Raw genomic sequence first — 232,430 nt, 5'->3', positions numbered from 1 at the left:
CCCATAGGTTTCTGAAGAACGGTTGTGAAGCTGAAACCCGTCACACATATAATTTAAAAGGGTACAGTTGTCATGAACGGGGATATAAACTATAGAGACCAAAACTGATTTTGTAAACATGTTTTTTTCTGCTGTAAAGTTGGGCATTGTAACATGGGGGTCTATAGGGATTAACTCACTTTTGGAGCCTGCCCCAAGTGGCCATTCGAAGAACTGCAGTTTTGGGCACTTCCATGTTGGCTTCATTTCTCAGCACCGGAGATTGCCGCTTGGTTGACACGTAGGTAGGCCGTCCAATCATTTCATTCATCCCGAATAAGCTTAGCTTAGTTTAGCGTAAAAACTGGAAACAACAGGAAAGCTGACCTGGCTCTGTCTGGACGTAGCAAAATCTGCCAACAGGCAACTCTAAAGCTCTTAACACGTCATTTGTTTAATCTGTACAAAAAACAAAGTCCCAAAAGTTTTGATTAGTTATAGCCAAATAAAACATTAAATACTGATTGTTGTGAAACCTTATATTGGTGTTGCCCACATACGGGTATTGTTATGCCTACATGAATTATGGTTGTTATAGTTTTTTTTTAGCCCTGTACAGCAGTGCCGTGAATTGATAAACAACTATGCATAGCGACGGGTGATGCACAGTGGCGACGTTGATGAATTAATGTATTTACAGACGCAAATTAAACCATACATCGCTGGCATGGAGTCCCTAACCTTGCACAGCAGCTGGATTCCTGTGAGATTCGCGGGATCAAATGTCACACGAAAATCCATCTTGTCAGGCTCCAAGTAATGCCTTTGTGTCCGGCTCGCCAGACAAATCAACGTCCCTAGCGTAGATGCTGCAGAAGCATCGGTTATGTCAGAACTGGAGAGCCTTTCTTCATTGAAGGAAGAGCAAAACGGCAATGTTTTCTCCTTCAGTTAGTTTCGCTTTCGTTAGTTTGATTGACAGATGGTTCATCCAATCACCTGCCAAGTACTTTTTTGAAAGTGTAAAAAAAAAAAATGTAAAGCTCATAAATTAACATGTTAATTCTCCTTGATAATTGGTTGATTTGTACAGCATATAGAAGTGTAGAAACGACACGTTAGGCTAGCTGTCGAGTCTTTATGCTCAGCTAAGTTAAGCTAAGTGACGTGCAAGTGAAAAAAGGCACTTGATACGCCTGCGGTCTTCTTGGGAGGGCAATTGTGGTTTGTATTCATTCAATCAAACATTACAGCAGTGGTCGCTGCACTTTTTCTATTTTTTATTCTGTTTTTTTTGTTTCTGTACTACCATCCCTGTGTCTTCCCCTGTCTGTGTATTAATATGTTTTCATTTGATAAGAAAACCAATTAACAGAGTTTAAAAAGCTACCATAATAAATGCTGCTTGGACTGATTTTTATGAAGCGCCACTGTAAAAATATATATCCTAAAGGGTTTATTAGATTCATCTCTCACTGCAAAATAAATCCACCGACATGAAGCCTGGAGGAATACAACCCGAGGGTGAGGTAAAGCTCCTCTGCCTTGATGCCAAGAGAAAGCAGAGGCAATGGTTGACCTTGTCCTTCTTTGCTGTTGGTCTGTGGGTTTGGGCCAGGGACAGGAACTCCCTGTACAGACACTGTGTCTGCGATTGCTGAAACTACTCCACAGTAGAACGCTTTGTTCACTGCCACCAAGGAAAACCTAGACAACAAAAACACACACATTCTGGAAAAATGAACACTCGAGAGGGGTCGTTTTCTCCTCAAAACATCTTGCTTGGGTTTCAGCGGTAAATAATATTCCCTTCAGAAGGGGAAAAATCATGCAGCTTTACAGAAATGCCTCGAGATAATACATACACGACCTGTTGTTATCAAACCATTAATCTAAATTTACAAGTAGTGAAGGATTATGATGTCTTGTGTAGAGAAAAAAGAGCCTGTACCGACATTGTGACCCAAGACTTTATTTGTTTAGTGTGTGTTTGTGTGTGTGTGTGTGTGCGTGTGTGTGTGTGTGTGCGTGTGTGTGTGTGCGTGTGTATGTGTGTGTGTGTGTGTGTGTGTGTGTGTGTGTGTGTGTGTGTGTGTGTGTGTGTGTGTTTGGGAGGGGGGGTTAGAGGTCATGTGGTTATTTGTATCACTTAGAAAAATCTTAACACGAGCCAGCCAATAAAAATAACAATGTAGGAATGTTATTTTTAGTTGGAAATCAGATAATTTGATTTAGCAGCTTATACATAAACATGAATATACTAGGGCTGCCAATCAAAATAACACATCGCGATTAATCGCATGATTTTCATGATTAATCGCAATTGATCGCAAATTAATCGCACATTTTTTATCCGTTCAAAATGTACCTTAAAGGGAGATTTGCCAAGTATTTCGTACTCTTATCAACATGGGAGTGGGCAAATGTGCTTGATTTTTGCAAATCTCTATATATTTATTATTGGAAATCAATTAACAACACAGAACAGAGACAAATATTGTCCAGAAACCCTCACAGGTACTGCATTTAGCATAAAAAATATGCTCGAATCATAACATGGCAAATTGCAGCCCAACAGGCAACAACAGCTGACAGTGTGTCAGTGTGCTGACTTGACTATGACAAAACTGCATGTGATTATCATAAAGTGGGCATGTCTGTAAAGGGGAGACTCGTGGGTACCCATAGAACCCGTTTTCATTCACATATGTGGAGGTCAGAGGTCAAGGCACCCCTTTGAAAATGGCCATGCCAGTTTTTCCTTGCAAAAATTAACGCAAGTTTGGGAAGTTATTTAACCTCCTTGGTGACAAACTAGTATGACATGGTTGGTACTAATGGCTTCATTAGGTTTCTAGTTTCATATGATACCAGTATCTTCACTCTAGCTTTTAAACTGAGCCCACTACAACCTAAAAATCACAAGTTGCGTTAATGTGTTAAAGAAATTAGTGGTGTTAAAACAAATTTGCGTTAACGCGTCATTATCGCGTCAACGTTGACAGCCCTAGGAGATACATATATACGATGCTGGCATCTAAAGCTCAACAACTCTTGTGACAATATATTTAAACATATTTCGTAACATGCAAATAAAAGATTAATGCTACAGCAACAGTTGGTCCTTCACAGCCGAAGAGCTACTTGGCGTTTGGCATTTTTCATTCACTTCCAATCCAGCTGACCAAATATCACTGGCAAATATTGTCACTTCAATCACGGTGCCCCCAAAACTGATAGGTTATCCAATTATGTGCGTTGATGCATTTCCTGTGAAGCTGGAACATTGCTCATGACCTTTTTCTTGATAGAAATTAAATTTTCTCTCCCTCGGGCTAAACAAAAATCTCACCGCACTCCACCCTTTGAGTGAGTCACGCTGGGATTGTCAAACAAGCCCGCACGATGATGAATCTACAGACATTACTCCTGGAGAGGAGTCTGTTTAGAATCAGCCACCGTGCTCGCCGATATGTCACACGGCCTCTCTCTTTCTATATTGGCACGTCTGAGGGTTTTAGAGATGTGCAAACGAGGGTTGGAAAGTCCTTCGCCGCTCTTTGCTCGGTGTCTCAGAGCAGGTTATCTCTCCCTGCAGCAAGCTGCCACGCGCCTATTGCACCTGATTGTCTCATCGGCACATTCCAGGTGAGAGGGCCCGACAAGCCGGGACAGAGCACCCAGACAGTGATACACTTGTTCAGCAGCCGCAGGTGTAGCTGCCCTCTTTTTCTTGCGCTCTCCCAGAGGTATTAGGCATCGTGGAGGAGCAAGAGTAATCTGAAGGCGAGGCAGGGAAAAAATCAATGACAAATGACTTGGCTTTTTTCATCAAGCACCGTAAGAAAAGGACTGCCAGTTTTATGTGTGCTCATCTTATTGACCTATATTCTTGTCCATCAGTCAAAGTAGACTCAGGGGTATAAAAAAAATACAATACAGTAATAGACTGAGCGGTGACAACACCTGACGCAAGTCATTACCAAAAGGAATTTTTCAATATCTACATTGATTCAGCTTCAGTTCCTCAAGTGGGTCAAACACTGTGAATGTACTCAGTCTGCTGCAGTGGTCTGACAGTAGAGAGTAAGGACAGGCACGTACAGGGGGTGGACAAAATAACAGGAACACCTTATAGTATAGTAAAATCAATGAAATAATTACGTTTTTATTACTGTCTCATAGATACAGCTATGAGACTCCACAAATGTATACATTTAACAATACGACCAGTACCATCAGATTTTCAGACATTCCTTTTCTTTTCCAGGCTTACAAGACAAAGTTAGTAAAGTTAAAACACATCAAAATCATCAACTGTTCCATTCTTAGATAGATAGATGGATAGATAGATAGATGGATATATAGATAGATAGATAGATAGATAGATAGATAGATAGATAGATAGATAGATAGATAGATAGATAGATGGATAGATAGATAGATGGATAGATAGATAGATAGACAGATAGATAGATAGATAGATAGATAGATAGATAGATAGATAGATGTATAGATGTATAGATAGATAGATAGATAGATAGATAGATAGATAGATAGATAGATAGATAGATAGATAGATAGATAGATAGATGGATAGATAGATAGATGGATAGATAGATAGATAGACAGATAGATAGATAGATAGATAGATAGATAGATAGATAGATAGATGTATAGATGTATAGATAGATAGATATAGATAGATAGATAGATAGATAGATAGATAGATAGATAGATAGATAGATAGATAGATAGATGGATAGATAGATAGATAGATGGATAGATAGATAGATGGATAGATGGATAGATAGATAGATCGTCTTCACAGGAAAACAAATTAGGTTTAGGCTACAAAACTACTTAGTTAGGTTTAGGAAAAGATCGTGGTTTGGGTTAAAATAAGTACGGAAGTGGCGTAAATTAAGTACGGAAGTTACTTGATATATAAATCAACGTTGACGTCTGGTTTCACAAGGGGTACGAACGCTGGTCTCCTGGGTGAAAGTCCAGTGTTTTTTGACCCATCCATCATCCACCCTGATGATGACCTCCTCTCTACACAGCGTTTGGTACTCTTTATACTTCCTGGTTCACAATTACGTGGATTACATACAAATTGATTGTGTGGGATATATACAATATATCACAGTGCATTACTTCTCGTAGGTGTAGCTACAAACTGTGTATGAGAACAGCCTGACTAGGCTACAAACTCTAACTCTAAATATATAGAATATTTCTGGGTTTGTCATTACCATTGTTTTTTTATGTGTACTGAAGCCTTTGATGGGAAATTTGTGATTTTGGACTTTGTAAATTAGGTCTGCAACTTCTATTTTCATCATCAATTAATCTGCAGATTATTTTCTTGTTTATTCGATTAATTGTCCATAAAAAAGTTTACGTCCCCAACCTGTACATATTAAGTGCCTTAGAGAATACACTTTAGCGGTTCCTCATTATGAATTTAATTCCACCCTCCGGAGCAGAATAATGCTCATTTGGTCTAATACGTACTGTATCTCCCAGACATTAATAACTCCCCTTCATCCATTCAGACATGCACTAATACATTCACCTTCTAAATTTATTCCTCAGTGGGTCTGTTCGACTGCCACTGAGGGGTGATCAGCCATTCAGGAGAAGGAGGAAACAGGAACTGAAGCATTTTGATGATGTAATTGGCAGCAGATGCGGAGCAAGATGGAGATAAAGGAGAAGGAATTCAAAATAATATCTGTTTGGGCATGCATGGAGGGGTTATCACGAGCACAGAGGGATCATGTTTTGACTTTTGTCTCACTGATTCACTGATTCAAGTGCTTTCGTTTTACAGTGGTCTAAGCTATATGGCGGTGGCGTTATTGTGAAGGAACACTGTAGCATCTCTGAAAGGAGCCTTTAATAATACGTAGCTATCCCCACCTGATCGACGCGCAGACAGGGCCAGTACAGAAAACAAATTGGATATGCTGATATACAAGGCACATTGTGAGCTGCTTGTAAACAGCATTATCAGCGTTACTCATTTTGTGCGCCATAATGTCAGATGGGGTGAGGATTTCAAGTTCTCCAGCTAATGCTGGAAGCACTCCAGCAGTTCTTTCAGGATAGGAGTTATTGTGAAAGTCGTGGCAAAGAAAGCGAGCAAAGAAGGTCAAGTAGGCACTTTTTCCTGCCTTCCTTGTGGTCTGACAATAAGGCGGCGAGAACAACAAGGCAGGGCTGGGTAAGAGGATGCAGTGGGGCGGAGGATGCAGGCTGGGACCTGCTTCAGCATTAAGTTATGCCTTTGTAAGGCAGAAGCACTTGCCTGTGGCAGGTGCAGGTAGCAGACGTGACGCTGCCGAGGTGTTTCTATTGAGAAGTACCCAACCTGCCGAGTTGTCAGGACAAGTTGGAAGGACTCAGTCACCACCCAGCTCTGAAAGCCTAACCAGATCCGCATACTATGACTTGCACTTCTAAAGATGTGATGGAGAGACTGGAAAATCCCAGGGCTCCAACATAAAATTATAGGATTGTTGTGATGCTTGTCATGGAGGCTAATGTGGAAGATAATACATCATAACAATAATTACAATCCCAGGGATCTCTTTTATGTTCCGCCTTAAAAAAAGGCAATAAAAGCATTTACAGATTTTAAAATAAAGTCATATATCATTGGCAGAGTGCTCAGCAGTTCTATTTGAATTTCAAAAGGTTAGTTTTTATGGGGGTGGACTAATCCTAAAGCTAGAGTTTAAAAGGGTATAACATAACTGGGGCACTTGTGAAGCTTTACATCAGAGGATTTTCATTTTCTGCTGAAGACTTCCTCAGAAATCTGGCTGTATTTCTTAATAATAATAATATCCTTTCTGTTCATTAAGCCCTCGCTGTATTCAGCCTCTGTTTACACCACAGAGGCACCTGTAGCTGCCTAAAGCACGGCGATTCATCAACAAATGTAAGCTTGCAAGTCTGGCCATGTCATGGGATTCCTGTCATCACAGTGCAACAGTAATCATCTGCACAGAAGGGACTGAGTGAGGAAAAAAGCGAATGAAAAGGTTCAGTGTGCAAAATGCGAAGAAGATTCTTCTGAAGGAGACGTGACTCACCATGTGCCGCGCTCGCTCAAAACATTTTCTTGTTGTAGGAGTGGCGATGGAAGGCCCAAGGCAATCATTTTTCAGGTTCAAAGATTCCAGGCAAACTTATTTCTGATACACTGCAAAGAAAGAGAGAAAACATCGTAAATATGGTGTTGTTTAACCAGAACTTGTCAATCCAGAGCCTGTTTCAGCCTGTGTTGGACAAAAAAAAAACATGAGTGAGATGATAAGAAAGATTTTTTAGCCCTCATGCTGGTTCGGAAAATCAAAGATCACGTCAATGCCCACCAACATGGAGTCACAGGAATTTAAATATACCTCTTTAAGCCCTCTTTAAGTCTCCTAAGCCTGCAGCATTTTATCAGCAGGTAATTTCAGTGTGGACTTACACTCCATGCTGCTTTCACAATTACTATGTTATTCTCAGCAGCTAGTGGAGCAAATGTGACGATATGAATCTAAAAAACACAAAAGTTTAGCCCGCAATTATGACCGCAGACACCTGAAGGAGCGGGGTTTTTTAACAATGAGGGCAGAGGAAGCAAAACGACCTGCCTTCCCCTCCTCTGTTTGCTTTGCCTGAATGAATAGCAGATCCACCAGCATGGCAGTGTCAGAATAGATTAGCACCACGGTCCATCTCCCTGGCTTCACAAAATAAAATCCTCTTAAAAGCAGGGGATGTCACTCAATCTCCGGAGACATGTACTTGCACGGTGGACTTAGGAGCTCTCACTACTGGGAAATATACCTGCACAAATAGAGGAAGTTTAAACTGAAAAATGAGCTGCCAAAAAGAAAAAAAAGTATTTGCCAAAGCATATAAATCCGCACACCAATTTCCCCTCTGACAGGAATGTGCATGCTATTAAAGTTTTTAATGTGGCAAAGAATTATATATTATAGAACTGCAGACAGGCATTATCTTCTGCATATAAATGCCCATGTCTTTTATTAAGACATACTGGATGTTTAGCCTTGAAGAGGACAGGTTCAAGTGGTTCTCATCTTAAAAGTCTCTTCACATCGCCTTCAGGTATCTGTTGTTTTTATGATCATAGCCCGGGGCTGAGAGTAAAAAGACGACTTTTCAAAACCCATTCAGAGTTTTCAATGCGTGTAACAAAGAAAACAACAGGAAGTTCCTCTGTGAAGAGCCCAAAGGCAAGAGGTGAAGAGTTCATCACTCACGAAATCTCTCCACCACTCTCCTGACAAAAGCATTTACTTATTCACACGGATAAACATAATGAAGTGTAATGAAGGCACACGGCTGTAACACAATTTGACTCAATAATGTCATATATTGAAAAATATAGTGTGACATTTATTTGTAAGTATATATATCTGAATATGTGAAAGAATAATATAATAAATAATATCCATAGTACAAAATAGAGGGATCAATCATCTGGTGCTCGTCATTGAGCTTTATGGTATATTGTTTGTATTATTTCTTGTATTTTGTGCTGTTTTGCATGAATATCTTAATTCCCTGGAGACTTTCTTGTCTCGCAGGTATCCATGGATCAAGGTTACACCTGGATCGTGGTTGCGTCTGCTGCCGCGGCCCTGTTTGAGACCCACTACTACTATCATTATCATCAGCCTTTTTATTAGTAGTAGTAGTAGTCATATTTCGATTATTATTACAGCTATTATTACTGATATTTCACTATCACTCTAATATAACCCTCCACTATTGATTATTGTTATTAGTCCTATTTGTATTACTACTTACTGTATAGCTGCTGTGCATCTCTATCTCTCTCGGTCTAGACCTGCTCTCTATGAAAAGCATCTTGAGATAACTTCTGTTATGATTTGATGCTTTATAAAAAAATAAATTGAATTGAATTGAATTGAGTGTTGTGTATTTGTATAAAGGCCCATCTATGAGATGAGGATTGCAAACTAGGCTAAAAATGGTGTGGTATGTGGCACTGGTTCATGCTATATACTTGTTTCTATCAAAAATAATCAGCATATAAATTAGATAATAGATAAATAAATACCTGTATTGCCCACACAGTTCCTGTTTGATTCTCTAGTGTACTCTGTGCACTCATATATATGGTAAATACATGGAAATATACAGTATATAAATTATTCATACCAAACACAGAAACAATTTCACCAGTGCAAATATTTGAAAGTGGCTTTGAGGAACATAATGCCACCATTACTGTGCTGCTCAAGTGTCTGTGAAGTGACAGTGGGTATCGACTATGAGTGGCCCACTAACTAATGTATGCTACTGGCTAACGTATGCGACTATACAGAGACATTTCAGACAGGAGACGGTGCCATGGGAGTCAGTTTCCTGTATCAGTGTCTTGTGGGTTTCACTACTGCCTTTTAGGAGGCTAATGGCATGTCCTGAGTCTATTAACTCCAATGGGAGAAGTTAACGTGAACACAGATTATGTACGATTCTTTCGCGCCATAATCACCAAATTAAATATTGGACCCAGTTTTCACAAGCCACATACCTTCCCAAAATTCTGACACTAAAATTACATTTTTCAGACAATCAGGAGAAAATTGACTTTGTTCGAGACCTTTCTCTGTCTCAGCAACTCTCGCAAGATCTGGCAACTAGCGTTCACTAACGCCCTAGCTAACGGATTTTCGTAATGCTAAATATGGCTGTTAACGGTGTAGATATCTGATATCTGCAAAAGAAAATATAAATACATTATGCAAGTATAACCCAATCTGCTTCATCCATCCACAGGTGAACACGCCATGACCACGCCCACTTAGGAGACAGGAAGTGTATACCATTTGAAACCATTGGCGGAGCTTGAAATGCGTGATATTTATTATAGAGTATCTTTGGACCAACTAACGTATGCTACTAACGAAGGTATGCTCCTTGCTAACGTTAGTTAAAAGCGGTTTCATTTATGCTGTTGCTGGATATACTAAATTGTTAAAGCACTACAACATTACCGTGAGTAACCCAATATAGGTCATTTGTACAGGCGCTAAATTTAACCACTAAATAGCTGATTTTCTCTTGTTCTTGACTTTCATCTTGCTCTTACTTCTCATATGCATATCAATATACATACTACATTGTTGTTTACATTCAGGTTATCCATTTGAAATTATGTCTACCACAAATTTTCATTGACATTATTTTATATTTAAGCCCATTTTATGTCTTAGATTCTCATTTTGCTTTTACTTGTGTGATTCACATTTTTATATATATATATATAATAATCTGGTCAACACTCTTTTTCTACTTTTTCCTGGCGCATAAGAAACCAACCAGCCCAATTAAACATGTACACAATTCAAAATATACATACTACTAGCCTAGAAAAAAATTTAACAAAAAACTGCAGTCACATTAAATTAAGTCAGTAATTTTATTAATTTAGCACCTTTCAAGAACATATATCACAAAGTGCTTCACAATAAAAGACAAAAAAAGTAAATTAAAGACAGAGCACCAGACATGAAATGCATAAAGACATAAAGAAATAAGCTAAAAAGTGTCAAATTAATACAAATACATTTTAAAAAAGCAATTCTAAACAGGAATTAAAGGTGTCCACAGATCTTAAGTCCAATGGGAGAGAGTTAAAGGTCTCCTTTTGAGACCGTGATCATCTTTGTGTCTTCTTCAAGACGGAATAAATGTGACGTCATCCAATCTGCTGCTGTCTTCTATCTTCTCTCGCCTCATGATGATAATACACAGAGAGCAGAGACAATACAGATTGCCCTCTGAGATACCTGGAGGACGGTGACCTGTAAAGTGGATTACCTGGGAAGGAGACACAGTGTTGGCTATTCAGCTTAATGCCTACAGCAACTACAAAGTCTGTCAGAACAATCACGTCAGTGCGTACGCATGCTTGCACATTATGTAGATTTCCCACAGAAGCGCATTTAAACGCTCAAAATGTAAATATTTCCTTTCCACACCATTTTGTCAGAGGATAAAGTGTTTTTTTGGTCAGGGGTGTAACGTTTTCACAGCAGCAGGAGAGAAGTCGATGTTTCTTTCCTTTCTAAAAGAGATCAGTTTCATTCGAGGCGAGGATGTAAAAGTCTACATTTTCAGCAAAGCAGCGTGTCTCTCTCCTCAAATTGATTGGGATCACTTTCTGTACGGCAACAGAATTCCTCTCCCCTCTCCTTTTCATCTCATAGTCTTATTGATCATTGGCGCTCTTCAGATACAGAGAACAGGTGTGATCATCATCCTAATGCATCTCCTGTGTGTGTGTGTGTAGGAGTGTTTTTCCGTGTGCTAACATTTCGATGAATACACTCTGGTGTGGTCTGAAAGTATGAATGAATGTTGACACAACATCAATACGCATCAATAATTTATTCCAGCCCAAAACACTTTCCAGAGCTTTTGGAACGTTTATTTTCTCCATTCATCATAATGTCGTGTTGTGAAGATTATTTTTTTTTTTAGCTCAAACTGAGCTAAATCGTGCAGGCCAAGGTGTATAATGCAATACCTCGCAGTTGTATACACATATTTACCTATGTGTGCATGTGCGTGCATGCATGTGTGTGTTTGTATCAACTCTGGCATAATGATAGACTGACAGTGGGAGCGACAGCACCACCCCAAGCTAGTAGAAAAGCCCTACATTCCTGGGCTGCGAGCTGTGAATCTGAGCACCGATTACAAGTTAAAACATGCAGCCAGGAGCCACCACTGTTTTAGTAAATACTTTCAGAGTTAGTGTTTAGAGATCATAGCTTTAGGACAAGATTTCCCAAACAAGGATTGTGTGTTGTGGTTGTCCGGTTTTATTGAAGGGTGGAAACGGAAAATCGGCTTCACCTGCTGAGAAAAGGGAGCTGGATATACTTCAAGGTTTATTGATGCTTTAAAGAAATAGCTCAATATTTGAGAAACGGCTTATTTGTTTTCTTGCTGAGAGTTAGATGAGAAGATTGATGCCACTCTCATAGCCACGATAAATATGAAGCTACAGTCAGCTGACAGTTGGCTTAGCTTAGCACAAACGATGGAAACGGGGGAAACGGCTAGCCTGGCTCTGTCCAAACGTAACAAAAATCCACCAACCAGCACCTTTAAAGTTCACTAATGAACACATCTTGTTTGTTTAATTTGTCCAAAGAACTTACACATTGTTGATTTTACACTTCAGATTGTTAACTGCCAGCAGCCGGTTGGATTAGTTTAGCACAAAGACTGGAAGCAGGTGGAAATGGCTATTTTATTAAGTGTAAAACATAGTTTTTAAAGCCGTTTCTCACCAGTGCGAAGCGAAAGTGTGGCATAGGGATTCGAAATATCCACATGCAAATTTTCCACATGACAACTATGAACATCAGGTCCAAATCATCTGCACTCGTGAATGAGGCCTAATAGGTTTCCTCTGAAATAAAGTCAGTGTCCACTCCACACAACAAACACCTATCCATCAGAGAATGTCTAAGGGCCTACAATTACATTAACTACACAATATATAAACTAATTAGACCCTAAATTTGATGCTAGTCAGTTTTCATAAATTTCCGCGCAATTTTTTCGGACGAAAATCTGTGCTTGGTGTGAAACAGCTTTATGACTTCTGTACCTTAGGACAGAGCCAGGCTAGCTGTTTCCCCTTGTTTCCAGTCTTTACGCTAAGCTAAGCTACCTGTCTCCTGTCTACAAACGTAAGAGTGGTATCGATTTTCTCATCTAAAGGCCTTTGCACAGCAAGTCCGCATTTTTTGTTGCACATTTAAAAATAAATGACCTCACATTGTGTCAATCACGTGTACAAACCGACTCTGAAACTTTCGTCCGTCATTTAAGTTTTCGGAACAGGTGCGTTTTTTTGCTTTCGTCAGAGTTGTTTGACCACTCAGGGCCACCGTAAATGCAAACATCATCATCCAAAATTGCATCTGATAAGCTGGTTCACTTCATTCATTTGTCTCCCAGCACAAAGCACTTTATGACAAACAAAGTAAAGAATACAGAGATGCAGAATTTAAAGATAGATTGTGGCAGGTGATTGCAGAACAGCTTGGAATCGGGGATGGTTGCAAAGCAAAGGATATAAGAAAGATTAGACGGAAGTCATTGTGCTGTATGCAGCTAAACGATAGTTTCTTGATAATCATTCATTCATTAGTCCCGTTTGGGACTACCGCTATCCATTGCACCCACGTAATTAATTCAGTTTATTGTGCATTTTCACAACGAATAGATTAATAACATGCATCAGACTCAGTGTGCAAGGTTTCTGTTTGTAACGATTTTTAGCGAAGGACGGATTAAAAATACACATATGTAAAAATACGGACTTGGTGTGCAAAGGCCTCAACTCTCAGCAACCGACCTGCTGTCCTTTATTACTGTGTGTCATCCCCTCTCTCTCCCACCTTTACTGTCATTCTTCAGCTGCTCTAATAAAGGCAAAAAAAAACCTAAAAACATAATCTTTAAAATGATAACCCTCAGCAAGAAAACAAATGAGCATATTCCCAAAAATGTCGTGCTATTCCTTTAACCAAAGATTAAGTGTGCCAGCATGTTTGCCTTATTTCTATGTGTGCTTGACTCATATTTGTGACATAAATGTGTATTTGCATGTGCTGTAACACAAAACCTACAATACAGAAGTGGCTCTCGTTGGATTCTTGCATGCTGTAATAAGAAATTATGGATTTATCCGGTGGTTCACTCTGGCTGCATAGATCTGCATAGATCACCACCTGCCACTCAAATCTGAAACACCTGCTTCCTCCACAGCGTCCACCGCCAGCTGGCTCACTGCAGAAAACCCTAAAATAGCCATAAAAAAATACTAACTCAGCCCAGAACCATATCTTTCCCACATCTGAGTTTAAACATTTAATCCCAGAAACGTTCATAAGAATGTTTCACAGCTCCTGTATATACCCCACTTTTATGACATTTATCCCGCTAACATTTATCCTGCTCTCTTTTAACCATGCTCTCTCTTTTTTTTCCACTCTCATTCCAGCTGTCCAGGGGTTGCTTGAGCTATGAGAGGAACTTTCCTGAACTCCCATCCAACATAATCAAACAGAAAATGTTCCCAATAATAATACCCACTCCCTGCAACTACTCAGTAACCTTTTCCCTCTCTCCTTTCTTTAATTGAAACATTAATCAAACAGACTCGCCAGTTTGACCGTGTAGCGCTCAATATTCCCAGGCAATAAAGAGGAGGACTGGTGATTACAGGCGGACATATCAGTGTGATTTAGATGGCGGAGTGATGATCATGCTTGGTGGGAACATACAGGAAGGAGGATCCACTCCACCTACAGGTTTCCACCGGACATAACAGAGTGCATCTCCACTCGGCTGCATTATAGCTCTGCCAAGCATGCTCTGCTGAATCCTTTCGACTTGACTTGATAACAAGCGTATTTGGCTGCTCTCGTCCTCCTCACTCTGCCTCGCTGCTTTTTCTCATTGTAATTCACTGCCGTTTTGAAAACACTTTTGACCCGCTCTGTTGCATGCAATCCTGTCTGATGCCCGCGGTTCATTTGTCCAGTTTTTACATCTTCGTATGACATGTGGGCCTAGAGAGTGTGATTCTTATGCTCATTTTTTTTCTCGTTCCAGACAGCAACTTTTAGTTTGATTATTTTTCTTTCATGTGGTGGAAGAATTATTGAGATCCTTAAGTAAAAGCAGCAACACCTCAATCTGAATATACTCCATCACAAGTAAAAGTCCTGCATCCATTATCTTACCTAAGTAGACGCACAGAAGTATAAACAGCTAAATACACTAAAGCATCAAAAGTGAAAGTGCTTATTAGACAGCAGAATGACCTTCGTCAAGGTGTTACATTACATTACTCTAATACTGTCTTTAAGTACAAATTTCAGACCCTTATATTTAAGTGTTTACATTTGATGGCACATTATACTTCTACACTACATTTCAGAAGAAAATATTATTATACTTATTTGCTGGAGTTGCTAGTTGCTTTATAAATCAAGATTTTACAACAGTAAGAGCTGAAACAATCAGTCAATTAATCGATAAGTAAATGGACAGAAAATGAATCTGAACTATTTTAGTAACTCATATTTAATAGTTCCAGATTGTAACAACTTATCTTTGTCATTTATGAAAGTGATTTAAATGTATTTGGGTTTTGGACTATTGGCTGGACGAAACAAGCTATTTGAAGACGTCACTTTGGTCTCTGGGGAAGTGTGATGGGCATTTTTCACTATTTTCTAACATTTTACAATTAATCGATTTATCATTAAATGATAATTGGTTGCAGCCCTAAAATAGTTAAAATTAGCTTCACCTCAACTACAACAGTAACATGTTACTAACACATTAATGCATCAGGATGAATAATCTAATGATATGATGAGTAATAGTATAACAGTCAACGTACTTTTGTTATTTAATTACATTTAGTTAATAATACGCATGTTTAGTTAAGTAACATTTCAATGCAGGACTTTTACTTGCAACAGAGTATTTTTACAGTGCAGTATTTCTACTTTCACTTTAGGGATCTGAATACTGGTGGAAGACCACCACTGCTTATTTGATTATTCTGGCGGATGCATAAAAATGTAAGCAGAATTTTGTAAGTAGCCACATATGTAATACATATAATTAATACATTATAATTTGTATATAACTGACTGACAAACAATTCGTTTGTAATTCACGTAATTGTGAGTTAGGACAGGTAGTATGTGGTATAAAGAGCGCCAAAGTCCACATGGGGAGGAGGTCGGGGTGGATGGGTGGGTCTAAAAACTTCAGACTTTCACCCATTAGACCGCTGTTTGTGCACCATGTGAAACCAGAATTCAATGTTGACTTATTTGTCACATAACTTCAATACTTAAGTAACACCACTTGTGTAGTTATTTTAACTCAGACCCTGCAAGTACAGTAGGTCTATCTGTGGGTCAACAGTACTACAGGACGCACCCTCGAAACGGTCTCGGTTCATTAGGTTTAGGCACCAAAACTACTTTTTTAGGTTTATGCCAAAAAACGACTTGGTTAGGTTTAGGAAAACATCATGGTTTGGGTTAAAATAAGTAAGTTAATCCCGGATGTTATCTCAGTGGGAATGTCATGTCTGCCACTACTCTATGGACTATTTTACAGATTAATTGATTAATCTAAACAATTTATTTTCCTCTAAAAAAATGTAATTGAACATTTGATTTGATTTGATTTTGACAAACTGTATGTCATTGTATAATGCCGGTGCGCTGATCGCTTTTGTTGCGGGATATCCATAAAAAAACGCATGAAAAATAACAAAACCTTTCGTAAGATATCATATGAACCGTTGTATGAAGATACATTGGAGCAGGTTGATATAAAACTAATCGTTATATACCATTGGGTAGTATGATCGATAACAATAAATTATATCTGTATAAGAGGATCATATATTGTGTACATAAATCTTCAAAGTAGGTCAGATATACAGTATGTAGGAGTAAAAAGTACATTGTATTTCTCTAAAACACAACACGTTTACACAACATATTTAGTAACTTGCCACCACTGTGTTTCATAAACAGCATATTAAAACCAGGATCAAACTAATGCTCGGTATGCTGAGTTGCAAATAAATGCACTTTCAGATAAACTGGTATTTAATGGATGAACTGGAGGAATAAATCCTTTCAGCCTGAACAGTCAAAATCCTGGATGCTGCGTGTCAAACAAAGCTGCTGCAGCTTGTCCAATCCGAATGACGCGAACCCGACTGAGTGGAGGATTTCCAGGAGAACGTCAGACCTGATTCGAACTTGAACTGACTGGACGAATTTCAGCAATTGTTTTACAGGCGGGTGTCAAATAAGTCCAAGCTCCGATGGTGACGCATTGACTGTCTATAATTGCCTGTTAAAAATGGGCTGTTTTGTTGAAAAAAGGCAGTGAGTTTAATAACTTAACCAAAATTAAAATGTAACAATGCCAGCATTAAAAATCTTTGATCAGACAGCGTATGCAGAAGGGCTGTAATGAGGTTCTTTTAACTCACTAAACGGTGGTTAAATAAATGAATTGAACTGATTACATTAACTTTATGTTGTTCCTATATTCAGAGCTAAATGAGAAACAGTTTGAGGCTAATAAAATGCCTAATGCTTATGCACAAAGAGGCATTTAACAACACAATCTAGACTTTTGGGGCATAGGTGTTCATCATAATGCCTGTAGCCAACTAAATAGCTTCCCACTATGACTCAGACAGACCTGCAGGGTGTAGGAGCGGTAAGGTGGTTGCTTTGCACCTGATGAAATAAGGGCCTGTTGCCACCAGCTGGAGCAGAGCTGCAGTGCATCATCACCTGCAGGGAACACCTGGACTCCAAACAGACAGGTGTGTTCATTCACTCTAATGAGCATGTGTTGTTTATACGCACACACACACAGATAGGTATTTGGTTGGTCAGAGCGGCATGTTGGTGAAAAAAGATGAAATTAATGTGGGAAATTTGTCTGAATTCTGCAGCGGTTGCTTATTAGAGACAAAAACAAGCATTTTAATTAAGAGCAATCACCACAACCACGGCTGTGATGTGTTTAGGGACTCTGTGTGATACTGATGAGCGTGGCAGCTTACTGATGACATTTCACATGAAACCTGACAGATCTTTCCCCGACGTTACTGCATGTGGTGTACGAGTGCACGGGTGCCACGCGCAATGATTCACATGGTTGTTAGCGATGGTGATTATCTGAGGAGGAGGAGGAGGATTAGTCAGAAACAGCGGCGGGGAGGAAGTATCCAGATCATTTGTTTAAGTAAAAGTAGCAATATCACAATGTAATAATAACTCCTCCATTTCCAAACACAGTGTATCAGTGTTTCTATCAGCCGATGTGCTCGGGCAAAGGTGAACTCTGACCTGCGAATCGTCTGGAATCGTCTGGAGATCACAGCGAAACAGGAAACATGCCTGCATTTGTCCGTCGTTTAGGATCAATAGTGGTGTGGATGCAGATTGCAACCAACTGAGTACCCCTCCGCTCAGTCCTCTCTTTCCAAGACTGCGGTAATGTGAGCCGCCGATTGGAAAACCGTGATAACGCCGTTCGCCTCGCTCAGAGGCCATCCTTACCATAATAACACTACTTTAGGAGTAACAGAAGTCAGACAGTGGCTGGCAGTACCATGGTTTTGCACTCTGTGGCTCACGATACCGCAGTTTCACAAGCGTGTCAGAGAACTATGGTGGCCTTCAGGTAACGTAAAAACACGAAAAGCTCTCGCTGGAGCCAGTGTTTGGTTTGTCCGTTCTGTGCTACTGTAGAAACATGACAAAGCAACATGGCAGATACCATGAAGAGGACCCACTCTATGTAGATATAAAGGGCTCATTCTAAGTTAATGAAAACACAACGATTCTTAGTTTCAGCTGATTATACACTAATGAAAACATAGTTATGAATATTACATTCTATTTCTGCTAATAGATCCCCCAAAACGTTACACACTGTACCTTAAGTCCACCCACACAAGTGTTTTCACTTATGTTGCCTAATTAGACCTCTCAGGACAGTGTGACTGTGTAAACTGCTCTTGATTGACATCTCCCTCACCCTTCTTTTGGTTTTGTTATAAAACAGTATTCTACCGATTTAGCATTGCACTCCTTTTACATAGCCTGACTACCGGTGGACACTTTAAAAAGAGGATTAATCAAAATTCATGCAGCAGTACCAGAGATATTGTCTTTTTCTTTTTCCACACATTATTCTTCCTTGTCAAAACCTGGTGCATTACCCACAATGCAACTCAACCGCTGACAGATTGGTCGGATGTGTTATGCTAGTTGCGGCTTATGTAGCCTCGAGCTGCTAGCCTCGATCAGAGATGAGGAGCGGGTTACAGAGGTCTGGTAACCTCACTTCTTTCTAACTACACACCCCCAGGTTGTTTTCATTTTCAACCTTGTAGTCTTCAGCCCCAACCGACACTGACTGGAGACACAAAAGGCTTTATACAGCTTTTGTTCACATTCTTCCCAAGACCTGTAAACAGACTTTCATGTGTAAATTGATGGAGTTCTTCTTTAAGGAGTAAGCAAACCATGACAGTGCCAGCCAGCCAGCCAGCATGCCACGGGTACTTCGCAAAATGTCAAGGCCGTGCCCCCTTTTGGGGTAAAGCAAACCAAAGATCCCATAGACTTCAATGCAATTTGACGTATGTTTGGATCGTAATTTTGACGCTTTCATCTCGTTATACAAACATCTGTTTTATACACATGTCTAATAATTATTTTGCGATCTTGCCTGAACCTGAGCGGTCGCGATACCATAATAAATTAAGGTGGACCGCCGCCATGTCACTTCAATCTTCCCCCGTCCAACACAGCGGCCGGATATTGTTTATCCAGACTTTTATACATATTCGATTGAATCCCGTTAGGCTAAGTGTCATCTGTAAATAACCAACGTGTTAACAGCCAACTGTTTGATCTACAGGCTGAGATTTAGTTGGAGACGACAGTCTGATGCTGCTATAAAGTTAATGTATGACTGTATTACTGCAGCAGCTTCCCACCCAAGCTAACGTTAGCTAGCCATGCTAGTCACTGTCACCAGCATATTCATGTATCGCATGTGCCTCAAATCTCAGTGTGAAAGTCTCGGTTAACCCGCTACACAACAGATTTTCATAATTTTCTCTTCTGTGACAGCGAGTTTCTTTCCCCCAAAAGGGAGCGCAGCCTCGGCGATGACGCCATGCTGGTCTGGTTGCCATGCTTGGAGCAATAAAGCCCCTCAATTATATCTTTTTTAGGACATGGCAGGGGAACAAATCAGAGATCAGCGTTTTGGGATTTATTGTTGGTGCGTGCAACCAACTACACAGTAACTCTTGGGCATAATGTTATTACTATTACCGGTTTGCTTAATGTAGAAGTTTGGAGTCATGTTTCAACTTCCTCTCTGTACACTGTTGCCGTGTACGAGGGACACGGGATTGTTTTCCCCCAAAAGGGGGCGGGGTCATGCAAGCCTACTCTGGATGACGTCTTCCCGGTCTGATGTATACCTGGACCCTGATACTAAAGCAGCTAAATGGAGCTCAGCCATCATTCATTTTATAATTTACACCTGTGCTTCTCCTGTGACATGCAGGGTTTCCACCAGAAAAGTTGTTAGGTACGGCGACCAAGTGTCAGCTATTACATTAATGTTAACTTCATACTCATCGTCCGTCACACACATGTACATTGTCTCTCTCTGTCTCTCTCTCTCTTTTTCTCAACCGCACACACACTCACTAACGTTAAGCACACAACATACGCATTGAGTATAAAGGAGTTTGCTACCTGTATAACACATTTTAGCTTAAAGAAATTCTTAAAAATACATAATTCCCCGATGATTGGGCCCGGCAGCTTGCAATACACTGGCGGAAACCCTGACATCTCAAAATGTCTGTTGTGAAAAAGGTCTATTCCCAGCATGGCTCCACCCAACTACACCTGACTATAGGTCTAATCAGCCAGAGATATTGAAAACACCTGTGTGTGTTGTTGTGGCCGACAGATTTCCCTGACCTTATCCCAAATTTTGACTGGGATGGTGTTTTGGATACAGTAAAGCAGTCGTCCAGGTCCAGGAATACTGACCACCAACAAATTAATTTAAATTTCATTCACAGGACGGATATGACTCCAAGTAAACTTCACATTAAAGCTGACCCAAACTGTACATTATGCCATATACTGTAGGTGCGATTGGTACCTTGAATCATATAATTTGGGAATGCCCTGGTGTAGCCAATTTCTGGAAAGTGGTGAAAGAAAATGTGTCCACTATATTACACATCCCTGTCCCCCTGTCCCCATCTGTATTGATTTTCAAATGATCTCTCTTAGCTTCAACTACAAAAAGCCCCAAAGTGTTTTTGACTGGTCTGACAGCTGCCAAGAAGATGGTCGCAACTAGGTGGAAGCTTCCACACACTCTAACTCGGCGGCAATGGGTGCTCACTTTTATAGATGTTGGTTATCTTGACACATCACAGCACGCATCCATGGAGCAAAAGAGGAAACTATAAGACTTTGGGCCCAAACAGTGGAGGATCTTAAAGGCCTCCTTCTTTCTTCTTTGTTTTTATCTATCTATTTAAGAAATGTAACTTTATTTTATTCATGAATCCCCCTCTGGTCCTGTTTCTGTGAGGTTTTTGTAGTTCTTCTTTCCCTGTTTGGGCTTTATAATCTGTGTCTTTTACTGATTGTTGTAGACATCTTTCGGTGTTATAATACTGGCTACATTTATAAGAGTTGACGCAGCACTGCTTATATCAGTATCACTTACTTTAGTGGTCATCACTTTGTTCCTTACTGCAGATGTGTTTGTATGTGCAAAATGTTATTATGTATTATATGTCAGTATGCATGAATATACTGTATATATAATGTGTATACGTATGTATGTCTAGATGCATGTTTATGCATGTATATTCATCTGCATCCATTATTGACTATGTGTGCTTTTTGTGGTCTATCATATTATTGTTAAATCTTACTGACTCCTTTATATATATAGTGTTTTGTTTCATTACCTTTATTCACTGCTGTATTGCTGATTGTAAGTGTACGGCCCTGTTCAGACCTGGTATTAACATGCGTCCTGAGTGATCGGATCACAAGTGGACAGCTCTAAGTACAGGTGTGAACGCACTCAAGACGCATTGAGGACGCATTGAGATCGGATCTTTCCGACCACATTCAGAGGTGGTCTGGGCCACATATGACCACATCCTTTTAGTAGTGAGCAAGCGCCTGTCTGCCTCGCAGCATGGAAACGGCTTCAGTGCTCTACTGTAACCTGTCGGTACATCTGTATTTTATTTAAATATATCTTATCTATAGGCTACATATCTAGACTATCAGACTAGGCACGGGAAGTTCATTATTATCATATTGTCGGAGTTGTGTCGGTGTTTTTGTTCCGGTGCTTTGCACAGAGCTGACACCCGCCTGCCCGCTCGCTTGCTCTCATCCCCGGCTCTCTGAATCTCTGTACCCCGCTGTTACCTGGCAAAAGCGGCATTGCCAGCGGCACGGAGGTCCCCGGGGACCAACGGTACAATAGCCTTATATTTGTATGTTAATAAAATGTACCGAATTCACAAATATGTAGGATATTACTACTGACATTCCTGTAATATTACGTCACAACATTTACTGTATTAGCCATGTGTTTACTACGTGTTTATTTGAATATAGAGCGGGGAAGTGAGATCGGATCACAAGTGGTCACTGGAGACACATGTGGAGACGCATTCGAATGCCAGGTGTAATCAGACGTATTTAAAGCTGTCCACTTGTGATCTGATCACTCAGGACGCATGTTAATGCCAAGTCTGAACAGGGCCTTTATCTCTTCGGTTCAAATAAATTTGATCACAAAAAAGAAAACACCTGTGTGGCTGTGCTGAGCCTTTAATCTGCAAATAATAAAAACAATAACTGTTAAATAAATGTAGTAAAGTAAAAAATACTATATATCCCTCCGTAGAGTAGAAATATAAAGTTGCCTAACATGAAAATACTTAAGTAAAGTACCTCAAAATGTTACTTCAGTAAAGTGCTTGAGTAAATGTACTCAGTTACATTCCACCACTATTCAGAAGGGCCGTGCTGTCAGCGGAAAGGAATCTCCAAAGATCAATGGTCAGAGAAACAATGGCATTGGGAGTGAATGCAACAAGTGGCTCTGAATCAGATTCCAGTTTGTACAGGAAGCTGTATAACACCAGGAAGGACACTGCCCTCGCTCTTCCTCTGCTACGTCAAAAATACACCAGCTACAGCCAACAGACGCTGCCCTGTCAGGATCCGGTTTTCTCTTTTTTTTCTGTTCCACATTCATAGTTTCCAAAAAGGAGAAGGGTCGATGTGACATGACACGAGCTCTTTGCTGCACATGTGACAGAACGTGGCTGCTACTCTCAAGGAGGCTTTAATTTCCTAAGCAGGAGCACGGTTGTCTAATTTTAGAGGAAGCATGTGACCAAGTGGGAATAACTGATAGCTGATCACACTGCAGACTCGGTAGATATTCAGGGGTTTGAAAGGTTTTGCTGTAGGAGGAAGTGATCACTGCAGCACTGCGATGACTCACTGAGCTATAACTAACTTCTGAATCTATGTCCCAATAACAAAATGACAGTGATTCATAAGTCACTTGACATTATTAAAACTGTTTTTGAAAACTCAAGATTTTCTCTCTGACCTTTTAAGTTGCGATGTTGTATGTTTTTATTGTACGGACTGTAATGCTGTAGTTGCTGTGACAGTAAACAGTGTGTAAAAGGATGTTATTTTACCGTACCTAACTATCATTTTGAGGTATTTTTTACTAAGTATTACCATTTTATGTTTCTGTATAGTTCTTCACCACATTTCCTCCTTGGTTTGAGATATTAATGTCACTGAGAAATGTGTATCATTATTATTAGTATGCCAACATTGTGCATAATACCGCCAAGTTTAGTAAAAGCTATCAAAATAAATCATGCAATAAACTATGAATAAAACGTTTGCAGTGGCAATATAGCTGGAATTCCTAATCAGGTCACATAACAAGGTGGAACAACTCATAGCGGACCTAGGAAGACTTTTTGTTCTCTTCAGTAATTTTCAGGTTAAGATTTTACATTAAAAAAAAAACATATAATAAGCTTATAAAATACAATATATTGTTAAAGATTAAACAAGTGTTTCCCAACCTTTTGGGCTTTTGACCCCTTACCATAAAACAGTGTCACATTGGCCCAGACAGATGTATAATGAGTTGCAGTTACACCAAAGAGTAGGGGTGTACATCACCAGTTTCATCACAGCACCATGTTATATCGATTCTTTGGACAACAATACAGTATTTGCCGATATCGCAAAGTCTGCCACGATACGATTTCGATCAGATTCAATTCAGGGGCCTGCGATCGATATGAGACAATATCATATTTCATATATATTTAACACAATCAGTTATATTTGTATCAACTCACAAAAAGCAGTTAAATTATTATTTGACAATTGTTTTACTGGGCTCCTCCAGACATTTAAATGAAAAACAATCTATTCATTTTAATAAAAAGAATAAAAATAGACCTCTTGTTGTTCACTATAAAGCGCTGCATTGTCATGTTTAAGTACATATGTTTTTTACCAGTTAAGAATTAAAAAATAAAAGCGTATTTTAAAGATGACGATATGTATCAATGTTTTCTCTTTACATCGATGATATTGGATCGTTGATCATTGAATCAATATATCGACCCAGATCGGTGTATCATTACACCCGTACCAAAGAGACATTTCCTCTTTAAGTTTCATTCAAATAACTGTTCAAGGCCCAAATCAAAATCAAATCATCCGAAATTACACAAAAAAAGCAAAGATTAGAGTCCAAAAAATGCATGCAAACTGTGGCAGAACTTCTTCATTGTTTTTACTTCAGTTCTCTCACATTAATCATCTCACGACCCCTTAGATTTATGTTGTGACCCTTTGTAGGGGCCGGATCCCTAGGTTGGGAACCATTGGACTAAACTACTTGACTGTATATGAAGTACTATCTCCACCTCAACCAGCTACAACAGTAACAATCTGCTTATGCGTTGATCCATCAGTATAAAAAGTAAAACATATCAGTTACAGGAGGCATGTTACTGCAGCACAAGCATTTCAGGAACATTTTACTTCTGTACTTTTACTTAATGTATTGGTACTTTCACTTCAGTGAAGAATCTGAATACTTCTTCCACCCCTGGGAGCAGCTCGGGCCAACGACATAAGTAATGAAACAGAAATGGGAAAGTACCATGTAATGTAGTATCTGCATTCAATCTCCATCTTCCTCCTTGTTAAACTATAGCTGCTGAGCTGCACTGCTGTTAAGCACAGAGGCTGGACTTCCAGCTGGAAATGTTCTATTGGGCTTTGGGCCCATTTCCTATAATCTTTGCTAATTAAAAGCAGCCCCTCCTGCTTTATTCACATGCTCTGTGCAACAGAATACCATAAATCCTTGTAAAAGACCGAATGTGTGAGAGAGAGAAAAGCAGGGAGGCCGAGAGGGAGAAGATGAGAGAGAGAGAAAGAGAAGAGCAATTATTCCCCATCATCTTTATTGTAAGAGAAGATTTATTTTGGTGAAGATTTATTTTGTAATTATCTTAATTTTCTCATCTTTATTGGGATAATTTGCATAATTTGATTAATGGTAACTATTGTATTCTGCTCCTTAACTTAGATAGGGAACTATAACATGGTGCACCTTGTAATGGTTAAGATTGGTGGAGTGATATGAAAGACATGTCACATGACACACATGTCCCAAAGGTAGTTTTAATTCAGTAACTATCAAGTTTATAGTCAACGCTAAGAGTAACCAGTGTTACCTCATCATCTTGATTCATTATCCTCCTAATTATTAGCAAGAGTGGGGACAATATTTTAGACTCAATACTCCACGTACGTGATTCTTCATTTATGGGACTTGTTTTAATGGCAAAATGTACGTGATTAATAATTTGCTGGTAATCAGTGAGACAGAAACTGCTGGACAAACACCATCAACTAAATGTGAATCATGTACGTTTTCATTACTTGATTTATGATTTTGATATTTGCCGGTGATGAATGCGTGCTGTGTATTTATAATCAGATCCCTGCACAATCAAGCTTTTGGGGGCTTTTGTGTTGGTCTGAATGCCGTGTGAGAAATGAATAAGACCTTTCTAACAGGAAAAATATGTCCTGTTAATTAATCATTTGGGATATTTTATTAATATTGACCCCAGATGAATGCACAGACATCAATTTACAATACCGCAATGAGGAAATTTTTTTTGTTGGCTTTAAAGGTGCAATGCAAAGGATTTGGCGGCATCTAGCGGTGAGGTTGCAGACTGCAACCAACTGAAACAGTGTGCCAAGTGTGTAGGAGAACTGCGGTGGCCGACGCAAAAACGTAAAAATGCAAACGGCCCTCTCTAGAGCCAGTGTTTGGTTTGCCCGTTCTGGGCTACTGTACAAACATGGCGGCCGGCTCCATGAAGAGGAATTAATTCTGTTTGTAGATATAAACGCCTCTTTCTAATGTAACGAAAACACAACAATTCTTACTTTCAGGTGATTAAACACTAATGAAAACATACATTTCTGCCAATAGATAACCATAAATGCCACACACTGTTTCTTTAACATGCATAAATTGCATCGCAAATGGATGCTAATAAATTGAATCATTTTAATTCAAATGTAATCACATGTTTGTACAAACGCGAACGCTTGTTTGTCAATTATGAGCAATATTGCACGTCAGGACAATCTTTGTGCTGATTTAGTGAAGGCTGGATGGATCCAAGTGATGCAGACAACCAATCAATAATGCCATGATCTAAAGTGACCTCCATGTCACTCCCTGCTTATTTGCAAGGGAAACCCCCTTTCTGAGCTGTCATCAGATCGAGTTGCCTTTGAAGCATGTTGGTATAACACAGGCACTGTTACGGCTTGTGTTTAATGAATTTAAGATTTATTAAGGTTATTTATAGCAACCAAATTAAAAACAGAAAAGGTTAATCATGATCTAAAAAAACATCAAACTTCTTTTCCTTTTATTGTTTTTTTCTTTAATCTAAATTTAGATTTTACGTCAGCAGTTTCCACGAGTCAACATGTGGACAGAGGTTATGGGAAGCCAGTTTCCTTAAATAAAAGCGAGGTGCCAGTCATCCCATGAACAATGTAAAAAAGATCAATAAATTGTGTTTGTTTGTGTGCGTGGGTTGGTTGAGTCGGTCTGTGAGAACAAAACAAAAAAAGGGTCATAAATACAAAAATAGAGACACTGCATGAAAAGGCTACACAACCTTGAAAGTGTAAGTGTTTGTGTGATAATTGTGCGAGGGTTTTTGTGTAGTACTGAGTTCGCATTTTCTCTAACAAGGGTCTGGCGTCCCCGCAGCCGTCAGTGGGATCCACGCTGGGCCCTTTTCGCAGTAATCAGCCAGACTGTCTTGCTCTAATTGTTTCCAGATTTGTGTGGGAGGTCAGAGCCCCGGAGTGCTGATCCTTGCCAAGTTTATAAACAGAGCAGTGTTTCCAGATGGCCACTGGCTCCAGACTGGCTAGCAGGTTGATTGGGACCAGAATAATAACAGGTGGAGAACAGACAATGAATTCCTTGACACTTTTTACCTCGCACACATTCACAGACGCGCCGACACTCTCTCAAAACACACAGTAACACACTTTCAATATGGTGAGCGGGGAAAGACTCCTGACGCCGTCTCTGTGGTTTCAGCTCAGCAACAAGCAGATCTGAGAGTAATCCAGGCAGGATGTAGAGCACATTGTGAGAGCTGAACGGAGCCTGTTTTAAGGTTTTACACACGAGAATATAATGTAACAACTATATAGAACATCATGAATTTTTGAGATTTAACCAATTTTAACCTCATGTTGTGACACAAATGTACAATTATTGACAGAATTTTAAAAAAGGAAACTTCTCCTATGAGTAATATTTTGACATTTGAAAGTGTCTTTTGCCTGACTTGGCCCGGTCCCAGCTTTATGAAACCTTTCCTTCTAGTGAGGAACAATGTCAGCTGTGAATTGCAAAAGACGATATTACAAAATCTATGAGGAAGCCAACTGCTTTCTTGTGTTGTTTTTGGATGTCATGTCAGATTGTGAAATAATTCTGAACCTCTTCCAAAGGCATCTAATTATTTATGTTCTCACATATTTATAATGCTGTATTTTTAGTCTGAAGACTAAAAGCAAAATAAAATTAATTCCCAGGAAATGTAAAGAAAATAAATATGTCACATATAATCTATATATAATTCACATCTCTCCATTTTTCTTCCTATTTTAAGTTGTCAGTTTTGGAAGTGTTCCTTCTACAAACTTTGTCAAAGCTGAAGGTTCACTATTTTTCCAAGAATCAACTGTGTTCGCTGCGACACACACACACACAGAGTCACACTTTCAAAGTGGAGATTTCAGCAGCTCCGGTGAAGACATTCCCACCACAATCACATCATTAGCTCCACCATGTCTCTTAATGCCTCTCTCAAGTTTTTGTTTACAGAATCCAGTCTTTCCAAGGTCTTTGTAATAGCTTGAGAGATCTGGGCTCTGGAGAAGAGGGGGGGAGGCTTGGAGGATGTGTGTGTTTGTGTGTGTGTGTGTGTGGAGGGGGGGAGCCTGCCTTTCATCGGTTTTGCTCTGCTACACTTGTTTGGGCCAAGGTTGGCCCCTGTTTTTCAGTAAGCGTACTCCACTCCAGATGTGCGGCGGCTCCAGAGTGGCTGCCATGTACAGTAAATCGGCATCTGAGGGCTCGTCAATCTGTGGGGTAGAGCGCTGCGGTGTCGTCAGCCCCAGCCACTGGTATAAACGGAAATTTGTACTGCTGAGCTCCCATGAGGCCTTGGGGGAGGTGGAGGTGGGTGGTGTTTCAGGGGGAGAGAAAAAAAGGGGGGCAGGGGAGGATATTTGGAAGCAAGAGTTCAAAACTGAAACTGATGAGTAGCGAGGGACAGAGACTGTTAACGCGCACAAAAGGTGCAGCGAACGTCTGAATGTTCTCGTCCAAAGGGATAATGAGCTCAGTTGGCTCTAAATGAGCAGAAGAGGGTGACGTCGACGTGAGAATAAATGATGACTTTCGCAAGGGAAATTTATCCGCTGCTGAAAACGGAGACAAGAGTGTGGAAGCAGGTCACAGTCGGGGTATTTCAACATGCTTTAAATCAAATCATCCAGCAAGTGAATAAAACGATGCTTCATAAAAGACGATTCAACAAGCCTTGAAATAAAACGCAAAAACATTTATTAAAGAGCTGCTTCAGATTACAAGTAGTTAGTGCTGGCGACCCGGAGTAGACAGAAGTGCCAAAAACAAAATATGAATACAGAAAATGTTAATAGTATTAATACAACATCACTCAGTTGATGTAAATACATGAAGCCTGAGTCATAATAAAGACAAAGCTCTTTTTCGGAGAGGACACAGAGCAGACTCTGGAGTGCCATCAGGGCAGACAGTGTTTCCCCCGCACATTCCTCCCTTTACATTTTCCCATGCTCAGAGCTCAGGCCCTGACTCAGCGCCATTATCACTGGGAACAAGTCATAGGAAAGCTGCTGATGACTTACAGAGTGAAGCCCTCGTGTCCAGACTAATGTTTTAGCTCCGTCCTCGACGTGGTTTCCTCCCATCTGATGTTATTAAAGGTCAGCCATGTTTCTGTCACACTGAGCAGCCCGAGGCATGAGAACGCTACAGATAAAGAAAATTAAGTGGGTAACTGATCACTTTTTTTGTGTCAATTGTCACCTTGTTAAAAGCTTTATTACGACAATCAGTGTGTTTACATGCACTTAAATTACTGGGTTGAGGTCTTTTTTGGGGGGCTGTTCCTGACAAAAGTCGACAACTGTGAGAGAAACGTGGTGAAATCTTTGATCGTCAATCAGAAATAATGGGCTTTGATCTTACTGTGAGACGAGTTGCAGCTGACTTAGTGTCAAAATTGCGACAGTGTCTGAAATTTAGATCTCACAATGACTATGTTTACATGCACGTTCATATTCCACTATTATGCCGAAAATGACAATATTCTGAATTTGATACGGGTAATGTAAACAGCATTTTCCGTTTGGATATTCTGAATCAGGCCTTATTCCGAATGGAGTGTTTTCCGATAGAGACATGTGGGATATGCCGAAATTATTCTGGTTTTAGGAGCATTCTTCAGGCAAGTATACAGCGCATTCGGAATATGCATCTCAATTGGGGTTTTTACGGCCTCTTGCTTGTTTACGGCCAGCTCTGTGTGTTGCACACAAACCAACTGGCCAACAGTTTGCAAAGATGCATGCCCAAAAAGAAAAGCCTACATTTCTGGTCTGAAGGAGGATCACAAATATTGGATATTGGATATGTACAAATATTGCAACGCCGACCTTTTCAAGAATGTGGCTGAAGGAATCGGAGTATGCACAGTTGCATGTAAACAGGAATATTAGTGTAATATTAGCCATGTAAACAGCTTAGTAGGAATATTAATTTTCACTGACTGCTGCAAAGATTAGTCAGAATATGACATGAAATGATGGAGAATACGCGGCAGATTTGACTGACGTCAATTAGTCCAATTATGATATTCATTAAACAGAAAAATCTTTCACTTATACAAACAGATGTAATTTAATATAGATAATATAATAAATCAAATAGTAGAGATAAGCCCACTAAACTGTGCCCCTGTCAATGTCAATCGTACTTCTCAGAGGGGAAAATGAGCCGATTCATTGGACTCTTTCAAGTCTTAAATTGTACAAGAAGTAGCCCATTTTTTTTTGTCCACCCAATTTAACAAAGGTAACTCAAACCACCCAATCTGCCAACACTTTACACTGACGAGCTAGCATAATGCTACTGATGAAAATATATCTACATTGAACTCACTTTGCAGAATTGTCATTTCATGTCGCCCTTCTTTCTCTGGTTGCGACTGAGTATACAGTCTCTTCCTCTTCCTCTTTTAAGGTTTTTTGGTGCATAGAAGTGTCAGCGATATGAATAAAGCTTGTTTATTAAACAGTCTAATACAGATTGCGGCTACAGGTGTGGCCTCAATTGGGGTGGAATATTACCTAATTTCCCCAGATAGATTTCTCCTGGAGAAGGTTTTCTTTACCTTGCACGGTAGCTGGATTCTCGGATGTCACAAGATCACGCAAGAATCGCGGGATCACATATCACGCGAAAATTTATCTTGTTAATCATAGGACGCGAAACGGAGAGGTGACTGTTGATGTAGATGCTGCAATAGCATCAGTTTTATCAGAACTGGAGAGTATTTCTTCATTGAAAGAAGAGCAAAGAACGACACTGAAGCCTTTTTCTCGATGGAAAAGATGTCTTCGCTCTTCTCCCGACTGGTTTCGGCAAGAGTTTGATTGACAGATAGTTCATCCAATCACCTGCCGAGTATTTTTTTTCCAAACAGTTTCCAATAACGTCTTCTAAGTTGGTTCTGTGTAACAAACCATCTGGCGGGGTCAAGTTACGATTTCTTGGCCATGTAACCGGGTTTTCTAATCGCCTTTTTACATGTACATGCATCCAGTCCAACAAAAGCTGAAACTAACACCATACTGGATGTGTATCGTAATGTGTTGTTGTCCTTCTGTAGGCAGACCCGCTGCCCGACCCCTGTCCCTGGTTTCCTTTGGGATCCCCCACACTCAACTTTGGGTCCCCCCCCCCCTCCCGCCCAGTAACGAGGCAAGGCGTCAGAGGCCTGATTATTTGCACTGACCCGGGTCTGTCTCCTCAGGGCGGCTGCCTCGGCACAGTCGCACTGGATCCCATTGACACGGTGAGAGGGAGAAGAAGGGGGGAAGAAAACAGACCCTGGCTCCAGTCAGTCGGCCCTCCTCGGCAGGTTGATGAATGTCCAGGACTTCACGATCTTTGCCACCCAAGCCAGTGGAGTCAGGCTACAATGAGTTACAGTCTCCTGGTTAGAAAACCCTCCTGCCCGCCACCACCGCCCCCCCCGCTAGCAAGCCCACGAGCCCCACAGTCCCCCCAAGAACCCGAGCTGGCCGGCCTCCCTCCCTCCACAAACACTGAAGGTCTATCCTTGACTGCTCCGCGCCGCACTCCTGCCACCACCTCCCTCGCCCTTTCAACTCTCGGCCCTGACTGCGCCGATTCTACCCGGCAACACACACTCACAGGTCCGACCGCAAGCTGGCACAGGTCACCTCAGCATGCCATTTCACTTCACCCCGAGTTGCTTATGTCAGTTGTGCAGCATCGGAGGCATTCATGAACCTGACACCTGACTGTTTGAAAACATACGATGAAGTTCATCATTTAGTTCTCCCTGTAATGCAAAAACAACAGAATATTTTGTCATCCAGAAGGTGACGAACGCTGCGACCAGCCAAACTACATTAAATAATAAATGTGCTAAATATTTTATCGTCTTTCTTTACTCCTTACATCACGTCTCCAGCGATTACGTACCTTGTAAATGCAAAACAGAGGTGAAAGCGTGCGCTCTGGATGGCCATAAAACTGAACCGCAATGGCAGGAGGAAAACAACAGCATTGTTAAGATCAGCACCCTGCTGCTGCAGCTAATTGTGCTCCAGTCATGGGCGATTCACTGTCACAGCTAGCTGGAGGCAAATATGAACTGACTGAGAAACTCTTGCTCAAGTGTTTCTCTCATCATTTGTGCTTGAATAATGAAGAACAGGCTGATGACAGTGGTTCTGCAGAAGGATGAATGTAATCACAGGCTCATACAGCCACTGTAATGTTTCATGACACTTACTGTCTCCTGTGAATACAGTCGTCTAACATGATTGTCTCAGCATCCTGAAAGGTTACTGATAAACTGGAATCAACAGAAAGAAAGAAAGAAAGAAAGAAAAAACAGTGGGAGGCATGATGAAACTACACAGAGCCGAAGACAAAATATGCCGTGCCATTAGAATTGCAATTATTCGTTATTACGGGCAAAGCACACTCATTATGTTACCCTACAATTGAGACTGGCAACACTCGTGGTAATTTGATGACGCACACGTCGTGGTGCGTTTGGCTGCAGAGAGCGAGTCTGAGTGCTTCACGCCATTTTTCCATCTTCAGCCAGAAAATCCCAACTGACCTCTTTAATCATTTGAAAATGTTCTTTCTTCTGACGCCTGTGGCCTCCTGAACATGTGTTTAATGAGAAAACACTACAGTAATGATGTGTCATAATGTCTCTGTGATCATGATATTAATCTCACAATTGAAACATTATTAGACATAAAACCTAATTTAGAGTACTTACAGGAGCACTGAGTCAACACTTGACCAGTGGTGGAAAGTAACTAAGTACATATACTCAAGTACAAGTTTGAGGTACTTTTTTTACTCCACTACATCTATTCAATAGATTTAGTTACTAGTTGCTTTTCAGGTATAGATTATAGCTATAGATTTAAATACATATAATTAATACAAAATATAAATTAACTAATAACTGATGTTATTATTATTAATTTTATATTATTGTTATGATGTACTATTATAGGTTGTTGTTGTTTCAAGTCAAAGTCATATTAGATCATTTCAGCACTCTATTTTGTGGCATTATTGTAATGTCAAACTGAAATAATGAGATTAGCTACCTATCTAAAGGTGTTAAATGCGAGATTGGGAGCATTTCTATTGCCTCCACACGGCTCTCAACATGGTGACAGCTGAGCCGGCGGCTCGTAGCAAACGGTGCTAACAGCGCTAGCAGTGAAAATAAAGGCAACAGTGCTGACAGAGCTAACAGCTAACATGGTGGGTGTTACGCTTCTGCAACGGCACCGTCGGTCAGGACGGCGTTATCAGCTGTAACCGCCATATGAGCGCAGTGCAGAGTGGCGGCCGTGAGCTAGCCAGTGGGGCAAGCTCACATGCACTAAAAGAAACCCGCGGCCAGCCCGGCTATGTCAACAAAGCACAAAGAAGCTCAGATTACAACACACACAGAGGGAGAACGATTTCATTCTCTGCTCAGGTAGACATTACTCCTCTATATCTTTACGTAGCAAATAGTTGTTTGATGCTATATTAATGCTCTGAATATCAAATAGAGCACTTTCAACTAAGAGCTGTCAGTAACTTAAACATGACAATCAACATTTGCCTGATGACTTTTGATGACTGACTTTTTCAGTAACACCACAGTCTTTAAATACTCTGTTACAAGTAAAAGTCCTACATTAAAAAATGTGAAAAGTGAAAGTACAAAATCAAATCATAAGTATGAGTATTATGTTCAATGTTATGTTATATTATTGAATTAATATTAGTGATGCAACATTTAAGCAACATTTCAATATCATCGCTGATCGAAGTTTATATAATGTACTGATAGTTTAATCAATAACAATTATCAGATTTTAGAGGAAGATCATATTTTTATGTAAAATCTCAAATAAATAGTACAATATTGACTTCTGAAATGCAGTGGACTAGAAGTATTAAATAGTATAAAATGGAAGTATTAAAGTACAATACTATAGAGTATTATATGGCGGTGTCAGTGGCTGGAGTGTTTCAGCACATTAAGGAGAGTCAAAGGACTTGTAATCAGCTGACAGAGTCGCTGTCAAAGGATTCTTTGAATGGCTTTTCAAAGGAAACACTGTCCGCCAACGGTTCATCCGTCTGTTCCCTTTAAACCACATCTAACTTCCGTTCAACCCCCACTGGCGCAGGAGACATTCCTCACAAGATGGTTGAATGGCGGCCCTGTTGCAGGTCAGCCTAGGCGGCAGCAACAGGCGATTTACAGGGTCCCTGCTGTGTGGAGCTGTGACCTGGCCTCAGAGCAGTGCTCCCAGGTGACAAATAAAACACTAGCCCCCACAGGAGCGCGACTTCAGGCTCCACAATGCTAATTCAATACAATGCGTCTAATTGTAGCCTATTTCAGAGAGGCTAGCACGATCCTCTGCCAGCCATTCAGAGGATTACTGCTAATTGGGAAATAAACGTGTGGTAAAAGAGTCTGGGATGAGGTAGTTAATGTGGAACCCTCTTAATGGACACTTAGAGCTTATTAGCTTCAGTCTCACAAAGCATTGTTTGATCAGAATGACTCCTTTCTTTTCTCTTTATGGTGTTGCATTAGATTTGGTGTATTTGTTGAAATACACTGATTGTTTTGTTAGGCGCCACCAAAAGTCAGCATCATAGACGTTATGCAATGTTGATGTTTAATATCGGTTCAATTATCCTGGTAATTTCATGCCATGCATATAAAAGCATATTTTAGTAACGGTCTGTAGATATGGACCACTCGCTATAATCCGGAGACCAGACGGCCACAGTGCTTATCAGCGATGGCTTCATTTGATATCTTGCGGAGACATTTAGGACTCAAAGACCATTTGTTAGAGCTTATACCAAAATAAACTTGTATTTGTAATGCTACCAACACTATAAAACTGAATACATACCAATATTCCTGGATAAAACAGTGTTAAACATGTTAACGTTTGGTTTTCAGTCAGTCATTTAACTTGAATCAAGAATGTTTTCTCTGAAATATTACCCTTAGCTATTTGTGCTGCATTTTTTTCAGCAGTAAACTATATTTGCATCAATCCTGTTTAAGCATGTTGTGGTAACATTAAAGTTAAAATCAATAAGGTTTTTTATCACTATGTAGTCCATCTGTATCAGGGCTCGACGTTAACGCTTACCCGGGGCAAGTTAACTCTGTGTTCACGCAATTGCAATAAGTCATGCTGCAGTTGTCCAATCGAGCAAGCGAAAAATAAATGTAATCATTATTAGGGATGCTGCCAATCCTTGATAAGCCGGCAGTAAATGTGTATACTGTATATGGATAGACAATATTCAGTTAAACTATTCTATATAACAATTACTGAAACATAATTATTCACCCTATCCCTGCTTTCAATCTGGCACTATGCAGGAATATAGCTTCGGGTTCATGTATTTTCAAAATAATAGTTTCCAGTCTGACCCAGAAGCAATCTTGTACTAGAAATAGCTGTCCCATATGTATAAAAAAAATCTATCGTCACCTTTTTGGAGGCAATACGTCTTGTTGAAATAGCACCTATCTATTGTGCCCTCGATTTCAAGCTTGTGACATCAAATCGAGGGCTCAGATATTTTGGGCCATCAATAAGACAGACGGTCTATGAAGCGAGACTCAGGAGCACCGCTGCATCACATTGGTTTCATTCTGGCACAACATCGTTTTCTATCTCAATTAAGGGACCGAAAATGATCCTGAAAGCAAATTGAAATCAAGTGTCGACTGTCCAGGGACGAGGCTGAAACTCTGTGGGTTAAGAACGATGCCAGAACTGGCCCTTGACCAAATATGTTATTGTTTGAGTAGCTGATAAGACGGATTCCCATTTACTCCCATTCACTCATCAACAGAAAGTTATGCCATGTTGTTGCAGTCGCAAATTCTTTCCATGTTTTAAAAAGGGGTTTTGGCTGCCAAGATGACAAATGTCCTGTTACAAATCAGTTGTTGCATCAGTGGCTCAAATTAAACTGGAGCCTGAATACGCTGATTAGATTATGGTCATTATCCGTGTCATAGGAAACTCTGAATGCAAGAAGCTTCTCTAAGTAGCAACATGAGTTTCAAAATCATATTTTTAAGGTCTAACTTGTATGTTGCAACATGTTTAACACGCCAGACACTGAACTCTGTCTCCCGCGTCTTTTTGCACGGCAGGAGATAGCTCATATATAACTTACTGACCTTTTACATTCTTAATAAGCTGCCTCTCAGTTTTACTCAAAAGGTCACACTGGTTGTTTTGCATAATTTTACCAAATCCACTACAAGTCACACTTTACATTCTGCTGATTTTACAAAGCAAACAAAGCTTATAGATTTTGGAGTGTATTAATGCCATTGTTTATGAAATCAACTTGGAGAGATCTGAAACTTAAAGTAATAATCTTGAAGATTTTCATTTAAATACATGTCTGTTAAGTCACTATCTATTGCCGAATGAGGTAACAGATGGTGATGGGCCCATTGAGGAAAGCCATGGCATTTGCAGTATTACAAACTGGGTGTCTGTGGCGATATTCCTGGGAAAGGATCTCTGGGAATTGAGATCCAAAAACACACCTGCAATTACAGCTCATCGCCATAGGTGCCGCCAAACAGACCGAAACGGAGATCTTGAAGTGAACGTTTACTTTGCTTTCTTTTTTGTCAGTGTTATGATATTGTCGCAAGGTAACACAACTGTAAGCATGGACTGATTTGTGTGTGTTCATGTGCTGTTGGGAAGCTGTGGCATCCAAGACTTGTGAGACAACTGCTAGACAACAAACGTTGTGATGAAAGTAGCTTCCATATTATGCCTCTTATTTTGATTGGAGAAGTCTGCACGGCATTAGTACACAACAATAACATAACCCTGACAAATAAATGGCATGTATTACCTAAATTGAATTCCATATTGAGCTGAAATAAGTGCAAACAAAGTTGAGTCCCATGTATGACCACTTGTTATCATGTGACTAAAGTTCTGTATTTAGGTCATATGATGACGACGGAGCCATGTCCCTGACAAAAGAGATGACTATCTGCTTATGAAGACTGTGAGATGCAGTTGAAAGCTGAAAGTGGAAATTTGAAAGTGGACTTTGAGTTAAGATTTAATCCCTTTGGTGGGCATTTCCCCTTCATCATTTTCTAATAAGGAACTTTGTAATCTGTAGTTTAACATTATTTTCAGCTGCAGACAGGATGGATTATTGTAAAAACATTTAATAATGACTTATCAACACTTCCAACTGTAGACCTGATGGCATTCCACATGAACATTTATTAATGGATTACCAACATTTATTACTGCATTATTACCAAATTGACGAGATGGGCATCAGTCAAAGGGATTTTGCAGAAAAGTTTTTCGTATAAAGCATTAAAAATGAATTTATTAAGTAAGTATTGTACAGCGAGCGGGTCATTGTTGCAAAATAAACACTGACAGCGTCTTGCATCGCCCTGAAGGGGTTTATTTTGTAACAATGGCCAGCTCGCTGTACATTATCCTGCATATTTCACAGTTACTTGCTGAAGAAATCAATAATTTGACACAAAAATGGTCCTCTAGAGTTTGAAATCAGAACTGTGTCCTTAGCAACGGTTTGTTATACATAGCTACGGTCTGCTATAAATAAATAACCGTAGAACGCAGTAATTGACCAATCAGAATTGAGCATTCAACAAAGCCGTGTAATAACCATTAATAAAGCCATTAGTTACTACTTAGAAACCCAATTTAAAGGTGCCTTATAAGAACACGGAGTCATTTGTCAAACTTCTATTTCCAAGGTCAACATGAACTTTCATACTTATTACTATTATCCTTTAAATGGACCTCTACGTGCCTCAACTTTCAGGATTGTAAATGTATCAGGACATTTTGATGCTCTTTTCCACCCCTCATAATCACCCCCACACCAAGTCCTCAAAGGGAGACCCCACCAGTTCATCCCCCACTGAGAAGTCCCAGAGAGTCTTTTACGATCACGGTACAGAGAACAGAGTCTGTCCTGCCTTGTGTTAAACATAGAAAATGACTTGTCATGTTTATACGTCCTCTCTGGTCTGTCCAAGATTATACAAGAAGTGCTTTCTCTGTCCCATAATTGCTAGATGACATTACCTACCACACTATAATCTTGATTCTGAGACCATTAAATTGTATTTATTATATATCAGATCTTGAATCTAGCTCATGTTGTTGTGTACTCGTGCTCTCTATTTTAGGCTGGATTCATGGAAATGGGCATCAAAACATGCATGTGGTTATCTACAGGATAATAACTGAACTTTTCTTTGATAATCTACTGGATGACACTGGTTGTAAAACAGTCCAGAGCGAGCTGTCTGCTGGATCAAATGGGCAGGTTCTCAGCATGCTATCAGCACTGTTAACTCTGGTTGTGAACCAAACCTCCCAGGAGGTCAGAGGTCAAAATGTTTGGGCTTCAGAGAGACGCCATAGGCTGAGCATGGCCAGGATTTAATATGAAGTCTGACACACAGTTACTGCCTGTGAATTAGTGACCTTAACTTCCACCCTCATATACGGTAGGAAGACAATACAGAGGCAGTCCAGATGTACTGTAGATCATCCAGGCATTAGACACAGGTTATTATGAGGGTAAACTCACACTGCATTTTGTGAATTATAGTGTATTCAGTTTTATAGTTTTATGTAGAATTAATGATTCTAATTATTCTATTCTGGGGTTTTTTCTCCTGTACGTTATGCTAATGTGTTTCATTATTATTTCATTGTCCAAATGACTCTCTATGGATGTCTGTCAGTCTCAACAAATATGGGAAGGATTGCAAAAAACAATTTCTACACACATTTATGATCCCCAGAATACAAATCCTACTGAGATCGATGATACTGGATGGATTGCCATGAAAGTGTGAACATGCATTCATGTCTTCCTCTAGCTCCACCATCAGGTCGAAATTTAACATTTTTCTAATACTTTGGTTTATGACTAAATACTTGTAAAACTGATATTCCCATTAGCGTCATCTGTACTTCATGTTTAATGGTAATTAACAAATGTTAGCTTGCTAACAGGCTAAACTAAGACAGTCGAGTGGTGGGTAGTAAAACGTTACTGTAATATTATCACTTTCCACAGTAACGAGTAGTGTAACGGATTACAATTTCCAAAACTGTAATTCTATTACAGTTATTAATCCAAATAACGCTGCATCACCAGAACGCAATTTGTTTTTTTTTGTGACAGGTAGGCTTATGTTATGATGATGTGAATGCGAGGCAGGTCAGGATGCATTCTTCACATTGCGTAGAGTTGAACTTTCAGGCGACTGTCGCCTCAGCAGACGACGGCCACTTGCCTGCATTCGTGCATGTGTGACCGTGCACTGATGGAGAGGAAGAGAGGCATACTTTATAGTGACATAGTAATATAACGAGTAACGTAAAGTAATATTATTACTTTTTAAAGAAGTAAAAAATAACTTATTGCACTTCTTGAGTAACTTGACCAACACTGATGGTGAAAATCAGAATTGTCACTGAGAGCATGTTAGCATAGTGTTGACATTAGCATTGCGCTCAATGCACCGCTCACACAGCCGCTAGCTACTTAGTCTTGTTTTTCTTCACCTTCTCAACTTTATGTTCTTCACATCTAAGATTTGTTGTCATTGTTGTATTTCTTTAGTTTTTGAGGTGCGATATGGAGGGATGCTTTCATAAATCCATTTTTTAATCCTAAATCCTTTATTTAATTTGACTAATTTTAATGTATAATGTTTTATTGTTATTAGGCTACTTGAAGAAATAAAGATAGCAGCCAGCTACTATAAGCTGATGTAGAACATAATATACAATAATAAACAGAATTATGTAAGAAGAAGAAATGATTAACTTAGCAAATGAACTGAAATCTGTTAAAGAGGGTCGGTTATCGGATAAAAATTTGTTTTCAAAATTAGCATCCCTAAACAGGATATAAATGGTTAATTTTGGTTTGTGTAAAACCTGGTGATACATTTGTTCTGATGAGTAAGAGGAAAGTCAGCGAGGTGACGCCGGATGAATGAACATTATATCTCATCAGTAGTGTGGAAATGTGTCTCATCTGTGGGGTGTGCATTCATATTAACCCTGTTCAAACAGACTGGAGCAAGTGTGTCATGTTGATCTGGGAAGCTACATGGCGAGCTGCGCTGCTTTCAGGCATGCAAAGGTGAAAAGCTAGTTCTTTGGTTGCATGAATAGTCAATGATCTAACAGAGTAACAGATTTAAAAGAGGTCAATTGGATTTTTTTGCTGATATATATATATATAAATAAACCTTTGACAGATATGTTTCTTGGTTACAACCGGAAGGTTTCATCGTCGTTGGCTCCACAGTGACGATAGACAGAAACAGCAGCGTAAATACTAATGAAGCAGACATAAACAATATGCCTGAGTTGTTTTATGAATACAGACAGCAATTTGGGCAATGAAAACAATATATAACAAGCTTCTAATTCATTTTCATGAATTTAAAAGCTCCATTAAGTTAAGCAGGAACAAAGATACAGTTTGTTGAGAGGACAATGTTAATATAAAGCACAATAGTTCTTTTTTCCATCGGAGATAGTAAACGATAAGGCAGCTAGTGAAAGTGCCTTGACACTGCGGTCAAAAGATTACACTTTCCCGTGCACAGCGTAATTGAAGGATACTTCAAATGATTTACTTCTTTAGAGGAAATTTCAATAACCAGATAAGAGACTTAGAGCACCCTTGCCTGCTTCCCCTTCTTGCTCTTCATTTGGCATGCATTTTGGCAGGCGCCTCAATGCACTGCACTCCAGGGTGGTACAGATGATAAAGGGAGAGAGGGAGAAGGACAGGCTGGTGGGGGGAGATGGAGGGGGAGGGGAACGAGGTCCGTTATCAGGAGCTGAGAGCAGCAGCCTTTACCTGAGACGTGCACCTGCTGGCTCAGTGTGTTCTCACCAAGGACAAACCCCCCACAATGGTACATCTGGATACACTTGGAATATGGAGGCCAATTACCGGAGTATTAAAGTGTTCTTGTCTGGTATCACAGAGATTTGTCCGCACAGCACTCTGCGGTGGCACAAGGCCTAATTTTCACACATTTGGAGGTCAACCAAACGAGGCATCTACATCCAGCTACATGTGCAATGAGACACTATGGAGAGATAAATTCATACATATCATTTTAAAGTATCACTATAGTTCAACATTTTTGGAAAGTATTCCCTTTCTTGACAAAAAATTAGATGAGAAGATTGTTACCACACTCATATTTGTATGCTAAATATGTAGCTGGAGCTAGGAGGTGGTTAGCTTAGCTTAGCATAATGACTGGTTCTGTCTGAAGGTAACAAAATCCACCTAAAGCTCAATAATGAATGTGTAATACAATGTTTGTTTAATCTCTACAAACACCAAAGTCAGGAAACAGTAAATTATTCCGGACTGTTTTTCGGCAGTAACTAGGCTGGCGAATTTACATTTTTACTAGGGCTTTCGATCGATTAAAATATTTAATCGCGATTAATCGCAAATGAATCGCACATTTTTTTATCTGTTCAAAATGTACCTTAAAGGGAGATTGGTCAAGTATTTAATACTCTTATCAACATGGAAGTGGGCAAATATGCTTGCGTCATGCTAATATATGTATATATTTATTACTGGAAATCAATTAACAACACAAAACAATGACAAATATTGTCCAGAAATCCTCACAGGTACTGCATTTAGCATAAAAAATATGCTCAAATCAAGGGACCCCTCGGAAAATGGCCAATTTTTCCTTGCCAAAACTCAGTCAAGTTCGGAGCGTTACTTGGACTCCTACCAATGGATTCCTTAGGTCTTCGTGTTTCATATGATACCAGTATCTTCACTCTGGCTTTAAAACTGAGCCCGCTACAACCTAAAAATTGCAAGTTGCGTTAATGCGTTAAAGAAATTAGTGGCGTTAAAACGAATATGCGTTAACGCGTTATTATCGTGTTAACTTTGGCAGGCCTAGTTTTTACACTTCGGTTTTTGAACAGATTAAACAAACTAAATATAAACAGTTCAACATTTTTGGGTAATAGGGTTATTCGCTTTCTTTCCGAGAGTTAGATGACAATAATGTCTCACGTTTGTAGACATGGTAGATATGAAGCTATCGCCAAGTATCCGTTAGCTTAGCTTAGCATAAAGACTGGAAACAGGGGGAAACAGCTAGCATGGCTCTGTCAAAAGGTAAAACAACCCGCATACCAACACCTGTTAAACTCAGTAATTAACACGTTATGTCTTGTTTGTTTAATCATTTTATTCTCCAGTTTTTGTACAGATTAAACCGATGAAATGTAACATATTAGAGGTGCTGGTAGGTGGCATTTGTGACCTTAAGACAGAGCCAGGAAAGCTGCTTGCTCCTTTTTTCCAGTCTTTATGCAATGCTAAACTAACCAGCCACTGGCACCAGATACATATTTACCATAAAGAAGTGAGACTGGTATCGAACTTCTTATCTAACTCTGGGCAAGAAGGGGATTAAGCATATTTCTCAAAATGTCAAACTATTTCTTTCAGCAATTTTTATCTCAGTCAACTTTCTTCTTATGTCTTAGTATCAAATAATGTTTCTGCAGGGACTGATTGCCCCCTTGTCCCTCCTGTGCGACGGAGCCCAAGATGAGAGCTATTGTAGGGAGCGTTAATACAAACCAGATGTTAAACTTGTGTCCTCAAAATGAATGGGCCTATTGGGAAACCAAGGCGCGTCTCAGGGGACATTCCACTGGAGGCTAAGCTGATTGGTTCATATTGAAACAACATGGCCAAGATAAACTGGGATTTCAAGAAAGGGGGTCTCTGGACGCTGGAGTCTAAAATAAATCGTTAGGGCTAAAGGAGGAGCTTAGCTCATCCTCTAAGGAAAACAGTGAGTTTTGCAAGTGACTGACACACATGATGACTGTGGCGCCAGGCAACCTCGGTCTACAGCCCAGTTGTGGGCTGCATGGGAAGTGGAGAGCATCAGGGGCCATGCTTCTTTTGTGCTGATGTCACAAAGCTGCAGGGTATTACTTTTTCCAAATTGTTGTATTTATTTTCCCCTCACGACTTGACTGTTTTTGGCAGGGGGAGAGTAGAGCTGAAATGGTCTTGTAAAAGGCAAACTTAAATGCAGCTCATTTGTTTAATCTTGCATAAAGGCATCAAAGATATCATGTTTGAATCGAGCTCTGCAAATACAGCTACATCTTGATCTATTTTCTTTTTAACTCAATTCAGCGTTATTTAGTTAATGGGGTTGAGATAATGCATTGCAAAAAATATCAGTTCAAATCAATTTTGTTCATGTGCTTTTTTCCTCAACTGATTATCATTTGATGCAATTTTATCTCAAAGCCCTTCCTTTCATATTTTCAAGATTAAAAGATTGATTTGTCACAATCGCACACAGTGCAGTGTGCAGTAGACTGTGCACAGGAAAGTTAAACTAAATACAAGAAAAATAAATAGACATTAAAAATTGGAACATTTTTAAACAGAAAATGCAATCAAAATAAATGATAATGTGGAAAAGCATAAGTCTGTACAATGTAGTAAGTGGTTAAAAAGTGGATATGGAACATGGGATATCAAATATGGAGCCATCAATGATAAATACAGTATATAATGCAGACACTGTATATTGGTAAAGTGTAAAATGCACTGTAATGTAAATTGAAAACTGCTCATAATTCAGCTCCACATTAACACACGCCGTAACTGAGAAGATATTACTTCGCTTTTAAGGAAAAACGTTTGGGAAATGCACAATCGTCTTCTTGCGAAGAGTTAGCACGCAGACATGTGAATGGTATCAATTCTATAGCCAGCGGCTGGCTAACTTAGCTTAGCGTAAAGACTAGGAACATCTAACCTGGCTCTGTCCAAAGGTAACAAAATACGCCTACCAGCATCTTTATGTTATATCCCGCTTGTTTGATAATCAGTACACAAACAACAATTTGCTGTTTAACAGATTTTGTTACCTTTGGATAGAGGCGATGGGTTAACTGCTTCCACTTGTTTCCACCAGTCGGCAACCTTCGGTTCTGAAAACTGAAGCCAATGCTGAAGTGCCTTAAACTTGTATTCTTTCCGATAGCCAGATTCTATAGAAGTCTATGAGAAAATGACCCTTCTTCTCATTTGATTTATTACCTCAGTGAACATTGTAAACACGAGTTTATGGTCTCAATCGCTAGTTTCAAGTCTTCTTCAATACAGCATGATGTTCATTTAGTAAATGATGGTCCCATTTAGAGACGATAAAGCGCGAGTCACTTCTGGTTGCAAAAAAAACAATATGTCGGCGGCCAAAATGCATAGACTGTATATAACAAGTGGTTGTTTGCAGACTGCTGTTTTGAAGCCTCTAGTTTAGCATTTTGGTCGTCGCCATCTTGGTATTTGGCCGTTGCCATGTTGTTGTTTTTTCAACCAGAAGTGATACGAGATGGCGGAGCTTAGTACAACTAATACTGAATAAGACATTATAGGCGACCAAAATGTTACAATTAACTTTCACTGTGAAAGGGATAAAGTTCTACGGCGAAAACACAGACAACTCCCAGACCGGACAACGCACAAGGTAGCATACCCTGCGTTAATTTACTAAATAAACATCATGCTGTATTGAAGAAGACTTGAAACGATTGAGACCATAAATTCATGTTTACAATGTTTACTGAGGTAATAAATCAATTGAGAAATATAGGGTCATTTTCTCATTAGGCCCTGACACACCAAGCCGACGGTCGGCTGTCGGACAGTTTGGGGCCGTCGGTGAGCGTCCGTCGGTCTAGTTTATTCGGTGTGTTCCGCACCGTTTGTTCTTGTCTGCCTGTGTCTGCCCGTGTCTGAGCTTTTTGGCCGATTCAGCATGTTGAATTGGCGGCGGCGGCGCCCGTCGGTTAGAGAAATCCCTGATTGAATCAGTGCACAAGAAGAGAAACGGACGTGAGGAAAGCAAGCAAAAGTCAAGAGGAAAAACACAGAGGGCTCTTCTCATTTTTCATCTTCATCTCATCTGATCATTCCAATACACGGATATTTTCACAATGACATGGCCATTTGGAATGAAGCGAAGTGGTGAGTGAGAGTGGTGTGAAAATGGTCAGCAAGGCTGCTTTATTTCACGTACGTATCATAACAACGGCTTGTATATCCGCAGTCCTCAGTTTTCCAGTTTCCTTTTTTGAATGACAAATACAGACTACCGCCACCTGCTGGTAGGGAGAGTTATTTACTCTCGCGCAGGCACAGGACGTACATGGTAGTTGGCCATCAGCTGTAGTCTTAGCGATGTGTTTGAGTGCAACTTTTTGGCCAAGACAAAGGCAATGTGAGGCAACGCAACTGGTGGTCTTCATCGCTGCTAGTTCTTTAAGGTTGGGTTGGTGTGCCTGGGCCTAAAGACTTCTATACAATCAGACTTCTTTTAGCAACCAGAGGAGTCGCCCTCTGCTGGCTATTAGAAAGAATGCAAGTTTAAGGCATTTCCGCATTGGCTTCACTTCTCAGACTCGGAGGTGCCAAAATGCTGAACTCGAGGGGACGTCACGGTGACTACGTCCACTTCCTACAGTCTATGGTTTCCACCTGTTTCCAGTCTTGGTGCTTAGATAAGCTAAGATAACTGCCTCCGCCTCATATTGTACAAACAGACCTGAGTGGTATCAATCTTCTCATAACAAAAACAAAAATAAGCGTATTTCCGCCCCCCAAAAAAAATCTATTCCTTTAAAGAGTCACAAGCCAAAAAGGTTGGGATCAACAATGTAATGTTAAGTAGCGCTGAGAACTAGATGTATACAAACACTAGAGTACTCCTCATCCTGTATGACACCAACCAAACAGACTGTTACAGCTCGTTCAAACACGAGTAAGAGGATATTTTATTTCACTTTTCTAAATCAATAGGGATGTTGACTCTCATAAAAGCCATTCAGTATCAGCAGCCAGGAGATAATCTCAGCTCAGAGAGCAGCTCTGTGGCCACATGGTTTTGTAGAGTGGAAGTCCAGTTGTTTAGGATACAAAACAAAAGTCCCAAGGTCACAATAGTGGCATTTTAATTACCATCAGCCAGTCAGAGAGGTAATTGCTGGTGCCATGTCCTTCAGTACGGAGTTGTCAGGATTTTACAAAGAAAGATCTAAAAAGAGAAGCACGCTTCCACACAATAGCTGGAAAGCAGGAGTGCGGCGGTGCTTTCCTCTGTCACAGGGCTGGTCGGCCTGTTTTGTAAGCACTTCCATCCTGTGAAAGCCCCTGGTAGACCTCCACCTGCTAGCTCACTACAAGTCTGCAGCGACTTCTCAGAGAGGAGCGAGCCAGCCTCTCCCCCTCATTTCACTGGCGCCAGCGCTCAATGGGCCCTGCACTTTGATTATTTGTGTTAACAGTTAATTTAGCACCACAGACACATGTGCCAAAGCTGGCTTCACTTCCTCATGCATCACCAACAAATGTGACTTTTATGAGTTCCTTTTCACAGGGCTAAGTTCTCGCCTGTCGACTCACTCTGCGAACCCTCTATGGACTGAGCCCCCCCTCCTCCTCCACCACCACCACACACATACTCACACTCACCCCCGCAGACACCATCTCCTCACCTCCTCTTACCTCTCCTCTTTCCCCCTCCTCCCCCATCTCATTTTCCAACCTCCCGCCTCCACTCGCCTTATTTCGTTGGTTCAGCCTTAATCTCTTCCACATCTTGCCTGGGAGAGTTATTTCTGGCTCCTCTGTTCCCAATGTTTGCATTATCAGGAATACATTTCATGTCAATTTATTCGTTGGTTAAATACCACAAGAGAGTCTCTCTTTGGGAGATTTGAACTGCAGTTGAAAAGAATGCTTATCCCCCAAAAAAGAGGGTCTTCTCAACGCTTTCTGATGCCTTTTTTCCATTTGGATCAGAGCTTACAAAAATAGCTACTAAAGGGGAATTAAAGAACTGTTTCATACAGTGAGCTCACTTAAAAAGACATTACAGACCACAAAGAATGGATACCTTATTGCAGCTGATGATAAATGGCGCTATCAGCCAGACTCCTGGCCGAGGATGACCACCGTAAGTGTTCCAGATATTAAGTCAAACATGAGAGCATGACCTGCGCTCGTTCAGTATTAGGTGACACAAAGATATAATCTGCCTTTTATGAAAACCTCTCCCCTCAATTCCAAGCGGAGCCACAGTCTAGTGGTAGTGGGAAAGGGAGCTCAGAGGACTTTGTCAATGCCTACTTAGCTTCGACATTGATACTTACAGACTGGGAAAGAACAGTGCTGAGGGAGCACAAACTAGCCGCACGCCGATGAGCTCATGCCAGGACTATGCAAGCAGAAGGCCACAGGAGCCATGGAAATATTTGGACATCTATTTTGCTCCCCCGCTTGTCTGTAGCGCAATCCAGTGCATCATCTTTTGTGGTCGAGAGACACGTTTTCAAGTGGCCAGAGGCAGAACCTTAAAAGGCCGGGTCTCGCATTTTTTTTCATTGTGTGACTGCATTTCAGCCACTCAGCAGGAGCAAATTGCAACCGCATCCCGACACCGCAGATTCTTCTTTATTAATTCTCCATCCGTGCCATGTGGTCTATCGCTGCTCCAGCATTGATTCGTGCACAGTGGTCCGCAATAGAACGGCCTGTTTTCAGTCAGACAGAAATGGTCACTGCTGGTATGATGAGGCTGTGTTAAAAACCGCCTGTGGAAACATGAGAAAATCTTGTGTAATTGTTTTTTTCTTACTGCGCTCACAGAGGTGTCATTAAATGTTTCATTTGGAATATAGAGGTTCAAGTCTTGGGTTTTAACTGACTGCAGGTGAAATATAACACTTCCATTTAGCATTCAGCAGTATATAAATTATTGATAAATGGTTTATAACACTGTAATGTAGTTGTTATATGACATTTTTAGCTTTAGGGATGGCAATGTCCGTCTATTCGTCAGTCACTCCACCACTTTGGTCCAGGCGTAAATATCTCAACAAATATTGGATTGTTATTTTGTACAGACATTCATGGTGTCCAGAGGATGAATCCTACCAACCATGGTGATCCCCTTTAGTGCCACCATGGGGTTAACATCTGTGATTTTGTGTGAAATCAACAACTATTGCATGGATTCCCAATAAATGTACACATTCAAATGATAAAGAATTAAAAATGTCCTTATATCTCCTTAGAACTACATTATACTGTGTGATAAACTAGTTATCTATCTACACTGCAAGACAATTTTGCATTTGATACATGTAAAAAATCTATATTTCATACTTCAGAAAAAGTGCTATCATTAAGTGGATAGCTGTTTTACAATAACATTTACACTTTGATTTAAATTATATGACATTACTCTTCTTTATAGCTAGCTAACATTTGTTTGCTAGCAAGATGACAAACATTACAAACTTTAAATGATGCAGGAATGACATTCAAATAATCATTTTGAGCTAAATTATGAAGATATTAACAGATTCTTGTCATTTTTGACCCACTTATCGTAGAGTGTGGTTCCATGCATTTAACGCAGTGATGAAAAGTAGCTAAATACATTTATCCTAGTACTGTAGTACAATTTTGAGGCACTTACTTTACTTGAGTATTTCATTTTATGTTACTTTAAACTTCTACACAACAAAATTTCTGAGGATATACTGTATTACATTTCTTTGATAAATGTAGTTATCAATTTATTTAGATAGAAAAGCCCAAAAAGTAATCTTCACACTACACAGTCCACAGCATAAAGTATAAAGTAATTCAATATAGCCCCATTTTAACCAGCTGTAACATTAAAGCGGTACGTACATTCATGCATCACTAATTATAATCTAACAATATAATGATTCTGAAATGGGCCATTCTGCATGAGTAATTTAATTTTGGTGCTTTAAGTACATTTTGATGTTAATACTTTTAGTAAAAAGTAAAGTTTTGAATGCAGGACTGTTTCCAAACTATTGCTACTTTTACTTAAGTAAAATATCTGAGTATTTCTTCCACCCCTGATCTCATGTCCTTATATCTCCTTAGAACTACATGTGTGCTATAAATAATTTACTAAGGGTTTATATACTGTTTATAAATGATACAAAGGGGGTTAAAATAAAGTACTACTGTGAATTCCACTGTAACCAACCAAATGAAGATATCACCTCTTAAAACCTGTGAAAAACGCTCGACATAAAGCACTCTTCATTCTCATTCCCTTCACATCCACAAGGTGAGAGGATGACAAAGTCTAACCTCGGGGGAAGAGGGGGGAGAAGTCACGGGGGAGTGCTCTCAGAGACACTCGGCTGACCGGGCTTCTGCACACAGCTCCGGGATTCCCTCCTCTTCCTTCCCAGTATTGTCTCACATCCTGCAGGGCCCGGCTCTCCTCTGCTCTGTGGCCAACGCTGCCACAATAGCATCAGCGGGCAGCGGGCACTGAGGGGTGACCAGAGGGACACCAGCAGTCAGCCTGACAGGATGTGACACACTTCTCTCAACAATTAATGAGTACAAAAGAAGCGCATGACACGACATGACAGCTTAGCGTGGCACTTCAGGCCTTAATGGCTCGCTGAGTGCCATCTTCACACCCGGCCATCACACTCAGAAACCAAAATGGCCAATGATGGCAACACGGAAAGGACGCGAAAGGATGTTTTATTCAAAACGAGGTCGCTCTCTTGAAAAAATTATGCAATAAGATGAGAAAATTATGAAAAAACCTCATGCTCAGTGGTGGAAAAGAGTCAAGTACAAGGTTGAGGTTGTACTTTACTGAAGTATTTCCATTTTATTCAACTCCACTATACATTCCAGCAGAAAATATTGTGCTTTTTACTACACTATTTGACACCTATAGACACAGATTTTACAAACAAAAACTGCACAACAGTATTAGCCAATTAGAGTGTTGTCAGGCTATTAAATAGGCGTTATCAGTTGCTGTAAGCCCGATAGATGTGGGTCAATAGGGGCCTACTACACCCGCTAGTAGGTTTTACAAAATACAGGGTTTTCACCCAGGAGACCGTAGTACTCATCCGTGTGAAACCAACAATGTGTAGTTGTCTTTGTGTTCGTAGTTATTTTAACCAAAAACACAATGTTTTTCTCTAAACTTAACTGAGTGTTTTTTTTTATTGCCTAAACCTAAAGAAATTGTAGTTTTATTGCCTAAACCTAACTATTTTGTTCCCTAAACCGAAAGAAGTTGCAGTTTTGTTTCCTAAACCTAACTATTTTGTTGCCTAAACCTAAAGAAATTTTAGTTGTATTGCCTAAACCTAACTATTTTGTTGCCTAAACCTAAAGAAGCCTCTTTGTTTGTGTTAAAAACATGACTTTTCATCAGTTTTACACCATGTTAGAACATGTTGCTTTTAAGTTTCACTTCCACAATGTAGTAGGCGCAGTAGGCCCCTAATGACCCACATCTATGGTGCTTATAGCGACTGATAACACTTGTTTAATGGGCTGATAGCAGTCTAATCGGGTGCCAGTATATAAAGTAGTTAATACTCACCTCGAACAGCTGCAACAAAGAATACTGCATAATCCAGTATTATAATAGAACACATAACAGAGGCCATCCTGTTGCCGAATGAGTACTTTTATTATTATTTTGATAATTCAAGTACATTTTGCTGCTACTGCTTATGTAAAATTTGAATACTTCGCCCCCCAAAGCTTGTGGCTAGCTCTAGATATAAGAAGAATTACTGCAGCGAAGTCGTCCAAAATATCATCAAACAACAAAGGAAAACAGGACTGCTAGTACTAATTTCAAAGTAAAGACAGTAATTTGTCATCGTATTTGTCAGGAAAAAAGTCTGAAACACCACAGAGATAAAACATTTAACAAACTAGTATTGATAACATCCTTCCCAAGTGACTTCTCTGGCCTCAATAAATGAGCAAAAGAGCTCAATTTCTGCCTCCTCTGGCGTTTGCTGACTGCGAACAGCAGCTTTCTCAATATTAATAATAATATTACTGATGGCACCACTGAAAGAGAGGGATTAGAGCTCATACTGCTGAATGAGAAGTCACCGCTTGGCTGGTATACATGTGGGATTTGACTTGACTTTTCTTTAAACACAGCAAATGGGAAGCCAAAAATCTTTTTCATTTAAGAGCAATTAAGTGGATCCCAGAATCACTGGCTCCAGCACGCCGCCGAGGCTTTTTTTTTTCTCCTGGTTTTATTACCCATTTCCTCTCCCTTGCGCCAGCAGAAGGAATGCTCACTTTTCTCTCACAAAGCCACATTTCCAACGCCAGAATCACACAGGGACCACCATGATTAAGTGCAAGCCAGTGCTTCCCTAAACATGTGAGACATTATAGACCCCCCTCCTCCTCCTCAAAACACTGGAGAAGTGTTGTGTTCCAACATTTATGTGAAGTAATTAAAAACATCCACCAGTAATTTAATAGTTCTCACCAAGTAGAGACATGAAGTCTACACAGTTTTTTCACTCTGTATAAATAACCTGGAATGCAGTGAGTACACAGACAGACGATTTGCTTTTTTTTTTTTTCTTCCTGCTTTTTGCAACATTTTGTAAGAAGCCCTGTTCTGTGTCGCTTTGACCCGAGGCGAGGTTGTGCAGTTACAAGCGACACGCTGACTTTTAAATTCATGTTCCAGATAGCGTGATCCATACATCAAATGCTGACAGCAGATTCAAATCAAAGCTTTCCTATAACTTGAGACTGTCATTCTGCGAGTCTTACAGTCTAACATCAGTGAGCATAAAAATGACCTCAAGTGCTCGCTGCCGCAGCGTATCCGAATGTGAATGGCTCTGTGAAGTGCATGTCAATAGCCCAGAGAGCCGGCAGCGCAACAGACATGTGGTTCCAATCTGTCTCTTTTCTCACAGCGAGAGAGGAGGCCATTCATTTATCTCACTGTAAATACAGCACTTAAACAGACACACTGTTTTCCAAGCCCCCCAAAAAACTGTCCATGTGGGTAATTAGCTTAGGCAAACAGTGTTATTGTTACTGATTTTATTTTAATAATACATGGATAAAATATTAAGGAGTACCGCATTATCTGCCCCAATTATTTATTGTTTAAATTATGTGCAATATTTAGATCAAAATGTCAGCTAAATTCAACCAGTACTGTCCTACACGGTCAGATTTGTTTCTACCAAATCCTCTTGTTAGTTATCTAGGACGTTTGTTGTAAGACAGTAATTTGGGTGGAGAAAGCATGGCGTTAAATACCCTGGGGAAGGTGAACAACAGAGCTCATTTTTTTTGGCTAAGAAAATCTAATTTAATTGATAAAAGACGTTTCAGACTGGTGGCCAATTTTTTTGCTTTGAGTTGCTTTGACTCCTCCACCTGTTCATGGTTTGAGGGTCAGAGGAAAAGCACTTAAAGCTGCACTAATAATCATTTTTAGATTAATAAATAACTATGTATAATGTGATTCGGGTCACTCACTGTGAACTTCGAAGTTCCCAACCAGTGTTCAGATCAGATTGACAGTTTCCAGCCCAATCACAATTTAAAATCCACCCAATTCAATAAAAAACAGACCCAATCATAACCTTGCCAGAAACCCGTGTAAAACCGTAAAACCATTACATGCACAATAGAAAAAACATAAGCATACAAAGCATCATATCTGCATCAAATAACCAAAGATAACATGTTAAATAAATAGAGTGCTACAGAAATGAGTCCTAAAACCCAGAAATGAGTTAGCATTGTAGCACTTCCGGTTCCCTCGTCTGGAAGTCAATGGGTTTTTTTTAATGGGTTTTTAGTAAGATGCCTGAGATAAGGTCTGTGGTTAACACAAGCTTAAGAGATTTTAATGTTTTGTTCCACGACATAAAATACATCAATAAATACCCCTACGGTGAATTTTGAAGCTTTAATGTTTCTTTAAAAAGTGGCTAAATGAGACTACTAAACGCCATCATGCCAAATCGTACAGCCTCGTTGTGTATACTCGCCGTGGTGTAGTTCGTTTATAGCCCAACGTTAGCTTTTTACTTCGGCCGATTGCATTCACACTTCAAAACTCATACAAGTGGTGTTCATTTGTGGAGATTATCTTGCTGAACAAAACGTGTAAGTATCTTAAACGTTTGTTTGCCACAGAGTTTATTTTCTGCAATAATCCAAAACCCAATGGAAAAATCCCATTGGCTTTTTGTCGAGGGAACCATGGCGATGTTAACTTCCTGGTTGGCCAACAAAAATACATCATCTCTGGAACACTCTATAGGCTATCGCAACCCACAAAGAGTGCCGTCAGACAACCAAATACACAAATTGCCATGTCAAGGTAAGTAGGTCTTCCTTATTCCTAACGACTGAATACAACTCAATTAAATCTTTATCAAGTTAAATGAGTCAATAATATGAGTGAGTGGACACAAACCCGGCCAAATATTCACAAACGCAGCCCAGATTTCACCTACCTGCCCAAAGCTATTCTTCCCTGCCCAACTTAATCAAAAGTAGCCCAATAGGCCTTTTTCACAGCAGACATTTGACTTGTCAGAGTGGGAAAGTACAGGTGTAACTAATAACACTAACGATGGTTCGGTTGTATTCAAGTGTCCCAGTGAGAGTGACAGTAAATCAGCATGCGCAATACCTGGATGCTGAAATCAAAGCAGCTAAATGGAATTCAGCCATCATTAATTTCATTATTTACACCCGTGCTTTTCCTACTGTGACACGTCAAAATATCTTCAGTGACAATGGCAGCTGTTAGGCGGAAACCAGCTCAATCTGGCAACACTGAACCCCACAGCTGTACAGAGCTTTTTTTTTAGCATCTTTCAGCTCATTGTTTTGGTTTTATGCCCCCCAACTTTACTGTTATACTGCAGCAGGCCGCTGTTTTCAGTGAAAAAGCTCAGATAAACCCATTGTACACTACCCTCTCAACACCAAACAGTAGACAGACACAGTTAGCAACTAACTAGCTGGTTAACATTGTGGAGCATTTAGCAGCTAAAGAGCTATGTTTCCCTCAGGAGTTGGTTGAGACCAAAACAGAGCTAACAGAGAGTGAATGTTGGACTTAATAATTCGCCAGGTAGTCAGAAACACAAGTTCAGATGAATGATAATGTTACACCATGTCTACTGGATGAGTAAACAGATATTGTTTATTAACTGTTCGCTAACCTTGGAGAACGCTGTTCCAGTGCGCGCTGTTCGTGTCCCATGTGAAACGTCAATGTTGACTTTACGCTTGTTACGCAGCGTTACGTAAGAAAGGGCGGTTATTTATTTACGCTAGTTACGTTACCATATTATTTTAACACAAACCATGATCTTTTTTTCTAACCTTAACCAATTAGTTTCGTTGCCTAAACCTTTATTATAAAAAATGATGTTATTATAACCTACATTGTGGGTTTCTTCAAGCATGATAGGAGGCTTATATGAAACGTATTTGGCACAGAAACGTCGACATTCAACGTATCCGTGGTTTGTAGGTACAATGCCAGTATTTTGTTTCTGGCGAAATCACAACTCAGTAGGCTCCATAATATTCATAACAACAGAGCCCATGAGTATATCAAACACCAGCGTATAAATAGAGCTAGTGTTGGTGACTTGGTTTAAAGCCAATACTTGTTCCTTTAGGTTCTGTGGTGCCAGGAATTGGATTAAGTTATCTTTGTACATTAAGAAATAACGAATCATCACCATTTTAAAAAATAATGTAAAATTCTGGCTTATGGGAAACTTCCAAGTTATAATTTGTATGTAGTTTTTTATCATTTATTTTTGGGATGCTTGACTTAGAGATATTATTGATGTCGTCACCTAAAATCCTGTATCTTTGCCTTCTTTACATGAAGTACCACAATGCAAATTGGTGAAAACATCCTTTACATGTTTGTACTTGTGTGATTTAATGTCCTCCCTCTCACGTCAACTAAACTAAACCCGTTGTCATATTTATTTTTAATCTGAAGCCACAGACTATATGAGCTCTCCTCTCTGTTAACCTCCAAATGTAAGTTATGACAAGGCTTTAAAGAATGGTGACAAATGTGGTTTATCAGGAAGACAGACACATTCTCCCTTTAGCGGCCATAAAGAAGACAAAGCTTTTTACAGTATCAACAGACGCAAGACGTGACCCATTGGCCCTCCGGGGCAAAAGGTGAGAGCTCCGGGAGCAGAGGCCTGGTTCCAGCAGTCTGCCGGCAGACGAGACGTATGTCCTCCTCGCCGCATTCCTTCCCATCTTAGATCACTGAACAGCTCTCTCCGGCTTTCTGCCTTCAGTCCCTTCCAACCCAAAGCAATATAACTCTTTATTTTCGCCCGGATGGCACCTTATAAAGAAACCAAAATAAACCGGGTGGTACGAGTGTAATAAGCTCAGCGAGCTTCCAGTGCGGCTTCAGCTGGTGCTTTTGTGCAGGTGCATGAGTTTAAAAAATTCAGATTAGTCTGATGGGGCTGGAGGTTAAATAGTCAAGGAAGGATTTCCTACTTCCATTCAAATGAGTTCACAAAAAAAAAAGGAGTAGTCACCATGAGAAAGGGCTCAGAGAAGTGTGCTCTGGAAATACATGTGGTGAATAAAGGAATAAGCCTGTGTAACCTGGGGCTGTGTCTTTTATATCCGGGGATGACTGTGCTGCTGAGTGAACTGGCTGCAACACAAGCCACTTCTGATTTCATATTCATGACTTCCGAGAGGAGTAGGGGGGGGACAAAACAAAACAACAAGCAAGGAGAGTATAGCTGATGGGAGCTAGGCCCATATACTAACTGTCACATCCAGAAAGTCAAATCTCATCTTGCTCAGACTGAGAAAGGAAGAGCGAGGTCATCCTCCGCAGCCAGCACTGGCTCATCTCACACCCACACACAAGCTCACAAAATAAGAAATCTTGCTTGCACTCAGAGATCTAATGGCTTTATAGTACAAACGCTGCCCTAGTTATCTAGCACAACCTCAATAGCCCCATAAGGACGCACGGGGTCACCAGCTAAGAGCCTTGTGAACAGTAGCCTACAAACAGCCGGGCTGTTGTTCCCTTCAGCAAACTGCAAAACACGTCACTTTTTAAGGAATAATGACAGCGTGCACAAACGGAGCCTGGAAGCATCACAGTGGCTCTGCCTTTTCAGACAAGTCATGTCCTCTAAACAGAAGCCCCTTCACAGAGCCACACCAAGGACATACATTAGTGTAGAGCGCCCTCTAGGGGGGACAGAGCTCTGAGCTGATGGGACATGAGGCAGTCAAGCATACCGGTGCAGCCACACATCAAAGTTCACCCTATGCAGATGTAGCTTGAAAAATAAGACAGCTAAAGAATTGGGACTTTTCATATGCAAATGCTGCGCAAATTCACAATCCAAGCATGTTTTCTTTCTGTTCATGTTGCTTTTCTCATGCTAATGTGTCATTTATATTCATATAAAGTAAAACACACTGAGACGAGATGCCTTTGTGGTTCTTATTCATCTTCATGCAAGTCAGCTGTCTTGAGATTAAATACACATTAAGTGACCTCAGTAAAGATCTTGTTTTTTCAGGGGGCATGCTGCAGTGACAAGTGCTGCGTGTGCGGAGACGTGTGCTCATCCCAGCCCCGAGACAAGACAAGCTGCCCGGAGTCAGGCTCTGCTGCAGTGAGGGAGATATATGGTCGAGAAGTCACACAGGTCGAATGTGGAAGACACTACAGTTCATCATTTTTAGATGTCACACTGACACGCTGTCTTGAAGCCGTAAACACTTTTGAGGACAGAGTTGTACTTGCTTACAAGAAGGGCCCAGCAGCTTTCAAAATTCAACATCCATTCATAAAAAGGTATTCACAATATTTGGTCAATGTCACAAAATCTGGGTAGAGAAAAACATTAAATGTCAATCGAATGGTTTGACTGATAAATATTTTGCGGCTGAACCTTCAAATATTAATCTGGAGTCAGCGGATAATGGGAATGTAAATTGCCAGAAATCCCCCAAAATACACCAGTAACCCTCCCTCACAAACCAACTACTACATCACAAAGAACATGGTCTTGCTCAATATTCCTGGTAAATAGGATTTTAAAATTTAAATTCAAAGATGTGTCACCACAAACTGAGTGTACTGAAGACAGAAGATTACACCATCTGCGGTGAATTCCCTTTAAATGCCCATTTGGTTAATTAAACTTTGTGAATAATCAAACAGCTGAAAAGAAACCAAAAGGTCACATTCTCAGAGGGAACAGTGTCCTTGCTTCTCATTACCACACTGGATATCCACTATCAAATACTGTTCTGTGGTCACAGACTTAAACGAGAAGAATTAGAGCACAACATAAGGTTTGGATGGACTGTCAATCATTAAAAAACAGGCTTGTTCATCCAAAAAAAATGGGAACTGCAGTGTATAATAAATGGCATTTTGATTATATTATTCTAATGAGCACAAGTCACATATCAAATATCTGCAGCGTGGTGTCACCCAGCAGTTTCATTAACCTGGTTTCCATTACATGGCCCAACAGGGACAGCGTGGGCTTACTCACAACATAATGCATGACTCGTGCGTTCAGTTTCCAACAGAAGTTAACTTGTCAGCTGAGGCCCTCTTGTGGGAAAACTGGCAAATGTTGGTGCAGCTTGCAGAGTGAAATAAACTTCAACCGTGGGTTTTTTTTTTTTTCGCAGACAGTGATTTTAATATCAGAAAATCACAAGTTCATACACCTGCCATTTTCACTAGAAGTTAAATGCAAGGGTTTCAGAACAGAACAGGCTTCAACGTCTGTTACATGTCAAAGAGCTGCAGAACAGAAACATATTGGTATCGTGTCAAATACAGATATATATATACATATATATATATATATATGTATATATATAAAAAAAATCTCTTACCTTGTGACACTACTTTTAGACTACAGCCACAGTTCAATATTTAGCAATCTGTATGATATTTTTAATGAACCTGCTAAAGTTGACTAACAAACTTAAAAATGTGGCTTCTCCTTGACTAGGTATTAGTTACAGAACATGCCTTCATACAAACATCTTGCTCTTTACTTCAGTATCATTCATTTGAACTTAAAACTATTGGGACTCTGGTACAGCCTCTGCGTGGCGTCATGCTTCCCTCTTCAAGCCCAATCAAGCTGGAACACGTTGAACATAAAAGTCATTGTCAAAGGAAGTTTATTAAAAGGCGGATAACTGTGGTATTGTAGTCTTTCAACTACCTATTCAGTGCTTAACTGCAGGGACATTTTCTTTTTGAATGAGCTATGTAACAAGAAAGTCCAATCTTGCTCTTGCAGACGATATTGTTGATGTGTGAAGTGAGCCTCTTGATGATTTTACATGATATTTCTAAGAGTAAGGTTTAAGACAGAGGGTCGAAACAATCCATTACGATTAAGTGCTGTAGCTTTGTCCTTCTGGTGGTTGTGGAAGCTTCATATTTTCTTTGGACATCATTAGACGCCTTAACTCTTGAAGAATAATTTTGATGCTATAAGAATTCTGCCATTTCGCTAAAACTGGTATGCTACGTGAATCCACCTGTGAGACGAGACAAAAACAAAAAACACCAAATCAGTCATTGTGACAGGACGGCTGACAGTGAGTTATCATCACAAGACTGCGACATGAAGCAATTTCTGAGTTCAACGAATGATAAGACGCAGAGCAACACTCGTATATAACCCTGTCAGATTTGTGATGACACTTACCGCGCCGTTGGAATTATTTATCCCATTCATGCTAATTTTTGTTACAAATTTTACAGTCGGGGACAACTCTGGGTATCTATTGCCACATTCCATTTTCAGACTGTATATCCTGTTCTCATAATTGGTCTGAAAAACAAAAAGTAGAAAAAGACATTAACATCGGTGACATTATCTATAATAGTTAACAGTATCTATATTGGTATGACAATCCACATGCTGAGTTTGCTCTGCTTACTCTTGCTGGTCCAATGATCATGCCTGTCCACCGTGTGAGAGTCATGTCTTCGTCATCCTCGAGGCCCCAGCTGACTGTGCCATCGCCCTCGCCCTTCTGACCCTCTTCAAGCTCCTCCAACAAGCGAAAATTGCGTGGTACTTTAACTCCTGAAATAACAAAAACAGAATTTGAATTACACAGGTTTAAAAAGGATATGTCTGATAGTCTGTATTTGACAAATTCCATAAAAAGACCAAAACCAACAATTCTTCTGATTCTTCTGAATTAATCCTACCAACAAGTATCATCTGTGTAGCCAAAACCTGGTATACTGTAGCTTATTCCCCTGTGCCATTGTTGTTCAAAAACAATGTGGTTGACATGTTCCTTCATTATAATGAACAAATATTTAATGATTCCAGTTCAAATGTGTGGATTTGCTGCTTTTCCTCACCTTCAATTTTAGTAAACTGAATATCTTTTGGGTTTTTGGACTGTTGCTTGGACAAAACAAGCAATTTGAAAATGGCAATTGGAATTGCATTTATATAGCACCTTTGATACTACATGTCAGCATTCGCCCATTCATACACTGATGGCAGAGGCTGCCATTCAAGGTGCCAACCTGCCCAACAGGATCTAATCTAAATACTCATTCACACCCCGATGGCACGCCCAAATGTCACTTTGTAAAACTGTGACGGGCACTTTTCACTTTCTGTAGAATGTTGGTCAGACAAAACAATTTAAAAATGATCACAAATTAATTGTGAGAGATTAATACATTTTGAAAGCTAAACGATTAATCTATTAATAGATGAGGAAAATAATGATTAGTTCCAGCCCCAATTCTAAACAATTGTTACTAGAGCCCAAAAATAGTTGAAATTTACAGTTTTCCTCTGAAATAGAACTGCGACATCATTATCAAAGTGTTTTGTCACTGTTGGTCCTCCAACTGTGCATCCTTTCATGAAAAATTATGCAGACACACATTCATCTTTCTAATCATAGAAAAGTGATGCATCCAAATGAGTGAAAGTGCTAAGCATGTGCAAGACGGGACTGGTTGACACAAGAAATGACTCAATAGATTGATACGTTACGCTACGCGCACTTGGCCACAGCATACAGCACATCCTGGTCTACCTGCTATGGAGCTGCATCTAATTTGATACCTTGTCACAATGTATTTATTTAGATATCTGATGCTGCTGAACACTGAAGCTTAAAAATCTGCAGACCTGACAGTTGTTTGGAAACAGTCATGAGATTTGGAGCACATGGACCTCTACTGCTGGTTTTTCATAAATGATTCAGGGTAACAGTCAGTCATCTTATGACATGAGAGTGCGTACAGCTGACGTGATGATAATAACATCATTCAAAACTAGTCAGTCAAAGCATTCAGCTGCTGGGAAAATGTTCTCAGAAGACTGTTCGGATGTTGGCATTAAACACAGCCTGACAGGCGGTGTAATGATGAACCACTTACTGCTCATGACTGGAAGAGTGGTGATGTTGAAGGGACAGCGCTCGAGTCTATTCATAATCATGATCTTTAAGGCAAATTCACAGAAGGGGAAGTGAAAAAAGCGTGACCGAAGCAGAGGACGTGGTGAAAACATTTAAATTTTCACTTCTGTCATCGAACCGTTCATTTCACCTCCTCCAATCTCAGACAACATTCATCACAGTAAGCCTTCACAAACCACTTTTTAAAATCAATATTTCACATCTGGTGTGCAGTGGCCACAATGACGGATCGACTCTTAAGTGGCTCTCACATTTTCTTAAAAGGCATTTGCTCACATGAAGTTGTTCGAGATTTCAGTCCTTTATCAACATACAAACACTGGTGAAGAGTCCAATGTAAGCGGCTAATTTTAGCTCGCCACAGCGTCGCTGTATCAGCATACGTCAGCTGCTAAGTAACAAGAAACTGCAATACAGAAATTCTTAAAATACTAGGGCTGCAACTAACAATTATTAACATGATCAATTAGCGTGACGATTATTTTCTGATTTAATCAAATAATTGTTTGGCCTAAAAAAAACAGCAAATAACTGACAAATTTCATAGAGCCCAAAATAACATCATCAAACTGTTTTTCGTCCAAAACCCAAAGATGAATCGGTTTACTGTGATGTAAGACAAAAAAAACAGCAAATCCTCATATTTGAGAAGCTGGAACCTTCAAATGTTCTGCATTTTTGATTGAAAAACGACTTAAACCTGCAGTAGGCAGAATATTTTTGGCATCATTGAGCAAAAATCCAATAATAACCATTCAGCATATTGCAATTCAAGTGTTCTGAGAGATAACTAGACCTCTGCACCTCCTCTTGGCTCTGTATTCAGGCTTTAAAAAAAATCTATCCCGTGATGGGAGACTTTGGTCATTTCAGAGAGACAGCGTTCCTACTGGCTGTTCATTCAACGGAGGCAGCTGTAAACCGTCGCAAACTCCGGTCAAACGGTCAAACTGTCAAACTAGGCAGCGCTGATCAAATATGAATCAATATTCTGTTACTGTAATGCCTATTTCTTGACTCAAATGTTTTCAGAAACATCTTGTAGTGTACTGTTTAGCTGTAAAATGAGAAAGTTTGCTCCGGCTGGTGGGCGGTGCTTGGTATTTTCTAAACTGATCTCAACATGGCTGCTGGGTCACAAACTTTCTCATTTTATAGCTAAACAGTACACTACAAGATGTTTCTGAAAACATTTGAGAAGAAATAGGCATTACAGTAACAGAATATTGATTCATATTTGATCAGGAGGACATAAAAGTACATGATTTTTTTCTTAGATTACCTGTCTCATGCACTACTGTCATATAGTGACGATTTTATAAAAATACCTTTTTTTTAAAATCATATTTGCTCCAATTCTACTCTCTACTAGTTGATCAAAATAAAAAATATTTCCCAATTAATTTTCTGTAAATTGACTTGAGTTTCAGCTCTAAATGATAACAATGATTACATTTCCAGTAAAGTTTACTATTATATTTGCTGTTAGTGTCATGTTTTTCAAACTGTAAAATGCCCCGCTCAGTACATGGTCTTGGTCACATCTCTTTAATAACAAAATTTAAGGGATCCTTATGAAAAGTGATTTTGTAATGTGTCATATTTTTATCAGACTTTTTAAACTTGCAAGTATGTATATCGGTATTGGTATCAAGTATAAAGCCAAGTAGCTGCACATTAAGAGGAAATTATTACCTCATAGAATTGAGTTGCTGATCTAGTGTGTATCAGTTAATATTAGGGCTGTGTATTGGCAAGAATCTGGCAATACGATACATATCATGATATGTATGAACGATTTAATATATTGTGATACTGTAAGCTAGGCAATATTTTGCGATTTATATCTAATTTTAGGAAAACTATCAGTCTAAAGAACACTCGAGAAATACACCATTTTAGAATAGACAAAAATAACACATTTGTACTATGTGCAAAAAACTGCATTGTTTTTGCCCCAACTACATGGGATTAGTACAAAGGTGGGAATGCCTGTAAAGGGGAAACTCGTGGGTACCAATAAAACTCATTTTCATTCACATATCTTGAGATCAGAGGTCAAGGGACCCCTTTGAAAATGGCCACGCCAGTTTTTCCACGCCAAAATTTAGCCTAACGTTGGAGCATTATTTAGCCTCCTTCGCGACAAACTTTAAATGAATGAACTCATATGATGTCAATATTTTCACTCTAGCTTTAAAACTGAGCCCCGCTATAACCTCTAAAGATCGAATAGCAGCCGGGCCTGATGGCGGGCCGTCTGATCTTTAAGAGGTTCATTAAAAATTGATGCAGTGTTTTGGAGAATCGATACAGTATCACAACACATACTATCGCTATACTCATGTGTATCAATATATTCTTACAACTCTAGTTAATATGAAAATGTGCTTTGTAGAGGCTACTACTATCCTACATGATAAAAGACAGAATAAATCTGTATGGTCAGTTTGTGCCTCTCATATTCATTATTGTATAGTTTGAGTTTCATTTTCCTACATCGTGTGTAATGATGTGTAATGTAAATACTGTAAATCTACTGTTACGGATATGTGCAATAACATATGCTGATCACTTTGCAATAATTATCTGATGCTGTGCAATAATTATATAATTATCTGACGGACACTTTGTGCAATAATCGGGCAAAACTGTCATCTCATCAAAATACATAGTGTTTTTATATTTTTATTGTATTATCTTTTATATTTATATTGCACTATCTCTCTTTTATTGTATTATCTTTTTATTAGCACCTATGGGATTGTCACAATCTAATTTCGTTGTACTACACAATGACAATAAAGGGCTTGAATCTTGAATCGTTGTGGGATTCATAGCCTGTCCTGCTCTCTTTGGGTCCTCAATATTGTTATTAATAGGAATACAATGCTTTTGTTCGAACAATAAACGGAAACATATGTCAAATTCAGTTTGTGGGGGACAAAATTATTATTGCATTCAATTACAATATTAATACACATTAAGATACACACATTTGGGCTATTTCAATTAACTAAATGTCTAAATAACCTCTCCTTTAAGAGCTATAAAAGTTTTAGGGCGTCCTCATGCCAGTCCTGTTCACCTCGTGATATCTATGGCACTAGTAACACAAACCTTTCCGGGTTACAAATGGATCAGCAGGTCGAGCCAGCTTGTCCTCTGATAAGTTTCGATTATGAAGTTACTTCCTGTTTCTCCAGTTTCTCATTACATCCCCTTAATATATGCCATTAACTAAACTGACGCAGAATAAACTACATTAAACCCTTCCAAAAAAAAAATAACACTATCAATATTTAATTGATCTGTTATTCTCAAAGAGTTTATTATTATATAAGTTTAACAACCACGCTTCCTGCTTCAGCGGGCATGAGGCTCCGTCTACTTCCTGAAACAAAGCGTGCCAACTAGCTAATCTATGTGCGTTTGTTCACTCCCACACCCAAACATCTACTTTATGTGAAGACACTGAACTATTCCCTGGATGTACTCCTACACTTAAACAGTAAAAAATACTGGTAAAATTAAACAATAACGTTAGTAAGTGAAGTGGTCTCTTTATTGAAATGTCACCGTGATTGTGTTGCAATAATGAGGTGTGTCACAGGAAGTAAAAAAACAAAATCACACAATATTTGTCCACGTTGATTTATAATATCTGAATTGTTGTTAGGTTACATAAAAGGACTTTATCAATGTATATAAATTGACTGATTTGATTAAAACTAGCTAACGCACGAGACGCAACGGAAACGACACGCTGCCTCGCGGTGATGGAACATTCTAGTAGCTTTAAGCTAAGCTAACTAGCTTCTGCGTGCGGTTGTTTACAATCCTCACATTAAGTGACTTAATTAATGTCTTATATCACATTATACTCTGTGGAGTTTTCTTAACTCACTACTTACAGTACATGACGCGTATTTCTGTCAGCGTGGATCTATTTTAGCGAACTCACGAGGCTAGCTGTTAGCTGTTAGCTCCATGAGATAGACGGCTCCCGTGAAGGATCATTGAGGAGATATTAACACATAACGTTACAATTCAGAGACAGTTTTTTTTTATTTAAGTATGCAAGTTGCCACGTTTGTTGGTGGCTGAGATTGTTATCGACGGCTGTGGTTTCGGTAAACTCTGTTAGTGTCTGTTAGATGTTTTAGTTTCACTAACCTGAGGAGGCCGCCATCTTCTTCAGCCCAGTCCAGAAGCACACAGAGCTGTGACGTCACAGGGGGTTAGGTTAGAACCAACGGACCGCAACGTCGCGTCACGCCGGCAGTTAACGAAGCACTGCAGGCGCTGCTCTCCGTTCACACCTCCACTGTTTACACACTGTGTACTGCTCACTGGCAGTGTAGGATGAGAGACAGCAATATGTAACCACTGACTACTTGAACTGACTTTAAGATAAGATAAGATATTCCTTTATTAGTGGGGACATTTTCAGTGTACAGCAGCAAAAAAACAAGATGCATCAGCTAACACAAACAAAGTGTAACAAAATATGAACCATTAAATAGAAGGAAGTATAAAAATAGGAGCAGTATGTACAGTATTGACAATAAACAGACTTAATAATTAATTAATTCATTAACTTAAGACTTCATAATTAATTTATTCATTCATTAACTTTAATGACATATTCAATTAACTATCTGCTTTTTACATCACAGCATCGAAAATAACTTTCATCACTGTCATTTAATGGCTGCCCCATTCCATCAGATGGACAATTTCAAATTGACAGTCTAAGGAATTTTGTATTGGACTTTATTAGTTGTAATCCACAGAAGACATTCCACAAATGTGTACCATGATTTCCAAATATTTCACTATGCACAAACCTGTATTTTTGTATTTGTGTTGTGTAAAGTCACATCCACAAAAATAAAGGGCTATTTGCAAATACGCATAACTTACTCTGTAAACAAGTATATAGAAAAGTCTAAGTATACTTGGCTTATACTGACAAGTACACAGAAAAGTCTAAGTATACTTGGCTTATACTGATAAGTTTACAGAAAAGTCTGAGTATATTTGGTTTATACTGACAAGTATATAGAAAAGTCTAAGTATACTTGACTCATACTGACAAGTATACAAAAAAGTCTGAGTATACTTGACTCATACTGACAAGTGTACAGAAAAGTTTTAGTATACTTGAATCATACTGACAAGTATATAGAAAAGTCTGAGTATACTTGGCTTATACTGACAAGTATACAGAAAAGTCTGAGTATATTTGGCTTATACTGATAAGTTTACAGAAAAGTATAAGTATACTTGACTCATACTGACAAGTATACAAAAAAGTCTGAGTATACTTGGTTTATACTGGCAAGTATATAGAAAAATCTGAGTATACTTGGCTTATACTGACAAGTATACAAAAAAGTCTGAGTATACTTGACTCATACTGACAAGTGTACAGAAAAGTTTTAGTATACTTGACTCATACTGACAAGTATATAGAAAAGTCTGAGTATACTTGGCTTATACTGACAAGTATACAGAAAAGTCTAAGTTCACTTGGCTTATACTGACAAGTATACAGAAACGTCGGAGTATACTTGGCTTAGAGGCTTACTTGTACTTAATCTTTATACACTAAAGAATAGTGTAATAAGTATTCTTGCCTTATAGGCCCACAGAATGGTATACCTGGCTTAGCTGTGCTTACTTTTTGATAGAGTAGCCTATTAAAGTGTGTGTGATAGGCCTATTAGTCCTTAAAAGTACAAAACAGTAATTAAATGAGTCCACAAGAGTAACACTTTAAACAGTAAAATACATTAGCCCATCAGTTAATTAGCTAACTGCTGCTAATTATGGCTTATAAGCTACACATTAGCTAGCCTCAGATAATATTGGCTATAGCTTAGCAGTAAATTGATGGCATAAAAGCTAAATTGACAAATCACAACCACAAAGCAGAGCAGGGATTTCTATTTCTTCACCAACTTCCATGGAGTAAGGACAAAGGGAAAAACTCTGAATGAGGAGGTCAAAACTGCCAAAGCTTGACCAAATGTGTTGTAAAAAATAAGAATTAGCAGTAACAAGGAAACTGGATTCACAACAAACTTTCTGTCCAATGAGTTAGCTACATATCAGGAGGAAGAAACACTTCCTCATTATCGGTTGGAGTAGTCAAAACACAAAGTTCATAAAGGTTTCGATTTCTTCAATTCACAAATCACAAAAAGCCACATTTAAAAGAGCACTTACAGATAATGCTCATTTGAGAAGTAAATAAAAGTTACGTGTGAAGTTTGTTTGGTCACTGATGAGACAAAACGTACGACTGCCATACGGAACTGTTCCAGTGGTAGTTGCTATAGCAACAGGATGTTCAAATGAAACCGACTGCTAGTGACGGAGTAGAAAACTCTTCCGTTTGAATCCGTTAGATAAAGTTTTATGGGTTTAAACAAACAAACATGAAAGATGGAGCCCCCAGAGGCAGAGTTGAAAAGTTTTTTTTAAGGCTTTTAAAGTAGACGATGCCTTCTCCAACTGAGTTAAATTCTTAAAGGTCCTGTCTTATGCTTGTTTCTTTATTTTTCCATTCTATTGTTTTTATTTAATTATTTATGTTTCAGTGTTCTGTTGTACATTATGTGAATTTCCTTTTCAAGCACTTTGTGCTTGAAAAGTGCTCTACAAATAAACTTATGTTCGTTTTTAGGGTCACACTTGTATTTTGTGTTTCAGCTAGATTACGTTAACATGTTTAATGTTAAAAAAAATGCTTAATTTCTCTCATACCGTCTGCTGTTCAATTCTTTCTTCAACAGAATTGCATTGCTAGGCAACAGCTTGGGTCCATGCTTACTTCCTGTCAGCTAATATCATTCACATACCCCTGTCTAACCAACTACTGCCACAGTGCAATGCAGATACATTTGATTTCAACATTTAGGATAATATAATGGGAACACTGGAATTTAATTCAACTTACCACTGCTGAATAAAAAAAAAAATCAAAGCATTTTCAGTGAGCAACATTTTATTTTCCATCTTTTAACAAGTAGTCAATGTGAGCTACAAGGACAATTCATCTCTGTGGAAACAATAAGAGACTGACTCAACTCATTACAATGTACAAGCTGGAACAAAAGAGCTTTTTACCATAACAGAACACAAAATCAGCAAGAGCGTTACTTGAAAACAGACAAACATGAAATACAAGCACTTTTAAATATTAGCTCTATTAATTGCTAGTATGTGTTTTGTTTCTTTTTTTTTTTTTTAACCACAACAGGACACAATAGTTTGAATGAGTCTCACGGTTGTTCTGAATTGCGTCTCTAAATTGCAGGATATTCAAACATCTAATACGGCCAGAAAACACATGGTGGTTCTATTATACAAAATATTTTTACAGCACGAGAGAAAGAGGTCGAAACAGGATAGGATATAAAATTAAGGACTGTACATAATTGCAGGGTGTTCCTTAGGCGAGGAGACGAACGGTCTTTCCAGTGACCGTCAAGTAATCCTCGTCAGCCAGGGCTCGGAGCGCCTCGTCGAACAGCTCCTTAGTGATCGCCTGAAAACAACGTGACAACGGGGGAAGTCATTAAAGGAAGTGGGGGTGTTGATAAAAATGGACAATGTATATATATAATTAATTTTGAATTGATTTCAAAAGGTAGTACAATTAAAGGCAAAAAATATAAACATATTTACAGTTTCAGACTGTCCTCTGAGATCATCAAGCAGCTGCATGTATTTCATGGCTGGCGTCTTTCCTTTGGCCTGGATCAGTTTCTTCAGGGCTTGGGCGACCTCCTCCTTGCGCTTGCGGGCGGTGGCACTCATACCTGGAGTCACAAATTAATAATACACTCAAATAAACCGTTGGACTGCAACTAATGATTATCCCACAATGCAATGCTGTAGTGACGATAACTTTCACAACAGACGTCAATAACACTTCAATTTGAGTGAAAGTATAGTACAGTAAGATTTCACTTTGCTAGGCAGCATATATTTTAAAAACATTAGTTCAGACTTTGATTCTGACAAATCATCGTTTTGGTCACATGAGGTTGCCACGGGTTACCATGGTTACACATCTCCAACTGGCAAGGAGGCTCTCAGGGAGTGACGGCGTAAATTACAGTCGAGTGTGTCCGAAAAGATACATACTGCCGTTTATTCACAGAAAAACATGTTCGTTGATGGTACACATACTGGGTACTTAGTGCACAGTATGCGATTTCGGACTCAGCCAAGATTACATCTTCAAATTGCTTCTTTTGATCGACCAACAGTCCAAAACCCCAAGATATTCAGTTTTCTAAAAACAGCACATTTTCGCATTTGAGAGGCTGGAACCAGTACATTTTTCTCACTTTTGCTTGAAAAAAAATTAAACAATTATCAAGCAGCTGCGATATACGGTCACAAAACTACCAAGACCAGTATTTGATAATAATAAGATTTTGGATGGGAGTGTTCCTTTTAGTATTAATTCTTACCCAGTGTCATGGCCTCCATAAATAGTTGCTATTATTCTAAATGCATCCAAAACATTAATATTCACGAGGTGCATACCTGTTGTGAGAATAGAGATGTCAACGAATCCTGTTCTGGGGTCAGTGGCCGACTGTTTGAGAGCCTCTCTGTGCAGCCGCTTGGCCTCCTCCACGTCGATGGTCTCCACCTTCTCGGAGAAGCGCACCTTGGCGTGGGCCTCTGCCAGGCGGATCAGGGACTCCAGCTGTCTGGGGTAGGCGGACACCATCCCCCGACCGCTGCCGATCTTCCTCATGTCTACGTAAGCCTGAGGACCGGCGTGCACAAGGTCAGTTGAGAGCTGATGTCTAACTAATATTACTGGACTGTTATGTTATTAGGCAAAGCTTTCTGCAAATATTCAACTTAATGTACATTAAATTGTGGAAAACAAACCTCAATGAGAGCCTGGCCGGCCTCCTCACACAGCCTCGGAGTGATGTACGTCCGTGCATATGCAATGTAGTCCCTCAACACAGCCATGTCCAGGTACTCCTCCTCAATCTGCTCCTCGCTCTGGTAGTACAGCGCCACCAGGTGGTGGGCCAGCCGGCGATCGTAAGCCTCGTCTTGGGGATCCAGCATCAGGAAGATGAGGTCAAACCTGATGGGAGCAGGATGTTAAAAACCAGTAATGTGACAACTGAGAAACAAAACCATAAAGACATACCGCATAAAGGATGAGGTTTGATGTCCTGTATACTGTAATAAACTGTAGTTCCTCTTTCTCAACGTTTACCTGAGCTTTTTATTGAGCCGTTTTCTTCATCTAAGACACAAATTATTCAGTTGTTGCTCAGTTTAAAGGCCTTTACACACCTTTTTGTGCGATTAATTGTCACGTCAATATATTTTTCAAACTGCTGTTTTTGTCATGAGTACTTCACACAGAATGTGAATATTACGCGTCTAAAAAACTTCTTTTTTCTGATAAAGGCATCAACCAATCAAGTTGTGCGGAACGGGTTGAGTTGCGCCTATATTTATGAAACGACAACACAGACACTCTGTAGCCTGAACCGGGACAGCAAACTTTATTACTCCTTTCAACCTTGACAAAGGCAGCGTAGATCAGATCCACTCCTTCTGTTCTTACCTTTCACAATAAAAGGCCCTGGACAGATAATATTTGCAGGCGAGTATTTTGCATTTTCTTGTTGTTTGTGTAAAGGCCTTGAGAATTGTAAAGCTAAAGGATGTTAAAGTATCTGCGTGACATTCAGTCAGTTAAGTTACAATAAGAGCAGTAATAATAATAATGCAGGAAAAGAAAAAAGGCAACAAAGAGACTAGACACCATAACATGCCTGAATGTCCTATTAATCACATTTGTATGATACTGTGAAATATTACAAAGCCCTTCTCATTTCAAGCTGCAAGGTACTAATTAAGAGGTTGCCTTTAGAGCTTGTGTGTAAATGTGAGGTATTAAGTCAACCTGTCACATTTTGAACAGTAGGGACAGACAGTAGTTTTCTTCAAATATGTGAGTATTATTTTCTTTTTGCTGTAATGAGTGGAAAAAAGAAAAGAGTTTCTGAGTTGCAGTGAGGATCACTGTTGATTAAAATGAGCAGAGGATGATTAGTGAAGGATTTAGCTTTAGATTCGAGGTAATGACTTGAGGCAATGTCAAAAAAGCTGGACCAAAAGGGTTCGATTGACAACTTTAAGGCTTTTCCTCATTTTACTTTTTACTGTATTGACTCATTATGCTTATCGACTCACCTACGCTGTGTTTCAATTTGCGTAGTTCCGTACTTACACTTGCTAATTTGAGTGCGTAAGCGCGTTCACACAGAGAAGTATGGCAATATGCAGTGCACTCTAAGTACCCGGATGTTGAGTGTGGGACACTTCTCAGCCTGAACGGTCGTCATCTTTACTACGTAGCGGAAGGGGAGGAGCCACCAACCTATTTCAAAGTTGTGAAAATGGCGGGCAAGGAAGCTGCAGCGGTTGCGATTGAAACGGCAAACACCGAACTATACAAACGTAAGTTATACATGTGTTGTTGTTGTTTTTTTAAGTACCACAATACTGTAGTCGGACAGAAGCCATTATTGGGTTAATTTATCCGTCTGAACTGAAAACTCACTGTATCAAAGTGCTGATTGCCAGACTTCTCTTACTGCTGACAAATGCTGCCAATTTACAAAACGACCAACCTTTTTAGCAACATTTTAACTGGTGTTTCAGTTGCGATGGTGCTGACTGATGCTGACTCACCTGGACAGCAGTGTGTGAGGCAGCTGAATGTTCTCAATCGTGGTCTTTTTGGGGTTCCACTGAGATTCAATGGGGTTAGCAGCGGCCAACACAGAGGTACGGGCGTTCAGCTGGCAAATAATTCCAGCCTGTAGACAGACAAAAAAAACAAAAAAACAGAGTGAGAACTTTTGTAACTTAAAAACATTTCATCACATCTGCCTATACTTGTTTCAAATACTGTCAAACACACCTTGGCAATAGAGAGGGTCTGCTGCTCCATGACCTCGTGCAGCACGGAGCGCGTGCTGTCGCTCATTTTGTCGAACTCGTCGATGCAGCAGATGCCGTTGTCGCTCAGCACCAGAGCTCCGGTCTGCAGGACCAGCTGCCTGGTCTCCGGGTCCTTCATCACGTAGGCGGTGAGACCCACGGCGCTGGAGCCCTTCCCCGACGTGTACTGGCCGCGCGGCACCAGGTTGAAGACGTACTGCAGCAGCTGGGACTTACTGGTGCCGGGGTCTCCGCAGAGCAGGATGTTCAAATCTGCGCGGAAGTTGCCCCGGCCGGTCTGACTGAAGTCTTTACGGGTGCCGCCGAACAGCTGCAGCAAAATGCCCTGGAACCAACAGAGAGGGAAATACATACTCAAAAGTCATCCCCTAGGATATTGGTTATCGTAACATAATGTAAGGCTTCGGCGGCGATACGATACGTATCATGATACTGGGGAAACGATTCAATATATTGCGATATTGTAAGCAAGGTGATATATTGCGATTTTTGAAATCTGTAAACTGTCATGGTATAAAGAACACACCGTTTTAGAATAGGCAAAAAAACACATTTATACTGCATGCAAATTACTGCATGGTTTTTGCCCCAAACTGCATGTGATTATCATAAAGTGGGCATGTCGGTAAAGGGGAGACTCGTGGGTACCCATAGAACCCATTTTCATTCACATATCTTGAGGTCAGAGGTCAAGGGACCCCTTTGAAAATGGCCACGACAGTTTTTCCTCGCCAAAATTTAGCGCAAGTTTTGGAGCTTTATTTAGCCTCCTTCGCGACAAACTAGTATGACATGGTTGGTACCAACGGATTCCTTAGGGTTTTTCTAGTTTCATATGATGCCAGTATCTTCACTCTAACCTTTAACCCGCTACAACCTCCGAAAGATCGATTTGTTTTTTGGAGAATCGATACAGTATCGCACAACATAAAACCTCTGATGAACGAGTCAGCGGTCAAGAGATGAGGCCATTCTTTTGCTTTTTTTTTTTTAAAACCACACGAGTGCCGACTTTTCCAGACTTTGTCTCCGGGAAATGGACAGATTGCATATCCTAAATAATGTCAGATTACAGATAAGAGAAAAGGTTTGAAACTCAGGAAATATGACCGGTGTAATCGGTCTGGTTTCATGATTGCCTCCTACTCAGTGTGGACTCAAAGGGTTTTAATATACCTTTTCTCTTTGCTCTGCCTGAGAGGGCCTGAAGCCGTACCTACGGCCATTAAAATGATGGTATTTCATTCTGTCAGGAGCGCATTAACTCCGATTCAAGCGATACATCATTATACTTACGTTATCAACTTTATCTTATTATCTTAATTTGGGTGTAAAACGCCTCATTAACTGGATTTCTTCTCAACCTTAAATTGACTTGCCCACAGCAGAAAAACACACCAGCGTGACTAATAATATGAATGATGATTAATGATTCTAGTGACGTTAAAAAGACGTTTCAACTGGTCATAGCAGGAAAAGCAGAGGTGAAACAAGATGTCCTCAACGTGTCCCAGTGAGGCAGCTGGAGAGAACTAGTTCAGCTACGATAATGGAGTCAATAATGTTGTTAAGCGTCTCAGATTTCTGTTGTCTTTTCTCAAAAATGCATGTTGGAAAATTAAATGCAATAACCAGAGTGTTATTGGCAAATCAGTGAGAGAGTCGGTGTAGCGATTACTCTCGTTACTGGGTGCTCGTACAGGTTAACGCTCATGTTTCTGGCTCGCATCCATTCACACACCTTCTTGATGTCCTCATGCTCGTAGATGCTGGGCGCGAGGGCTGAGGAGAGGCGTTCGTAGACGTCTGGCTTGGCTGCCAGCTCCTTCAGGGTCTGCACTCGGTCTTCGGTGAAGAGCTTCTGTTCGGTGTCCTCGTCCAAACCGTGCAGGCGCTTCTCGTCTGTCTTGCGGAAGTGGATGGCGTCGATGTGAGTCTTGTACACCGACTTCACGTTGCTCTGACGGGGGTTGGCGCGCATCGGGACTGCTCTGTAGACACCTGCGGGGACATATGGGAAGCTGTTAGGATGTCTATGACTGACAAAAGAAGAAATATGAAAATGTTATATTGGGATTATATACAATTATGTCATTTTTCACAATTTTATCACATTTCATAGACTACATTAGAGCCTAAATAACTGGTCTACTGCCAGAAAGCTAATATGTAACAATTCTAATAAGATAATCAATTGTTTTAAGTCATTTTTCAAGCACAAAAATTGAAATATTCTTTAGCTCCAGCTTCTAATTTGTGAGGATTTGCTGTTTTAAATCACTAAACACTGATTTTTTATGGATTTTGGGCAGCTTGTTGGACCCTTTTGGCTCTTTTGTGGCATTTTATAGACCAAACGATAATAGAAAATAAAATAACAGGCAGATTAATCAATAATGAAAATACTCATTTGCTGCCGCCCTAGCAGCAGAGATGTAGGAAGTCTTACCGGTGATGTTTATGCGGTCTCCTGGCTGCACTTTATCAACCAGGTCATTGTGAGCGTAGACAATAGTTGTGTGAGGCGTCTGACCAGCCGGCATGTCATCAGGAGACTCTTGAATTTTGACCTGTTGTAAAAACAAGATCGATGAATGAACAGATGTCATGACCTCGACGGCGACACGCCACTAATTACCACTCGACATATTCTGGGATTTAGGTGTAAGCAATCTGCCCCCATTATCAATCCTGTCGGAGCGCTCACCATCTGTTTGTCTGAAAAGACTGAGCGATTGTGAACGAGCGCCAGGCTGTGGGTGGTGTTGCAGTTGCGGCACACAGCCGGCTCGGCGATGCGACCGCGATCCACCTCCACACGGGAGCTGAAGGCGCACACCTGGCACTGGAAGAACGCCTCCTGCATCTCGGGGATGAGCTGCGAGGTGCGAATCACCATGCCGCTGATGGTGATCAGCTGATCGATGTCTGAGGGGAGGCAACACATAAGGCACACAGACGCTTTAGCCCGGAGCTGATACCTCACATTTTAGCAAAGCGTGGAACAATATTCGCAAAAAAATCCCACTCTAAATACGGGATGAAACATCGTGGTACGGTAGCCCTAATAGAGTGTGATTCCACCTCACGTGGGCTGGATGAATGAATTCACACACCTTCTGGGTTCAGGTTCCTCATGTTTCTGGTTTTCACGGCGTTGTAGGGGCGGACTTGGATCTGGAACTCCAGGATGGAGTCTGGGAAACGCTCAAAGAAAAGCTCATTGACTGCCATGTCGAAGGTTGGGATGACTTCCTGCAAAACGGAACAAATGACTCACTTATTAGCATCGCTATACTCTCAGACAGACACCAGAGAAATAAAGTGCAATTTAAACTTTAACAGCGAGACAAAGATGCTGAAAACAGATGCTTACAACATCCTGCTGTTAAAGTATAACAATATGTGTAGGTTATTCATGAATTCTCTCATGTTTGTATTGTGATAAAATGTTAGAAAATGGTGAAAAATGTCCATATAGTGTTTCCCAAAGCTCAAGGTGACATCCTCAAATGTCTTGTTTTGTCCACAACTCAAAAGATATTCAATTTACTATCATAGAGGAGTAAAGAAACCAGAAAATATTCACATTTAAGAAGCTGGAATCAGAGAATTTTTACCCCAAAGTACCTCTTACCCTTAAAAAATGACTGTGGTGCAGGAAAGTTTTGGGATCAAAATTGTCCAAACTGACTTTGTAATGCACATGAGGTAATTATAAAACATAGGACATTACCTGTGGGTAGCAGACGAGCTGCCTGTAAAGTTCTGCATCAAAGGACTGCACATGCAGACAATTCACATTCAGGACTGGATCACCGACAACACTGATCTGTGAGACAAAACAGGAGAAATATTCATATCCAAGACAGACTTAAAAGCTGAGATTTCCTGTGAGACTTAATCATCACTGTGCGGGGTGCCCTCCATCTCGCCCCCTCATTTCCTGTATAATAAAAAGGCAAACATGGCCAGACAATACACATGAATAAATCTGATTTAAAAACACTGTTTAGTCTGACTTAAACCAAAGTATAGATCGGCCTAAATCGAACCACAGACCATAATGAAATAAACAGATAAATAAGGTGCACTACCTCTTCCAGCTTCTGCATGTATAAAGGCTCGTTCACGTCCAGACCAGCGTTCTCGTCTTCAGTGGAGGTCGGGGCGATGAACCTCTGCAGGAACCTCTGAAAGCAAAGTGACGCAAAGCACACAAACAATTAACTCCTCTAACTAAGAATGGGGAATATCTTACAATAGCTGAAATGTAAGATTTCATACCTGAAACTTCTCCTTGCAGGTCCCAACGTTGACGTCAGTCCCCCAGATCACCAGTCTCTGGCCTGCGCTTGGCTCGCTGGCTACGGCGCCATCAGCACTCGGCTGCGGAAAGAAAAACGTAAAAAGAGTGTTAACTAATGTGGTTTTAAGTTTATCATCCTTATTAACTTTAATAAGTCTGAACGATTTCATGCAATTACAATAAATGACCAACACAATGTAAATAATATTCTGGACTCGTCCACTGACCGGCTCAGACTGAAGATCGACTTGTGGAGCCTTACTGACTGACCCCAGATCAGGACGCTGTCTGGCTGGCGTGCCACGCACTCCACTGCGAGGGGTCCCTTCAACCCTGGAGCTGGGGGTCCCGTACATCAGAGGGGAGCTCATGTCCACTTCATTGGGTAGGACTGTTACAAAACAAAGAAAATTAAAACATCCCTGTGTTTCATTTGGATAAACTGGCCATAGACTTAAATCTGAAGAAAAATCTCCACTCCATCTATCACTCCAAAATGTAGTAATACATCTGAAGGATGTTGGAGGGGTTGTGGACTGGACGGGGACTTCATTCATAATTTGAGATTGCCCAAAGCTCCTTGAATTCTGTAGTAAACGTTCAAAACAGGTGTTGGGTATTAACTTAACTTTGGATCCAGCACTTTTCAGTTATTCTTCCTGATAATATGACCGATAGAGATTTAATTAATTTACTGCTTTTAATAGCAAATAAAAAGGATAACGGTTTCCTGGTTGAAGCCACAACCCCCCAGCATAGCGCAATGAAGGAACAGGGTAAAACATGTCTTTATCATGGAGAAAAATCCCAGCAAGATGCCAGACCTCTAGTCACCTTTTTTTCCCTTTTCTTACTTTACTTATTTTATTGAATTTATTTGTAATTCTATTCCTATCACATCTGTTTATTGTTTGGTTAATGCTGCAGTTACAGGGGTTGGTTCATTGGTAAAATGAGGTGAGATGTTTGATGTGTGCTGCTCATGTTTATGTTATCTGAACCTTAGTAATACTAATGAAGAAGTGTCTCTTAAACAATGTTTAGAACAGACATGAAAACAAAAGAATGGTGTTAAAACAAAAGTGTAATTGCATGTGCATCTCCTCCGAGTTGTATGTTTTTTTGCATTAAGTGTGATGAATAAATAAAAACAAACTTAAATTTGGCACACTGTGTGCGGTTGTGTACCTGAGGGTCGAGGACTGGAGAACAGAGAAGTGTCCTGAGGCGCTGCTGGACTGAGCATGTCGGTGGCCGGGGAGGTGGGCATCGGCATCAGGTCGGCGGCGGAGGAGTCGTGGCCTCTGCGCCGCTGAGAGGGAGGCGAGGTGGGGCCCTCGCTGCTGGCTGACGGTACACAAGACACAGAGACAAGTTCATAACTGTACACAAACAATCATGCATCATCTCAGTGGCACAGCAGCTGAACTCATAAGTAACTGATGAACAAAGCGTTTCATTTTAGGACACATGAACGTACGTGTGGAAGGGTTGGTGTTTCTGTCTCGCTTGCGGCCACCAGGAGTCGATGTTGGGGAAGACATGGCTGCTGGGATATCTGAAGATGAAAAATAGATTCAAGTTAATTATTTAAATATTTTTTTAACTAAAAGAACGGCTGCCACAGTATTTATAAAAAACAAGAACTGCACTTTCTCAGGTTGGGTTTTTAGAATAACACCTGTGGATGGATTCAACCATCTGCCAACTGACAGCCAAAGAAAGTCGAGGTGGTTTGTTTGACTGTGCTTGTTTTCCGTTGGAGACCAGGGAGGAAAATAGCCTCACTTTGAGTGAGTTTGTTTTGTGCAGCCACAATATTTTACAAGTCTGACTGTTGCAGGTGGATCTACTGGATTTATAGAAAACTGTATTTCAACATTTTTCTAATGCTTTCCTGTCCTCCGTGTTGTTTTGTTTACTAGGTTATTATTGTTTAGATTAGTCTGCTCAGCCATGCAGGGCCTGTAAATAAAAAAGAGCAATATGGACATTTGGTTTGTCCCTTTTTTGTTCCACTTTCGTAAAACACAACACCTGCTAAATATAATCCTCAGTGAATCCAAGATCAGATATGTTTGATACTTTCTGGTTTATTCACTTGGTAACATTTGAGGGCTCTGATGTTTAGCTAAATTGTGAAAGTGTGGACTTGTCCTTCAGAGTCCCAAATAGTGTTGTTTTATTGTAATAACCTTTGTCATTTAGTGAACTTGTTATTTTTCTCATTTATTTGATGCTGATTGTAGGTTTTGTTTACCAATACTGTGGTTTAATATTTCCATTTTGTCATAATTTACTCCACTGTTTTTACTCAATACAGTTACTCTGAAGATCAACACTTTACATGCAAAACATATAATGAAATATTATATACAGCTAGTTTAAATTACATAAAAGTATAATGAAACAGTTATCTGGGACCACTTAGTTAAAATACCTTTCTTCACATTGTTATGCGTCAATATCTTAACTTCCAATACCTCAGTAGAATAGCTTTAAGTTTACTTAAACTTGTATACTTGAGCACACCATGCTGCTACTTCTTTATGTGTAAAATGATTGTTAAATTACTTTTTATTGTGCTTTTGCTTCTTATATTGAAGGTTTTAGGTCACTTGATAATAACCACCATTTGACATGTGGCTGCAGAGGAAACAATAAGATGAAACTTACTGAGCTGTTTGACCTGATTTAACACTGAAAAGTGAGCTTAGAAGTTGTTGCACAGTCAAACAAATATGTGTATAACTGAAAATGTGATTCAATCAACACGATTAATAGATTGAAAGGAAATAAGTTGGTCAAATGAAGTCTATTCTTACCTCTTCTTGTGTGTACGTCCGAGTGCTGCAGATATGGCGCGAAACTGCGAGTGACGTAATTTTCGCGGGGAAGTTTGGACCAATAGCATGCCAGGATCATCGTTTTCCTTCCGGCCGAGTCCTTCACTGCAGAGGGGGATTCATGTTGAGTTTCAGTCGTTGCGACTTGAATAAACAAAATAAAATATCTTAATAAATAACACAAATAGCGTGATATACAAATTAAATTACAAGTATTTATCTAAATTATATTTAAGATACGATCTGTGTTTCCTACGCGTGACTTAATATTGATTATTACCCCCAAACTGATTTGGTTTGGTCCAAAAATAAATTACCTTTTTTTTCTACATTTTCTTTATTGAAACACTTCACAATACACAAATACAAAAGTAAATAGTAGCATGGCATGAAAAAATATATATATACATTTTTAAAAAAAATATAATAATAATAAATTAAAATGACAACCGAGAATAGGTAATTAATAATTAGATATAAATATAAATAAATAACTATTAAAACATTGTCTAATGGGTTTCATCCTTGCTTTATTACATGTAAATGAAAGACAAAGAAATAATAGGCTCACATAGTAGGGCTGGGCAATATATCAATATTATATCATGATATGAGACATTATATTGTTTTAGATTATGGATATTGTAATATGTCATAAGTGTTGTCGTTTCCTGGTTTTTAAGGCTGCATTACAGTAATGTAATTTTTTTTAACTTACCAGACTTTTCTATTATTTGTCTTTACCCACTTAGTCATTATATCCACATTACTGATGGTTATTTATCAAAAATCTCATTGTGTAAATATTTTGTAAAAGCACCAATAGTCAACCCTACAATATCATCGGAATATCAATATCAAGGTATTTGGTCAAAAATATTGTGATATTTGATTTTTTTCCCCTATCGCCCAGCCCTATCACATGGCCTATCTCATCGTGGTGCATATATTTTTTATCCAAAATATAAATATTTTTGATATGCTTTTATCCTAGGATGAAACACATTTTTTAAGAAAGGTCTAACAAATACAGTCACATTATTGTTTTATTGATTATATGTATATGTGTTTTTGTATGTGTATATACTGCGTGTGCGTATATATGTATGTATGTATGTATGTATATATGTATACAGTGTATATATATATATATGTATATATAAATATATTTTTATTTTATTTTATTTTTTTATTTTGTTTTTGTTTACTGGTGTATATTCTTTTTATTTGTTTAGGTTTGTTAAGTTTCTTTGCAGCGAGAATTATATTATTGGGGACGTTTGTGAATGTTTGTTCTGTTGTTTCAAAATAAACAAAAAACAATAAATATAATATTGAAAAAAAAAAATATATATATATAGTCTGCGGTTTATTTTCAACAAACAAGTTTGAAACTTTCCAAGAAGGCACAGATGTTTGATAATGCTGGGAATAAATCAATTCCAATCAGGTTATATCAGGTTAAAGCAGTCAAGATAAGTAGAGAAATATTTACTCAGAATAGACATTTTAAAGAGTGAGTGGATCAAATCCTCGTCTTCGTTGCCAAATGAGCAGTGTGAGGAAAACAACTTGAATATAATTAGTGACACCTGTGTTTTATCTAATTATGCATTTCTTTGGTGATAAATATCTATGAAGTATTGTTTACTTACTTTATCCTGCGGGTATACGTTCATTGAACACCATGTGGCGCAATTTCCATTTGAAACAGGGCTTTAGTAGAGGAAAAGTACAGCACATTTCCTGAGGGGGAAAACAGGAGCATTTCCGAGAACTGTCAGTACATGTGTCCCTTAAGGAGGTACCATCAACCACCTCCAATTCTCCATGTAAACATTAGTCAGTGCAATAAAATGGTACATATGCAGAATATTGACGGCTGCCACATTCACTGTTTCATAGTTTTATACATGACTAATAAATGTGTTGTGCAATTTCCCTTTGAGATTAATAAAGTACTCTATGTATCTATCAATCTATCTATAATCAAATATTATTGTATAATAAAGTGTAATTATGTTAGCAACTTGTGATGACTGGGTAAATAAGGGTTTTGGTAACCTAAACATGAATGAATATAGAGATACTGCTACTATTAGTCTAGTAGGTAGACTGTATTTGTCGTATACTGTCAACATATGCACATTAACCACCTCTGTATATAGAGAAACTATCTGTACAATATCTATTCCTGCATCTATCTGGACCATAAGCCTGCATGTTCAGCTCACAGTAACAATTTGACCTGTAGATAGTTAGTTTGCATGTATATGTTTAAGTTTGCTTATTTGTTAAGCTTGTTTGTTAAGCTTGTAATCTTGGTGTGTTTCCGGTTTTGTATCCCTCTGTAAATTTACTCTCTGACGATAAAGTAGGTAAACTGAGAGCTACAAACAACATTAGTCAAATTCCTTGCATGTGTTAACTTGGGTTGCAATTAATGGTACGAGACGCACCGGGCTTTCCATTAACTACAATGTAAACCCATCCGCGTCAATATTAAATGCTTGTTTGTGTCCCGTGTTCACAACGTTCAGTGTCATTTTCACTTTACAAACATAATAGTTTTCCTAAACCTGACTAAGTGGTTTTGTGGTCTAATCCTAAACAAATGTTTTTGTTCAATTCACAACATTAAGCACGTGTTGATTGTGACCGAAAAGTGACGCAGAGGGGTCTGACAAAGCGTCAGCATATGATGGGATGAGAATGTGTTGCTCTTTAAGTTATGAATGTAATGAGAGCCTAAACAAGTAGGTATGTTGCCTTTGTTTTTGTTGTTTTACCCTCCACAGCATCACTTTTATCACATACTATTTTGTATATTCGACCACTTTTAAAACCAATGGTGGAAAGTATTGTACTTAAGTACGTTTGGGAGGTACTTTACAAGAGAATTGTCATTCTCTGCTCGTTTATACCTGTAGTTCACTACATTTCAGATGGAAATATTGTACTTTTTACTCCACTACATGTATTTTACAGCTAGTTACTTTTCAGATTAAGATTTTACAAACAAAACATGTGATCAGTTATTACTTAAAATGTTGAAGAACTGTTACAGATTAAACTGCCCAGCAGTATATAAAGTAGTACAACACACAGTGCACTTTCATAGACAAAGCTACTGGCGTTACACTGCACTATACTCGTTTTTAACAGTGTCTTCTGAACTATATTCGCTTTTTTTAATAGTCGTGTATCACAGCTGTTACCCTGCACTATATATTCAGTTTTAACAGTTTTCTTCATCTCCTTGTATTTTTATATCTGGTATATTTTTTTGTACTTTGTACTTTGCACTACTTACTTTTTTTTACTGCCTTTTTACTAACATGTTTTGCACTATGGAACTGTGATGCTGGAAACTTGAATTTCCCTCGGGATCAATAAAGTTACTATCTATCTATCTATCTATCTATCTATCTAACATGAAAGTACCACTTATGTTAATGCATCAGCAATAATGATCCAGTAATATAATAATATACTGTAACACATTCTGCATTATGAGTCATTTTTAGTTTTGATATTTTAAGTACATTTTGCTGATAAAACTTCTGTAATTTAAATTTTGAATGCTTTTACTTTGTAATTGAGTACTTTTACAGTGTAATATTGTTACTTTTACTTGAGTAAATTAGTCTGAATACTTAATTATGTACATCAGTATGATCGTATTTGGTATTCTAAGTTATGAATGTAATGAGAGCCTAAACAAGTAGGTATGTTGCCTTTGTTTTTGGTGTTTTACCCTCTACAGCATCACTTTTATCACATACTATTTTGTATATTCGACCACTTTTAAAACCAATGGTGGAAGGTACTGTACGTAAGTACGTTTATGAGGTACTTTACAAGAGAATTGTCATTCTCTGCTACTTTATACTTATACTTCACTACATTTCAGATGGAAATATTGTACTTTTTCTCCACTAGATGTATTTTACAGCTAGTTACTTTTCAGATTAAGATCTTACAGTTTAAACTACCCAGCAGTATATAAAGTAGTTATAACATGAAAGTACCACTTAGAGTATATGTTAATGCATCAGCAATAATGATCCAGTATATTATAATATATACTGTAACACATTCTGCATTAGGAGTCATTTTTAGTTTTGATACTTAAAGTACATTTTGCTGATAAAACTTCTCTACTTTAAATGCTTTTACTTTGTAATGGAGTACTTTTTACAGTGTAATATCCCTACTTTTTCTTAAAGTAAATCAGTCTGAATACTTCTTCCATCAACAGACATTATAATAGTGCTGGTGACAAATTAGATTTAACCCCAAACTCCCAAAGCCTGCAGGATGTAAACAACTGTGCACCATTCATACTATCTGTAGTAAAAAAAAAGGTGGGTGGCATCACGAGCAACACGCACGCCCCTCTCTCTCCTCAAATGGGAAGTGAACCAACACCACGTGGTGTCCTTTTAGACATGACTGGCTCGTGAGAGGGCGGAGTACGTGTGACGTCACATGGGGCAACGATACAAAAACACTGCGCGAAAGTCCAGCTGCCCCAGAGAAGTGTCAAGTGTTGTCGATGACAGGACCCAGACATAGAAAACAACAACAACAACAAAAAGGTGCACAGATTACTATTATAGAGAGAGAAGCGTGCAGAGAGACAGTGAAGTTACCTGAGCTGTCACACACACCTGTGGGGTCATAATAACACCTTTATATATCCTTTAAAAACCACGTGGAAGAAGTCAACCAGTGTTCATGTGTGACATATACAGCCTGGACTCTCACTGCGTGTCTCCACGATGCAACATGAGTTGGGCGATGGAGCCTGCTAACTTCTACGAGACCTCCAAGCTGAGCGCTCTACCGCAGCAGACGCAGCCGCAGCAGGGCGTCTGCAAGCCGGGCAGCAGAGGCGACGAGGTCGGTGGAGCTGGAACCACCATGGTGGAGCTGAGCACCGCAGTCGCTCCTCCTGCTACTGCCATGTACGACGACGAGAGCGCCATCGACTTCAGCCAGTACATCGAGTCCATGACTGCGGTGCCGACACTGGAGCTGTGCAACGACGAGCTCTTCCTCGACCTGTTCAACACTGTGAAGCAGGAGAAGGCGGATTTCTACAACATGATGCCCGGAGACATGCAGCAGCTGTCGGCCTCATACGCGGCTGCAGAGAGGAAGGAAGGCATGGGGATGGTTAAAGTGGCGTTTAGTGCGCCCATCAAGCAGGAGTCCGACTGGAGTGACAGCGACATGTCTTCACCTCTGCCTTCCCAGATTGAGAGTTGTGCTCAGACCTCTGTGAGTCTCCTCTCTGCAGGGCAACCAACTCCTCCAACCACCCCGGAGCCTCTCTCCAGCTCCAGCGGCTCCTCAGCCAAGTCTTCACCGCGCAAGATGGGCAGAGAGAAGGGCAAGAAGGTGGACAGGTACAGCTCGGAGTACCGACAGAGGCGAGAGAGGAATAATATCGCAGTGAGGAAAAGCAGAGACAAAGCCAAGAGGCGCAACATGGATATGCAGCACAAGTTGCTTGAACTGAGCTCTGATAATGACAGACTTCACAAAACTATCGAGCAGCTAAGCAGAGAGCTGTCCGGGCTCAGAGATTTCTTCAAGCAGATGCCCAACACCAACTCTCACAACTCCAACTTTGTGGGCTCCACAAGTGCATTGAGCCGGTGATGATGCATTATACTCTATATGAACTGAGCTTCTAGGGAGACATACCTCAAAAAAAGACTTTTTTTATACCATCTGTACCAGATGTATTTTTAAGCTTACCATAATGGCACTGGAAAAAAAATATATATATGATGTTTGCTGCCATATTTTTTGTGGGATTTTTTTTTTGTCTGTATTAAATTATTTTTACCACTGCATTTATTATGATGTTATAATGGTACATGTTTTTATATAATTCCAAACTTTGTAATAAGAGCCAGAGCATGATCTTTTATATAGTTTGTATGAAAAACCTTGGAAAACATTTTTGTTTATGGAATCTATAATAAAAATTGCTGAAAAGGTGCAAGAAAATATCCTGTGAGTCTGTGAGTAAGTCATTGCATGTTGAGGGAGTGTGAGTTTGGTATAGAAGAAGTGAGAGAAAAATGCAACAGGAAATAGAAAAAGTAGAGTCAGCAAAAAATACAACTTTATTGACACAGTCAGTAATCTTAAATATAGAGAGGTAGATGAGTTGGGGAAAAAAGACCACTTTAAAAAAAAAAAAGAGTCCAAAGTTGATGAAACCACGTGTGCTGCTTTGACAGACTGCATGCCACTGGTCTACCCTTGGGCTGTCAACTCCTGGCCCACAGGATCACATATCATTAACACAAACAAGACCTTGTCTTCTTTCGCAGGCCGTTCACTTCAGCACAGCCTCAAGCTGTCAGGGAGGCCTCCAGAAGGGGGGTTGGAGAGGAGGCTGAACTGGCTCCGGCCGAGGGCCTAGTGTGCAAAGATCCTTGGAGCCAACTGAAGCCTGAGGATTGATATCATTAGCTACTTGCCCTGACAGCTTCACAGGCAGATTTCTTCCAGGCCGATCCAGAGGGCAGGTTTCCTGGTGACGACTCGGACGTAAACGGCTAGGGGGCCCACCTCTTTTCCCAGGACATTCTCCACGTCGTAACCTGGGAACTGAAACGCACTTTATTTACTAATTGTTTCGACCATTTTAGGCATCTTTTTTTTTATAAAACATCCTAAATGCACATGAAAAAAATACTTTTTAAAATCTGCTGATGCTGCAGGAATATTTGAGTGCATTGCAAGGCCCTGACCTTTGCACTCCCGACATTGGTCAGCAGTATTTCTGTTGATCTAAGAATTTATTCGGAGTTCACGAGTTCAGCATTAATGCCTACAATGCAAATAACGCTGTATTTGAAAGCTTATGAACAGCTCCACCACCTGCATGTTGTATAGGACATTAATTATAATGTAAAAATGGCATGCAAACTTAAAAACAATCACTAAATACAGGAGGTGGGTGGAAGATTACATGAGCATTTTGGCAGCAAATTCCTTCAGTGATTGGCATGACTAAGGGATTTTTCTTGTTCAGTCCAGAACAGGCTTTTTAGTGCTTTCAGGACATATTGACAGAGGATCAATGCAGCCAGCAGTTCAGCCCAGAGTTATGTAACAGTTTCTAAAAGCAAACCTACCTCATTGCCCTCCAGTGCTGCAGTGTTCAGGATCGACATGATCGTCTTTGGCTGCAGCTGTCGGGACAGATGAAAAGTTTCGGAGCCATTAATGTCATTTTAATTATAGTCTTAATGTTGTAAATGAAAAACTGAAAATGCTGCACTGATACACACTGTGCTCTGGTGAGTAACAGACTGATAGAAGGGGCTGAAATATCAGTTGGCTGATAAGACGAACGCTGATAGTTTTATCAGTTTGACTCACTTCGTTTTCTGATTACAAAGTCACGGGCAGCTTTTACATAATACAAATGCTGTCATGCAGATGCACACACACAGTGAAGGATTTTATTTATTCAGCCTTATAATGTGCAGGAACGTCCCGGGGAGGATTCAGTGTCTCGCTCAAGGAAACTTCAACAGGACTGATGCTTGTTTGTCAAATGTTATGAACCCACTCTGCAGCTTTTTTGCACCGTCATACTACTGATATTACATTTGTTTCATATTCTCGTCGCTGCTTAAGCTTTTCTTTCTAGCTTAAAGCGATAATTCGTTGTTTCGGGAAAAATACTTGTTTGCTTTCTTGCCAAGAATTAGATGAGAAGATCAATACCACTCTCAAGCGAAAATGTGAAGCAGCCGGTTAGCTTAGCTTAGCACAAAGACTGGAAGCGGAGGGAAACGGCTAGCCTGGCTCTGTTCAGAGGTAACTAAATCTGCCTAGCAGCACCGCTAAAGCCTGGGTGAAGTTGCCAGGAACCCGGTAGACTCCAAGGAAGTTATTGGTCCAAACCAAGAAATAGTCTGACACATAATTTCCCATAAAACAGCAAATCATCGTTTTTACACATCTGCTTTTGTACAGATTAAACAAATGATATATAACATGCTAACTATTGCGCTACAGAGGAGCTGGTAGGTTGGGTTTTAATCTTTGGACAGAGCCAGGCTTTCTCTTATGCTAAGCTAACTGGCTGCTGGCTGGATCGTGTCTAGAAGGTAACACGCAAATTGCAAAAAGTCTCGCGAGACTCGCTGCCCGACGTCCGATCTTAAACCTTAACCATTCAAGGTCAATGCCTAGCCTTAAGCATCTTGCAAAAGTTTCCCAAATTGTGGGTAACCTTCTAGACATGACTTGTTGGCTGTAGCTTCATATTTACAGACATGAGAGCGGTATCGAGCTTCTCATCTTACTCGGCAAAAAAGCGAATAAGCGTATTTCCCCAAATGCTAAACTATTCCTATAAATACATGGGAGCTACACCGTTTGAAATAATACTTGATCAGCCCTAAAGCATTTACATTTTTGAAGCCTGATTCACCATTCAGTGGCCATCAAAATATTGGTATTCAAAGTCAGTTTTAAGGGGATAAATGAGGCATTATCTTATCAAATATGTGCTAATTTGCATACATTGAATAAAGCCAGGTTCAAAATTCTTATTTCATTTTGTTAACATATTAGAGTTAAATGTTTTAACTAGGGCTGTCCATCGATACAAATATTTAATCACGATTAATTGCATGATTGTCCATGATTAATCGTGATTATTCACACCTCTTTTATCTGTTCAAAATGTACCTTAAAGGGAGATTTGTCAAGTATTTAATACTCTTATCAACATGGGAGTGGGCAAATATGCTTGCTTTATGCAAATGTATGTATATATTTATTATTGTAAATCAATTAACAACACAAAACAATGACACATATTGTCCAGAAACCCTCACAGGTACTGCATTTAGCATAAACAATGTGCTTAAATTATAACATGGCAAACTCAAGCCCAACAGGCAACAACAGCTGTCAGTGTGTCAGTGTGCTGACTTGACTATGACTTGTCCCAAACCGCATGTGATTATTATCATCAAGGTGTTAAAACGAATTTGCGTCAACGCATTATTATCACGTTAACTTTGACAGCCCTATTTTTTACAGAGGGAATTTTGGATATCTCTTTCTATCGCTCCATAAATCAGAAAATAGCCATTAAAAAGAATCACCATGTTTTTAGGAATAATATGTTGTATAAATCAGGCTATGAATGATATATGAACAAACCCCTCTGTAAAAACCTTCAGAATATAGATCGGAATGAAACTGGTAAGTTTGGTTTATGTAAGTGATACTGAAGTGGAGATTTTCTGGCTCAGAGTCTGAGAAGAACCTCATTTTATGAAAACAGCCTTTAAAGATAACAAATATATATATAATATATTTTGAAGACACTACAGAAAAAAACGAGATATATATCACCATGAAACTTTAAAAGTTTTCTGAAATGTTATGTTCAAATATGCAAATGAGGCATTATGTAATGCTAACTTTTGGTGAATTTTGGAGAAATCTACAGAAGCAAATAGACAAAGTAGCAGAATAAACACATTAATGTGTATATTGGATGTTTTCTTTCCACTGTCTGAACAAAGACATGTTATGGAAGCAAAATAGCCTTAAAACCCAATAACACTGTTCTCACCTTGACCTTCAAAGTGCAATTACTTAACGAAGAACTCAGAAACACTTCCAGTTGAATCCTCGTGTCCGGCTTCTCCACCGACGATTTACAAGACACACAGTGGAAGTTTTGACTGTGGAAAGAAAACAATAAAAGTTGATTTGCCATGAAGTTTGTTTGCATGAACATTAAGCAATTTCGATTAAACTTACGGTCTTTCAGCTAACATCTCTAAGTTGTCACTTGCACAGCGGTTGCAGGCAGGCCAGGAATAAGCAGTGTTCTCATCCACACCAACTATTACCCCTGCAGGCAGATATGAAAGTGTTCAAATCTAACATTAACATGCAAAATCATCAATGCACAATGTACCTTTCACCTTGGCTTTAATTTACTTTTAAGTTATTTTCAACTGGGGGATGCCAAAAGAAAAAACATTGACGTCTTAAATAGAAGAAACTGATAAATGATCTACGCACAGGTTTCAAAGTTTGTGTGTGTTTGTGACAGGGTGTTGGAGATAAACGCATCCCTTTCATTTTTATCTGAGATGGAAGTGATAAACGCAGCAGAGAGCTCCCCGCCTAAACGCCATCTTACTTAACAACCAGAGCTGCTGCCCCACAAACACAAACACAAACACAGGGACGTAAATAAGATACTGAATTTTACACTGATAAATTGCTCTTGTACATTCCGGTCTGGGCCTTTTTCCACCGGTAATTTCCAGAAGATACGATTCGTGCATGAGTCCAAAAGATAATAAGTTTGTTTTATTTTTTTTCAGCCACCTGACCAAACATGTACGGCCAGATGGGCCAGAACCAAGAGCGTTCACAGTTTGATCTTTGCCCTCAACTGTGACACAGAGTCGACAGATGCAGATTATTATCTGATTGAGGCTGTTTTTTAAATTTACATAATTTGAAAGAAAGCAAAGCAATATTTCACAAGTACTTTTAAGTGATCCTACAATCAGTTCTTCTATAAGAAAAAAGTTTTTTCCAACATATTTGATGTTAGCAACAGAGATTTAGGGAGGGACAATGCTACGTTCCTTCAATCTGTAACTTATTTTCACTACAATTTTGCACCCTCATCTGAAATTTAAATACTTATGGGGAGCAGGCTCGCTGATTTCACTGACAGAACTGACATGGGAATTGACATGAATCCAACCAAATTTCATGTGTTTTCATTTCCCTAAGGTCCCAAACAATGACTGAGCCTGAGGACACTGAATAACAAACAGCAGAAAGCGATGCCTTGAAGCCACATCAAGGCCTCTTGCTGAGCTGTAAACTTGTATATGAAAAAAACAAGTGGTTTTCTTCCCCTGAGGAAAACAACACATCGGGAATGTTCTGCAGGAATCACTTGAGATGAGGGCTCAGTGAAAGGGGGAGGGGGGGGGGGGGGAAGGACTGACCTGAGAGAGAGCAGACGGAGTTGGGTGTGATCTCAGGACTCAGGGGATCCAGTGTCACAGGTTGGGGCAGAGTCTTTGCTTGAGGCTCAGACAGCGACTGTGTGACTGACATCTCAACAACCGACTGCTCCACACACTGGAGAACACCTGGATTTGGAAATTTAAATATTATTGCGAGGGAAATGTGCATCAAACTAGAATAGTGATTGTGTTCGTACCCAAACCAGCAGACTAGTTTGGGTGGGGTGGTGGAAGAAGCTCCCTCTGGAACCACGAAAGGTTTCATAAAACCTTTTTCACATATGCAGTAGTACTCCCAAAGACCTGTAACCATACTTTAAAGTGTAAACTCGGTAGAGTTTCCCTTTACGTAAAGGTACAGAAGCATTATGTTACAAATTGTACTTAAAGGTATACCATGTAGCACTGTCGGTTGCCGTTTGTAAGCTCACATCATTCAAAGTTGGCCTCTCCTCTCCGGCTCAACGAGCCAGAGGGAGAGAGCAGCGATGGTCGAGTGAGCTAGAGAGTGACTGAAGAGAGGGAGCGGTGTTAGCAAGAACAAAGCAGTGAATAAGAGAAATTATTGTTTCACGACGGTTACGTTCTAAAGCCAAATAAACAAACCCACACCGCCGCACAACCCTGTGGTGGGAAGGTTTTTGAATGAATGCAGCCGAAGGACACACTTCATCCCAACTCATCACATACGTTTCTTTACGTTTAGGCAACAAAACCACGTAGTTGGGTTTAGGAAAAAACTACATGGTTGGGCTTAAAAGTACTACGTTTGTAAATTGAAAATTAAACAGAATGTTGTGAACACAGGACACGAACAAACAGCTGATTGTAACGTGAAAGTGAAACTTAACACACACGGGACATGAACAGCGGTCTCTTGGATGAAAGCCTTGTGTTTGTTGTACCCATCCACATCCCCTCCTGCCCGCCCTTAGTGTGGCTTTTTTGCTCTTTGTGCATCACCACAGTCACTCCTGGAGCACTTTCCCTGAGCGATTAATATTGCCGTAGATGGGTTTACATTGTAGTTAATGGAAAGCCTGGTGCGTCTCATACAGACGCTAAAGGGTGCCTTGTGCGGCGGCATCACACGCCGATGGCCGTGACAAAGATATTTGACGCCTTGTGAATGAGAAAGGGCTGTTGATCCTGTCGCTGTGGCCTGTCTGCTCTGTGTGTGTGTGTCGGGCTCCGCTCAACGACAGCTGTACACTCTGCACACAGCAGAGGAGACAGACGAAGAGCAGGAACACTGAGGCACATAAAAACACACAGCGATGTAACAATCCGTTGGTCGTTAAATACCGCCGCTTTGTATCATAGACGCTCAGGTGCCTCGGTATCAGGACACCGAGGGGCGTGACAGCGGCGGTATTTGACAACCTGGGAATGAGAACGGGTTGCACACCCTGCACAGGGTTATTACACCCGAAGGCTGTTTGCTGACGCCAAGAAACGTTCAAAACGCAATAAAATAGGAAGAAAAGGGAAAACAAAGCTAGAGGGCTGCAGGGTCTCTGTAGATACAGACACAACCACACACTTCAAGTTATGATTGAGAGGGATTGTTTTTGTATCAGTCTTTACATTCATTTTTAAGGAAAATGCTGCATATTATACCTTTAACGTATCAAAAGTACTCCCTGTTACTGATGTAATATTATATATGGCATTAGATTGTTAATATTGATGCATTAGTGTGAAAGCAGCATTTTACTCTCTCTAACTTTGTCACATTTTTCATCCATTGTTCCTATAAAAAAATAAAAAATTTAGCCAATTTAACAATCTAATAATGTGATACATAATAATGTATTAGTCACAGGTGACATATCACTGCATGACCACCACTTCTACTTTTGGTAAAGCGGATAACACTGTTTTACTTTAACTTAAGTTGAACTGTAAATGCAGGACTTTTACTTGTAATGGAGTATTTTTACATTGTTTTACTACTTCTTCCACCGTTGCAAATAACTAGTAATTATAGCTGTCAGATAAATGTAGTGAAGAAAAAAGTAAAATATGTTCCTCTGAAATGTATCAAAGTAGAAGTATAAAGTAGCAGAACATGGAAATGCTAAAGTACAAGTATCTCTGAATTGTACATGAGTAAATGAACTTAGTGACTTTCCACCGCTGTTAGGGTGACATGTGCACACAGTCCTGTAAGATAAAACACCTCATGACATAATGGTTGAATGGCGTGTCAGGTCACAAAAAGGCTCTACCATGTTCTCTGATGGCATCTCTGAATGACATGCGACAGACGGAGGGGGAATTTAGTGCTTCGAGGACAGAGGAAGTGAGCACACAGGAAGTGCTCACACACAGGGCCGCCGTTCGCCTGCACGGCCTCTCTGGCTGCTCCTCCTGAAGACTGGGGTCTGTCAGCACCAACCAAACCTCACCCTGGCCTACATCGCTGCTCTGAAACAGAAACACAAAGAACAGAATTACTTAGAAACAGAATGACCTAGAAAAGAAAAAGGCTTTAAAAGGAAGCATTACATAACAAAAGCTTACAAAGCATAAATTAGTTGTCCAAAAAAAAAATCACCTGAAAACAGCTTTTAAGAGATTGTTCATTCAACAAGCTGCTGGTTACCAGTACAACATTAAAAAAGTGTATCTGCGTTTTAGTGGCGTGAGCTTGAGGCAAAGTCCACCACTTTGTACTGAGCTGCTATCTCATCTTGGTCAAAGTTTAAAGGTCTCACCAATCAATGGTAAAGAACGCCCGGACCTCACACACACACACTGTCCTACACACAGCGATATGAGCGCTGCTCTCCACGTCAGAGCTCAATCTTATCAGTTTGTTGGTTCAAATGATCTCAAAGTGATGACTGAAGAGCTCTACAAGACACAGTGTTTATCGTCTTCTTCTTAAGTCAAAGTATTTTTCAGGAATAAGAAAAAAAAAGTACCTGCATTTTCCTCTTGTACAGAACAGTGGCAACAAAACTACAGCGACAGGTTTTATGTTCACTCTGAAAAAAAAAAAAAAAAACAAGTTTGAGATCAACCTGTTGAAGATCACAATCTGCAGCCAATTTTAAAAATGTTGTGTGTGCGTGAGAAACCTTTCACCTGCAGTATGTCTCGTAAGGTTTCTTGGGAGGGAGGAAGGTAAAGCGGGGATACAGTTTGCTCGTCGGTGGGTTCAACTGAGTTCTCCTTACCACACAGCAGGTAGCAGAAACTTGGAGCTGGACCGGCAGGTTTACTTTCCTAAAAAAACAAGACGTGTGAAAAGCATCTTTATGTTTAAGAAAATATATTGATTCCTAAATTTGAATCTCCTCAGATCTTTGTAAACACACTTTTCTACGTTGGTCCTGAGAGCTCAACAGACTGAAACTGAAGAAAACATACAAATGTCTTTTTCTGTATTTGTTTGTGTTTCTGCATTTGAGGCATGTTCTCTCGTGCTGAATACGTACTTGTTGACAGCTTTGTGAATCTGTCAGTTTTCCCATGTTTTATTTATTTGCAGCATTTCTTTTAAGTGTTGCACATGTGTTGTTGAATGGGTGAAAACATTTTCTTTATTTGTCTTTTATCTTTTTCCATGTGTTGTTTAAGACTCTCAGGGCCACCATACCTTTCACTTGGCTCATCTCTGGATGTGTGCATCAATGGTACATTTCTGTTTCATTGCAAAAAAGGCTAGAAATTAAAGGTGCCCCTGTGGAGTTTTCTTGTAAACAAACAATTGACTGATTGCTCGATTGACGGAAAAATAATCATCAACGATCATTTCATTATTTTAAAAGGGACAGTGTGTAGGATTTGGCGACATCCAGTGGTGTGGTTGCAGATTGCAACCAACTGAGTACCCCTCCGCTCACTCCTCCCTTTCCAAGACTGCGGTAACGTGAGCCGCCAAGTGCAAAACCGTGGTAACGCCGATCACCTCACTCTGAGGCCATCCTCACCATAACAACACTACTTTAGGATCAACGGGAGCAAGATGGCGACCGGCGGTACCACAGTTTTGCACTCTGCGTCTCTCGTTACCGCAGTTTCACAAGGGTGTCGGAGAACTTAGGTGGCCTTCAGGTAACGTAAAAACGTAAAAGTCTCTCTCTAGAGCCAGTGTTTGGTTTGTCCGTTCTGGGCTACTGTAGAAACATGGCGGAGCAACACGGACTCCGTGAAGAGGAGCCGCTCCCTATGTGGATATGAAGGGCTCATTGTAAGCTAACGAAAACAACTTCATTTCTTAGTTTCAGGTGATTCATTTAGCGCTACTGTTCAGTAGTCTGATCGCCTGAGGGTAAAAACTGTCTCTGAGGCGAGAGATCCGAGCTCTAATGCTCTGTAGGCGCTTCCCTGAAGGGAGATTAGAGAAAATACTGTATGCTGGATGACTTTTGTCCTGCATGATACAAAGTGCTTTCTTCCTGCAGTGAGCGGTGTAAATGTCCTGTAACTGTGGTCATGGTGATCCAATAATTTTAATAATGTTTTCACTGGCCTCATCAGGAGTTTATGGTCATATGATGTAATGTTGCCAAACCATACCAGTATGGTTTAATAGATCCCCGAAATCTTACACACTGGCCCTTTAAGTCAAATTTCTTTGGGCAAAAATGCCAAAAATCTCTAGTTCCAGCTTCTAAATTGTGATGATTTGCAACTGAATATCGGATTGGATATCGGGCCGATACTGATTCAAATAGCTGGATCGGGTATCGGTGACAATGGGGCCAATCTATTAAATTAAATTCTATTTATATATTATCTTTATACACTATATACATTATAGACTGGAATTTTAATTCCTGTTTAAGTTTTGAGCAATTTGTTGCTGCATTAAAAAGGTTTACACTTGAATTGTATTTTGCTTTTGATTTAATTCATTTATTTAGCCAAGTTGTTGGTGTACGATTTATTATTTTAATGATTAATAACAATTCGGTAAATTTATATCCATGTATTTATTTGTTACATTTTGTTTTACAAAGTAAGGAAAGCAATGTTTAAGTCAAGCCAGCTGTTGCCTTAAACATAAAAGAATGATGCCAGTCACTTCCAACACAGTGAGGCATACAGGTTATTAATTAAACACCGGTATCAGATCGGTACTCGGTATCGGCCGATACCCAAAGACCAGGTAACGCCATCGGAATCAGGACTGAAAGAGTCAGATGGGTGCATCCCTAATTTATACTATTCTTGCATTTATATTTAACACAATTAATACTACCGTACTTATTTGCACGCTGCAGTCTTAATGCAAATATTTATACATATTTCTTATATTCTTATTCTTATTATTACTTATATTTCTCTACGTATATTGTTTTATATACTCACAAACTAGATGCATGACTCCTGCTATGGTAAGAACTTACCCTGGACATACTGGGAGTGTTTCCATGATCTTTAAGAGGCATCACTGGGGGCCACAGACTGTCTATCAAGCTGAAAAGCCTGGTGCTCCTGAGAGTGAGACACAAACAACGAGAAAAAAAGAGCAAGAATGGGGGGGAGGGTGAGAAACTGGTGACTTTAGCGGGAAGATAGAAAGCTTTCTCAGCCAGTTTCACTTCCACTGAAACACGAATGTGTTAAGACAGAGCTTGTTTTTTAACAAAATTGTCAGAGAGCATGCTTGGGCTGGCAGAGCACATACACACAAACACTGTTTTTACAAGCAGGTTACTGAAGAGACTGAAGGGTGGGAAAACAGTTCACACCCTATGTAAATCACGATATCATTGTGGTGCAAAAGTAACAAGGTTTAGAAAAAACAATTAGAAGTGATTTTAACGGCCACATTTAATACGCCCGATTAGTGACGTTCGTCTTCTTTCACCACAATCTTAATCTGAGTAATGACAGATTGAAATTAGATCACACTTGATGTGCTTTTGTGACGTTTCATTTCCGTCAGACTGATAACTGGAAGGTGAAACAAGTAACCAACAAGACGCGCCGATCTCTTGATTCATTGTCTCTTTACTAAGAAGTACCTGTTGATTTCACGGCTGCCGGTCAATGTTACTTATTCATCCATGTGTGTGTCTGCTGTCATATCAGCCAGCGGTTAACAACCTGTTAGTCAGCCTGTAATCACAGAGTTTCTTTGTGTGGAACTGGTTCTGCAGCCCATTCAAGTCCAGTGAGGCCTGGCTCAGGGATGAGTAACAACAAGCTAACAGGACTCATTCAACGCACTTTGATTTTGATACTCAGCTTATATACGTCTTCCTCTTTTGTTAAGAGATGAGATGTTGATAAGTTGTTTCAAGCACGACTTTTCTTTTTCTTTTCAGTCGGTGGCATGCCTCCAAGAATAAGCAGCTTTCCTGTGAAAATAGCTCCTTACCATAAGGACAATATTGACAGGACACACTGCTCACACAGGTGCCAGGGCGGCCTCTGATTGTTTGTTTAGAAACCACACACCCCTCAAAGTCTAATATTGTTAAAGTTCGACATCTTGGGAATTACGGTTATTCACTTTTCTTTTTTTTTGCCAGTAGTTAGATGAGAAGATAGATACCACTCTGATGCCTGTAGGGTAAATATGAAACTTGAGCTCTGTCCGAAGGAAGGTTGTAATAGTTTTGAATTATCAATTAGTTTTTATTCTATTTTTAGTTATGACTTTTCAATTTCATTTTAGTTTTAGTTAGTTTTCAGAATGTGTTTGCTAGTTTTAGTTTAGTTTCAGTTTTTCAGAAAGGTTTAGTTTTAGTTTTTATATGTTTAGTTTTACAGTACTTTTAGTCTGTTTTTTGTTTTATGATGTCTCAGAAGTATGTAGCTACATACACATACAAAATACATGGTTGGAAAACTGTGTGGCCATAATGTTTAAAAGGCCCTGACACACCAAGCCGACGCTCGGGCCGTCGGTGAGCGTCCGTCAGCCTGTTTTTTTCGGTGTGTCCCGCATCGCCGGCTCTAGTCTGCCTGTGTCGCAGCCAATTCGGCATGTTGACTTGGCGGTGCCGCCCGTCGGTGAGAGAAATCACTCCGATTGGTGGTTCAGCTTAATTGAATCAGTGCACGAGAAGAGGAACGGAAGTGAGGAAAGCAAACCAACAAGTAAAGTCAAGAGGAAAAACACAGAGGACGACTCTTCTTATTTTTCATCTTCATCTCATCTGATCATTTCAATACACGGATATTTTCACGACACGACCATCTGGAAGGAAGCTAAATGGTGAGTGAGAGTGGTGTGAAAATGGTTGGCAAACGCTGCTTTATCTCATGTCCCTATCATAACAAGGGCTTGTATATCCGCAGTCCTCAGTGTTCCGGTTTCCCTTTTTGAATGACGAATACAGACTACCGCCGCCTGCTGGTGTGGAGAGTAATTTCATCTCTGGCTGTCGTGCAACAACATTTTGGCGGAGACAAAGGCGACATGAGGCAACTTAACAGGCGGCCTTAGTCGCCGCTAGTTCTTTGGTGTCGGTTTGGTGTGTCTGGGCCTTAATGTTTAATCTTCAAGCTCCTTTGGTAAAGCAATGTCGGCATATCGCCATCTCCTGGAAGGTCAAATCCGTTCAATTTCTGTGGTCCAATGTCACAAGAGTTGACGGAAATTCATGCCGTTGTTTTTTTCGTTGGTGACATATTATTAAAGCTAAAAAAACTAAAATTGAAATGAATTTACATGCACTTATATTTAATTTTTATTTTTAAACAGGAAATATAGTTTCAGTTTAGTTTTTCTTAATAATTTTGTCAAAAACATCGAAGTATCGGGTATCAGCTGCGCTTTCTGCTCTCTATTGTCTCCGTCAGCGAGTTGACACACACACACACACACACACACACACACACACACACACACACCGCTATTTATCTTTTAATAAAAATAAAAAAGGTTATGCCCTCAATGTTGTGTCAAATTTTCCCTGCGGTATCGGAAATGGTATAGATATTTTTCAAGGTATTGTATTAAAGTGAGAAATGCCAGTATCGTGACAACACTAATTTCTTAAAAAATATAGTTATTATTGAGCTTCAGTTCACAAAAACATTTTTCACTGCTTATTTTCATTTTAACCCCGGTCAAAAGGAAACAAAATCGGCCGTCAGACAAAAAACAAAGAGTCAAACGCAGAGTTGTGGTGTCATGGGGGTTTTATATCCTGGACTATTTCCTGGCTTTACCCAGGGCCTTTGGAAAGGAGGCTGTGTCACGCGTCATCAAAGCGTCATATCTTTCGGGGTATAACACATGCGCAGTAAAATCTGGTCTGCCCTCGCCGAAATTGAGCCAATCGCAACGCACGACCGCAGCTTCAGTTACACTGCGCATGTGTTATACCCTGTACCCCAAGACCCGTGACCGCCCGTGACCCAGCCTCCTTTCCATAGGCCTTGTCTTTACCTTAGGACAGAGCAAGGATAGCCGCTTCCTCTGCTTCCAGTCTTCATGCTAAGCTAAGCTGACGGTTCCCTGGCTGTAGCTTCATGTTTACCTTGAGTGCTATCAATCTTCTCATCTACCGCAAGGCAAAAAAAGCAAATAAACATATATCCCCAAAATGTGAAACTATTCCTATAAGGTATAGATTGTGAAATGCTTAGAAGGCCTATATTTACTGGTTCTAAGAAACTGGGGAAAAAAATGAATGCCTGATTTATCCCAGCCAGGCCCACGTGCTTTCCAACTTGTAAGATGGCCCCATGTGTGAGCAGTGGAGATAGCCCATCCATCACAGTCTGACCACAGAAAACCTCAAGAGACATTATATGCTGCGACGGCATTGAAAATACCAAAGATGTAAACATACCCCCAGCCGGTCTCTAAATGTTCTCATGTCACTTCTTCTAACTGCTTCTAATCTGGGACCCTTACTATGGAAACTCACAAGGGACACAGAGCGTGCTGTGCACCTCGGTATCACTTTACATGTAAACACAGTCGCACTGCCGGCAGGACCGGCGTAATCAGGTTCAGATGAGCTGCGAACATTAAATCCTCATTGTATTGCAAATGTGGGTGTTAATGTTTCAGAAGGGCATTGAAGCGTAAAATTGAGGAATTTGCTGTTTAAAACTCTGGAGATTCAATCATTAGACACTAAAGCCAATGTGTGATGAGTGCAGATGTCTAATAACCTCACATGTGGCAGAAATCCTTATCACAGATTGGTATTGGTCACAGTTTGAACCATGACTGGGCTGAAATTCAGGTGAAAAGCTACCCGGTTCAGTGTGTGGGTCTCACCTTTCTCGAGTGACCCGCTGCACCACTTTAACGCCTCTCAGCACGCAGGTCCTCCCCTGCCACATGGTGCAGTACTGGTGGAGGTCGTCCTTGCAGGGCAGAAGCTGGAGCTGGACCACGCTGAACATCCCGTAGCTGTCCTGGACAAGCACACAGAGCCTGGGAAAAAACAAAAAAGACAAAATCAGACTGGTTTGAAACACTGATTTTAATCTTAATACTTCTTAATCATGTAAAAAGTGTCCTGTGGCATAGACAGACTCATGGTACATGTGCACAGCCTCCGTCCTTTCCATGAAACACATTTCGGTGAAGTATTTTTCTGATATAAGAGAAGAAAGTTTCCAAACGAGCCGCCATGTCGGTTCCAGTTTGAAAGCTGGGAGCAGCAGCCCACGAGGGAAAACGTTTGTCCAGTCAGGTGGCGAGCGCCATGTGTCTAGTGGCAGCCCATCAAGCGTCCAATGCTGGGAAGTGAGGCGATCCCCCTCGTGATAAAAAACGCCGTCATTATGCACTTGTAAAAAAACATTGCTCCTTAGCGCTACTAGCGGTGAAAAACTCCACATGGTACGTTTAAATTCACATACCTTGATTTTCCAAAAAAGAGCAGATAAGATTAAAAGGATTTTCATCTGAATCTTAGCAACGTTTTGACCTTCAAGGTCTTCGTCAGTTACTGAAGTTCAAAAAGTTCAAAAAGTTGTCCCTTTTAACTTTTAAGCCAACATGAATGAGGAGTCCTAAAAGTTCTCAGAATAATTGAAAATATCATAGTTACCAAGTTAACATGATAATAATTAAATTTTTTAAAAATCAGATAATCCGATACTTTCTTTGTTGATGAGCCATGTAAACAATTCAGCATTTATAGGAATGAAACACCACTGCTCCCAGTGACACACTAACAATACACAGTGTAGGCTCAGTACTGCCGTTTGGAAGTGTTACTGCTGCTGGTGGCCGGTTTGACAGGCTGCTGCTGACAGAAAAGACCTTTGGCCCACAGAGTTGTGAGGCAGTGAGCTGCAGTGTGTTCCTGCACTCTGCTGCTCCCAGTGAGCGAGCAACTGGAACTACTATATGCTCCAGTATCTCAGCCAGTCAAGCCCAGACACAGCCCTGTACCAACCCTGAGAGTAAACAGTAGAGTTCATATCCCCTGGTTAGACAAGCAACGGCCAGGGAAGAAGTGGAGGAGGAGGAGGAGGAAGAGGGGGAGGAGGAGGAAGAAAAAAAAAAAAACAGGGAAGAGGGAGGACTGTCAGCGTGCCCATCATGCATGTGTATGCATGCGCACGTCCCAGACATTGGGAAAGTTTAGAGACAGTTTTCAACCACCTGATTAGGCCTATAAACGTCTTCTGTTGGTAAACATGAGGTCTGTCTGTATTTGTTTTCAGAGACCTGGAAATAGATATCTCAATAACATTCCTGACATGACTTCTGGTGGTGCAGGCCAATGTTTTCACCAGGATTATTTTCAGTTGTTTGCTATATTCACAATCCAAAATCAGACCTAAAGTACATCTCATTAAAAACAACACGGACAGCTGAACATAAAAATAATGAGACAAATAATGTTTTCTGTAGGTTTTATGCTTATGGAGCTGCTGTAATAATGAGTGCATAAAGTAAAGTACAGACCCCAGCCCATGGTTTCACATGGATGGTATTTATCACTTTAATCACTTATTGACATGTTTTAGACACTTAGTCAAGACTGACAAGAAAAAGCCTCAGGGGAAAAAAGCAATTCCTGAACACTCACTCCTTCCATGCTTTCAAAACACCAAAATAACATTTACTACTGTCCTACGATGAACCCTGTCAGGATTTATTGATCTGTCTTTTGATTTATTGTTTAGTCTGTAAAAACATCAAAGAGAAAAATGCTTATTTGCATAAACGTTTTAAAACCCTCTTCACCAACCAACAGCCCCAAACAGAAAATATGTAGCGTGATGTGAAACAGAGAAAAGCAGCAAATCTTCACTTCTGAGTAGCTGGAACCAGAAAAGGTTCAGCATTTTTACTTGATAAATTTTATCTTTATTTATTATTTATTTGATTTGTTTTTAGGGCTGTCAATCGATTGAAATATGTAATCACTATTAAACGCATCAATGTCCATGATTAATCGCAAATATGCTTTCTTTATGCAAATGTATGTATATATTTATTACTGGATATCAATTAACAACACAAAACATTGACAAATATTGTCCAGAAACCCTCACAGGTACTGCATTTAGTATAAAAAATATGCTCAAATCATAACATGGCAAACTGCAGCCCAACAGACAACAACAGCTGTCAGTGTGTCAGTGTGCTGACTTGAACTATGACTTGCCCCAAACTGCATGTGATTATCATAAAGTGGGCATGTCTGTAAAGGGGAGACTCGTGGGTACCCATAGAACCCATTTTCATTCACATATCTTGAGGTCAGAGGTCAAGGGACCGTTTTGAAAATGGCCATGCCAGTTTTTCCTCGCCAAAATTTTGCTTAGGTTTGGAGCGTTATTTAACCTCCTTCCCGACGAGCTAGTATGACATATGGCATAACGTTAAAACTGAGCCCGCTACAACTGAAAAATCGCAAGTTGCGTTAATGCGTTAGAGAAAGTAGTGGCGTTAAAACGAATTTGCGTTAACACGTTATTATCACGTTAACTTTGACAGCCCTAATATAAATAAAAAATAAATACAATGCTGTTACCTACTGTGTTCTGTAGTTACAACATTTTTATAAAATTGTACCGAGCTAAATCAATAAATAAATCAATATGACCATGCCTACAATATGAATACAGCAGCTAGAGTCACATTTGATGGGAATATATATATACTTTCACTTTTAGTGGAGCTTGTCTGAACTTGTAAAAACTTCCCATGGAATCTGATATGACACTTGACAGATAGAAGAGTAAAGAGCGATGAGAGTCTTAGTGGTACCAGCTTGAACATAAACAACCACCTCCCCCTTTCAGTCCCTCCTTTAAGCCGTTTACAGCCTGACTTCCTCAAACAGCGACCCCTCGCTCCCATAAAAACCCTCTGCCATTGGCCGGTTTCAGTCGCGGGCTGTCTTTAGGAATTTGTTATTGTGAGCGATCACAGAATTCTGAGCAACTCAGGTTTTCTTCCAGGAACTACGATCCACTGAGCCTGTGCAAACACACACCCACACCCACACCCACCCACACACACACACACACACACACACCCACACACACACACACACAGTCACACTGTGTGCGCATGCACTTGCACATTACTTGGCAACGCACAAGTAAGAAAGTGACCCACACATTAAGAATACAGCAGAGGGGCCTCATTGGTGGGGGGCGGACAGGCGGGATTCCTTCCTATGTGTTGTCCACCAATGGGTGTAGGCAGAGTGATAAACACGGTTGTAACAGGATCCCCGCAGCACATTGTGTTCCTTCTCCACAGAGAGAAAAAAAAAAAAAAACTAGCCTCTCCTCACTTCCTGCAAACAGTTAATCTTCTTGTTTATTCTATTCTGAATTTACGGGAACTTAACATCTTCTTCAGGCGTAAATATCATACTGGCCTCCCTCCCATGTGTGTGTGTTAACATGGAGGCTAAACAACAAAAGGATCAAATAAGCATGCTGACCAGGGGAGTGAGTCATAGTGGCTGGGGACACAACATGAGAGGTACAAACTGTCCTTGTCTTTATACAGAATGGGGCAAGTGGGCTGCGAAGTAAACTACCCTGCCCTCTGCAGAGCAGACGTGCATCTTGGAAAAGTACTATAAGCAACACAATGTCCCCAGGAGTTGTTATTCAAAACAAAACCTCTAATAAAGTGGCATAAACGTGTTTGTACACCCGTAAACCTCATTGTATTTTAGAAAAACACATGAAGGATTTAAAGTTAAAAATACAACTTTCCAGTTTAAATCCGTCACAATAAGCAGGTAGGGTCAACCACATATTTTTGAACTCAGGCCCTCGTGATCGCCTCCTATCCTCCATCCTTTCACTCCCAACAGAGCCTGTTGAATCTGGTTGAGTTGGAGAGAAGCGGGAGGGAAGAGCGGGAGTGTTTCCGGTCAGAGGGCGGCGTTTGTTTACCAGCCGCAGAAGCAGCATGGCAGGAACAGGTGTCATATTACAACCGACCCTCATTAAGTCAGTTAGCCTGTCAGCTGACCGGGGCTCTCCCTGCGCAACAGAGTGCCCCTCGGGCCGCTCCACTCAGAGGAACCAAAGCTTTTCTTTTATTACTCAGCAAAGAGCTAAAACAACAAGCCTGGGGAGGGCCAGGCAACTAAAGGTCATGCTCGCTGGATTTGCTTCAAGTAGAACAGTCACTGATTCATTAACCATAACAAGAGCATTCGAGTAAACCTCCAAGTCATTTTAATAACACGGAGAGCTTTGAAGAGCTCGCACTGCGAGCCTTTTAACAAGAGTCAACAACTATTGTTTTTTTAGAAATATAGATCTGTTTTATAGTTATATTTCAGCTGCGACCAGCAGCTCTTTAGCTCACTCTGTCGGTCACTCTGTCGGTCACTCTGTCGGTCCGTCCACAAAAGTTTCCCCACCCTTTGGCAATCACTTCTGCCTTAGTAGGCTGAAATCTGGCATGGACGTCTAGTGTGTGGTTGTGAAGGTGTATTTATGGTCACGCCAATTGCCAAAAGGGGGTGTGGCAGTGGAGTGGAAGTGAGAGTAGTTGGCAGAGCTATGAAGCCCGGGAAGGGACATGGAGGGGGTGAAAATGTAAGGTAAAAAAACAATTATAGAAATGTTAAGATACCATTTTTTACCTACCTGGTAGGTAGGATACCTGAACTTGCGGTATCGGCCGTCACCGAGTACCGATCCGATACCAGCGTGATAAAAAATATATATATAGTTATTATTATTATTATTTAACAGCTTGATGGAATTTCCACTGTGAAATACTGCCAAATGGCTTACATTCACTCCGACTACCGTAACACTCTCCACTAGCACCACACTGTTATTGTTTGCTATCGTCACGTGACAAACTACCTGCAATCAGTTCTTCTTCGCTGCTCTAAAAGAGTAGTTGCCAGTGGCAGCTATGACACATCCAGGGCGACAGCACCGAGCCCCCAGGAAGAGCGCCGGGCTATGAAGCAAATTTTCATAGTGGCCAAACGGTGGAATTACAACTTCTGTGTCCGTCACATGATGGCCCAAAAATACTTTTTCCCATAGACTTACATTGGGAGAGACGTCTGTAATTCAACAGATATTTTTTTTTTAGGTGAATCAACTTCCCAGTACGAACACTAGAAAAGCCCTTATTTAAATTATGAGGTCCTAAAAGTTGTAAAATGCACTAATAGCCGAATCCAGAGTTATTTCCCTTCCTCCGTTCATGTGAATGAGACCCAGACCACGGCTGGAGCGAGGGTTCGGAGGCGGAGTTAAAGGAAACGCTACTGCGCCTGCTGTATGGGCCCAATGGATGCGGAAGATCGCCGGATGATCCGGGTACTTTGTCACTCGGTAGTCGAGCCATTTTGGCTTCATGCGCCACTGAGCAACTTTCATAGGAATGAACGGGAGCCTCCAACGCTGTATCCAGTTCTCTTTATACATCCATGGACAGCACAGTGAGGGCTACTGTTTTGTAGCAGTGAACAAGAATCGATTTCTGGTTACGGATCAGTGCCTAGACTGGCGTTCTCGCCGATACCTGTTCCCGAGATTTCGTTATAGTTTTGCGAGATCTCACAAAAGACAAAAGTTAAAAAAAAAAAAAATGCATTGCAAATATTTTGCCCACTCAGTTGGACTGTGTGGGCGTCTCTCCATGCGCGCCTTCTATTTTGGTTCATCTATATGCAGCAGCATAACGTGCAAAACGTCTGGGTGATGGTGAATATAGAGTAGCGGGTGTTGTACTCTCTCTAAATACTCTCTCAGCCAGTCACATCACTGGTGTCATAGCTCTGAAACGGCGGTGCCAATCACAGTTAAAGAAGAACAAGATAAAGACAGCTCAGCAAACGGTTTTACCTCCTGTCTCGATGGTTCAAAGCGTAACGACATGGACACACATCACCACAAATCTGCACACAAAGACAGATGGAAGATGATTTTCCATCAGTTACTGGGCCTATAATGACGATGATTTGGTGAAACTGTTTATATCGGACCGACGTGATTCTATAATGTGTTTCAAGGCTAAAACATGAGACGCTACTTGTGCTAAAAAAGAAAGTTGGAAATGAGGCTATGATGCGCCCTGGTAACCAGACGTCTCCATACAAAATAGCAGATTATAACCGCCTAGTCTGATGTGTGTAGAGGTCTGTATGGTTACACTGTAGCAACCTGGTGTCCTTTTCAGGTGATCTAATGAAGGTAAACACAGTGAACGCCTGTGCGTAATGGTGCTGCCATTAGGCTGTAGATTTATCAACATATCAGTCCTGCTGCCTTCAGATGCTGCAGGGATTACATGAACTGAAGGAGCTTTTCATACAGTAGCCAATAAAGCACTACTGTAATAATCATCCACATTCATTCATAGATCAATGCAGACCGGTTTACTGACTTTTACTGCTTTAACCACAGTGTTTAATTGAAATAAATGATTTAAACATTCATCTGTTGCAGCATGATTTAATGTCTTTATAATTGAGACCAATCTTAAATTATCATTCTATGAACCTCTCCCACATGTGTATGTGTGTGTGTGTGTGTGTGTGTGTGTGTGCGCGTGTGTGTGTATGTGTGTGCGCTCCATTTTTGTGGTTGTTTCCATAGTGCCAAACTGACCCGGCTACGTATGTAACGAAAAGGTGCATGACTTCTAAACAGATTCACGTACAATGACCAAACTCATGAACCATTTCTCGTAGACTCTTGTGGGAGGCGTCATTGAACTCAACAAAGAGTTCCTTTTTCATTTTGCCATGGAGGTCAAGTGTTTGTGAGGTTGTGTGTGTGAATGCATTCATGTGTGGATGCATGCGCATGTGTGGTCGCAGGAATTGCGAATTCGCACTTGTTATTAAAATAAAACTGGGCATTTTTAAAGCTGCAGTAATCAATATTTTTGTATCAACTACATGTGATGTGAAATTGGTTACCTGTAGTGACAAACCCACAGAGGATCAACACTCAGGACTCGGCAGTGTTTTAGTGCCTTTCAGCTAATTGTTGTTTTGGTTTTACAGCCCCAAACATCTCAACCGCTCTCATCAGCATCATTTCCAGTCACAACAAGCAGCTGTTTTCAGCGAAAAGATTTGATAAACCCACTCTTCGCTACAGCAACAAACGGCAAACGGACAAAGTTAGCGACTAGCTGGTGAACATAGTTCAGCATTTTCAAGCTACAGAGCCTTCAGGAGTTGGTGGAGACCAAAACAGAGCTTAAAGAGAGTGAGTTTTGACTTACATTGACCAGGTGACCAAAACACGACTCAAATTGAATACTAATGTGGCTTTGTGTCTTTTTCTTGATTAGCCGCTTAATCGTTTTGTCAAAAATGTCAGAAAAAATTGTGAAAAATGATCACTATTTTTTCCCAATGCCCAAGGTGGTATCTTCAGATGTCTTGTTGTGTCTGACCAACAGTCAAAACCTCAAAGATATTCAGTTTACTGTCATGTATGACAAAGAAAAGCCTAAAATCCTCACATTTGAGAGGCTGGAACCAGCATTTGTTTCACATTTTTTCTTAGAAAATTACTATGTGTATTTGATTATGAAATTAGGTCACAGTTAATTTTCTGAAGATCTACTAATCATTTCAAGCTCTATAATTCATATTTTGTGGGGCGTTTTATGTATGGGCTCCATCTTCAGATAATGTACTCAAAGCTAAAACAAATCTCAGCCCATTCCACACATCTGTACATTTATCTTAATGTTGGGACTGAGAGGCATGACATATTTACACCCATATGAAATACACTTGTGGTTTTCTTTAAGAACATCAAGGTAATAAAAGCTGTTGAAAACCTGTTCCTCCCAGCAGAGTACGAGTGGGCACCAATTCAACTCTGGCATGCTGGTGCACGAGATTCTGAAAACATCATGCTGTCTTTCCCGAGAGTTGGCCAGAATCGCTCGCAGAGCGGCTGGATTCAATTAGAAATGTTTGTGTCCTTTGTCAAGCAATGCCATATGGCTGGAGACAGTGTGAGCACTTTGTGGGGCCCGCTGCGCTGTGAACAATAGCTCGACCACTTAAACACACTGTGCCACCAAGGAGAAGCATGCAAGGGCCCGAGACCAAGGAAACCAGCATGCATTTACAAAAAGAGTAATTTATATTGTGGGAGAGAAGCGTACACAAAAGATAAAATCTCTTTTGGCATCAAGTGACAAACCAAAGGCCTCACTGGGCCGCCAATTATCGGCCGGTCCAACAATACCTGGTTTTGCCTTTTTCTGCAGGAGGAGGAGCTGAGGGAGGTCTGGTGGGAAGTCTGGACTTGAGTATGGACACAGGGGAGCAGTCTGGCACAGGGATGGAGTAAACTCTCTGGACCACCACTTCCACGTCCTGCCCCACAGAGCCAGCCTGGCCCAGCCCCTCGATAGCTTCCAGGAGAGAAAGGCAGCGTCTTGTTAAAACTCCTGTAGCTCCAAAACTGCACAGGGCATCGGAGGCAGCAACCTGAAGGGAAGACAGAGAGGGAAATGAGACTAATGATACTAATTAATGTAAATGTCAGTCAAGTAATCAATTAGTTGATTGGCAGGAAGTTGATCTGCAAGTATTTTGATAAGCGTAAATTCAGCTTCTCAAATATGAATAATTGTTGGGTTTCTTATTCAGTTTAATAAAAGACTTTCTCTGAGTTTTGGACGGAGACTATTTATTATTCTTTGTGTAAAAGAATACTGTGAAGTCAAAGCAATGAACCCTGTGGCAAAACATGTTGCTCGCACAGTTGCACCTTTGATTTAATATGCAATTATGAAGAATACATTCATATTATATTTATGAAGAATATTGACAAAAGCTTCCTGATGTGTGATAGTTACATTTGGGTTAAATTACAGTTTGTTTGATGTCTTATATGACCTATAACTTACTAAATACAGTACATTTAAAAGGGCGGGTCCATCTGCGTTATTCTACTTTTTTTCCCAAATGGAAACACCCACTCAGTCGTTCGCAAAAAGCAGTGATGTAGGTTATTAAAGTAAGTTAATCAATATGGTTATGAGTCATGTGAACGCTGGCACTAGCTGAGTCAAAGTTCGCTCTGCTAATTTTGGAAATAACTGAAAGGGTTGGTTCAGATTTTTTGAAGTGGGGTTGTATGTTTCACGTTCTGTGAGGTAAAATTACTGTTTTTGTGAATGTAGACTGGTGACTTTGAAGGGACTGAATCCGCTATATCGCTCTCTTCGAAGCCACCAGACACTATTGACAAATTCAGCCATTTCACCCTCGCAGAACACAGGAGGAGCTGCTGGTCTACCGGTGCATCCATAAGTTAGTTTGTTTGTGTTCTTGTGTGACTTTTGGGTCCGAATTACCGTGGCATCCATAACGGTACATAGCTTAGCTTCTGTGCCGGTACTCCTGTCTGCTTCTCCAAACTGGGAGCATGCCAACGGCCATCTAAGTTACTGTAAGTAATACACACTGAATGTATAAGGATATATATATATACTGTATATATCATGCAGAAACCTACGTCAGGTCACGTGGGAAAATGTTTTTAGAAGGCCTTAGGAAAATAGCATTTTGACGCTAAAACATACATACTTTGACCAAAATTTGAATGTTGGGATTTGAATAGATAAGGAACTCCACTGGGAAGCTACAGAATTACCTGAAAAAAAAGGCACGTGATTCTAATGATATCGGAGCATACGTACTTGTTTGGCATCGATCTCCGCTGTCGTCCTGCTTTCCTCCAGTAATCCAAATATCTTACACAAAGAATACGGGTTGCACTTTTCTGCTGAGAGCAGGTTTCTAGGAACGGACATGCCGGCTGGTTTGGTAGCAGAGTAGACTTTCTGGCTGAAGTGTGTGTTCAGGATAACATCACAGCTGAAGCCCTCAATAGAAAGACTTTGCCTGCAATGACAGAAAGTTCATTAGTTTTAGATTTAGTTGTTTCCTTGTTGTTGTTGTTGCATGACTCTGCACTTTCCTATTGAGTTTGGGACATTGAATTCACCATGAAATTAAACTTATTGAAGGCGTTGGGCAATGATAAACAGTTTGCGTTATGATTCTGTTGATAACAGATGGAAAGACTCCGATTTTTACAGTACATACGGAGTAGATCATTGCACAAACGTAGGGGGGCTGAGAGCTCGAGACTGTTTGAATGTCAAACACAGATAAGGTACATACCACCTCCTCCACAGGTCTCTTCACTAGGTACCACCCAGCACAGAGTACAAGTTCAAAAAACCTCCTCTGAGAAAAGTGAACATACACAACGGATGCATTTGTCCTCCTTTACTGAGGTAAAAGATGCATTTTCCATGTAAGTGAGGTCCTTGAAAGGCTACACCTCGCATCGCTGCACAGCTTGATTAAAACACACTTTCCAAATGTGACATCATGCGTGGAAAAACTCAACACCCGTCAAAATCAAACAGGGCTGAGAGTTCGCTGATGAAAAACACCAAATCAAATGCTGCGTATGTGTGACCTGAAGTGCTCTCGTGTTTTAATTTGACCCATTTTCAACCGTTTACCAGCTTTGATTTCACTCATCTGTGTGCGCCAAGAAGGAGAGGATGAATACAATTTAATTAAAACATTTCCGGTCAAGTGTTTTCACTCATCAGGGTAAATGACACACACACACCTGAGTGGCACCGAGCCTGAGAATAAAACGACCTGAACGGCAGATAATTATATGGCTCGTTGTTTGTGGTAAGTTTGATTTACGACTTGATTTCTTCCATATGTGACACAGATAATAGTGTGATGATGATGATGGCTTATCGTTGACTCAAAGCCAAGATCACTGTGTGACTGGAACCAGCCGAACATGTCGCAGCTCGTCTAGTTGAACCAGAGAAATTGAACACACAGATAAAGCGGAAAAAACTATGTGTCTGGATGTAATTATCATATACACTCAGTTGACAGTTTGAAGTTTGAAACTAGATGCAGTCTAATAATCTTTGAGAAGGTCAGAAAGTTCTGTTTTCGGTCTTTATTTAGGAGTTTATGGTTATTTTAGCTGCTGTAGTTTGTCATTCTGTTGAATTGTAATGCATTAGACAGAGAGGTGTTTCTAATATTTAGTTCATCCTCATTGATATAAATGGGTTAAAGTAAATACTGTGTCCTTTTAGAAATCAAAGCAGAGCATTATTCATAATAATGAGCTACAGGAATTATTATATATTATATACAGCATACAGTGTAGAAAGAGGGTGGACACAATTACACAAGCATCTGTACAGCGCCTAGCAGAGTTAAATCAACAACTAAAACATTTCAAATTATAATGTAATCTTTAAAAAGGTAGTGTTTTTTGCAGGCTCTTGTCCTTGACTGCATTTAACTGCAAGTACATTTTCATGGCACTGTTTTCATCTCCTAAACTGGCAGTCAAGCAAGACTAGTATAACTACCTATAAAGCAAGGAATCCCTGTCTGTCTGTATGTGTGTGTGTGTGTGTGTGTCCTTCGCATATCTGGAGAACCGTTCATCCGATCTACTTCACACTTGGGGGGTGTATTGCTGGGGGGCCCAAGGACGTGCAGTGTTGAATCTGGACATGCAATACGTTCAATATTAATAAGCGTTGAATAAACAAGCGAAAGGGGCTCTGTGCAGCAGCGGGCGCGGGGCTTCAGGGCTCTGCGGACTGAGTAGAGGATGTCGTCCACAGCAGGGCCTTTATAGGCTACAGCTCATTGACTGCAGCTCACTTTTGCTGCTGGATGCCGGATATACTAACGTTACAACCAAAGTCTTCTTCACTTCCCTGGAGTCATCGAGCGATGAGTGGTTCTCAACAACGCTGCAAGCAGCAATACCGGGAGCCATGCCATCGGCCCGTTCCGAAACGAGCACGCGCTGCGAGATGCCACACCCCAAACGAGCACTACAATAGTGCATGCATTGGTATGCATTCGCCACATCCAGGACATACTGTATGCTTTACTATGCTGGTGCAGACACCTGAATGACTCATCCATTAGTCACTCAACTGAAAATTAATCTGCTGGTACTCTGTCTGTCAATCATTTTAGTCTTTATCAAGTGAACATATCTAAGGTTTGCTGGTTACACTTCTAAAGTCTTCTAGTCTTTCTATAAATCATATGAAAAAGACAACAATTCAGAGTCAGACTAAGCATGCATACTTATTTTCAACATTTTTGACAAAATAATTACTTGAAAATGGTACTAAATCAAATCAAATCATCATTATTTTGTTTATACAAATAACATTACATTACAGATAAAGTATATTTAATATTAAAGTACTGTTTTAACTACAATTTTGATCTCGGGTTAAAGCTTTATTAATCTTATCTTTCTATTTTTATTGCCACTTTTTCTTCATTTTGCAAAACAAATTCCTTGTACACATGTACTTTGTGACTATGCCTGAGCACTTATACTTTTAGTACGACTCTTATCAGCCAAACATCTGGGCGAATATCAGTTAATCATTGAGAGCCATACAGTAATGTTAGTAGAGCAGAACGTACTGTTCACGAGAACAGGTACAACAACCGCACAGGAAGTGTGACCCCATTGTGAACAGGTGAGTGGGCAGCTGCTGTCATCATCTGACAGGTAGCTGAGTTAAGGAGCGGCCCCGGCTGCTAACGTCACAGATCGTAAGTGAATAATCCCTGCAGGTATTTCCGCTCAGGCCTCGGCCCACTCACAACAAGGCGTGGGAGGTGGGAGGAGCGAACCTACTCACTGCAGGAATTGTGGAGGAGTTTAACCCCTTAGTGAGTGTCACACAGGAAGCTGATAAGAGGAATTTTACCAGACACACGGATGCTCTGCTTTCCGTGTTTTTCCACTTCAGCCTGTCCTGTCGCTGTATAAGTTAGACAAATGACTCAGCGAATATTAAGCTTGTCTTCAGCTCGACTGTCTTGTTTTGATTGACTTTTTATTGAGTTAGAATATTTATTGATTTAAAATGCTGTAACTGCTTAAAGTAACTTACACAACAAAAGAGGATTTAAGGATGCTTGTTTAGAGGAGAAACAATTCTTTGAAAGAGTAAATGGGAGCATTTGGTGGGGGCTCTACTCTATCTTGTGATTTCAGGAATAGAATACAACAGGGAAGGAGAGGTGCTAAAGCCAGAGATACTTTCAAACCGCCATGTGTTTTCAATCTCACTCCTTTGGCTCCCTCCACTCGCTGCTCCCAAATGCTCCAGAAAATAATCCCACTGTGTTTTTTCCCCGGCTTGCTGGAAATGACCTAACTACTGCCAGGAAGAGGAATGTGAAGCATTCCCTGGAGCTGTTCGTGACGTCAGAGCGCCGAGGAGGCCCCCGCGCTTCCGCCAGCCTGGATATTCCAGAGTACACTCAAACCTAAACTCCCAACAGCTGGAGTCAACTGCTGCCTCGCTCCAACTCCAAAACAATCCCCAACACACACACACACACACGCACACGCACACACGCCCCCCCTCCTAGCCTCTCCGCCCCTCACATCTGGGCCTTTGCTGCTTCCTATTGTGAGCTGAGGACAGTACGTTTTCATACATAAAACCCAAAAGAATTAGGATTTCTACAGAATTATTATTAAACTTTTTCCCCCCCAATATTTAAGGTACATATTCAAGTTGTATTCTGTCAATCAGTATGCCTCCTCAGCATTAATTCATGACATCCTGTTCCTCTTTGTCCTGCACACAGTGATTCAGTCTTGTATTGTGTAACTGTGTGTTTTCCGTGCAGTTTTTGATCACCTGCTAAGAGATGATGACGTTAAAAATCGAAAACAGGGAAGTGCAAGAAAAAAACTGACTGATCTGGATAATATTCAAATGATTAGTGATTATTCAATTAATCGATTATGTCAATCGAAGATGAATCATCAGCTAATTTGATAATTGATTAATCACTAATCATTTCTTTCAGTCATTGGTTCCAGCATCTTAATTGTGAAACTCAAATCACTGTAAACTGAATATCTTTGGGTTTCTGATGATGAATCTTCCAGGGTTGTAACGATGCATCGATCTGGATCGATATATTGATTCACTGATCAACGATCCAATATCATCGATGCAAAGTGAAAACATCGATGCATATCGTCATCTTTAAGAAACGTTTTTATTTTGAAATTCCCATGGCACGTCTGTGTCACCAGTTTCTGTCCAAGCGCGCCTCCTTCCTACAGAGCACAGTAATATAATTGTCAAATCATATTTTAGTTGCCTTTTGTGAGTTGATATAAATCTAACTGACTGTGTTAAATGGGCAAATGATATTGTCCCATATCAATCGTAGGACCCTGAATTGAATCATATCATGGAAAACTTTGTAAAAACAGCAAATATCGTATCGTTGTCCAAAGAATCAATATCATATTGTATCGTGATGAAATTTGTGAGGTGAACCTTTATTATCTTGGCCTTTAAGAAATTGTGATGTGCATTTTTTTACAATAATTGCAGTCCTTATTCTTATAACAGCTTGCAATTCCTCTTAAATTGTAGAAGAACCCCCTGAGATGACAAATGATCCTTATTACTTTAACTCTCAGTCAAAGTTTTCTGCAGTTGGTGGTTAACGGCTGTCACTTTCAGACCCTGCAGCACCAAATATCCAAAACAAGCTGCATGCAAACGGCAGCGAAATGAGATTTTCATTTAAATACCCCCTCCAGACACATCTCAAGAAATGTGAAAATACTCTGCTTTGAATGACAATTTGCATCTGATATGTTTTTACCACAAAAAGGGTTAAGATTTTGTAAAAGAACGCATTAACGTTAATAAATCGTTAATTTCTTTAACGCATTAACGCTATTCGATCTTTTGAAGGTTGAAGTGGGCTCAGTTTTAAAGCTAGAGTGAAGATACTAGTATCATATGAAACTAATCAGTTGGTACCAACCATGTCATACTAACTTATCGAGAAGGAGGTTAAATAACGCTCCAAACTTACGCTCAATTTTGGCGGAGAAAAACTGGCATGGCCATTTTCAAAGGGGTCCCTTGACCTCTGACCTCAAGATATGTGAATGAAAATGGGTTCTATGAGTACCCACGAGTCTCCCCTTTACAGACATGCCCACTTTATGATAATCACATGCAGTTTGAGGCAAGTCATAGTCAAATCAGCACACTGACACACTGACAGATGTTGTTGCCTGTTGGGCTGCAGTTTGCCATGTTATGATTTGAGCATATGTTTTATGCTGAATGCAGTACCTGTGAGGATTTCTGGATCAATATTTGTCATTGTTTTGTGTCGTTAATTGATTTCCAATAAAAAATATATACATACATTTGCATAAAGCAAGCATATTTGCCCACTCCCATGTTGATAAGAGTATTAAATGCTTTACAAATCTCCCTTAAGGTACCTTTTGAACATACCTTTTGACAGTCCTAATGTTTATTTAATGAACATTATTTGCATATAATGTCATTTTAAAAGTTTAAAGACTGAACAACAACACGTCTCCTGCCTCACTAAAAAGTCTAGTCTCAGTGTGTGTCTACTGGAGGTTTCAAATTTCCTCATTACACTTGTGAACGTTGCATACTGGACGCAGCATTGGCTCCAATCTAGTTATGTCGTCATAAAATCCTACTCGTATGTTCACGTGTTACAAACCCAGATTCAAGATGAGCGCAGAAAAACTTTCTGCTTGTGTCAAACTCTGCGCACGCATCATTCTGCACAGTGAAGCTCAAACATCCAGGTGAAGTAACACATTTTACAGTGGAGGGTTGCCCTTTAAAGGTGTGACACGTGCTGCATCCTCTCACCATGGCGGGTATATGTGGACGATATCTCCGTGTGCAGGAATCAGCTGGGTGGCAGTCTCTCTGTTGAACAACACCAGCATATGAGCTCTTTCCTCAGAGGGAGGGTCACTGTGCTGGTGGCCCTCTCCGGGAGGCCGGTGGTGCTCACAGTGCGCCAGTTGCATGCTGCACTCCTCCTGAACCTTCAGCACCTCCAGCACCAGCACGCCAGGCCTGTCCACTGGAGAGCAGAGCAACAACAACACAGATGTTGAGTGTGTGCGTCTGTTGCGGTGTGCGTGTACGAGAGTGTACTCTCTGTGGGGCTCATTATGCGTTATGAGAGTAATTCACTTTTAGCGTCAGAACAATTCGCACTGCATAGCTGTAAAGCTGTTACTGACTCAGGCTGAGTTGGATATGAAACGCAGCGAATCCCACTGGGTGAGTGTGCAAATGTTTGGAATGTTACCACGACGCTGACTGTGCTGCTTTTGGCCCGGGCAATAAATTCGACAGAACTAATTAAGAGGAGCAAATCGAGACAATGCCCTGAAGCCGTAAATTGAACTGAGATAACTTGGTTGCGTGCAAATTTTGTGTGTAAAGTTGATTGCATTGAATTGTGAAAATTGCAGCATGAGCGCTCACGGTTCGGTGTCTGTGTGCGTTAACAATCCCTGCAAGAGGCCAGAGGGGGGAATTTTAATACGATAAGAGTAGATCATATCAAAGGAGTCGCTAGAGAGCGATTAAGTTTTAACATGAATTTGTCCAAACATGAAATCTAAATGCTTCATTTGTGCTCTGTGCGTTTAGGTCCCACATTACAAAATCATCAGCATAGCCGCAGGGCAGCGGGCCAAAACTGAGATAGTCCTCAAGACCTCCTCTTGGCCTGCAACGATCTGATAAGTTGTAGGCAGGGCATCAAGTCGGGAAACAACTCAAGACCTGTGTGTGAGTGCACGTACATCACACACCAAAATTACAGCAACAAAGATAAACAGGTGTCATGTAACAGCATGATCTATCACAGTGTTGTTATTATTAAGATATGTAGCAGGGAGTGGGACAAATAAGAGTGAACAAACCCTCCTGAAAAGGTTTAATTATGCACTCTGCAGTGCACGCCATCTGACTTTAACGGTGAGAAAACTAAACAGAAACAGTTGTCAATGCAAAAAAAAAACATTGATCGGACCTTTAAAAATGAGGTCAAGTCACAGCAAACCTCAACGCTTTAACCCTCCGTTTACACATAATGCTAATTAAAGCATCAACTGACCGTGAACTCTTAAGTTGCATCTGGTGGGCGTTTTGTTTTTTCCACAATCAACTGTCACCTTCAAGCCTCAGCTTGTGTCCTATTATGAGGAGATACTTAACAACGAGAAGTGGTTGAGTAAACCACGAAAAGGAAAAAAGAACTAGGCAAGCAGTTTCCTGTCACCTACATATCGAGGTTCACAGTTCAGAGCCAGAGTGATCAACCTTCCTCAGCGTGGCCTCTCCATATACGATAACATACAGAAAAAGAATCACGCCTGCTTAGAGACGGCCTTCATCCCACTCACAAATCAAAGTTCATTGTTAAACGTGAACGGTGATTCAGAGGTGAATGTGTGCAGCATACAGTAGGTTTGCGTGGATCACCTGTTGTTGTTGTTGTTGTTGTTGTTGAGGTGTCAGAGATGGACTGGTGCCTCCAGAAGCTAAAAGCTGACCTCTGTCTGCACTGGAGTCGATTCAGCCTCTCAGCCAGACCTCCACTGTGAAACAAACAAACAAAGGAGGTACAATAGATGACGCTACTTGATAAACTCACGCAGCACTTGAACACAAACCATGTGCGAAATTGTTTATTTCAAAAGGAAAAGATTTTCTGATGCAAAAAAACACAAGCTGTCGGAGACTACAGATAGCCATCTGTCAGATTTGGTGGGCTTGGAGATGGCAATGACATTTAGCACCCACATCGTGACACCAGGTGTCCCTTTCATCATCACTTCTGCCGTGGAAACATCGCCGCCAAACTTTGACTGTCGTCTCGCAGCAAGCAACAGGTTACTTTGTTTGCTCTTATTATGAGGCAATACACTTGATGTATACAGTATATAGTAACAGGGCTGCAACTAACGAGTACTTTCATTGCTAATTAATCTGTAGATTTACTTTCTCGATTAGTTGTTTGGGCTATAAAATGTCAGAAAATGGTGAAAAATAATAAATCAGTGTGTCCCAAAAGCATAAGATGACGTCCTCAAATGTCTTGTTTTGTCCACAACTCAAGGATATTCAGTTTACTGTCATAGAGGAGGAAAGAAACCAGAAAATATTCACATTTAATTTATTAATTAAGAGAATTTGGACTTGTTTTTCTTAAAATACTCAACGCGATGAATCGATTATCAAAATAGTTGCGGTTAATTTAATAGTCGACAACTAATCAATTAATCGTTGCAGCTCTATATGATAATGTGTGGTAGGGATGCAGGCAGTGATCAGATCTGCCAGATAAGTATTGGGCCAATACTGACCCTTCATTAAGCAGATATCAGCTACACATTAAGTATAGTTTCTTCATTACTTCCATTATAAAATGATGTGTTTATGCGATCAGTTCATTCAGTCGTAGTGGGCTGTTGACTCAGTTTTCAGCGCCACAACATTCCCTGGCCTCATGTTACCTCATGTTCCACACACTGTAGTATGCAGACGGTTGAGATATCAGTATCAGTATCACGAGAGCTGAACTGGTGCGTCCCTAATGTGACTTTTAGAAACAAGAACAACATGCAAACCTTTGAAATTTCCTTCTCTTTTTGGCAGAGTCTTCAGGAGTCTTGAACTGGCTCTTGGCCTGCGGTTTCTGAGGCGTCTGCAGCATCGCCTGAGCAGATCTGACCCAGTCACTGACTGACCTCTTGCTGCCCATACCAGTCTGGAGAGGAGAATCCAGTCTGCTCGAAGTCATCGTTGCGTCAATATTCTCGCCGTCAGACACGTAGCCTGAGATTTCTAGCTCTGTCATCTAGGGATAGAGTCATAATTATTTATTAATCAACTTTAAAAACAATAATTTGACCCAAATCTGAAACATGTCATATTTAAATGAAGTGCAGATAAAATACTACTATATATCAGGGGTATATTAGATATTTAAAATGACCTCAGCCTTCAGTAAATTAATGATGAGTCATTAAAGTGGCAGTAGGCAGTATATTTTTGGCATCATTGGGCAAAAATTCCATAATAACCTTTCAGCATATTGTAATTAAAGTGTTCTGAGATAACTACACTGCTGCACCTCCTCATGGCTCTGTTTTCAGGCTTTAAAAAAATCAATTCATTGAGAGAGTGTTCCTATTGGCTGTGCTCCGGTCATGTGACCAGAACTCGTTCCTTCAACAGATTTTACAATGGCAGCCTCGTCACAAACCTTCTCGTTTTACAGCTAAACCGTGCACTACAGGATGATCCTGAAAAACATTTGAGGTGAGAAATAGGCATTAACGTAACATAATATGGATTCATATTTGATCATAGCTGCGTGTGATTGACAGCCGGCTCTCATAGACGGCAGCTGGACAGCAGACCTCAGATCAGCTCTTACTGCTTGTTTTCCTCCGGTCTGTGAAATCTTGCAGATGCCATTAGGAGCACCGGAGGACACAGAGGCACATTATTTTTTTCAGGTTACCTGTTTCATGTACTACTGTCACGATATAGCGACCGTTTTATAAAAATAACTTTTTTTAAATCATATTTGCTCCAATCTCGCCTACTTCTGCTTTAAAGATTAAATAAAATAAATTATCTCAATCAAGCAGTGGTTGGATTCGGTACACCGATACACTGTCAGGCTGATTAATTCACAAGATATGGTAACAAAACAATCGTTTTTGCTGCATCACCGCTCACTACACCTGAGGGAAATCAGTTCTCATGGAAAAATCCACGAGAAACCTGAGTTCCTGTCATGTGCAGACAAGACCAGCATACCAGGCTCTGTCAGCCAACGTGCTCGCTCATTTGAATCAACTTGACCCTGCTGGGCGGCGTGCCAGCAGACGTCACACTCTAACCAGCTACAGAGAGAAAGGAACACTATGTTCCTGGCCCCGGCTCAAAAATGTTTTCACCCGGCACCGAAAGCATTGTAAGTACACAGCTCTGCGCAGCCTCATCCACACTGCATGTTTTCCTGAACAAACAGTAGTAAAAAGATGTTTATGGCCCTGCTCTGTTGACGCGGCCCTGATCTAGCTAAGAGCCCTGATGTAGTGGAGGCTGTCGACCCTTTAAGATGTTAAGAGGGACCGGGACACGCTTCATCTGGGAAGTGGCCATCCTCTCCGGCCTTGGGACGCAAAGCCGCCCTCACAGCTCCGCCTATCCTCTTTCAGCACTAGTACAATAACACAGAAATCTGGCAGGCATACGTCGAGTGAGTCAGCCGTACATTTATCTGGAGTAACAAACTTGGACTGGGATCATCTCCTCTGTATCCTGTTAGATCCGGTTAGATTTAAAATTGGCAGTGTGTAAGCAAGCTTTCCGGGCAGCAAAGAAATTCAAACTAGACTGCTACATTTTGCTGCTCTAATTAAATCTAAATCTACCGTATCTTTACTGAAACGTTATAATAAATGCTAATACACAAATGCTATTCCCATTATTGAATATGCACTTGAGTGATGAGCAATCAAACGCTCAAAAATACAACATCAGTAAAACCATACTTGAAAAACTGGGACCCCTATGAGTCTGTCTTTGTAGGAGGCCTCAGACCACAAACCTCCTGTTCTCTTGAGTCTTATTTGACCCCAAAGAGCTGATAGCAGCAAAATAAACTGTGACAAGAGGAAGTTGCTGGGTCTGTGGGATGATGCTAATCAGTCTATAGGCTTCCTCTCCACATACAGCCTGCAAAAACTCAGAGCTTCATCACAACATACTGGTTACGTAAATGCATCTTGCATCGCTTAATTATTACGTACAGTTATTATTAGTACCGTGTTGATTACAACCATCGGCATCCTGTTCAAGAACATTTTCATAAACCGCTAACTACACAACCGCATCGCCTCAGTAATTTGGTCACATCTAGCCGATCAATTACATGTGTAAAATGTTGTGCTACAATGACTAAACGCCGTGTGTGGTCTTGAACCTGAGCATTACACCTTCACCACTCCTTGTACATTCTGGCCCTGCCTTTAACAAACACGGCTCCTGAATGACTTCTGAGAAGGAGCAGTCAATCCAAGCCTCCACGGCATACAGGAGGGCCCCACAAAAAGATTAACAACTATGATAACACAACAATATTTGTCTAATGAAATAGCATGAGAAGTGTGTTCAGTAAACCGCAGTGTGTGCATCATATTACGTGGTGTTTTTTCCGTTATCGATTTATCTGCTGATTATCATTTTCTCGATTCATAGTCAGGAAGCAAGCGAAAATTGCACATCACAATTTCTCAGAGCCTGACATCTTTGAGTGACGGTTTCATCTCAAAAATAGTCCAAACCCCCAAAAATATTCACTATAATGTAACAATCCCCACATTTAAGAAGCTGGAACCATCACATACTTGGCATTTATGCATGAAAAATGACTTAATAGTCAATAAAAGCCAATTCATCAACTGTGTTGCAGCTCTACAGTGTTTTGATTGCCATAAATAACACTATTAAAACATGGTGTCACGATCTGGAGTAGTGGCTGTGTCATTGTAGGGATGCACCAATACCAATACTGGATCGGATATCAGGCCAATACTGACTCAAATAGCAGAATCGGGTATCAGCGACAATGGGGCTGATCTATTAAATTCAATTCTATTTTTTTCATACTATATTAATTATATACTGGAATTTTTATTCCTGTTTAAGTTTTGACCAATTTGTTGCTGCATTAAAAAGGTTTACACTTGAACAGTAATTCCTGTTAATTTTGAAGATTTTTTTACAGATTTATTGGTGTACGATTTATTATTTTAATAATAAATAACAATTCACTAAATGTATGTTATGTTATCTATGTATTTATTTGTTACAATTTGTTTTACAAAGTTCGGAAAGCACTGTTTAAGTCAAGCCTGATGTTGCCTTACATGTAAAAAGAATGATCCCAGTCACTTCCACACAGTGAGGCATACAGCTCATTAAACACTGGTATTGGATCGGTACTCGGTATCTGCTAATACTATATCGCTATCGGAATCGAGATTGAAAAAGTCGGATCGGTGCATCCCTGCGTCATTGTTTTACTAACAGTCTGTAATATTGTCTGTGCTTATGTGCTATCAATTGTACTTATGTGCTCTTGTATGTTTTCTCTAATGCCATCAACCTGCCAGGGGCTGCAGATGAAATAAATGAATGTGCATTGTCCCATCTTAAATAAAATAAACATACAATTGTTTAATTCTTAACACATCTGAGTTTCAGAGGATCAAGAGCATCTACTGTCTTCATTTAAGTAAAAAAAAGTTGCATCTTCATGCATTCCCAACTGTTTTATTATCTGCTTTGGATCAGTGAATGAGTGGCAGCTTCTCCCTCTGGACTCACTCAGTGTTTTATTGCCACCTCAGCTTGTGAACATTGACAGTTTGGATTATAGCCTGAACCTAGAGAGAGCACAATGTAATGCTGGTTTGAGCCTGTCAGGCCCTTTCAGGACACAGGAACATGACTGCAATACTCCACCTAGTGGTATCATGGCTAAATATACAATCAAATAGGAAATCAAAAATATTAAGTAAAGCAACACTGATATGACTTAAAATAAAACACAATAACACAGATATTCTTTTACATTATACTGAAACATTCATGCCATTTAAGCCAAAACTGGTCATCAGGTTTAATACACACAGTGAACAGAATATCACGTGGTGTCTCCCTGAACTCTAGGAAAAGTACCAAGACTTATGGCACTACTTCTAATATAACAGCATGCACTGGCAGTCAACTAAACACTTGTAATTAGAAACACACACTGGACTCAGTAGGTTATGCAGAGTTTAAGTGGTCATGTGGCGCCATCTAGTGATCATTAAAACACACACCAAAATTGAGAAAATGACCACATTAGACGCATTAATGCACTAATGCAGTTCATGGAAGCAACAGTAAGTATCAGAAGAAGTAGAGTTCACTCACATTTGTAGGTTTAAAAGGTAAATCTTCTGGTTTTTCATCAAAGGACTCTGATTCACAGTCAGAGATTTGTTGCCCGCTGTCCTTTTCAACGTCTTCTTCGGATTCATCCAGATCACTGTCCGTGTCAATAACAGGAAGGTCATCTAAAGAAAGAAACAAAATGAATTATGTAATAAATGAAAACAATGAGCTTGACAAAAATAATCTTATCTGAAGGTCCCCTTACTAGCTTTAAATAACATCTCACAGCCTATCAGTGAATAGAAATCGCTCAGCTATTATCAAGTGACCAAAGTTCCTTAGTTGGGTCACAGGAATACAACTGAGAAAACTCTAGAAAAAGCTAGTGAGTTGACTTAAAGGGTCATTTTTGTATTTTTCAATCTGGACCCTATTTTCCTGGGTTTTTGTGTCTAAGTGACTAATGTGGACAACAATCTTTGAAATTGGTCCAGTATTAAAGGGACTGTTTGTAACTTCTTACACGTATAAATCATTGCGGGTCGGTGTCCCATGCGCGCTCGCGTGTGGCTACGCTGTTCAGACTCAGACTCCAACACAAAACTACACGGAAGCACCAAAACTTCAAAGTTCTATCTAGTGAAGCCCGTCTGTTAAACAGTGTTGGCCGCGGTCGGAGAACGCGGGGGAGACCGTAGCTTTGGTCTCCAGGGCCGGAGTCTCTGCTGTACTCTGCTCCTCTGCCTGCCTGCTTGCCTTCACTCACACACCGCGCTCGTTCTCGCCTGCTCTTTTCCTCCACTCTCACGTGCGCGCACACTACAAACTGCAGAAGAGTTAGTTTAGCTCTGAGAATATCTGGTGAATGTAAAGTGGACGTTTGTGCAGAAATAAATGCTGCAGCTCCTTCAGACTAACAGAGGTTTCCCGTGTCTTGTGAAGTGATGGGGCTTCGCAGCGAGAAACGTTATCGTCTCCGACCAAAACTCCGGTGTCTCCCGTTCCCTCCGGTCGCGGTCGGGAGGCTGAGGCAGGAAAAGCCAACACTAGGATCAGCAGTGATTCATGGAGAGACCTACGTCTGGTCAGCTAACATTACTGCCAAGCAGCTGAAATATAGAGTGATATTGTGGTTTTAGCTGACGTGTGTCACCTCACTGTTTTGATCGATGCTCGTTCATGTCTATGTAGAGCGAGCACAAGCGCGAGCAACAGGGCACTGACTTTCGTTGACTTAACGGCCACAGGTGTCCCTGTTAACAAGCTATTTCTGATTCTTACAAACAGTCCCTTTAAGCGAGAACGCTGCAGACAGCAGCTGCTAAACAGGCTGCAATGTAATCGCTTGGGGCAACTCCTCACCGTCAATGTACGTCCTGTTTGTGCCACTGACAGGCTCAGACTGTTTTTTTTTAAGTGTCTGACAACACTATGGAAAGGACCCTACAGAAAAATAAAAAAACTTTTTCTTACCTTTCACTTGATCCGGCTTGTTTGTTATTGTGTCATGTGACTCGTTGCCAGAAGACAACGGTGGAAACATGACTGAGAGTTGGAGAAAGGAATGTCGGTGTTGTCAGAGTTTGTTGTGTTGGAGCACAGAAAGTTTAGCTTAGTGTTATTTAAAAGATTGTCAATGTCATTGCTGAATATTTAGATGATTTCCACAATGTGGATGTGACGCAAGGTTTCAGAGCAAGACTTCTCCGAGCGAATAGACTGACTGTCTGGTCTTTTCCATAATGTTGTCAGACACTTATAATAACAATCTGAGCCTGTCAGTGCAGCCCGTTTAGCGGCAGCCGTCTGCAGCATTCTCGCTAAACACTGGACCAGTTAAAAAAGTGTTCCCCATTAGTCACAAAAACATGGGAAAATAGGGACTAGGTTGAAAAAATACAGATATTACCTTTTGGATAATACGCTTATTCACTTTCTTGCCACAAGTTAGATGAGAAGATTGTTACTACTCTCAGAACAAAAGTGGTATCATTCTTCCTATCTAACTCTCTGCAAGAAGTTAGTTAGTTAGTTAGTTAGAAACTTTATTGTCCACAATGTGGAAAATTGTCTTGGAATCCTGTATTGTTTTATTCCTATATATACTAGTCTTATTGATCAGTTATTGTTCATTTTTGCTGATGGATCCAAAGCAAATCAATGCAAACAGATGTTACAGAGTGCCATCTAACATAGATGCATATCGGCAGTCGTTTTTTGTGAAATGAGCGATAGCTTTCATTGTTCCCGCTGCTGTTCTTTGCTGTGAAAGTTGTCACAAGACACGGCCTGGACTTTTCATCATCACTATTTTAATATCTTCTGTTATCTCCTCATCTCCAAGGTCAGGAATTAATTTTCACACTGAAATGGGTAAACTTAATCTCATATACCTAGTGTTGTATGAGACTTAAAATTCAGTTAGAACAACCTAATATGTCCCAACCATGAATCAGCAAGTCACAACAGACTTAATTTACCTTTGTCGGCGCTGAGCATGCGCAGCGCTCTGGTGTAAGACTGAATGGGAGCTGCGGGTCTCCCTGGTCTCTGAGGACGTTGTTGCTGCTCCTGGGTCTCATCATCAGACTGTTCACTGTCACTGGAGCTCCATGCAATGTGCACTGGGTCCTCATTAACGGCACCGGTCTGCACTGGGCAAACGCAAGAGAAAGAAAAGATGAGGTGTCTGTTACTTTTCAACAATTAAAACCTTAGAGACATATCCACAGAGGGGAGTGGCTGCACTCCCCACCTGGAGAGACACAATGTTCACCCAAACCAAATTAAGCACTCAGACAATTTATTCCTGTGTGTCCCCAACTCTACCCTCTCCACTTTCTATAAATTAAATACAATAAATCAGGGGTGGGTATTGTTTGAAATTAAACTTGGTCCCTTACTTACACATGTCACCACTAAACTCTTTTTGCTGCTTCTATCTATATGTCCTCCCTCTCTGCAGTTTCGTTTTATATGTATAAATGTCAATACTGTTTCTACTACTTTTAACAACTGTGTATCCTTTTCCAACATTTAAACTGCATGTCCTGTTTTATCTTTTGATGTATTTTAGGATTCTGTAACACCTTGACCAGGGGCAATAGATGAAAAATTGCCTTTTGGCTAATTCTGGCATTTTTTTTATACCATGTTTGTTTATTACTTTTTACTGTCCCTTCTCAAATAAACTAAACTTATAAGCACTTTTTTTTTTTACAAAAGAAATGAACACATTGCAAACATTAACTGTTGTGCTAAACTGGCAAATTTTGGATTTAAATCGGGAGTAAGATTACAAATCTGACCAAACATTCAATGACATTTTGATAAACTGTGGTGTTGATACTCAGCACTAGTAGTAATCAACTGTTCAGTCCTTTAATAAGAGTGTGGACATTATAATTATAATACTTAGTTAACTTAAATTGAGGATCATGAGAGACTATGTGTACAGTGATCGAAGGCTTGGAGCCAAAGGGGTGTAAGTGCGTTATATCAGATTTTACAGGAGAGGCAAAACAAATTTTGATCAAACTTGAATCAGCTGCTGTTTTCATATAATGAACACAATATTTGATCTTTTTGTGTTATCAGATTGAGCATCACTATAAAAGCAATAGTGCTACAGTTAAAACTGAGAAATATTTATTAAACATTTTAGAAATGGCAAAAGAGTGAGATATGTCTTTTTGGCACAAACATTTTCCCTATAAAGTAATGCAGAATATGGGCCTATGTGCAGTTATACTAATAAGTGTGTGTTTATAGAGGTTTTTAAAAGATTTTCTTTAATAAAATATTAATATATTGCACAGCGCTTGATGTAATTAGGCAATATAATGAAAACAAATTACCTAAAGCAGGGTGCTGAGCTAACTTTCTTATGTCAGACAGTTTCCTTCCTGATGACTTGAGGTTCTGCAACAAAAACAGCATCATCAATGTTAGAGCAACATGGGAATAATGTATAAAAGGTTGAAGGTTGGGGTATTGTGAGTATTATATGGGTGTCTAAATGGTTATTAACCTTTATCACTGGAGTGTCCAGGAAACTGTCCCCACACCTCTCCCAGCTCTTGGAGGAAGAAACAGTTGAAAGTGATGCTGGCTCTCTCCCCACTTTCTGTAAACCATTTTCGACTTCATCCGGAAAGAAGACACACTTTATATCCTTGTAGTGTCTTTTATGCTGCAACAGTTGAACAAAGAGGAAACAGGGGGTCAAAATCAATCATCACTAATTGAAACAACTACTGGTTTGATAGCTCAGATTTAGTACTTGTACTTCACTTGAGTATTTCCTTGTGCTTCTTTATAGTTCTACACCACTACAATTCAGAGGCAAATACTGTACTTTTTACTACACTACATTTATTTGTCAACATTATTACTACTAGTTACTTTGCAGATTATATATATATATATATATATATACGAATATATACATAATAGTATATATATATATATACATATATATATATACAAATATATATATAATATATATACTTTTTACTGCACTACATTTGACATTATTACTACTAGTTACTTTACTGCACTAATATATATATATATATATTATATATTATATATATATATATGTATATAATATATACATACATATATATAATATACTTTTTACTGCACTACATTTATTTGACAACATTATTACTACTAGTTACTTTACTGCACTAATATATATATATATATATTATATATACTTTTATATATATATATAATATATATATATACTTTTTACTGCACTACATTTATTTGACAACATTATTACTACTAGTTACTTTGCAGATTATATATATATATATATATACAGCTCTTGGAGGAAGACACAGATGAAAGTGATGGTTTCTGTAAACCATTTTCGACTTCATCCGGAAAGAAAACACACTTTATATCCTTGTAGTGTCTTTTACGCTGCAACAGTTGAACAAAGAGGAAACAAGAGGGTCAAATTCATCACTAAGTGAAACAACAACTACTGGTTTGATAGCTCTGATTGAGCTCATTGTGGTGGCTATATCTAGATAGTTTTAACATTAATATATACAACAGTGGTGTATCTGTTGTAATAATAATAATAAAGACAATCTATAGATGATAGATGAGTTAATACATGGATGACAGGTAAACACTCAGCTGAGGCAGAGCTGGCTAAAGCTAACTAGCCTGTAGCTTAAAGTTAGCATGAACTAGCTGGCAGGTTTCTTACCTTTCTGTTATACATGGCGATAAAGTAAAGAAGACACAGCTGTAGTTACATGTGTGTCCACACAACGCTGTCTAATCAAGTCTCGTTGTGCATTAGAGGTTTGCCGGTGGTGGTTGCTAACTCATAGTTTGTAAACTAACTACAGACACACAGAGAGATGAAGCTGTTGCTCAATGTGGAGAGAAGAGAAGAGGGGTGTGTTTCATTATTCACCAGCGTGGCCCGGAGGCGGCCTGTCTGTCTGTAGCCTGTCTGTCTGTAGCCTGTCTGTCTGTAGCCTGTCTGTCTGTAGCCTGTCTGTCTGTGTGTGTCTCTGTGTGTGTGAGAGAGCTTCTCACTCAACATGACAGGAGTGGAAGCAAGAGGAACTTTTACTCAAGTGCTGTAGTACTTGTACTTCACTTGAGTACTTCCTTGTGCTTCTTTATAGTTCTACACCACAACAATTCAGAGGCAAATACTGTACTTTATACTGCAATACATTTATTTGACAACATTATTAGTTACTACTACTACTAGTTACTTTGCAGATAATATATATATGTGTGTGTGTGTGTGTGTGTGTGTGTGTGTATTTGATGTTGGACAACCAGCCACTGTTTCTGGAGAGCTTTTATTTTATGAACAGTGCATCTAGAGACTGAATTGTACACAGATTTTTTTTAATTGATTATGTGTTTTTGTATGTGTATATACTGCGTGTGCGTGTATGTATGTATATATGTATACAGTATATATATCTATATATAAATAGATTTTATTTTATTTTATTGTTTTTAATTTAATTTTTTTACTTGTGTATATTCTTTTTACTTATTAATCTATTTTTTGTATAAAATATGTTTTTCCTGTGTCTATACTGGCTTATTTTATATTGACATTAGGTTTGTTAAGTTGCTTTGTACCGAGAATGTTATTATTGGGGACGTTTGTGAATGTTTGTTCTGTTGTTTCAAAATGAACAAAAAAACAATAAATATAATATTGAAAAAACAAACAAACAGTGCATCTAGCATTGCAGGCAGCCAGGGCTTTTATGTTGTATTACATGCAGGTGCACTGTGGGTAACCTACAGCATGCTGTGGGTAAGTTGGTCTGGTGCTAGCTCCGCTATAATAGCTTTAATAATATCATGTAGGTTGTCACACAGTATGGAAAAGTCGCCAATATTATATTGTTTCACGCTATAACTCATGTACAACACATTTAGTAGTCATCACTCCTGTGAATGCATTATTGCCGGTTGAGAGGCGATGCTAATACAAATGTGGCTGCGAGCTTAAAGGTCCCATATTGTAAAAAGTGAGATTTTCATGTCTTTTATATACTAAAGCAGGTTTAAGTGCTCTATAAATACTGTTAAAGTATCAAAATGCTCAATATACGGAGAAATACACACAACTTGTTTTCAGAAATTGTGTTTGAAATAAGCCGTCAGGATTTCTGTCCATTTGTGATGTCACAAATACACAATATTTAGACCATTACACGGTTTTAAACATAAACATTCTAAATATGTCCCAGTTTATTTCCTGTTGCAGTGTTTGTAAATAACATCAGCTGACAGGAAGTAAACATGGACCCAAGCTGTTGCCTAGCAACGCAATTCCGTTGAAATGCACTAAAACGAAGCGTTTCAGACAGAGGGTAAATACAGGTATATTCAGGCTTACGGTATGAGGAAAATAACGTTTTTGTAAACATGTTCTAGTAGAAACAGAAAATGAGCACGATATGGGACCTTTAATGTGTAACGCACGGGTGACTAGTGTTAATGCAGACCTTTCTGTCCTCTCATCCAAGTTTGAGCGAGCTGTGCCGACCATCTTAACAGTATTCCTGATTCCTGTCTGGTTGTGTGTGTCCCATTACACAGGTATGATATGTTAGTTAAATATGCATGTTAAACATGTTAAGTAGCGTAGCCATGTTGGCTCAAATTCACTACGTTATTAGGGAAAAAACATTTATTTATGTTTGTTAACCAGAACGTGCCTGCTGTGTTCTGTAACACTCCTGAAGGTGGCAGCAGAGCACATTTATATGTAAATCTCTTCTGTTGTTAAAGGGAAATAAAAAAGAATGGACATTTAGAGTTTGGGATAAAGAGACACACTAGCTGTACTGTTAAAAATCACATTTAATTCATTTTAAATTGGTATGGCTGATATGACTTTCACCTCTTCCAACACTGCCTGCTTGTTTGGAGCGTTCTCTGCATTTGAAAACAGGTTTTGGTAAATTTATCATCTAATTAATTAATTCTACATCCCTACATGTCAATTTTTATTACATATATTATTATTATTGATAGTTGCAACAGATAACTTAAATTAGTTCTTATAACCGCTACTAAGGCTGCTGTTGGAGTGACATGAAAACACTCCCATGGACTCAAAACGCAATTTTATTACAGCAAATCCATCCGAATCTCAACATCTTTCAAATAGCAGGTTAAACATACAAAAAGCTCACTTAACATACTTGTTTTTTATTAAATATGTAAAAAGCAGGTCAAGTTATTCACAAATAAAATGCAAACATGCAACACGTTTTTTTGGGAATGCATAATGAGTGGGACATGAAAAAAAACATTTACCATTCATTAATTATTGACAGTACATGTTTACATTCCTTTTCATTTACACAATAATATATAACTAAAGCATTATGGTGCACTGCCCAGTTCATGATTAGTAAATGCAATATTAAGAAAGGGTATACAATGTACTTACTGGAATATAGCATGGCAAAGTACTCAGTGAACCGACTCTCCCTAAGAACTGTGGTTTAAAAAAACATTTGAAATCTGAACAGACCACAAGTCCCAGCTGAGGTTTAAAACTTAAAATGCTGCATCATAATAAGACTAGACCACAATAATTCTTCCTTCCTACGTTTATGGCATACCAAGTTAACTCTAATCACCTTGTGTGGTGTGAATGACACATTGTTGAGCACATTGATTATCTGAAATCATGTAATTTGTGAGGACAGTTGTCAAACAAACAGTCATAAGTTGGCATTATACTACATTTTATTCACAATTCACTGACTGTATCGTCCTCCTTCATGAGGATGCAATGCAGAATCTCGCACTATTCCTAAGGCTTAATAATAATAAATATGGTGAGGGTCTATGGACAGATTGTCCAATACAGAGTCAAATGTCAGTGCAACATATGGAAGGAGGTTAAATAAGAGCTACTACGAGCCCTTTCAGGGCTTTGCTTATTGCATTCTTGTGATTAATATTGTTGATATGCAAAAATAAAATAAAACAAAGAAAATGAAAAAAAGGTCAGAAGCTGGGAAGTTAACACTTGCACTGACTGGTAACAGTTACCCGTCTAAACTTCAGCATTTCACCACGTCTACTGTAGGATTTGAATTGACTTCCACCCACACAGTCCTTGGAAACTTCTGTGATGGTCTGAGCTTGTTCTGCTGGTGGAGGTCGTCACCACAAACCCGCCACAGCAGTTCACCAAAAGTCACAAAAAACATCGAACAGTGAGCAGAGGGATACAAAAAATAAAAAAAGGAAACTGTGATGGTGCTTCTATTCGGGAGGTTGCTTCATGTGCTCAAGTCTCGGAGAGAACAAAAAAAAATATAAACCATGAGGAAAAAATTCAAATCCTGTAACAGTTCTCACATATTAAAAAGAGGGGTGTAACTGTGGCTGAGGGGGTGATGGCAGTCAGTATTCATCCTGTTCCTCCTGCTGATCATTTGGCGCCTCCTCATGGGCTTGCTGGTCCACTTCCTGTCCGTCAGCCTCACCCTCTGCCAGCTCTGCTCCTTCCTAAAAAAGGGGAGGCACAGATATATTAATATTAGTGCATACTGAAGTATGCTACGAAGTAGAGCTTTGATTCTCTGGCTGAACCTGATCAGACCCAACGCTCCGGGTTCGGCTGTTATTTCTCAAAATTCCCCCGTGTTTGAATCAGGTTGGGTTAGCGCCAATATTGACTTAAAGACTTAAAAACGTAATAACCCGGTCCCGACTCTCCATTAATTAATGAGGAAAAATGTCCACTGCATAGAAATAGAATATAGGAGTAGAACGGACCTTCCCATTCGAACCAACGAAACAGGATGGTCAGAGCGGCGGCCTTTTTTATGTGTAACATTGCCGTAGCGACCGTTGTAGCAGGCTGACTTCCGCATAAACTAAACTAACTTGCGGCTAGTCGCAGACTCACTGAGATTTTGCAGTACAGAACGGCAGGCTGGTGGTGACAATTGCCATTTTCCTTTGAACTAGTCAAATTACTACAGCAAACAGTTAAATGACCCTTCTACTCCTATTGTATTTCTATGGTCCACTGTGATATACAGTATGTGAGTAGGCCCTATTTGTTTTGTTATTAGCTATTTTTAAAATTTGATCTTACATTTTTGAATTTATGCTATTTGTTCGCTGGCCCCTTTTATTTTCAGTTTTACGCTTTGTGCTTTTACCAATAACCTACTGTTATGCATAATTTGAATATCGACATTAGACTATTGTCTCGTGGATTTTTCGCTGCTGTTCAAAAATCATGTCACCAACAGCAGTTGCCTAGAACAGACTCCCGCCTCTCATTAATGAGGAGAAATTTTATACAATCTCTATTTAAAAAGGAACAGTGTGTAGCATCTGGCGGTATCTAGCGATGAGGTTGCAGATTACAACTTCTCCCGTGTGCCAAGTGTGTAGGTGGTCGACGCAAAAACACGAATGGCCCTCTCTAGAGCCAGTTGTTGTAAGAGTAGAGTGCTTAGAGTGTGTGTGTGTGTACGAGGGAAGTGAGTGGTGAAGCAAGAGAGCGAGAGGGAGCGTGGCGACGGGAGTGAGTAACGTTATTGACTCCGGCCCAAGGTTTATCCGTTCTGGGCTACTGTAGAAACGTGGCGGTGCAACGTGGCGGACTACGTGAGGAGGACCCGCTCCCTATGCTATGTAGATATAAACGGTTCAGGTGATTATAGAATAAAGAAAACATACTTACTAATATTATATACCATTTCTGCCAATAGACCCCCCTAATTGTTCCACACTGGTCCTTTAATATATATGGCAATGGCATATGACTGTTTTTGGGCTGGGCTGAACATTCAGTAGGACAAGGCATATATCGGAGATCGTGTCACAAATGTCTGTTACCGCACTGAAGAGACTTAGTTGATATACTTTTTTTTTTCATATATATTCTATTTATTTTTTTTTTACAGTGGAAATTTCAGTTTTTAATCGGGCTCGGGCCCAAATCTGCTGCCGTGGTTGTGGCACGGGTCGGATTTGGACAGAAACGATGCAGGTTCATGGAGGGTTGGACCTGATTTTCTGGGCCTGTTCATAGCTCTAGCTCCAAGGCAAACATGTGATCACACACAAAGCCTGACTTCTTATCTCTTTCAACTGCACAATGACTTCCACATGATTTTACCGCCAGGAAAAATGGCACTCACACATTTTACTTGTGTACACACTGCTGCAAAAACAAACAGCCTCCAACTGTCCTGAATCCTGTTCAGATCAATGGAGGGGTCTGAGACTGACCTGGTCGTCTAAAGCGTAAAGGACCTCCATTAGCTGATTGACAAACGTGGCGTTTTCTTCACCCTGATCCTGGCACAGCAGCTCCACCTCTCGCAGCTTGCTGAAGTAGTAGTCCCTCTCCTTCTCCACTCCTTCCAGTGCCAACTTTAACGTGTTCATCTACAAAAAAATAAAATTCACACGATTATTTTTAGCATCAATAATCAAAACGCACAAAACGATGTGGGCTTTGGTTACAGACAAAAGGCAACAACAGATAAGCAGTCACAAAATGAATCAACCGGACAATCAACAGATGAGTAACACACATGTGAGAGTGAGAAACTGAGAAACTGTTGTTGTTGTTTCGATAAACTTCAGCAGAAATAATATACAATGTTTAAACCTGCAATGATTTTTTTTTATGCAGATTCAGGTGATAATTCTCGGTAGGTTCATCACTACGATTAACCCTTTTACATTGACTACATTTACATGCACATTAATATTCCACTATTATTCCGAATATGACAATATTCAAAATTTGATATGGGTCATGGAAACAGCATATTCCCTTTGGATATTCTGAATTGAGCATTTTCCGATATTATATTTATAGATATTTTCCGATATTATTCAGGTTTTAGGAGCATTCTTCGGACATGTATACAGCGCGTTCAGAATATGCGTCTCAATTGGGGGTTTTATTGCAGTTTGCGACACACGGATCCACGGCCTCTTGCCTGTTTATGTCCAGCTCTGTGCGTTGTACACAAACCAACTAACCAACAGTTTGCAGAGATGCATGCCCAAAAGAAAAGCCCACATTTCTGGTCGGAAGGAGAAACATACCTACTTTTAAACATTATGAAAGACTTGGATATCAATACGTTTTTGGATACGCGCAAATATCGTAACGCCGACCTTCTCAAGAAGGTGGCTGAAGGAAAGAAAGAAGGCTGTGTTCGCACGGTTGAACAAGTACCGCCACCGGTTACGTTAATCGGAGTATGCATGGCTGCATGTAAACAGGAATATTAGTGGAATATTCATTTTCATTAAACAGCTTAGTAGGAATGTTGTCTTTTTTGGAATAAGGGCGTTAACCGAAAAATTGTGTGCATTTAAACGTAGTCATTGTCATATTGTCATTTGATACAATGTTATTTATAAAAATAGCGATTATAGCCACATTACCTACAAGTTGTCTAAAGTGCACAAGTCACATGTAACTAGAGTAGTCCAGAGTAAGTGGCTTAATTGATTATTCTATGGATTGGAACTCAGTGCTCACCTAAACATTGTTTACATAATCTATTGATCCGTTTAGTCATTTGTCAAGTAAAACTACCATACAGTCTCTTCATTTGGTACCATTATAAATTCAATACTTCGGGGGGGTTTTGCTGGCTACTGGTCACACTACATAAGCTTTTATTTGACTGAACTATGTATATACAGCTCTCGGGTTAAACCTACTCAGCCATGTACAGTGCCTGCACTTGGATTTTTAATTATCTATATATTTTTCTTTTCTTTTTTTTTTTTTACCATGTTGAATCACAGTGGATGTAAATAAGATTTTGCTGCTAATCAACAGAAAAAGTAAAGTAAAGAAGTCACAGTAAAAGCAATTAAAAGTAAATACATTGCAAATATAAAAATAAAAATAAATATTATTTCCCTTTGGCAGCATCTGCAGCCTTTATCTACGTGGATAGGTCTGTATCAGCCTCGATCCCGTCAACAAAGCCAAAGTGGAACATATTTTTAGATCATCTGCTGTTGTACGAAAAGCAGAAGTTGTCTTTGGTATAAGGGATTAATAAACTGGCGACAACATAAATCAATAATGTTTTTACATGTCGCTGGTTTGTGCTGCATTCCAGTTGTGCAACCTTAATTCAAAAACAGGGAGTGGCAGTGTTAAAAAATGTTGTTTAGTTAGTGGTTAGTAATGTCTCTTCATCTAAAGCTGAAACTATCAGTCGATCAGTCAGTGATTAATCATAAACTACTTTAATAAATTGATTAATTGTCTCAGTTATTTTTCAAGCAAAATGATAAACATACCCGTCAAAGATTGTCTTTGTCCTACATGATGATAAACTGAATGTCTTCGTGTTTTGGACAATAAGTTGGCTAAAACAAGGAATTTGAAGAGACACCACCTTGAGCTTAAGGACACTATAACAGGCCTTTTTCACTACTATTGGACACTAAGATAAAACGACTAATTGATAAATCAATAATTAAAATAATCATTAGTTGCAGCCGTACTACCATCTGTGCGGTTTACAAGCGTTGGAAGCAGTAACGTGAGCAATGTGAAGAAAACAAAGAGTTTGGTGGTCTGATTGTTTGTTGTCGGTTTCAGAATGATCGTAAAGTTTGACGTCCGGTAGTCAGAATTGAGCAGTTCAATTCATCAACATACCTGTTCGGTGAGCTGTGTGACCTGTGCTTCCAGTTCTTTCTCTCCCTTGGCAGGAGTTGGTGTTGCAATTACCGGGATCTTTTTGGCTGAAGAGGGTCTGGATGTTGGTGTTGCGGTCTTGGGGGTTGCAGAGCTCGACCTTGATGCTCCTAAGGCAGACGAAACGTTTATTACTCAGGGATGGGTGACTGGCAACGTAATGGTAACTTAGTTACTCTCTCACAGGAAATCACACAATTTGTCTGTGTTCGAAGCTTGGGTTGTTGATGTGAAAGTAAGTACAACGGCCAGGTGCATAAATGTCAGGTGAAGCTTACCTGCCGTAGGGGAGCTGGCTGCATGGTGGGACTTCTTTGGCAGGTTGAAGATCTGCTCACCGGGGTCAGGAGGGGGAATGGCATCCTGACCCTGTCTGGCTGCAACCGGGTCATAATCTTTACCGTCGTAATTGGCATCAAAGAACTTCTTAAACCACTGGATGAAATCAAGATTGTCCTGAAATCTGCCTTTAACCAGTTTCTCCACAGGAATAATCTGCATCGAGGATGAAAAGACAATAAATTCATGCAGAAAATTTTTTTAACTGCAGATACCCTGAACGAGATTAAAATAAGGTTAAGCAAACTCACCTTGTCCACATTCATTCGTTTGAAGGATGCCTGCAACAACTTGAAATTGTGAATGTACTCGTGCTCCAATTTAGCTTGAAACTTGACCTTCTTAAGACTGATGCAGCCAGGGAAGAGCAGATCCATGAACCCGCAATAAGCAGCTCCTAAAGACGTAATAAAATGTTAGTTGAGTACATAATCCCTTGCTTGAAAATTAGAGCACTAGAGCGTAGATATAGGCCAGGATTTATCATGCCTGCCTTTGCAGGACCACTGGAATAAAAGAGAAAAAAGAAGCCTGGGAGCCTTTTCTAAGTCCAGATAATTGACCCTGTTTCCTTAAAAAGACAACTATTAATGCAGATTATTGGTAAAACGGTTAATATTAACTGAAGCCTAGTTAGACCTTTATCCATTTGAAAAAGAGGGCACCGGCTCCATCTGGCAGTGTGTCAGCTATCAGATAAAACTCACATAAACCCAACAAGAGAGCACATAAGAGGTAATCTACATCAAACAAGGAGCTTACACCCTAAGAAAAGAGGTTTGTGTGTGTGTGTGTGTGTGTGTGTGTGTGTGTGTGTGTGTGCGTGTGTGTGTGTCTGCGATTGAAATTGGATTACTTGGTAACAGCAGGAGAAGATGGCAGGCTACAAGTGTATTTATAGACAACTCTCTGCCAGAGAGAGGTGAACGTGTTTCCACAGGTTGCTTTAACTGCCAGTTTACACAGAATTATTTGAACCCGGTGCTTTGCAGGCGAAGATGTAATCTCTAAAACACGCAGTACAAGCAGACGGGGAAGAGGGAAGTATTCCCTTCTGTTCTCACCTGAGGAGAGCTGCTCCACTTTCGTGTAGTTTAGGCAGAGAATATCGTTAACCCAGGCAGTGATGTCATGCCTGCTCATAGTCTCCTGGGTTATTGAGGTAGAATATACGTTGACCGCCATCCCCCAACTGCAACAGAAAAACAACAACACTTAATATCAAAAGGCATCTAGAATAACGCTGCAGTTTCCTTATGCCTCAGGTTAGTAATTATCAAAATTGTTGCTGATAATTGCAGCTCTAAAAATTCTGTACACAGTGTGCACACAGGACATACTTTAATGACACAATAATTAACTTAACGCTTTGGTGACTGAAAAGGTGTCAGTGTGTTTGTTGTGTTGCTACAGCTCTTTTACAACATTTCCAATACATTCAAATTGTTTTCTGCATCTTTTATGAAACAGTCTGAATTAAAGTATCTCTACACTTATGGTGTACGTTTGTAACAGATATTTTTAACAGCACACCTTTGCCAGTGGTGGACTGTAACTAAGTACATTTACTCAAGCACTGTACTTAAGTACAAATTTGAGATACTTGCACTTCTTCCACCACTGATCTTTGCTATATTTACACCTCGGTTGTAACAGACCTTGTTGGCCCTCTTTGAATTTGTGCCTGCCTGGGAATCCTTTAATCTGATTTTACCTGCATGGTAAATAGAAGCCGTAACAAAGTTGGATTAGGAAGAGGTTGTAATTTTACCCGCTTGTTTCCAGGGCACATGCCCCACTTACACTAGTGTGGATATTGAGGCACATATACAATGAACACATGCATCATGGATCTCAAACTTTGATCCTTAAAGGTGCTATTGATAACATTGATAACATTCAGCCGCTAGATGTCACATTCTCCTTCCCCCGTTCCATTGCATTTACTTCACAACAAGTCTTTGACAGGCACAATCTCAGCCGTTTATCTGTTTTTTTCCTCACTAACTGACGACCCAGAGATACAGGGATTGTTTGTGAAAGTCGGTCCTTTAAAGCAGTGGTTCCCAACCTAATTTCCTCGAAGCCCCTTCTGCTTGTATCTAAGAGAAGCTGACGTCATCACCCAAAATTTACAAATCCTCGAACAAAATCTTCAATTTGAATAAGGTGTTTCTGTGTATCAAATGAGTCAGTCTCTTTTTTTTTTATGAATTCAACTTTCTTTAATGAATATAACTCGTCAGCTAAACACAGCAAATATGGATATTTAGTTAGATAAATTGTGAATTTGGGAAATTTTTCCAATAAGTGTTGACTTTTGGACTTTACAACACTCAGAGTTCTTGGAAATGTTTGGATCACACAAGACGGAAACAACCCAGACACCACTAGAATCTAATTCTAAAAATATTTTAATACTAATAATATTATTAATGTAACCTGATCTTTATCTGCAACTGTGCACAAATACTGAGTTTAGACAGCACGTGGCCAACTAAGTAGGGCTGTCCCAAATACCATAATTTGGGCTTCAAAGCCCCAAGGAAAAGGGTAATATTCAAAAGTATTCAAAGCTTTGCGGCACAGCACACTAACATGTTCTTCTGTCTGTCTATTTTCCACCGTTTCAGTGCCTGGGACAGTACCAAACAGCGATATCTGTCTGAGAATAACTAATAATAATGAATGTTGAATATGAATAATGTTATGGGATTACTCCTTATTTCATGGGCTATTTTGGGATTTATACATTATTATTGTTATTATTATTATAATATATTTATATATAAACAAAAAAACTAAAACACAAAAACGAAGCATTGGAATACTGATTTTGAGGTTGAATACCATGGCAACGGTCAAAGCTTTGAAGCATTTGGGTCACCCCTACTAGTAATACTACTAAGTAGCAAAAAAATTTTTTAAATAGTTGTTGTATACAGACTTTTGTATTTATCCAGTAAGTGTGTTATTATGATTTTAGTATGCATATTCAAATCTAATTTTGACAACCTCAAAGCACCACCACCACTGCTTTAAAGCCCATTTGGTGACTGATTATTTGACCATGCACACTATATACTTTTACAAAGAACATCCAGTAATCCACCTTTTTTTTATGCATTAGTATTTATTAATTTCTGACATATTTATTTACCTATGCTGTTTTTAGCCATTTTATCATGTCTTGTCATGGCATACTGTATGTTTGTCATACTGTACTGTATCTGTGCTGTTTGTGTCACTTATGTGGACTGTGTTTTTATACTCTTGCTGCTGCCTCTTGGCCAGGTCATCATTGTAAATGAAAATTGGTTCTCAATAGATTTTACCTGGTTAAATAAAGGTCAAATAAATAAATAAATAATATAGGGGTCTGTATATTAACATATATAATGACTCAGTAACATGCACCATTTATGCAGTCCTCTTTAACTCATTTAACAAGAAATGAAGACTGCAACATAACCATTTAATTTCAATTAAATTACAGAGAACAGCTGCATTAAAAACACCCCTCTTTATCGGTGTATGGTAGCGACTGATATGGTGTTAAATCATGCCATGTTATGGGATTATTCCTTATTTCATGGGCTATTTTGGGATTTATACATTATTATTATTATTATTATTATTATATACTCATATATAAACAAAAACAAAGCATTGGAATACTGATTTTGAGGTTGAATACCATGGCAACGGTCAAAGCTTCAAAGCATTTGGGTCAGCCCTACAACTAATACTACTAAGTTGCAAAAAAAAATGTTTAAATAGTTTTTGCATACAGACTTTTGTATTTATCCAGTAAGTGTGTTATTATGGATTTTAGCATGCATTTGCAAAATCTAATTTTGACAACCTCAGAGCACCACCACCACTGCTTTAGAGCCCATTTTGGTGACTGATTTGACCATGCATATTAACATATACAATGACTCAGTAATATGCACCATATATGCAGTCCTCTTTAATTCATTTAACAAGAAATAAAGACTGCCACATAACCATTTCATTTAAATTAAATGACAGAGAACAGCTGCATTAAAAACACCCCTCAGCCACTGATATGATGTTTAAATCATGCTCAATCATCATCATCACTTTCCACAGGGTATATTCAGGGTAATAAGTGTTAAAGTTGGGCTATCACAGCATTACAGGAGCAAGATCCTCGGTTGTCTGGCTCATCTGGGAAGGAAGGAAGGAAGGAAGGAAAGTGGGCCAGCCGATATTCATGTCAACAAAGCGGATGTACTGTATATGTGCTGCCTGCCTGCTAGCATGCTTTGTTAGCCGGGCACAGAAAGCCAGCCGACACCGAGAACTGGGGCTGCAGCCTGGAGTCAAACAGGAGGAGGGATCAGGCTTGTGCTGCAGGTCGTGACATTAAAATATCACCCTTAAAACACACAGATGGTGGTATTAAGGATTATTAGATAGCTGCGATGTCACGATGGGAATATACTAGCAGAAGCAACAGCAGGGCGTCTGTCTCTGTGTATATTCCTGTCATTTAAAGAAGCGATCCACTCCTCCTAAACGGTGTCATTACGCACCAAAATGTGCATCAAAACACTTGCCATTATAGCTATAATTTGGGTGGTGCTATATATAAATATATACACACAGCAGAAGAACTTTGATGTATTCCTCATCCAGAGAGAGAGCTAACATGACAGGAGACTGGGAGAGACAATAACAGCGGATGGGTGCAAAGCAAAAACCAAACACACAACGACGAGGAGAAGGAGGAGGAGGCCGGATTGCAGGGTTTTCTATCTGCTGCAGCAGTGTTTTATCTCTTTTTATGATTTTATTTCATTCTTAACATGATAATCATAATCAGTACACTGGTTTTACCTGTAGGCGCGCTCTCCTCGCACTGTATTTTTCCTGTAAGGAATGATGTTGGTTCCGTTGTCCGGGACGATGTCGTTGTTATTCTCTCCATTTGGGGAAAGGGCTTGGGTGGGACCGGGCATTTGAGGTCTCTCTAAAATGTTGAACAGATACTCTGTTCTCTCTCTAGGCCGGGAAAAAACAAAAGAAACCAACAGGAACGATGCAATTATGGTAAGAAAGTGCCGCACCTCCGGGTCTCTCTTTCCTTTCTGTCTGCTTATTCTTCCACAAATCTCTGCCCTAATGACGTTGCTGCACCCTGGACCACGTGACTGATGGGGCTGTGCTGCCTCTTCCTTATGGTGGGCTATTTCAGTCAGGACAACCAACATTACATTGATTTATTCTCCTGGGTTTAAAATTTTAAAAAAAAGCTCCCATCAACCGGGTTAGATCAATGCTTTTGTTTTAGATGCAGATGAACTTTTTGTTTTGTGGCAGCTCATCAAATTGCTCAGGAGATAATGTGCCCTATTAACTGGGAAAATATGGATTAGATTAAAAAGGAAAAATGCAGCAGATTCATCTTCAAATCATTAGGTGATTATTAGATTACAACACCCCAAAAAGAAAAAGCAGGCAGACTATATATAATATAGAGAAAAGTGGTGCTGATGAAAATGATTGCAACATATGGTATGAGGAAGTGTAGTGAAATGTTTTGATTACTAACCATACGAGTCAAATGTCACCATAAAAACACATCAATTCAACTGCTAAAATGTTTTAGGGCTGCAACGATTAATAATTTAGTCAATCGACAGAAACTTTATAAGCGACAATTCAGATTATAGGGCTGGGTGATGAATTAAATATCTCAATATACAGTATATTATTAAATATATATATATTATAACATACTATTATTAGCATGTTTTCTGGTAATTCAATAAATAAATAGTCTATATGAAATAATCACATATTTTTGTATACTCTTGTGTGAATTAAATACTTCACAAATGAAAAGTATTTTCTAATTTAAAGAACTTTAGAGCAAAATTAACATAACAGTTTTAAGTGAAATTATAGAGAAAAAATAAATATAGGCCTATAGCCTGTATCGCGATAGAAACAATATAGAAAATATATATACAATAGATATTATTATATCATTTTGACGATTGTCATACTGCCCAGCCCTAATTCAGATAATCTAATAATTGTTAAATTCACTGGTTCAAATTTTTCAAGTTTGAATATTATGTGTTTTCTTAATGATAGATAACTGTGTGTAGGTAACTGTTGGATTTTGGACTGTTGGTCGGACAGAGACGTCACCTTGTGCTCTGGGAACATTTTTCACCATTTGCTGACCAAACCATGAATTGATTAATCAAAAAAATATCCAGGAGATGAATGGATAATGAAAATAATCCTTTTATATCCCCATAATTTTTTGGGATTATAAAATGTCATGAAATAGTGCCCATCCCCATTTCCCAAAGCTCATGGTGATGTCTTCAGATGCCTTGATTTGTCTGACCAACTGTCCCAAATAAATATAATATAATATAAATGTACCAAAATATATTCAATTTACTATCATAGAAGATTAAGAAAGCCAGCAAATATTCCCACTTGAGAAGTACATTTTTGCATGATAAATGACTTAATTAATCGATTATCAAAATCGCGGCCGATTTATTTTCTGTCAACCAACGAACCGATTAATCGACAAATCGTTTAGCTCCAAAATGTGTGTGAATTTACAAATGTCCAGTAGGGGTGTAACAATAAGTTTTATCGTTCATACAAAGATCTGAATTCAATACATGGTGTTGTGTTGCAGTCCTGTGGTCGCTGAGCTATCTCCTGTTTGTGTTGCCACATCTGTTGATTTTATATTATAATTCACTGCTTTTGATCTGTGCTTTTATTTACTACTGAGAAACCACTATGTCACAACCACTTCACGTTTAAATGTGAATTCTCAACTACTATAACTCATTTTTTTCTGTATTGAAATGAAACTTTAAATTTGTCAAATTGTGAAACTGATAATGCATTCAAATGAATCATTACAGCCCTAAAAGTCAGTCCGACTTCATATGAACATGGTTAGTAATCAGTGATAAGAGCTACTGTATGTGGACCAGCAGGTCAACAACAGGCATGATGGTGAAAACTGATTTGATGACACAGCTCCACAACAGCACTGAACCAATACAACACAGCTATGATGTTTTATACAGGAACTTTATGCGTGAAGTATGCCAGCCAATCAAACGTCCTCTAACTCTACTGATGCAGCTTTGCCTTTGCTGTCAGGACCCTGACACCCTGACAGCAAAGGCCTCTGGGGGCAAAGGTAGAGCATTTCTATCATTCTGCCTTGATTGTTTTCCTTGTTTTGTTGCTTTATCTAAAAGGCAACCTTCTATGACAGTCCTTTACGTTTTTTTTATGTAAAATTTAAAACACAGACAGTGAAAGAAACGCAGGTACAGACTTTGAGATCAATACCAACGATCCATCTTGCACCACCATCAGTCCAAAGGTGAACTCACATTTTTGGCCAGTAATGCTTGAAACTTTTTATGTGTAAACAACAGTTTGTCCTCTGAGTCAGCGTTTCACAAACTTTTTTTCTGGGGACCCCACTTTTTAAAAATGACAAACCATCGCAACCCAATTCACAATAGGCCTCATCTATAAATCACGAGAAGAGCGAATTTGTGCATAAATGAACGTTCCTGACCGTTTTTACTGCCATTTCCGCATCACCTCATATTATGTTGAATAGATAAACCAGCCATTTCAAAGAGATGTACGTTTGATAAATCACAACTTTGTTTTAAGCATGTGTTAAACATATACACGTGTTAAATACTTGAGAAAGGAGATCAAATAAATGCATTTAGGCAGAGTTAACAGGCTCTCTGTTTTTTGCCTCATCAGTTAAACAAACAGAAGGTATGCTAGCCTTTCATATTAGATTAAATGTTATCAGTAGACTACAATTATCAGAACAATACAAACATTCAGGCTCCCTCATGTGGCAAAGAAATCCTGCAAATTTATTTGGCGACCCTAACAAAATCTCCTGCGACCCACCTGTGGGTCCCGACCCACTCTTTCGGAATAACTGCTCTTAGTTTCTTGGGTCAGGATGTGTTCGACAAGTAGTCTTGTTAGCGTCAGCCAGGTCACGAGGCAAAATGTTTTGTCATACACACATCTTTTTTGCTTCTTCAATCATCGAAGCCCTGCCTTAGTGGAGAGAGAGCATCTTTTAGGAGCCTTTAACAGGGCTGATCAACAAAGATTTAATTCTCCAGTGTGCACTTCTACATCCAAGTGCTGTGACAGCAGTTACTTTTTCTGTTGAAATGGCAAATAACATTACAAACTGTCCTTCAATGCTTTTAAAATTGGTAAGGGATGTCTTATTACTCACAACATTTGGTCACCAGCTGTGTGCTCACTTAAAACAGTTCCTCTGGTGCCACCATCAGGCCAAAGTTGAGGTCACCATATACCTACAACTTAAGAACTTTTACACAGAGCCCACAGATGGACTCTTGATCCCTGATAAATCTGACAAAAATAATAATAAATGTCAAACAAATGAAGTCTGTCTTGTTGTACCAGTTAATCCAATTCTCACTACAATAAGCCAATTATTCAACGGGATTTTCATTCTCCATACTGTATGAATAGCAGCTCCATGAAGTCGCCTTCTGCTAAAGCTTTGCTTTGAAGACGTTTCAACACATTTTCCAAATTCCAGCAGTGTTACGCTGTGAAATTGTGGCCATAATTCACATCATCGCTCTCATTGATTCAGCTTAAACTAATCGCACTGGAGCTTTTAAAAGTCACATGTCAGCAAAGAGGATGTATGTGCCACGGATTGCAACTCAGGCTGCAACAATTCAACCTTGTGCTGAAATGTGCATTTAAGCTGTGTTTTAAGAATATTTGAAAATATTAGAAATTAATCAAAGGCAGTGGTATAAATTCAGGATATCCATCTCTTGTGTGTAAGGAGAAATATTCAGGATCTCCTGCCTCTACTGGGTCAAAAGTGCTCTTTACACAAATTACTGCAGAGCAAAACGCAAGGCATAACTAAGTGCTAATCTTATTACATGGCCAAACTGTGGATGATAGAAGTGCCTCCAATAAGAACTGAAAGCATGCGGTGCTACATTTCTACTACAGTAACGCTAAAGGCTCTTTCAGACCGGAAAGTGACAACTGCAGCATTTCGGTCTCATCACAATCACACAACAGCAATCAGAGGTCTGCTTTGTATCTGGCGTCAAGCAGCAGAACAGTGACATGGTCAAACTTCGGGGCAGCAGGAAAACTGGAAACTCTGAGCTTGCAACTGTGTCCTCCATACTGTGCCACTGCCACAAAGTGGCAAAGCTATCGCCAGGATGTCATTGAAATGAACTTGCCTCTTCCCAGTCTGACGGGCCTTTAAGTGTCACCACAGAGGTGAAGCATGCATGTCCTGTTTGTAAGAATTAAATATGTAAATATTGGACCATACCATGAGAGACGCATGCCCTCTTGGCCTGCTTTTGATTATGCCTTCACCAGTAGAGGGGTTGTCCTCCTTGGTGATCTTAAGGCTAGCACTGAAAAACGAAAGACATACTGTATCTGTCATGTCTGTTAATGTATTCCCGGACTTTCAGACGAAAAACTGCACAGCGTTGTTGTTTCAGGTATTGGTGAGATGATGGTATATAGGGTATGGGAATGTGACGTCACCGACAGCAAGTCGGCCATTTATGGAGGATAAAGGGTGAGAGCACGATCCGCTGGCTGTTTACTGCAAGTGTCAAAAGATAACACAAAACACTCCGCAGTGAATAAAAGTCAAAAGCCGAAATGTAGTATATAATTTAGTATGGCATAGAGTCAGACACAAAAGTGGGCTAACGTTATGGTTTTCATTTTGCATGATACCGGTAGATTAAATTTGCGTTTGTAAATTGGACATCAGTCTCCAAAGATTTACATATTTTGAACTGCTGCTATAATACTATGAGGAAGGATTTTACGAAGGTGAAAAAGTAATCTACCAGGAATGTGTGCTTAAATATATTAAACTGGCCAACTCAGTGCATTGCCAGATGACGTTGCACTGTGTTGCAGCAAAGTTGAGTGAAGTTCCACCTTTTTGCCAGACAACCCCCATGTCTGAAATGAATTAGGGTGCTGCATTTTATTTATGCAGTGCTAATGTCTGTCTTAACTAGGGCTGTCCTCGACCAAAGAAATCCATGGTTGACTAACACTCAAATGATTTTGTTGACTAATCGATTAGTTGATTTAATCGACAGATCTTTAAAACTGAGTTTCTCCGCACATAATCATTCAAAAGCACCACCTCACATCTTGTGTTTACCAGAGATGTGTTCATAAGTTTCTTGGAAATAAGTCATTCAGCATGAAAAACGACTAATCGATTAAAACAAATCTTAAGTCGACTAAAACCAAAATGACCGAGCAGTCGACTAAGAGGGGTCAGCCCTAGTCTGAACGAGGCCTCAAATGTTTCAAGACTGTTGAACTGAAACTTTAGCTATAGGAGATATCCAGTAAGCCTACTTGCAGGGGTAAAGAATGAACAAAAATTAAACGGCTGCCAAAATATGTCAAGTCCAGTGCTGTAATTTCTGGAAACAGTGACCTCAATGCGTATACACACACACCATGAATATTGTGTTTATATTTTGGTGATGTATTTGTTGGAATTGATTGGGGTAAGTGGGTTTAAGTAGCTATGATAGAATCAGGTAGGTAACAGACTAGAAACACCCCATGCAAGCAAGAAACTATCTATAACAGCTGCTTTGTTTTGCCTACATGTTCATGTTGCTTGCTTTGCTGTATGTTAGGCTACAATAAATCATTGGGCCATTGTACATAAGCTCATTCCATTAGAGTAAAAACAGTGCTGTGCTTGCTCTCTCCATTCCTATCCCACCAAGCTTTATCTTGCACTGGGCAATCAAGTGGGTGGGTGAGGGGTGGCAGCTCCACCCAACACACCCAGACCTCAATATTCAAACATAGCAAGGAGGTCAGCTTTTACCCTGAATTGCGGGTTGGGTAGGTTAAACATGTGTGCTATTTGTATTTAAGGATACTATTCAGGGTGCATACGATTTTTGTAGAGTCAGGGGTGTGCACAAACACTTTCAGGTCAGGGGGAACCTCAAACCTCACCAAAATGAGGACAACAGGGAGGGCCAGGACCAGAGAGGATGGAGCACTGATCTCTTATACCTTATACTGGTTATCTTGAAAGCTATTCTTTTAAATAATAAATCATTGGGCCATTGTACATAAGCTCATTCCATTAGAGTAAAAACAGTGCTGTGCTTGCTCTCTCCATTCATATCCCACCAAGCTTTATCTTGCACTGGGTGATCAAGTGGGTAGGTGAGGGGTGGCAGCTCCACCCAACACACCCAGACCTCAATATTCAAATAAAACAAGGAGGTCAGCGTTGACCCTGAATTGGGAGGTTAAACATGTGGGCTATTTGTATTTTAAGGATACTATTCAGGGTGCATGATCATTTTTGCAGAGTCAGGGGTTTGCACAAACACTTTCAGTGTCAGGTGAACCTCAACCCTAACCAAAATGAGGACAAGGAGTGCCAGGACCAGAGAGAAGAAAGCACTGATCTCTTATACCTTACATTGGTTATCTTGAAAGCCATTCTTTTAAATGCAACATGTGTGTAAAGTAAAGTTTTCTTTAGCCATAAAAGGAAAATGAACAATTTTGCACCCCCAGACAAAAGACAAAGGAGGTCAGGGGTGTGCACAAACACTTTCAGGTCAGGGAAACCTCACACCTAACCTAAAATGAGGACAAAGAGGGCCAGGACCAGAGAGGATGGAGCACTGATCTCTTATACCTTAAATTGGTTATCTTGAAAGCCATTATTTTAAATGCAACATGTGTGTAAAGTTTTCTTTAGCCACAAAAGGAACAATTTTGCACCCCCAGACAAAAGACCAAGGAGGTCCATGGTCTCCTAGTCTGTCCCCCAGTGCACCTCACTGCTCAGACACAGCTTTAACTGAGGAAAAACACCACATCTTGCTAATTTCTGATGTTAAAGCAACTCTGAAACAGAAGCAGCAGCTAGCAGCAGTAGTGGATGAAGCTAATTCAGCTTCATGACAGTTAAATGAGACACAATGATTGGAAAGCAGACTACTACACAGTCAAGCAATGGTAGAGCAACAAAACAAGAGTGTTTCACCAAAGCCAGACGTTACTTACGGTGCCGGTAGTACATCTTGTTCAGCTACCAGCCAACTTACAGTAAGCTAATGTTGTTCCTGCCAACACTTTGTCAGAGTAGTGACAGCAGACATATGCCCTGTTGTCCTGGGTAACATCACCGTACCAGCCACAGACACGTCAATACGCTCCGGTTTGGGCATTTAAACACCAAACAGCACGTCTCAAGACACATTACAGACTGGTATTGTTCAGCAAAGCAAGTGAGACTCACCAATGAACTCCGATCCGCAGGTTACAAGGTGTTAAAATCGCTGTTTTCTGGCTGAGTCACCCCACCCTCAAACGCCCCGTTCTCACTACGAGTACGATGAGCTCAGAGCGGGCAGCTGATTGGATGAGCCGTCATCGGTGTCGCTGCTGATTGGTCCGCCGGTGACATCTGTCGTAAGTTTGACCAATCACGTGTTGATGCGTTGATCATTCGGAACAGCCGACAGCTTTCCGTCTTGTCGCTCTGTGTGTCACTGTGTCACTTTTATCACAGACAAGCAAAATCTTTTAAAAAACAATACATATTTATCTTTTAAAAATTTTTTAAAATAAAATTTGTCAAGTATCACAATGGATAACAACAATTAGCAAAAATATAATATATCTAAAAATAAAATAAAATAAATAAATCAAATTAAAGCTGATTTTTAGTCAAATATATTAGAAAATTGAGTGAAAAAAAAGTTGATTAAGTCAATCAACAGAACTACTGAAAACTAATTAGCAACTATTTTTGATAGTTCATTCCTTGTTACAGTGGTTTAATCAAGTAAAAATGGCAATAATAATAATAATAATAATAATAATAATGATAATAATAATAATATTTATTAAACACAAGATTGACTCAATGCACCATCTTTTAAAAAAAAAAAAAAATTCCCAAATAAAATTTGTAAAGTATCACAATGGATAATGACAATTAATAAAATATAATATATCTAAAAATAAAATAAAACCTGATTTTTAGTACAATATATTAGAGAATTGAGTGGAAAAAAACAGAACTGCTGAAAACTAATTAGCAACTACTTTTGATAGTTGATTCCTTGTTACAGTGGTTTAATCAAGTAAAAATGGCAATAATAATAATAATATTTTTTTAAATCTCAGCTTCTCAAATGTGAAAATGTGTCTGTGTTTTACATTATTTAAAATTGAATATATAAGGATTTTAGACTGTTGGTCAGACAAAATAAGACAATCTAAGGTGGATCTTGGGTCCTTTTTAATTTGTGATAGCCATTTTTCACTATAACTTTAATATTTATGGACATTTCATAGATTAAGTAATTAATTGACAAAATACATTAATTTCTAATAAATGTTATTTTCCTCTCTTGTATTATGTGTACACTACAGGATCAGATCACCTGTAAGTTTTTAAATTCCTGTGTGGAAAAATATCCGTATGAATTTGTAGGACCTTACTAAGACAGCAACTTAAAGATATATTTGTGAAAGAATGCTTCCTATATAATTTTATTTCTTTTAATCATCCAAATACAATTCTATGCAAGGAGCAATACTGTTTTTCACAGAGGGAAATACAATGCACAGAGTTTGCATCTTTGATTGCATAAACCTCGTGTTCAGCCGCTGACACAACTGCATTCCTCCTGTTTTAACACCAGGGTGCAGTCATGCACTTGATACAAGACAAAATATATCTGGAAGAGGTTTGGTATGAAATTCATCTCTATTATTGCTGCTTTGCTAAATATGCTGATAGAGTAGACATAACATGGACCAGATAAAGAAATACATATTGTGGGAAGATGTCATTGACTTATGCAAAGACCTGGTGATGTATGCTGTATCTATCTTATAAATACTGCTTTTAAATGTGGAAATAACAAGCGTGTTGATGTCTTTAAAAAGTACTGATAATACTAATACTACTAATAATAATAATGAAGACTAATATGAGTTAATTCATATGCTGATAATATTGCCTGAGCCGGGGTGTAAAATTCTCCCTCCTAATATTCACACGACTGTGAGATTCAGTGCTGGATGGCTGCTTTTATGTTACCTCAGATGGTGGGTCTATGTGATGAATTATAGACAATAGGTTGAGGGCAGCCAACAGTGCATTTATGACAGATAATAAATGTGCACTGCTAAACCAAGCCAATTGAAGTGTGCCGGTCTGGAATGGAAAAAGAACGAGAAAAGGAGTTCATAGGCAAAAAAAATTGTGATATTGTGTCAACACTTTATTATGCATCACCACCATGCAAAATCACTGCTATGAACTTGCTCAAAAATCAAACTAGATATATTTCACACATTTATGATTTTAGATTGGCTTGCCACTTTTCCCCCAAAGTGACTGAGTAAAGTTTCACACACACGCAGATAATACATCAGGAGTGTGTGTATGTTTGGTGTGGAAGTCAGACAGAGATTTGTGTGTGAGAGCATCATCGACGCTAACAAATGAAACAATGGCAAATGATTAAACCTTAATTCATAAACCATTGATAGTAAACACAATTTGTTCAATGCCCTGGCCAATGTAAACCTTTGAATTTGAATGATTTGGAAGTCTCTGTTACATATTTTCCACTGGATCTTTAAACATGTCCAGATATCAGAACCAATCCATCTATATCTTATATTTAACTGATTTAGTTTATATGTAGACAGTGTACATATATCCCTCTGCAGATAAAATCACTTCCCAGCATCAGATTTAATGAAGACAGGTGTGTTTTATTGTTAGCTACATGCTGCAATGACAGTTTGAATGAGCTCCTTTGAGAGGTCATCCAATCAGCTAAGGCATGTGTGCATTATTATCACTAAGGTATCAAATAAAACAAACTTATCTGATCGGCCTGCTCCAAAAACAAGTCAAAAAGCAATATAAAAGCCACTCGACAGCAACTGTAAGAAATCTATGGACTAGTGGTTAAATCTGGAGGTACACATTTATAAAATATTGCAAATTGTATCATGTATAACTTCAACTCCAATGCAGGTTTACATCTTAAATCAGAAGACAAACAAACACTTAAACCTGGTTCACTGTTTGCAGGAACATGGGAATCTGAAAGAATCAGGTTTGCCAACCTGAACTAACAGCGTAGTTGTACATTTGCTTGACAACTCATATAAAAAGGCAAAAAATTAAGAAATAATTCCCAAAAGTTGTGTGGTTTTTATGGCACCTGTGGTGTAATAGACAGCTCACTAATTAATCTCTTTACATCAGCTCACAGTATTACCATAAATATGTGGTTGGTTAAAAAATAGATCTTTACATAAATGCGTTCTATGGTTGGATTCAGACATTTATTCAACGTAAACTCTTCATATCTTCAGTGCTCTGTACCGTCAGCCCAGTGTCATCTCGTCCAGTGTCTTCTACTATTGTCGCTCTTCATATTGCTCACCTGCTAAGAACACAGAACATGTTACTAACAGCACGCTGTAATGGAAGTGATTAACATCATATCCCAAATATAGATACAGAAAAACCTAAACACTTTATCCAGGTTTCTGATTACTGACATGTCGGCAAATGCTTCCTTCAGTTAAGGATTTGTCAGTAAAACAAAAATATGATGAAAAACACTGCAATGATGCGAGAATGAAAGTAAAAGTCTGACCCCGGTAATGTAGAGAGAGTCATTCCCAAATACTGGGCGCGACCCACAGTTAGGTCGCAGGAGATTTTATTAAGGTTGCCAAATAAATTACTTCCATAGTCTTTTATTTAATATTTATCTCTACACCTTTGAGCCACATGAGAGAGCCTGAACGTTACACTGAATCTAATAGAGTGGTGCAAGGATGAAGTATTTTTGTAGGCCAACCAGGAAGTTATCATCGCATTGGGTTCCCTAGACAAAAAGCCAATGGGATTTTTCTATTGGGTTTTGGATTATTGCAGAAAATAAGCTCTGTGGCAAACAAACGTTTATGATACTTACACGTTTTGTTCTGTAAAACATCTTCTCAAATGAACACTACTTTTATGATTTTTGTGAATGCAATCGCCAGAAGTAAAAAGCTAACGTTAAGCTATAAACGAACTACAACATGGTCGCGTGAACGCGAGTATAAACAACAAGACTGTAAAGGCGGATGAGTCGGCCTGATGACGTTTTGTAGTCTCATTTAGCCACTTGTTAGCAACCGCCTTTTTTAAGACACATAAAAGCTTCACAATTCACGTGTAGGGTATTTACTGACATATTTCATATCGTAGAACAAAACGTTAACATTTTTTAAGCTTGACAGACCTTATTTCAGGTATCTCACTAAAAACCCATTCAAAAAACCCATTGACTTCCAGACGAGGGAACCGGAAGTGCTAACTAATTTCTGGGTTTTAGGACTCATTCCTGTAGCATTCTATATGGTAAATGGACTATACCTTCAGGAGCAATTTGGGGTTAAGTGTCTTGCTCAAGGACACATTGACATGTGACCCGGAGCAGCCAGGGATCGAACCACCGACCTTCCGATTGGGGGACAACCTGCTCAACCCTCTGAGCCACAGTCGCCCCTATATGAAAGGCTAGTGTACATTCTCTTTGTTTTACTGAAGAAACAAGAGCCTGTTAACTCTACCTAAATGCATTTATTTGGTCTCATTTATAAAGTATTTAACATGTGTATATGTTTTCAATAACACGTGCATAAAACAAAGTTGTTATTTATCATACGAATATCTCTTTGAAATAGCTGGTTTACTTCAAGATTATATAAGGTGATGTGGAAATGGCAGTAAAAATGGTCAGGAATGTTCATTTATGCACAAATTCGCTCATCTAACGATTTATAGATATTAGACCTATTGTGAATTGGGTCGCGATGGTTTGTCATTTTTAAAAAGTGGGTCCCCAGAAAAAAAGTGTGTGAAACACTGACATAGATATTTTATTGTTGTTTCAGATACTTACCAGTCACCTGGACGAACGCAGTCACTGCTGCAGCGTCACCTGTACCACACCAACCAAAACACATGCAGCATGTCAGAGTAAGTATTGACAAGGTTCAAAACACACATTATGCCACCTTCTCCTTCCATTTACAGTCCAGGAAAGCTGGAACTCACCATGCACGATTTGTCTGGTTCCTGCCTGTGCTTCCTCAGCTCCTCCAACTTGAGCTCGTCCTCCAGCTGCTGCTCCAGATCGTTCTCAAAGCTCTCCTCCTCTGCAGCGCTGGCACTCCTGAAACAGATAACAGGCACTTTAAAATAAGACACAAGATCGAAGGTGTGCCTGAAAACTGGAGGTATTGTGACAGACGACAAGAACAATAGGAATGAAGTATTGTTTTCAAGAAACAACTTTATTTAAGATTATAAACAGAGCTGATGTCCCATCGACTTGTAATCTCTTATAACAACTGTTGCATTTGATTCACATCAGCAGTTTATAGAATGGAGGAGACATTTTAAGTATTTGGCACACACATCTGTGTGAAACAAAGCAACACTAGCTGGCAACAGAGCAAATAAACTGTCAGGAAGAAGCAGCAAGGTGTGCTAAAGCAGCTACAAGCGTAGAAGAAGACACTAATTGTTACGTATCACTAATTGTTGATGACACATCCTACAGTAGTACCTTGTTTTATATGTGAAGAAGGGATCTGAAGAGGTTGTGGCCAATAGGTCACCACGTCCAAAATCTGAATCTGCAATGCTCTCGGTCTCACTTCCACCCTCTGTGGGAAAAAAGACATTTTAAAACAGCTATTGTATAAAAAATCTGACAGCAAAATCCAACTTTTCAAATGCTTTTACCTGAATTGAGTTCTCTAACCAGTGATGACATTGTGTTGGTGATGGAGTCAGCAGCAATGAGTAGGTCGTTTCTCAAATTTCTCCTTGGACCTTTGAAACACACACAGAAAAAACTTTTTGCTTCCAACCATACTTTGGACACCATATCCGTAACCAGATGCATGCTGTTCTGCGTGTTACCCTGAGCGAAGGCCTCCTGAACATCCCCTCCCACGCCCATGAGGGAGTCCTGAGGTGTGTGAGTCGGGGTCGTGCTGGCAGACTCCGAGTGGATGGGTGTGGGGATCGACCGGCTGATGGTGTGGCTGGGGGAAGAGCGTGGAGAGCCGGGACCCTGAGTCTGCAACACAAAGAGGCCGTTTTAGTGTTAACTAGTGCTACTCTGTTGTCACTATAGTTATCAGAGAAACCCATGCCCATCGTAATGGCAAGACTGTAAGAAGAATGTAACATAATCTTAATCAAAAGGTTTCTTATCAAAGCAAACCGTCCACAGGCAATGCAGCACATAACTTTTCATTTTCAGCGCTCAAATCAAGGCAAAGAATCTCAAACGCAAAAAATTCAGCTACAGTCTATTCAGTTCACTAGTTTTTTTTAAGTCAACAGAGAATGGCCTTGTCCTAAAAGTACACCACAATAGCTATATAAGTAGCAAACATTACGCACATGCTAGAAATGTACCATATGCGGAGTCATTAAAGCTTGTAGTCGGTAACAGATATGATAAAAAGTTATTTTTATAAAACTGTCACTACATCCTGACAGTAGTGCAAAAGACAGATAATCTGAGAAAAAAAAACATGTTCCTCTGTATCCTCCTGTGCTCCTAATGGCATTTGCCAACACGTTCTCATTCCAACTTGTCACATACTGTCGCTTAGTCAGACTCCTCAGCATCACTTTTCGCTTGAAGTAAACACATTAATGTTGTGAATTAAACAAAATTTCTTTTGTTAGGTTTAGGGAAAAAAAACATGGTTGGGCTTAAAATTACTATGTTTTTACAGTGAAAATGTGACTAGACGTTGTGAACACGGGACACAAACGAACACATGACTGTAACGTGAAAGTGAAACTTAATGCACGGGACACCAACTGCGACCTCCTGGATGAAAGCCTTTTGTTTGTTGGACCCATCCACCTCGCCTCCCACCCGCCGGTGTGTGTCTTTTGGCTCTTTAAACTACATCACCACAGCACTTTCCCTGAGCGTTTGCATTGCAGTTAATGGAAAGGCTAGTGCGTCTCATACGGGCGCTAAGGGGTGCTTTGTGCCACAGTTGTGACAAAGCTTCCGTATTTGACGCCCTGGGAATGAGAACATGCTGCATTTGCAAGACTCCACCACACCTGAACAAAAACAACCAATCAGAGCCGAGCAGTCTCTAAACGCAGCTGTCAATCACTGCTCGCGAACTCCGATCAAACGGTCAAAGTAGGCACCGCTGATCAAATATGAATCAATATTCTGTTACTGTAATGACTATTTCTCGCCTCAAATGTTTCCAGAAACATCTTGTAGGGTACTGTTTAGCTGTGAAATGAGAAAGTTTGTGACCCGGCCGCCATGCTGAAAAGAGTCGAGCCAAACCAAGCACCGCTGACTGGGTCACAAACTTTAACAGTACACTACAAGAAGTTTCTGAAAACATTTGAGGCGAGAAATAGACATTACAGTAACAGAATCTTGATTCATATTTGCTTTGACAGTTTGATCGGAGTTCACGAGTTTCACGAGCAGTGATTGACAGCTGCTTTAGAGACTCCTCGGCTCTGATTGGTTGTTTTTGTTTGGGCGTTGTGAAATCTTGCAAATGCCATTAGGAGCACTAGGAGGAACATGTTTTTTCACCAACTTCAGCTTTAAGTTGCATTTTCTATAATGTCAGTATTTGTTAGAAACTCAACATGCTGTTAAAACAGATTTTCTCTCTAAAAACGATTCCAATTATTCCCACAGATTAAACCACATGTTGGTGTGGTCTGGTGAATGCCATGCATCTCTAAATTTCAGATACAAAGTTTTCACCCAACAACAGCAGAAGTATTTACTTCAAACATGCAATCATTTTGAATCCAAGTGTAGTTTCGGCCTTTTTTTTTCTCACAGTTTTCACACTTACAGCTTGTTTTCGTTCCTCCTCCAGCTGAAAAACAATATTTTATGGCTCATGAAACAACAGGCGCATTACATTGAGTATTTCTAAACAAAAGACAATCCAGTCAGTAATTCCTCCAGGACGTGACAAGCATGTGGCTTCCTCATGCAAGTTTAATGGATTAACATTGATCCTTTTAGCCTAATTAGATTGATATCCTCTCCACTTAAGCCAGTATAGTGAGCAGTTTATGGAAGCTTTCAGGAACTCAGCTGTCTTGTTGACTGCGGAGGATATTCTCGCACCAAAGGTTATCCTCTTTAGAGGGGGTTGGACATGTTGTCTTGTAAGGTGTGATGGAGCATAATCCCAAACTCAATATGCTGCTCTTAAGTCATCTGTCTGGACTCTTGGATAGCAGGGCTAATCAGGAGCATGTGTGACTTCATTTACAAAACTGTGTGTGAGAGACGGCCCTTTTTGACAATAGAACAATAGTATTTGTAACAAAGATCAAAACACAGCATGTCACTCCCAAATCTACACTAGACACCAACTAGATCACTGGTTCCCAACCTGGGGGTGCCGACCCCCACTACTTTTAAAAACATATATCTCAACATTACATTAATTTCTGTGAAGAAAACTAAATGAAAATTTTCTATCCTATATTTACGATATAGGGTTTGCACGGTGGTGCAGTGGTTAGCACTGTTGCCTCACAGCAAGAGGGTCGCAGGTTTGAGTCTGGCTTGGGGCCATTCTGTGTGGAGTTTGCAGTTTCCTCCCACAGTCCAAAGACATGCAGGTCAGGTTAATTGTTGACTCTAACTCTGCCCGTAGGTGTGAATGTGAGCGTGAATGGTTATATGTCTCAATATGTCAGCCCTGTGACATGTCAAGGGTGTACCAATGTCAGCTGGGATCGGCACCAGCCCTCCCGCGACCCTGAATAGGATAAGCGGTTACAAATAATGGATGGATTATTTAAGATATAAACAGAACACACTCTATATTCACACAGCTCTACTAAATAGCCTCGTCCTGCATTAGAAAAGTACGCAGTTAAAACATACAAAGAGCTGATAGAACAATGGCCAAGCGTCAGGGAGAAGAAAACCCTGAATGTGTCATATTAAGTATGAATGATTGGTAAAATAGAAAAAAAGTAATACAGACAGAGAATTGTATTAAAATTGGCTCGTTTTAAACAAACTTCCTGCAGTTATTGCATTCACTATTTGGGTTAATTATACAGTTTCTCAGTTGCTCTGTGCTGTTATTGTTATGCATTGAATATAATATGAAATATTGATTAAATATGTCACTTAGTCAGGGGTCATTAGTTTACTCAATAGTAGAAAAGGGGTCTCCTGAGGAAAAAGGTTGGGAACCACTGAACTAGATTAAACATGTTTCTGATGCTGTTAATGGATTGTTTAACAGGCCCATATGTTTCAATTTCGATCACACACAAAAGCAGATTTCATGTATAGCTCAAACTATTAAATCTTATATGTGAATGTCCTGTACCTCTAATTTTTACAGTCAAAAAATGACAAAACACGCCTCAACAGAGCTTGACTGTTAAAGATGTCCGCCCTCTAATGGACATGTTGGGTAATAGCTCACATGTTTCCTCATCTGCAAAGTGCAGTGTTTGCTTTATATTGATCAGCCACAGCTGGGAGAAATTGTAATACAAGGGAAATTCATCATCTTCCCTTCAGCCATATTGCTTACCACCTGCCACCAAATACAAAACCGAAAATACAAGCTACAGTACACATGTCCACGTATATAAACATGCAAACTTCAACTGCAACAGAGCCAATTCTGGCCAGACTCTGAAACTAAATGACCACAACCTTATCGTTCCCCAGAAGAAACAGAATGTGTGTTCGTTCAGTAATCATGAAGGCGTCTTATCTGTGTTCTGCATTTGAATGCTGTGAAGACAAAGAGATGAAAGGCACGTCTGCGGTACCTTGAGAAGCATCATTAGCTGCTCCAGCTGCACCATGAGTTCCCTGCGACTCTCCTGCAGAGTAGACATTCTTTGTTCAAGCTCATCTTTGCGTTGCCTAACAGAGGAAAACAACAACGTGATGATACCATAATGTCACGTCAAATAAAACGTGTATGAGCATCTGTAGACTCTAACATATGCTGTTCATTTGCCTGGGAAAACACCAAGCATTACAATGTGTGCGTTCTGCTGCAGCCTAAGCAAAAGTGCCAGTTATAAATGCTCTGCATTGTGCAGGACTAAAGTAGACAGAGTTACCTGAGAAGTCGTAGCTCAGCCAGAAGTGTGGGGTTCTGCTGACCCCTGTCCGGTGGCAGCTGGGAAGCCTCCTCATGCTGAAGGCGTAGCCGCTGGATTTCCTGCAGGATTTCTCTGTGACAGGCACAAACATATATAAGACCAGGTTATAGTTCAGACATGGTTTGTCCATATATTCTTAGATTAATCTCCCGGATGATGTTACACTGTCCAAATCTGACCCTGTTTGAATCTAAACTTCTGCCACTTGGGGGCACCAGAAACAAGCTATGAACATTTTATTGCCTTGGTTTTAGCAGATACAGAGTTAGTTTGTGTCCTCCTGATGAATGTAAGTCCAATTTCACTCTCTTTCAGCTGTTTTTGGTCTCTAGTAACTCCTGAGGGAAATATCTGGCTTTTTAGCGTCTAAATACTCTACTATGTTCACCAGCTAGTTGCTGACAGTGCCTATCTGTCGTTTGGTGCTGAGCAGATAGTGTACAGTAGGTTTTCAGTGCTTTTTTTTGGTGCTTAAAAACAACGAAAACGACACTATGAGAGCGGTGAGAGAGAACCAAAACAATAAAGATGTTGGCCAGAAACCCGAAACAATGAGACAGACACTTTAAACCACAATTCCTTTTAGATTTGACGTTCTATACCCATGCAATATCCCACAAGATATAAAATCCAAAGATAGAACCCGTATGACGATTTTGCATGGCTGCATGTAAAAACTCATAAGTCACTAATGCCCTAAGCCCCTGTGGTTGAAGACTGGATAGACATAGTTCATCAAACATATATGATGGAAAAATTTACATATTCCCTCCGAATATAACTCCGAAAAATGTATCTATATATGTTCAAGGTCGATTGACTTTATCAGAACCCAAAGACAAGACTGTACGTGAAAAACACGTGCATACATTTTGTATTATTATTTCTTTATGTCGGCTTTGCAGACCCTTTAAAGGTGAGAAATGTCAGGGCAAAACAAGTAATGACAGGCAACCAGTAAAAGTGTCATTTTTCATACTTTCATTGTTATTATTCAATTTTTTATTTTTTATTTTTATTACATTTATTTGTGAGCCAATTGATCAAAGTATAAAATATTCCCTTGGATAATAGAGATCGCTCTCTTGATTAATCTAATGGAAATTGTTTTGAACCTGGATGTTTTTTTTTGTTTATGCTTGCTTGTTTGTTTCTTTCCTAAAAAGCACTTGCTTTTGTTGTGATGTAAAATTGTAAAAACATGCATGAGGTAAATTATTCGTAAATGTCTTCTGTAAATCATCTGGCTGCCAATACAAATAAAGAGAGAAAAAAAGAACAGATATTTTTTTGCCTTGTATGAAAAGCACAGGTGTTACTAACAACATAAATCACGGCTCCGTTCTATTCAAGCCATGACAGTGTGGCCGTGAGCCAGTAAAGCTCTGTACAGTAACTGCACACTCGGGTGATAATTCTCTGTGGGTTCCTCACAACATGTGACCGCCGTCATATATAAGTAGTCATGTGATTCACTGTTTATATTAAATAGAAATATTAATTATAGCTGCATTAAAAATTACATACTTGTTCACTGTTGCCTGTAATTGAACTTTTGTCTCCACTTTGGTTTCATTATTCCCTATTATTTATTGCTGTCATTTTAATGTTAAACTCTTGTTACTTTCAATGAGTCATCTTTTCTTTTTTGTCTTATCCTATTTTAACCAAATGTAAAGCCAGTTTGAATTTGCCACCATGTATGAAATATAGTAGTAGTAGTAGTCATGTATTTCACACTGTATCATACATTTTCTGTAAGGAATGCACATAATAAAAAATAGATAAGGCATTACATTAAATAGGAAAAAAACAAACAAAACAAAAACAAATACAAATTTTTGACTGAAAAGGTGTAGGCTGAAGTTTAAGCTTGATATACCTACACTTTTTACTTAGAATATTCTAATAGGCAACTCATTTTCTACTAAGGCTATAAAAAAACAGAAAGAAAAACAAAATATGCAATGTAAATAAATTGCCTTGACTTGCCTTGCATGATCCGATATTCAGTGGTCTTTATTCTACACGGTAAACATATAGTTAGTAACCTCCTTAAAAATGTTAATATTTACTAAAGAAATATTCTACCTTGGCAAATAATGAATGTTTCTAATAATAATAATAATAATAATAATGGTAGTTTTCAGTACTTAATGTGCTTTGAGGTTTATTTTGTCAGACCAGGAGTCTGTTTATTCTCAATGTGAATTTCTTGTTGTGGAATTGAGAAAAGAAGAGAAGAGACAAACAGAAAAGAAGTGAACAGCATCACCAATGCAGTCATCCCTGACCTGTTTTTGCACTCGAGCTCGGCAATGAGCTGCCGCTGCTGTTTGTTGGCATCCAGAGAGAAAGGGAGGTCTGTGGGGATCCTCTGCAGTTGAGCCTGTTGGGGGAAGCAAGCAAGAGACATCACGTGAGCTGGCTCTACCTCGGGATGATGTCACCCATTATTACATTATCTCATATCTCACAGGGGGGAATAAAACAGTCAAGTCACCAGCACATCCATCAAGACCTGATCAGAACATACGAGTCTGGTTAGAAATGATCACCACCTGTAAACCCCTTCATCATCTCAGCAGTAAAAAACCCTCAAAGGTGGAGTAGCAGCACACGTTAAACCCTCATCAAGGACAGATTTCTGGCAGTGGACACCGATGAAAGATGCCACGATATTGTGAGCAATAAATGTCTTATATATATATATCTCACCGCAGCATCAGCAGCCAGTCTAGCAGCATAGCGGGCGATGAGGCTGTGCTCTTCATCTTGATGGTTACTCTCCAGCAAGCTGATCAAGAGGAAAATGGAGTCACAACACGACACAGTCACTACACAGCTACGGAGATATAAGCTATGCAAGAAAAATCCAGGAAAGTTTAGTTTGTTCAAGAGTCAGATTAGTTCTCTGGCAGAAAAGCTTCACAAGTTTTTACAGCAGAGGCCCGCGTAATCATGCTAAGCTACTTATGTAAAACCACAAAAGCAGGAATGAAATCGGGTTATTACATAAAAGTGGAGCTGAAGTATTCATTTGTATTTAAAGAACAGAAAGGTTACTTATACAGTATGATCACTGATAAAGTAAAAATATGGTTCTGTATTTCCAAGCACACATATAGTAAAAGCACTGAAATGCACTCACAATGGAAAATATGTGGGCGCTGCTAATATAATACAGATAGCCAATATGGCAGATGATATTGCAACCAGAATTAAAACACACGCCCAAGCATATTAGTGCACACACACACACACACATAGAAAATACAGGCATCCAGATTTGCATGTTGCTTCAAAAAAGAGGAGAGAAAATGTCATATTCCAGTCAGCTGATACACCAGTCTTGATTTGTTTTTAACAATTTGCACAAGATTTACTGGTCCAAACTCATTTTAGAGAATACCTTCTAAGGAGGCTGTCAAATCTGAGGAAAACAGCAGTTTAAAGTGTTTAAAGTATTTGGTACCAAATAACTAACTAATCTGCCCTATGCATTTGGAGTTATACAACTTTAATGTGACAAATATGAGACTGTTTTGCTTGCTTGGTTTGTCCATTCTGGGCTACTGTAGCAACATGGAGCACCTGCTCCCTATGTAGATATGAAGGTGTTATGACCGCAGCCAGAAACCTCTTAGTTTGTCTAATCTGCTCTGGTAGTGTATGTAAATCAGGAGATGTGATCCCCCAGAAGACGTTGGTCCCACCCGCCGAGGCGCCGCCCTTCTTTGAGCTGGAGGGTTCCCGATTAGAGCGGCACACGACCTGATCTTCCAATCCCAAGGAGGCAAAATCACCAGCTGAAGATTCAAATGTTTGGCCAACCCGATAGTCCTGTCAACTGTGATTTCATGTGAACTGCTCGCCTATGTACCTCTTGATATAGAGGGGATAGAGATAGAGATTGTTAATTGTGGTTGTTAACTTTGTACACTGAGGTACTCGATTAGTAGATTGGGGAAAGTGGGCCAGGTTAGTTTTTGATTGATTGCAACACCGTAGGAGTGTTGTTGTTTACAGTCACAAGTGTTGCACAAGTGTTGCACGATTTTTAGTTTCAGGTGATTAAACACTGATGAAAACGTAGTTATGAATATTATATTATATTTCTGCTAATAGATTCCCCGAAATGTTACACACTGTTCCTTTAAGAACTCAAATATGAATATTTCACCTTGAAATCAAACACCTCTATACATTTATTGGTAGAAACAAACTCTGATTCCATTTTGGATACAAATCAGTCAGACAAACAATTATTGCAGCTGAGTAACAACAATGCGTTGACAGCAGTGTCAAAGGTTGAGGTGACTAGTCTGTAAAGATGACAGCATGCAGCGTTAGGGCTGTAACACACTCAGAATAAGGTTAGGATAAGGTGAAGGATTGCGAGGTGGCAGTTCAGCAGAGCACATGGTTTCCACTGGTGTTTGGCAAACACAGCGGCACACCAAACTAACCATGTTCTGGGGTTGTTTTGGAGTAGATTCACATAGAGGCCAATCAGAGCATGTTCGTCTGCAAGTCTATCGGCAACTTCGAGGTTGTAGTTCAACCTGGAACGGTGCAGGGTTTCACAAAACATAAAACACGACATTACACAGGTGACAATGGAGGGACAGAGGACGAGAGGGGAGAGGCAGCAGAGAGAGAAAACGCAACAAAAGAGAAGAGGAGGAGAGTGGCTGAAAAGCAGCCATTCATGGGTGACTAGAGAGAAACAAGGCCATATTATGTTTGGGAGAGACACCAGTGATGAAGGCTAGCAGCCCGATTAAAGACATGCTCAGCAAAAAAAAAAAACTCTACAAGCTACATGTTTACATTCTCCAAGCATCACTCACTCAGTGCTCTATTATTAAAACTATTATTATTATTATTTTTAAATCAAACAATCTGCCACCAAAGACATGCCAAGCATGCACAGTCTTTTTGATGTAGCTCCTATATTTATAGAGGCTTCCCACCTGTATCACAAACTCCTATAGCAACCATTCCTACTGCCGTTATGGAGGGTCCATGTAGAATTAGTTGTGACCATAACATGTCTCAAAACAGCAGCAATAACAAAGAAACGCATAGTCTATCTATCCAGAATTAATAACTAAAAATAGTGCATATTGTTTTGTTAGACTTATTTTATTTATTGATTTGCTTCTTTAATCTTAGCTGTAAAGTATTTCAAATTGTAGCCAGTTAAACTGAAATATTAGCATTTTGATTTGTTAATCAGCAAGCTAATAAAAAAAGCTAATTAAACAGAAACAAATTCAATACCAGCTATTGCATATTGACCTCATAATAATGGCTACGAGCCACTACGAGTGACCCCTTTCACATTACACATGGGCTGCGTCCAAAATCGCATACTACGCACTACAGACCCAATATGTTTACTATTGTTCAACATACTGTTGTGTGAATAAACACACTTTCACTTCCTTGCCAGTTGGAGACGTGCAACCATGGTAACCAGTGTCAACCTCATGTGACCAAACAATGATTTGTTAGAATCAAAGTCTGAATTAATTAAAAATATATATCACGCCTAGCAAAGTGAAATCTTATACTTACAGTTCAATTGAAGCGTTATTGATGTTACAGAGCTGCCCGTCAACGTCTGTTATGAAGGTTGTCATCACTACTGCATTGCATTGTGGGATATTTATGCCGCTGTAGTGCCAGCGTTGTAAACTGTAATATTTCACCAGAAATAGTATGCAATTCAGGTACTATTGGTTTCATACTAAAGTTTCGGACATATTAAAATATCTCACATCTCTCACACTGTTTTAGCGTACTAAATAGCATCTTATTGTGGAATTTTGGACACAACCATAGTCATTTAATCCATTGTCAATATAAAAATATTGGTTAGTGCAGCTTTAACAGAAAGTCTGCATTTCAAACTGGGGGCATGAACCATTTACCTGTTATGAAGCATATTGTGTTGCATTATGGAAATTATAGGGTCCAAGGTTTCAACATTAGAGACTAAAAGTCAGGATATTTTGGCATCAATCTGTTTTGATTTTGACCACTCTTTTTAAAATTTGTCTCTGAAAAGTTCTACAACTTTATTGAAGTGGAGTACAAAATCGCTGCAGTGCCCCAGTGCATATTCCAGCTGTTTAAAACTATTGCCATAAAAGTTTGGGAATGTAATCAGGTATCATTGTTGTGAAAAAAACTAGCCAGTCAAGCTCCAGAGGGCACATCACCTGAAAGCCCTGTACTATATGGTGGCTGTGCAAACAGTAACCTCAATGTCAGATGCTCCGATACGCACATGGAGAATAACCTAAAGAACGCTCACTCATCACAGCTGTATGTTTTTCTATACGCCTGAGTTATGAAAGGGAGTAGTGTTCCCTAAAGAAACACTTTCTTCATCAGGTGCAGGTGCAGAGGAGCTCAGTGGTCTTTTACTAGAGAGTTAATTCCATTTAATATATATGAGTATACTTGTTCACATACATCATAAACAATGAGTGTGGGAATTTAAACTGTTTAACTGCTACGGCTTCAACATAGAGGAGATTGAGGGTAACATTGAAAGCGGCTCATATTGGAAACTGGCAGTTAGTATTTCCCATTTCTGTGTGAATGAAAAGATTGTAATAGACACTCCAAACTAATTGCCAGTGATCTTTATGATGCATGCTTCATCCAGCGTCTGTGAAATAGCCCCTCGAGTACAACAACGTAAGACCCTCTACTGTATAAGAAAGCTGGTTCCTCAGGACGATATAAGCACTCCAGTTTATGCCCTATGATTATTATCTATATTAGTTCACATGCATTTGAGCTATAAAGGCATTCTCATATGCACACCTGTGCCACTTACCCTCTGCCTTTCAACAGATGTGGAGCCGCCCGAGTCAAGGGCTTTCTTTGCTCAACAACATTATTCTTGCTGTAAGGCAAGCTATTTAAATTCAGCAAAAGGAACCACAAAGAAAAAAGAAGCACGATGATACACAAATGTCCACACACGCACACTTAAAAATAAAGGCAAGAAAATAAAGACAGTGTGGGTCAGAGAGTCTACAGGGGATAGGGCCTTTAGGGAGCGTGTTGGACTGAAAAGATCTGCAGTAAAATCCAGGACATCCATTGTTTCGGCTGTTGTACTCACTTTTTGGTGGAGTAAGGGTTCCCTGATGTAGGCATGGAGTGGGAGAGCGAGTAGTCATTGGTGATGTTCACTGGTCTCGGCGGCCTGAACAGGAAACAAATGTTTTTTTAACTTACTGTTTATTTTTTGTTAAAGAGACAGCAAATGCCCCTGCCTTTTTCTTTTCTTTTTTTCAAAGGTCTTTTTATCGATTGTCAATAATGAATAAAACAGTAACTGTACAAGGAAAGGATTTTTTGTTTTTCTTAACAACACTCACCCAAGTCACAACACATGCATCTTCTCACTCAAAAACCAAACACACAGACAACTGCAGCTGATCACAGAAGATATATTTTAAATTATGGATAAATAAAGTTAAAGTTAAAGACAACAATACGGAGAAAATACCTATTATATACCGTAATAGTAACAGTGAGTCGATAAATAAATAAAATTAAAAGATAAATAAATAAAATAAAATAAAATAAAATAAAATAAAATAAAATAAAATAAAATAAAATAAAATAAAATAAAATAACATAAAAAAAACGTAAAATAGTTTCTCAAAAAACGTCAAGAATGGGCGCCACGCGTTGTAAAATGTTCTCTCTGTTCCCAGGGTAGTGTAACGGATTTCCTCTAGATTCATACAGGACATAATGTCTCTAATCCAGTGGGAGTGGGAGTGAGGGGCAGAGTCCTTTCACCTGATAGTTAGTCGAGCTACTAAAGAAGTAAAAGCCAACAAGGTGGATTTCTTCCAACTCTATAATCTCTGAATTTTAATTTTTTAGTAGATGACCTGCTGTACATATATCAGGATGTGGCAACAAAGTCAGATATGATTAGTTATGTTGGGTGTGTAGTAAACAATGAAAACATGAATGGAGGAAATGTATCCATGAGTCGACAAACACAACAATAACAGTGACTGTCAGTACGCTAGGGCGGATGGGACTTGACAACACTGTATATGATTAGCACTAAACAAAGGATTCAAATCTACGGTCACAACAACGTACAAAGACACATTTTGTGACGTGTTAAATAATCAAAGCAAACTCACCACGTATCTCTGAGGAAAGTACAGAACAAGGAAAGGAATGAAAATAATGTATTATAATCAGCCCAGCAGTGCAAAGACTACACGGACATGTAGAAAAATCCAGTCATTTTTAGAAAAACAAACAAACTAGATTTTTAAATACTTTCACCAAAAAAGGAAAATGATAAATTTGCAGGACAATATTACAGTGGAAACCCCTCTGGGTCAAATTGATCACTATAAGCGGATGATTATTAAAATGAAATTATTTTTCTTTTTCCTTATATCTCATGCAGATTACCTTCTAATTAACATTTGTATGTTTATTACGTGAATATAAAGGCATGAAACGGACAGCTTTGCTATTTACTAAATTTTATTGACTGTTTCAAAACACAGTACAGCTGATTCAAACACTTTTCAAATTACTGTACTGTGTATAATTCAAATACACTATAATACAGTTCATAAAATATAGTTTACTGTAGTTCAAATTATAATTAGGCTATAGCCTTAAACAGTATTGTGCTGTTTACAAATACAGTAACTTCAGCAGTGCAAATAGGCTACTAAACCAGCTTGGCGGTGGTTTCACAGACCTACAAATAAACTGTAGGTTATTAATGTCTGATATAAAAATAAGATATAAAATATATCTTTTTTTTTTTACGTATGTTGTCATGTATGAAAAGACCCAAAATGAACGCTGTAGGCTGACGACTTTATTACTATAAGTGAATTATTTAAACAGCATTTGTATAGGAATGATTCTGTACTAAGCTTTTTGATCCATATACGTGGTTGATCACTGTAACTGTGATCACTATAAGCAGTTTCCAATGTACTGGCTTATTTTCGGCACAAATTTAAGCCAATAAGTAAAAAGAAATACAGAATGTCTTATCTTGAATATCTACATCTTGGACACAATACTTTAATGGCCACATTTAAGGGATCCTTGTTGAAAAATGTGTGTATAAAATGTGAAAAACCATATCCACCGATATGTATCATTATCAGATTTTTAAACTCTCAAATACTGAGACTAATGAGGTTTTGGCCTCAATCTTCAAAATCTATACAGTACAGTATCGCAATATTTTGCGTGGCAATATTGATACACGGATGTCAAGTATTGATCTTTTATTATATAAACTATTAATATTGCAAATACAATGTAGACTCTAATACAAACAGTTTGTCAGGTGCATGATGCAACATTTATGTTTTTATGATGGTGTCGGTCAGTCTGTCTGCTTGACAATCCCATTTTGCTAAAAAATGATTGAAGTGAGATGAAGGGACTGCATAATCTTTTTGTAAAAGTTGCATTGTTCAAAATACCTGTAACGGTACAGTAATCCAGTCCACACAAGTTTGCATTCAGTTAAGTTGGACTATATGTAGACTGTAATACAAACAGTTCAGTTTGTCAGGTGCTTGATGAAACATTTATGTTTTTATGGCAGTGTTGGTTAGACTGTCTACTTGAGTGACAATCCCATTTTGCTGCAATAAAAATTACTGAAGTGAGATGAACAGAGTGAAAACTGTATCTTAATAGATAAAACAGAACTGCAGTTGAAAAAGGGTAAAAAAAAAACTGCAATATATAGCGATATATCTTATCGCAATACTCGTCATGTTTCAAATAGTTATTAGATTGTATCATGACTTAAGTATCGTGATAATATCGTATTGTGGGGCCTCTGGTGATTCCCACCCCTACTACACCCAAATCCTGTACTGCTGGGCTCAAAAACCGACATTCAGTTCTACAAAACTGCAATAATCTGAATCCTTTTGGCTGTTTAAGGGTTATAAAATACTACAACTACCTTCAATTTGAAGGTAAAAGAATGAACACAGATAAAGATTTTTACTCCATAAGTAGCCTTACAATATGTCCCTATAGCTGTGCTTGTAAAGGCTGCTGTTTCATTATTTATAAAACAACACAGTCAAGGAAAAGGTAGCAGCAGTCTTGCAGATCACAATCATTCCCAAGGCTATAATTAAGCCCCATTGATCAGTTGACCCAAGAGATTGACTGGAATCACTTCAGACTTCGAGGCAGCTACGAGATAATTATCAGCTGAGGGATAAAACCAAAACGTTTCAAAGAATCTGAGCTAGAAGTCGGAGAAAGGAAAGGACATGAACTTACACAATGTGAGCTAGGTTGAGAGGTCTGTCTGGCATTTCGGGGAACATGGGGTGAAGAGGCTCTCTGCTGGATGCACAGCTCAGTGACTTACTGAGGGCATGGGATAACTTCTTAGCAGGGGATTTCTGGAAGAAACACAGAAGGGATGTGCAAATTCAGAAGAAGACATGTGAACACTAATTTCTTTTTCAAACCACATGGCATCATTACGGCAATACTGCCACCTGCATCGAGAATTCAGCATCCTCACATTGTGGCGAAGCAGAACGAAAATAGCCACAATGACTGGTCCAGTGCAGACACACCTCCCTTAGCCCGCCCCTCTCCTCCTCCTCCTCCCCTTCGCCTTCCCTTACCCATGACGTATACTCCTTCATTTGGTGCTGGTTGCTATGGGAACCGCTGGCATGCCCCCTCCAGAAGCAGTCCTGACAGAGCTGGTAATTATGACATTGCTGGCAGCGGTAGCGGAAGCCCATCATACTCTCAGTATGGCAGTAGGAGCACTCGACCGGGTGAAAGACTGCAGGGAGGAGAGGAGGGGTCAGACACACAGATGGACAAGCACATGCACACAAACAGATGTGATTGTAAACCCAGATATTTTGCAAAGACTAGAGGATTAATTCCCATTAATTTCAGGACAGATGTGCTATTCAGTCTGTTCTGGTGACATTTCATTTTAACCAAATACGCACAAACGCATGTGTAGTCTGCTCACATGGAGGTGGCTTGTGACGATGAGTGCATCACAAACAAACACTCATGCACAGGGTGTAAGGTCCCTATGGGTCATCTTCACTGGATGTGTGTGTGTGTCTGCTTGACTGTGTGGTGACTCAAGATTATGATGCAGAGCTGAACTTTACATCCCTCGCTAGCTTCCCCCCGTTTATAAATATTCTGTGTAGCGTCTTACCGTTCTCCACGTTGGCAAGCCGATGCATGAGCGGTAACCACACCAGACACTGAGGCGGCGGGTCTGACATCAACGTATCGAGGAATGTATTGAGGGAGACCTTTTTCTGTTGACGTTGGGTGCAGAGGAGAGTGAGATTCAACCACGTCAATGCTAAAACAATCTACACTCTGTGGTTAATGAGCCCTCACCTGCTGTGTAAAGCACGTCCTCGCAGCTTGCTCAGTGTAACCAAAAGAAGGTCCCTCAAAAACCGCCATGGGTAATTTGAGAACCTCCCTCAGAAATTGGTCAAACTGCGAGTGCACCATTATTCCAGCAGAATCGGATATATGTGAAAAAATATCTGGGAACAACGCAGGGAGACATTATACAAATGAATCAAACTAATTGTCAGTTGCCACCACAGTCGGCTAATTACAGCATACACAATACAATTATCCCACTTATTTGTGAAAACAAATCAAAGTAAAGCAGTTATTCAAATCAATTGTTATAATACACCAGCAACCTCCTTTTTTCCCTTCACGAGCCATTGCAACTGCTCCCACGGATTTTGTAGATTATGTAATAAACCCTATCCTTCAGATAATGAATAATGACTTCTCCCAGCCATGAAGAGCTGCTTCTTCCTTTAGGAACAATAGGCTAAGCAGACAGAGATATAGAAAATACAGACGCTAATAAGTTTGTATTAGAAATTCCAAAGCAGTACATTACTATTAGACTGGAAACTGTATGAAGAAAATTAGCTGATTTATTACAGGTAAAATGGGTGATTCTAATTTAATTTTTCACAATTAAAAGTAAAATACGTATTTGTTGTGTTGCTTACATCTTAATTTATCCAGGATTTTCCCTCCACAGATGGTTGAAACGGCCATCTTCACAACAAAGACAGATATCTTGCCATGGCCCTCCCTAAAGAGGAGCAAATACATTTTACATTACGGACATAGATTCCTTTAAAGGTGCAGTGTGTAGGATTTGGCGGCATCTAGTAGTGTGGTTGCAGATTGCATCCAACTGAGTTCTCCTCCGCTTAATTTTAATTTTACATAGTGGCCAAACAGTGGTACTACAACGTCCTTGTCCGTCACGTGATGCCATTGGGCCCAAAAATACTTTTTCTCATTGACTTACATTCACGTCTGTAACTCAGCGGATCATTTTTTTTTTAGGTTAATCAACTTCCCAGTACGAACACTAGAATATCCCTTATTTAAATGATTAGGTCCTAAAAGTTGTAAAATGCACTAATAGCTGGATCCAGAGTTATTTCCCTTCCTCCGTTAATGTGAATGAGAGCCAGACCGAGGCTGGACGGAGGGCTGGGAGGCGGAGTTAAGGAAAATGCTCGTGCTCTTGCTCTATGGGCCCAATGGATGCAGAAGATCGCCGGAAGATCTGGGTATTTTATCACTCGGCAGTCGAGCCATTTTGGCTTCGTGCGCCACTGAGCAACTCGCATAGGAATGAACAAGCTGTATCCAGCTCTCTTTATTAATCCATGGGCGTACTCCGTGAAGAGGACCCTATGTAGATATGAAGGGCTCATTCTAAGCTAACGAAAACACAGTGATTCTTAGTTTCACTTGATTATACACTAATGAAAACATAGTTATGAATATTATATTTCATTTCTGCTAATAGATCCCCCGAAATGTTACACGCTGTTCCTTTAAAAGAAGCTGTCAATGCCTAGAATCCTATGAACTAAACAGTTTTCCTAAAAGGCCTTTAAAGGCAAACTTGAATTACAGTGAGCATCGCCTTAAAAAATGTTTAGCTTGGCTTTTAGCATCTCTAAAAATATACACTCTACATGTGCATGTTGTGACATTATGAAAGTAAACAGTCTGTATTTTCACTCCAGTTTGGCAGACACCTCAGAGTCACATTTCACACTACATTGGCTCACGTCAAAACCTCAGATGGGTAAGTGCAGAACCAGCCGCCGACACGTCACATGACGTGCTACTCACGGGTCATAGGATGCCAGCAGGAAGTTGAGCAGCAGGCTGATGGACTGATCCACGTGGATCTGGTGGGTGGTGGGCATGCGCTTGTTCAGCTGGTAAAAAATGGTGTTCAGCACCACTTCTAGACGAGCCACAGAGAGCTCATCGGTGAGGTCCATGGTGTTGATGCCGTTCTCTCGGAAAGCCTCGATGACATTCCAAATGTCAACCAAATGCACTGGAAACAGGAAAAACTGAACATAAACATTTGATGGAAAGGATAATGAGCAAAGTGATGTGGGTTAAAAGAGCACTGCATCATACTCACAGTTGCATTTTTTTTGCACAAATCTGAGTTTGCAGGCTGTTCTGTATGTCGATAATCGTATGGAGTCCAAATCTTGAGCCCCTGAGGAAGAAAGAGTCATTATTAAATAACATCATAAATGTCAATGCTAGTTCATAGATAATGTGGAGCTCTGGAGGGAGAGTGTATGGAGGTAATATTATAAACATTATTTTGTGAAATAACCAAATACATGTTTAAAACTCAACTCAATATTACGAAAAAAAATTTCACAATAAAAGTTTATTGTAGATCATTATTGTTTCACTCCAGCAGTTTTTTCATATTGTCAGTTTTTAACTTATAATGCCACCTTTCTAACTATATGCAATGCATTGTGATGTGTCAATCAACAGCACACTCGAAAAGTATATATTAATATGCGTACTGACTTTCATACTTATTTTTGCCATTTTTTTTCGTGTGAACACAAGATGTACTCTAAACCTGCTTCGAAGTAATATGTAGTATGGAAATGGGACGCAATTGAAGTCATTGGGATACAAGGTGAAGTGAAATAAAAACAGACTTTGGAAAAATAAAAAATAAAACAAATTAGATACAATGATTATGATGAAAAAATAATAATAATGTTATTGGATTATTTTACAATTTCATGGTTATATTATGTTTACATTATATATTTGTATTTATTACTAATATTTTACACTTCATAATGTCTTATTTATCTAATATTGAACAATGTGCGTCCATAGGAGAGTGCCTCCACACTGTGTAAATAGTGAGAGCACATGAGGTCATACTGGATGTGTGTCTGTCAGTGTTTAAATCCAATCTGTCGACACAAGTGCAGACACTTGATCTTCATGATATTTGCTTTACATGAAAGTTACAGGATTTGCCATATTTATGGTCAGTGAGCAAAACGGTAGACAAACATAGATCACGCTGAGCTGTGGCCCTCAGCACTTACTCATCTCGACAAACAGTTGCCTTCTATCTGCCATGTTGTCACCGCTCCCCCCGAGGTCTTCAATCATTCTGATCAAGAGGAGAGAAAGTAATGTCAGAGCCTGTGTACCCAGAAACAGATCCAATTAAGGCATTGATCAATCACTGAATATGCTCTTCCTATTGTTTCCAGCTTTATTTTGTATACATGAACTGCTAAATTGAACTGTATTTTCAGAAGCATCACAAAACATTTGTTAAACTACTGTGTATAATGAATCTTTTAAATACTAAGGCCTTGGTTAACATAGTAGACACACTGTAATAACATTATGCTCATTTCACATGATGCAACTCACAGCTACATCCATAATTTGTATATAAAGATGGACAACATGACATCTCCCCAAAAGTGAAGCCAAAACATCTTGATCGCCTCCTGGTGGCTGGTTGCAGTATAGGTTATAAAGCCCGCCCCCTCCATGTTAGCGGATGGGACATGGGCCAAATTAAAAAGTCAAGGTACACGTCAAATACATTTTTCCAAAAGGCAGTTTCTGTCATTTTAGTTTATTCTTGTCACGCTGATGTATGTTCAAGTGTTAATTTTTCTGATAAGTTTGGTTTTTATTAGTTATTTGATGCTATGAAAAGGGGGTGAGACGTCATGATTGACAGCTGTGATTGACAGCTGTTCTGTGTGAAGTAGTCGCGAGAGGAGATGTAACTTTAACTTTCCAACCGTCACGAGTCTGTGTAATAGAACAAGTGTCAATTTGATCATAAATGTAATTATAGAGATATTATGGTTAGTTGTTGTGTCATTCTAGCCAAACAGCTACCGTGGCGCTAGCGTAGCAGCTAGGTCGTGATTGGCTCAGGCGGGTGTGTGGGCGGGACCTCGATACCACGGCTCCAGGACCCCGATCACTACTGCACAGACTGGCTCCAAATGACGTCAAAATCTCAAGATGGCAGCCCTGGTTTCTGGGATATTTTGGCTTCATTTTTTTTTACAGTGGGAGGAATATATACAGTCTATGGCTACATCACGTCATTTCACCTTAAATATACGTTATTACTGTTTACATATTTAATTGCACCCATAAGAATACTTATGAACAGCCGTCATTAACTGTTACATAATGTTCTAGTAGCAATTACCAAGACTTGATTACCAACCAGGCAAAGCTTCAGACCCTCAAGGGGCCCAAAGGCTCCAGGTTCACTGGGAGCTAAGCTGCTACGCCTGTCAAACTCTCTGTTCTCGCTCAGTTCATATATGCAGTTTTTAATGTTAACAGTGGCAGATTTACCCCTTAAAATTCCTAGTAATTTTTGAAACAATGGGTCCATAATTTCAGACAGAGGCAGACAAAAGCTACTTCTCATTCTTTGGAGCCGATCCCAGCTGACACTGGGCGAAGGCGGGGTACACCCTGGACAGGTCGCCAGCCTATCACAGGGCTGACACATAAAGACAGACAACCATTCACACTCACACCTACCGGCAATTTAGAGTCAACAATTAACCTAACCTGCATGTCTTTGGACTGTGGGAGGAAACCGGAGTACCCGGAGAAAACCCACGCTAACACGGGGAGAACATGCAAACTCCACACAGAAGGGCCCCAAGCCGGATTCGAACCTACGACCCTCTAGCTGTGAGGCGACATATATTAATATCGTGCTAAAAGACTGAGGCTGAAGCTGCATGTCCCCTAAGCTAAAAAGTTAGCACCCTGACCAGTTGATGACCCATGTAGAAGAGATGAAAGTAACAGCATTGCTCTTGCAGTGGTGAGCTAGTTAGCCCTAGCATTGTGTGTGTAACAGATAAACATAACACTGTGTAACACAGTGGATGTGCTAGTCGTTATTATTTCAAGTATTATTGTGCTTACATTGCATGCTTAATTAAATCACCAAACACAAATTATTAAACACTAATGGGGGGGTGTGGGGGACAACAACAGGGGCCCACGGCTCATTTTACCCCAAGGGCCCCATAGCAGGTTAATCCGGCCGTGGTAAATACACACTGAGCTCACTTTTTCATTTTTTTTTTTTCATTTTTTTTAAGTACATTTGCAAATTGAATGTAGCACACTACAGTGCTTATCAGAAATGTGGGAGGGGGGGCACAGAAAAACTTAAGTAAGACAAGGACAAGACTTTCAAAGGGGCAGAGCAGCAGAGAGAATGCTCACACCATGCCTCGCTGCACACTGTCCAAGGCAATCTAATACACCTAGTCATGTGGTTTGTTGCCATGGCAGCAAAGATCCCAGCCGCTCCGTTCGTAAAAACATAGTACTAGTCACCCCCCCTTACACACACACACACACACACTCTACACTTCCCACTGCAGTCAAGCAAAGTTTGTAGAGAAAAGTTTTTTCACTCATAAATATCTTTTATGAGATAATGCTCCGTGGGATGATAGTTTGAGAGCACAGTGGCACTTCTCGGGCGAGTGGCTTCGAAAACACTTTTTCTGCAAGACAATCACTCAGGCATGGTTTTTCAAATTACTTCGATATTAATTGAAATATTATGCTGCAGAGACCCATGGTGTGAAAATTAGAATTCACCTAGTGTTAAAAAGCAAGCAACAGCATACGTTTTCCCTCTGATTCCAGTCAGTATATAGGCAGTCAATTATGGAGCTCTAGGAATCTTTGAAATCCAGTTTAAGAGGGAAAAGATTAAGCTAATAAATTAACCTGGAAATACAGAATGAAGAAAGGAAATCACCTCACAGCATAGCAGTGCAAGCTACATGGCAATAACAAATTATGAATTGCATATTATTATGACACGACAGAGCAGAACATTCACATAAGAATAAAAAATTTTAGGATTTATATTATGAGAGATATTACAAATGCCAACCCTGTAATAACACAAATAATAAATGAGTGTTTCATCATTATCATAAGGCAATGACAAATAGCTTTAGATGTATACACAGCAATGTCAAGCCACTACCAGCAGCCGGTATAGTCCAATGTCAACTTGAAAGTAATGCATATGTGAGCCCATTCATCACTTACATAGTGAGTGAATGTAAAAGTGTACAAATATATACTATTTCATAGATTAACACTGATATCCTTTCCCCCATCACAAGCAAAACACATCCTGAGTGCCAGATATATGTGACCTTCTGTGATCTGTTTCCAGCTGCGGAAATAACCGAGATTGATACAATCTTGCTAGAGCAGATATTAAACCAGCACAGCCGACAAAAAGTGTGCAACGGGGAGGTGGGAAGCAAGATGATCAACATACCTCTCATAAAGCACCATGGTCGTATTCCTTTCTCCTGCCTGAGCTGAGTTATTACAAAGCCAAGTCCTCTTTCTAGAAATTGTTCACAACAACACAAACTCCTTTTCTAACAAGGAAACATGACGACAAAAGCAGCACAAATGGGACGAGCAAGTGACGATATCTGAAATTAGAAACTGTCAGCTATAGCACACAGCCTGTGCTGCCTCTATCTTTAACTACAAATGAGAAGGCTCCACATTCTTGAACAGCTTTACTGGCTCTCTAGTTGCAGACCCCAAACCTCATTCCTGGCATGTGCCCAGCAAACATAACTCTTTCTCTGTGGCACTGTCACACTGGCAGGCATTAGAATAATAACTGCCCTTAAAAGAGCATATCATCGTATACCATTGACATTGCACTGGTAGGGCCAAAACCACACCAAGGGTCTCACAGTAATGACTCACTCTATCTTTTAATGCTGCACAGACTTCTGTTGAACTGCAAAAATCGCCTTATTAGTCAGTTATTTACATTATGAGTCTATGTCTGTATAGCAGCTCAATAAAACATTGTGGACAGTGCTGTTAATATAAAGACGTTGGAACAGATTGTCATGCAACATTTCCAAATACAAGCACTTACTTGAGTTATTGAGCAATCTGTGTTTTGGCTGGCTCGGTACAGTACAGTACATCGCAGCTGTTACCACTGATTGGCCAGGGTTATTTTTACATCACCAGACTAAATGAACTACACTGGCATCTGAATCCACATGTCCTGACAGGAATAAAAAAAAGCTGTTGCCATTGACTTAAGGTTAATCAGTTAGAGCTCAGATGTTGTGCTTTAGTGTCGTATAGTAAAAGCTGTGTATAGGTAGTGAAACAGTTTTTCTCTCTTCCTGACTGGTACCAGCCGGTGATGTCTGCTGGAGGACTCTCTCCATCGCCTGCTCATGATCACCATGGTTTCAGCTGCAAAAAGGCCAAAACTTTAGGATGTTAAAGGAGAGTGCAGCTACAAAATTTACAGCCGGTGCTGGTTTTTTTTGTTTAGTGTTTTTGACTTCTTTTGCACAAACGTGTAAAATATAAAAAAAATTAAATGGAATAAATGGAAATACATTATGTTTTGCACAGATTTGCATTTCAATCACAAGCTTGAAAAGAGCTGTACTCCTGCACAGACAGTGTTGCCCTCTGGACAATTAGGAAAAACATCCACCACTGGCCAAAGGTAAAAAAAAAAAAAGCAGCAAGAAAGGCAACAGGCACCTTATATGGTACACACTCAGCTCAGACATCACCTGTCACACCAGAGACACCTGTGTGTAAAAAATAGTAGAATCACTGGAATAAATGGAAATACATTATGTTTGCACAGATTTGCATTTCAATCACAAGCTTATAAAGAGCTGTACTACTGCACAGACAGTGTTGCCCTCTGGACAATTAGGAAAAACATCCACCACTGGCCAAAGGTAAAATAAATAAGGCAGCAAGAAAGGCAACAGGCACCTTATATGGTACACACTCAGCTCAGACATCACCTGTCACACCAGAGACACCTGTGTGTACGCGACAGTAACAGAAATATCTCCCTGCATACACAACTCCCTTTCTAATGTTGTTTTCTCCTCGCACATCCCAGTTTGTATCCCTGAAACTTGATCATGCAAACTCATTTCACCCAGAGTGACAAAGTAGGTTAAGGTCGCCCTCTCTGCTGTTTTGCCAGCCTCCAGCAGCTGCAGCAGCAGCAGCAGTGCACTTGCACAAGACTTACCACTATTTATTTCTAGGCATGTCATTCATGCAACATCGCTGTTTTTCCATCCAGGGATCCGACAGCCGGTCGTGTCCTGCGGTGCGATCAGATCAGGGTTTCTTTGGTGTAGTAGGTCGCTGCATCACTGCAAACGAAGCGAAGCGGCCGATCTTGTGCACCGCTCTCCTGCAAAAAAGCTTGTGTTGTGGAAATTTTCTGGTAGCTGTAGCCTCTACTGGCTGAGGAGAACAAGAGGCAGCACTTGCCTCCAGTATGTGGCCTGCTCTGCGATGACGTAATGCGGAATCTCTTCACTTGCGTCAGTGTGGCTGCAAAATGTTTAAAGTTTGATTAAAAAAAAGGAGGAAAAATAGAGAAAATAAGCAGATTTACTTATATTATATGTGCATAGGGGTGCACTTGCAAATATGCATTCATTGGCTTGTTTTAGGCATTTTGTAGCTTTTGAGGGGATGACGTCATCGAGATGAAATAAATGCTCTTTCAGAAAAATCTTTGTGAATGAAAACAATATTCATCAAAAAGAATTACATTTACAACCAATCTTGGTTAGATCTTTATTGAAGATAGATACAGACATGTCTTGTCATTTCCTCCTGCGGTTAAACAAATTGGATTGAAAAAAAACAGAGTATCCCTATATTGGCTTATATTTAGAGTTGTGACATCACTAATAGTAAATCAAATAATCATTAGTCTGCAGAGATTTGCAAACACAAATTACAAAAGAAAACTGAAGGATGCTTAAAGGGTTGCATCGTTTATATGATTTTTATTTGTTTATTTGTTTTGCACAATTTAAGACTATACAACATAACAAAAAAATAAATGAATAATATACAGTGCAGGAAGAGGCAAAAAACCCACTGGGCTTATCTGAAACCTCCACCTAGAGAAAAGATTAATATAAAGAAATAAGACTACATAATAGTGATAACAAACAATTTTCGTATGAGCTGGTCTGTTTTGGAGTATTTTAGCTTAACCAAACTTTATGCAACATTTTTCCAAGAAACATTCAAATTATGCTAATTAATTTGTAGTAGTAGTATTACTGCATCCCAATGTGAATGGTTGCTTTAGCCTATAGGTCTGAAAAGACTTGTAAAACAAAAATTGTCCAAGATAACCAAAAAAATAACATATTTGGATTCATACCCTATGATAATCAAGTTAAACATATCATCATGCGTTACTGTAAATGAGTAAAAAATACTGTAGCATGTTGTCATTATACCCCAGCCAACATGGTTATGTGGGCCCCACATGGGTTATGCTGGGGGTACCTGGGTATCAAGTGGGTATGGGCCCAAAATGGGCATCTTATCTGGGGCCCACTTGGATCAACTAAGTAGGTCCCACACGGGCTCCCCATGTGGGCTACCCAAGTGGGTTCTAGGTGGGTCACTAATGGGAAATTAGTGCATGGGCACAGAATGGGCAACACAAATGGTGCCCACTTGGGTCAACTAAGTTGGTCTCATACACTACTGGGAAATTCTTGCATGGGGCCAACATGGAAACAGTGGACAAACCATCTTACAACCTATATTTCAGCCCATGTAGTTCCCACATAGAACTTAAACCTGGGGCCGAGATGGGTTTTGGTTTATGTTGCAGAGATTGGGCCCATATAACACCCAGTGTGATCCTGCATGAAACCCACAAGGGCAATTGGCACGGGGACATTATGGAACCCATAGACAATCCCATATAGGGCCCATTTTTCAGCCCATTTACTACCCACATGGGCCCCACATACAAATATTGGCTGGGACTTGTTTACAGTTCTATAGCCTTCATATAGGCCTACGTTAGAAGGCATTGCCAAAAAATTGATTTAAATACAAATAAATTAAATTCTTATCCATTTACTCCCCTCTATGAATCTATTCTACTCTAATCCTCAACAAAAATGTGCCCAACTTCACATGAAACGAGTTTAGGAAACACCCCTCAGTGCTGCCAAACAAACAGAAACTACAACCCTCCATTGCTGCTCTTGAACGCAACTCACCCTCTCTCCAAGCGCAGCCCCTTGTTGCTAAGCAACCTCAGCAGCAGAAGATTGACAAGCAACTTCAGTTGATTCATTTTGTAGAAAACTTTATTAAAAAGGCAACTTTTGTTTCTCACACAGGTGAGCTGCAACGGAGGAACAAAATAACATACTTCAAGACGGCTAACAAGATATATAACTGGCAGTCAAAGGGGTATTAATACAAGTAAGTTGATATAGCCTTTCACTTTCTGCCATGACAACAGCTCATTAATTTGTTATTAGCAAAGTTAATTAACCGTCAACTTAGCTAAGAGAGCGAGTTGAAGTGAAGGTATCAGTTGCAACTTTAGCAAACGTTAACTTTGAGGGAAAGATTAACTAACTAACGGCAGATATTAAACTATATAATGTGTAAATAAAACGGCTAACTAATTAACGGTTGCATTTTCACCCAATGGCAGGTTAACGTTGAGCGTCAACGGCTCTTAATGTTGAACGTCAACGGCTCTACGTTTCAACTGTCAGGTTTAACGTTGAACGTCAACGGCTCTACGTTTCCACAGGACGGAAGTTAAACTGACTATGCCTGACGTCGAACCGCTCAGATTCCCATCAAGGGAAGGACGACCTCAGCAAGGTGAGACGAATTAACGCTGTTAACGTTAAACAAGTCCACTTATTTTTATATATTTCATCACGTTACTGAAAGTTCTGACTAACTTTTTAAATTTCTGGGTCATTCTTTGGTAATTTTTTATTTATTTATTTGCACATATATAAAACTGCACAAAATCCAGTCAATAAAAAAAAACAAAACAAGAAATGTGTCAGGAGAGGTCAAGAAGTCACAGGCTTATACAAAGGACCTCCACACCAACCACAGGAGAAAAAAAAACAACAAAAAAGGAAGAAAGATCTAAACTAACATCATTTTAAAAAAAATACAACAAAAGTTAAACAACAAGAAGCACACAAAATATGCAGAAAAACCCTAACCGAACAGTGGAAAACAATCCAATAAAAACATTGAAATACATACAAAAAACAGTACAGAAAAAAAGAAAATATATCTAAACATATTTATTTATTTATTTATTTTTTATTTATTTATTTGCACATAATAAAACTGCACAAAATCCAGTCAATGAAAACAACAAACAAGAAATTTGTCAGGAGAGGTCAAGAAGCCACAGGTTTACACGGTCTGCAGGAGGGATAATAATGCACTATATTCACTTTTAACAGTTTTATTCATCTCCTTGCATTTTTATATCTGGTATATTTTTTTGTACTTTGTACTTTGCACTACTAACTTTTTTTACTGCCATTTTACTAACATGTTTTCCACTATGGAACTGTGATGCTGCAAACTTGAATTCCCCTCAGGATCAATAAAGTTACTATCTATCTATCTATCTATCTATCTATCTATACAAAGGACCTCCCCCCCTCAACCCAAGGAAAAAAAAAAATAACAAAAAAGGAAGAAAGATCTAAACTAACATAATTTAAAAAATACAACAAAAGTTAAACAACAACAAGAAGTACACAAAATGTGCAGAAAAACCTAACCAAACAGTGGGAAACAATCCAATAAAAACATTGAAATACATACAAAAAACAGTACAGAAAAAAAGAAAATGTATCTAAACATATCAAAAGATAATTAGACATCATGAATTAAATGTGATGATAATTTCCTTTTAAAATGTTCCAAGGATAACGAGCTCTTGATAACATGTATTTTGGTGTTCCATATTTGATAGTCTGAAGGAGATACTCTTAAAAATGGACACAAACAAATATGGAGGACAGAACCAGTGTGGTCAGTGGTCACAATATACATTAGTCATTTTGACAGTCATTTTTTAGGTTAACACCCACAACTTAATGTAGCATTTATTGAGCTGAATATGAAGTTCATCTGGAGACAAGATAAGATAAGATAAGATAAGATATTCCTTCATAAGTCCCGCAGTGGGGAAATTTGCAGTGTACAGCAGCAAAGGGGATAGTGCAAAAAACAAGATGCATCAGCTAACACAGTACAAAGGAGCTAAACAAAGTGTAACAAAATATGAACCATTTAAACAGAAGGAAGTATAAAAATAGGAGCAGTATATACAGTATTGACAATAAACAGGCTATTAACAAAATTGCACAAGTGGAAATGACATTGCACAGTGAGAATGTATGAAATTCCACCTGAAAATATCAGGCTATTGTCAGTTTTTGGTGCGTATGTGGTCTACTGGGAGCAGTGCTGGTTGTGGTTTACTGGGAGCAGTGCTGGTTTTGGAGTCTGAGAGCTGCAGGAAGGAAGGACCTGCGATAGCGCTCCTTGACACACTTTGGGTGGAGCAGCCTGTCGCTGAAGGAGCTCTCCAGTGCTGAGATGGAGTCCTGCATGGGTTTGATTCGCAATCATGGATGACAGCTTAGCCATCATCCTCCTCTCTCCCACCACCTCCACTGTGTCGAGGGGGCATCCCAGGACAGAGCTTTACAGTACTTCCCAAGTACTGTAAAGAAAGCTGCCCACACACACTCACAAGCTCCAGCCTGTAAACTGGACTGCAATTCAGAAATGATATCAAGGTGGTGAATACAGTTTTATGATAATTATTTAAACATCTAATGCCATTAGTGAAATAACAGGCGTAACTATTGGCCATCAGCCTCTCATGGGCCTGCTCTGTGGCCATAATACACCCTGCCAGTATGATTTAGAGCTTATTCACCCCGCTGGTGACATATTGCTTCACCACCTTCCTACCCCACTTGGTTCTTTCACTGTGTATTATTCATCTAAACTGCTCAGCAACAGATGGCCTTCATTTCGGGTCTCCTCGCAGTTTTTTCCTCGACTGTTCTTGTATCGGTCTGAGTCAGCTCACTCCTATAGCCATTGTTCTAATTAATGGATCGTTATTGCAAGATAACTGTTATCTCAGGTGGGAAAGGTTCAGTAGTCTCACATACAGTTTGTGACCTATTTCTTACTGATTCGAGGACTAGTAGTTTGTCTACAGGTCCTTGACAGTTTTGGTTGTAGCTCTGCTAGGTGGTCATTTACCTGTCTAACTGTTATGAAGGGGCCTATCAACTACCCCAAACGTGATGCTGTCCTTAAAATGGTGCCAGGCAACACCAGACGTCCCTTTTGGCAAGACACACCATGCATACGTTTTGGTCCTCCTTTCAGTGGCGTACATTTAGGGTGAGCAGATCCCAACGAACCAAATGTGGGACAAAGAGTATGTTTGTGTGGGACAATGTGGGACACATTACCAAGGCTAAAAGGTAGTCGATATACTGTCTTTCTAACTTAAGTAATAAACATTTCTATTCTGCCCCTTATCTTGTAACATCTCTATGCTTTGCCCGAATGCATCCATAGATCGGCACATCTATTTTTGAGACGCACGTTTCTTGTGAGACTCACATGAACTGTGTCGCTTCATGTTGTATTCCCCCTGTGTGAAATTGAAAAATAACAGGCAAATTTCATAAAAAACTCTGAGAATCGCCTTCCACCGGCTTATAAATCCTTATAAGTAGTTTCACAGTCTTTGTTGTGGCTGCTCTTCCTTATCTTTGTGGTAGTTTCCATCATATTCCGCCTAAATCTGCATAGCTTGTGACTTTGCGGTGACTCACAATTTTCTCTGTTGGGCATAGCGTAGCAAAGACGGTGAAATGTTGACCTGCACTTGACCCACGTTTGCACAGTTTGACACCAAACACAGCGCCGTGATGGCAGCCTTCCCTGCTTACTTCACAGCCATTTGTTCTGCAGTGGTTTGACTTTTAAAAAACTAGAGACAATGAAAATGTGGGACATCGTCTCAATATGTGGGACGTGGGACAAGGGATAAAAATGCTGTGCAGTCCTTCGTAAAGTGTGACACCTTGTCACCCTACGTACATTGAGGCTCAGCTGAATCAGTGGGTGGACCCTTTTTCCAGGGCTGGTCCTCACCCTGCAAAGTTGAGCACACACCAACACACACACACAAAAGTTAGCCCTCAAAATAAAACACTGGAAAATTGAATAAATTAAATTAAATTAGTTAAAATGTATTGCTATGAACATCTCTCTTCCCCTTTATCGCATGGGCCCTACAGAGAATAAAAGCAGTACCTCCATCTTACCTGCTATCTTACACTGCAGTATAAGACATAGGATTGAGAATTCATAATATAATGTACATCTCTGTACCGTTTTGTCAGTTGTACAAAATGTATTTGAGTTATAGGGCTGCAACTAACCTTTATTTTTATTGTCAATTAAGCTGTCAATTATTGTCTCGATCAATCAATTAGTTGTTTGGTCTATAAAATGTCAGAAAATGGTGAAAAATGTCGATCAGTGTTTCCCAAAGCCCAAGATGACGTCCTCGATTGTCTTGTTTTGTCCACAACTCAAAGATATTCAGTTTACTGTCATAGAGAAAAGAAAAGAAACCAGAAAGAAACCAGGAAATATTCACATTTATGAAGCTGGATTCAGAGAATTTCTAAAAAGAAATTACTCAAACTGATTAATTGATAGTTGGAGATTAATTTAATAGTTGACAACTAATTGATTAATCATTGATACTCTAGTATGATAATTTCACGCTTATTTTAAAAGCATGATCTTCTAAATGGTCTATACATTTGTGGTTGTTTCCTGTCTTTTTTATCTACTTACTACTGTATATCACACATTTTACGTAACTTCTGTGAGAAATCCCTGTAAGAGATCACCTCAGTACCACAATAGGACACAAGGACCACATATGCGGAAATTAATTTTTAACTTTGATAGACTAACTGTTTTACAAAGTTTAGGCTTTTTGAATTAGTCATTCAGGGACTGAATTAAAAGTAGTGTTTGTGGTGGCGTTCATATATGTATATTGAAATAATATTCAGTACGAGGAGGTTTTTGCCACTAACATCAACTTGGTCTTCAGTGATCTTCACTATTTTGAATTTGAATTTGCCCAATGGTTACTATTAGTTGTAAATGAGCATGGCATGTCTTTGCACTGTAATATAGACAAAAGACTGTTTCTCAGACGTTCATGTGAAGTAATGCCATCTGCACTATTTTTTACCCTCTTCGTCAGCCAGATGGCGTCCTTTCACCACTAAGAATTGTGCCCTTGGGTTTGTCTTGAGATGTTCAAATTAGTCGTCTCTGCTCTCTCACTGATGCTTCCAGTATATTGCAGAGTTTATGCAACCAGAATCAAAGAGAAAGTAAAGAATCACAGAACATCTTTCACAGCCAAATACATTTTTATAATTACTTTTCAAAATAAAGTTACTGAAGTAGGGTGAATGTTTGTTCCAACAAAACAGTCTGTTGTTTTCAGATTTTTTTTTTTCATTGAGGGATGGTTCATCATAGAATATTCCAGGGTTTTTGGGCCATTATGTAAAATACATCTGTAGGTAGGGTTGGCTTTTCATTGCTTATCTGAAAGTGATTGTTTGTTTTGTGATAAGTTGCATTTACAGATCTCAATAATTTGTGTTTCTCAAGATCAAGCAGATCTTCAAGCCGTCTGCACTGGTAGACGTCGTACATGTGCTTTGCTCAACAGTCCCTCGCCATGTGTCAACAGTGCTATTTACCATATCCAAGAGCTGAAGATGACAGTGGAAAATTGGTGTCAACAGGTAAACTGATGTGATCAGACATGTGAGAGATTGTAAGACAAATATCAGAGTAAAAGTCTATTTAAAAGCATTTTTTTCCTTTTGTCTTGTACCAGTCTGGAAAATACCAGCCACAAATCCACCATGACAAACACCAATACAGCAAAACTTTAAGGTGAGGTCCTCTGTTGTTTTCATTAATTATTATTTATTTGAGTTATATTCAGTAGGATGTAAAAACATGACACGAGTTTAACTCCTTTTTTAAAAGATTTCATTCCAGAGACTCAGACACTGAGTCAGTGACGTCTACGGAGTTGTTCGTCGAAGGCATCGCAATTAATGCAAGAGGTGAACCCCTTCTTCTTTTTAAATAGCATAAAGTCACTTCTGAAATATTTTGTCTTCAATTTTTTTACGCACTAGATAAGCAAACACTGTCCCTAATGCTAATGCAGCTAAAAGGGCAACCATAAGTGTGTGTGCAATTCCTTGGAGAATATCTAGGTTTAGATGTTTCGTTTCTTACAGTAGTGGTTAGTCAGTGTGACAATAATTCCTACCAGTCCCAGTCACTGGTTCACATCTTTTGTTTACAAAATAATTCATTAGATACCATCAAGTGTCCACTTCTGCTAATAGAATACCATAGATAGAAGGATTTGTAGTCTGTCAGATTATGTTAACGTAGCTCTGCAAAAACTAGTTTACTTGTTTATGTTTTTGTTTATTGAGTTGAAAGTGATGATACAGAACAATACAATGTACCAATCTTGTTAAGTTTTTCATCCTCTAGAAAGCTGTCCTTTATCGCCACTATTGAAGAAAATAAATGATGTCCTTGGAGAGGTTGTGTATCTGATTGAGCGGCTGGAGGCTGATAGGCAGTATGCAGAGGAAGCGCTCCACAAGGAGAAGAGAAGAAAAAGATTTTTGGAGAACAAAGTTGACAGAATTTCACTGTGGAAGCAACAAGAGCACGCTTTTGTAGTCCAAAAAGGTCAGTGACTGAGAGGTGTGTTATCATCTCCTCATAAAAATATTGTGATTCTGTTCTTCAAAACAATGAATAAACTTTCTCATTCATTTTTGGCTATTGCTTTTTTTTTTCTAGAGCATGAGGCTTGCATCAGAGACATCACTGAACTGAAGTGGCAGCTAAAACTGGAAAGAGAGAAACTTGACCAAGCCCAGGAGAAACTGTCACACACCGAGGTGTGTAACCAGAGCTTACATGAGGACATCAACTTTGCCAAAAAACAAATTCCCATCGTGAGAGAAAACCTGGCACTCCAGAGAGGCATCATAAGTCAAATCAACAATACACAAGCTGAGGTAACCTCTAATTAGATTTATTCTTATTTTAAAAACAATTTCTATGTTTATATTTTTAAACCCAGAAAGACTGGACACTTGTGTTTGCTAGTGATTAAGGATGCACCGATACCGGATCGGATATCAGGCCGATACTGACTCAGATAGCTGGATCGGTTATCGGTGACAATTTGGCCGATCTATTCAATTCAATTCTATGTTTATTTACTATATACATCATATACTGGAATTTTAATTCTTGTTCATTTTGGAGATTTATTACCAAGTTGTTGGTGTACGATTTATTATTTGAATAATAAATAACCATTCAATACATTTATATCTATGTATTTATTGGTTACATTTTGTTTTACAAAGTTAGGAAAGCAATATTGAAGTCAAGCCTGATGTTTCTTTACACATAAAGGAATGATCCCAGTCACGTCCACACAGAGAGGCATACAGCTCATTAAATAAACACTGGTATCTGATCAGTACTCTGTATCGACCGATACCCAAAGCCCAGGTATCGCTATCGGTATTGGGACTGAAAAAGTCGGATCGGTGCATCCCTACTAGTGATATGTTTAACAGCTCTGTATTCGGTGGTTGTTCCATACAGATAAGTACTAAACCACATTCTGGTGCATTTCATACAAGTAACCACAATATAATAAGCACCAAATAAGGTACATTTTCAGATTTGTTTCTCCCTCACACACTAGCTCTATCTCACTCACCCACTCGCTCTTTTTTTATTTGTAATCCACAAGTGGCATGGCACTAGGGATTGTAATTTTTGTTGGTCTGTTGGTCCAGTGTTTATCCAACACATTGGTCGAGTAAAATCATTCCATTTTAACAACTGACTGGATTGCCATGAAATTTGGTTCAGACTTTCATGGTCCCCAGAGGATGAATCCTAATAACTTTGATAATTCCCTGACTTTTCATTTAGCTTTTGTCCTTATTCATTTCTTTCGTTCAAGTCAGGATGCATCAAAATCTAATTCAGCCTCAGCTGTACTTTGAGTTTGATGCCTGCATGCAAATATGCCATGACAAGTGTACCAATAGAGAAAAGACTGATGGGGAAGACACAGAGAGGTCAACTTTGACTCGAAACCATTGCAGCTTTATGGCTGCTAAATGAAACGCCAGACTGACTCAATTAGAACAAATGACATGTTTGTTTTTTTAATTACATCTCAACATGTCATTGGCTGTGAGCGTTCTGAATATAGTAGCCCTGGGCTCTGATTTTCAAGCGTTCATTTTTAAAACCAGGCTAAACCCAGGGTTAATAGCTGGATTTTTCTAAGATTTGCCAAAGATAAGAAAATATGTAAAAACCCTTTTTGTGCATTATGTAGCCTCACTGTTTTCTTGTGGCAGTGGCTAACTGTAGGTATGGGAATCTGAATATTTAGTTTCGACAGGGTATGATTTGATAACGGGATAATATATTGTCTTTAATATCAGTACCAAATAATATCTGAGGAAAATAATAAGCCCATTACTCCTCCCTTCTTTTTTTAGGCTGATGAAGTGTACTCAAAAACACAAAGTGATCTCAATCTGGTTCAGAAGGAGTTCGAAAATATGGAGCTGGACACCAACAGTGAAAAGAAATCACTGGAACATGAACTGCTAGCGACGGAGAATCATCTGGCTAACAGATTGTGAGTATCTGACTGCAGTGAAAACAAACAGGTTCACCATCAAAGTAGTACAACTGAGACAGGAGACATCTTTCATTAAAAGTTTGAATCGTTAATGTCAACAAGTGCATACTGAGGGTATACAAACACTCAGTATTATTGGTGACTTTTTCTTTAAAGTGGCTTATTTTTGTCTGCTATGACTGTTTTATTCTGGTGGATTTGTTATTTCTAAATGCATTTATTCTGTGATTTCTTGTAAGTTTAATGCACAGTACACTAACAAAGGAGTACAAAGAAAAGTTGCAGGAAAAAAAACGAAGTCAAATGTATTTATCCCTTTTGCATCATATATGCTGAATAAACCACACAGTCATTAAATATTATATGTAATTCCTATTTAAAGCATTTTTATATTTCGGATTATGCCACTAAAACACTTTCAGTTTCAGTGTGGCAGGTTAAAATCATATAACAGGACATCTCAAACAAAGATATGGTCAACAGTTTAACCACTGCTTTAAATTAGTGTGCAAGGTATATTAAACTGCACGTAACCATAGCAACAATACTTCTGCTTGATGTTGCATTACCAGATAATAAGTCTCACTGTAACGGACCTAACCATTCATTCAACAAACTTTGAAAAATTATTTGAATACAAAAAAAAATGAACTTTTAAATTTGTTCGTTAATGCTGACAAAGTCAAGACCAGGTCATGGTTCATATCGACTATCTGTAGTGGAAAAGAAATACATATTCCTGCTTTGTTCAAAATATATTAATTAAGGGTATATTTTCCTATTCAGTTACACAGATATCAAGCTGTGTTGTAGGTGATTCTCTTGCAATATATCAAGTTTCATGAGTAGCTTGTGTTGTGCAACATATTGTGACAGCATTGTATTTTTAATTATTGCGTGATTCTCAACCCTAAGTGAACACTGGATTTCAAAAACTGCCTTTAATCCACTTAATAACAATGCAGTTTTTCTCTGCAGGAATGATTTAAACCAGTTGAAGTTGCTTGAGGAAAATATATTTGATGAAATAAAGGATGCTGAAAAGACGATTGCACTTACAGAAGAGACGTGTGCAGCCGTAACACGACGTATCCCTGAAATGATGGAGCTCGAGGAAACTGAAAAAGACTGGGTAAGGGATATTGTCTACATCTGAATGTTTAAAGTGTTTAAATTTGTAGCTTTCAACAGTTTAGAAAAGTAGTCAAATTCATGTTTTTTCCTTTTTATAACAGATTTTGCAATTGAAACTACAAATTGAAGATGAGATGCGAAAGAATCAGATATTAAAAGAGATGCTAATTGCACTGCAAGAAGACGATGAGAAAACTGTAAGTATTGTCAAAATAGTGTTTCAAAAACTGTACATTTCTTTAAAGTACTGGGGCTGTGAATACTTATGTGTGTCTTGATAGTTCATTGGGTAGCATGGCACATAACTGCCAGACTATGATTGGACTCTCACTGGAGCTATGCATGCTAATAATGTTTGAATTTTACGGCACTGTAAGGTGTTTTGGATAAGTGCATCCACTCAGCGGCACACTGTATGTTACGTTATCCACAGAGACTTCATGGGGAAGCACAGGTTTCCTGCTTAGAAGAGCAGCTCTTTTCAAAACGTAATGCTTACGCCGCTCTTCGTAAAGAAAACATGGAGTATGAGCAGGATGTGGAAGACTGCAAGATAAAAATATCTGAGAGGTACAGTATCAAAGCAGGAATATATAACATTCCCTTTTTGGTATTACTATATATAGTGGTAGGCCACCTATGTGAGTTGACCATTACTTTTCTGTGTGATTTTTGTCAGCGAGAAGGCAGTGAAGCAGATGCATGAGGAGAGGGAGCAGATGCTCCAGAAAATCATTGACAATGACGAGCAGTGGGAAAAGGCCAAGGAGGAAGTGACCCAGGTTGTAGCCGAGCACAGTGTCACCCAGACTAAACTGGAAGAGCAGGAGCAGCTCACCTTCATGGAAGAGCAGAGGACCAGGGTCAGTGACAACATATGTACATGTTCTATGTATACTGCGGGGGTCACAGTTTGTAAGGGGAAATGTGAGATACCAAATGTTTTCTTCAGTGTTATTCTGGGCTCTCTCTGTGCTCTACAGGAGGAGATTGAAAAACTGAGGAAAGATCTGGTATGTCAGACGACTGCCCTGGAACTACTGAAGGTAAATTCAAGAGGAGAAAAATGTAATCACAAAACTGAGACACAAACAAAGTTGATTTAAATTGAAATCTTCAAAATATATCACTGTATTTTTGCAGACTTTTTCAGTTTCCGTAGAACACTTTGAGTGTATAAGCGTACAGCTATGATGAAAGGTATGAAGAGGAGAAGCTTCACAAAGCACAGTCTCAATAAAAATTGAACATTATACGTTTCATAAAGATAGTTTTAAATGCCCGGCTGTGTTCAATTCCATAATTTTATACATTCCCACACCCGTTACATTTCCTGTTACTGTTTTTACCCCCTGAAAATGTTTTAAGACTTTAGGATAATGACATTCTGCCTTGTATTTTCTTTTGCATCAGCGTCAGTGTGAAAATAAAAATCAAGAATTGAATCGACAGCAAAGGAAGTCAGAGCTAACTAACAAAAAACTTCAGAGACAATTTGAAGATGCATCCAAAGCAACAAAAGAACTGGAGACAAAAATGGAGGTAATGATGATTAATCTTAGACTGAAGATAATTTTACATTAAAAAAGCAACAATTTATTAAAACTATATATATCAACCATATATATCACACTAAATGCTATATGAATGTCACAGTAATTCTCACGTCATTTTGCATGCAATAAGAACGCCGTTCTTGCTTTTGGCATTTCATGTGTATGTCATGTAGTTTGTACTGACTGCACTGTAACGCATCCACGTAAATATGCCAGCTCAGAGACAGACCGCTTATGGTGGGTGAGAGGGGAGGTGGATAGGTCCAAACACAGGACTTTCATTCAAGAGACTGGTGTTCAAGACTGATGTTCGTGTTCCAAAGTGTTGAGTTATTTTGAAGTTACATTATTTAACTTCAAAATAATGACTTTAGTTACGTTAGTGACATTAGTGACTTTAGTGACATTTCTGACGTGTTCTCTGTACCGCTGTTACGTTGTTTCCGTACATCTTTTTCTTAGTTTGCATAGTTATTTTAAGCCCAAACATGAAGTTTTTCCTAAACCTAACTAACAGTTTTTGTTGCCTAAACCTAACTGTGGCCGTTTCCGTAGTTTTATTGTGTGGCCTACAAATGACACGAAAGGCTAAAATGCGTTCTCTTTGTTGTTCTTGTTGTCCTTGTAATGTCGTGCTATTTATACGCCTTTCCGTGAGATCGTGATGTTAAAAATCAACTGCATACGTGACTAATCTTTTGTTTTTATAGAAAATCAAGAATTTGACAGAACATTTGGAAACGGTTCAGTGTGAACATGAGAGGACATTAGTCAACCTTGAGAAGGAGAAAAAACTCAAATGTGAGCACCTGAAAGCTGCTCAGGTAAGAACAGAAAAGTTGCATAAAGCATTTTTTCTTGAGCCAAAGAACAGTTGCTAAGTCAGGTTTACTCTGTAAAGCTCGTTGAGCACAAAGCTAGTCATAGCTATTTATCATGTCATTCTTTTGTTGAGCAAAATAATCTCTCGCTCTAAGCACTTTGAAGAAAAAATACATTTTTTTTCAACATTTTTACAACTATTTGTTTACAGGATTTACACACTGCCACTGTAAAGAGATACGACAACACTGTGGGCAGGATTAGTGACCTGACGAAGAAGAGCGAAGCATACCGGGATGCTTCAGATAAGATGGAAAAAATAGTTGAACGCATGCCAGAAATCATAGCAGAACTTCAGTAAGTTAGTTATACACAGGAAACACGCAATATAATAATTTATAATTAGGACATCTGGGGCTTCTGCCTACTGCAAAAACACGGTGAAGCAGTGTTTTGTTATCATGCAACACAGACTTGGAATAACCTCCCAGATGATATTAAGACAAACCCCAACTCTGACCACTTTTAAGTCAAAGCTCATTTTCTATTTTTTATTTACACTGCCTACTCTACCCTATAATGGCTTAAAACTCATCTTTTTAGCTTAACTTTTAAATATTCTTAATTTTGACTCAATGGCGAGGTTTTGTCCTTATCTTTAATATCTCTTGTGTGTACTTTTTAATCGTAAATGTTTTATCTTTACTGTATTTTTATATTCAGTAAAGCACTTTGAATTGTCCCAGCGTATGAAACGTGCTGTACAAATAATGCTGCCTTGCCTTGCCTATAATAAGGTATGGGATATTATTGTTGGAGAATACACAACCTTTCTTCAATATCAGCCTTTTTGAAAGAAAAGGAACCCATAATCAACCTTTTCTCTAGTATTTCTTTGATTATATATGTGATCATATTCAACTTTTTTTCCTAAAATGTTGATTATTTCTTAAATAAATGCCTTGCTTTGGGTATACATTTCTAACAGCTCCCCCACTGATGCAATAATTACATATTTATGATGTTCAAAACTAATTTTAGAAAAAATAATAATCTCTTTATGTGTGTGATTTCTCCTTCCAGAAGTGCTTCTGATGTGGCGGAATTCAAAAACAAATCAGCTGCTCTCGTAATGAGCACCTTGCAGTCTGATATTAATAACTGCCAACAACGAACACAGCGATCCATGCAGACGCACACCGCTCATGTTACAGCAAGAAAAAAGGAAATGGAAGACACCAAGGTAACAAAATGTTGTTTAGTATTGCTTTCTGTAAATACACGACTTTTTTGTGTGAAATCAGAGACGAGCTGTAAAAAAACATCCCATTGTTTATTTGTTTGTGGATTAGTGTCAGCACATTGCTCGTCACAATACTTCCCTTAAGATGCAGCGAAAAGAGCTGTGTGCAATTAAAATTACAAGCCATGGTCAATCTTGTTTAAGTGCTTTTCCCACAAATGACAACTCACTGTTGTTATAGTCTTTTGTCTGGACGAATTTGATGATGCGTGTCGTGGTGAGATGCTGCACCTGTAGGCCAACATTTTCAATAGCAATTTCAATGTAAGCATGTTGTTCACAATATCAAATAAGCATATATAATCTGGACTTTTTTTATATATCGATGTCAGAAATAGGCTCTTGTAAAAACATGGGTACACCCTGCACAAACTGGCATGTATTTGAACAGTCCTTTGTAAGAGAAACCCCTATTTATTGTAAGGTTTTCATCTGCAGGATTATCAGCCCCAGCCAGAGCCTCTTCGCTGATGGGGGTTTCACATGGCTTATCTAATGTGAAATCGCCATGTGGTATATAGTTTCATTAAACGGTGATCAAGAATGCATTAGTTCAAAACAAGAAAAGGCAATGGAGCTTAAGCCGCCATGCATCCAAGTGCAGCAACTTTAAAGAAGTTGTTGGCGTGAGACAATTTAAGAATTAGAAGTCTTCCTCATAGACACAACTCCCATTAGCCAGATAAAAGTTAGCCATGCAAAAAAAGGGGTTTAGTCTTCTCACTTGACGAAATAAGATGATATAACAACAATACTCCTCACCAAATAAAAAGATCAGAGTCTGAAGTTTGCAGGAAATTGGTCAATTTAATCATTGAGACCGATATAAAGCACACATAATGTCTGCATTAGCATAACATAATAAGCAGAGTGTGCATTCAGAAACCACAGTGCATGAAGCAGAATGGTTAGTCTCTTTCAGATATTTCTTATAGAAGAGATTTCTTCTAAAACTGCTGACCCTATACTATACTCTCATAAGCTCCTGTAGGTCACAGCTCCACTTTTCTATAGAAACTATTACAGGTCAGTAAACCTAATAGCCTGATGGGAATTAGTACAGTATGTGGCTGTATTAAATGCAACCTGCAGATTTTTAAAGATACAAATACAAGGTGAAATAGGTTATTCCTGTGGAATCTCTATTCAACCCATACATATTTGAAAGTATCCCGTCTTTCATACATGCACCTATTTTTTGATCTGATTAGGGCTTGTCGTTTGGCGAGCACAAAGTAAACAATGCAAACTGCCGACGCTATCAGTTTCTTATGGGCAATGAAGTGTAATTTGTTCCATTTACACTTCACAACAACATCAGATGGGCTTTGTCAGTGCTGCATGGAGTAATTAAACCTGAAATCAATAGCAGGCATTTGTCATGTTTACAGCCCCTCTTTCTGCTGGGTTAAACTCATCACTTTAGTGCTGTTCTGTTTTACTGCAGAGACACACTTCATTATGTCTGCAGGTAGAGTTGAGGTATTCACCAGACACATACTTGGGGAACATTGCTCAAATGAAAAGAGGACATGCGGAGAGACACATACTCACTGTGATTTATTTGCTTGATTTCCCAGAAAAGTGTCCAGTGTTGTATCCCTGCTATTTATATTTCCTTAATTAACAACACAAATACAGAAAGCATGTGTTGTATTGTACACACACATAGCAGGTCAGTGGTACGACTAAAGTATCCTCTAAATGGTCATTGTGGTGTTACTATACAGTATGCACAGTACTGTATATTGAGACTTCCTTTCCTTCATCATATACAATCTTTTCAAAAGTATCTGTACATGTCATGAAAACACTGATCTTTTATGCTGCCGGAATTTAAATGTGAGAGGTACCTGGTTCCAATCCTTTTAACTTATGGTATATTATTCTAGTATATTGGTGGAAGTTAAGGATAGGCATATTGGCAAGAATCTGGCGATAAAATACATATCACGATACTGGGGTTACGATTCAATATAGTATCACGATACTGGGGTTACAATTCAATATAGTATCACGATCCTGGGGTTACGATTCAATATAGTATCACGATACTGGGGTTACGATTCAATATAGTATCACGATCCTGGGGTTACGATTCAATATAGTATCACGATACTGGGGTTACGATTCAATATAGTATCACGATACTGGGGTTACGATTCAATATAGTATCACGATACTGGGGTTACGATTCAATATAGTATCACGATACTGGGGTTACGATTCAGTATATTACGATACTGTAAGCAAAAAAAAAAGCATAAAACAAACTTTACTTTTTAATGCAATCAGACCAGTGGGATCTGCATTTACATTTATCACTTTCCCTGTAACATCTAACATCATAGCACTACTTTGAGAGAGCACATACTTTGAGATAGTGCATCTCTTTGCAAATGAAATAAAGTATTGACTGAGTTAATCTTTGCATGTAAACTGTTAATTAAAAATCGATGCAGTGTTTGTGAGAATCGATACAGTATCACAAAACATAATATCGCGATACTCGATATTTCCGATATTTTTTTACATCCCTAGTTAGGGATACACCAATCAGATACACCAGATCGGTATCAGGGCTGATACTGACCTTATTAATCAAATCGGCTATTGGCCATGGCCTTACTGATCTACATTAAATATTTTTTGTTGTTGTTAATGTTATTATAAAATTCAGAATCACCTTTATTGGCCAAGTGTGTCAATGTCCTTTTGCATCTCTCTTGATGTACTTACACAGAAATGGAAAGGGCAGCTAGGAACAAGGACAACAAAGCTGGACAAATAAAGGGAAAGGGTAGACAGGACTGTTATGTACAAAAGTAATGACAAAAAATGTGTTTATATATATATATATTATATAAATATATATAGAAAGCACCAATGACCAAGGTTTTTGATATCAGAGGGACATCAACTGAAGCTTTTAGCACCAAAGTGATCCCTGGCTTCATGTTACCATACATTAAAATGATTTCAGTGAATTTTGCGCAGTAAGATATACAAAGTTTAAAGGTGCTCTATACGATATTCAGAACATTAATATAGCAACAAACGATTTGCTATCTAAAGATATAGAGGAGTAATGTCTACCTGAGCAGAAAGAGAAGTCACTCTCCCTCTGTGTGTGTTGTAATCAGAACTTCTCTGTGCTTTGTTGACACAGCCGGGCCACACGTGCCTTTCAGGGCATGTTAGTGCATGTGCCTCACTGGTTAGCTAATGGCCGTCGCTCTGCACTGCGCTCATACGGCGGTTACAGCTGATAATGCCATCCTGACCAACGTTTACCGTTGTGGAAGCATAGCACCTACCCTCTGGTTCCCCCCCCAGGTTAACACTGTTAGCTCTGTCAGAAACTGTTGCCATAGTTTTCACTGTTAGCACCGTGAGCTGTGAGCCACCGGGTCAGCCGTCGCCATGTTGAGAGCTGTGCGGAGGCAATATAAATGTTCCCATTCTTGCATTTAGCACCTTTAAATTTGGGGAAAAGAGAAAATTGTGATTGAATTGGTACCCTGTATTGACAGATGAATTAATCAGAATCAGGATTGCGAGACAAAAAGTCGAATCAGTGCATCACCAGTGACAATGTAGTGTAGGTATGTCACAATTACTATAGTTATAATGGTCTTGGTCTTTTATTGGTAGTGCCTGCTTGTGTCTTGATGGTTATCAAATAGCTACTGTAAACATATTATTAACCTTTACTATTTAAACTGAATCTTTTGTTTTCATGTGTGCGTGTGTAGGAAGCACTAAAAATATCACTCGAGGAGAACAAGCGTCTGGCGAGCGAGTACGAAGGTCTTCAGAAGATCCTCATGGAGGCCAGACAAGAGGCAGCGTCTGCACTGAGCGAGAAAAACCACGTGCATAGATTTTTTCATTATTACACACAGGTACGTTTTATATAATCTTTTGTTATGATTATCACCCCCTCTCTTTTTAATTATGTTTTATGACTTAGGATTTTTGCTCTGTTATCGTATGTTCTATCTCATGCTATTCCCCTTTTGCACCAGATAGCTCTTCTTAGCATGGGCAGTATATTTAAGAGGGTTTTAGTTTGGCAACCAGTGAGGAGGTGACTGCAGCAATCTAATAATGATGAGATAACTTGAGTGGAGGAGGATGATGGATGTGACATAATGTAATGATAGCTGTGTAGTTTTGCCACTAAGGGGAGTAAAGCAAGAGGTTGATGGTACATGTAAATATTATACCTTCTACATTTTCTTGATTATAGTTTTTGTACGGTGGTCAGAGGTGAAACGTTTTATTATAGGGGTTGTTACAAATTTGCCTCTGCTCACCGCAGCTCACACACACCACTGGTTAGGGATCAGCAGCAAACACAGGTTAGGATCACACAATGAATGTGCCTTCAGTGCTTAAATAGCAGAGGTCTTGACTAGTTGAGGGAGACAACTCAGCAGCATTTTACTGTTTAATCTTTATAGTCTTTGACACTATTTAACTGGAATAGAATTACACATGACAAGCATAACGCCAGTAAGAAGGCACACTGCTCCTGCAATGAAAAATTCATATTATTTGTTCCAAAAAATGACTAATACCTTTACTTGAGCAATTCCTCATCTAACTGCATGAATGTTATCAAGTGAAAAATGCATGCAAAAATAAAATCCTGTGGACAGGATTTTCCACGCTCATGATCAAAGCCTGATTTTCTTTTACTCCGGATTCAGCCTTCACCATTTTTGTTTGTTTCAACTCTACACTGCTATAACAGCAGCCTCTCGGCTTGTGTTTTATGCCCTAAATTAGTTTTTATAACGAGATTATAATCAACAAGGTTTCTAAAATGTAGATCACATTTAATCTGAATTATACAGGAACATTCAAGCGCCCTTCTTTCCTGTTTCACATTTATAATTATCCCTGTAATGTTTGAATTTGATGTCCCAGTTAGTACATATAGTACACAATGTGATTACCATTAATTGATTTGTTTGTAACTGGAGGCAACAAGGTAAATGCATTTAACATTGTCAGGATCATTTGAGAGATCAGAACATTAGTGAATGTGTGTGTCACAGTAGTCATCTGTGTGCTTGGAGAGCCCATAATCTCTTTCATTATATTCACGTGAGGGACACAATGAAAAGCATCTTTTCAGTATCCTTGAAATATAATCCTGACAGCAGGCATCCCTGACATATAGTTCAAGTGAAACAAGCCATACTATGCTTTCAAGACAACACCTATATAGCACATAAATGCGTTAAATATAAAGTCATAAAGTACGGTAAGATATCTACTATTATATATACATTTCCTGGCTTTGTTTTTCCAAAACTATATAAAAAGCATCTAAAACATAATAACCTGAAGCATCTATAATAAATTATTGGGAGTGGGCTCATAATTGAACTTTTCCAAGCCATCGCAATACAACCCAGAGTTGATATTCACTTTTTAAATGCAGGTTATAGTTCTACTTTTAAAGTTGAAATACAGTTAATTAGGTGCAGCATCTAGTGTCAAGCCTGTTACTTTATCTTCAGTGAAGTGTTACCAACCATATACCTTGAATGTTTGTCAGTGATGGAATGTAACTAGTACATTTAGCACTGTACTTAAGTACGAATTTGAGGTAGTTGTACTTCTGCGCTGTTACAGATGAAACTACCCAACAGTTTATAAAATTGTTAAAATTAGCACCACCACAGTAAAATGCTAATTATGTTTAAAGGAACAGTGTGTAGCATTTAGGGGGATCTATTGACAGAAATGGAATATGATATTATGATAAGTATGTTTTCTTTACTGTTTAATCACCTGAAAATAAGAATTGTGTTTTCGTTACCTTAGAATGAGCCGTTTATATCTACATAGGGAGCGGGTCCTCTTCACGGAGCCGGCCGCCATGTTTCTACAGTAACCCAGAACGGACAAACCAAGTTTCAGTTTCAGTTGGTTGCAATCTGCAACCTCACCGCTAGATACCAACAAATCCTACACACTGCACCTTTAATGCATCAGTAATAAAAATCAAATAACAGTATAACACTCACAGGGACATTTTTCTGGAGAATAAGTACTTTTACTTTGATACTTTAAGTATCCTTTGCTATTAAAACTTACATACTTTTATTTAAGTGACATTTTCAATGCAGGACTTTTACTCGTAATGGATTATTTTTGTATTACTACTTTTATCTAAGTAAAGGATCTCAACACTTTGTCAATCACTGATGGTAGTTTATTATTTATTAACTTATTACTTATTAACATCGCCACCCAGGACAGGTGCATCACGACAGCCATCATCAACATTTCTTAATAGATGTGTGAATGTAAATGTGCTACTTTTAGTATTTTGCCATACTCCATCATAACAGATGGGATTGAATAACATGTATTACTTAAAAAAAAAATGCAGATGGCAGCTTTAATATACTTGTATTTCAGATACAGATAGTTTTACTCAACTAAACAGTTGCATTTAACCACACGTGTTGCATATTTTGTGGTATGTAAAGGCTTTGTATGTTTGTAGCAGAAGAAGTATGTCCTATTAATTATTTCAATTAATCAAGACACACATCAGCTGGTTTATCTAATATTAGAGATAGTTTTTCTTTTAAAAGAGAGAATATGTCTTCATCAAAATTCATTAAAATTAGCAAAATTCTCATTTGTAAATGAAAAAATCTGAATGATTAATTAGCATCTGATAGCACTTTCCAGTATGCGCCTCTTGTAAAAATGTACGTGTAAGCATTGCTTTGTTTATGTAGAGGCTTTCAGCTCCTGGGTTTTAACAGGGTACACCATAAAGAGCATTCTTGTTATTGTCTTTCCTTCAGGAGCTGATGACTGAGCTAATTCGCTTTAGTTTTCAATGCACTGGGGAACACATTGCCAAGCAATGATAAGCTTTGTAGGAAGAGTAGAGAGATGGAGGGGGAAGAAAAGCAATGGCATCTATCAGAATTTAAACCTCTTTGCTTGAAACTGTGTTCAAATAATAAAGCAAGCAGCATGTCTTTCCAAGAGACTAGGAATAATTTCTGGTTTCAGTGGGGGGTTCATGACTCTGTGTGTATGTGTAAAATATGTCTTGAGGGGATTGGTATAAAGTTAAACTGGGTGAAGTAGAAATATTTTACTCATCAGCTTTGCAGTCACAGAGTTTGCCTCGGCTAGAACAAAACTGCTGAAGCATTTAGAGAAAATTAACCCCCCATCCTGGCAGCCAGATGTGACTGGATTCTGATGAGTGCACACGAGTGGGCAGAGAAACCAAGAGACTGTGAAATTCCTGTCAGGCCCGTGTACTGCAGAATGGGCTATTGACTGCTTTCTCTATTCCCCTCCATCATTCTTCTTGAACACTGCCATTAATTTCCTCTCCTGCCTTACCAATTCCTTTTCTCTGCCTTCTCTCCCCCTAGCTCTCTTTGTTGCAGAAGAGGATGCACAAAGCTTTGGTGAAATACTTCAAACAACGCAGCCTCTACAGCCAGGCTGAACTGGACCGGTGCCAGGCTCTTTCTCAAGAGACCGACCAGAAAATAAAAACAGCCCAGGTATTTGTACATATACATGTAAAACAGGCTACACAAACTGTCACCATTCATTTAAATGGTAAACCTCTCTATTCAACTTTTATCCTGGTCTACGTATTCCACCGGATGGAAGCGTATTCTTTTGCATACTACAGTAACTCCATGTTATGCATGGCATTGTTTGAGCCTCATCCGGCTACTCGGTTGCCTTGTGTCTTCTTTGCCAAGCGAGGGCAGCCAGGCAAACATCCACTAAAGCTTTGTGCCTGGTGGAGTTAAAGACGCCACTGTTACATTACAGTCTATACATTCAGTCATCAGATCACACACTGATGTGATGGATGATGTGCCTGCTAGAGTGCCTATGCAGTGACCCCGTGTCTGCTCTGCTTCTCTAGATAACTCTATATACACAACACTTTGTGTTTGGTCACATTGCATTAACACTTGAGCCTGTTTTCTGTTTAGCTGGGGTGTTTTTTTCAACTTTACGGCTAATTCAGAGTGACGCCGCGTGGCTGTGTTGCAGCTTCTTCTTTGTGAGCAGAATAACCTTCTGTCCGTCTTGCAGAAGAGTAAGCGGCATATTCTGCAAGGTTGAGAAGTAAGGATCTTCAATTAGAGGATAATCGGTGTCTAATCTGTGCTGTGATGTGAGATGAGGTCAAAGCGGACAGAGGGACAGTGATGAATCTTTATGAAATGTCCTGTCCAGCATTACCGCAGAGCCAGGTGGCATGCAACCATACCATGAACTACTTCTTCCATCCTTTTTACTTCTTCTTTACCTCAACATTAAGGCATCCCAAACTTCTATCTGTCCATGTTTGACAGTTGCAATCTGTCGTTTGTGTTAAAGAAAATTTGTTTTTGTTGTTCACCAAAATTCAACTTTATCAGATATGCTGGAGGCAAAATATGTACAGATTTGATTAGAGGTTTTCCAGGGGAGTGCCTAGTGAAAATACTATTAAGTGGTTTCCTTCTCTGTTCCTCCTCCTCTTGACTGCTGACATGTTTTTTTTTGATGGGTCTGGTCCAGACATTACAGGGAGCAGCCATGTCTCAGTGGCCCAGCCTCAAAAGGCCCCAGCAGATCACAGCTCAAGGCAGGGAGGAGGAGTGGGGCACAGGGGGAGGAGCTATCAGAGAGCTGCAGAGTGTGAAGGACAAAAGAGCTGGTGTATTCAAGCGCACCGCGCCGTCACCCGTCACAGCTCAGCACAGGGTCCATCAGAGCAGGCAACACTCACTTTAAACAGGCTCCTCGTGAACAGTCCAGCTCGGCGTCTATCCTCCAAAAAGTACAACCTTTGTGAGAAAAGAAAAACCTTTACGAGCAGGCATAAACACACAATCTGCATGATTACCTAAATATTAAGACCTTTAATGGGATCTTATGCTCCACAAAGAAATGCACTATACAGATAGTGATAATGCAGTAGGGCATTACTAAACACAGAGATTCACAATTACATGATACATAGATTATCAACATCATTGCCACTTTGAAAGAAAGAAATGAAGAAAGAAATGGGAGTGATACCAGTTGTGACTGGAGTTAAACCAGGCTGAATCCCGACGAGGCCTATACTAATCCATCATGTCCACTTAACCCCACAAGCAGAACGTAAGAGAGGTCAGGTTAGCGCTTTCACGGCTAAGGCGTGCTCGAATCGGAAGCCAAATGGCAGTTTGTTCAAAAGTAGCTTGAGGGGAGGAAGGCCGGGGGAACCCTAGGGTGGGCGAGTGGGAGTGGGAGTGGGTGGGGGTGGTGATGGTGGGAGTGGGGGGCGGCGGGCTGTCATCCTGTTACACTCCTGCCAGAACTGGCAGTTCAGCTTTGTGTTCTGCGAGTTTACACTAGGGATGGCATAATTGACAATGGCTAACAGCGGAGAGCAGTGCAGAGCCTTGTTGAATGGCCAGTAATGATTGGAGCAGACGCCCACTGCCCCAGTCCCAGGGGACTGTAATCCAAGATCCTGTTTCTGATATAATTGTTAGTCAGAGAATTTCTGCATGGCTAGGCCGGTTCAGATTCCCAAGCTGGTTGACAGTGCCAGGCAGTTTAATAGAAAAACTGGATGCTGAGGTTTTTAAAACAGAAGAGCACTGAACCTGGACGTGGTTCACCAGGAGCCTCTTGTTCTCCTTCCTCACAAAAATAAGTACAAGATGGTAACTTTACTTTCACCATCAGCTGTGTGTGGAGATGCAGATAGAGCGAGGAGTTTGTATTATTGCCTTTCTACAAAAAAAAAAACATAATTTCCTTAATTAGCTTGTTTCCATTTATTATGTTATTCAAACAGGAGGGGTTGTCAGCAGAAATTCATCTCATCTCTGCGTTCCTGCGATCCTTGACAGATGACTCTACTACCACCGAGGGTGAACAAACAAGCCGGTCCAGGATCGAATGAGTAGATGCCTTCAGTTCAAATGGCAGTGTAATTGGACATTCACCTGTACCAGACAACTTACTTACCCTAGCACGCTTCACTATTCCCCCCTCTTTACTTGCAGCGAATCCATAACAATGAAACAGGTGACTTTCATGCTGCTGTCAGGACTGATCTAATTTTAGCTGGGTGAATGATTGCAATTGGCTTTGCCTCATCAGATAATTAATCTATGTCACCATTAATTGGAAAAGAGAATAATTACAGGCAGTGTTGACAGAAATTCTACGCTTCTCCAGATTCCAAGATCTAATTACAACTAGTGAAACCCTGTGACCTTAACTAGCACTTAGCACACCTTGGCCACCTTGACCGTGCCCATGTGAAGACCACCGTCTCTTAAAAAGACCCTGTTTTTGTTGCCGCTCCCCACACTCCTCCACTCTCCTCACTCTCCGGGAGCTGTCTCCCTCAATCACTTTTCAATATTCAATCTTAATTTTGTGGAAGTTTAGCATTTTCAATGAGCTGGAGATGAATGATTAATGAATAAATTTAAATGCTTCATTTTGTCCATGGATCATTAGTTAAGTCCTTTGTGGGAAGGACCTGAGAAAGGAGTGAAAATTATTGAGACATTAGCCTGAAGCAATCCAGGGGTAAATAGTGTGCACAAAAGGATGTTGTGTGCACACTATCCACTGGCTTTCTAAAGAACCCTGGGGAAACGCTGTTTTCAATTTGGGATCTTAACTCAATCACATTTAGTACTTGTAGAAAATAGATTTTTGTTTCATCATGTTTCAAAAAAATGTCACTCTAATGGTGCACAGCACTAATGCCTGTTCCAATATAGACTTTAAAAGTTAAGTAAAAATGTTTCTGGATAAACAATATTTGTCTAAATCTCATCAGACTTATTACACATTTTTAATTTACATAAAAAATAGTTACTAATAATGGTCATATAATTCTTGAAAGAGTGCTGTGGACTTTCTCAAGGTCGATTCTGATAGACGGCTCCTCAGAAATATGTGATGCCCTCTCGTTCTGTCTGTGTCTGGTTGATAGAGATGCTGTTATGTTGTTGATACGCTGGATGCCTCTCCTACTCGTGGGGACAGAAGGGGGCAGTGTGAACACAACAACCTTAGGAAGACATAATTGACTGCAACGCCGTCCAGTCTGGTGCCTTAACATGGCCATAGCATTTCATCTCAAATTAACAATTATTATTATTCAGTCAAACTGGAACATTTGAAACTAAAAAAGTGTTCACATTTTTATGCAAAATTTGATTTCAGGGTTTTACCTAAGTGTTCTTCTGTAGCTTTGAACTTAAATATAATATTATACATACAGAACAGCCTGCTTAATGGCATTAATGAGGAATCTCATATTGACTACTCGTGCGGTGCCACTAGAGCTCCAAAAGCACCTTGAAGAGAAAAATGTTCAGTCCGTCTCATATTCCTTACTGACTTTATGGCAATATCTCAAATGAAAGTGCCTCCCCAACTCATTTATCTGATCTCTTTGCATCTAATCAATCCCCTAAATGAATGAAAGTGAGTCACAACTAGATGTCATCACATTTATCTGCAGGCGTGCCTCAAAGTGCACACACCTAAATGCTACTGCTCTAAAGAGGGTGCACTGTGGAAATACTGATGGGGCTACTTGACAGCTGAGATGTATTTTCTTCTATGTTTCAGTATGATGAGGATGGACTTTACAGCCTCACTGTGTTGTTGTATTCTGTGATACATCAAAGCTGCTTTAGAAGATTTGTAGTTTTGTATAAAGGCAGATTTCTGCAAGAGACATGTTGGCTAAAATCTGATTTACAGGCAGCATGATTCTCAATTTCAGCCTGGCGCCACCATGCAGACGATGGGCCCGTTTCGTTTGGATTCACACCAGCGATCACTTGTGATCGTTGACGTGAAGCCGAGTGAATCAGGGCAACGTTCTGTCTTCTCAGGCTAACCAGAAATTCTGTTTTTGAGATCTTTTTGAAATCAGGAAAAAAAAAATTGAAGGTGTCCACTCAAACCGAGTCCTGTCTTTGTTCATGAGGAAGTGGAGAGTTGAGCCATGGAGCTGATGGAGTCAAGGAAAGAATGTGAGTGTTGAGAGGTGTTACTGTGTCTAAAATATCAATGAGGGAGATGCTGCCAAGTTTTGGAGCACACAAGAGGGAATAGGTCTTCTGTTAACATCGAGTAGACTAGGCAGATCTACACATAGTAGCTCTCAATATCTTTTATCTTATGGAGAGTATTTTATTTTCACTAAATAATTTAAAACTTTGTCTACTGTTTATTCCCTTCAGTATTTATACAGCATAATATCAGGGAGTGTTTTCCTTTAAAGTTTAGGAAACTACAGCATCTGTCATTCAGTCATACTGTACAGCATAACAATACACTGTAACAGTGTGTTTGCTCAGGTGAATCTTTAATGTGGAACTCTGCAGAAAACATGCCAAACAAATTCATCAGTATAACAATACATGTTCCTTGTGTTGCCACACTCGTTTGATTCCAAAGATATTTATCTTAACAGGATAATAATTTGTGAAAGTCTCTGACATTTGTGGCTAGCTAGCATGATAATAAATCCGTGGCTTGGAACATTTTTTAGTTAATTAGAGTCAATCAATCCAAACTTTGCTCACTTACCGGTGTGAAACCGGAGTATAATGAGCAGAAATCAGCATGGTGATTGGAAAACACAAATTACAGCTGTTAAAGAGAAACTCATCCACTTTTCTTCTGTTGATGCCAATGCCTGCTGCGAGGATTTAAAATTAGCATGGCATTCCTTTAATGGATGTTAGGAGAATGTGCTCCTCTATAATTAAAAAGACCCTGTTAATATCCTCGCAGGCTAAAATAAGAGGGGTTCTTATGATTACATGACAACTCTTTAAAAGGGCATATCGGTCAGTTAACCCAAAAACATTGCATTTATTTAATTTTGTTTTATGATGACACTAATACTGTTTCTATTGCAAAAATATACACCTGAATAACCCGATACTGCTTACATACAGTTTATGCTATTTATGTGATATATTAGTAATGTTGTTTTTCTGTTAATATATATTATGAGCAACACTACATAATGGTGTGTGACCATACTGTAGCAGCGAGGTGGTCAGCACTGCTGCCTATTAATGAACTTCCCTGATATATATACGGGACAGTCTTTGCTGTTAAAGGCAGTGTATATATATATATATATATACATATATATCTATGATCAGGGCTACATGACATATCCCATGCACCTTACATTCATGGTGTAATGATGTGAGTAATAACCTGGTGATGTTAACAGCACCCTACAATAGGACCTTTATCTGATCTAGGCTCACAGACAGTAGTGCGACGTGACCCGGCTGCTAGCGGCCACCGTGTATGTGACCTCAGCGCTGGATGTAATTTCCTCTCAAGAGCTCCTGGAAAGGGAGAGCTTATGTTGTTGAGCTCGTGTCGTCGGGGCTGGTAACAGCAGCTTGCCATTGTATTAATTATTGTCAGGGAATCCAAGGGGTGTAGATAATACAGAATGCACTGGTTGGTCCCATTTGTTTCACTTGTCAGTGGAGTGAATAATTGGGAGTGCTGACCATATTAGACACAGAGAATTTCTAAACATACGACTCAAACAGTTGCAACACAAAAGTATGGCTTGGAAATGAAAAAGCTTAATGTCTGCGAATTTTCAAATCAGTATGGAATAATTTGCTGGCTTCCCGTTGCCAAAGGAATTTACTGAAGTTTAACTCCGACAACAGTAATTCACATTCACAGTGAATCACAATATTATGCTAAATGAGAGTTTAGCGTAATATAGAGTATATTTAGAGTCTATTGTATTTTACATTTTATTTTTTACAAAAAGATTATAAATAGTAGGGTTTCTTTTATCTTTTTGTTTTTCATACCTCTTTATACTTGTTCTCCACTATATTTCAGAGGGAAATATTGTACTTTTACTCCACTACTGTTATTTGACAGCCTACAAATGAAGAACACATGAAGAGCTTATAGAATATGATCCTTTGTTACTGATTGAACTATATCCAACATGATATACTAGTAGAGCCGAAATGATTAGTCGTTTAATCGATTAGTTGATTGACAGAAAATCAGACGGATTCAATCACATCCCTTAGAGATTTAAAGATGCCAAAAAAAAAGTCCCCTCCCCCATCTTTCCGCTTCAACAACATTATATTTAATTTGTTAAACAAAACTTTGCTGCATGTGATTCTCAGGTTAAGTGTCAGATATTTTGCACCCCAACTTGTTTCTTTAAAGGCTTGAGAACATTGATACAGTTTCAGTAGAAGGGGGCTGCTAATACAATGGGGCTCATCTTGCAATTCTCCCAAGGAATAACTATCAGTCCTGCAACAGCGGCTCCAGCGTCCCTAGGTGACCGCGCCACTGAGCCCGTGCTCGCTCCATCGCACCCCACTCCACGCCTGCTGCCACCCTGAAGGTAGATGCATCACGCTGGGGAAACTGCGCAACAGCATCCCCCTCTCTCCCACCAGCTCCCCCAAAAAACCTCCTCCACAGCACGGTGGCCTCCTGGCAGCCCTCACACATCTCCGGGTCGCCACTACAGCCCCGGTCCCCACAGTCCACACAATCCCTCAGGTGAGTCTCCACACCACAGCCATGTCTCCTCCCACCTGAACCGCACAACTGGTATCCTTTTGTCATTTGAGAAATGACACACACACACACACACACACACACACATGCTCCTGTGCTCACTCTGAAGGGGACACCGCCTGTTCCTTTCTGCTCACCTCCCGGCTGCCGGCTGACTCTCTGAGCCGTGTCTGTGGTGGCTACGCCATGTGTGGGGATCTAGGGGTTTAAAACAGCAGGCCTCCCATACTCCCTGAATGGCAAATAAAAAGTGCTTCCAATTTATTACACCGTGGACGTTTTATGAATCATCTCTTACTAACTTTGATCTGAGATGACAAGCACGCGCTAATCAGTCCTAGCATCAAAATACATGTAAAAATGTTTTTTTTTTAATCAAGTAAAAACATGACTGCATCTGTTCAAATTTCCAAATTCATCATGATAAACTAGTTAGAAATGTTGCACTTTAACTGACCTTTTCACTTTCTCCTCCTGACCTCTATAGATTAAACTAATGCTTCACATGAACTCATTTGTTCCTTTTGTGTCGAAGCTACTCTCGGGAGATGACAAACTGGTACAACTGCAGTTAAAGTTACAGTTTACTGGGTCTCTGAAACAGGGACTCTCAATCAAAACCCCTTAAAATACTTAAAATCCATATCTGAAACAGTCATATCACATTATAATATCATTTCATAAGGAGACAGATGTGGAATCAAAGTAACCCTGCTTATGTTTAGATGTACAGTTAAATGGAATTTAGGCTTGGAGTCTTTAATTTAAACGTAACTGCTTTATAATTCAGTATTTACTGTAACCTGCAGTTTGCATTAATTGTGTCTCACTACAGTCTATCTAAAGAGGCGCCTGCTACATTTTCCCCCTTTTGATTTTTTTTTTTTTTTTATCAGAAAACAACCTTTCACTAACACATAAATTACAACTTTCACTTTATAGGTTGCCATACCACACCACACTTAGTTAACAAAATATTTTACAAACAAGATGATATCACCCTCTCCATGATATTAATATGATATGTTCCCTGATCTGTAAACAGCTGGTTATCTTGCTTTTCCACGATAAGAGAAAGTGCTGAGGATTTACGCTCGGTGAGCACATTTGGGCTGAATCTTTCACACGTCACAAATTGCAGATGGGAAGCAGTGATCTTGAACAGCCGATCACATTTCCGTGACCATCTGACACCTTCCATTTAGGAAAATAATACTTTCTATCTTAGCATACCCCCTCTCTGTAGCAGCCAGCAAAAGGAATTATGCCTGGTAGACTTTTGCTATTCACAACTTTGGAGCTTCTCCTTTTTGTTTTTGTTTCATTGCACTGATTAGATTAAATGTTCGCTCTTTTAATCTGTTATTCAAGGCCACAAAAATGTCTATAATTTGTGTTGTTTAGGTTTATATTTATGTGTTATAAAGAGTGAGTGCTATAACGTAAGCATTACACAGAGAGTTGTGTAGTAAAATAAGGAGCTTATTTTACCATTTTACTGTATGAAGTAGCTGGGATCTTTCTGTACCTTTTTTAGCAGTTGTCTTTTTGAGTGAACTACAGTATATATATGCAACTGTTGTTATTTGCTCTATTATTATCCTCCCCTCTTGTGTATCCACAGTGTTGAGGACAAAAAGATGTAAAGTCTTTTTACCCATAGAGGTAGATATGGTATCTGAGTAATATGACAGATAAATATGAGTCGGGTTAACTGGTACAGAGAGTTGTAAATCACTGTGGTGTGATTCTTTGTCTCAAAGGGTTTAATTAGTCTAGAAATTCTTCTCTTATCTGATGACCCCCCCCCCCCCTCCCCACCCTCCCACCATCCTCGCCCCTCTCACCCCCTCCCTCTGCACACTGCAACAACTTACAACCATAAACGCCCTGCAATCTGAAGACCAGTGGCCTCAGGAGACTGAGTTGCTACAAAGAGCTGAAAGAGTTGGAAATGGTCATTTTATTGCGTTAGAATAGCTCGCTCGAGACTTGGGTAATGTAGTGCTAACTGAGCGCTGGTAAAGATAACAGTGTGCAACTCTGAAGTGAAATACAGTGAACTACTGTAAATGCTCTGCAGTGACAAGTGCTTTGAGAAAGGAGGCAATAATAGGCGTAAACAAAAAAAATACAAACTGCTTTCTTAGCGGTTACAAACCACTAATTAATATTATATTTTTCCTTCAGTGATGATTATTATTTGAGATGCAGCGCACAATCCAATCAGTCATCTCACAGCGTTCATTTGCTCAGTATAACTACAAGTGGGGGGACATGCAGGCTGCGTGCTTGTCAAACACTCCAAACATCAAACACTATCCTGGTTGCATCTATTCTAAATGCTACCTATATATGTGGCCTGTTATTGCTTTGACGGTAGCATGGTGTTGCTCTATTTCATAGTACATGAACAAACCCATTTATCCCTATCTGTCATTTCATAACTTGTGAGGGATCTGTCACTTCTGGTCCCACGGGAGTCCTGTATGTAAGTTTCTTTACTCTAATTGAGCTCTTTATTTAATTGACAGTTTATTCTGTCCTAATAAGTCATTTTTAAGAGTTTTTGAATGGATTTGCAAGGATGTTTTTTTGCTTATTTTTAGCCTGTGGTGTCGACCTATTAATGGTTAGGATTACCTGATAGGTCGTAGGAAGGATACAGTCTTAATTTAGATGATTAGATTAGATGTTTTTTTTCCTCACAAGTTTTAAAATATCAGTGCAGACCAGACTAAAAGTAGCTGGGGCTTTTAGATAGGGATGCACCGATACAACTTTTTCAGTCTTGAAACCGATAGCGATACCTGGGCTTTGGGTTTCGGCCGATACTGAGTACCGATCCGATACCAGTGTATAATTATTAAGCTTTATGCCTCACTGTGTGGACTGGGATCATTGTTTTATGTGTAAGGCAACATCAGGCTTGACTTAAACATGGCTTTCCTAACTTTTTAAAACAAAATGTAATGACTAAATAGATAGATAACTTAATGTAAATTTAGTGAATTGTTATTTATTTCCAGCAACTTGGCAAAACAAAACTTCAAAATTAACAGGAATTAAAATTCCGTATAGAATGTGTATAGTATTTAAACATATAAGTTAATTTAATAGATCGGCCTCATTGTCACCGATATCCGATCCAGATATGAGTCAGTAAAGGCTCGATATCCGACCCAGTATCGGTATCTGTGCATCCCTACTTTTAGCTTGTTGATTTTTATGAATTACACCATATGGTCAAGTGGACATTCACATAAACACAACAAGTCTTATTTTCATTTTGTGATTCATCGATCAACTTGCTTTAATAGATAAAGGTCAGTGTCGTAGGTGAAAGTATGTAGGTATATCTGAATATCCAACCAGGACTTTCACAAACAACACTGTGCACCGATGGATGCTGTATTAGGTTTCAACCCTTTGTTGTTTTCAGGCCTTTTGCAGCTCCACCTCAGGTTGTGAAACTGATCAGACAAGATAATAGTACACGAAAACACTGTATGTTTGTGTTCGACTTTTATATAATTTTACATCACTTTGTGTTGTGATGTGTTCATGGTGTTGGGCCTGGTGCTTTTGTCACATAGAAAATGTACAGTGTATATGCTTTTTAATTCAACATTGTGTGGGGGATTATAGTGCGTGTGGTATTTATGATGCAGATGCAAAAACTTGAGTTTGTGTAGAAGCACCTTCTTTTGAAGGACTAGCAGGAGCTAGAATGAGATGAGGGGTTATTTTGGCGATGGAGATTAAGGCAGGGGCTTTTTGTCATTTGTGCGAGACAAGCCATTCATCCATCCAGTTCACAGCCAAAAAAAGGCTGGTCCCAGAAATTAGCAGTTTCAGCTCAGCAGCAAAGTCGTCGGGCTGTGAAGGCAGAGAGAAATTGACTAATTAGCAATGCGCACTAAAACTTGACGGTTCTCTCTATAACAGCGAGGGAAAGACTCGGTTTTTCTCCCCCTTTCTCTTTTCTTTCTTCCATAGATGTTTGAAATCGCAGTCATTTACGCTCGACAGTTTTTACAATAGCCTTGAGCCATAATTTTGCGAGTCTCTCCAGCATCCATACCCCTGCATGGTCTCTCTCCACCGGCCATGCACGACCGTTTCTCTCCCCAACCGTGGATTTCCTATTACTCTCGTTACGACTCACTGAGCCCCAGGCCCAAGGATAATGATGTGTTGTTTCTTGGTAGCATAATTTGTCACACGTATATTTCTTCTTCTTCTTCTCTTGCAGAAAGCACAGCTCCCTCTCACACACACTCTCACACACTTCTTGTTTAATTCAGAAGAAACAAATGATCAACGTCAACAAAAAATAACCTGAAATAGTGACTTTAGGAGTTTGGAATCAATGGTTATTTGGAGACACCACCGACCGTAGACTTTAAAGGAAAAAGGACATTTTCTTTTAAAAAAAGAAGGAAGAACAAAGGGGAAAAAATCCAAGTATTGGGAACCTGAAGCTTACTTTCTTTTTTTTTTGTCAAGAGCTTGAAGTCAGGTAAGTTTGGCTCCTTCTCCAGGCGAGCTGCTCACATCATTTAGTTGTGACAGGCGCTTTTAGTGAATCTGGCGACAACGTTACAGCACGCTTTAGTGTCAAGTTTACACACATTACGCACATAGAAAATAGCTTTTTGGTAATGCCTGCGAAACAATAGAGATGCATATTACGTTTAACTTTACCGAAAGCTGCATTTCAGTGCATATTTTTCGATACTCACGTCCGCGTAACTCAGGTAGGCTAAAAGAAAAAGGAGAGAAACGCACCCGGGTAAACTGCTGCTGACGGCTCGGGAGACAAAACTAATTGCTTTTTGTATGACTCCGTAAATCTGTGCGATGTGTAATGTCCTCTCATTGTGGGGGGGTGTGTAGCAGCAAGATAGGAGAAGGGATAAGTGTTGGCTGAATGCTGCATGTTGTCCGTCCACCGTGTCTCTTTTTCATCCTGATCCGACAACTTCAGCCGCGTTATACCGACCGAGAGGAGGGAGAGAAAGCGCTGCAGCATCTCCTCCGTATCCTCCGTTTTGTTTTGACAGCGCCCTTCAAAACCCTCAGCCTCCATTTAAAAAACAGTTAACAATGAATAAGAGTGGCACGCTGTGGGAACTACTGCGGTTTTGTTTGTTGCTTTACGACCAGAGCATCAAAGTTGAAAGCGACCGTATTGGATGTAGATGGCATGGCATGGCATGGCGCGATGCTGCTTCTTCCTCCCAAGCTGGATGGATGGATGGGGCAGATCTGCTCAATAACTTAACACCAGAAATCGTTTTTTTCTGTTTCTAATAGTCGACTGATTGCTGATCTATAAGGCTGCTGTGTTGTTGTGCAAATAACATGACCCTGAGGTAAATGGCTTGCATGGTTTATTTGTTGCCTAGGTGGCGTTCACAGTCAGGAAGTCATGTCCAGATCGGGTGATAGAACATCCACCTTTGACCCAACACACAGTGACACCCTGCTGCACGGGCTCAACCTCTTGTGGAGGAAACAGCTTTTCTGTGATGTGACTCTCACCGCCCAGGGACAGCAGTTCCACTGCCACAAAGCCGTGCTGGCGTCCTGCTCCCAGTATTTCAGATCCCTCTTCTCTTCCCACAATGTGATCCACAATGAGGGGAGCAAAGGGGACCAGGGCAGCAGTGGGACCCCCTCTTCCTCCCCCGACGACAAGCTGGTGACCCCCAGCGCCAGGCCCATCAATAACCTGGTGCTCCAGGGCTGCTCCTCCATTGGACTACGATTAGTGCTGGAGTACCTGTACACTGCCAACGTGACTCTTTCCCTGGACACGGTGGAAGAGGTGCTGTCAGTCAGCAAGATCCTCAACATCCCCCAGATCACCAAGCTCAGCGTGCAGTTCCTCAACGACCAGATCTCGGTGCAGAACTACAAGCAGATCTGCAAGATTGCCGCGCTCCACGGACTAGATGAGACCAAGAAGCTGGCCAACAAGTACCTGGTGGAGGACGTGCTGCTGCTGAACTTTGAGGAGATGTGCGCCATGCTGGATGCTCTGCCACCCCCGGTGGAGTCAGAGCTGGCTCTCTTCCAGATGTCAGTCCTCTGGCTGGAGCATGACCGGGAGACTCGCATGCACTATGCGCCGGACCTCATGAAGAGGCTGCGCTTCGCCCTCATACCTGCTCCAGAGCTGGTGGAGAGGGTGCAGTCTGTTGACTTCATGAGGACTGACCCCGTGTGCCAGAAGCTACTCCTGGATGCCATGAACTACCACCTGATGCCCTTCAGGCAGCACTGCAGGCAGACCACGGCCAGCAGGTGAGGATGAGACAGACAAACAGAAACACACACACACACACATACATACACAAACACACAGCAATGAGCTACTTGAGAGTGGACGGCAGGCGATTAAATGCCTCCCACTTGTTAAATTTGAACAAATTGCCGACTCAAGTATTGCCCACTTGCTCAAGCACTGGTCGCGCCGCCTGTGTAGCCCAGACCGTGTAGGTGGCCAGTCAGAGACGTGAGGTCTGGGGCCCAGTTAATGAGGATTGTGGGGCTTTTCCTGCAAAAGACTGCCAGCTGTCAAGGGTCTTGATCTATTCCATGCCGCACTGTATCCATAATTACAAGGTTACCTTATGTTTTAGTGAAGAAAAAACAACTCGTTATTTCCTCACACATCTGTGTAATTGCTCTCTAATCAGTGTAGACAAGATGCAGCAAACTAGATAAAGGTTATGTGTTTCATGTGTGGCAACTCTCATGAATACAATTTGAAATGCTGTAATTTAATTGTTACCAGGATTACATGGTAATTATGTAACAATTCTGGCATGAGGACAAGAATACCGCAGCTATCAAGGATACGATAAACAAAAATGAAATACAGTCAGAGGGAATTCAATAGATTTGGTTATGTATTATTATTCAAACAAGGGACAATTTGACAATGCTCCCTATATTCAGTTTAGATAAACGTGTCTCACTCACAAAAATAGGCTAAGCTGCATGTCTTACTTCCATGTTTGTCCTGATCAGCACATTAAGGAGCTGGTAAGTAGACAGGCGTTGTCAGTAAGTTGATTGATTGATGGTGCTGTTGTCAGGTTTTGTTTACAGAGCTGACTGTACAGCCAAGGCTGAACATCTTTTGAGTAGTGATGGCATCAGTATTACAATTCTGCATTTTAATGAGCAGAAAAATTATAGAATCTCTAAACTTAAAAATCAAAATTTGCACAAAGAATCTCAAAATGAAATCATTTTATCTATTCCTACACTATTCCAATAACATATCTATTCCCACATATGGACCTGAATGAGCAAAGAATCAGGAATCCTCATAATTAGTTTCACATGCCACTGTTTCTCTCCTCTCAATTAATCACCATTATCTATGTCCAGGGGCTCATTTGCATATGAATAACCCCAAAACACTTCCGAGTGGGCCAGTAGCGGAGAGAATGTACCGAGACGACGGTGATTTTCCCAAGCATAAAAAAGTAAAATATGAAAAAAAGGTGAACGTGGCTGAATTTAAAGGCCAGCTGCTCTTAATCTTTTAACTACATATTGTGATTAATTGGTAGATTTGTGTTCAAATCCATTAGGAGCCAGATAACGGTCATTAATGTACAGTAAAGTGTGCGGCTTTTGGGTTATATATCATATACAAACAGCAGGAAATATCTCTAGACTGGCTCAGAGGCATCACATGAATCATCGCAGCCAATGAAATGGAGACATTGTATAGGCAGGTTTATGTACTCAATTGCGCTTTTAGCCTCCAGCATGGCACCCTGCAGGATCGTTTTCGCTTCACAGCTAATTGAAAAGATATCTTTAGCGTACAATAACCATTCAATAACACATCAAAAGGATGAGTACGCTGTTGAGCAATCTTTTGTTAATTATAATAATCGTGGCCACATATTGCCTGATTTATGTATTATTCAGTTCAGCACTTGTACCCAGACAAGGAGCAGTTATTAATCTAATGCATGTATTTTTTTTTCTTTAATTCATTCATTGATGATTTAATTCACACATTGAGCATTTTCAGAGTGAAAAATCTAAATACGCCGCGCAACTGCTGCTAATACAATCAACGTAATTATGTAAATTTAGAATTTAAAGGTTCAGGTTGAGCTTATTTTGGCCTTTTTGGATGTTTTATTTCAAGGCTTGATACCTGTTTTGTTCTCTGTTTCCTAACACTTGTCCACACACCCACACTTTTTGACATTACAGAATCCGTTCCAATAAGAGAATGCTGTTACTGGTGGGTGGTTTGCCTCCTGGACCTGATCGTCTCCCCAGCAATTTGGTCCAGTACTATGACGATGAGAAAAAGACATGGAAGATCCTAACAAGTGAGTAGCAAAAAAGGCTCTGCTGCTTTCTTTCTTTCTTTTTTTTTTTTTTACCTGAGGCATCTTGTGTTCGTGGCTTTTATGATGAGGAAAAAAAAAGTTGTTCCTATGGATGACTTTAACACAGGTTAATTTCCATGGAAAATGAGGGGAAGGAGTTCCCTAAATCCTTTAGGTAATAATGTATCACTATCACTTTTAATATAAGTTTTTAATCAGAGCGTGACTTCACAGCACTGTGGAGCTTCATGCCCGGTTTCCCTTGTTTTTGCTGAAATATGCTGGCAGGATGCATGATGAGATTTACTTGAATCTAATGATCTATTGTGGCAGAGAGAGAGAGAGAGGGGGCATTAATGAATGACATCTTTCCTCAATAGCTTTTAAATGTAGCTTGATTATTCACTCACATTGATCAATACATGAGACTGAATTACCCTATACATAACCAAAACACAGCCTGTTGACCTGGTGTCACTATTGATATTAGGTTTATATAAGGTGAGTTAAATACCAAAGAGATGGATAGGAGCAGCTGTAATGTTGATATAAACATTCAGAAGCAAATATGTAATTTCAATTGATTAAATAGCAAAAATAAAAGATATAAAGATCCTATAACCCATAGGAATTTATACCAGGGTACAGTTTATGATATTGATTTCATATTGAAAGCAAGTTGTCATCATTTCCCCAAAGAATCTATTCTAATGAAAAAAACGTAGTGTCTATAGAGAGCATGTTTGAAGCCTTCCTGCAGCACTCACCTCTGTAAAGTGTATATGCTCTTTTTCCTCTCTGTCTTCCCTGACCTTTTAAGGCTCACCACTATATTGTTGTCATATTGCAAAGGTCAAACAAGAGCTAATGGGAAACCATATTTGTCCTTTGCATCATCATTGCCAGACGTATTGAGTTTTTGTCCTTTTGTTTTGGTTGGAGCCGTACCTCAGCGGTGTCTCTTCATTCGTACATATTAGCCATGGCTCTGTTTCCTGTCAGCTCGGCACTGTGCAGTTTATGGTCTCACTTTATGGCACAGGGATCTGGTTTATTTCTCTTAAATTCAGAGAAAGTTTTGGGCATTGTTTCTTCCTCTGCTCGAACATTTCTTGGCACTAATTTGTTATTTTAGCTCAAATCTGTCAGGGTGCATTTTACTAAAGGAGCCATGCACACCCAACAGCCTGCAGCTCACTGGTGTTTATGTTGTCATTTCCTCATTTAACTCACACTCCTCCTGGGTATAGACTGCAACAAGCAAAAGGTCAGTAGGGATTTCCATCACTCAAAACTAAAAAGTTAACACTCAAATGGTCCGTGGCCAAGTGGAAGGACAAAACTGCAAAATCATCCCCTCAACACATCAGTGCCCGTCTGATGTAGCCTCCACACAATGGATGTGGAATAGAAGATTATTAACATTCAATCATAACTTTTCAATGAGGCGAAACCTGAGAGGGACAGCCTTTGATTAAGACATTCATCAACACAATTTGGGAAGAATCTGATCCCTCTCGTTTGTGTCAGAGATATATCTACTGCTCGGTGATTCCAGTGTAAAGTTTGCCATCTAGTGTACCCACAGCAGCGTGGACGAACACAAGACAAAGGCAGGCGCAGGCTCAGCCACAATGCTGGACTATTCTTCCTCTTCTTTTAAACCAACCTGATATTAAAACCTCCCACTTGAAAATGGACCTCATCTACGCAGCATGGCCTAGAACAAAGGAATTGAGCTCAGTGGGATGCAATTGTAATGGCGTTTAAAGGCACGTCAGAGCTCGAGCAGCAGTGGTGCATTAGCTGTGGAGTCATTCAAGCAGCCCAGACTGTGCCTCTATGCAGAGGTTTCTGACTCCCTCTAGTGAGCCCTAGAGCTCACTGTAGACCGGAGTGATGGCGTCCATCTCATATAGAGGACGTGCTCATCCTGCCCTCCTATGGCTGCTCACCCCTGGGGTTAGTGGAAGATTTAGGGGAGCGGGGACAGATAGGTAGATTAATTTCATACTCTTTCTCAGGTGATAATTCTCAGTAAAGTCTTACACATTACAGAAGGAAAAATAATCAATATGTTGATATTATTTTCACTATTACAGTGATCTCAATTATTCTAGCACTTATCCCAGTGTTCACCTGTATCTGAGGCACCTGTAGAGGCAGGCAAATGTACCAAATCCTCCCACAGCACTCCTCATACTGCAGCCTCTGACATACTGTAAAGCAATAATCTTCTCTTCACGTGGGTACAAGATGATTTTTAGTACGAGTACAAGTCGCTAGACATCAAATAAAAAGCCGCCCATCCATGTCCTATATACTGCTGACTGAATGATAATGTAAATAGCATGTAAGGGAATTTGGCAGTCATATGGCACTCGTCTTTGAGGTGCACTGGAGGCAGGCAACCTAATCCCCTCGTTTCGAGATAAAGCTGTGTTTAGTGTATGTAGTATTAGTTCCTATCTGAGACTTCCCCTCCCCGTAGAGGACCCCGCACATGTCAGCCAGCCAGAGTGAGATTGCAGGGAGAGGCCAATTGGAAAGAAATGAGATTCAAGGCTGTCTAATTTTGCGGCAACTGTGATCCATCAGGCAGTGGGGAGGTGACAGTGGAAATGACTGATGGAGACAGACAGGTGGGCTTTAACATTTCACTGATTTGTGCTCAAAAAGCACCGGGCCTGAGATTTATTGAGTGAACACGATCATGTTCATTATGACTGTCACCTAAGACCATTTCTCTACATCTCAATGGGGTCACTTCAGCAAAAGAAGATGGAGGAGTGGAGGGGAGCACAAAAACATACACAGGGGAAAATTCCTCCTTAAGGGGTCCTGCTGCAGCTGTGGGCTTGTAGCCCTTTATGCTAACTTGTATGAGTATGATACACTAAAGATCATATTTATTAGACGTACTCATTATATTACTAGATGGATAGCTGCTGTGGGATATTTTAATGCGAAATGAGGAGAAAAGGAAAACTATTGCACTGTGAGATTCAGTCCTTACAGTAGTTAGTAGGCAGGTGAGTTAAGACTCCTAAATATAAACTTGTTGACCTCATCAGACAGACAGACAGACAGACAGACAGACAGACAGACAGACAGATAGACAGACAGATAGACAGACAGATAGACAGACAGACAGATAGACAGACAGATAGACAGACAGACAGACAGACAGACAGACAGACAGACAGACAGACAGACAGACAGACAGACAGATAGACAGACAGATAGACAGACAGACAGATAGACAGACAGACAGACAGACAGACAGACAGACAGACAGATAGACAGACAGATAGACAGACAGACAGATAGACAGACAGATAGACAGACAGACAGATAGACAGACAGATAGACAGACAGACAGACAGACAGACAGACAGACAGCCCCCACCCACCCTGCAAAATAAACTAACGGACAAAAAACACAGGCTTCATGTTAAATTGCAAAATAATTACTTACTACAAATTAGTATTATTAGGTGTTCAAAAGATCACCCAACTTCACTGAGGTACTATTTAGAGTATTTAAACTTCTATTCCACTATAATTTAGATGGAAATATTGTACTTTTTACACCAGTACATTTGTTTGACAGCTATAGTTATGAGTTACTTTGCAGATTAAGATCTTATATATGAAACATGTGATCAGTTAATAAAATATGATGTATTGTTATAGATTAAATTGTCCAAGAGTATATTAAGTAGTTAAATATGATATCAAAGTGCTGCTTACACAGTAATGCATCAGCATTTATGATATGTGATAATATAACACTAACAGGAGGTATTCTGCTCCATAATGAGCACTTACTTTTAAATTGTAATATTTCTATGTTTACTTAAAGGAACAGTGTGTAACAATTAGGGGGATCTATAGGTAGAAATGGAATATAATAATACGTTTGTTTTCTTAAGTGTATAATATAATATAATATAATATGATATAATATGATATGATATGATATGATATGATATAATATAAGACAGACAGGCAGACAGATAGATATCATCGTAAAAAAATCAGTAGACCGTTGTCTCTGCCTCATACTTTCATTTGTTCCAGTTTAAGAGTCAACTGGGCTCGATTCCCCACAAAAAATCATTTCCTGTAGATGGATGAATGGAAGGTTGCAAAACAAAAGCAATGAGGAGGGGAAATAAATCCTATAACGTTGACTCACTCTGAGGATTGTGAAAGAGACGTCTGCCTGTGTCGCTGTAACAAGCACGTTGGCCTGATGTGATGAGTACACTACAGATTAAATCCATCTTGACCTTTAACATGTACCACGAGCGCTCCCTTTCAAACAATAGGACACTCAGCATGACGAAATAAAAATAGTCACTGCCAGTACAAATATTTCTTATTAGAAAGTTTAGATAGATGTTCTGTTAATAAGAACCTCTTTTCGGAGTGACTGACATTTATTGTCCAGCCCAGTAGAACTACAGTGTATCAGGGATCGACAGTCAGGTTCACCCAGAGTCTTTTAAGCTTTGTTCAATGTTTAGTTTTTTGAGTATTATTAAAATTCATTAAGAATAGAATTGATTTATTAAACACGTTTTAGGATTATGTTTGCTGGCAGATGTAGTTTTTTAGTACTTTAAGTAGGGCTGCAACTAAGGATTATTTTTCATGGTCGATTAATCTGTTGATTATCCCGTTAGTTGTTTGGTCAATAAAATATCAGTAAATGGTGAAAAGTGTCGATCAGTGTTTCCCAAAGCCCAAGATGAAATCCTCAAATGTCTTGTTTTATCAACAACTCAAAGATATTCAGTTTACTGTCATAGAGGAGTAAAGAAAACAGAAAATATTCACATTTAAGAAGCTGAAATCCGAGAATTTTGACTTTTTTTTCTTTAACAAATTACTCAAATCAATTAATCGATTATCAATATAGTTGCCGATTAATTTAATAGTTGAAAACTAATTGATTCATCAATTAATTGTTGCAGCGCTAACTAACTAAACACCAACTTATGGTAAAAAAAACCTCAAGTACACTATTGTACGTGTGTTTTGTGTTGCACTACGAGACTTGAGATGTAATTGTTACCCACATACGATAAGCAGTGGCGTTATATACTGTATTTATGGCTGAATGAAAGAACTGTTGATTTCTTTGTTGTTGCCAAAGAAAGCTTTTTTTTTCATCAGCATGCTATTTCTTTTAAACCACCATTATTGTGTTTGTGAGAGGCAAATCTGCAATGGCCAAATAGGCTAAAGCTGTGGAATTAAAAACTCTGTTCATTAGGTACCTGTTTCATTTGAATCAAGTATTATTTATCTGGTATTAGACTTTATTTCAACACAAGGGTTAGGATAAGTGTTGTCCATAGTGAGGCCTATTCTTAATTTTGGGGCATTGATTATCATTTGATGATACAATGTCGTGTTTATTGGGGTTTACAAAAGCCTTCTATTTATAATGTTATTTACAGTACATTTATGTGAAATCATATAAAAGGTTTGATGCAAACTTTACTGACCATCATTGACACGTTTCAGTGATTGACACCTTTTGATTTCTGTGTCTCGTCTAGTAATGCCTTACAACAGCGCCCATCACTGCGTGGTGGAGGTGGAGAACTTCCTGCTGCTGCTGGGCGGAGAGGACCAGTGGAACCCCAACGGTACAGTAACACCACGGACTGAACGTCTAGCTCTCCAGTGATTTCACACAGCAAATTTGTCTGTGTTTACATAATTTAGAGGGTGCTTCGAACCGGAGTTTTTGCAACCCCTCCGAGTTAATGTCACACTTTCAGATAGTTTCAAACACTCATCCTAGAGCCAGTTCAGCTTTGAGTGGACAAACAACACTCCATTCAACACTTGTCCATAATTGGCATAGAAAAATAACTGTTATGAACAGTGAAATATTTGTGGTGTAGAAGTGTTAAGAGTGCTTTTAGTGAAACAGGGGTAACACTGCCATAGAACGAAACAAAGACTGTAAATGATCAAAAAATCTGATACTGTCCTTTTGTTCCTATTCCACCCAGTATCATAACAATACAGTGCTGCACATAGTGAAATCAGTTGTGTTTATTTAGCTGAGAGTGAAAATCAACACAATACACATCATTAGAGATAATTTAAGATATTTTGAACAGATTATCCTCCAAAACCAGATCACTCTATGATGTGAAAAACAAGACTTCAGTCAGCGCTTGTTAACTCTAATGGTGGTGAAAAGCAGCACCTATTAGCACCGAAAATCACTATGTGTGGGTGGTGATTTTCAGATATTAAATGACGACCTCATTGGTGCTGTGTATAGAAAATAATTTGGCAAAGAGTTAACCAATCAGAACTGAGCTCAGCCATCATCTGCCTAAACTGTACCGTGCCATAAAGATTCACTCAACTAAGTCGTTTCAATAATCAGCGTCATTGATCTTGATTTCTATCTGTTTTGCAGGAAAGCACAGCACTCATTTTGTCAGCCGCTATGATCCCAGATTCAACAGTTGGATACAGTTGCCTCCTATGCAGGAGAGGTAAGTCCATTTGTGGTTGAATACAGACTTGTTTTCCAAAGGAGAATATGAGTAAGAGACCGTAGGGTTTTCAGGGGTCTTGGAAGAAATGCACAAACATTGTTTACTTCTAATTGGTCACACATAAAGAAAAAAACTATTTTTATTATTAGATGTGTAGAATATATGAAGTCATGTTAAATTAAATGTCTTGTGCAAAAGTAAGTATTATCCTTGCATAAAAAGAAGTACTCACAGCTGGTCATCATGTAACTAGCACAGTTAAAGCTGTGAGAAATCCTACAATACATGTTGTCATTGCTGGTTTAATGATGTTGTCTGTTGTCTGACACTTCTTTCCTCAGGAGAGCTAGTTTCTTTGCCTGCCGCATGGATAAGCACCTGTACGTGATTGGTGGTAGGAACGAGAGCGGCTACCTCTCCAGCGTTGAGTCCTACAACCTGGAGACTAACGAGTGGAACTACTTGTCGTCTCTGCCGCAGCCTCTGGCCGCCCATGCAGGCTCAGTGCACAACGGCAAGATCTACATATCAGGTCAGGAGATGCCCGGCCACACTTGTTATCACAAAATATACATATATATACATAAGCATAATACATATACATAAAGTGTACCTTTTTTTAAAAGGTACCTAAAACACAAATACATCCTCTAAAACTTTATTATATGATAAGTATTGGGTACAGCAACTAACAATTTGAATCAGTAATCTTTATTATCACAGCTGGAAAATGTGTTGCAGTCATATTGAAACAACAGTGACCACAGACAACAACTATAAGCACATACACAGTACAGAAAGCCGACTAAGTACCAACGCCGCCGCTAGGCACTCACACATCACGCACTGTGCGTAGGGCACCAAATGCTGGAGGGAGCACAAACAGCCTGGCCATAACACTGCCGTTTACCACTGAGGTGTCGCGCACCTCGCGGTAACGACAGCTCAACTTTGGAGTGATATTTAGCCCCAGTAAGCTAGCATTAAATGTTTGGTATCAACAAATTCATCACAATCTCAAGATTCATATGATACTATGTTCACTATGTCCACTATTTTAAAAACTGAAACCCGCAAAAGCCTTCAAATGACAGTAATGTTAATGTTCAGTCAGATGAGCCACCATCATTTTCAGAGGGTTAAAAGTAGGCCAAGTAAACCAATAACTGAGGAGGAGAATAAGACCAATTTTAAGATCATGGTGATCAATGAGACAGGCAGAGTCTAATTATAATATAAACTATGGTTCTATTTATCACTTTTGGATGGTTAAATTATGTTAGAAATAGGCTTACCAGTAGGCTGCAGTTTAATTTTTTGCCCTATTCAAACAAGACAATTTCATTTAAAAGATACAGTATATATCAGCTTACCTTGTTTTTTTCAATCGTGTTGTTTTTTTAAATTTTTTTATAAAAACAAGATTTGATCTTGAAAAAATCTTATTAAAAAAAGGAGTCTTGAAAAAAAGTGTGTGTCTCACAATCAAGGTCAATATGGTAGCTTTATTATAAACAGGTTAAGAGGCTATGTAAATCCTGTATGCACAAAAATAACACAGTTTAAGAACCCGGCAGGGTTTGAGTGCGAGCACACAAAAGGTAGGGGGCACCAGCTAAAATCTTGCCTATGGCACCAAATGGGTCAAGGCCGGCTCTGCTAAGTTCATTTACTCAAGTACAAACTTGAGGTAGTTTAAGTTTCCATTTTCTGCCACTTTAAAAGTCTATTCCACTACAGTTTAGAGAGAAATATTTTACGTTTTACACCAGTACATTTTTTTGACAGCTACAGTTCCAAGTTACTTTGCAGATTAAGATTTTATATATGAAGGATGTGATTAGTTTATAAAATATAATGCATTGTTATAGATTGAATTACCCAAGAATAAATTAAGTAGTTAAATTAGCCTTCACCATGACCCGGTACAACAATAAAGTGCTGCTTACACAGTAATGCATCAGCATTTATAATTAATTAACTTAATGTGTGATAATATAACACTAACAGGAGTCATTCTGCTCCATAATGAGCAATCACTTTTAAATTGTGATATTTCTACATTTACTTAAAGGAACAGTGTGTTACATTCAGGGGGATCTATTAGCAGAAAATGGAAAATAATATTAATAAGTATGTTTTAAATAGTGTATAACCACCTGAAAATAAGAATCGTTGTGTTTTCTTTATCTGAGAATGAGCCGTTTATATCTGCAAACAGAGCGTGTCCTCCTCATGGAGTCCACCATGTTGCACCGCCATGTTTCTATAGTAGCCCAGAACGGGCAAACCAAACACTTGCTCTACATAGGGCCACTCACGTTTTTGCGTCGGCCACTCTAGTTCTCCTACATGACGCTTGGCACACGGGTGAAGTTTCAGTTGGTTGCAATCTGAAACCTCACCACTAGATGCCGCTAAATCCTTCACACTGCACCTTTTAAGTAAAGGGTCTGAACACAACACAAATTACACAAATCCAAAACACATTAAAAATAATAAATAACAAAACATGAAGAGCGATGAGCAAAACTGTAAAAGTAGCCACTGCAAAGATAAAAGTGCAAAATAAGCACAAGTGACATCTTATCTTAAATGTTAACGTAGACAAAATATCACATGCTGCTTTGAAACCCTGAACTCTCCAAGATCAGACGGATCTACATCCTTCAAAAAAGTACAGGAAGTTACTTCGCCCCAGGACGTAATCATATCAACTGTCCTCAAAGTCCGTACTGAACTGGGAAAAAGGGCGTTCAAGTATGCTGCTCCCTCCTCTTGGAATCAGTTACAAAATTACCTGAATCTTCGAGAGCTGGTCTGACTGAATGTCTTTAAAGTGCTTCTAAAAGACTTGGAAACAAGCACATCTGGATAGATGTTTTAAATGCTGATGAATGTTTTTTCGATACATTACAATTCTGTAATTTGCTCTTTGCTCTTTGCTCTTTATGTCTGCAACCGTGTAACTGTGCTGCTGCCTATCTTGGCCAGGACATTCTTGAAAAGGAGTCTTTACTCCAGGTTAAATAAAGGTTAAGAAAACAATAACAAAAATGTTACAACAATATTGTGTAAAAAGGAACTCCAACGATTAAGCATTGCACTCGTACAACATTGTCAGACTCACAATGGACAGTTTAAAAAACAAAAACATGATCAAAATCGATGCAGCAGAACCTGAGAGACCGTCTTTTTTTATTGCACACATTCTTCTTCTTTTTCAAAACCTGGCACCTACATTACCCACAATGCAACTTGATCGATTCTGGTTTACTCTTTTGATTTGATTTGTCACCAGGCAAGTTTTCTTGCAAAGTACTCACAGATTAAAGGTGCCATGAAACGACGCAATACAATTGTTTTAAAATGAAGTCAATATACCTTCAACATAAATTCTAATACTTCTACTTCTTCTGAAATCTATAAGGATATCTGTTCCTTCAGTGACATTTAAATCAAATACTCATCACACCAACGCAGAATGACATAAACCAAAATCCTCCTCTTCCAAAAGCCGACTATGGCTGAATCATCAGTGAATTTTATGGCTATTGTACTGTATTATGCACCTCGGCAGTTATTAAAATATAAAACTAAAAGACAGGAATAAAGGCACCGCCTAACCTTGAGTGTTTGAATAGAGGCGGCTGGAGAAGTCGGAGACGCCATTAACATTGACGCACTGCGATCTATTAGTTAAAAGAAAAAGTAGCAAAGATCAAGATTCTCTGCAAGCACATGTAAAGAAAGAAATCTATAATTATTAATCATAGCTTGAGTGATTTATACATTAAAGATCATATTACAATATATTTCAACCCTGGTAATTATTAAGTTCAGCAATAAATCAGTTCATCTTTAAATAAGGACTATCATTGATCAGCATTGCCCTACAGAGTGTGTTACATGACCAGCCATTGAGTCTTCCTACAGTATGATCTTGAACACAGTATTAAAGGCATAGCTCTATGTTTACCTCTTGCAGGAGGCGTGCACAATGGAGAGTATGTGTCCTGGCTCTACTGTTATGACCCCATAATGGATGTGTGGGCGAGGAAACAGGATATGAACACAAAGCGCGCCATTCATGCCCTGGCTGGAATGAACGACCGCCTATATGCTATTGGTGGAAACCATTTGAAAGGTAAGCACTCGAGCGTTTTAGGAAATTAACAGAAAAGAGGTCAAGATCTTTTTTCAAAAGAGAACAGTGAAAGAGATGCTGCTATTATGAGCAGGCGACGATGACCTTTATTACACTGTGCGACCCGAAAAATGAAAAAGAAACTGAACACTGACGACTGAATTACCGTTATGTGTTGTTCATTTGTATTTGATCACCAAAACTGAATGCTGGCATCTGAATGGGAATTATGAAAAGCTGGAACTTGGACGTGTTTCTTTTGATACAGTATACAATACAGTTTTTAGCTAATTTAAAAGACTGTTAAATGTCCAATGTGTAACATTTTGGGGGAAATGAAATATAATATTCATAACTATATTTTCATTAGTGTATAATCAAGTGAAACTAAGAATCACTGTGTTTTTGTTAGCTTAGTATGAGCCCTTCATATCTACATAGGGAGCGGGTCTTCTTCAAAGAGTCCGCTGTGTTGCTCCATGTTCTACAGTAGCACAGAACGGACAAAACTGTATCCACATTCAGAAGGCTTCTGATTAGTTACTGCATGTGTGTATCTGTGCATGTCTTTGTCTGTGGTTTGTTTTGGATGTGTGTTGATGTGTGTTCTTTACTGTTGATGTGTGTTCTTACTGTCTTTACTGGGCGTTTGTACATCCATTTTAACGTAAAGCATATTTTGAGTTTACTTGTCATATATAATAAAAGGCCTTGCCTTCAGATTTTGGCAACGTTCAGGTACTGGGGAAATACAGACGCTTGTAGATTTAATCAAACAGGCTTCAGAGGCCCTGAGAGAAATGAGGAAAGAATAACAAAGATTATTCAGACTGATCCAGATGTCAATGTTTCATGTGTTATTTTCTCCTCTATTTACCTGCATATATAGTGGCTATCATGTTGCCATCAGTATATTGACTGAGCAACAAGTTTAACGTCAAATCAAAGTGGGAAAATAGTGAAAAAAAACAAAAAACATCCTTAGGTTTATTAAGAGTTTATTAAGTGTGTGGGTGTGGTTTGGTCAGATTTTATTTACAGTGGCCTAGCAAGATAAAAAAACCCACCTCTGTCTTTAGATTTTGATTCAAATGTTGACGTCACTTCTTTTCTTGCCCACTTAAAAACCAGTAAGAAGAGCACAGGGAAACAGCACTCATAGAAATAACCAAAACAGTTCAAACTTTGGCGGAAAATGTTGTATTTATGTTTTTATATTTAGGAACTCATTGCTCAGAGTAAGAGGCCGATTGCAAAGCTGTGTTTTCAGAGCCTTAAAAGTCGAACAAGCAGCTTATTACTGTAACCTGAACCTACAATATTACCTGCATGCGATACACTGAAGTGCTCTTATCATTTTAAGATCTCTTTGTCTTCCTCTCTCACATAGGTTTCTCCCATTTAGACGTAATGTTGGTGGAGTGTTATGACCCCAAAGCTGACCAGTGGAACATCCTGCAGACTCCCATCCTGGAGGGTCGCAGCGGCCCGGGCTGTGCTGTGTTGGATGAGAGCATCTTCCTCATGGGGGGCTACAGCTGGAGCATGGTATATACTTACACATCTGATTATTTTAGATTAAAGGATGACGCTGGCAAAAGTCTATATTTTATAAACAACCAACCAACCAACCAACGGCGCCATCCAAATTAATGGCGCTATTGCGGAAGTGTAGCACCCACCCTCCGATTCCCCTTCAGGTTAACAATGTTAGCTCTGTCAGCAGTGTTTCTGTTGTTTTCATTGTTAGCAACGTTAGCCGCGAGCTGCCGGCTCAGCCTTCAAACATCTGGGCACTGTAGTTTTTAGCAAACGTTACTCAAACAGGAATAAATAGTGGATTTGTAGGGGACTATTTTCAACTACGGATTAATACACATTTCGCTAACAAGTATTTCCAGTAGTAGGATGGACTGACTCAAAATAAACTACAGTGTGTGTTCATGGCAATGAAGGAATGTGTCAGCCAGTGTTTAATAAGTGTTTGGACAGCAGGACAACAGTGTTGTGTTGCACAGAGCAATAAGCTATATCTGGCTTTGGCTATAGACACTATTTGTTAGTAGGATCGGTTCATTGTTGGTCTTTTCATGGAATTTGTTGACAAAAGAAAAACAGAGAAAATCACCAGACTTCATTTATTGTTTTTGACTACATGCATTTATATACAATTTTCAAACTCCACAGTTAGAAATCCAAACAGCGCTAAGAGGAACAAATAAGGACTTGATTTTCTTTTTTCCTCAGGGGGCCTATAAGTCTTCTACCATCTGCTACAGCCCAGAGAAAGGAACATGGACTGAGTTGGAGGGAGAGGTGGCGGAGCCCTTAGCGGGCCCGGCCTGTTCCACCGTCATACTGCCTGCCTGCCTTCCCTTTAACAAATGACAACTAATCCAACCAAAGGCCAGAAAGGGTGCGGCGCGGCAGAGTGAATGGGGGGAGGACCATCAATAAGCAAAACAGTCGTCAACAATTTTGTGACAAACCCTCCGGTCAGACGACGGGGGTGTGTATAAATTATTTTTTTACAGGTTTGACCAGAGCACTTTCGTTATTCCCTACTGAAGGTTTGAAAAAAAAAAAAAAAGAATTGTGTATCTCATGTATTTAAACTCATCTGTGTTCTGAGAAATGGTCGGTTTCATATTTGATTTGATTTAAACTGATAGTAAGTGTTTTTGGCTTCTCTTCTATAGCACGCATAGTGTTAAACTGAATTATAGCTTTCAAATCCATTGTATCTTGTATTCAGTAGAGGCATAATTCCATCAAAATGCAGTGTTGTTTCATGGACTGACACTGGGAGAAAGGGTGTCGCGGGGTTAAGTTAAACTAGGGCTGCGTGAGTTACATTAACCGTGATGATCAAAGTGTATAAATATTCTTCATCACTGGCGTTATAACTCATTTCTCTCTGGCTGGATTGTGCACTTATCCCGCTGTTGGATCATTATGCAACTGTTTCGTTGTCTTTCTCTAAAAATGAACTTATTTACGTGTCTAAAATGGGGACATTTCCAGAAACTTTTCCTACTGTAAGTGCTGTCATTATTTAACTGACAAAAAAACATTGTAACTAGACCTGCAAGCAGGCATACCGGGTCCAACACAACCAGGAGGACATTGTAAAAAAGACACATTTACACAATGATCTTTATGAGGATGTGTCCATGTCACTCAGCTCTAATTTATAACTAGTTATCTTTACACCCAAACTGAAGTTTCTGTATAACTTGACAGAAAAAAAATCTTGCCAAATATTTGTGGCAACTATTCTTCATGCTGCAAGCAAAACAATTGAAGGTTTACCATTGACTCTTAATATTCATATGACGCACTAATGTTCATATTATTATACAATGACGGTACAATCAAATTGTAATTGCTAGCCCATGTATCTATGGGTAGCATTTTTGAGTAAACGGAGAGGACATTGGTTTGTTCTCCTTTACAAGTTAATGCTAACAGGCCTGTTTCTGAGGCCATGTAGCATTTAATCTTTAATGTATGAAAAACAAACAACTGGTCCTTAATGCACTAATTACGAACTTTGAATTCAGCAAACAAAAGTTCACTAAAATGTAAATTAATTAATGTGCTGTGTTTTAAAAAAAAAAAGCATCAAATGAATCTAAGTCCAGTCTAGTCTACGTTATTAGGTTCAAAAGGTTGACTCTAAATATCGATGCAGTACCTGTTGAACTCTGTAAAGATTTGTTGATTTCATTCTTGTACATAATCGCTTGCAGTGAAACATTTTTGTGCACTCAACCTTGGATTTATTCTCAAATCCTGTTATGTCCTTTGCATTTTAGAATATGAAAATAAATTGACTCTTGATGATTAAAACACATTTTTCAATTCTTTGACATTTTAGACAGAAAAATTTGCTTCATTAGAATTTATTGTGAGCAGTCTGATGAAGGTCTCACAATAAACAGGTTTCCTTGAGACAATTCAGGATCTTTTAAAGAGGACCTATTGTGCTTTTGTGCCTTTTTCTCTTTCTTTTAGTGTGCTATATAGTTGTTTTGTGCATTTAAAAGGTTTGCAAAGTTACAAAGCCCAAAGTCCACGTCAAAGCGTGTTACTCTCCGCCACAGAAACACTGCTCCTGAACTGCCTGAAATGCCTTGCTCGAAGCCCCGCCTTTTCTTCCGTAACGCGGTGATGTCACCAAGTAAAACATTTGCATAATTCCTGCCCAGCAGCAAATTTGGCCCGCCCTCAAACAAAGCTAGTAAGAGCGGATCTGGAGCGAAATCCAAAGAGTTTGGTTCGGTTGACCAATCGCAACGGAGTGGGCCAGCTGACCAATCAGAGCAGACTCGGCTTTTCAGGGGTACATTTCACAGACAGAGGGTGAAAAGAAGTGCTGCAGCACAGCCGGTATGAGAAAAATAAAGAGTTTTTTTGAACATTTGAAGCATGTAAACATGTTTTTGTAGAAACCCAAAATACAAGTATGAACCTGAATATGAGCATAATAGGTCCTCTTTAATATCAAGATGAAGTTGTCTCTTATCATACATCATATACTGTGCTAAAACTGACTTTAGGAATTCTTCAAAGTTTTATTTTGAGGGATTATGAACACACACTGTATTTCTACCATCAATTTTTCTATTTTTCTTGCAATAGAAATGTAATCAAATGAAACAACCCAAAGACACAAAATCATTCTTTGGTTGAACTGTTCACCACTCAAGTAGGAATCACTTTCATTTGAAGGAGTCATGAACCAGAAGCTGAGAGCCAGTGAACACAGAGGAACTTCAAGATCTGTGTAGTAACTCGTCTAAATTATTAAAACCCAACTTCACACTTTGACAGAATGAAGCGCAGACACACAAAATAAATGCCAAGTGTTCACAACTCACGAGGACATTTTAAATATTTGAGCAGGAACATTGTTTTCCCTTCCTGCTCGCTTAGTACTTAGAAACTAGAGCTAGCTTTTCATACTCATCTGAAGACTCCACTATATAGCTGTGTTAGGCTGCAGATGAATTAATGTCAGTGTGAGTTAAATTCAACTTGCAGTTCACCTCTGCAGCCCCCGATACCGAATAAAGACTCCATACTCTGAGCTTGCAAAAGGTTTGATTATTAGTAGTTTAAGATTAAAAGAAAACACAGCATTACACCGAGGTGGAGTCTGTAAAATGTGAACCAGCAAGCATACAAAGCGAACCTGATGTTTACCCTCAGGCCGGCCTCTCATGCCAGACCAGATTTGATTTGCCAACCATTTACTACCAACTGTCTCATGCACCAAACAGCATGCTCGTCCTCCCACACACACACACGCACACACACACCTGATGGTTTATTTCTAATGTTCCTTTTTTTCCTTCTTTCAATGGCAGCAGTTTCTCTGCTTGGCGTCTCCACGTCATGCATCCACTTGGCCGCGTGCCTGGAGGATAAGACGGCAATTATTTCCTCACCGAGATGATTCTGCTAGATTAC

General features: G+C 39.5%; 8 protein-coding genes and 1 long non-coding RNA gene across 27 annotated transcripts; 3 read left to right on the top strand and 6 right to left on the bottom strand.

The window, feature by feature from the left end:
• Window positions 1-57,960: 57,960 nt before the first annotated feature.
• Window positions 57,961-65,104, bottom strand: ube2v2 (ubiquitin-conjugating enzyme E2 variant 2). The gene is made up of 4 exons (XM_074651527.1): window positions 64,948-65,104; window positions 59,254-59,402; window positions 59,019-59,144; window positions 57,961-58,848 (listed from the first exon to the last, which is right to left on the bottom strand). The coding sequence occupies exons 1-4, from the start codon at window positions 64,961-64,963 to the stop codon at window positions 58,702-58,704; spliced, it is 438 nt and encodes a 145-aa protein (XP_074507628.1). The 5' UTR covers window positions 64,964-65,104; the 3' UTR covers window positions 57,961-58,701.
• Window positions 61,032-64,941, bottom strand: LOC141777347 (uncharacterized). The gene is made up of 2 exons (XR_012595890.1): window positions 64,686-64,941; window positions 61,032-64,043 (listed from the first exon to the last, which is right to left on the bottom strand). It is a non-coding gene; the product is annotated as an uncharacterized LOC141777347 (long non-coding RNA).
• Window positions 65,105-67,768: 2,664 nt separating the features above from the next.
• Window positions 67,769-79,062, bottom strand: mcm4 (minichromosome maintenance complex component 4). 2 transcript variants are annotated; one of them, XM_074651525.1, is made up of 17 exons: window positions 78,937-79,062; window positions 77,592-77,669; window positions 77,300-77,458; window positions 76,339-76,502; window positions 76,090-76,191; window positions 75,900-75,995; window positions 75,539-75,634; window positions 74,919-75,057; window positions 74,510-74,730; window positions 74,252-74,372; window positions 73,544-73,803; window positions 71,762-72,127; window positions 71,530-71,657; window positions 69,697-69,904; window positions 69,340-69,568; window positions 68,470-68,603; window positions 67,769-68,329 (listed from the first exon to the last, which is right to left on the bottom strand). In XM_074651525.1, the coding sequence occupies exons 1-17, from the start codon at window positions 79,034-79,036 to the stop codon at window positions 68,234-68,236; spliced, it is 2,697 nt and encodes an 898-aa protein (XP_074507626.1). In that variant the 5' UTR covers window positions 79,037-79,062; the 3' UTR covers window positions 67,769-68,233. The 2 variants fall into 2 exon arrangements, with proteins under 2 accessions (XP_074507626.1, XP_074507627.1); XM_074651526.1 differs by lacking the exon at window positions 78,937-79,062 and adding an exon at window positions 78,788-78,925.
• A 4,432-nt stretch (window positions 79,063-83,494) lies between these two features.
• cebpd (CCAAT enhancer binding protein delta) lies at window positions 83,495-84,981 on the top strand. Its single transcript, XM_074651524.1, has one exon. It carries the CDS (start codon window positions 83,698-83,700, stop codon window positions 84,625-84,627), a length of 930 nt encoding a protein of 309 aa, XP_074507625.1. The 5' UTR covers window positions 83,495-83,697; the 3' UTR covers window positions 84,628-84,981.
• A 96-nt stretch (window positions 84,982-85,077) lies between these two features.
• spidr (scaffold protein involved in DNA repair) lies at window positions 85,078-127,699 on the bottom strand. Its single transcript, XM_074651523.1, has 20 exons — window positions 127,523-127,699; window positions 126,326-126,487; window positions 126,153-126,216; window positions 124,776-124,949; window positions 122,335-122,477; window positions 117,963-118,192; window positions 116,815-116,930; window positions 115,180-115,399; window positions 109,093-109,297; window positions 107,631-107,875; window positions 99,223-99,381; window positions 95,381-95,468; window positions 93,111-93,251; window positions 92,948-93,010; window positions 92,249-92,447; window positions 89,997-90,143; window positions 88,780-88,873; window positions 88,589-88,700; window positions 86,121-86,177; window positions 85,078-85,590 (listed from the first exon to the last, which is right to left on the bottom strand). The coding sequence occupies exons 1-20, from the start codon at window positions 127,535-127,537 to the stop codon at window positions 85,471-85,473; spliced, it is 2,754 nt and encodes a 917-aa protein (XP_074507624.1). The 5' UTR covers window positions 127,538-127,699; the 3' UTR covers window positions 85,078-85,470.
• A 2,295-nt stretch (window positions 127,700-129,994) lies between these two features.
• On the bottom strand, window positions 129,995-148,405 carry mapre2 (microtubule-associated protein, RP/EB family, member 2). Of its 5 annotated transcripts, none has more exons than XM_074651518.1 (8): window positions 148,272-148,379; window positions 140,735-140,899; window positions 136,933-137,060; window positions 136,120-136,265; window positions 135,808-136,024; window positions 135,491-135,639; window positions 133,075-133,233; window positions 129,995-131,331 (listed from the first exon to the last, which is right to left on the bottom strand). In XM_074651518.1, exons 2-8 carry the CDS (start codon window positions 140,854-140,856, stop codon window positions 131,227-131,229), a joined length of 1,026 nt encoding a protein of 341 aa, XP_074507619.1. In that variant the 5' UTR covers window positions 140,857-140,899; window positions 148,272-148,379; the 3' UTR covers window positions 129,995-131,226. The 5 variants fall into 5 exon arrangements, with proteins under 5 accessions (XP_074507619.1, XP_074507620.1, XP_074507621.1 ...); XM_074651519.1 differs by lacking the exon at window positions 148,272-148,379 and adding an exon at window positions 148,037-148,164; XM_074651520.1 differs by lacking the exon at window positions 140,735-140,899 and having other exon boundaries at window positions 148,272-148,405.
• Window positions 148,406-150,249: 1,844 nt separating this feature from the next.
• dtna (dystrobrevin, alpha) lies at window positions 150,250-178,073 on the bottom strand. Of its 9 annotated transcripts, none has more exons than XM_074651510.1 (23): window positions 177,790-178,073; window positions 172,748-172,815; window positions 171,796-171,876; window positions 171,492-171,705; window positions 170,342-170,427; window positions 169,698-169,852; window positions 169,507-169,612; window positions 168,944-169,110; window positions 168,588-168,712; window positions 165,394-165,477; window positions 165,103-165,171; window positions 162,716-162,811; window positions 160,965-161,043; window positions 160,541-160,635; window positions 158,205-158,318; window positions 157,905-158,001; window positions 155,942-155,965; window positions 153,996-154,155; window positions 153,816-153,905; window positions 153,637-153,736; window positions 153,123-153,240; window positions 152,968-153,006; window positions 150,250-151,455 (listed from the first exon to the last, which is right to left on the bottom strand). In XM_074651510.1, exons 2-22 carry the CDS (start codon window positions 172,812-172,814, stop codon window positions 152,989-152,991), a joined length of 2,145 nt encoding a protein of 714 aa, XP_074507611.1. In that variant the 5' UTR covers window position 172,815; window positions 177,790-178,073; the 3' UTR covers window positions 150,250-151,455; window positions 152,968-152,988. The 9 variants fall into 9 exon arrangements, with proteins under 9 accessions (XP_074507611.1, XP_074507610.1, XP_074507609.1 ...); XM_074651509.1 differs by lacking the exon at window positions 177,790-178,073 and adding an exon at window positions 176,020-176,208 and having other exon boundaries at window positions 150,250-151,452; XM_074651508.1 differs by lacking the exon at window positions 177,790-178,073 and adding an exon at window positions 176,020-176,207.
• Window positions 178,074-179,854: 1,781 nt separating this feature from the next.
• Window positions 179,855-203,775, top strand: ccdc178 (coiled-coil domain containing 178). 2 transcript variants are annotated; one of them, XM_074651502.1, is made up of 20 exons: window positions 179,855-180,017; window positions 180,256-180,431; window positions 185,331-185,467; window positions 185,563-185,621; window positions 185,718-185,797; window positions 186,243-186,446; window positions 186,561-186,781; window positions 188,300-188,442; window positions 189,424-189,577; window positions 189,681-189,776; window positions 190,013-190,149; window positions 190,259-190,442; window positions 190,563-190,625; window positions 190,993-191,121; window positions 191,846-191,959; window positions 192,169-192,314; window positions 193,041-193,200; window positions 197,016-197,165; window positions 200,688-200,822; window positions 203,117-203,775. In XM_074651502.1, the coding sequence occupies exons 2-20, from the start codon at window positions 180,377-180,379 to the stop codon at window positions 203,222-203,224; spliced, it is 2,475 nt and encodes an 824-aa protein (XP_074507603.1). In that variant the 5' UTR covers window positions 179,855-180,017; window positions 180,256-180,376; the 3' UTR covers window positions 203,225-203,775. The 2 variants fall into 2 exon arrangements, with proteins under 2 accessions (XP_074507603.1, XP_074507602.1); XM_074651501.1 differs by having other exon boundaries at window positions 186,228-186,446.
• Window positions 203,776-203,924: 149 nt separating this feature from the next.
• klhl14 (kelch-like family member 14) lies at window positions 203,925-230,809 on the top strand. Of its 5 annotated transcripts, none has more exons than XM_074651504.1 (10): window positions 203,925-205,328; window positions 207,634-207,879; window positions 213,309-214,209; window positions 216,151-216,272; window positions 221,846-221,935; window positions 222,727-222,805; window positions 223,150-223,340; window positions 226,797-226,955; window positions 228,346-228,503; window positions 229,203-230,809. In XM_074651504.1, the coding sequence occupies exons 2-10, from the start codon at window positions 207,723-207,725 to the stop codon at window positions 229,341-229,343; spliced, it is 1,998 nt and encodes a 665-aa protein (XP_074507605.1). In that variant the 5' UTR covers window positions 203,925-205,328; window positions 207,634-207,722; the 3' UTR covers window positions 229,344-230,809. The 5 variants fall into 5 exon arrangements, with proteins under 5 accessions (XP_074507605.1, XP_074507604.1, XP_074507608.1 ...); XM_074651503.1 differs by having other exon boundaries at window positions 207,610-207,879; XM_074651507.1 differs by lacking the exon at window positions 203,925-205,328 and adding an exon at window positions 212,153-212,419 and having other exon boundaries at window positions 207,752-207,879.
• Window positions 230,810-232,430: the final 1,621 nt, after the last annotated feature.

Source organism: Sebastes fasciatus, chromosome 11 (genome assembly GCF_043250625.1).
Source record: "Sebastes fasciatus isolate fSebFas1 chromosome 11, fSebFas1.pri, whole genome shotgun sequence".
NCBI lineage: Eukaryota > Metazoa > Chordata > Actinopteri > Perciformes > Sebastidae > Sebastes > Sebastes fasciatus.
This window is presented reverse-complemented; position numbering and strand designations above follow the sequence as displayed.

Bases quoted from the DNA above. Each gene is read 5' to 3' on its own strand.
- ube2v2 (XM_074651527.1), bottom strand. The intron at 59,145-59,253 runs GTAAGCAGAGCA...TTTGTTTTTCAG, and splicing joins TGATCATTGGACCAGCAAGA to ACCAATTATGAGAACAGGAT. The intron at 58,849-59,018 runs GTAAGTGTCATC...CTCGTCTCACAG, and splicing joins TAAATAATTCCAACGGCGCG to GTGGATTCACGTAGCATACC.
- mcm4 (XM_074651525.1), bottom strand. From the start codon at position 79,036: ATGATCCTGGCATGCTATTGGTCCAAACTTCCCCGCGAAAATTACGTC. The intron at 76,192-76,338 runs GTCAGTGGACGA...TTCTTTCCGCAG, and splicing joins TCGATCTTCAGTCTGAGCCG to CCGAGTGCTGATGGCGCCGT. The intron at 74,373-74,509 runs GTGAGCGCTCCG...TTTTTACAACAG, and splicing joins TCTTTTCAGACAAACAGATG to GTCAAAATTCAAGAGTCTCC.
- cebpd (XM_074651524.1), top strand. From the start codon at position 83,698: ATGTGTGACATATACAGCCTGGACTCTCACTGCGTGTCTCCACGATGC.
- spidr (XM_074651523.1), bottom strand. The intron at 109,298-115,179 runs GTGAGAGGATGC...CTGTCATTGCAG, and splicing joins GTCCACATATACCCGCCATG to GCAAAGTCTTTCTATTGAGG. The intron at 93,252-95,380 runs GTAAGTTCTTAC...TTGTTTTTTTAG, and splicing joins ACACTCCCAGTATGTCCAGG to GAAAGTAAACCTGCCGGTCC.
- mapre2 (XM_074651518.1), bottom strand. From the start codon at position 140,856: ATGCCCGGTCCCACCCAAGCCCTTTCCCCAAATGGAGAGAATAACAAC. The intron at 137,061-140,734 runs GTAAAACCAGTG...TTTCTGTTGCAG, and splicing joins CGAGGAGAGCGCGCCTACAG to TTGGGGGATGGCGGTCAACG. The intron at 136,266-136,932 runs GTGAGAACAGAA...TTACGTCTTTAG, and splicing joins AGTGGAGCAGCTCTCCTCAG to GAGCTGCTTATTGCGGGTTC.
- dtna (XM_074651509.1), bottom strand. The intron at 171,706-171,795 runs GTGAGTATGATG...TCCTGTTTCCAG, and splicing joins TGTGCAAAAAAAATGCAACT to TGCATTTGGTTGACATTTGG. The intron at 160,636-160,964 runs GTGAGATATATA...TTCCCCCAACAG, and splicing joins GACTGGCTGCTGATGCTGCG to GCTCAACTGCAGAGGATCCC.
- ccdc178 (XM_074651501.1), top strand. From the start codon at position 180,377: ATGCCTGACGTCGAACCGCTCAGATTCCCATCAAGGGAAGGACGACCT. The intron at 189,777-190,012 runs GTAAGTATTGTC...CGTTATCCACAG, and splicing joins AAGAAGACGATGAGAAAACT to AGACTTCATGGGGAAGCACA. The intron at 193,201-197,015 runs GTAACAAAATGT...GTGCGTGTGTAG, and splicing joins AGGAAATGGAAGACACCAAG to GAAGCACTAAAAATATCACT.
- klhl14 (XM_074651504.1), top strand. From the start codon at position 207,723: ATGCATCACGCTGGGGAAACTGCGCAACAGCATCCCCCTCTCTCCCAC. The intron at 214,210-216,150 runs GTGAGGATGAGA...TTGACATTACAG, and splicing joins AGGCAGACCACGGCCAGCAG to AATCCGTTCCAATAAGAGAA. The intron at 223,341-226,796 runs GTCAGGAGATGC...TACCTCTTGCAG, and splicing joins CGGCAAGATCTACATATCAG to GAGGCGTGCACAATGGAGAG.